This window comes from Camelus dromedarius, chromosome 17 (genome assembly GCF_036321535.1).
Source record: "Camelus dromedarius isolate mCamDro1 chromosome 17, mCamDro1.pat, whole genome shotgun sequence".
NCBI lineage: Eukaryota > Metazoa > Chordata > Mammalia > Artiodactyla > Camelidae > Camelus > Camelus dromedarius.
Window position 1 is genome coordinate 32,963,107 of NC_087452.1, and position 259,229 is coordinate 33,222,335.

Here is a 259,229-nt window from a genome sequence, read left to right on the forward strand (position 1 = left end):
CCTGGTGAAAGTCGAGCCCCCAGAAGGGTCACACATGTGATTGCCCTGGGCCTCGGGGCCAGGGACCCTTCCCGCGGTGCGGCGGAGAGGAGCGTCGCGGTCTGAGGCGTGGGGTAAGGCGCACATTGGGAACTCTGACCGCGCCTGAGGTGCAGGACGCGCGCACCCGGGCTCGGCTCGACCACGCGGGCCAGCAGGGCAGGCTAGGGGCGGCGCGCGGACGACGGGCGCGCAGGCACGGTCGGGCGCGTAGCCGCGGCGGGGGCGCGCGGGGGCGGGCCGGCCGGGGAAAGGGGTGGGGGAGGGCGGCGCCGGCAGGTTGGCGGCGGCCGCTATTTGAGCGCTGGTCCGGGACCTGGCGCTCAGAGCGCTTCGAGCTAGCGCGGCGGAGAGATCTCGGCGCGCAGCCCGCAGAGGCGCTGCGGTTCGGGCAGCCCCGGAGGCCACGCGCGAAGAAGGCAGAGGAGGAGGAGAGGCCGACTGCCACCCGCCCGCACCCCGCCACCCGCCGCCGCCTCCCCCTCCGCCGCCGCCCCCCACCCGCGGCGCCGCATCTTGAATGGAAACATGGCGGTGCCGGCTCGGACCTGCGGCGCCTCTCGGCCCGGCCCGGCTCGGACCGCGTTCCCCTGGCACGACCGCGGCCCTCGACCTGGTCCAGGCGCCGGGCGCCGGGTGGCCCGGCCCCCGCGCCCGCTGTCGCTGCTACTGCCGCCGCTGCTGCTGCTACCGCTGCTCGCCGCCCCCGGCGCCTCTGCCTACAGCTTCCCTCAGCAGCACACGTAAGTGGCCTCTGCCGGCCGCGGGACCCTGGCCGAGCTCAGCGCCCCCCTCCGCCCCCCGCCCGCGCCGGTCCCTCTCAGAGCCCCGCGTCGGAGCGGCGGCGCTGGGTCTCGCTGCCCTCTTCGCCCGGGGGCAGCGGCCCCAAGCCCAGAGGGCGGGCAGCCGGGGTCCCGGAGCTTCTGGCTGCGTCGCGAAACTTCCCCGAGGTGCCCCTTCTCCCCCCATCCCCCAAACTGGGCAGAGCAAGATCTCCAAGCCTCCTGTTGGAGTGGGGGTCCGAGCTTGCCGGCTGATTCCCTTGCCACTGTCCGGATGAGAGGGGAAGTTGGGGTTGGGTGAAGGGGCGGCTCCGCGTCTGCCCTGTAGTTCCTCCTGGGTAACAAGCTGGCGTTTTAGAGCTAGAGGTGGGGGGCACCTCCACACCTGTCTTCACTGTCCTTTTCCTTTGAGGGGGAGGGCTGGATGCAGAGGATTCGAGCACCTTCCTGTTTGGCCAGTGCCACAGAGGGGGTCAGTGTCCCCTGTTCTTGCCCCGCCCCCACCACACCTGGAGGAAGGGTCCCCTGGAAAGCACAATTGGGAGGTGAAGATGCCGGAGTGGGGGTGAATGGCAGAGAGGACCCCTGCCTGCCCCTGTTGCTGCTGATGCCAACAAGGGCATCTCCCGGCCCTGCCAGCTTCTGCTGGTTCTCTGTGGTCCTTCTGAGCTTTCTCTCCCTCCCCAAGAGCCCCAAAATTCAGGCATCCTCCTCCAATTGAGCTTGGCCAGATGTGTCTGGGGCTGGGAATAGGTATTCAGTGCCTGTGGCCTTTAGGACAGCAGCTGTTTCTATGGGCACCATGACCCAGCCTTATGTCAGTACCCAGACATCCTGTGGCTTTGGGGCACCGTGACCACCTTGCTGTCTGTTATCTGTCTCCGGGTCTGAGGAGCCACCTGTCTTTAGACTCCTGCACCAATGGCCGTACTGGGGTTTTGGGAAATGAGTAGTTTGGCTGCTAGTGGTCAAGGGGAAGGGTCTGGCTTTTGGAAAGGGGAAAGGCTGGCTCTGCATCATTAGACCAGTTGCGCCCAAGGGTAGGAGCCCCTGGTTCTGCCTTAAAACCTGCCAACTCCAGCTTGTAGGTTCTCCCAGATGAGGGAAAAACAAACTCTCACTGTCTGAGTCTCTCTCTGTCTCATCATCTCTCGCCTCAAACAGCCTGGCTGTGCTCAGGCGGGTGATCAGTAGGCAAATTACAGGTGCCACACGGACGTGTCCTCTGTCAACCGTCTGGATTTTTCATGTGTCTATGTGGGGTGTGTGCAGGGAGAATAGAATCATATGGAAGTTTAGGGCTTGTGGGTGCGTTATTGTCTTTCATTTGCTGTGATGAAAGTGGACTGAAGTCATGATGTTTAAAAAGAGCAAAAGCATTATTTTTTTGTTGTTGTTCTTTTTTCCTCAAAGCCAAGAAACAGTTTTTTTCCCCCTAGCCATTTGGTAGCTCCTTGAGTGAAGGTTTCAGTAGATGTCTCTTTTCACCTCTTCCCACCTCACTCCTTCTCCTTCCAACCTGCAGTGGGTCAGATGGCTCCTGGGCCTGCATTGTGCATTTGTGAGACCCTGACCAGAGTGGACACCTGTCCCTCCGTCCCCAGCCAGAAGACCTGCTGAGGCAGGTGTGATGGCAGCAGCACATTTTCAGCTGGACGCTCTTCTCTTGTCAATATAGTTGGAGCTAATTTGAGGATTTGGGACATGCCTTCCAAATTGTAATTAGGGAATGAGAGCGGGGGGTGAGGTGAGGGCTGTGCAGCTCTGAGGGTCCAGGGGGAGGTGACTAACGGTGCGACGGCACGCAGGGCTGGCGGTGACAGCCAGCGCCCTTCAGCTGCCCTGGTCCTGCAGATACCGATGCCCATTGATCTTCGGAGAGAGGAAGGGGAGGGAATTGAGTGAGGGTCCCTCCCACCTCCCCGGCATGGCCATGCCTAGTTCAAGTTGAGACTTTTGTTGAGCTGACATGAAAGGCTCAGGCTGCTGCCCTGGGGCTGCTCAGAGGCCGGTGGCCTTCCTAAATTCTCCTGGGTTAGCGTGGCCAGGCTAGGATGGGACTTTGATACAGGTGGCTTTCTGAACTGAGAACTGGGACTCTCAGCTCACAGTACTAGGGTGATGACCCCTCAGTGGAGAGGGCCCTTGACAGGAAAGTCATTTCCTCATTAGCTTCTGGCAATGTGACAGGGCCCAGCTTTGCAAGCTGCTGCTTTTTAAGCGAGTGTGGGTTTGGGGTCCGGTGGCCATTATTTCTGTAATCGCTCTGGCAGCGTGGCTTTCTGCCCACCAGGCAAAGCAGACCAAGGCTGCTGCTGGATGAGGGAGGGCAGGGGAGTTACCACTGAAGGGAGGACGGGGCTTCGGTTTGAGGGGTGGATCTCTCACCCCACCTGGACCCAGATCTGGTCTTCAAACAAGAAGGAGGCCACGTGTGCGTCAGCACATGTGTGTGCATGCGTGTGTCAGGTGAGATGGGGGAAATGGGAGTCAGAGCACACATTCTCCTTACCTCCTTCCTCCTGTTTCCTGTTTGCTGCTGGCTGAGGGGCAGCCGTCGCTGTTTTGCCTCTCCTTGTGTCTTTTCCTTTCCCAATCCTGTCCATCTTCTCCCTTGTCCCCTGCCTCCTCCTTCAGTCTCTCATCTTTTCTCCCACCTCCCCCCACTTCCTTGCCCATCCCTCTCATCTCTCTGTGCCCACTCTGCCCTGCTCACCTCTTTTTTCATCTCTATTGGACCTCTGTCCCCTATTCGCTGGCATCCCTGGGTTTCTCTGTCCCCTGCTCCCCAGGGTCCTGGCTGAGCTGCCCAGCTGGCTGCATTCTCTTAGCTCCACTCTGCCCCAGTGACAGTACTGGCCAGCACCTCCCTTCCTCTGGGAGTGGGTGGGTGAGTAGGGAGCAGAAAGGAGCCTGAGCAGTCTGGGCCCCCCAGCAGATTAATGACAGCCAGAGTACATGCTCCTTTTCCTGAGTGCCCACGACAGGGCATGCGTCAGTCTAGCTACGGTTAATGGTGGGTGACGTGTTGTCTGTCTGGGCCTCTGAGCCCGCATCTTCACTATTAGAGGGAGGCAACATCACACATCTGGGTCCCCCATCTACCCAACAACCTGCCAACAGCTTTTGCAGGAGGGAGGAGGGGTCGAGGCTTCACAGCCCGTTGCCACTGGCTGACATCCCTCCTAGTGTTGAGGTCTGAAGAGAGGGACCCTTGGCTGCTGTCCCTGCCAGGACACACCTTTATTGGTCCAACTCTGTCAGGCTAGGCCTTGAGAAGGGAGTATGACATTTGAAGACGAGCCCCCTCATAGTGTGCAGGTGAATCTCCCTCTGGATTCTCAGTCACACTAGTGTCTCCAAGGAGAGTCTGACTCACAGATGGAGTGAGCACTTCTGCCCTCAGTGCCTCCTTCTCCCCTCTGCCTGTGTAGGGTGGACCCTGCCAACTCCCAGGAGGAGGTAATTTGAGGACATGGTGGGTATCAGGTGTAGACCCTGCAGGCTCAAGCTTTGGTCTCCAGAGCTGACCCTCTCCATTGGAATGACCTTGCCTCTGTTTCCCCAGCTAAGATAGTAGAAGCTGCTTTGGAGGCTGTTGGTGAGAATTAATGGAAGAGGGTGTTAGCCTCTGGTGGGCATGGAGGGTTCCGTGGGTGGGAACCATAGCAACTATTGATAACATTAACATCAGACCCTGATGCTACAGCCTGATGAGCCCCCACCCACCAATCTTTTCATACTGCTCCCATGGGCAGAGCGCCTTCCTATCTCTCTGCTCCACTTATGCAGTCCCCTCATCACTGCATGCTTTTCTCAGGAGGTTAGATCCTTCCTTCAGGGTCTCTTACCCACACCTTCCGGACTCCTCTGGGTTGTGCCACTAGCTCAGGCCATATCCATCCACATGGAGTATCAACTCCGTGAGGACAGGCACTGAGCCACCTCCCTCCTTCATTCCCTGCAGCCCAACTTGACTGTGGTGGGGGTTGTCACCAGGCTAATGGCCTCCCCTCACTGAGCTCAGGACAGGCCCCTTAACCACATTACTGCCTTAACCTCAGGATCTGTGGTCATGCCCATCCCACAGATGGGGAGACTGAGACTCAGAAATATGAAGGGACCTTCCCAAAGCCCCACAACTGCTAGGGGCAGGGCAGGGAGAGGACTAATCTGTCAGACACTTAGCTGTCCTGACAGGGGCTGGGCACATTTGGGCAGTGGGCCCTGGAAGTTGGAGGTGGGGACCCAAAACCTGGGTCTCTGGAAGAAAATGAAGAGGCCTAAGACATGTGAGTTACACCTAGGCTTCCAGCTATAACCTTTCCTACTCTGTCCCTCTGTCTTTTTTTCTGGGTCTCCCTAAGGGGGCCTTCCTTGGTCCACGGCTGCCCTGCCAGCCCGGTGCTCCATGCTCATGGCCCCTGTTCCCACCTCCACCCTCTCTCACATGTACACAGGAGATCATGGAGTACCCAGCCCAGGATTTTCTCTTCTCTGAGGCTTCAAGTCCTGGGCCAGGCCTGCCTGGCATGGAGGCGTGGGCAAAGAGGGACTTCATCTCGAGATTCTGAGGTGCCATGCCCCCTGCAGATTCCAGTATGATTCCAGAGAGAAAGGTCATGGGATGGGGCTGGTTAATGGAAACCTGAGGTTGGGTCCTCTAGTCCTGCAGCAGTTGTTTTAGGCCTGAGGGGACTTCAGAGGACTCGGACCTTATAGATGCTTGGGTTGTCATGCTTTGTGGACAGGTGGGGCCTGGGTTGCTGGGGAACCAGGGTTCTTCTTGCTAGGAAACCATTCAAAGGGCAGCTGGAGGTTTGGGTGTCAAAGAAGGCAGGCATGTGGCATGCACCCTGGAGGGTAGTGCTGTCTGTGGGTGGGGGGTGGTCTCTTTCCTTCCAGTTCCATCCTTGTGGGCGTCCAGACTTGAGATCTGCCTTGGGAACTAGTGACCTGTGTCTTTAAGTGAGGGCTCAGGGTCTCAGGCCTGGGGAGGGAGACCAGGGCTGAGGATGCTCTAAAGGTGAGGGTGGTGGGTTTTCCCACTGCTGGCTTCATCCCTCCAGCCAACTGGGGAGCTTCTCTTCGTGTCAGGTTTGTTTATTTTTTTATTTTTTATTTTTTTCTGGTGCCTACTGTCTAAACAAGAAGCTACAGAATCAATATTCGTATTCCCAGAGGGAGGTGTATGTGTGTTTTTTGGGTTTTTTTTGCTTTTCTTCCTTTCCCTTTCTCTCTTGTCCTGTGTAACCCAAAGAGCCTCTTGAGCTGCCTGTGGCTAAGAGGGGGGAGTTGGTGGTGCAGGTGACCATGGGGATTGAGATGTCCCTGGGGGGCTTGCAAGGGACTCAAGGATGCTGTCATTTAGGTCCACATAGTCTAAGCCTGACCTTCTGCAGGCAGGACCTGGGGGCAGTGTTCAGTCAAGCCCTGCCCTGCCACCGTGGGACACAGGCCATTGGTTTGGTATCCCCAGCCCTGGTCCTGCTCATGGACCACCTCACCTGGGCCCCCTCCTTCTGGGGCTAGTCCAGCCTGCTGGGCCCCTGACCACCACTGATGCTGGTGATTGAGTCTGTGGGGGATCTGGCCTTACAGAGCAGGAAACACTGTCTAGTTGGTATTACATGGGGGGAAATCTTCACATGCGGACCTGAGCATCCTCACCTTGGGTTGTCCTGGTCCTAGGGTCCTCTGTCAAAGGCAGTCCCAACCCAGTCCTCTCATGGTGGTGACTTTGGACAAGCCTCTCTTCCCCCTGGGCCTCAGTTTCCTCTCTAGCATGGCCCTTCTGACTCTGACATTATAGTCCCCTAAGGAGACAGAGCCAAGGTCTTCCTGCTCCTCTCCACACTCTGCTTTAGCTGCAGGGGGAGGCCTGACCCCAGCCCAGCTGGGCCCCATCTCCCCCAGTGTGAGGAGTCTGCACCTCTGGTACTGGCCTCTGGCTGCACCTTGGGTGTCTCGAAGCTGCTTCTCAGACTGACCCACTTTGAGCTCTGATCAGCCTAATTGTTTAACAGAGAGGGAGGGGCACAGGAAGACTATCCTGCTGATTATTAACCATTTCTCCCTGCCTTGGAAATGACTTATTAAACAAAGGGGAAAGGAGTAGTTGAGAAGGGAGAGAAGTCATCCCTTCTGCTTCTTTTTCCTGCCCCCCTGGTTTTCACCTTGATGCCTTCCTTCCCTGCTAGCCGAATCTTTCGGAATGAGTCCCTTCTTGACACATACTGAGACTCTGCCACACCTCTCACCAGCTGTGTGACCTTGGGAACTTCCTTCGCCTCTCTGGGTCTTGGGACCTCATCTGTAAAACAGGGTTCCCGTGATGGTGCTGCCTCATTGGATTAGGGTGTGAAACGTCGTGAGATATGGGCCTAGCCCCAGGGAATGCATGACAAGGACACGTGGATCCTGACTGGATCTATGAGGGTTTTCATTCCAGCTGGGCCTGTACACTGCGTGCCAGGCAGTTGTCCCATCACCCATACCACCTACTGCCCAGCCAGGCCCTACAGGCACCTGAAACTTGATTGCGGTTTCTGGGTCTTCCTTCCTGTGCTTCGCGCTTGGCCTGTATGCACATGTCAGCTTGTGTGTGGAAGTGTCCATATGTTTGTGCTCTTTCATGTGTTTGTGTACATGTGTTGGGTATGTTCATGAGTGCGTGCTTGTGTGAGTGTTCATTTGTATACAAAGACGTGTGCTTGTGTGGGTGTGTGTGAGTATGTGTGCCCATGTATGCTTGCATGTTGTTTGCTGGTATATATGCAGGTTGTGTGTGCGTGCATGCTCAGTATGTATACACAGGTGTTGCTGTCTGTGCATATGAATGCAAAAGTGGGTGTGTGCATATGTGTGCATGGGAATATTCATGGTTTATCTCTGCACCCAGAATGCGCTCCCTGTGCCCACCTTCTGCACCTGCCTTTGAGGTTAATGCCAGGGCTCTTCTGGGCAAATGCTGGCAGTGGGAAATAAAGCCGTCTGGTTGTTAGGACCAGTGTTTTGCAAACTTTTATGTTAAGAACAGCCTGAGTTAAGGCTGAGCTGGGAAGTTTGATCATCTACCAACTGGCTTGAATGACAGTCTGCAAAGGAAACACACAAAGGCTTCGTCCTTGTAATTTAAATTTTTGCAAATCAAATGGTATTTAGATGCACTGAAGGACTTGGGACCCTGAAAAGCTTGGTAAGTCCTTTGTGAAGTGAAGCATCTTTGCAAATAACCCTTCCCATGTGGATAATCCCGGAGGGTGGCAGAGAGGTCGGGGCTTAGGCAGAGTTGAAACCCTTGCTGTGTGACCTTGGCCTGGCGTTTTTCCCTCTTGGAGTGTTGCTTCTCACTTGCACACTGAAGGAAGGAGACTGACAAAATTTGAAGCACCTGCTGTAGGTTTGGGGTTCTTGCTCCTAGCAAGACGTTTGTGCAGTCAGACTCAGGCATGATTTGGGTATAAAAACTTCGGCACGATGATGCCTGCATGTTCCTCTGGGACACCTCCAGCAAAGCTTTTCCTTTCAAGGATGAGTTTTTGCCTACTGGGTCCTCATGAACAAGGCTGTCTTGGTGCCCTGTGCTGGGTGCTGGCCCTTGGGCTGTATGGGCCCTGATCTTATGGGTTCTGATGTCCGAGAGAACTGTAAGTCTTGCTTTCCTGGCATTCTCAGGACCGATGTGTTGTCAGTGCTGGGATGGCCAAGCATCCTTGGCTTCTTGGGAGGGGGCTTCTGCAAATAGCAGAAGTGTCTGTGAAGGGCTTGGGTGCATACAGGGCCAGTGAAAGTCCCTGTAGGGTCAGGGAGCCTGGATGCGACCATCCCCTTGGGCAATAATGGGCCTTGCCTGGGTCCTTGATTTGGAAAGGACATATCCCAGTCATACAAGCCTCTGGGGACCCAGATACGTCCATCGTACAGACAGGGAAATTGATGTCTGAGTGGCAGAAAGGAGCCTTGGGGCCCCACATTTATGCCGGCTGCACATACTCTGCAGGCAGGGCCCAGTCTCCCCCAAGTGCTCAATACAGGCTGCTTGAAGGGTGCTCCCCATTCAACAGTCCTTGCTCTGTGATGTACAGCTGCTTCTCTGAAATAAAAACATTATTGACATGAGATGTGGAGCAATTTGAGGCCTCCTTTGGCAAACCCCGCAGAGCAAGGTGCCTGTGGTGCAGCGCCCCAGCTCCTGGTGTTTTCCTGCGGCAGACCTTGATGCCCTTGTGCCATTTTAGAGTCAGCGAGGCTTTCAGGGTGCCGTTGGAAAGGACAGCTTTGTCTCCAGGTGGGCATGAATGGGCCCGAGTGTTCCTGAGATGGGAAGAGGCCCCTGCTCTGCTATGAGTTTCCAGCCTGACGTGGCATTTTATCCTTGGTAATTTCCCTCCGCAGTCCATGTTCTCCTCCTCTGGTGCTGCCTGAAATGCTGCATTTGAAGCCTTAAAGGTCAGGGCTGGTGCTGCCACCAGTTCTAACAAACAACAAAACAACCCACCTCAGCCCTGCCCCCAACTTCATTTATTAGAAAGGAGAAATGAGCTGGTGGAACAGGCCTCTGTGCTGAGGGCTCTCACAGGCGGACGTTCCTCCTTTCTCCCTGTGAGCTGAGGCTGGGGTGGGCGTGATGAGAACCCAGAGTTTTTCCTGCCTTTCCTGGACCTGCCAGGCCTGCTGCAGTGTCTCCCATTGAGGGTTAGCTATGACCTTGCACCCCAGAAGCCTGCCATGGGCAGAGCCCCACTTCTCACCTAGTATTCAAGGGCCTGCCTGAGCTGATTCTGGTCTCTGGCCACTATCTCTGTGTGACTAGACTCCAGTCAGGCCAAGCCACTTGTAGGTCCTAGTAGGACCTCTGGCCTCTCCACCTTCTGGCTGTGTCTCTCTACCAGGCTTGCCTGCTGAGCCTGAGTACTGGGCTAAGGAGCCTTCCAGACCAGTGCTTTCCTCTGGCTCCCTACCCTGTGTGGGCCTCTCCTACCACCCTATGCCTCCCCCCAAGCTCTATGCCCAGTTTTTAGGGGCCTTCCAGAAGAAGGCATTGATCTGATTACTAACTCTCAAAATCTGAGTCAAAGAGTATACCTGAGTACAAGGAAAAGAGGTTGCTTCTGTGTATACCTTGGCAACCCTGGCCTGATGATTTTTTCATCATGCTAGACAGTCCAACAGGGAGCCCAGAGGTGGATATGTATAAGCTGTCATTGAGGACTAAGTCCTCACTTGCACACTGTCTGGCTGGCCTTACTTTTGGTGTGGTTGTCTGTCTTTGGTTGTCTTCCCTCATGGCAACAAGATGGCTGCCACAGCTCCAGGCATCACAAATACCAGACATTAGGAGTAAAAGAGGAGCTGTTTCCTTTGGGTTCCTCTTAAAGCTAGGAAGCCTCACCCAGAAACACCTAGTCAACTTCCCCTGACACTTCATTGGCCAGCACTGGGTCATGTGTCCACTCTAAACCAATCACCAGCAATCAAGAGGATGCATTGTGATTGGCTTGGGCTAATCAGGATTTACCCTTGAGCTAAGGATGGGGTCACCTTGGGGTTTGAGGTGGGAGAGATTCTTGCAGGCTTGGGTTTTGTTAGCAAGAAGACGGGGAGTGATGAAAATGGGGAGGAAGGATCAGCTTCAGGGTCAGACAAGAGGCCTGACAAGAGGAAGAGGGTGGGAGGGGAAGGACAGAGAGGAAGCATTTGTAAAGAAAGTAATTTTAACCACATCATCAATCACTGCGAGCTGGGCCATGGGTGCTGTATTTCACAGATGCTATCCTATGAGATCAGTCTGTTTTTATTCCCATTTCATAGGCAAGAAAAATTGAGGTTCAGCAGGGCTAAGTGATGCTAAAATCACACAGCTAGTGAGTGGTTGAGGCAGGATTCACGCCCCAGTGCTCGGGTCTGAACCCTCAGCCCCTGCCTCACATAGCCCTTCTTCAGCCCACCTCCTCCAGGCGGCCTCCTGACCACAGGACCCTCAGGGTGCCCCGCACTCCTGCGCTTTTCCATCACACGTGTCCGTCTGCCCTTCTTGTTCCAATTTCCTCCTACCCACCCTAGCCCTGGCCCCTGCCCAACTTACGGTGGGAATCTGGGCAAGCCACCTGCCCTCCTCCTCCCAGCCTCAGTGTCTTCATCATTCTCAGGACCCTCCAGAGTGATGAGTCCTTCTGTAGCTGATGATGCTTCCCTGCCACCCATCTGCATAGCTGTCATCTCTGTCCTGCCCTGTAAGCTGGTGCTATGGAGACCACGGCCACAGGGGCTGCTTCTTATGGGCACGGTGGTGGGCATAGGAGGGGATCCCTGCCCTCAGGACTGAGTACCCACCCAGGCAGCAGCCAGCTCCTTCCAGGGGGGCTTAACAAGCACATAGTATGCACTGAGTGTGGAGTAAGCAGGGGAGAGGTTGGGTGGGTTGCAAGGGCCTTGCCAGCCCCAAACAGGCCCTACCTATGGTCTGGCTGACCTCTGCCAGTCCCTTTGTGCCTGACTGGGACTCATTGTTCCATGAAACCTCCCCTGACTTCCCCGTGTGGGTCAGGGGCTTCCTAGGCTGCCTGAAGGCTCCCCCATTATTGTCCTGCAGTAGACCTGCTGCCTCCCCTTTCGAGCTGTGTAGGCATGGCCACCTGTCCTTGGCTGGAGCTCCAGGCTAGCACACACCAAGTGCTCAAAAATGTTTGCTGAACAGAAACTCAGCGCAGGTGTCTACAGGCCAAGCTGATTATGTCTCTGGAAGCTGGAGCAGCTTTTACATGGTCTGGGATGGTCCCACATGGGCCTGGCTTTACTCGTGCCACAGGGCAAAGGCCACCCCACACACCCTCCTGTGCCTCTCTTACAAGGTTGCCCCAGCCCAGGGGCTGCCTCCAAGGGCTACCTGAGAGAGAGAGGTGAAGGTGGGGTCCAGGGCCCCAGGGCGCTGTTATTTAATTGGGTGGGCAGGGCCTGGGCATCAGCATTTTCCAGAACCACCAGCTGAGGTAGAAAGCCAGGGCCATAGGGGATAGGAAGGTAAAACACAGGACCCCTCCTCCCACCCTGCTCTCCAGCAAGGAGAACTGAGGCTGCCAGGGAAGGAGGGTGCAGGCCAGCATACTGGTTCTGGGGAGTCTCCTGGCTGTGGTACCTGTTGGGGGCCAACTGGTCCTAGATGCCTGTGCATGTGGCCAGGGGCCAGTCTGCAGCCTATTCCATGGAGATCAGCAGGGCCCCTCAACTGGCTGCCCTGCTCCTTCCTTACTGCCCCTCTGCGTTGACCCATGGCTCCAAGGCCTGCCTACATTTCAGGACCCACCTCCTGATGGCCCCTTCCCCACCTGAGCCCCCTCCCTACATGTTAACTATGTGCCAGGGCTGCTCTGGAGGAGCTCATCGTCTTTGAGGGAGATCATCAGTGAGGAAGAAATGGAAGTGAGGCCAAACAAATAATAACCACACATGGCTGGTGCTCCAGGCAGCATCCAGGGGGTGATGGGACGCAGCCCCTGGTGGACGGGGGGAGGTGGGGTGGAGCTCATACTCCAGATGGAGTTCTAACAGACCCTCTCAGGGTCCCCAGCCATTCCTAAGACCCTGGGCTTCCTTGTTCAGGGCTGTGGAGGTCCCGGGGAGAACACCAGGACCCACCTTCCTCTGAGGGTAAGCCACTAATGGGAAGACAAGGATAAGGGCAGCAGTGGGGAGAGGGAGAGGCTTACACACACCAATCCAGTCCCCGTCCCAAAGCTCTAGACAGGCCCCATCCATCCCTCTCCTGCTGATATGCTCCCTGGGGCCGCTGCTCCCCTCACAGTGCCTCCTAGCACCAGGATGCCTTGGGTTGCCCACAGCCCATGACTGGGGCCCTGCCTGCCTGGTGCCCTGCAGCGCCAAGTTCCCTGGCACAGAGAGGCTGGGGAGGGGTGGCAGGGAACAATCCCAGAGGCCATTAAGCCGGGTGATTTACATGGTTCCCAAGCCAGTTCTGGGTGAAATACATTTCACAGGTGATTTCCAGACTGGTGGCGTATGGAGGAGGCTGTTATTCTAAAATAGAGAAGGGTGGGGACATCACGGGGCCGTCTACAGGGACCTGGAGCCATGGACTTTGTTAGCCTCACCGTGTCTGCCTGCTGCCAGCTAGAAAGCCTGGTCCAGGGGATGGGGTTTAAGGAGGGGAGGAACTAGGGTCATAAAGAGAGCCCTATATGTAACCATGAGTCATTTTGTGCCTCAGTTTTCTAATCTTTAAAATGGGGTCATATCTCTATATTTTGTGGTTGTAAGTTTAGAGCATTATTTTTTGAGCACCTGCTGTGTGCCAGACGCCATATGCAGGAGATGATATTTTATGTCTGTGTCAAAAAATAACGAGAGAATCGTGAGTGCTTTGCACTGTGGGGCAGCAGCAGGAGGGTCTTACTACTGGAGCCCCCACCTAGCTGGGGCGAATAATAATCCCATCCTCAACCTCTAATGTTTATTGAGTTGAGGCTTAGTGCTGTCTGCCTCCCCTGGCACAAGTTACAAAGTCTACGGCAGCATGGGGATGCCCGGACTAGGAGGCTCTGCACCATGGCTCAGGTGTGATGGGCACTAGTTAGTGTCTGTGGAGTGAGTGGAATGAATGGATTCAGTTTCCAAGAGCTAAGCAGCTCCCTTGTCCCCTGCTCAGAGAGCCCACCTTCCCTGGGAATGCCCAGATTCACATAGCCCCGGGGCCTCTTCTCCCGACATGGAGAGGGTAAAGGCCATGTGTTAGTTCAGTGCCTCTCCCAACAAGGCAAGAAGTCGGTAACCTTGTGTTACATAAAATTTATGAAGTGGGTGACAGCTACTCTGAGCCTTGTTTTTCTCACCTGAACAATGGGGAGAGGCAGCTCATCCTCTTGCCTTTCTCACAGACTGGCCTTGGGGATGTGTGAGTTGGACTCGTAAACAGGTCAAATGCCAGGGCAAGGGTGGCCCAAGAGTCAGTGCAAGGGGGATGCAAGGGCCTGGAGTGGGCTCTCCTTGGGTTTCAGGCATGGCTGTGGGTCAGCCCATGGGTTTAACCATACAGGCTGTGCCCCCAAAAATCCTGGTGCAGCCCGAGGCTTCCACTCAGTTCATCATCTTCTAGTCAGTGCCTCCCCGGCTGTGGGCACATTTGTTCTTTCCACAGACACTCGCCACAGCCTGCCGTTCGTTCATCCTCTCCATGCTGTGTGGCAGGCAATGACTGGGGACAGGCAGACCACGGTGCAGGGAGGTGATATACACAGGGGACATGCTATGTTGGAAGGTGACAAATGCCATGGAGAAGAGACAGGATGAATTTGGGGGAGGGTGTAATGAAGGGGGTAGGTCAGAGTGGGCCTCACCAAAACATTTGAGCAAAATCTGGAAGGAAAAGTGGGTGGGAACCAAGGGGTATCTGAGAGAAGAGTGTCCCAAGCAGAGGCACAGCCAGCACAAAGGCCCTGAGATGGGTTGTGGTTAGAGCAGGAGAAGGGGAGAGTGGAAGGAGAGGTCAGAGGGCCGTGGAGGCCAGGGTAGGCAGGGCCATTAAATTAGCATGACTTTGAGGTGGACACCACCGGAGAGGTGTGAACAGAGGAGCACCGGGGTGGTGTCCATGGTAGTGGTGAAATCTGCCAATGGTCTGGGTGTAAGAAAGGGAAAGGGGTCCTAGGTCACCTCAGGAAGTTTGGCTTGAGCAGCTGGAAGGACAGAGTTGTCGCCAGGTGAGCTGTAGGAGGCTGCAGAAGAGTCAGTCCAGGGGACCATCAGGTATTGGACACATTGAGTTTGAGATGCAGACGAGGGCATCCAAGTGGAGGTGCCTCAGAGCCGGATGTGAGCCTCTGGAGCTGAGCTGTGCCTGCCCAGGCTGGGTGCCGAGGACTGAACAGAGAACCCTGCTCTTTGAACCCCTAGTTTAGCATCCACTGTCTGCACCCGCTCTCCTCATCTCCCCATTGTCGGGAGCTCACCACCCTTCACCATCCATCACATGGAGGTGATCACCGTGTCCTTGAGGATGGAGCGCTGCAGGCCTCAGTGTGAGAGCAGCCTGCTTTGGTCCCCGTGGTTGGTCTGTGGGTATTCACAGGGCATCACCGTGTGCAGAGCTCACTGCTGAGCCTTGCACGTGCTGTACCCTCTGTCTGGACTGCCCTCCAGCTCTGCAGTTCCACCTTTACCTGGCCAGACCCCTTTACCTTGCTGTGCATCCTGCTCCCCCAAGGCTCGCTGGACTCCTCCTCCCTCTACTTATTGAGTCCAGATCAGATCGGATGTCTGCTCTGGTTGAATTCCAAGCTCCCAACGACAGGTCTGCATCTGCCCTGCTCACCGCTGTGTCCCTTCTCAGTCCTAGCCTGGAATGTGGCTCAGTAGCTGTATAAATGAATGAATAGATGGATGGATGGATGGATGGATGGATGGATGGGGAGTGAGGGAGCTAGTAGGGAGTTTGTGAAAGGTTGGAAACACCTCAGAGTGTGTGGTCTGAGATAAGCCCTGCCGGGTTTGGCCAACCTGCCTCTCACTGAGTCAGCCCTGAGGACAGCACAGGCTCTTGACCTAGCTACCAACCTGGGGCTCCTCAGAAGGAGATGAGCCCACTGGGGTGGCACCTGAAGGCCCCTCCTCACTGCAGCTTGAAGAGGGGATTTGCACTGCTAAAGGATTCACTACAGAGCGTGGAAAGTAACCAGCCCACCGCATGTCAAGGCAGGTTGAGCACTTACATTCGATTTACATGCAGCTTGGCTCCCACTGAAGCCTGGCACTCACTAGTGAGGAGCAAATCCCAGAGGAAGTGGGCATCTCCCCATCCCTGGTCTGGGCCACCTCGTGGGAAAGATTTGAGGGAGCTTGGGCTCTGCACTGCTGAGACAACACTCCTACAGCAGGATAGCTCTGGTGGGGTGTAAGGAAGGACTTTCTGATTGCACCGAGCTTTGGCTAACTTGGGGAGGCAGTGAGGGCCCTGATTTGAAGTGGACCCCTTCTCAAAGGTGGAAAAGGTTATAAATGAGGGGCGGCCCTTACTGCACCCTATTTCCTAAGTCTTGGCCATTGACATCCACTTTGTGATTAAGAAGGCCTAACTGCCTAGGGGCCAGGGCTCTGGAATCACCCTCTGCTGGGTTCAAATTCTGGTTGAGCACAGACTGGCTGTGAGGCCTTGCTTCAGTCCCTAGGCCTCAGTCTTTATCCATATTCAGTGGGCCTGAATCAGTCAGCACACAGCTGAGGGTACCATATGACTCCAGGGGCTCAACCCCAGAGCACCCAGGCCACAGCAGGTGCTCCGCACCACTGATTCCTTCCTTCCCTTGGTGCTCTGCTACTTGCTGAAGTTGGAGACCCTTTTCCTGTCCTGTGCTCCAGCCTCTCTCCCACAACAGAGGGAAGTGGGCAGAGCAGACACCAGTCTGGTGATAGGAGGATGCTCAGCAAAATGTGTCCCCAAACGTTTCCAGAAGACTCTTTACCATCCTGCAAGCTAAGCTCTGCAGGGAGCTTGGTGATGGAGCCAAACTGCAGCCCTAACCTAAAGCAAGGGTCAGTAAAATAGAAAGAGGACTGTGGGTTTGAGAAGGGATGGAGAGAAACCCAGGAAGACTTTCTGGTAGAGGTGACTTGGCCAGGTAGATGGGGGCCAAGGCCAGAGAACAAAGCTGGCACTGATAGGTTAAGTTCTTTTCTGATCTTTGCTCCACCTCTCCTCTGCACTTGAGTGTCCTCTGGGGCCCTGCCAGCTTCCACAGAGGGGTCTCTACCCTAAAGAGGAACAGAGGACCCTGAAGGGGGCTTCTGTCCTCCTCAAGGCAAGAGGTCGTATCGAAGATGCACACAGAGGATGATTATTTGTGGCTTAGCAAGGATTTGACTCATCCTGGGGGTGGGGAGGATGTCTAGAAGGGGAGATGGGAGTGTGTGAATCACTGAATCTGACTGGAGTGGTTGGTGACACGTGGACAGGGCCTCTTACCACCTCCAGTCAGGCTTCAGCTACTGGTGCAGGGCAAGAACAGGTAGCTGGAGCTCCTGGGTTCTTCCCTGACTCTCCTAGTGACCTCCACAGGTGCCTCAACTCTGCTGTGCACCTCCTGAGGCCAGGCTTGGGCATGGCTCCCCCATCACAGTGCTTAGCTGGGCACCCAGGGACTGTGTCAATATATCTACCTCTACTTCCCAAGAGCCAGCCCACTGAACCTCAGTTTACCTGTTTGTTAAATGGGCCTGGGCAGGGGTAATGTTCATGTTATGCCTGACTACATGGGGAACATGGGAAGAGGAGGAGGCACTGCAGAGCCCAAAATGCCCTCGATCTATGTTAGTGACTGGGGCAGGTGGCTCTGGGCCTGTGGAGCAGAGAGTGGATCCTGGGCAGAGTGACTATCCATACTCTGTATCCCTGGCCTGGACCCTTTGCTCTGCTCTGGGGAAGTCTTAGCTAATCCATGAGCTCCTCTTGCTTGTTACTCAGTCCTAGCTCTAGATTGCTGGGAAATTCACAGACAGTGACACGTGGGTGTTGGTATCTGGAAGACCCATGGACCTTGGCCCCAAGGGGAGTGGAGATAGATGACTCTTAGCTGCCACTGCAGTTTGAAAATCACCAACTCCATCAGTCCACAGATAGGAAACTGAGGCACATAGAGGGGAGTGGATGAGTCTACACAAAGCCTGTGGACTCTGGCCCGGGGAACCAGAATCCCAGTGTGCAGGAGATGGCACCATGGGGCAGGGTGGGTGGAGGTGCTGGGCTGTCCGAGATGGGGACAGGGTGACAGGGTTAGGGTGGAGAATAGCTCAGGTCTGGGCCATTCCTTCCCCACACTTTATTCTTGCTTCCTGGAAGAAGTGACTGCTCCAGCACTTGGCCCTTCTGGGAGAGCCATGAATTATGCAGGGAAGCCACAGGCCTGGGCAGGCCCATCATAAATGAGCTTTAATAATTCATACGGAGAGGAGCTGGAGAAAGGAAGGGCCTCCTGGGCTGTCCCTGGGGCAGCCACTGCACTTTCAGCCTCTCCGCAGGCTGCCACTGCACTCCCCACCGGCCTGCTCCCGTGACCAGTGCGTGCGGGCTGGGGCAGGATGGCGGGGAGGTTGGCCCCCTCTGGTGAGGTGTGTTTGCTCAGCCAAAGGCCTGTTCCTCCAGGGTGGAGAGCAGGAGACTTCTCCCTCAAGGCTCACAGCCCAGGGCAGAAACGGACAGTGAACAAGGGAGAGGAGGTCTGACAGAATTCTAGTGAAAAGAATAGTCCCAGGAGGGGACATGAGATCAGTTGTTGCTGGGGTTGGGGGTGTGCAACTCAAAATGGGGAAGCAAGGTGGACTTCACCAAAAGAAGGGAGAGGGGGGCCCTAAGAATGTCTGAGGAGAGACTGATCCGGGCAGAGGGAACAGCGTGTGCAAAGACGTGTGCACGGAGTGCAGGAGTGTGTTCCAGCCATAGTGAGCAGGCCAGCATGGCCTGAGGAGCAAGGTCAAAGAGATCATTGAGAGCATGGCCCCTAGGTGGGCTTTGCGTTTCCTCTAGGGCCGTGGAGCTGCAGCCTGGTGTTGACAGAGGTGGGATGCTCTTCCAAGGGGATGCTCTGGCTGCGTGTGGAGGTGAACAGCCCTGGGGAGGTGGGTGCAAGGGCAGGAGCTGAAGACCTATGAACTGGCGACTGCACTTGTCCTGGAGAGAGACAATGGCCACCCAAGTCAGGCTAGGGGCCTGAGAGGTGGGGGGCAGTGGGCAGATTGTGTAGGTGGAGCCAACAGGACTTGCTGAAAGATTGGAGGTGGATATGAGAGAAAGCAGGTTCCAGGTCACCCTGAGGCTCTGGTCATGAACTGGGGAGCTGCTATCAGCTGAGCCAAGGGTGGCAGGGGTGGTGAGAGAAGGGAGGAGGGGATCCAGAAGGAGGTCAGGGTCTGGGTTTTGGACTCATTGAGTTGGAGAGGCCCGTTAGATATCCAAGTGGACATGCCATGCAGCAGCTGGGCATTTAAGACTTGCATCTGAGGAGATGTGTATATCATCCTGACTGGCGATCATTAGCTGTGTGACCTTGGGCACATGGCTCAATTGCTCTATGCCTCAGTTTTCCCCTCTGAGAACTGGGGATGATGATGTGACTGCCGTGAAGATAATTAAGGCTGTGCAGTGAGGGCCCTGACCTCACTGATGCAGGCCCTAGGCAGGAAGGTCTCAATCAGACTCCTTGGGAAACAAATCTCCACCTGGCCTGTGGAGACCTCAGGCCACCCTTTCTTGGGCAGAGAGGGAAACTGAGATCTGGAGAGATCAAACCACAGAGCTGGGTGTGGACCACAGAGCAGGGCAGGGGCTGGAGGAGAGATGGCCCCGGCGCCCCTCCCCACACAGACCATCACCCTGGCCAAGTCCTCCAACCTGGTTCTGGGCCTCAGTCCTCACATCTCCCGCAGACCAACGTTTTCCTTCCTGCTGCACACCTCCTTCATCTCCCGGGCTTCTGGTGCCTTCTAGCCCCTCTCTGAGTTCTGCAGGGGTGGCTGGGGCAGAATTTGTTCCTATGGAAGCTAGAGCAGTCCCCCTAGGAGCTTCTCCCTACTGCTGGAAAACCCCAGACCAGGCCTGGTGAGGAGGGTCCTGCTGCGGGGCTGCTCAGGAGCCCTGTGGCTGTGGTGTGACAGCACAGGTTTATATCCACCTTAGCTGCTTTAGTTCACTTTCTAGATGATTTACCTGAGGCCCAGACAGGTGAAAGGATGTTACCAAGGTCACACAGCCAACAATGGCAGACACAGAAGTCAGACTCAGGTGGGACTTCCATGCTCTCCTCCTAACCTCTGCTGGGAAACCTCCTTCCCCTTCTCAGCCTGCATGTCCCTGGCTTACCTCATCCATGCTGTCTTCCCTGACTGCTGGTGCACTGTGGGCCCTCAATCTTGCACTGATGGCGGGGAGAGGGGCAGAGTGCTGTGACCATTTGCTGTGTGAGCCTGGGACACTCTCTATCCCTCTGTGGGCCAAGCGGACTGCCCGGCTCTCCCAGCCCTGGTGATGCAACTCCCTGGTTCCAGGCCTTCTCCTCCCGTCAGCTCCTCCCTTCCCTGCATCAGGCTATTAGGAGTAAATACTGGGCTGGACCTGGTGCCCTAATTAAAGCAGATGACTGTTCACTGTTAGTCTGAGAGGGGAGGCACAGGCTTGCTGCCTCCCAGCCAAGAGCCGACTGGAAGGGAAAGCTTTTTCCCCGACAAAGGAAAGGAAGGGACAGCCCCATAATGAATAACCTCATTAAGGAGCAGTATTTGGGCAGGGTCCCAAGATACACATAGTCGAGGCCGATGGATTTGGACTAATTTTAGCTTTGGCAGCACCAGCCTCTCCCCAGCTCCAGGGGATCTCCAAGGATCCCTTGTGATAAGTGGGATACCTTCATCCCTGTGTGCATGGAATGGGCAGGCAAGGGTGGGGATGGTACTCCTGGGAGCATCGTGTTGCTCACACTAGGAGTCCCTTTAGCTGAATCACAAATCTGCTGAAGATGAGCCTGTCCCTCTGAGTCCTATATCTCAGTTTACCTGCTTGTGAAGTGGTGGATTGTTAACTGAGGAGCCTTGTCCATCATGAATCAGCTGAGCTAGCATGCTCCCATCTCCCCCCTCCCCCTGCCTCAGTTTCCCCTCTGTGGTTTGTGCAGTGCAAGGCCAGTGCTGACTGCTCTCCACGCCTTCAGGCACTCCGATCTCAGTGGTCTGGAGAGGCTTAGACCAGTTGCCTCTCAGGAATGAATGACCTTGGCTAGACTTGCCCTCTGTTCTTGGGAGACTGTGATCAAATCAAGGTCAGGGGCTCTGCCCTAGACTTTGAGCCCCAAAAGATATTGAGGCCCAAGTGTTTTCTCTTCTGAGCAGACAAGCAGGAAGGATGCTCTGAACATGGATGGTCCTTTCCTTCCCTAGGAGTCTCCCCTGTGTCAGGGTCTCTGAGGCAGTTCAGGGGATGCTGCAACCCTCCTAGAGGCCCCAGTCTAAGGAGGAGGCACAGCCATCCTCTGCTTAATGAACTGCAGATCTGAGGAAGGGAATTGGACTGAGAGGAGAGCAGCCCTGCTGTCTAGATGGGTCTGTGTTTGCATGAGTGTGTGGGGCAGGCATCATTGCTAGCATCACTTCCGTGGGGTGGTGGTTTCTACTTGCCTCCATTTGGAGTCCTGGGAGGTGGACAACTGATGAGCTTTATCTCCATTTTCCAGATGGGACGACTGAGGCCTAAGAGGACACATCTAGTCCAAGGTCTCAGAAGAGCCAGGGCTGGATCTGGGCATTCAGTTGAAATAGAGAGGGTCATACACTAAGTGGTCAGGGATGACTCCTCGAGGGAGGTGGCTCTGGAGATGCCATGATCCTGGGGTACAGCCCTGAGCTTCCTGTTGTTTGCAGCTGGGCTGTGGCTGAGAGGAGGGGCCTGCTGTATCCCAAACCCTGCTTCAGCAGGGGCCACAACTGCTCTCTGAGCTTGTCCAGGCTGGAAAGGGGAGTGGCCCCCTTGCCCACCCACCAGTACTCTTCCCCTGGGACAGGGTGAGCCTACAGGCCCTCTAGACCGGCTCCCTTGGGCTCTTTTCGTGTCTGCATCTCTCAGTCTGTCTCTCCCATACCACTGCCCCTTCCTGCCCTATTTTTCTTTCCCCTTCAGAGGACTGCGAAGGTGCCAAGGTGGGAGGAGGCAGGCCAGCTGAAATATAATCAGAATAATTAAGTAATACTTTATTTTAAATCATTGCTTCCCCCAGAGCTGAGAGAATAATCGGCCAGTCTCACGAGGGAAGCAAGAGACCATGGGCCCCCACCATTGCCAAGTTTGGTTCACAGTGCCCTTGGGAGCAGGTGGCCTCCATTGTGCCTGCACCCCTACACCCTCACCTGCCGAAGCCTGGTCCTGTCCTGCTGTCCATTCCTCCCACCTCAGCTGTCATTCCACCCTCAGCATCCCCCTCCACGATGGCTGCCCTGCTTCAGCTGAGGAGAGGGCTATGGACTGCTCTTAGGCCCCCAGTTGAAAGGGACTTATCCTGGCAGACTGCCTGGTGGAGGCAGCCTGTAGCAGGGCTTTGATGGCATAAAACAAAAACAAAAACAAAAACAAAAACAAAAACAAAACCCCGCCTCCTTGGAAATGGTGTAAAAGACCTGCAGAGGTAGCTAGGGGTCCAGAGACCCTCACCCCTACTAGGCCTTCCCCTCTCTGCTCTTGAACAAAGCCCCCCCTCTTCCTTCTTGCCCCTCTACAGGGTCCAGCCACCCACACCTACCCGTGCCCTCTGAGGGTGAACCTGCAGTGTCACCTGTCTCTGGTTTTTTGATTTGTTTAATTATAGATGAGTTTTCTGCATAATTTATTCCAAAAGCCTGGATTATACTGTACAATTAAATCACATTCTGATCAACAACTTTATGTATAAAATTAACAACTGGCAACAGCTTAAACTATGCTGCTGCATCTGCACACAGGCTCCCCCCGCCCCCCTGCTTCCCTCTCTGTCCTCCCTCCCCTCCTTCTTTCTTGTCTTCCCTACCTCCTCCTCCTGACCCTGCCCCTCCCCATCTGGGGGAGCCTGTGCAGCTGGCCTCAGTGCTGTGTAGTTTGACCTGGGGCCTCCCCAGCTTTCTAGCTGGGGTCTTGATGGTTCTGTTTGCTAAAAGGGGTCCTCAGCCCCAGCTCCTCACCCCACACATGGATGATTTTGTTCCTCTGCCTGATGATGACACCTCCTCTTCCCTACTTACTCCTCTTGGTTCTGAAATGTGCCCTGGAGACTAAGGCCCAGAGTCCCACAGTGTCATCTTCTTCCTGCTGGGCTACCTTTGGACCTCCAGTCCTGGGACCCACACATCTTTGCCCTTGCTCCTGGCCTCTCTCAGCCTGAGAAGCAGGAGGTTAAGGGAGCCATTAGGGAAACCCTTTCCACAGCACCCTCCCTCTGTGCCCTTTGCTCCCAAGCAGGCATTCACGGAGGATTTCCTGAGCACTGGGGGTAGGAGGGGGTGGGATGGGGGGAGGTGCCTGGATTAGGTGAGCTTCTAGCCTTCAGGGGACTGCCCAGTAATAATACTGCCCTCAAGGTTACTGTATGAATTTGGCTGTGAAAGCTTTTCAGCCAGTCGTTATATCATCCCTGTTTACAGATCAGGAAGCTAAGTTTCTGAGGGTGCAGAACTATCTGAGGTCACAAAACTGGCAGAGGTAGCCTCTTCCTGAGGCTTCCTGGAGGCTGCATTGTCCTGGGAGGGTGGGATCATGGAGCTGATGGAGCCAGGGGGGCAGGTCTGGCTTCTGTCTATAGTATGTGGCCCTGCATCCATCCTTGCCAGGGGCCTCAGTTATCTTGTTTGTGAAATGGGGTCAGTGCTGCACCCTGCTAGGTTCAGACACATGGGAGGACATGGTGGTGTGAGGCTGTCCCCAGTCTCATGCCCACGCCAGTCATGCCGGCTGCAGTCCCTGGCTGCACGTGCCTCCTCCCAAACGCTTTCTCTCTTCACTGTCTTGCTAATTTGGCACTTAGAGACATTTGGAGATGAGCAGTGTCATCTCAATGAAGAGCATGGAAAATCATAGGGATGTGGGGAGCCAGCAGGTGGATCTGCCCTGTTGGGAGGGTGACCCCTGGGCCACTCTGTTTGGCCAGGGAGGCAGTGGCAGAGCCAGGCACTTGGGCCCAGGTTGATGGGAGCCCAGGCAGGATTTGGTCAGTTTGTCTTTGACCCAGTGAGGCCATGGATCCTGATGCATCTCTCATCCTCCCAAAGCCCCCATGCCCTCCTGTCGGAGTAAGTAGGACTGTGCCTGGCCAGTTCTGGCTTGGTGGGTGGTTTCTCTGGCTTTTGGGTATGAACACTGCAGGTGCATAGTTGACTCCTGGACTCCTCAGGCCCTTGTGTCACCCCTTGGAGCCAGCACTTGGACACCAGCTGAACCCCAGCACCCACAAAGTCATGTCTCTGTGTTGATGAAATGAATGTTCTTTGGAACTCTTGGACACCTGTTGCCTTCCTAGTTGAGTTTGGTTTAGGTGAATAATCAGAATAACTTGTTTTCCCTGGAGTTGTGATAAAGGGTAGTGCAGCTGGGGCCCGGGGTCTACCCAGACCCATGGTGCCAGACCAAGGGATAGAGCCACCCTTAGGCCCCAGCAGGGTGTGTGTTCTGATGTGTCATGGGTGGGCCAGTCCCTATGGCCCATAGCAGAGTCTAGAGCTGCTCAGCCTGGGGTTGGAGTGGGGAGACTCTGTGTGTGTGTGCGTGTGTGTGTGTGTGTGTGTGTGTGTGAGAGAGAGAGAGAGAGAGAGAGAGAGAGAGAGAGAGAGAGAGAGGAACAAAGAGAGGGACAGGGAGAGGGAGGGAGAGAAAGATAGGGAGAATGAATGTGTGTGTGTCTTTAGAAGAACTGGACTTTATCCTGAGATTTGGCTCTTAAAAATTTTTTTTAGTGTTGAAATAGCCTTTTTTGATGAAATGATGGTGATTATAATAATGTGTTGTCTGAGCAAAGTAAAAACTTGGCATCCATGTCTGTTTTTCCAATTAATTTTCCTTTACTCTCATCTGTGAAATCCTAAGACGGAAGAACCATAGATACACTAGAAAAGAGTCAACAGCCTGGGGTCAAATCAGTGCTGTGCTGGTAAATGTTTACAGTTCACTCTCCAGGGGGAAAAACTGAGATTGGTAGCATTTGCCAATTTCTATGGTATAAATATTCCCACTATGACCAATTTCAAACTCCTAAGGTGACGACACTGAATCCACAGTTGGAAAGAGATGCATGTTATTGGCTCTTGCTGACTCCAGCACACCCCTGGGACAAGTTCTATGTCACCACTTCCTGGGTGGGTGACCTTGGGCAGGTCACTTAAAGTTCGTAAGTCTCAGTCTCCTCATCCGTAAAATGGGAATGATAAGTGGTGATTTGCTTCTTTGTGAGAATTGATGTGAGAGAGCAGGTGACATGCTGGCACCACATCACAGATGTAGTGGGAGCCCTTGTACCTGTTAGTCCCAGGAAAGATTATGGTTGGCATTCTGTCCCCTAGACCAGTGAATAGCTGAGGTCACGGTCAGGGCCAGGGCAGAACTAATGGTTCCCTTGGAGGTTAACTGTTTGACCTCAGCCATTCACGTGCCACCTGCCTAGCTGGACACAGGACCCTGGGGCCAAGCAGGCTCTCCAGTCTCCACTGGGCTTTGCTTTCCCCCAGCTGGCGGTTGAGGTCTGATCACCCTTCCTAGCCTGGCCTCCACTGGGCTCAGGGTTAGCTTTTCCCCTGCAGTGGGGAGCAGAGGTGGGCATCCGGCTGTGCCTCAGCCAGCAACAAGCTGAAGCTAATACCTCTTTCTTTTGATGTTGATTTTTTTTTTCCATCATGGTCCTGACATTCAGCTTGGCAAATTGCAATTAGTGATCCGCCCGCCTCCTGATCTGAGTTCCCATGCCAACAGACAACACACGATGGCAACAGCCCAGCCCCCCAGCCACAGAGATATGGGACAGGGGGCTGGATAGAGACCCAAGATCTTCTGACCCAGGGAGATATAAGAGTCTTGGCCCCAGGTGGCAGTAGGGGAGGTAGGAGAGCCAGCAGGCCCAGGGCAGGTGTTGGGACCAGACATGATCTCCCAGATCCCATGGCTCCTTGGTTTCCCTCAGAGACTGGGGGGCTGGCTTCACCTCACCTTTACTTGGCCTCATGGGATGTGCTTGACCGGTGGCATGTTTCAGTCTTTGTAATAATTCTCCCGTGAACACTCCCTGGAAAGGCCTCTTTCTGTGTCTGGTGGGAAGGAGAGGTTGAGATGCCTTTTAGACCCGATAGAAGAGGGGCCTTGGTCACAGCAGAAAGTACCTTTGGCAGTGTGGAGAGTGTCCTTCTGGCTGGCAGCCCCTGGCAAGAACTGGTGTGATTTTGCTCACCTGATCTGGCACTGCCTAACAGGGTAGTCACAGGTTAGAACCCAGCCCAGGACTCTCCCCAGACACCATCCCTGTTCATCGGTATGGGCTGAGAATACAAGGCCTCGTGACCAGCTGTCCATTCTGTCCACTCAAAGATCCTTGTGCTGGACCCTCGACCCGCCAGTTCTCATGTGTACTTCTCAGACCCTACGAGGTGGCCTCCAGTTATCCCCACTTGCTGGATGATAGTGAGACCCAGGTGGGTTAAAACGAGCTCAGAGTGGCACCAGTGTAGAGGAGACCTGTTCAGGCTGGTGGCTTAGGTAAAGGACTCGTGGTTGCCAGGCCCCCAGAAAGGGGCAGGATGCTCTGAACTGGACCCATGGGTGGGTGGTTCACGTGGGTCCTCTAGTGATGAGCCTCAGATAAACATCTGTTTACCAGCATGTTCATGTCCACTACTCAGATGAGGCTCAGAGGGACCTGCCCCAAAACCATGACTTGGTTGTGGCAGCAGTGACTTGTGTTCCCTCCCCTTGCCCAGGTCCCACCCAGCCCTGGGGACAGGAGACTCTGAGATCCAGGAGACACCAGGCTCACTCAAGTCCTCTCCTCCCTGATATCCTGAGTTTCCATGTTCAGAGCAGAAGCATCAAGGGCTTGCTCTTCACAGTGAAAAATAGTCTCCCTGCAGGCTTCTTGGAGCCGCTGGACTCCCTCGGTGCATTTTAACTATAATCCACTCTCCGCCCTGGCTGTCCGACAATACGTGAGGAGAGCCTGGGCCACCGGGTCCAGACTTCAAAAGGAATCAGAGGCGCACTCTGTTTCCCAGCCTCTGCTTCTCCTCCAGTGAAAATTGGGTTCTGAAGGGGCAGCTGCTGCGGGTCACCCCTAGGGGGCCAGGGCGGGACTGTTCCACTCCAGGCGGGTCTTCCTGACACCTCTCTGCTCTCTGCACACAGGATGCAGCACTGGGCCCGGCGCCTGGAGCAGGAGATCGACGGGGTGATGCGGATCTTTGGGGGCGTCCAGCAGCTCCGCGAGGTAAGCCTGGGGCTGCTGGCTTTCCCTTCAGGGAACTTCTTCCAAGTGGGAAGGGAGGAAGGGCTTCAGAAGTAAGGAGTGAGGAAGGCTTGGTGTGGTTGAAGACGGTGTGATGGGACACTAAGGACCCATGGGGGCAGGTGGGGAAACAGCTAGAGAAACAGCAACTCCTTCGGGTCTTGGACTGCTCTTCCCCAGGTCACCATGTTGAAGTAGTACCTACTCAGCTCTGATGGGAAGGTGTCAGGCTTTTCTGATTTTCAGGTGGCTGAGGTCTGTGTTTGAGGCAGCACCTAGGGTGAGAGTGCTGGCCCTGGAGGGTCTAGTGGTTGTAGTTGTGCATGGAAGCCAGAGGGACTGTCCGTGCAATGAGCAAGGTGGCCAGGCCGAGCAGCCCAGGAGAGCAGTGCTGCCCGCTCAAGGCGCGGCAGCCCGAGACAAGTTGAAAGCCTGTGCTTGGCGAGATGAGGGATCAAGGGGCGGGAGGGGTGATTGATTAGGCACAAGCAACCACATTTATCCTGGGAGATTATGTTAATGTTTGAAATAGTGATGTGAAGAGCAGGCCATCCGTCACCCCCAGAAGGCTGCAAAATGTGTCGCTGTCAGACCATGGGCTCCTGAGCTGTTGCTCTCTCTGCGGAGACACAAAGGCTCAGAGAGCTGAGCTCGTAAGGATTGGGGTGGGGCTCCCAGATACCTGCTGGATTTTGAGAAGCCCTTGCTGTGGGGTTGGGCCAGGAAGTACGACCAGAACTAAGCACGGGATTAACAGGGGTCTTCTTCTCTTGGTTAGCCCGGAAACAGCAGAGTAGGCGGAGTTACCATTGGAGGATCAGCTGAGGATCCAGGCCCCGGGCTCGGCAGTTAGATATGCTGCTAGTCTTGTCACTCTTCTTGGTCAGGGCCAGGTCAGCAGGGGTAATGTCTGTGGGGCAGCTGCAATGGGATGTTGTCGCCAGTCCTTTCCCTATGCTTAGCTTGTAACAGGTGCCCAGGAAATGGGGATGGCAGTGAGTGTGTTGACACTGGCTGTGGATATAGGACGTCTGAGAGGCACAGGATGGGGCCAATCAGGGGTGACTAATGAGGTGGTAACATAGTGGGGAGAGGGAGTCTGGGTATGGAGGCCTGAGCCATCAACTTGCTGGGTGTCCTCCCCCTGGTGGCCCCACCTCTCTAAACCTCCTTTCCCTGGTTGCTGGGCTTGAACTGCAGTCACCCCCATCCTACTCTCTTCCTGTGAACTCTCAATGACTCAGCCGCACTCGGAGGCCAGCAGTGCTTTCCAGAGAAAGCTCTGCAGGAAGAGCTGTTCCGGAACAGAAGTCAATTTATGCTCAGGAATAGCACCCAGCACTAACTAGGTTCGAAGTGGGCACTGCCAAGTGCAGCGTGTGGGTTAATGAAGAAATGAGAATTCCCTGGAATATGTGTCCTGTGCCTTTGCAAGTTTCATATTAGGACATAAGAGGTACCCCCAAATAAGGAGTTAACCACACAACTCCAGTCAAGAATCTTTCATGCTTTGTATCCTCAGCCAAAGGACATTATTTATTTTATAGTTATGGGCAACTCAGACACTAAAAGTTTGCCAGTGGGAAAATAATGTACACACTTCATGCCTGAGACTCAAGTGTGTCTGAACCATTGAGCTTCCTGTATGGTGAGGACCAGAGATGGAATCCTGGCTTAGTGTACCCACTGTGTGTCCCTGGGCAAGTCCTCAACCCTCTTTGGTCCTCATTCTTGGTCCATGGTGTGGCTGGGAGGTCTGGTTGGAGCACAAGGTGGTGAGACTGTCAGAGAACAGGCTGATACAGATACAACCCTTAGCTAGAAATCAAATTTTAATTTCTCTCATTGATCATTTTCATTCCTAGGATGTGTTGTTCTTTTCCTTTCTGATGGGAGTTGAGCAATTCCAGACACTTTGATCAATGAGCACATCTTTCCCCACCCCCACCTACCCAGTGGTAACAAGAGTCACGCAGCCGGCTATGACAGAGCTGGGGCTTGGACCCAGGGCTCCTGACTCCTGTTTCAGGCCACTGCTCCTTCTCTACCTAGGCCTCCCTTCTTGGAAGGGTGGGCAGGATGAGCCTGGGGAAGAGGGGAGCCAAGCCATGCTTGGTGTGGCTGTGGCAAGGCAGAGAAGTGCTGACCTGGTGTTCCCGACTCCTTCTGGCATCCCTCTGCCTATTGACGGCTGCCAGCTCTCCAGTAGCTCTCTGTCCTGCTCCAGTTTTTTTCTCACCTGCTTCCTCAGCCTCTTATTTCCCACTGACAGCTCTGGGGCTACTTCTTGGCACAGGACACTCTGGTGAGGTGGGCAGCAGAGGAGCAGGTGAAGAGTTCTAGAAAAATAAAAGGACAATCGCCTGGGAGCAGGAGGGAGCCAACCGGCCCTACTCCCCTATAACCTCCTCACAACCCTGACTGAGCCACCATGGGTCTCCTTCAAATGTGTATGAGAGCTGGTGTGCCCAGCCCATGCCCGGCTCTGAGGGTCAGGAGGATGCTTGCAGCAGAGCCCCGACCCAGCTGTGATGCTCTGTGGACCCTGGCACCACCTCTGCCAACCTGATGGCCTCAGCTCCCATTGGGGCTGCCTGTCCTCACGACTCCCTGAGCTGATTCTGACCTGCCCCCAAACACCCTGCTGCTGAGGTGGTCCTGGCATCCAGGGTCCCTTGGCTTTCTTCCCCTACATGGCTGCTCTCTCCACCAGCCCCAGTCCTAGAGGCAGCCTCACCCCCAGAAGCTGGGAGCCACAAGAGCTGGCAGCTGTAAGAGTGGAGAAACTGCAGACAGTGGCATTTGGGAGCATTTTCCTTGCCTTGGCACTTTCCTCCTCCCAACCTCACAACCCCATGGGGGCATGGCTGGGTGCAGACCGTGGCCCATTTACAGGTTGAAAACCATGGCACACCTTGGTGGGTGTGGGGGCTATCTGCAAAGACCCCATCACGTGTCCTCACATAGGCCATCCCTGGGCCAGCACATAGTAGAAGCTCCTGCTGTGGCCTAGTGCTCCTGAGTGGTGCCCTACTGGGTACCCCAGCCCTGCCTCCCCACCAGCCCTGGCCTACACCTGCCATGAACAGGCCACAGAAGTGTGGCCCCTACTGTAGACTGCCCGCTCCAGGAACCCTAGAGGCTGAGCAAGGTCTCCTGAGCACCTTCTCTGCCCTCCCCCATCAGCACCATATTGTCATCCTGGGGGAGGATAGCAGAGAGCATATGCTTGGGCTCTGATCTCATTTACATAATGAGGCTGATCAGGATGAATAATTCATCAGGTGCCAGGGGGTGCACGGGGGATGATGTGGAGACAGGCTGTCTCCCCACTCTGAAGCCCAGGTCACTCTGATGGGTACAACCAGGGACCTATCCCCTTCTGACTTAATGCCCAGGGTAGAAAGGGACAACTCTGGGGACCTTGTGGGCAAGCAAAGCAGGAGAGATTATAGTCAGACATGTAGAAGAACCAGTGACTCATCAGGTGCACAAGCCCTGGGATGGGTTCCTGAACTGGGTGAGACCTTCCTCGGAGGGTCTCTGCAGAAGGAAGTGAGAAGACCTTCTGTCTGGGGTAGGGGTCGGGGGTAAGAGAAGGCTGCTGACTGGAGCTGGTATGGGAGCAGAGACCTGGGATGGCCATGTCTGGGGAACACAGGCCACCCTCTGGGAAGGCTCAATCCAAGTCTGGACCTATGGAAGCCTTTCTCAGTCCATGTCAACCCCTACACGTCTGCTCAGGGCAGAAATGGCTTAGAGCCCTGCCCACATTCCTGGCTGCCCCAGCCTCCATGATGGCCTTAGCCCAGCTGTAGGCTGCTAGTCACTGTGGGGAGACCAACATGTGGCTGACTGTCTCCACCTGCCGGTCCCATCCTGGAGCCCTGACATGCTAGCCCTGAGTGGTGGTGATGGTGGGGGGTGGTGAGAAATATCAAGGGGGAGGTGCAGGCCTGGTACAGCACCCTCCCTGGACTGCTGAGCTGCATCCATAGAGAGCAAGACCCCAGGACTCAGATCCCTGACCCCAAGTCTCCTGCTCCCCTCCTCACTGCTGTGCTTCTCTGGACAGTCATGGTGATTCAGACCAATAGCGTCTGAGTGTCCCCAGTTCTACTGGTAGCCAGGAATGGGACTTCTGAACTAGTGACGGTGCCGTCCCCACCCGTCTTGTCTGCCCCTGGCCATCCCTATACCCCTCTAATCAGTGCTCCCTGGGAATATGTAATTAATATTTGTTGAGTGCCATACCTGGAGCTGGCTCCTGGCAAGGACCAAAGTCTGGACACGTTGAGGACCCCTTTCCTAAGGGGCTCAGGGAGGCAGGGATAGGGTCTTTCTGCAGGTGTCCTTGAAACAGGCTTCTTCCTGTCCCCCCATCCCCCGCCGGCTGTACCGCCAATTCCTGAAACATAGGCACCCTCACACACTGGCTTAGGGGGTACTGGCTGAGGCGGTGTTTGGCCCTCATTTCGGGGGAGTTCCTCTCTGGGCCTCTCAAGTGGGATCAGCTTTCCAGGAGTGCCAAGGAAGCTCAGAAACCTAGAGGGGCTTCAGCAGAAGAGAACGAAGGAAGCTGGGGTGGGGGGAGATGCTAGGGGACAGAGCAGCACTGGGAGGGCCAGGAAAGGGGAGCTCAAGCAGTTGTGACTCCCAAACCCTACATTTGGTCCTTCTATCCAGAGCACTGTGGTTCAGATGTGTCCTGAGTGGCAGGCCTGCAGCTTCTTGACCAATTGGACCCTCACTCACATAGCACATGCATGGCTGCCCCAGCTTTATGTGCTCAGTCAGGTGAGGGGTGGTGAGGGAGCCGCACCCAGGCCCATAACACCCCCTCCCCAGGGCTCCCAGAAGCCTCAGAACCACTGCGCTTGCTCCTTGTGAAGCCCCACCCCTCCTCCAGCCACCTCCCACTGAGGCCCAGCGGTGCCCTCCTCTTTGCTGGTGTAGATGATCGGGATGTGGGGTGCGTTGGGGTAGGGGTGGGGGGCGCGGGTGTGAAATATGCCGCTGGGTAGGGATTGCTGCCGCTTGCCTCCCTAAAAACCCACATATATTATTCTTTAATGGAAAGTTAATTGTCTTATTATTCCCTCCATATGGTCCTCTTGCTCGGCACCCAGCGGGGATGCAAGAGGCTGAGGGGGGGCTCTTGAGAGGACGTCTGAAACGTGGTGAGGCTGCCACTTGAGCATAATTGGATATAGAGAGGCAGCTATGTGGGAGCCTGGCTGAAGCCCTGCCCGGACCCCCTCTTCGTCCCCCTAGCCCAGCCTGCTCCCCACTTCTTTGCTTACCAGATCCTGCCCTGGGGGTGGCCTCTTTTAGCACCACCTCCCCACTGTAAGGTCTGGGGATGCTCCCTCCTGAGCACTGTGTGGGGAGACATAGGGTTGGAGAGGGAGTGGTTGCTGCCCTTCTGGTTGGCCCCTCCCCATACACACCCCATTGTTGTCTGAAGGAGAAAATTCCATTTTTGAGAAGCTTTTCAAAGCCACTTCATCTGTGGCAGGAGCTCCTGCCTGACGGCAATCTGACTGGCTTGGGTGTCCTGCACCCCTTCTACATGCCCCCCACAAGAGAGGGGGTGCGGGGAGGTCAGTGTCGGGGCAGGGCACACGGCACCCCACGACACCTGGCCCAGGGGCCCTGGCTCACATTGGCTGTGTCTTCCATGGGCACCAGCTGCCTGGAGCCTCCCCCGCCCTGCTGGCTCCTCTGGGGCTGCTAAGCTGGGCCAGCACCACGCCCTTCCCAGCCCGTGCCCCTCCCAGACCTCTCCTTCTTCTGTTCCCCAGAGTATGAGGGTGTTAGGTCAGAACAGCCTCACAGCAGGTGGAGGATGCAGTGTCAGGAAGGTCCCCAGAGGGGCACGCGTGGGTGGTCACATCTCTGGCCACTTCAGAACCCCTTGCTCCTGGTGTCTTGCAGGAGGAAGACCAGGGCAGGGAGCCCTGCTCGGAGGCTTCAGGGTTCCTGGACGGCCTCAGCAAGGAGTTGCTGCCCAGGTTCCTATGGAGGTCGTGGGTGTGGTGGGGAGAGGTCTGTGAGAGGGCATCTCTGAGGGGGATCAGCAGGCCCACGCCCAGCAAAACAGGTACAGAGAGGGGCCACCAGCTGCCTCCTTGTGCCAAGAGGTCACCATGGGGCCGGATCTGAGGTCAGCTCCCAGAGGATAGAGAATGGCTCAGGGAAGGAGGGAAGAGCTGTGTCTTCTGAAGGTGGGACCTGCTTGAGGTCCCACAGCTGGGAAGTGGCAGAACTGGAATTTGAACCTGGAGCCTGTGGCGTGGGCAGCACTGAATGGTGGGTGGCGGAGGGGAGGGTGAAGTGGGAAGGAATGGCAGGGCTGGGCTTTCCCACAAGGCAGGGCCTAGCACATGCTGTCCTGCCTCTATGAGCCTTGGTTCCCCCATTTATGAAATGGGGACCCAAGCACCCCTGTCCTCAAGGGAAACGTGAGGATCTCAAGGGAGCAGGGGCAAAGATAGGTTGTAGACAGAGCCCTGCAAATGTGGGGGTGCCTTTGTGCCCCCTCCACTATCAGTTGCCTGCTCTCTTGGGAGTTAGTTAGTTTTAGGAAGTTCAGGTGCCCAAAATGTCACCTTTGCTTGTTGAAGCCCAAGAGTGTGGAAATTGGTTTCCTCTCCCTGGCCATCTTAGTCTGTTTGGGCTGCGATAACAGAATACCACACATTAGGTGGCTTGTAAACAACAGAAATTTCTCATGGTTCTAGAGGCTGGGAAGTTCAAGATCCAGGCATCAATAGATTTGGTGTCTGGGGAAGGCCCACTTCCTGATCCTTTGATAGCTGCCTTCTTGCTGTGTCCTCACATGGTGGAAGGGGCCAAGGACCTCTCTGTATAATAGCATTAACCCCACCTTATGACCTGATCACCTCCCCAGGGACCCACATCTGAATACTATCACCATGGGGATTAGGCTTCAACATGTGAATTCTGGGGGGACACAAACATTCAGTCTGTAGCAACTTCTGACCATGACATTTTGGAGGTTTCCTTGCTGGGATAGGCCTAAAGGCCACCAGAGCTTGAAGAAATAGGGCCTATGGGCCAGGGAAGGGAGCCAGCAGCAGAGGCACCTCAGGGAGAAAGCCGGTGGAGGTGAGGCAAAGGACCCCTACACCCACAAGAGGCCTGTGGGTCTGTTTATCAAATCCATTAACTTGCCTCCCAGGCGGTGTGGGTTCAGAGAAGAACATGGGGCTTGTCTGGCCTTGAAGTAGGAGTGGTAGGAAGTCACCAAGCCGAGGGTTCTTGAGGGTGGCAGCTCTCAGGCTGAGAACTGTTTAAGAAAGAGACAGTCTCCGAGGCATGATCAGAACCTCAGCAGGCATACTGCGCTGCTCTCTGGGGAGTTTAGGTTGAGAACTCCTAGCTTTGTTGCAGGCCCCTTCTGTGAGGCGGATGCCCCTCAGTCCTTCCATCTTGGGAATCCGGGATATTTGTCAGCTTTCCTAAGGCAAGACCACCCTCCCCCCCCACCCTCCCCCATGTGGCAAGAATGTTCTGATAAACACCCTGGGTCTCCTCTGGGGTCCCCAGGGAGGCTGGCCTTGCAGCAGGACAGCTCGGGGTCAGCTCTGATGAGGACCCAGTGCTTGCAGACTGTTGAGGAGAGCCCAGAGTCTGCTCCCCTCTCCCCTGGCCTCTGCATCCATCTCTGGAGAGCGATGGGGCTGCATGCCCAGAGCCAGAGGCTCATCTGGATGATCGAGAGTGGGAAATGGGGGATGAAGATATAGGGCTGAATGGGTTTCCATGCTGGGCCCCCGGGAATGGCTGACCTGATCTGCATTCCTACCCCCTCCTCCTCCCCCGTCCATCGCTAGATCGGTGGCAGCCACAGGGACGCTTGCCTGAGATTCGTGGAGCCCCAAGCATTTGGCAGAGGCAGAGAAGTAATTGGTTCTGACAAACCACAGCCGGCCCCAGGGGCAACATGAGCAACATTTACCACGACCAGGCAGGAGACGGAGGCTCAGCCTGGCCTCGCTCCACCTTCTCTGAGTATGGCTCCCCTCTCTTTGTGAGCAGAGATCTGATGTTTGGATAAGGTTACAGAGCCCCAAACTCTCTGTCTTTCCTATACCTCTCTCTCAGTCCTGGGACCTAGTGGCTCTGCAGGGGAGCTGGCTGGCTCCTTGCGGGTGCAGTTGGAGGGAACAAGACAGGGGATGGATCCTGGGCAGACTCCTCAGGCCCCCTCCCCGTCCATTGCTGGGTTCCCATGAATCAGGGAACCAAGTGGCTGACCCTAGGGCTTTAGTGCCCTGGCCTCAGAATGCAGAGTCGGGAGCTGGGCCTCCACCTGAGAGGATGCGCAGGCTGTGCACACACACAGGGTGCATGTATACACACGTGCCTGCAGTGTACAAACATGCATATATATGGTCCACAAGGTTGGCATGGAGTAGATACTCAGCTAGTAACTCTTCAGTGGATGGACTAGCAAAGGGGCAGGCACCTGAGGACCGAGAAGAGAGAGATTGGGGCTCTGATCTGTCCCATAGGACTGTGGGAATCATCCAGCCCACATACGGGACCTGAGGCCCAGTGCATCAGAAAGGTAGAGCTTTGGTGCCAGATGCACCAGGAGAGGTGACTTGCATGGGATCTGCCACGCTTGGCCCCACATGGAGGGTCCCTGATTGCTCTTTGTGAGGGAATGGAGGATGTGGGGGCTGTGGCAAAGGGCCCAGGAGAGCTGGCTACACAGTGTGCTGGCACCCAGATGTCAGACTGGGCCAAGGGAGGCTGGGATATTCCCAGTGACTTAGAGGCCTGGCCAAGGTGTGTGGCCAGAGCAGGAGGAGCGTGGAGCCTTTAGGCTTTCAGCCACCCATGTGTCCTTCCTGCCCCCACTAGACTTCCCAACTTCTTCCTCCTACTCCTCTCCTCACTCACCCCTATCCCCTCCAGGCCACTCCCCAGTTTTAAACCAAACCCACAGCTCCCTCCCTCAGGAAGCCTTCCAGATTGGTGCTGAGGCCAGTGGTGTCCCCTGTTCCCCTCTCCCTTCTGCTTTTGCATCCTTTGGGTATGCACAGGAGGCAGGAGCTGCCAGGGACTCTGGTGGGCCCAGTCTAATCTTCCCATCATATTGGATAGGAAGACAATGACCAGAAGGGCAGGGTCATGCCCGGGCCTCCAGGAGTCCACCTGAACAAGGGGAGTCAGACCCAAAAGGCAACTAGCCCCTGGTGATTATTGGTCCCATGACTTACTGGGAGACACCATCTCTGACCTGCGGAGGCTTGTGTGAGGTGGGATGTGGCTAATCATGTGCAGAAGAGAGACTCGAGAACCATGATGCTGCACGTGGGAACGTCTGTGTACATGTGGACGAGAGTATGTGAACCTGTGTGTGTGGATGTGCTGCCAGTGGGGGCACGAGCAGGTGAGCATTTGTGTGTCTGTGGAAGGGAGCGGTTACAATTGCACAAAATGCTGCATGCAGGAGTGTGACCAGGCACGCACATCAGTGTGTGTGAGAGCGTGTGATCCCACGTGCATTTGTGCTTTGTGGGATGTGTGACCAGGCAAATGTGTACATGCGTGTGTATGTGACTGAGTGCACAGTTCTGCGTGCTCCATGTGCAGGTGTGAGCAGGCACGCTCACAGCCCAGGGTGGGACTTTGAGGAGGCAGGTGCTGCGAGCTCTGTGTCACCCAGGCAGGCGAGAACTATGAAATGGATTAATTAGTGAAGCTGAGAAATCTCAGTTATGGGTGAGGAGCTCACACACACACACACACACACACACACACACCCCATCCCCATTCACAGTGCACATCCCCCCAAGTCACTCTGACACTGTGCTCAGCAGCTCTTCAGGGGGCTGAGGTGCCAGTCGGTTGTGGATCTGTGTCCGCACACCCCTGTCTGTGCCCTAGGATGCTGGACCAAGCGACCCCCATAGAGATCACAGGCCTTGCGCAGGCAGTCCTCAGTGTCCCTAGTCCAGTGCTCCCAGAGTCTGGGTGGTGAGACCACCCTGACTTTGTGCCCATTTCACAGATGAGAGAGGTAGGGCCTTTAAGGAGCACTGGGCAGGAGCCTCATTTCCAGGTTCTGGGCCTCCTGTTGATGGGGAGCAGCCCCTCCTGCCCTGGGCTGGTGTCCACCCAAGTGCTGTCCTCCCGAGGTGGGGAGAACAGTGTGGGTGCCTGTGGGCTTAGAGCAAAGCTGGAGTTCACTGGGAGCCTCCTACAGCTCAGGACAGGCCACTCCCACTTACAACCCCCAGGTGCCTTGTCACCAGCCAGCTTCTTCCACATGCCCTGCAGGAAGGCCCGGGGGCCTGATCCCCCCCACCCCAAAGCCTGCTGACCGCCTCCTCTCTCCTGTCCCTAGAAAGGGAGACCCCCATGCTCCCCAGCTCCTGCAGCCCCATGTGTCTCCCCATTAGCATGATTGTAGCTGCCTCTGTTCTGAATCCTCCATTTGAGCACAGCTCCTGAGGCACCAGTGGGATTTGTCGGACTTGGCCCTGAGGCCCAGAGTCTTGCTGGGCAGGGAGGCCTGCCACCCGCTCCTGCTGCCCCTTGCGGACCCTGGAGCCCTGCTGCTGCTTGCCCCGTTGTGCAGGAGACCCGAAAGCTGGGTCAAGCGGCAGTCAAGCCTCTTGATCAGATATTGACAGTGGAGCCTTCATTATGCTCCATCTACAGGCATGGAATAAATTGGAATTATACTGTGGATTTATTCTTTTTAAAGAGGGACTTTCACACTGGGGAAAACTTTTTAAAAGAACATTTATATAGAAAGCAATTATGTGCCAGTAATTTTTATGTATTCTCCCTCTTCCATCGCTGCCTTTGTGTTTGAACGTGACCGCCTCCTGGGCAGCTGCAGCCTGGCTCCTCGGCCTCCAGGCTATAGCTTACCACCTCCTGGAACTCCTCCTCCTCTGGGAAGGCTCCGGATGCAGGGTCTGGGCCCAGTATGGGTGTGGGCTCCAGGAGCCCGGCTGGGTGGATTCATGTTCAGAACTCTGGTGCTTTGCAAATTTCCTCCCTCCTGCATTTCTGTCTTGAGGTTGCTCTGATTCCAAGGCTGCCATGGCCCTTCCGGGCCCCTCTTGGCAGCAGCCAAGCACTTAAAGGCACCTGCTTCCTGGCAGCCTCAGAGCCCTATTCTGTGAGGGAGGAGGTGGTGGTGTGGGAGCAGGTATTTTCCCTCCCTAGGAGCCACTAACGGGCACCCTGCTTCCCCAGCCATTATTGCTCTCACACTCCATGCATTATGTAAATTGTCTCCGTTGCTAAGTGGTGGAAGAGCTGCTCAGGGGGAACGGAGGTCTGGAGCCTTCTGCGGGAAGGCAGGAGACTGGCCCTGAAAACTCACTGCTCCACGTCAAGGAGAGTCTGGCAGCCTCCCAGCTCCGACTAGGCCCCCAGGGTCTTGCACTGTCTCCCCCTCAGACCATAGCTTGGTGAGGGCGGTGGCTGCACACCACAGTAGACTAGGGGCTCCAAGGAGGGCATGTGGGCTCCCTCATTGGACAGGGCCATCAGATTAGGCCTTTTCCTACTACCTCAGACTGGCCCCCAGGGAAGGACACGTGCCTTCTGCTGCCCAAGGTGTCCTGCTTCTCACACCTGCATGAGTTTCAGCAACAGCATATTCACTCACACAGCCTCCTTAAAAACCCTTTGCAGAACTGGAAAGGTCGTGTCCATCTTTGGGGCTGGGTGACCTGCCCCCTAGGAACCCTGGGGCTCCTTCTGCAGTGAACACCTAGTGAATTTGGGATAGAGAAGGGTGAATTTTGGAGCAGCACCGCCATCTGGGGCGCCAGCAAGGTCTCGGGTCCCCAGGGATCTGAGATCTTGTTGAGGCAGGTAGGGGCATGAAGGTTCCTGGGTATGGACAAGGCCTGGGTGGCGGAGGGGCTCTCCCAGGGTACTCACTTGACTTTCTGCCTTCCCTTTTGAGACACAAGACCTGCCAGAGGATCCAGCCCACCCAGAGAGCCGAGCACTCTAGCATTCTTCTCTCGTCTGAGCCTGTACTTTGTATGAGGCTGGTCTGTGCAGGTCTCACACTTGTCCTCCCTCCCTGGGACTCAGGAGCCCCTGGGGCAGGATGTTTGTCCAGTGCAAGGAGGCCACTGAAAGGAGTCAAAGATTTGTGTGTTTCCCAGAAAATCTGGGATTCCAGGGAGGGTGTGAGTTTGGCAAAGACGTCTGTAGCCCACTCCACCCATTTCTTGGGCAGTCCCTTTTCCCCTACTCCTCCCCAGGGGCAGCTGCCTGGGGCTCTGGGTGAGACAGGCCACCTGACCCTGGCACAAGCTTCAGCAGAGGTTGGTGCAAAGGGAGTGAGAGCATCTATGGCTGCACAGACATTGTGGAAGGCGGAGCTTCTCACCCTCATCTGGCACTGTCCCCCACTGCCCCCAGGATGGCTGGCATTATCTCTCAGACCCCTGTCATTTGTCCCTCAACTTGCTTTTTGATTACCCCCAACTTTGGGGAAATGTAGGAGTGGGGGCGAGGGGTCACCAATATGAAATTGGTGTTTTGGTCTCTGGAACCTGGTCTATGTACTCAGTTGATGAGGGAACTGAAACCTCGAACGTCTTCGTTTGTGATAAGAGTAAACAGAGGTGATGTCAGTGATGTTGACAACGTGTAATGTCAGCTGCTACCCTTTGGAGGTCCCTGTCTCCAGGCCAGAGGCTGGAGACAAAGCCCTGTCCCTGACTCCTCTGCCTCCATTATTCTCCCCTCTCCTTCCCTCCCTCCCATCCTTCTCTCCCTCCATACCTCTTTTCTACCTTTGTTTCTCGTCTTCTTACATTTCTGGATGGATTTTTAAAGTTAGGGTTTTGAAATCAGCATCACACACATACATGCTGTAAAGTCATAGTTTTACCAGGCATGTTGTGTTAGGAGCACAGCAGCCCCCTCCTCTCTCCTTCCAACTCCCCAGAGGCTGTCACTTTCTGATCTCAGCTCCATATCTCTAAATGACATACTTATGTCACCGCTTCATGATTGTTCAGTTCTAGACATTATCCATGTATGTCCACTAGGTGGGTGGAGGACTTAGCTCTCCCCCTCCGCCCTGGCACAATCCTACCCCCTCCCTCCCGGTGTCATACTGTAACATGGCAGGTCAGGACTCAGTGTTGACATTGTCCCGATGGGGCAAATGCTATTCAGAACTGTAACTTACAGTACACACTTTGGCGTACAGTTTTTACATTTTTTTCCTGCAGGTAACAACTGTCTGGTATTTGTTGCTTAGCTTTCTGTGAACCTTTACTAATTCTGCCCAAACTCCCTGCCTTTCTATCTGACCTCCCCTCATACATGCGGATACATCTGGGGTTCTATGTCCCAGCGGGGGGAAGTCTTGCCTGGAGCCTCCCAGCTTGTGCCTGTGAACACAGCCTGCAGCTCGGACATGTGCCTGGGATTTCCCTCACCTCTCTTCTAAGTTGGAGTCCCTCTCTTCTCAATACTGTGGGCTTCTCTTCCTTGGCTTCTGATTTTCTCCCTCATTGGGTGGAGAACATTTTCAATTGGCATCCTGAGAAAAGGTACATGGGAGCCAGACTTTCGAGGCTTTCATGTGTCAGAAAGCCTACCCTCTCCCCCACACCTGGCAGAGATTTGGGGTTGGGGTGGAAGCCCAGAGTAGAAACCATTTGCCTAAGAATTTCTAAGGCAGCACTCCATTCCTTCCAGCTTCCTGAGTTGCTGTGGAGAGGTCCAAGTCCAAGGTCATTTAGATTTCCAATCCATTGTGTATGACCTGATTTTGATCTCTAGAAACTTGTACATTTTCTCCCTGTGCCCAGTGTTCAGAAATTCCACCCTGATATACCTTGGTGGGGTTTATTTTCATTCCTTACCATTCAGTGGACACTTTCAAACTAGATTCTTATGTCCAGTTCTAGAAGTTTTCTTGAATGATTTCTCTGAGTCTTTCCTCCCTTTCCTTTTCTCTGTTCTCTTTCTAGAAACTTTAATTTGGATTCTTTTTTTTCTCCCTAATTTCTTACAGGTTTCCATCTCTGCATCTTTCATTCAGATTTCCCAATTTTACCTTCTAATCTTTCTGTAAAGTTTTACATTTTGTTACCAAATTTTTAATTCCCAGTATCTCTTTTTGGTCCTTTTTAATTAAAAATAACATCTTGCTCTTGTTTCATTGTTGCCACTGATGTCTCTTAGCTCTCTGAGGATGATGTATTATAGTTTTTTAAAAAAAATTTTTATCTTGAAATAATTTTAGATTTACAGAGAGGTCACCAAAATAGTACAGAAGTCCCCTAACCCTTTAAAGTTTCCTTTAAATTTCCTTTAAAGTTATCATCTTGCATAACCATGGTACAAATACCAAAGAAGAAACTGACATTGGTACCTTACTACTAACCAAAGTGAAAACCATATTTGGATTTCACCAGTTTTTGCACTAGTGTCCTTTATCTATACCAGAATCCAATCCAGGATCCCTTGTTACATTTAGTTGTCATGTGTCCTTAGTCTCCTCCAACCTGTGATAGTTTCTATATCTTTCCTTGTCTTTCATGACCTTGACACTTTATGAAAAGTCCTGGTCTTACACAGTCAGCGTGGGGAAGAGCTTTGTTGATAAAGTTCTAACCTGGTTGACTACATGCCGGCTATTCCTTGGATGGCCCCTGACCCAACACCTTCTTTGCACTCAAATGGAGTTACCCAGGTGGTAGGTACCAGCAAGGAGGGTTACCTAGGGCTGCCATGACCAGGGCAGGGCATTACCCTGAATCTGGCTGGTGGCCGAGGGCACATCGTTTTGGGGCAGCTCCTAAAGACATCGCCTGTTCTGAGTGAGTCAGGGTCCTCTCCTCAGCTCAGCCCCAGGTCTCTGAGCAGCCCCAGGGTGGTGCCCTTTCCCTAATGTTTCCATCTGCCTGGGGTGCCCTCCTCAGTCCCCACTTCGACCCATTGAAATTGAGCTCCCTCTCCTGAGGCTGGGGGAACAGGTCCCTTGAGAGCCATCAGACCAAAAGAAACCCCTCACAAATCAGGTGACCTGGGTCTCAGTTTCCTCATCTGTAAAAGAGGGAGGGTTGTCTCTGCCTTCAGGGTCATGTTGAGATGATAAAGGATACGAAGTAGCTGCAAGTGACAGAACCAAACCCCTGTATGTTGAGGCAGCAACAGAGGGACATGGAGCTGCAGGAGCAAGAGCTGGACTAGGGACCCAAGGCTGAGCGAGATCGGAGGCAAGGGACTAGATGGGGGCTGGGAGGGCAAAGGCTGGAGCAGGAGACAAGGACTAGACCTGAGGGCACATCTGGACCAGAGAACCAGGGGGCCAAAGGATGGCCTGGGAAGCCACGGCAGAGGACTCCAAGGGCTGAGTGGGGATGGAGCCACATTCCTCACCCCTACAGGTAGGCTGGGCAGTGCAGCCTAGAAGTGGGCCCACAGGCTATTTCTGAAAAGTTCAGAGCAAGGTTATGGAGTAATTTTTTGCAGGTAGCCGCTGGTTACCAAGAAGGATATTTAATAGGAAAGGAAGCCTCAGTTCCAACATCCCTGCTGGCATTTAGGGAGATTGGGTGAGCTGGACCACCTGCCAAAGCCCAATTTATTGTTTCATGTCCTGACTTCATTCTGTGAAGGATAGGGGAAGGGTGCAGATGGCACTTCACACCCTGGGGAGACTGCAGCATTCTTGGGGACGCCACGAAGAGTATTGTGATGGGCATGGGACTGGATCAGAGACCGAGTCCTGGTCTTGGCTATTTCTCCTCTGACCTCTGCAGGGTGGTCTTGGGCACATGACTTCCCCTGCCTGTTTTTGAGTTTTCTCAAACCAGGTGCGGGAACAGGACACTGTCCATGCTTCTGCTTTGTGGCAGGCAGGCACAGAGGAAGGGAAAGTAGGCAAAGGCTGAGAGATAGGATTGAGTGAGGAGGGGCAGAGAGTGTGGGGGGCAGGCCTGGGAAGGCATCAGGCTTCCTGGCAGGTCCTTAGTCTCTCAGATTATCTTGGCCAATTTCTGGGGAGAAACGAGGCCCAGAGAGGGCAGTGACAGGCCCTCAGACACACAGCAAGGTGAGCTGGTGAGCTGAGGCCAGAGCACAAGTATTCACCCCACCCTAGGCCAGTGGGTGAAAATGGTGAAATCACAATGTTGTTCTGGCCACAGCAGGCAAGACACATCTGTGTGACAGACCCACTCACCTTTGCCAGGGTTGGTCCCATCCCCTGAATGTGTGAGCCTCTCCCATTCTCCACCCAACCAACTTTGCCCCTTCTTGTCCTGGGTGGCTTTTGTTTTTGGGAGCCAAACATGGAGACTCGGCTTAAGTGCTAATTAAAAGCCACCAGCCTCCTTTCTGCAGAGGCTGAGCCCCCTCCATTAGCACATAGTCCAGGCTGGTGACAAAACCTGGGTCTGAGTCCTTCTCCATCATGTCTAGCCTTGGGCAAATGATTCCACGTGACTGTGCCTCAGTTTCCTCAACTGTAAGTAGGGATAACACTCCTTGTCCTGTCTCCCTCCTGTGGCGTCACGAGCTTTAAAGGATACGGACGATGCTTATAACTTGATCAGGGCCCCAGACAGGAGGAGTCCTGGATGATGGGTGAGAGATGCCTTCCTGGGTGGGGTCACAGGATGCTGCCCAGGGGTCAGTCAGAAGTTGATGATGCTTGGCGCTGGGGACAGGCACGGATGGATGGGGGCAGAGTGTGGTGAGGATCAGCGGGGGGAGCATGCAGGCCTGAATGTCTGTTTTGCTGATTGCTCCTTTTGCTTTCAAGGAGATTAAACTATTTTTAGTCTGCGCCACTGCTGGTGAGACGCCGGAGGAAGCCTTTCCATCGCCGAGATTTTCTGGAAGCTGCCAAGTGTGGTCTTCAACTCCATTCTGGGAGCCTTCCCAATCGGGCGGGAGGGGACGTCACTGTCTGGGGGCTATGGGGACAGGCTGGTGTGCTGTTGCTCCCCGAGGTCCTTGCTGCGCTGGCCTTCAGAGCTGCGCGATCCTGGACTGCGGAGAGCAGTAATCTGATGCGCCCGATGTTTGTAATGCTGTGTTTAAAAAAAGTAATTTATTTTCTAATTATTCCTTGTCTTGCATAACTGTGCATCGCCAAAGTGTCGCTATTTAAAATATTTATCTCTCCACGCCGCAGGAGCAGCTCTGGAGCGTGGAGGGGAAAGAAATAAAAGTCCGCGTGCTGGTCGCAGGCACATTAGTTTGACTCGTCCTGGCAGCTTTGACGTCTCCCTGTAAATACATTTATTTTTCATTAGGATGTTTCTGAGCTTGTGGCCCCCAGAGAGCCGGAGTGATTACGCTGTTCATCTGTGAGAGATGCCATAGAGAGGTGCTCGTGGAATGAGCTCCACCAAATGCATCCAGCCTGTCTGTGCCAGGGCAAGGGTCTGGGCAGGTGTGGCCTGGAGTGTATGTGTGTGCAGAGGGGGTGCAGTGCTGGGCTGCGTGGCTCTGGTTGGACCACAGGGACTTTGACCATTTGGTTCGATGGAAAAACTGAGGCTCAGAGAGTCTCCTTTGGAATGGAATCAGCATCACTGGCAAAGTGGGTGGCGCGCCTGTGGCCTGGTCTATCTAAGGGGCTGAAGCTTTTCTCTACAGCTCAGTAGGCTTTGAGATTGGGATCAGGGAAATCCTGGGTGTCTTCAGGGGTATGCACATCCCAGAGGCTTGAGAAGGGGGCATGTGGGTTCCAAGCATGCTGGATGGGAAACTGATTCTTTCTCCTTCTCTGCCCCTCCCTAGGTTGTGAGTTCAAGCCATATTACAGGGGCTATAGGCATCTAGGGGCTGGAACAGCACCCCTCCTTCAGCTACCCAATGGAGCGGGGACCCGACCTGGCTCCTCCCTCACTGGCAGCCTCTTTTCCAATCAAAAAAAAAATTTTTTTTTTTTAGCTCACTGAGTGTAAGAGAGAGTTTTATGCTGAATTTTAAAATACCTTATTTTTTCCAGTCTCTGAACCACTAATCTCTCGGGCTGAGGGATTCTGGGACAAAGGCGAGGCCTCTGAGTGGAAATCTGTAAAATTAGCTTCGGCAGTATTAGTGTGTGCAGTTGGAGATTGAAAAATTGCTTTCCCAGGGTCTGATTGGAGGCCTGGCTCTCCTCAGGGAAGAAGCAAGAAGTCAGCACAGAGATGTCTGGGAGCGCGGGCGGGGGCAGCTGAGGGACAAATGCTGGGAGGCAGTTGTGGGGTTCAGAAAAGCTGCTCCTAAGGAGGTCCACTCCCAGGGCCTTGTGAGCTGGATGCTCTGCAGAGTGTGTGCTGGGGTGAGTGTGTCCTCTGCCTGGGTCTCCCCCATCGTGCACAGCTTCTCCAGAGTTCTGAGTACACAGCAGGTACCAAGTAAATGCTGTGGAGCCCAGCTAGGTCCCTTCGCCTTCTCTTCCTGAGGCCTCCTGGTTCCCTCGACCCCCACCCCCATGTTCCCACCCACGGAGGAGAGCTTCCGGAACCTGAATGAGGGGCCAGCTCTGGTGCCTGTGAGGGCGCCCGCCTGTGTGGCCCATCAGGCCTCTTGTGTGCTTGATTGCCTCTGATTGGCTGCAGCTGAATTCAGCAAAAGCTATTATTTGCCCTTGATGAGCCAATCAGATGGCCTCATTGGCCATTCAGAGCAGGCACCGGAACCTGGGGGGAGATGGGACACAGCGAGGCGGGGGCAGGGCAGAACAGATGCAGGACCCGAGCCTGGTCTGTGTCCACCACGACCTTCACACAAATCACACCTCTCTTCCCTGACTCATTCCCCCAAACCAGGGCCTGCCTCCCAGGCTTTGCCATCGCTGTCACCCCTTCCTACACCTTTCCTTGTACATCTGCCTGCCCGAACCCCTCAAGACCTCCTCCATGGAGTCCGTTTCCCCATCTCCAAGCCAAGCTCCCAAAGCCTGTTTGCTGCCCCTCTCTCACTCTGCCAGCAATTACAGAAGACATGAGGATGGTGGTCAAGAGGATTCAGACAGATTGGGGTTGAAACTCTTTCCCAGCTCTAGGACCTTGGATGAGCTACTTCCCCTCTAGAGCATTGGTTTCTTCACCTTTAAAAGGCCCTAATAATTATACCTCCCTGAGGAGGGTGGGACCTGAATGTAGGCGGGTTGGGATGCATGAAGGCAGCCCTGGGGGCCCTGGAGGTCCAGCAACCACCACAGCAGGGCTTTCTAGAGCCTCTGTAGGGCTGGTCCAGGGTTTGGCACTGGTGGAGGCAGACAACCTGTCTTAGGCCATGTTCGTGGGAAATAGGCTCTGAGATGCTAAAATCTGCACACCGTAGGTTTACTTGAGGGGAGGGGCTGCTCTGAGAAACAACACTTGTAAGGGAGATGTGTGGAGCAGGCCTGGGCAGGGAGAGAAGCTGACCACAGTGCAGTTGAGTGGAGGTCTCAGCTGGCCCCATGGAGAGTTCTGGGGCTGGGATGGCTCTTTAGAGATGTCCTAGATTGAGGCCAGGGGTCCTGGCTTTTCTACCCTGGACTGCCCTGTCACTGGATGTGGGCTGCTGCTGGGGAAGTAACATGACCACGCATGAAATATCTCCCTTTAGTCAAGGGAGAGTCCCAGATAGGTTCAGCTCTCGGCCAGCAGCAGCCGGCAGTTGGAGATGAGTGCTGATCCTGAAGGGGGACCTTCAGCCCTTCTTAAGCCACTTGGACCCCTAGCTTCGTGTAGTAATTTTGTCCATGTGGGGACTCAGCTGCTCTAGAATTCTGGTTGGTCCCTTTGCCTGGGAAACTGGCAAGAAGAAGGACAGTAGGATGAGATATGGCTGCAACTGGCACGCATCCTCTCCTTCCTCTACCACCCATCCTAGATTCCCCTCACCCTGGCAGGTCTGAGCCCCTGCCCACAATGCCCTTTTCTGGCCATGGCTTATGCACTTGTTCACCTTCATTAAAACTAGATAGGGGATTACCAAGAGAGGACCCCAGTGGGTCACGTGGCTGTCTTTTTTTTCCTACCCCAGCAACTCCTGATAATGAGAATCAATTATTTTTCCATGACTGCTGCTCTCATGGCCTGAGGAACCTGAAGTGACAGCCCAGTGGCTGAAACTTAGAGTCCAGTGGGACTCTGTGTCCCTTGTGAAAGCATCCCTTCTTTGGGAACCAGGACTTGTAGATTGACAAACCCTAAAATTGAGGGGATTGGAAGCCAAATTTCCCCAAGTAGGAGACTGGGAGTAACAGGGAGTAAAACCACTCCACTCCTACTTCTACCTCTTGGCCCCTGGACCTGTGTGTTCTTGCCTGTTAGGGGCTCAGCCCTTGTATTGATCATAGATTTAAGGTGCATACTGTGTCCTAGGGGATGGCTCCCCATTCTTACTGGATATCCTCTCCAACCCGGTGACTTTGCTTTGCTTCAAAATGACATTCCACACGGAAACCTGTACACAAATGTTCATAGCAACATTGTTTGAAATATTTTTTTGAAAGTAGAACAACCCAAATGTCTATCAACTGATGAGTGAATAAACAAAATGTGGTATATCCACATGGTAGAATATTATTCAGCAATATAAAGAAATGAAGTTCTGATACATGCTACAATATGGATGAACCTTGAGAACATGATGTTAAGTGAAAGAAGCCAGTCACCAAGGAGTGCATATTGTATGATTCAGTTTATATGAAATGTCTAGAATAGACAAATCCTAGAAACAGAAAGCAGACTAGTGATTGACAGAGACTTAAGGGAGGAAGGAATAAGGTACAAGGTTTCTTTTGGGGATGATGAAAATGATCTAAAATTAGAGTATTGATAGTTACACAACTTTGTGAATAGATTAGAAAAACACTGAATTGTATACTCTAAAAAGTATGTAAATGTTGTAGTATGTGAATTTTATCTCAGTAAAGCTCTTATTAAGGAAAAAGTCATTTATTCCAATACTCTGTCAGGCTGGTGGCTAGGTAAGTTATTGGATCAGAGGATCCTATGCTTACATGCCCATTGAAGCACCTCTTTTACTGTAAAGCAGGTTCCTTGCTAGATCAGCCTTGGTCTTGGGCCCATGCATAGTTTCCTTCCCTGCCGTCAGGCCTACTCTGTTCATATACCCATTGTACCAGCCCTGGAGTGGCTGATGGCAGTCCTGGCTGACTGATGGCAATCGGCTGAGTCATTTTGTCTAGTTATTTCCTGGTGGTGCTGATAAGCATTAACATACACAGATCTTCATATTTCGTGCCCATGCCCATAGGTACATCCACACGCCTCTCTCTACCAGGTTTCCTTGTCACTGATCTTCTAGACTTTATTCATCCTGACAACCAACCAAGCCATTTGTCACTTCCCATGAGTCTGTATATGTTCTTACCTCAGGCCCCTTCTTTTTCCAAGCATAGTGGATGACCAGGTGTGCTGCCCAAAGCTTTGCTCTTCAGGAGGATTTCTCCTTAACACTATCTTTCAGGGCCATCCCTGAGTGGGGTGTAATGTAGCTGTGTGTGTCTATTTTCAGCTCACATCAGCATATTACACTGACCCATCTGAGAATAAGCCCAATCTTTTTCCTCCTCTATCAGCTGGTCATGAGGGACTCCCCACACATGCACTCCGTGCAGTCTTAGTTGAGAGAGGAGCATTCATGCAACAGTAGTGAACTCATGGAGTCTGGACCACCTCTTCGTGCAGCTTTCTTGTGCCCTCTGACCGGCTTATACTTGATCAAGGATGCATCCCTTCCTTCTGACAGTGGATCACTCTTGGGCTCACAAGACCTCAGGACCTCATGGATATGACAGAAGCCGGGTCATTTAATATGCCTTGGTCATTTAATCACGTGCCGTGTGGGCCCCATGGCAACCTAGGAGCTTCTTTTTGAACAGTGCGTCATTTTCTGTCAGACCCTAGGATTCTGTTAGAACCTGCCATAAACTCCACACAGCATCTTTTCCCAAAACAGATAACCTCTGGTTCCACCGGGCCTGCTGTGTCATGTGGCCTGAGCTGCAGGGCCACTTTCACCTCAGCTTGAACCGGCTGCAGAGCCCTTTTTAGCTCTCGGCCCCCTCAGAACCGAGGTCTTTCCGTGTCACCTGGAGTGTGAGATGCAGCACTTACTCTCTGGCTGGCCTTCAGAGGACACCCCCCACTGAATTCCTCTCTGATGTGTGTGGCCTTCTCACCAACATATTCCTTCTCACTTTGGTAAACAGTGAACATGGTCATGATGGGTTTTCTGGCCTTTTGTGGTAGAACCACCCTGGTATGTCCACTTGCCTGAGCCTTTGATCCTTTTCTCAACTTTGCTTTGAGAGTTCTGGCCTTTCTACTTCTCTTAGTGTGGGCCATTGCTTTTTCCAGGCTTCCAACATCTCCTGGGGTCCTTGCTGGGATGTTATATCCTATACCATGAGAAAGTGCTCCCATTTCAATAACCTCTCCCGCATCCAACCTTGTTTTCTACCATCCTTGATCCAACCACTCAGGATCCAGCCCTAACTGTTGGCTCAAAACCACAGTACCTTCAGGATATCCTTTATGCCCCCTTATCAGGCCCAGCACTTCCTGGGGTTGGTGATTCGGTTTTGTTGTGACCTGACCCTAGTGGTTGGTCTGATGGGTAGGAAGGAGAGGTGCACATCCTGAGGGGAGAGTGTTTGTAACACGGAGGGCTCCTCATCATCTTTAAGCAAGGGGGTGGGAGGGGTGCAGTCCTAGCCTTTAACAAGGAGGAGAAGCCACTTCTGTAGGCACAGAGAGTTTCGAGAAGTCTGGGGTTCCATGGGTACTGGCTACTGACTTGGGTATACAAACCTGCTGGGATTGAGACAGTAACTCTCTCTGGATCTCTGCTGCTCTTCTAATTAAGTCCTGTGTCTGACCCTCAGCTTTTTCTGCCTCTGGCTGCAAGAGATGAGAGTCTTTTTATATCCTGCCAAGGGGGCTTCTGACTTTCACACTTCACCTTAAATTCGTGATTAATCACACTCAGCCTTTCATTGTCTCTCTCCAAAGCATCGATAGCCCTCAGCAACAGCCATCCTGTTCCATAGTCCTTATAATTACACTTCCCTGAAATTCTCAAAACCTGAAATATTGCACCCATCCACAGGTATCCCATTTCAGTTCACGATGGGTGAACATTTACTCAATTGCACCTCTATCACATGCCAGGATGGTCAGCACTCCACCGACCACTGTGCTGAGGCCCTCAGTGCCAGCAGGACAGTTCCCACGTCAGAGTCGGCTTTCTGGGACCATTCCCAGGACCATCTGTGGCAGGGTGAGTTCCCTGGAATCAGACTCTGCAGTGGAGGTTTGTGTGCAGGTGTTTATCGGGGGAGTATTCTCAGGGACCACACCCATGAGGGGCAAAGGAAGTAGGATTGGGCAGCAGGAGAAGTTTGGCTGTGATGCCGTCATGGCAGAAGCCTCAGCCAATTCCACCGAGGCTGGCCTCACCTCTCAGAGCTGTCCCTAATTGAGACAGACCTTTGTAGTCTTCCACTCGACCTGCATGTCAAGCAGAGCGTAGGTGAGGCAGCTCCTTCTTCTCAGGCCATAGCCTGGGCAGGAACTCAGCTGAGAGCCATCAGCAGGCAGCATCTTGGCAGCTGGGGGAGTATGGGCCTCATCCTGATGGGGGAGTCTGGGTGGCACACCACAGCAGCCACGTTGTGGTGTCACACAACATGGATCCAGGTTCTGGTTGTGCCTCTTGCCAACTGAGACCTTGGACAAGTCCCAAGAGCTCTCTAAGCCCCATGCTCCTCCTTTAAACGAGACATTGTCAGGCTCCCACCTCCCGGGGATTCAGGAGTGGGAACTGAGTGTGGCTCAGATCAGGGAGAGCACGAAGGCTGTATACATGGAGGGCAGGGCCAGGGCCAGTCACCATCCAGGTGGGCCTCTAACCTCTGGAGCCACTAGGCTCCCCATCCTCTCCCTTGACAAGGATACCAAGGCCTTGGGCAACCCAGGTTTGAAGAAATGGGAAACACAGGCTAAGTCTTCACTGTCGATAAAACGTCATCAAGTTTGACCGGCTGCTGGCAATGAGTGAGATCAACCCAGCACTTGATCAAGGGGTCAGGGGTGAAAATAGTGTTTCCTCTGAAGGCGGAAGCAGAGGCTGTCTGCTCGGCCTATTCAGTGAGTCACTAAGTTAGTGGCATATGGAGGTAGCCTGGGTTCTGGGGGCTGGACTCCAGGATGACTGGTATTATCTGTTCAACAAAGTGGCCAGAGATTGGGGCCATCGGGCATCTAGTGAAAGAGATAAAAGAGGTGATGGGCGCTAGCACAGGCAGCATGGCTGTTCATGGTGGGGGCACTAAGGGCCATTGGCGATGGACAAGAAGCCCTTACAGAGGCCATGGACCGGTCACTTCTGTTGAGGCCTCTGTATGCCAGGTGGTTCTGGGACCACCACAGATGACCGCTCACTTGCAAGGGTGCCATGCAAGTTGGGAGATGGCTGAGAGACAGTTCCCTTGTCCAGGGCTGGCCCAGGGTCAGAGACTCTAGGTCATGTTGTCCAAGAACACCTGTGATGTCAGCCGTGGGGCTGATGAGGTGGGGCCTGACTAGGGGCAGGCGCCTTGTGGGGTGTGGCTGTGGGCGAGGAGGAGGTGGCAAGCTGAGAGGAAGGGACCACTCTCAGATGGGCATGCGCGTGGTGGGCATGCCTTTTAAAACGATCATCAGCCTTAGCGTTCCAACAGCCTCTTTCACTTTGTAAAAGCCTTTTCTTTCGAAAAATAAAAGAAGATTGGAGGCAAGTACAATATTTGGCTGTGGTGGCTGCTAATTTGGCACTGAATGTCACCTCCGCCTTTCTCTTCCCCAATGCCAAGTGCTCCTTCCCTGGCTCTGGGTGGGCGGGCAGGGTGATGGGGGTGCAGGGCGGGCTCCCTGAGCCTCTTAAGATGCGAGATTCATTTCCTTAAACACACATTGTCTCACTCCAATTTCACGTCCGAGCAGTTCTGGCGAGGAATTAGCAGCCCCTGGGAGAAAGCGGGCAGGTTCTGTTTGCACGAGGTAGGGCCAGGCGGGGTGGGGAGGGGCAGGGTAGGTGCAGGGGTGGGTGCTTGAGGCTGTTTGGACAGGGAGCCCACAAAGGACCTGGGTCAGGGGCTGCCTTTCCTGGCCAGACAGCTCTCAAAGGGAGCCAGGACAATCATCTGTCAAAAATGTGCAGAAATCCTGCCACACTGGTAACGTCCTGAGTACTTGGGGGGTGTGGGGACCCTTCTAATGATTTGGGGGCAAATTGAGGATATTGGGCTCTCAGGTCAGAAAGGACACTTAAGACTGTTTGGTCCAACCCCTCACCAAAGAGGACTGGCTGAGGCCTAGGAGTCCACTTCTGCTGAGCCCTCTATGATGGGGGCTCACTCACTAACTGGGGGCTGCCCTTCACTTTGAGTCAGGCCCTGGGACCCCTTCTCAACATGGCTCCTCACCTCTGCCCATGAGTCTCCTCCATGGCCCTTGCGAGCTTAGGAAGCTACAGTCCTGCAGTTGCGTGGGAGAAGCAGCCCCGCTCTGTGGGTGGCCCCCTGGTACCCAGCCTCAGGTATCTCCCCATCCTGGTCAGTCCCTAGGGCACAGGTTCCTACGCCTCAGGCCTCCCCACAGACCAGCCACTTCTCTCTTTAAAGCATTCAGGCCGTTGTGTGTGTGGTGGTGATGGTCTTGAGGAAGAGTTTGAGTAGGGTGTTGCTTCAACTCCCTCTTCAATGGCACCTTTCAGACAGCATGACAGCAGCCCATAGGGAATCAGAGAATTCGAGCTTTCCTGATTGGGCTTGTTTTGGGGTGTCCTCTAAAACTGGGGTTGCCCTTTTATGCCCTTTCTACCCCCACCCCGCCCATACCCACAGTCACCTGCAGCCCCCACCCCCCACCCCTGGGGAATCTTGGGCTGGACTGGGCACCCGAGAGATGCCAAGTCAGGGCGGAGCCTGAGGAGTACTGTGGGGGAAGTAGCCATCCCCCAGCTCTCCTGTGTGTGCGGCTGCTCATTCATCACGTCTTAGAGGGGAGTCTCGCTAATTTGTCAGCCCATTAGCTAGGCACAAGTAGCATATGGACCTGGCTCCTGCTGCTCTCTTCCTGTCTACCTCGGACAGCGTCATTTGGGCTCATAGCATAGCTGAGGTCCAGGCTTGGATCATGGTGAGGGGAGCACCTTCTTGCCCCAAGGCTGAGTCCCTAGGTGAGGCAGCTGAGGGTTTAGGGCTCTCCACTTCTCCAACAAATCTACATTTGGAAATATCAACAAAGCCTCTCTAAGCCGTGGGGTGAGGAGGGCCCTGCTTTTAGGAAACTGGGCTTTATTTTTAGTGTTCAGAGAAAGATAATTTTTTCTCACCCACTATCAGTAAGGAGATCAATTGTTTCTGTGGTGTTCCTGGATTCTCTTGTCTGTGGGTAGGGATGGGCAGGAAGGACTGCTTTGTCTACTGGTTCCGTCCTCGCCCCACATGCACAGGCAGGAAGGTGTGTCCTGGGGCTTTCTCTGCTGCAGCCCAGAGACATTGAGAGGCGTCCCTGTGTCTGTGGGGTCAGTGGCTGGAAGAAGGCACCAGCCCAGTCTGGCTGGCCTGAGTCTGGATGTGTGACCAGTGCTGAGCTTTAGTCCCTCTGAGACAATGAGCACAGGGGCAGGGGACTGGGTCTATGCAAGGATGTCCCAGGTCTGTCACATGCTCATAGATGTTCCCCGAGCAGAGAGACACAGGAGACTCGGGGATGCACTCAGGGAAGGATGAACGTCATCCACAGTGAGCTTTCCCCCAACATGCACACGTGTGCCTGGACATGTGTTTGTGCATACACTGCACACTCACAGCAACACTGTCATCCTTCGCATGTGCAGGCTGATGAACACTTGTGTACACACACCCTGCCATACACTCACGTAATGTTTTCCAGCATACATGGACAGACACACACTCAGGCACATACACTGGCTCCTGCATCACCTGGATTTATGGCAGGAGATAAATCTGCAGTTTAGCAACCCTAACCTGCTAGCTCTGTAAATTCAAAGAGCCTGATAGCCAGATCTTCACAGCGTGTCTGCAGCCCAGCAAAACATGGAACCATATAGAGGGGTTTCCCAGCCAGTTTTGCAGGCCAGTCCTCCAGGGCAGAGTCTACCCAGGCCCAGCTGGAAAAGGGGTCTATGCTGGGGCTGCCTGTTCCAGGGAGGGACCTAGAGGCAGGGCATGACCTTGAGGCCTTGGCCTGAGGCATCTCCAAGTGCTCCTCAGAGGCCCTAGCATGAAGGGAAGAGACAGCAACTCAGAGGGGTCCAGGCCTTGGGGTGAGGGTGGAGGCTATACTGTGTCTGTAGCCACGCTAAGGACATGGCTGGTCTGGCATCTTAGCCTGGTTCTGGGGCTAAGAGAGGGGGCTCCCTGCTTAGACCCTTTTGGGGCACCAGAAAGACCTGAGCCATGTCCCAGTGGTGGGGTGGGGACCATAGTTGATCTCTAGAGGGGCTCAGAGTTCCCAGGGCTCCATGATGGCTGGGACAGGGGAGAGGCCTGGGGTGTGGAGTTCTGAGGAAGCAGGCAGGGAGGCTGCCCACCCCAGTGCACAGGCAAGAAAACCAGAGGGGCCAGGGTATGCGCAGAGACCCTCTGGAAACAATGGCTGACCAGGGCCAATCTAGGCCTCTTGCCTTGATCCTTCCCTGCAGGCCCCTGGAAAGGGGCCAACCGGAGCCCATCCCCAAGATCCTCTGCCAGTGCCCCTGGTGGCCGGGGCTTATAGACCCTGCTTGTGGGGACCTCTCAGTGGGCCCCCTGTGAAGGGTCTCCCAGCAGGCCCAGTGGTGTGGGTGTGAGTGGGGGAGGAGGAACATAGCTTCCCAGTTCTCTTCTCCCTGCTAAGGAGGACGTAGGGCCTCCTTACATAATTGGGGCAATTTGTTCCGCTCTTGTCCTCCTGGCATCATTGCCCTCATTGCCTCTTTGCACAGGGAGCCCTTGATGGAGCTGGACGCTCAGGCATCCCTCCCTCCTGCTGGAGGTTGCTGAGCAGAAGAGCATCATCGCCACTAAGACCTGAGATGCCTAGGCCTGGGCAAAGTGGGAAGCAGAGGGGACAAGGTCACATGGTGTGCAGGGACCCAGGCCTGCCCCCAGCCTGCCAGATGACCCTCTGGGTTCTCAGAGAGTTCACACCAGCAGACCATCCCCCAAGGTCCCGGTGAGGGGTAGGGGACAGAGCTGCTTCTGCCTGCCACTGGACCCCCGCTCCCCAGCAGCTTTGTTCACAGGCCTCTGTGCCTAACCAGTCACTCACCTACACCTTTGCTGTTGTTCCTCTGCCAGGTGGGCCCTCTCTCTGCCCATCCATTCACAGCCCTCTTCTGGAAAGTCTTCTCTGACCTCCCTAGCACAGAGGAAATGCCAGTGACTGGATCCTGAGTCTTCCTGGCCCTGCCCTGCTGCTCACCCCTCCCTCTTGGACCTCAGTTTACCTATCTGTATCCTGAGGTCCTGGGCTTCAAGCCTTGCAAAGCTAGAATGGTTTTCTGCAGGTAGAAGCATCTCCTCAGGGCATGCCCACCCGCTAGGTCCAGTCCAGACCTGTGCGTGTCCTTTCCACAGTCCCACTGGGCGGACAGTCCTGGTGAATGACGGGTAGGCCTCAGGGCCCAATGGGTTCTCTGGGACCACTGGGCAGAGGGAGGATTCAGTGGACACCATCAGTTGACCTGAGTGGATGATCCTGGGCAGATGGATTAGGGGCTTGTTCTGAAGGGGCTGTGCTTCCTGGGAGAATTTGCCCAAGTGCCTTTGAGAGATGGGCTCTCCAGGGACATTCAAACAGACTGAAGTTTGCAAACACCAGACTCAGCTGACCCCTACTGACTTTCATAGCTCTGGGGCCGCACAGCCCCACAGACATGACTGATGGGGAGTCAGAGAGGCTTCCCAGAGAAGGGGGCCTGGGGCAGGGCTGGGGCTGAGGAGAGTCACAGGATCCCACGGATGTAGACCAGATGCTGGGAGCTGGAGGCGGCAGTCTGGAACAGGATCTGTGTTCAAGTATTTGATTAGTCTGTGTGAAACCCAGCTTCACCAATTACCCTCTGCCTCAGTTGCCTTGTCTGTGAAATGGGGACAACAACTGGGGCTTGTGAGGGTTTCACATTGTGGATGGTTCAAGTGGAAGCTCGTTTGGGCCCCGTTGGTGTTGGCAGCTATTCCTGTGCAGTCTTCACCCTCTCAGGCAGCCTCCAAAGCTGGGCAGTGAGGAGGGGGCCCACCTGGAGTGGGAGCCCAGGCGCAGCGTCTTTCTCCCCTGAGCATAGCACACTTACTTTGAAGTTCATGGTTGTTCAGGCCAAGGGCCCTCACAGTGTTCGCCAGTGTGGCTGGGCCATGGGTCCTGTTTGCACAGTTCATTTGCATGGCAAACACTGTGCACGGACACAGTGAAAATAAATGTTGACCCCAGTGGGCACTGAGGTTCTTGCATTCCTAGAGGAAGAACCTGGAGCTGAGATGTCATAGATTGTCCCTCTATCCCCAGTGAGATGAGGGGAAACTGAGGTGCAGAGAGGGGCCAGGACCTGCTCAGGAGCCCCCAGCTAGGAGTTGATGTGGAGACCACTGTTCTCCCAGCTCTAGGAATCCCTGTGCGGTGACCACTCTGGATTTTTCGAGCTTTTCCACGAGGGCTCAGGAGAGCCTGTGAATGACGGGAGAGAGTGGGTCCCCTCTGGGTGTGTGTCCCCAGCATGTTACCTCAGTGCATGCATGTCCCTAATGTGTACCTGTCCTCAGTGTATCATCAGCATGTGCAGGATCCTGGTCCTGTTTGTTTGCTTATTTATGCCTCTGACTTATTCTTCAGAAGATTTAAGGGCTTTTACAAGGATACATAAAATTCAAGAAGAGCCTATAAATTGAAAGTAGGAGAAAAATAAAAGAAAAACTAGGGGAAGGACTAAGACGGAGCTGGGAGGTGCTGACAGAGGACGTGAACAAGGCAACCCGGGTGTGGGTGTGCTCCCTTGTCCGCCTCCTTGCACACTCACCATGGCAGGCTCCTGCGTGACTCTGATACCCACTGCCTGATTAGCCCCTGACACTGGGCATTAGTGATCAGAGGAGGGAGCCCAGCCCTCCTGGGGACACTGACGTAGAGGACACTGTTGGTCAGGTGGTGCCCTTGCCCCCAGCAAGCCCCAGAGCCCTCCGTGCTGTTAGCACCCTCTCCAGTGCCGTGTCCAGCAGAAGAATTTAGGGTCACGACCTTTGGTAGCTCCAACCACCTGTGGCCAGAAAAGTCTCACTGCTTAAAACATTTCAGATGGCTGCAGACCACCTTTTGAGGTGTGGATGGAAACTCACAGAGCCTCACCCAGGCCTGGGGCTGCTGGGCATCCAGTGACAGTGGACAGGTCCATCCAGGCTATGGCGCTTTTTCTGTAAGCCCAAGTGGAAGGTATGGGCAGGATCCGCAAGCAGCTCCCTGGCACTGGGTGTGAATGTGCTGAGGTTGGTGTGTGTGAGCTGGTGTGTGAGTCAGGCACGTGTACCTGGAAATACAGTGAGCGCACGACGTGGGGAAGGACCCTGGGATGACTCGGCCCCTAAAGTGGCCCTGGATACCGTAGGAGGCGGCAGGCACTCCCTGGCTTACCTCCACCTCTCTTTATCCCCTGTACCTGACATGCCAATATCCTGTGTTTTCACAAGAGCAGCCCACCTGAGGGCCTCTCATTGTGACTGGTGCTGTCATTTGGTGACATCTTCAGTAGCAAGTCACAGCAGCAAAGGGAAGACTTCCAGCCTGTGAGGCCTGGAAAGTCAGGCCCTCCAGGGCAGCGTGGGGCAGGGAAAGCTCTCAGGGCCTTGGGAGCAGCCCTGGAAGGAGGCCCCATGAGAAACTGGCAGCACCTTGCATTTGCCCTTTTGGCTTTGAGGAATGCCCCAGAAAGCCTGACCGAGGCACATCAGAGCTGTATGGACACCGGGTGAAGGCTCGTGCCGTGCCACAGGCTGGTAAAGAGCAGGGTAGGGATTCAGACCCATGGCTTTTTAGCCAATTCTCAGCATCGAGTGCAGGGGACTTGGGGGTGGGAGGGTCTCTCCTTTGGACAGATTCCAACCTGCCTGGCACTTCAGTTTCCTCATCTGTGAGATAAGAAGCCAACCAGCTATGGAGCCCCTCCTGGTGCCTTTGTCACAGCTCAGGAAGAGGGATGGATGAAAAAAAATCTGACAAACTCCTGCCCCAGGAAGCCTGCCTGGGAACTCTCAGGGAGAGGTCCACTCTGGCCACTCTGGGGTCCCTGAGAGCCCTACCTGGGTCCCTGAGAGGGCTGCCCACCCCAGGCCATCAGTGCTGGGATGGATGGAATGGAGGTGACGTGAGCAAAGGAAGCCTTTGCTCCCTGGCCGTCAGAACTGTGCCTCAGGCCCAGCCTCAAATCCATCTCATGAGGGTATTTATGGGGAAATTTCTGCCAACTCTGGTCTGAGGAACAGACATCTTAGATGAGGTCTTGATAATGGCTGGCTTGTGAAATGAGGAGTCCTCCCTGGTCTGCCAAGGGTCTTCTGGTGCCTCTGCCCACCCTGGCTCCCAGAGCCCTCACCCCAGCCTGCTGGAACTCTCACTCATAAGAGCGGGGAGACTGGGTCTTCCAGAGCTGAAGACAGAGACTCAGAGGTGAAGGGGCTGAAGAGGCCAGATACAGGCCAGTGCCCAGGCCCTGGTCTCTCTTGGAGCTGTTTTATGGAGGAGAGGGCAGGGTCCATGTCCAAGATCACAGTGGGCCAGGGCTGCTCAAGGTTGTGACCCGGGTAAAGGGCAGACTGGGCTTGTCAAGGGGTGGGGTTACTGAGGGGCCCCGGGGCCTGGAACTGATGACTGGAGTCTGAGAAGCCTACCATCACGGGCTCCTTCACTCACTGCCTGTGGTTTCCAGCCAGTTTCTTCACCCACCAGAGCCTTGGTTTCTTCAGCTGTAAAATGGGGACAATGACTGTACCTGCCTTATAAGATTGTTTTGACGGTGACTCAGAGGGTTATGCACTGAGCCCCAGCTGGCCACACAGAAGGGAAGGCCCTGTCATCACCATCATCATCCTTCTCAGGTTGAGAGGCTGAGGAGTCTTGGTGGAAGGAAGGCGGGGCCTTCTGGGTGGAAGGCAGTGGGAGAGAGCTGAGCAGAGTGGGAGGCAAGGGGGCCCAGACACAGGCACAAACAATCTGTTTCCCATAAACATGGGCGCCCACACCAGCCGGCCGCCACTCGGCGACTTCTGTGAGTTAGGAAAGTGTGGGTATGTTTACTCGCACTCCCCCGTGCCAGCTGGCGTGCTGGGCACAGCTTCCCTCCCAGCTGCCTCGACAGCCGGCGGCTCCCAGCTCAGGGAGGGGGAGCAAGCAGGAGCCCCCAGATCTTGCATGTAGTTTGAGTCACCTTGGGCTCAAACTCCCCAATCCTGATGCCATCCTGGACCAAATCAAGAAAACGGGGCCCTGAGAGTCTCTATGCAGTTGTCCACTTGGCCAGGCAGTGACACAGTTACCCTGCTCGCCAACATCACCTGAGTACACAAAGGCCTGGAGGCTGGAACTGTCCAGGGACCCATGCCTTGAGTGTGGTAAACAGGTATCCCTCTAGTGGAGTACAGGCCCCCATCCTTCCCTGTGATCCAGCTGCCTTCTGAGTAAGTGCTTCCCCCTGGGGTGTACATAGCACCCAGACACCTCAGCATGCCCAGAACTGATGGATGTACACTGCAGGTGAGGGTGGTTTCAGGGGTCCTGATGCCCTGTGGGCCCTGGGATGCTGGGGGCTCCACATCTCAGGTTCTCTGCTCCGTGAACGCCTTGGCTGAGCTCAGCATGGCAGCTGCAGGAGGTACATGCATAATCCCCATGAGGTCAGGGCAGTTCTTGGCTGGGGATGAGTCTTTTCGGCACTGCACCACACACCACCAGGCCTGGGTCAAGCATCTTAGACTTAAGGAGTGGTGGAAACTTGGAGGAAGGGGCTCTCAAAGGGGGCTTCTTGGGAAGGCACTAAGTGGCCCATGCTAGAGCTTTCACTTATGGCCTGGGAGCTGGGTGGTGGGTGATGGAGACCTGGCCCTGAAGCATTTGCTTTTGAAGTATGCATGAGTGTGCCCCCTCCCCAGCCCCCATGGACTTTGCCACTGGGCACTGTCACCTCTGTGGTAGGGATACCCCCCCATCAGATTCCTTTCTCTCGTCCCACCTGTCCCCAGATGTCCCCTTGACCACCCAGGGAGCCAGAACCTAGGAAAGATAGAGTCACAGACTGCAAGTTTTATGTAGGCACACAGCCCTGAGAATGCTGTTATCTAAAGATGGCAGCCTACAGTGCAGCTACTGTGCAGGGTGACCATGGGTGAATCCCTGCTCAGTATCCCTGACAGGTGGGCTTGCATACTTCCTGTGATGGGGAGCTCACTATCTATCCGGACAATGCTCTCAGGGTTTAGGAACGTTGAGCATGAGAAGGTTCCTCCAGTTTCCCCTGAGCTGGTATATGCTCCTCTCCCCACAGGCACCATCAGGAACCTCAGAGTTCTGCCCTCGGGCAGAGAAAAGACCTGTCACACTTGGAGCTGGGTAGAGGCCATACTCCTCCAGGGTGCTCTCACCTAAACTATACAAGCCTTAATGCAAGAGGCCTCATTCTAAGTCAGGTCTGAAATAAAGGGTGGATAATCAGGATTGCCATGGTTTTAAAGTCAGTATAGGAATTCACATCTGTTTCAGAGGAGCAAACACTGGCCACACCCAGCAGTGGGCCAGGCATCAGCGCTCCCTTGTGGCAGGCCGTGCCTTGCCCTGGGGCCAGCATGGGGCAGGCCTTGCAGAGGAGGGGGTCTGCATGGGGGCAAGTGCAGGGAGGTTGGCACAGACTGGCCCTAGCTCAGTGGGGAGGATTTGGTTTATTGTTTTGTTTTGGGCTTTGTGTCTTTTGAAAAACAAGAGATTGAGCCTTTTTATGACATGGATTTTACAGCGTAACGAGGCAGCGTAATTTCCCATTCTCAGCAGCAAGTGCACTTTTTGCACTAATTGCATAATTAGACATAATGTACTAATTGCGGTAATGGATGACAGTCAACTAAACTTTAACTTTAAAAACAGGGAGGCGTTGCTGGGGGTGGTGGCGGGGGCTTTGTGCCCCTGTGAGTTTTTCAAAGGAAATCTGCTGGTAAAAGCTCCTAACAGCTGCCTTTTGGGGGCCAAGGGGCCACCAAGCCACCAAGGCTGGCTCACCTTATGATCTAAGCCACACCCCCCTCCTCCCCTGACAACTCTCCTACCCCCCCGCCCCAGCACCAGGGTATCTACCTCCCTTCCCATCTGCCCACGAGGGCAGGGACAAGGTCTGGTCTGTCCCTGCTGCCCCAGGCTCAAGAGGCCCCAGCAACAGCCTGTGGCATAAACAAGAGTACCTCAGTGGGGATGTGAGGACATGGCGGTGGAGGTGGGAGGAGATGGGGCCGTGAATGGGCCACCAACCCAGAACAACCACATCCTCACCTGTTCTTAGAAGCCAGGCCACAAGCTCTCCTCCCTGTTCCCACACTACCTTTGTGTCCTCCATCATAGCCCATGCTGGACCACATTGTAATGGCCCAACTAGGCATACAGTTGTGACCTCCTCTAAACAGAGGGGTTTATTCTGGGAAATCCCTACTTGATATAAAGGTTAGTTATTAATAATATGTCAACCAGCATCATAATGTCCAAAGCCTGCTTGTGACATGACACCATATACAGCTGACTAACTATGGAGCCAACCCACTACAGGATGGTGGCAGCATGGCACAGCCACGTGGGAACCTAACGTGGCAGCTGGTGATTGTCAGCAGCTGATGAAGCATGCAGCCGAGTGGCCCAGAACCCGCTGCCTGTGTGCCGACTGTGTGCTGGGAGGGCTCCAGGGGCCCCTGGCCCTTGCCTTACTACAAGCCCCACACCAAGGCGAGCCAAGGAGGAGCCACAACCCCTGTCCCAGGGAGCTTTCTGCCACATACACAGTCTAGGGCCTGGTGTGTCCCCAGAGCAGCTAGCTGGGTCAGGGTTTTTGTGAACCTACTGAGAGGTGGCCCCAAGGGAACTGGGCTGTGGGGCCCAAGGCTGGTTGGGTGTGGAGAGAGCCCAGGAAGTGCAGCCTATCTTAGATCTGTCCTGAGTGCTCTCATTGAAAGGGCCCCCAGGTACCTGGCTACTCCATCCATCTTTTGGTCAAGGGTGATTAGCAGCTATGTCAGTGCCTTTGATTTTCCCCATGAAGGCAGGAGACAGGGGCAGCAGCCTGGAAGGGGTGAGGGCAGGGGCCAGCTTTTCCCTGACTGGCTGGGGTCCCTGAGGTAATCACTACCAGTCCCCCAACCCCCCACCTCCCTCCTGGCCAGGCTGAGTCCCTCAGTGACCATGAGCCCTGTATCTTCCCACCTAAGGCTCCCCTGTCTCTGGCACGAGTGTACCCCATTCCAGCAGCTGGTCTTTGTCTCCCACCCCAGACCCTGTGGCCTCTCCAGTGTTTGCCCATGTAGGCCGGCCTAGGGAGACACATCCTACCACATCCCACCATCTCTAGGGACCTGTTGACATATGGGCTGGGCAGTTAAAACGCCCCCAGCTGTGCCTTTCAAGCCAAGGACGAGACACTGAGATGTGGCTAGAGGAGGCTGGAGAACAGCAAATCCCCCAGGAGGGTCATATCGTGGGGTTCACTCCCCCAACCCTGACTGTGTCCTGCTCAGTGCCCTGGGCAGGGGGAAGGGGCTGGGATGCTAGAGTCCCCAGCTGAACTCCCTGCTGAGTCCAGGCCTTTGAGGAGACAGGCGCAGCAGGGCCCAGCTTGCATCAAATCTTTCTCGTTCCATTTTCTTTCTGATTTAATTTTCCAGAGATTAGGGCCTGTTCACCTTCGCTGCAGAGAGGAGCTTCGCACACGTGCCTGTTTTTACTCCCAGAGTTGGGTGGTTGGTTAGTCGATCAGGCTGGTTCTGCCGGTCCTCCGCCTCCTCCCCTCCAGAATGGTCCTCTTGCCTTCCACAGGCCTCAGGCTTTCAGCATCACCCTGGGCCCCCCAGGCCCCTTTCAGGCCCCCCAAGCCCCCTGCTGATCCCTGTGCTATGTTTACCTTGTGCCTCACCTTCAAGTTTGGAGATAAATGCAGGGAACAGAACTGCAGAGTATGACCTAAAGCAAACACTTTGGATAAGACAGACTGGGTTAAAATCTGAGCTCCTCTGTGTAACTTAAGCCCTCAGTGTCCCATCTAAGTGGGCCTGATCAGAATGGTCCTTCCTCGGGGGTTGTACATCAGAAAAGTCAAGTGTGTGAAGCACCTGCCCCAGGGTGGCCAGAGCCACTCGGCAAATAGGGCCGTTCCTGCAGCCTCCGTGGTCCCTCTTTCCCGCTTCTCCCTCCTCTCCTTTGCCTTCCTTTTCCTCTTCTTTCCCCCTACCTTCTTCCTCTCCGTGGGTAGGTTGGGTGCTGACTTGAGTCCAAGCCCCATTGCTCCAGGCTTTCTGGGACTTAGCAAAATGCCTCAACAGTCTGATGGGGGCCTGTCCTGGTCACTGGTCCTGGGGCCTCTTATGTCCTATGGTGGTTGTCTCTGTGTTCCAGGCCCCTCAAAGCTTATCCCCCTTCCAGTCAGGACTGTTTGGAGCTGTGGGGGATGAGGCTGGCTCCCTCTGCCCTTGCAAGCATCCAAGCTCCAAGTGATCCAAGGTCACTGTTCCTCCAAGTGTCCTCCAGGCTCACCTTCCTTTTATGTGGAGACACCCATGGAAGCAGGAGGCTGGGCTGAGGGCCCCTGAAGAGGCCCTAGAAATCCTAAAGCCAGAGAGCCAGCCAGACATGCTGCTTAACAAAAGAATTACTAGAGTTGAGAGAGGGTTGGGGTGGGGGCCCAGAGGAACAGGGCTCAATAACTGGTAGGGGTTGCCCTCAAGGGGAGGAGGATGTGCGTGAGAGGTGGCCATATGTACATGGTACAGGACGAGGGAGCCAGGGACTCCTGGGAATGAGGGGCTACAAACTGCTTCCTTGAATGATCCCTCAGGGCCTCAGCTGCCCCTGCTCTCCCTGTTCTTCAGCCCCTCTGTCAATAAGTCTCCTGACCTCCCTGATGTGACCACCTGGCTCTAGCCAGCCTATCTGTCACCCTGTCCCACTACCATTCAGCATCTCCTCTGTGGGATGAAGCCCCTGCCTCTTCCTCCTCCATCACGCCTGGCATGGAGCTGCAACAACCCGTAGACCAGCCAGCCCCCCGTCTCTCTCCTCTGTCCAGCTGCCTTTGCAGAGGTGAGGGCCATGCAGTCTAGCTGCTGTGGGAGCTATTGGGTTTTTCCAGTTAGCTCACTGGGCCAAGGACACCAGCAGGAGGGCAGTCCTGCTGTGGTTGTTGAGGCCCTGCACCCAGTGCGCCGGGGGCTTTCTGTTGCTTCGGAGCTGGCCCTAGGGACCAGGGCTAGAGGCTGGGGTCAAGGAGAACCAGCGCTGGGTGTCCTCTGGAGCTTTCCTGAGCTCTCCTGGGCTTCCTGCCAGGACTGCAGGTGGAGTGCACCTCCCCAGACCACATCAATGGAGAGATGACCTATCCCCCAGGATGGGACCATCTGCTGGACTGTGTCACTTGGGTCTCCCCAGGATGTGGGGTTCAGCTGAGAGTCCCACCCCAGGGAACAGGGATAACTGGAGCAGGTCCAGGGGAATGTTGAGAGAGTCAAGGCACTTGGGACAGAAGGCTGTTGCATCTCAAGTGTTCATTTGGGATCGGAGGCAGGCTTGGCCTTAGCTCAACCAGTCCCTGCACTTTGGAATTCTGCCCTCATCTCCCCCAGAAACTCCTTCTAGCCCATTTCCCCACCCTCACTGTAGGGAGGATTTAGATAGGCAGGGAAAGGAGGAGGGGAAGCAGGCACATTGTGAGCAAAGGTGTGGCGGTGGGAATCAGCATGGGCTGGGGACCCAGAGGCCTGCATGCTTGTGCCCTATCAGTGAGTGGAGAGCCCTCGAATGCTGGCACCAGGGCTCAGCAGAAGGATGGTGGGTCATGGTGGGTCTTTGGGTAGACTCAGGAAGAAACACAGCAGATGCAGCCCCAGACTCCAAGGAGGGGGTAGCACAGCTGCAGGCAAAAGTGGAGGAGTCAGACCCAGGTCAGGCTGGTTCTGCTCTTGAACATGGAATTGGGCATATACATTGGCCCAGGGTCCAGTGCACACAGGCCTGATGCCTGGAGAGAGATGGAAGGGATCTGGCTGTGGCCGTACCATATCAGTGGCATCCCTGTGTCCAGGCTCCCCTGTTACCACCTCCAGGGCTGAGGCCAAGGTGTCGGAGACACAGACAGGATGGTTGATGGGGAGGGTGTTATCCAAGGAGGCCTGGGAAGAGGGGTGGGGTACGTGATGGGCAGACCCTAGGGAGACCAAGGCTACCTGCCTAGGAATGGCTTTGGATCCTAAGGGTGCTGATCTAGCAGGGAGAGTGTGGAGGCAAGGAGGGGACTGCGATTCCTTCTGCAGAATCCTAAACAGTAGCAGTAGTGACAATAGTATAGGCACCTCGTGACATGAATCTTCCGGTCCTTGGACAGCCTGTGAGGTGAGGGCTGCCATTCTCTCATTTAATAGATTGAAAGCTAAGGTTCAGACATGGAGTGACTCTTAGCAGGGTCTCTGCTTCCAAGCTCTTGTATCACTTGTCAGGGTCCTGGGGTGTGACCCTGCCATCTGGAAACCCACTCCCTCTGCAGCCCCTGAGCCCTAATCAAGTCACCATCCCCAGTTGCAAGGGACATCCCAGAGAGGAGGGACTCCCAGGTTCCCTGAAGAGAGTTGTCAGGGGGCCACATAGTCCAGCCTCCACTATCCAGGCTGCCGCTGCTATGGACGGCCTTGATTGGAGTACCTGGGAATGACCTTGACAGGGGAGTCAGGCAGGTATGGGAACTTCATCCCCTCCCCTGAGAAGCCAGGCAGCTGCGCCCCCTGCTGGCACAAGGGGGCCAGGGTGCGCTCAGCAGAGATTTCAGCCAGTGTGGCTGAGACTGTGGCCTCAGCACAACCAGGGGCAGTGGTCCAAGACTGGAGAAAAATGTGTTTTTAATGTCCTAAAACCTGAGAAGATGTCAGGAAGGACGGGGGACCCGGCTTGTCCACTCACAGTCGTGTGGCCTTGACCTGTCCTCTCCTATTTCTGAACCTCAGTTTCCCCAACAGTGAGCACTGGGTTCTAGGCTCCCCACATGTCTCAGTGGCCCCCAGGCTCTGACCCCTTCCTGGCCTCTGTCTCCATTGCTGACTTCCATCTGGGGGCCTCTGTCCTGAGACACGCCCTCGGAGGCCCAGGGAACAGCCTGACCTGGTTCCCACCTGGGGCCTCCATCCTCCCTGGCCTTGCAGCCAGGCCTGCCACTCGCCCTCTAATCGCCACTGTTCTGTGGGAAGGAGCGACTTCACCACAAATTATTTTGTTCTAAGAGAAGGACAAAAAGAATAGAGAAGCCAGGAGGGGTAGGGGGCGGTGGGAGGAGGAGATTGCCTGAGCCAGCGTTGAGACTTGCTTTAACCCTTGGACTGCCAGGCGCTGAGTGGGCAGCAGGCAAGGGCTCCGGAGGCACCCGGTCCGCCATCTCCTCCCCATGTCAGATGCCATGGCCTTTATCTCCCCACGTCTCACTGTCACTCTACCGACGTTATCTCTCCTTCCTGTCTGTCTTTCATCAGCAGCCTCTCCCACCTCCTTATCTCCTCCTCATCACCCCTCTTTGTGTCTCTCCACATCCCTCCACTTCTGCACAGCCTGATGGCAAAGTCTGGTGGCGGCAGCTCGCGGCACTCAGTCGTGGTGATCAGCCCACGACCTCCGGTGAAGGAGCCAGCTTGCGGCAAAGACTTCCTGGGGTCACCTGGATACACACATGGACCCATTCAGGCTCAGGGACTCATGCAGGGATGTGCAGTGCATATGGACACACTCACACACACACATATACTCGTGCATGTGCACACAACCAAGACCCCAGCCATGAACAAAGTTGCCCACAGAAATCTGTTTCTACAGTTCACATACAGCCCCCAGGCTTCATCAAGCATCCTAACCCCACCCGACCCCAACATGCAGGCACGGGCACATAGATGGATGTGTGTTGAGCCATAACACACACACTCACACATGCAGATGTGGATGTCAGATTTACACCCCCAGGGACGTGAGTGCACAAGCCCACCCCCAACCCACCAAGAGGGAGGGATAGATTCATTCTCCCCATATGCCTCTTCCTCCCTCGTCCCTGCCACCATGTTCTGTGCTGGGATGACAGAGGAGCCCCTCGGGGCACCTGGAGCTCCCACGGTAGTTTTTGAAAATGCCCTGGGGCAGCGCCAGCAAAGGGGATGTGGATGCCTGAGCCTGTGTGGAGGGATGGCTGTGTGTGTGATGCATGTGTGGGCATGTAGGTTTATGTACACACGTGGGTGTGAGGGCATCTTCATGTTGGTATGTGATGTACAATGTGTGCTTGTTGGCTCCCTCTCCCCCAGCACCCTACCGCCCATCCAGCCCACCCTCCCCATTCTGCTGCTCTCACCACTCCGACCTGGTCAGGAGGGTGCTGCTTGTGACCCCTGGAGGAGGAACCCTGAGTCCTGGAGAGGCAGTGACAACCTTGTCCCACCAAACACATACAACCCCATGCAAGCTGTGGAGCCTATGGCCAGGCCCTTCTTCCAAGTCTGTCTGAGCACTGAGCCCAACTGCCAGACCTTCCTGCTCCCTCTCAGTGGCCAAAGCCAGGGTCAAGTTGGGTGTGAGGACTTTTCTATGGTGAGCTGTGCTGAAAGGGTATCTGGGCACCATGACATGGGGATGTGGGACCCTCTGGCCTCACCCCAGGCTTCTGCTTCTTTCCAGATCTACAAAGACAACAGGAATCTGTTTGAGGTGCAGGAGAATGAGCCTCAGAAGTTGGTGGAGAAGGTTGCGGGGGACATAGAGAGCCTGCTGGACAGGAAGGTGCAGGCCCTGAAGGTAGGTGTGGTCGTTTGGCTTGAGGGAGGACCAGGCAGAGCAGCCCTGCACTGCAAGGGCAACATCTGGACCCACCATGAACACAGCCCTCCAGGCCATCTGAATTCAGGCCGGGCCGCTGCTAGCAGGCTGTGCCACGTGGACTGTGGGTCACTGTGGCAGGTGCAGGATGGTTTTATCTAGGTCAGCTGCATGAGGGGTGACCTGGGGTCTGAGGCCCTGTGTGGGTATGATGACAGGCCCCACTCCTCTCTTCTTTTGGGCCTGGGATCTTCCTGTTCCTCAGCTCTGCCTATGAGTGTGCCCCAGGTGAGCACCTGGCCAGGAGAGCAACCTACTGATGCCTGGGAGGGAGGGCCTGAACGCCCCACAGAGAAAGACATGGCCATGTGATGCTCAGGGTTGGACCTCCTGTTCTGCCCGTGACTTCTCTGCCTCCCTCTGGGCTTCAGTCTGTACTCTGCACTCAGAGAGGTGGTGCCTGTCGGCTCCAAGGCACCGCGGTCCTGTGAGGTGACAGAACCTGCTGGTGTGCCCTGACCAGTCTACAAAGCCAGAGGACCCTGGTATTCAACCTCCCCAGGGAGGGCAGGTGGGAAGGGGCTTCTGGAGCTGCAGGATGCCCTGGGCATGTTGTGCAGTAAAAAAGGGAAGGGGTCCAAGCTGCCCCCATGTCAGAGGCATAACTGCTGCTGGCCCAGCCTGTATCAAAAAGACGAGTCCAATAAAAAGGAAAGAAGTGCTAATACACGCGACAACATGGATGAACTCAAAAACATTATACTAAGTGAAAGGAGCTCTTCATAAAAGACCACCTATTGTGTGATCCCATTTCTGTGAAATGTCCACAATAGGCAAATCCATAGAAACGGAAAGTACATTAGTGGTTGCCTAGGGCTGGAAGGGAAGGGATAGGGAGCGTCTGCTAATGGGTACAGGGTTTCTTTTTGGGGTGATGAAAATAGTCTAAAATTAGATTGTGGTGATGGCTGCACAACTGTGATTATGCTGAAAAACCACTGAATTTTATACTTTATGTGGATGATTTTTATGATATGTGAGTTATATCACTATAAAGCTATTTTTTAATGAGTCAGCCACACAGGTCATGCCCAGGCTCAGGCCAGGGGCTGGCAGGGTCAAGTCAGAGCAGCCAGACACCCCCCACACACACACCAAGTCCAGGCCTCTGCAAAGAACCAGGAGTCCCCTGCCTGCTCCTGTGTAACCTGGGATCATGAAATAGGGAGAGGTGGGCATCCTGAGACTACAGGAGGAAAGCCAAGCCTTCAGCTAAGATGGTCACCCCCAGGTCCATCAGGGTTCCCCCTGGCTGCAGGAAACATCTACTTGCCTCACATAGCCAGCAACTCATGTCCCACCACCTTGCCTTTCCTAGAACCGAACACCACCTGCAGGCCCACCCCTCCTTTCTCTGGTTCTCTGTCTCTGTCTCTTTCTCTCCCCTTCATCCCAGACTCCCTCCTTGCCTCTGTTTCCCTGCTTTGCTGCTTCCACTGCCCAGTTCACAAAGTGCAGGCCACCAGCCCTGAACTTGTGCTGAAACCATCTGATAGATTTGGGAAGGGGCACCCTTCATGCCTTTAGACCTCCCATCTACCCTGGGTTTAGGACCAACTGCCTCGGCAGGGGTGCTAAGTGGTGGCAGTGACAAATGTCTGACCTGCCCTCCACATGTGGAGCCGAAGGCCCAGCCCCTGCCCATCCAGGGCTGGAGTTGCTCCCCAAGCTCCTTTCCTGCCTCTTGGAGGAACAGGCAACCCTGACAACTTGAGGGGCAGAGGACCCCAAGGCCTGGGGTCCTGATTCCAACCCTCTCCCAACATCCCACATGTCGGACTTTGGCCTATAAGGCAGGCAGATGTCTGTCTCCTTTCCACTGCATCTGTAGCCCAGGTACACACGGCCTGGTACACAGTTGGCACTAAATACAAATGATTCTTAAGGGAAGAATGATGAGAAAAGGCACTCACTGATTGGGTACTCGGCATGTGCTGAGTCTGTCACACATCATTCTCACCATAGCCCCCTGAGGAAGGGGGACACTGAGATTCAGACCTGCTATGCATCAGGCCAGGATGTGGCAGACCCAGGATTTGAATCCAGGTCACTCTGACCCTAAGGAAGGCCCCTCACTGCCCACATTAGTCCAGAGGTGTGTGTGTAGCCCCGCCCTCTCATAGCCAGTGAACTCCCTCTGCTGCAGCACCCCTGGCCCCAGGCCCACAGGATGCTCCTGTCCATATCCCCAGAGGAAGGAGAGGACCGACCTTGTCCTGCCTTGGTCCTAATTGTTCCAGATGAGCTTTGGTCTTAGTTTTGTTTTAAATTTGCTTTTAATCGAGGTCTGGCCCTTTTCTCCTTTCCCACATTTGTTTGCAGCCTGAGTGCATATGGAGGGAGGAATGTTGGGTGTCCAGACCCCCCCCCACTCCATTGTCCCTCTCTCCCTGGACCCCATCCAGTAATCCAATGTAAATCCCCTCACTCTGGTCTGGAATTTTAATGTGGGGCTTGCAAGGCAGCAACCGAGCAATGTTGGACGGAAATTCATTGTCTCAGCTAATCAGGGACAATCAGATGTTTGTAACGAGTTTCTCGAAGCTGCAGAGTGGTTTACAAGGCCAAGAGTCAGGCAGAGCAGGCCAGGTCAGGGACTTTGCAACACAGGCAACCAGCATCCCCGAGTCCAGGAAACCTGCTGGGACCTCAGCTTTGGAGACATGGAGGGGACCTTCTAGGAACTTCTGCTATCCAGGTGGATGGGTCCTCTGAGCCAGGGCTTGCCCTGTTAGGGTCTTGAGTCCCAGGAGGGGTAAGGAGGGATAGGGAGGCGCCTAACTTCTTATGGCACATTGGAGGTTGGAGGCAGAGCTGGACCCAAATCAGGAATCTCCTGTCCTCCCAGCTGGGGCCTCTCTCAGAGCCCCTTTCTCAGAAAGGTCATCTCTTCATGGTTCCATTCCTCCCTCCATCTATGCATCAGCATCACTAAAGGGCCTTCTGTGTGCCAGGCCGGTGCTGGGGGTGCGGCAGGGAAAAGCCCCATTCCTGTCCTCATGGAGCTCTCAGTCTCACCCCATCCCAGGCCTTAGTTTCTCCATCTGTAAAAAAGGGAGAGGAGACTGGCCCTGCCCAGTACTTCTCGTTTCACAGATCCAGGAGCCATCATTTATAGAGGTTACAGTGCAAACAATGTCCCTGAAGCCTGTGCCACCTTCAGCACCATGCCCGGCACCCCTGCTGTGTGGCTCCCAGGAGAGGCCATGGGAGGAGGAGGTAAGGAGTGACGCTAGTGCAGACATTCCAGCCTCCTGGGGACAAGGTCAGGGGTGGTGTGGCTCAATGTGCTTGGTTCCTGAGGAATGAGAAGCCCAGGGCCAGAGCAGACAGACCAGAGCAGATTCTTAAGGGACATCAGTGTGGCAGCTAGAAGCCTGCCTCAGGGACGCCCTTCACCTCCAACCTCAGATAAACCAGAGGCAGTGGCGAGGCTTGGCTGGAGATCCAGGAATTAGAGATGTCAGCCACTGAGCTCTGCCCTCCCCACCACTCCCATGTTCCCCGTGCTCCACCTCAGGTCCTCCTCAGTCCTGGGGCCAAGACCCTTCCAGATGCCACGCCTTTGTACCTTTGCCTTCAGACGGTGTTTTAACCCTATTGGTGCACTGGAGTCACCTGAGGAACTTTTAAATCGTGATGTCCAGACCCCACCCAGACCAAGTACAGCAGATTCTATAGGGGTGGGGCTGGGCTTCAGTATTTTTCAATGTTCCACAGATGATTCAGGGTAGATTCAGAGCTCAGGACGAATCCCCTAAAATAGAAATAATTCCTTCCCACAATGACTGGCCTCTTTCTTAGTGCCTGCCAAGTGCCCAGCCTAAGGTGAGCCAGAACACTCCAGACCCCTTCAAACCTTCCCTACAAGTCAAGGGTTACTCCTCTTATCCACATTTTACATATGAGGAAACTGAGCCCCAGAGAGGTCACATCACTGGCCCCAGGTCCCACAGCAAGAACTTGGGGTCCAGATCCCAGAAACTGCCCCCCAATACTGCCCTCCTCTGTGCTACCACATGGCATTTGCTGTCCACAGTGGGCATGGCCAAGGGAAGAGATGGATCTGCTGTGACTAGGGCTTGCTCTGGGATGACCTAGTGAACTTGGGTAAGTCTTTACCCCACAGCATCTTCCCAGGCAATGGAGACAAGACACTAAGCACCTCTCCCAGCCCACCTTCATGACATCCAGGAGGATAGGACAGGGGGTGCAGCTGTGGTCCTGGTTCTGGGGGCTCTACTGGGCAGCATTCCCACCATCAACGGCCTCTCTGGGGAGTGAGCATCATTTAAAGAGTAAAATTAAAAACCCTTTTGCACACAACCGCCCTGCTTTTGCCACTAATGGCCACTTAACCCAATTAAACTGATGCATTGTTGGCAGTGTGGCAGGGTCTATTCAGGAACTGGGCTCTGGGCTGGGTGTTCAAAGGAGCAGGAGGAATGAGCCAGGGAGGGAGCCAAGGGGCCAGGGGCTGTGGTTCTTCCTAGTTCTCACCTACCCTCTGCTTGCTTTCTCAGGCTTTATCTAATGCAGAGTTTCTCTGTGTTAGCATTATTGACACTTTGAGCAAGATAATTCTTTGTCGTGGAGGCTCTGTGCTTTGTAGGATATTAAGCAACATCCTTGCCCTCTACCTACAAGATGCCAGTAGTACACCACTCCCCCAATTATAAAAACCAACAAACATTTCCAAATAGTGCCAGATGTCCCCTGGGGGCAACACTCCCTTTGTTTGAGAACCACTGGTCTCATGGGACACAGAGATACAGCCATAGTGAATAGAAGCCCCACAAGCAGGGGAACACTGGGGACCTCGGAGAGGTGCAGATGGAATGGAGCAGCCCCAACAGGAGGAAGATCCTTTCAGTTTTAGGTGGAGTAATAGCAATCTCCAGGCTGCCTGGAAGAGTCACCAAGGATTTGGGGGATAAGTTTGTCATTGGAGCAGCTGGAGGCCAGTTCAGAACTGGGTCCACAATGCATTCATTGATAGGGGTTGGATTGGCTCTGGGAAGACAAGGCCATCACCTGGGAAGACAAGGGCATCAACTACTGCCAAGGCCTGGCCCAGGAAAGGAGCCTTATGAACATTTGTAGAACAGATGCCAGGGCTGTGGTTCCAGGTTCTGGCTGGAAGTCAGCCTCTGGGGTCTGACTCCAGACCAGGGAAGCTCTAAAATGCACAGTAATGCTGGACAGGCAGGCAGGGAATTCTGTAGTATTGGCTGCCTCTGCCCACCCTTCTCTGGGCAATTAAAAGGTGTTTATGTGGAGCTGGCGGTGGCTTCTGCCTCCCCTCCATTATGAACATTAAGAGATCTTGACCCTTCCACTTTCCCGCTCTTGAAAGCAGGCACAGACACGTGGAGCCAATTAGGCGCACGCGTGGGCGCCAAGGGCCCGAGCAGCCTTTTCTCCCTGATTGCAGCGTTTACAGCTGATTCTTCTCCCCTCACCCAGACAGCGCTGCTGCTTCCTGGCAAGGCGCCACTGCCACCCAGAGGAGCCAACTGTGGCCCCCAGGAGAGGAGGGAGCATTGAATTAGTGAATGGGCATCTGCTGAGTGCCAATGGTGTGGGAGCCCTTGGGCACCTCCACCTGAGAGCGATGACTCAGGAACGGAGTTCAGAGGGGGAGGTGGCCTGCCTGGGTACAGGAGAGACAGCGAACTGATGTCCACTTACCAAACACCTAAGGGTCCTGACGGTCAGCGTGAGCCTTGAGCAAAGACGTTACTCTCAGCAATGTGCGTGTGGGAAGGCCTCCCCTCCCTGCATCCCCACCAGGTGGCTGAGAACCCAGAGACCCCTCAAAGGCCCCCAGGCTGAACTGGCAGGGCAGGGAGCTGACCTCCTGGGGAATGAAGAGGGAGACAGTAAGGGTGGGCGTGGCTGGGGAGTGGCCGAGAAATCCTGGTTTAGGGGTTTGGAGGGGGAGACATGTCATTCCCTCCTCCTCACACACCTGCCCCAGCTAGTGGGGATCAGATGAGGGCCTGGCTCAGCCTGTCAGGCCTCAAGAGGGGCCGGGCTGTGGGTTTGGGGCTGGGCTTTCCTGGTCCCTGGGATTGCCTCTGTGGAGCAGGGCCCTCTCCTGGCGCCTCCTCCAAGGTGCAGGGGCCTCGGGAGTCAGAAGAGCCGTGGTCATTCCTCACATCCACTAGCCAAAGGAAGGTTCTAGGGGCCTGGGGTGTGATTTTCCTGAGGCCCACGGAGCCTAGTGAATCAGCCTTACACCCACCACCCTACCACTCAGTTCTGCCCTATGGCTGAAGGTCAGAGGGGAGAGCTGGCTGCACCCATGTATCAGGCTAGGAAGTTCAGCATCCTGCTTACCCCCAACAGTGCCCACCTCCTGTGGGACCCTTGGCTGAAGCATCCCAGACCCAGCTCTTGCCCCAGGAGTGGGTGTCTGAGCCTCTCCTGCACAATGGCCCTCCAATCATGATGCCAAGTGCATCCCCTGGGAGCATCTTTCAGTCTCCCTGTTGTTCACTTGTTCACTCAGTCATTCAGCAAACCTCCACTGCCCCAACCTGGCCCTAGGTGTGGTGTCATTCTCTGCTCACTCTGGGGCAGAGTTCCCATTTTACAGATGAGGAAACAGAGGCTCAGAGATGATACCAGCCCAGCCAGTAGCCGACTTGAGACAGGGTCACAATTCTCCCTGATCCCCTGGCTCCTGAGCCTGTGTGCCCACTCCTCCCAGAGCTCCCTGGGGTTTGGGAAGAAGCAGAGCCGTGCTGGTTGAGGCACAGAGGGAGCCCAGGGTTGGGAAGGGAAAAGGTGAGGGTCCGCCAGGCAGAGGGCAGAGTATATGCATGGGCCTAGGGGCAGAACCTCAACTGGGGACCCTGAGGAACAGCTGGTAGGCGGCTAGATTGGAGCGGGCAACATTTGCAGGCTGGGTGCCACTGTCATGAGTTCCCTCTTTAATACACCTGCACCCTGCCCACCACAGGAGGGGAATCTAGGGCATGGGGGGTGGGTTTGGCCAAACAAAGAAAATGAACCCTGGGACCAAGGACAATTCACTGGGCTCCACTCCCCAGAGAAGACCTGCACTGAGGGAGGATCCTCTCCTGCTTCTGCCCCTCTCCCTGGGGGCGGTCCTAGCTGGCAATGGGGGGCAGATGCTAGGAGGCAGAGTAAAAGGGCCTGCAGGTGCCACAGGGACAGACCAGTCTAATTCAGGATCAGAGAAGTGAGATATTTAATTGAGTTTTAATAGCGTCTGGCCCTTTGTTCTGAAATCCTCGTGTACAAGGGCTTGGGGAGGGGAGGGTGCATCTAAGGCAGGGCAAGCTAGTGGCCCAGCTGCTCCCTGCCCTCCAGGATCCCAGATTTCAAGGAGACAGACAATAAGCTACTGGGTCCCAGTGTGCAGAACAGCTGATATGGGAGGGCAGGTCTTGGAAGACAGCCTGGTGGAGATGGCATTTGAGCTAAGCCTTGGAAGGTGGGGGAAATTTCCAAAGGTGGAGAAAGGGGAGAAGGAAGGCACCGAGCTCTGGCCTAGCAGTGAAAGTGAGCAGAAGTGACTCCAGCTGAGTCTGGGAGGGGAGCCTGTGCATAACTGCTTCCACTGGAGGAAGAGTGGATGGAGAGGTGACAAAGGCAGGGGCAGGGCCTCCGCCTAAGTTCTGGGGTGGTAGCTGCGTATCTACAAGCATGGCCCCTTCGCAGGGCAGGCAGCGCTGGGAGCAGCCAGTCACCTCTCTCAGCCCATTTTCTGTGGCTTAAAATACACAGCAAGCAGTGCCTCTGCTGTGGCAGTGCACTCTTGAGGGGGAAGTGCGCCGTGGGGGTGCAGGTGGGGAGGGCACAGTACTGTGGACTCATCCCCAGGATGGGGGATGCTAGGGTGGTGGGAAGGCCCCCAGGCCCCTCATGGGTCCATCAGCTGTCTTCTCCAAGCCCACACCTGAAGACTGGACCAGCCCTGGGTGCCATGGTGACCCCAGGCATGATGACCCTGGCTCGTCATGTCATGGGGTTCCAGGGGCCTCAGGTGTCCTTTGCTTCCTTTAGCCTGTCTTTACTGAGCACTGAGCACCTGCTGTATACAATGCACCATACTAGGTTATCAGGTACAGGGACAGTATACCTGGTACCTGTGGACCCCCTCCCAGAATACTGTCTGCTCAAGGTGACAGTGATGTGACCCATGCCACAAAGTGTGGAGCCAGGGTGTTAAGCTCGTGGATATTGACCAGGCCTAGGGGGCCTTGAGGGGAAGGGAGGGTTACTGGAGACCCAGCCAGGCAGAGGAGAGTAAGGGAGGAAGAGGGTCCAAGGCAGAAAGCACAGCAAAGTACGAAGGCCAGAGGTAGAGAGACTGCATGTGTGTCTGCGTGTTCAGGCATCTGCCTGCACGTGGTGGTGAAGGGCCTCCCCGCTGGCCTGGCTCTGCGGGGCGTGTGCGTAGATGCACCATGAAGCAGGGGCTTGAGGCAGAGACAGGAATGGGCTGTGCCCAGTGCTGCCACCGTTCCTTGAAGTCTAGCTGAGACCTCAACCTGCAGAGGCCTGACCTGGCACTACCCTCAAAAGAACCTCTGGCCAAGGGGTCCCCTCAGAAAGATGCAAGATAGCACATAAGCCATGGGACCAGCTCCAGAGCAAGAAGGTGGCCAAGAATTAGGGGCCTCACCCATTGCTGTGCTGCAGCCCCCACTCTGCACTTGAGCCCTTGACAACTCTCACATTCTCTGGGCCTCAGTTTTCCTACCTGTACAGTGGGAACAGCAAGCATAGCCTCACAGACCTGTCATCAGAGTTTATGCCCAGGCCTTGATGACACCAGTTCAGCAAGGGATGGTCATGGGGTTATGTGGGATGGGCCCTACGGACAGCTCTGACCTGTGCTCCACATGTGGGCCAACCCTAGGGTATAGGACCTCATGCCAGCCCTCCCCTTTCTGGATGCCTCATCGAGGGCCCGTCCCCAGCTCCCGGCTCTGTGGGTCTTACTGTACAGGCTGATTGATACTTCCTGCTTCCTGGCATAGGCCTTGGGCCCTTGTTTGAGAGGCTGGTCACGGTTGCCAGGCCCTTTGTTCCAGCCTTCCTGTGTTTGCCCACTCTGTGCCTCGGCGAATAGGAGTTGCAGCATGTTTGCTGTGTCAACACCAGCTGGAGCCTAGCTATCAAAATAGCCAAGGGTGTGAGACCCCATCCGCCAGCTGCCTGGGTGCCTGGGGTCCAGCCCCTCCCTGGGCAGTTGGGGTGGGTGGGTGAGTGGGCAGTTCCCGTGCCCCACCCATTAACCCACGGGACTGCCAGGCCTCGGCTAGGCAGGTGTCTGGAAACAACAAGGGCAGCCCCAGATGGGGAACAGGACTCAAGAAGGGTCTGCACAGTCTCCCCTTGTCTCAGGAGGACTTCCTGGCAGAGTTGGCCTTAAAGCCTTTGAAAGCTAAGTTTGAGGCTTCCCCACCCCTCTGTGCAGAATCCCTTTGACCTCCCTGGCCCCAGCGCCAGCCCTCTCCTCCCCTGTGTTCCCAGTCATCAGATCCAGCAGCATCAGAGAGGTGGCCAGAGCTGTCAGGTAGGCAGACAGATGGATGGACAGGCAGCAAGATAGGGTGCAGGCAGGAGATAGAACTCAGGAGAGAACTAGAGGGACCTGAACCAGGCAAGCTGACATCCATGTGTAAGCTGTGCAGATGTGGGCAGATGGCAGAGCCACAGCCCTGGGGAGGGCAGAGATGGGCAGCCTTTGTCTGGTGGCTGGTACTGAGTGGTGGCTGTCAGAGACAGACAGGGGAACAGAGGTCTGGAGAAGGAGAGTGACTTGCCCTGAGCCTGGAGAGTTCCTGGATCCCTGCCCTTCAACCAAGGCTGTTCCACCATTTGGGGGCCCAGTCAGTACTGGACCTTTAAATTCTATTTACTTCTGAGTGAGACCCCCACCCACTTCATTAGTAGGTTTTCCAGAAATAAGCCTTTGAGGGTGATTCACCCAGGAGACAGAGGCCACCAGGGCATGGACCAGGCAGCTGGATCAAGAGGCAGAAGTGCCAGGTGAGGTCTCAGCTGAAGTGCTAATACATCCACCACATGGCCTTTGCTGGTGATTTCCCTTCTGAGTCTCAATTTCCTTATCTATAAAATGGGGTGATAAGAGTCGACCCCGCGGGATTGCCGAAAGGGAGAGGATCATCTGAGCTGAGACTTGGCCTGCTCATAGACATACGCATGCCATGGGGTTATCACTGTTACAAGGGGAGAGTTTGGGCCACAGGGAACATCTGCATCACTGGATTGCACTTTGGGATTTCGTGGAAAAATGTCCCAGTTACCTGGAAGCACAGAGAAGTAGTACTGAGGAAATGGGAGGCAATCCACGAATGTGAGCGTGTGTGTCCTCATACGCATGCAAGTGCCTACTCCTTTCCTGGAGGTCACAACTCCCACATGGCCCGAGACCAAGCTGTGGGACTGTGGCCTGAGTAAGGGGGCTAGTGCCCCAACTCCCCATGGCCCAGGCAGAAGCGCTGGCTCCATAATCTCCCAGTGATGACACAGACCTTTCCCCACCACCTGTGTTCATACCTAGGCCTCATTTTATCAAATATTCTTCTACTAATCTCATCTCCCTGGGTGATTGCCGTGTAATTAGCTCATTTCGCAAAATATTACATCTGTCATATTTTTGCCTCGCTTTTTCCTTCTCCTGGGAAAGGGCAGAAGTGGACAGGGTAGGGGAAGATTTCTGGGCATGGAGCCACCTCACAGGTCAGCTCTGGCCCACCCACTGCACAAAGGGCCCCCCGTGTGCACCATACATACACGAGCCCCCTCGACACACATCCCAGACCCAGGGTCTGGTGAATAGGTGGTAAGTGGACAGGATCTGAGAGTGTCAGAGCCCTTCCAGTGTCAAGAAGAAGGGATGGTGCAGGCCTGATCAGGCCCTGCCCCAGGAGTACCTGTGCACACCTGCTCACACCAAGGGACTGTTCAGGCCCAAGCTGGGCTCAGACTAATGAGCTCCTTGTGGCTTTGCCCGTGGTGGGCATGTGTATGGCAGGCAGGCTGGGGGTGAGTAGGCAGGGACAAGGGGGAAGGATGCCGGCTGGCCTCTGCTTGGTACATGTGACGGTGCATGAGTGGACTGAGCCCCGGGTATGCAGCAAATACTTGGTTAATAAAAATCCCAATGATATTTTATTATTACCTGTCTATCCACTCCCATCCATTGGACAAGGTCCCACAGAGGGTGGGTTGCCCCAAGCCCCTACACCCTCCCACCCACCCACCCCAACCAGATCTGATCCAGCTGTGAGGTGGGGGCTTTTGGAACAGTGGACTGTGGACCAGGCACCTGTGGAGCCCCCCAGTGGATCACATGTGTCCCAGGCCTTGGCCCTGACCCAGCATGACAGCTCCAGCCAGGGGGCACCAGGCCTTGTGGTGCCTGGGAGTAGAATAGCCACCCTCCCTGCTCCCAGAAGTGGGGCCAGGCAGAGGGGCTGCTGAGCCCCCTGCCCCACCTCCCCTACCCATTTCCCCAGATGGAAAACCAGAGACCGCCGAGGCTTCATCTGCACAGAGAGCTTTCAGTGGCTCAGAACCTGCTGCCACAGTGGACCCTGGGCGGCTGGAAGGATTGGGCTTAGGCCCTCAGCTGGCGTGGCCTACTTTCCCGCGTCCTCCCGCCACTGCTCCCACTGTATCCCTGCCTTGTCTTGCTTCACCTCCCTCGGGATGTGAATTCTCTTTAACTTTTAATTAAAAACATTCTTTCTTCCTCCAAGGTTTGCTTCCCTGTGATTTTCCTCTTAGAAGGAGAGATGGGGGAAAGGGGGGTCGCAGGGAAGGAGTGGAGGTCAAGGCTTCCTGGATCTCCATGGGGGACCCAGGGGAACCAAGGGCCTGGCCCGGAGAAGGCTACTGGCCACTCCCTGCCCTGTGTCACCCTCCCTGGCTTCCTGGCTCTGCCAAGGGAGGCATTTCTGAGGGCTCCAACCCTGGGTGCTGCGGCCAGATTTGAGGAATGGCGCCAGCTCCCAGGGGCCCTGCATGCACTCCCACCACGTCCCACATAACCACTCAAGACGACTGCAGCTCATGCCCACTTTCACTGAGCAAGAGGTGCCCCTGCTTTCCTGTGAGAGTGCTGTTAGCTCCAGCCGCCTTGGGAGCCCATTGGCCACTCCTGAGCCCATTGGCCATAGGTTGGGGAAGTGTCCCACTGGGTGGTTCATCAGGTAAGATGCAGCCCCAGCTTGTGTCGTGCACTTCACGGTCACCATCTGGGTCACAGATGCTTCACATGTCAAATTCCCAGTTCATCTCAGGGGCACAAGGTCAGGTACTGGTTCATGAGGTCTCGGCCCCGGGGATCCTGGGGACAGAGATCCTTGACGTCAGAGAATCAGAACACCTCCTCCAATTATGGAGTTGGAGACAGGCTGGCCTGTGTCCCCCTCCCCAAGGCAGTGGCCCATTAGCCTGTCCCTGATTCTGGAGGGAGATGCCACCGTGTCTTCAAGTTCCTGTTTCGGAGTTGGAGCCGGCTAAATGTCCGGAAGTTCTTCCTTGTGTCAGACCACAGCCTAACCCCTTTCCTTGGTTCCACCTCTAGAGAACTTCAACTTAGACTTCCTTGTTCCTAAGTCTTCCCTGGCCCAGGAGACAGGGACTGAGTCACCACATCCCCATGTCCCTGTCACCTCCCTACTCCTTTGCAGGCTAAGGACCTCCATCCTAGGACCTCCAGGCCCAGCTCAGGAAGCCTCCTGCAAACTCACAGGCTCATCCAAGCACATCTTCATGATCCATCCTGAGATGCCTCCACCACAGATTGTACCTCTCTCATCCCTAGAGGTCAGGACCCCTCCTACCCCCCAGAGACTAAGGGACTCAAGACTCCAGCCAGACCCAAGACTAGGTGAGGAGCCAGGACACCACTAGCAGGGCCTGTGCCTCCACAAGGGCTCACCCTGCACCCTCTCAACTCATTCTCCCACTCTAGCCTGCAGCAGTGGTGGGGGATGCCACTGGCCCTTGTGAAGACATCAGGATGCCCCAGAGAAGGGGCTGTGATGGAGGCATTGGCCCTAAGGGGCTAGGACACTTGCCTCCTAGGCTGCCCTTAGCTCCCCTGCTGACACCCACCTTGTGTCCTGCTTCACAGACCCAGAGGCCACCCTGACTGGCCCCAGGAACACTCAGGGAGACATCCCCATGAATGTCGGTGGGGCCATGCAGTATTTGGAGAATTGGCTGGGAGGAGGGGTAGACAGGCCAGATAGGGACACAGCATTAACAAAGGCGGGAAGGGTTTCTGGGCAGGGACTGGTTGGAAGTGGGGGCAGCATAGGGCCAAGAATGTAGAAGTGGCCATGAGCGGCCTCAAACACCAGGCACGGGGACTCATTTATTTATTTATTTTAATTGAAGTACAGTTGATTTACAATTTTGTGTTAATTTCTGGTGTACAGCATAGTGATTCAGTTATAAATATATATATTCCTTTTCATATTCTTTTTCATTGTAAGTTATTACAAGATACTGAGTTTAGTTCCCTGTGCTATACAGTAGGACTTTGTTTATCTATTCTGCATATAGTAGTTTGTATCTGCTAATCCCAAACTCCTAATTTATCCCTACCTCCCCTTTCCCCTTTGGCACCCATAAGTTTGTTTCCTATATCTGTGAGTCTGTTTTTGTTTTGTAAATCAGTTCATTTGTGTCATTTTTTTTTTAGATTTCACATATAAGTGATATCATATGATATTTGTCTTTCGCTGTCTGACTTACTTCACTTAGTATGGTAATGTCTAGGTCCATCCATGTTGCTGCAGATGGCATACTTCACTCTTTTTATAGCTGAGTAATATTCCTGTGTGTTTGTGTGTGTGTGTGTGTGTGTGTGTGTGTATCACAACTTCTCAATCCAATCAACTGTCAATGGATATTTCCATGACTTGGCTATTGTAAACAGTGCTGCCATGAACATTGGGGGTGCATGTATCTTTTTGAATTAGAGTTCCCTCCGGATATTTGCCCCAGAATGGGATTGCTGGATCATATGGTAAGTCTATTTTTAGTTTTTAAGGAATCTCCATACTGTTTTCCATAGTGGCTGCACCAAAGTGTATTCCCACCAATACTGTAGGAGGGTTCCCTTTTCCCCACACTCTCTCCAGCATTTATCATTTGTGGACTTTTTAATGATAGCCATTCTGACTGGTGTGAGGTGATACCTCATTGTAGTTTTGATTTACATTTCTCTGATAATTAACTATATTGAGCATCTTTTCGTATTCCTGTTGGCCATCTGTATCTCTTCATTGGAGAAATGTCTGTTTCGGTCTTCTGCCAGGCACAGGGATTTAGACCCCAGACATTGGAAACCCTGGCAGCCTCTTGAGTAAGGCAGGGATATTATTCATTTACAGCATATGTTGAGCACCTACTGTGTGCTGGTACCTATGTCATGGCCTAGCCCAGCACCCACACCCCCTACAGATGCTCTGTGGCTCTGGGGATGGTAAGAGTGGGGGTATCCCTCATGGGGGTGGGAGAGGGCGGTACAGCCTCTTCTGGCTAATAAGAGCAAAAGCACTGTCCTGCCTCTCACAGCACTATCTCCTGCCTTGCTCCTCCAACGAGGAAATTACTGGGACCCAAAGCTGATGTAGATAGGGATGGGGGGCACAGGGCACTTCCTCCCACTGCAGCACATCTTGGTGCTCCCTGAACCCTCTCATGCCAGGCTCCATTTATCCATTTATTCCCCAGCTACACATGTGTACTAGGCTCTGTGCTGGTTGCTGGGGACTCTGTAGTGACAAAGGCAACCCTGATCCTGCCCTCTGGGACCTGTGGCCCAGATGGGAGGCAGAGGGTAGACAAGTAATGTGAGGATATGTAATGGGGAGGCCAGGAGCATGTGTCAGCACCCCAACTCCCATCCTCAAGTGTAAACCTGGAGGCAAAAAACTGGAGGCCCACCTCTTCCTGTTTCATGATCCCAGGTCACACAGGAGCAGGCAGGGGACCCCAGGGGGGCACCAGGGCCCAGCTCCTAGGGTAGGGGTTCTGATTCTCTCCAGGGGCTGAGCGGAGCCTCTGAGCAGGTGGTGAGATGCACAGGGTGGGCACAGCCGGCAGTTCTGGGTATTCCTGGGTTGCTCAGCCCTAGGCCACCCTGAGCAGCTGCTAATGTCTGCAAGACAGCTCCAAGTGCCCTTTAGAGGTAACAGCAATGATGGAGGGACCTGCTCGAGACCAAAAACAAGTGGAGTGTGGGTCTGCTCATAGAGGGTTGTGTCTGGATGGAATTGCCCCATGTACATGCCAGAGATGGTGCTGGATGGATATGCAGGCCCATATGTGTGGTTAAGGGGCAGGCCAGGACCCTCCATGGCAGAGCCTGCACATGTTGAGGGGGTGGGGAGTGAGATGTCTGTGGTGGGTGCTGCCAGAGTCTGAAAAGCTGGGGGTAGGAAGGGAGGGGAGAGCTCTGCCACCTCAAAGTCCTGCTGCACCAACATGGCCCATTTCATAGGCACTCATGTGGCCATGCTTCAGGCACCCACAAACGTGTGTGTATAAAACCATTTGCTTGTGTCCCATCTCTCAGTCTACAACCACAAGAACACACCCAAGGCCCAGGCCCCCACGTGACTGCCTGCAGATAGAGATGCGCACACACACGCAGGTAATTCATGAATAAGTGTGCATCTCAGTCCATGCCTGAATGTGTCTGTCTCTCTGTGGACTGGGTAGACACACACGCATTTACACATTCCTGCCTGGAAAGCCCTTGGCTGTCCTGGTGCACAGCCCTATCACAGCCGTCTCATCCACCTCTCCAGTCCCAGCACCCCTGCAGCTGGAGGCGGGCAGGCCCGGGGTGAATATCTCTATTTCACAGACTGGGGAATTGAGGCACAGAAAGGAAAAGGGACTTGCCCAAGACCACTCACCAGCTCCAGCTTGAACCCAAGTCTCCCAAGATCCCATCTAAGTCTGACGTGGCCCCACTGCATGTGCGGAGGTCTCTTCTACACTCCCCTGCAGTGCCTGCAGGGTCCATGACAGAGGGTTAGGGTTTGCAGAGCACCCCCGTTCCTGTCTGCTCTGCCCTCCCTGCACCCCATGGTGGGGAACACTGAATCAGCAGGTGTATCCAGGGCCTCCTCACAGTGGAGCCTCTGAGCTCACAGTCATAACAGTTTGGGAAGGAGAAACCTTTCCTTGGGCTTCATTCACAAAAGCGGCCGGCCTGCAGGAGAAATTAAGGTCTCAGCCAGGCCTCTATTTCCAGCCCCAGTACTCTGTCTCCCCATCCTGTGCCTTCCTGGGACTCTCTCCTCTCCCATCTGTCCCTCTGGCCCTGCCTCCTGTCTTCCCCCTCCACTCTCCCCTCTACCCTCCAGGGGCATTTCTGGGTTTGTTTTAGCAGCTCCCTGACATTCCTATCTGGGAAGCTCTCAGAGGTAGGCCATGCCCTCAGCACCCCCTCCCCGCCCCCCAAGACCCAGCCCTGGCCTGAGAGGGTACACAGGAAGAGTCAGGCCCCACTGTGACCTCAAGAGAACCTGGTCTAGGATGGCCAGCCTTGTCAACCAGCATGGTGCCTACCCCACGATGAGAGGGGCTGTGAGAAGCTAAGCAGGAAGAGGCCCAGCACACAGTGCAACTGAGCTGTGCAGTAAGAGGCAGGAAACAATTGTCCAGGCAGAGGGAATGTCATGTGCAAAAGCATGGAGGTGAGAGAGCGTCTTGATAACCAGACATTGTCGAGCCCCTGTCATGCCTTCGCATGTCGGTGCAGCTAGACATTCATTCATTCTTTTGTTTATTCATCAAGTAGTTACCAAGAGCTTGGCACTAGGGCCACTGGGATGGAAAAAAAAAACAGCACTATCCCTGCCTCAGAAAAAGCACGGTCTACTGGGAAATTATAGGACAGAGCAGTAAAGTCCTTGATGAGGGCACACAGGCACAGGGGGAGCCAGGAAGAGGGGACCTGGTAGGGATACACAGGCACTGAAGGAGTCCTGAGGAGGGGTATGATGGAAGATGTATGGGCATCGTGGGAACCCAGGGAGGGGTCTAGTCAGGACTGGGGCTTATTTGTCAGCATTTTTTTTTCATTTATCAGTATTTGATACCCAGTCTTCAGAGGCCCTCTTGGCTGGGAAGGCCTTTGGCAGTTCTTGTCTATATCCTTCATTTTATAGACAGTGAATCAGAGGCCCTAGGCCCAGAACTCAAGTCTCCAGGGTTTCTTTTCAAGAGTGTAGTTTTGTTGGATACAGCAGAGATTGTCCATAGCCAGACCCAACCCTGGACTCACACAGAACTCAGTCCTCTCTGTGCGGCACCTCCTGCAGCCCTGAGGTGGAACTGCAGGCCCAGGAGGCTGCTTTGAGGGCAGAGCCAGTGTGGCCTGTGTCCTTCTCAGGCTGGTAGGAACAAATGGGGACCTTGGGCATTTCATTGAGCCTCAGTTAGCCACCACAGAATGGCATTGTGGTTCCTGACCTGCCTCCTACACTGCTGGTGGTGAAGATGGGGAGAGCTGGCTCCCATGACTGAAGCTCTCCGGGTCCTTTCTGCCTGGGCAGGGGTGACATAGGGCTGCCTGTCGGCACAGCAGCAGGGCTGATGGCTGGCTTCCCCTCCACCTCAGCGTTCTCAAGCCATCCATCACTTACAAATTCTCTTCATTTCTAAATAAAATGATTTGTTAATTTGAGTGAGTGATCGCCACTCGTCCGAGCCTCTTTGCAGGCCCGGGAACAGCTTGTGGGCTCCCGGAGCCCCACGCCGCCAGCCTGGCGCAGACTTGGAGGGGTTGTTTTCAATTTAAATGTGAATTGGATGAGGAGAAAAATGTTTCTCTTGGCAATTCCATAGGATCTCACTCTTCTGACAGATGTTGGAGTTTATTATCCCATCGGGCCAGCGTTTTGTCGAGCAGAATTGCTAATTATTTCGGAGGCCGGGCCACACTGAGGTGGAGAAGGAGGTGGCGAGGTGGGGAGGGAGGTGGCGGGTGAGGCTTTGGGTGGCATCTGGCAACACTGGAATGCTAGGCCCAGCCTACCCTCTCCCCACTCCCCTCCTGAGATCTGCAGACATTTGTGGGCAGGGCCTGCCCTGTCCCTTGGTTTCTGCTTCGTGGAGTTCCCTGGAGGAGGCAGCAGGGGTCTGTTCTTGCCAGCACTGCTTTGGCCTCACAGTGAGGACTCTGTAAGGTCACTTTGGGGGTCTGGGATTGCTTGTGTGTACTGGGTCCTGGGTGGTCGTTGGGGAAAGATTCCAGAGAGGCCGGTGCTCTTCTCACTGTGTGAAGCCAAAGTCGTTGATTGTAAGGACCCCACCTGGGCAGAGGCCATGCTTATGCAGGCATGTGGCTGGGTATCTTCACAATGGTGGGCTCTGTGGTCGTGTTGGGGTTTGGCATGTCAGTGTGCTGTGCTTGTGGGTCGTGAGCCGCCTGGCATGACTGCATCTATCTATGAATGAGATGTCTGTGGCTGAGTTGCTCAGGCCTTTGAGCTATGGCTCGAATTCATTTCTGTCCCTGGTCCCTGCACAGCAAGGTGAGGGAGGCCTTGGAAGACAGATGGCCAGAGGGGACTAGACCTCAGGAGGGGTGGGCTAAGGCTGGCCAGGGTGCCATTCAGCCATTGTGGGGGAGCCCCGGATTTCACCGGGCTCAGTGGTGAGTGGACTGTGGGGGTGGGTTTCCTGGTCTCTGGAGATGTGACCCTGGCACCCAGATCCCTGGCCTCCCAGTCCATCCAGCCGAGGGATCTTAACCTCACACCTGGGGCATCATGGAGCAGGGGAGCAGGGCCAGTTCCCCCTGACAGCCAGCAGGGGACCCAAGATTCCTATAGGACTGGGTCTGAAGGCCTCCTGACTCCACACAGCCCGTGTCTGACTCCAGTTCATCTCTGACACTGGGAGAAACAACTCCTCCTTTAGTCTCCTCTAAGAACCACCCCCTCTACCTCTGCCCCCTTCCTTACCCACCACTCCTTCCAGAGCCCCAAGACAAGAGGCTAGATGCCCTGACTGCCCCCAGGACCCAACACATTATTCTCCCCATCCTTGGATGCCCCACCCCTTCTCCCTCTTGGCCTCTGCCCCCATTCTCCACCCTCCCAGTTCCAGGCTAACCGAAGCTCAATTCCCCAGGTTTAACACAAAGGCGGCAGCAGCAGCTAGGCAGGATTTTATAACCCTAATTCACAAGGGATTCCCTGGTGTCCCAGCTCTAGAGGCTCTAGAATTGTGATGCAAACCAAGACCAGCAGAGCACAGGGCAGGGAGGGTCCACCCTGGTGCTAGGTCAGGAGAAACGGCCACAGCATCTGGGCCCGAGAAGATGGAATAAAGCCCTGTGGCCTCAGTCTCTCCCCATCCCAAGTCCTGGACCCTGGCAGCCACTTAATGGCGGGGAGGGTGCACAGCCACCCCTAGACTGAGATCCTATGAGGCATCTCTGATTGACCATGTGTCCCTGGGAACCAGGCCCTCTCTCTTCCCTGGATAAAACACCATGACATCCTTCCATTAAATAGGGCATGTTCAGAAGAGTAAATTGCTACTATTTTCTCCTTTTACTTCACTGTCATCAAAAATTGATCCCATATTGCATCCTTATTTCAAAGAATGAGCTAAAAAAATAAAATAAAAATTCCTACTCCTCAGAGTGGCAGCTGCATCAAGCTTCCCATTCCCCCCCCCCACCTCACCCTACACACCCTTCCCCCAAAAAAAGAAAAGAAGAGAAGAAGAACACGGCCATAGAAACACTGCGCAACTACCAGCCCTTCCGGGGCAGCTGAGTGTGGCGGGGCCGTGGCTTTGGGAGTGAGGAGGGGCAGGCCCAGTCTGCGGGCAGAAGGGGATTTTGATCTGGTGAAATGTGGTAGAAAATGGGGTAATTGGGGGAGGTTAATTTGGATCTAAATTGAGCGATTCGTTATCTCAATAAGAAGCATCTCGTTTTCCAGGGAGATGACTGTGCCTGCCAGATGCCGGCCTGCCCATTGGCAGGGCAGTGGCTCAGAGCAGGGCCCTGCCGCCCACCCTCAGCCGGTCTGGCCTCACAGAGACACTGACTCCCCAGCTTGGGGGTGGGGAAGGCAAAGACAGGGGTCCAGGAAGGGGAAACTGAAGCTGGGGAGAGTGTGGCACCCCAAAGAGCACTGAGGCCTCCTAATCCCAAATGGTTTTCCTTCACATGAGTCAAGCTGCTTCCTGGAAAAGAAGAGAATGAGTGGGGTGGGGAGCACAATTTAATTTCGTTTATTTCCCAATTCATTCGGCAAAGTATTGAGCAGCTCTTCACAAAAGCACAGGGTATAAAACATAGAATATGAGATAAAAGAGCCAAGGCAAGCAACCTCAAGACCAGGTGCTTGGTCTGGTAGGGCCTCCAGGTTGACCCTGAGCCTCCTGGTAGCCAAAGGAAAAGGGAAACCCAGTGCTTTGTGTTCTAACCACAGGAGATGAGACTTTAGATCACCTCCCCACAGAAGCCAAGTCTTGCTTCCCATGGAATCGTGTTTAGGGGACACTTCATGATGTGCCCCTCAGCTCCTCCCCCCTTTACTGGGGCCAGGGGCTGGCACTTGGGCTCCAGTCCCGAGCATGTCTCTCCTCCCCAGGCTTCAGATCCTCATCTGTTCTTTGCCAGGGACCACAGGCAGGAGCTGCTGACAGTGCTGGGACCACTGATCACACAGGTGTGGCCAATACAGGCTTCAGTACTGGAAGCCTGGGCTCAGCAGCTGAACAGACCTAGGTTTGGGTCCTGGTCCCTCCTCTTGCCAGCTCTTTGGCTGTGGAGTGCTCAGACACATTGTTATGAGACTCCTTCTTCTGAAAAATGAACCAGTAGCACTAGCCTCACCCACCATGGTTGTGTTGGTCACAAGCAGACTGTAGACCGTAAGTGATAACTGTAATTACGAAGACATTTGGCAGGTTTGGGACCTGGTTTGGGACTGGTGCACAGGATTTCCTTGCTCCGAGTATATGCCTAACCTGGTATTGGCTGTACTGTGACTGCAGGGTTGGGGGTGAGCATGGAGACAAGTGGAAGCCCGTCCCTCCACTGTGAACTCCACAAGAACAAGGCTGAGTCTCATTCGTCCTGTGTCTCCGGCACCAGCATAGGCCGTGAGCATATTTGTTGAAAGAAGAAAGAAGAGGGGCCCTGGGGTTCTCCTTTTCATTTATTCCATACTGTGGTGTTGAGGTAAGATAACAGAAGGCAAAGTGATCGCAGGTGGAGTGAGGCGTGGGAGGAAGGTAAACCAATGGACAAAGTGAGGGCACATTTGAGGAGTGGACCACTAGGCGTGAATGAGCAGGTGGTAGCCAGAAGGGCCCGTTTGGCCAGGCATGTGTGGCAGGCGGTAGGGCCTGTGGGGCCCAGTGAGCTACCTCACACCCAGCCATGGCAGGAAGCAGCCCTGCCCACCCTATGCCTTAGGAGGTGAGTTCAGGACATGAAGATGAGACTCCACCTACCATGTGCAAATGGACCTGAACATATGTTTACGTACATGCATGAATATACACACGTGTTCCCACGCACATGTGCACAGGTATTCACATACATGGGATTTCTTGTCTGCACTTGTGTTCGAGGACTCTCATGCATGAACTCATGTGTTAACGTTCAAGTGCAAATACACATCTCCTTCACTATTTCCAAGTGCTCCACCCCCAGGATTGCAAAGCTGTTGATCACAAAGTCGGATGGAAGAGGCCTTATCTCCCACCCCTTACTAAAGCTGGAGACTCCTGTGGTCCTCCTGCTTGGCAGACCTCTCTTAGCGGAGGCCCAAGAGTCCCCAGTCACAGGAGTCCCACTTGCCCCCTTCTCCTGTGGGGGAGTTCTAGGGGGCTCTGGAGGCAGGGGAACTGCATCAGGCTCCAAAGTACTGGGGAGGGAAAGCCCCCATGGCCAAGACCCAACCCCAGGGACGGGCCAGAGGCCTGGGCCAGGCAGAGCAGGGGGCTGGGAATCAGGTGGTCTGGAGGCCTTGAACACCTTGGTGAGTAGAGGCTGGGCTGGTACTAGGGCACAAAGACCCTCCCTACCCCAGAGAGTGCCTGGCTCTGGGGATTCAGGAAGGGAAGCAGACCCAAGGGTGGTAAGCAAGTTCTACACTCAGCCTCACTGTTCACCCCCACCCTAGGGGAGTCCCCCCTCTTGCTGAGCTTTGGTGTTGCCACCTATGAAGTGGGATGAGGATGGTGCATGGAGGTTCTGCCCTGATGGCCATGGAAAGATGGCTGGGGCCAATCCAGCTGGCCCAGGACTCAGAGTCTGCTCCTCCAGGCCCTTAGCTCAGGCAGCAGTCTCAGATCTAGACAGAGCCAAGTACAGTTGCTCCCAAAGGGTCACTAGGTTCAACACTGATGAACACAGACCCACAGCAGTGCCCTAGCCCTGATGCCATGAGGGTCACAGGCTGTGCCTGGCAGCCTTGCCAGAGGCTGACCACAGGTAGAAGAGGGCCCTTGGGGTCCAGAGCTCACTGGGTGACCTTGGGCAGGACACACAACTCCCCACCTCCTTTGGGCACCCCTCCTGTTTCCTCTGCTCAGCCTGTGCTCTGGGAAAGGGGCAAGAACACCAAGGCTACCCAGGATGACAAGTGTAAGTTCATGCAGTAAAGCTGAGGCTGAGCTCAGGCCCACCGGGGTCTCCTTCTGCCCCCTGAATCATCACCCTGCCCCACAGCGTTCCCCCATTCCATGCTCTCTGATCCACAGCCAGCCTAAGGCCTGCTTCCTCCTCAGAGGGAGCTTGTGATGTCTCATGAGTGAATCAGTGAGTGGGGAAGGGAAGTTTAGTTACACAGCTCCAGGGACAACCCCACACCCTGCCCTCAGAGAACTGTGACTGCAGACAAATTGAGTAACCACCTATGAGCCTCAATTTCCTCATCTGAAAAGTGGGTTAGGAATGGGATCTGCTTTGTAGGGGCTGCTCTAGGATTCATGAACAGTGCTGGGGTGCAGTGAGCATGCAGTGGTGTGGCCTGTGACAACCAGTTCGTGTGACAAAAAGTCCTACAAATGCATTTCTGGGTGCAGGAATCCCTCATCAACTGTATATATTTCAGAAACACTTTTTACTCAAAGCCCCGCCTAATCACCTGGCCATGGGTTTCTCCTCCCCCAGAAAACTCCTGATCCTTCCCTGACGTCTGACTCTCTTCCTGGCCTTTCCTATTAAGCCCAAGTGCCACCGGATTCCATGTGGCCAGCACCTCAGCACCTCAGTTCTTCTATTTTCTCATTGATGCAGTGATGGCAGATTGTGCCATTTTCCCATTTCACAGGGAGGAAAACTGAGGCCAGAGAGCTAAAATCACCTAGTCAAGAATTGATCCAAGTCCACTGTGGGTCCATCACTAGAGGGTCCCTCCCATACAAAGTCTAACCCAAAGGGCTGAGATGGAATTCCCAGGGGCTTAGCCAGCTGGGATTCAGGGGTCCCTCTCCTGGGAGATAGTAGAGAACAGACTCCCAGACCCTTGTCCCAGGGGAGAGGGGCTGCAGCCTGAATGGAGGTTGGGGTGGCAGAAATGCCCCAAATAGGCAGGCACGTGCTGCACAGCCGCTGCCCCAGCCTCCCAAGCTGGTGCCATGGTTCTGTGGCCGTTGCTAGGCATCTGTAAGGCCCAGGTGGGCCCTACCTGTCGTGGAGCAGCCGCACAGCATGGGGTGGGCACTGGGCCCAGGCAGGAGCGAGGCCGCCTCCGCCTGCCCGCCCTCCTCTCACTTGGCAGCAGCGAGCAGAAGCCATTAGCGCCTGGCAGCCCGTGTCCCACAGCTCTGACAAACGCCTTAAATGTTGTCGCCAAGGCTCCAGCTGTCCCTTCGGCCGCCTTTACTCCTCGTAATAACCAAGTGTCGAGGCTGATTGGAGCAGCGGGATGCAGCCAGTATTCAGAGCAGCTTTTACCCTGGATGTTTCCACCTGGCTGCCAGGCTGTGCCCACCCCACCCTACGCCTCCAGGCCTTTGTCTGCCTGTCACCTCTGCCCAGGCCCCCAGCATTGCCCCCAGACCAACCAGTGCCCAGCTTTGTGTCCCAGGTTGTGCCCATGCTGCTGCCACCAAAGCTGGTGGGCAGGGATGGGATGGAGTCTCAGGCATCCACACCCAGCAGAGTGGGACGATCTGGCTCCAATTTCCACTCTTTTGGGTGACCTCTGAGAGGGAGCCCCCACTTCCTCTTGGTTCGACTTCATCTCTCAGCCTTGGTGTCCTTGTCGGTGAAATGGGAATGATGATTGGGCTTCATGAGGCTTAGAGGGAACGTGTGTGAAGCAAGGTGTAAATCACGGTGTCCTGTGGAAGAGGCTTGGCCACACTACGACCACAGACACTCTTGGATGGAAGGAGGCTCAGGAGAGCAAAAGCCTGCATCAGCTGATTTGGCCATGACTGCCCTCCTCTCCCCACAGAGAAGCCCACTTGTTCCCACCTCCATAGCTTTGTACTGCTGAGGCTTCCACTTGGAATCCCCTTCCTTCTCTCTGTCTGGCCTTGTCCTTCAAGTTTGGCCTGCTGTTCCCTCTTCCAGGAAGCCCTCCCAGCTTGATCTACCCACACTTCTCTCCCACAGGTTTTATGTGACCTTTTGAGTGGGTCCTAGATGCTCAACATTCTCCTCTTATTGTCTGCCTTCATCCTCACACAGCCTCATGTGGTCAGGACCATTATAAACCCCATTTTAGAGACAAGGTAATCAAGGTTCAGAGAGGGGTGAGCATCAGTCATCCATGTCACACATGGGGCTTCTGGCTCTGCCCCATGGGGCACTGTGGCCACTGATCAGGGAAGTAAACTAAGTCCCACCTTCTGGAGTGGGTGAGCACCCCACCCAGCCCCTGGGCCATGAGGGCTTCCTTCCTGAGACACCCAGTTATAAGCACCAGAGTCCAAGCCAGATTTGATTGGTTGATTTATGAGGTCTCTGATCACTGAATCATTTGTTTACAGGTTCCCTAGCCTTCAGATGGTACAGGAGGGTGATGGACAGAGAAAGGTAAAGAGTGAGTAGTCTCTGCCCATTCATCAGACTTTCCTCAGGGATACAGAGGCGATGGGGCAGGTCGTGGCGTGGGCAGTGATGGTGGTGGTGATCACAAGGAGAAGTGATATGCTAGCGGAGCTGCCAGAGTGGCATGATGGCCATAGTAGTGACGTAGTGGTGGTGGAGGTGATGTTTATAGTGGCATTGATGGTGGATGGTTATATAATAGTGTTGGTGCTTGTGATGATGAGGGTGAAGGTAGCGATGGTGGAGCTGCTGATGATGGTGGAGATGGTGATAGCAGTACCACTGGGGATAACAGTGCTAATAGTTATGGGCATAACTTTGGCAGTGATGATGGGAGTGGTGCTGGGGTGATGAGGATTATGGTAGCCACAGTGACAGGGGTAGCAGTCGTGGTGAGATGGAATGATATTGGCAGTGGTGATAGGGAATGTTGGTGGTAGTCACGGGAATGTTGAGGGTGGTTAAGTGGAGGTTACTGGTGGTGATGGAGGTAATGGTACTGGTGGTGATGGCGTTGATAGGGTTGGCAAGGCTTCCTGTGGTGTGTACCTCATGGGACAGTCTACCAGGCAGCCCCATACCACATGTGGGCTGTGCCCTAGCAGGAGGCAGGATGCAGTGGGGCTTGCTTGATTCTCTTTTTCTTTTAACCTCCAGTGAGCACAGCCTTCTGGGTAATGAGATGCAAATTGCAAGAAAAGACAATGAGCCAGCCTGTGGCCGGTGGGGCAGCTTTTAGAGTCAGGCTGATTGCCTCCATGCCAATTTGCATGGCATTAGCTGTACATGTCTCCTCCAACAGGTTCATACATTTCATCTGAGGTCACTTGGATGATTGCATTCAACAAAGGGTGGTGACCTGTGATCCAGAGCAGGGACAGGGACAAGGCCACTCTGACCCTGACCTGACCAGGGCTCCAGAGTATGGCACCAAGGAGTCTGGGCCTGTGTAAAAGTCCAGTGGTTGGGCTAACTTCATGGTCAGCCAAGGCTGACCATGGGTCTGGTTTGGCCCACACCATAGTTCTATCTGGGCATGTATTGCACAAATGACAAACAGGCCTTAGGCAAAAGTGAGGCCTGGCTCTTCCCTGGGATGCCTCAGTACAGGTCCAGGCTCTGCCCCTAACTGGCACCATTGCCTAGGCAGTCCCTCCCCCACTGTGCAGTAGGGCCCCGAGCCTCATTGTCTCCACATTGAAGGTGATGATCATCAAGCCAGGCTCTGCCTATGGTGTGCTCAGCCAGTTCTCCACATCAAGGTCACATGTTGCAACTCTCTGAGCAGGCCCATTCTGTCACTGTCACCACCACTTAAGGTTATGCCTGTGATTATTCCTAGAGTGAGACCCGGGGAGCCTAGGCAGGGCGAGACCCAGGTGGATTCCCAAACCCAATCCTGTAGGCCACCTGCCCTGGGGTCCCTGCTGCAAGGTGAGTCAGGGGCCCCTTCCCTGCTGTCCTTGCTCTCTGGCTCCTGCAACTTCTCTGACTCAGTGCATCCCCATGCCCTCCCCCATACAGATGACAGTTGGACCAGGGGCTCTTTCCCTTGGCCCTCCACCTCCAACCCAGCCAATGCCCCCTCAGGCACATCCCTGTGCCCCTCTGGGCCCGCCTCCCTCCTCACTGTCCCACTGCCTCTCCCCCTGAGGTTGGGCCTAATCAGAGCTAATCAGAAAATTATGAGCTGCCTGATTACTGATTAGATTCCTAATGTTAATAGAGTCGAGAAGGGCCCACTCAGGCTGTGTTTTAGGAAAAAGTATAAAAATAACATCAAGGAAAGGGAGCATGGCGGCTGGGCAAGGGCTTGGGTTCGCTTTGGTCACAGGTTGGGGCTCAGGCTCTGCTGTGCTAGTTGGAGCGTGGGGGTGGGGAACAACACTCAGGCTCAGCTTTAGGGTGGAAATACATTTCACAGCAGAGAGGCCTCCTAGCACCCCTAAATTCTGCCAGTGAAGTTGCTACCCCAGGCAGCTTTTCCTACAGAGGCCTCTGTCACGTTCTATGCTCAGGACAGTGGGTCTGAATCGCAGTGGAAGAACTTACTGATGGTATACCACATGCAAGCACGGCCTGGTCTGTACTACTTATGGGCCTACTTATGCCTAGCAAAGGCCAGGCACACAGTAGGTGCTTAATAACCATTTGTTGACAGTAAAGAGGGAACGTCACATCAACACCTTCTCACTGGAATCTCTAGCCTTCTGTCCCTGAGCTGTGGCGGGGTGTAGAGGCATCTGAAAAGGCTTCCTGGAGGAGGGTATTGGAGCACATCAGGAGAAGGCACTGGTCTGAGGCCCAGGCAAGGGGTGCTGAATTCCCCAGGGATCCAACTCCTGGCTGACCTGGCCAGATGAGGGGTGCACATCCACCTTCATCGGCAGCCTCTTACTCTAGCAGGATCCCCATGACTTTTGCTTCCAAACCGTCTCATCACTGACAGCAGCAACTGGGTGGGGCTGGTGGATGACATCTTCATGAGGTCCAGAGTGGGTCTGGGGTCCCAGAGAGAAGACATGAGCAGCTCACACCCCTAAGGCAACCCCTTGGCCCCCCTACATGGGGTGCCCAGTGTGGCCTATACTTAGATTCAGCCTCTCTCTGCGCTCACCTTTACCTCTGCATCATCTTGGATCCCTGTGTTCTGTCAGTGCTGCTTCTGGCCTGGTCTCTGTTGTCTCTGTCCCAGGGAAACCCAGGGCCTCCAAGCCAGTAGGTTCCTAAGGACACCTCCTGATCCAGCCCCCACCAAACTGACCATGGTGGAAGCCTGTGCCTAGCTCTGGGGCCACATAGACCCATGAATCAAGTCCCTTCCTTCAAGAGACCACATCTGGGAGGGAGCTAGACAGAACAGAGACACCATAGGGAATTTTGGAAACCCACCTGACAAGGGCACTAGGCTTCCCGGAGGAGGTAGATGGGCACTGACTCCTAAAGGGTGAGGCAAAGCTGCCAGGGGAGGAGGCAGGAAGGTCGGTACAGGCTCAGGGCATAGGAAAAACAAGGGTAGGGAACCTAAGCATGGCAGAAGTGCAGAGTTCAAGGTCAGCATGGTGGGAGGCATGAGATTGGCAGGGCCAGGCCACACAGGGCCCTGTAAAGGATGGCGACAGAAAAGAGAGGAGTGGTCAGGGCATCTAGGAAGCACTGGATCACTAGATGGGAAGCACAGGGGCCTGTGTGTGAAACCTGAAGGTGTGAGGGCCTGGGGCAGATGAGCCCGTGCCAAGCAGCTTGGGTGGGTGTCTGAAGTTGGGGCAGGGGAGGGGGTGTTCTGGGGAGGTCTGGTCTGGAAGGGAGAAGAGGGAGGTCACAGGAATACGGGGCTTTGGAGGGGAGCAGCTTCTAAAGGGTGACCTTGGGGAAGTGACAGCCCAGCTTGGGTGGGGTTGGTTGAGTAGGATACCCCAATGAGCTCTCAGTCCCTGCCTGGGGCTGGGCTGGGCTGAAGGCCAGGCCAGAGTGCTGGGGGACAGTGGACAAGCGTGATGCTGAGGAGGACAGTCCATTGGCATGATCTTCAGAGGGGGAGAGATCATGCCATGGTGAGAAGGCCCAAGAGAGAAACTGAGTTTGAGGGAAACAGTCAGGAGGCCCCTGGGATGAAGCTGAGGGAAGGGGCAACCCAGGACCTGGGGCTGAGTCTCCAGTTTCCAGAGTGAGTCCACATCCTGCCCTCTGTCCATACCTTGTTCACATCCCCACAACCCTGGGAGGACCCGACTGGGATTCTAGTCCCCATTATACAGGTGAGAAACGGAGGTCCAGGGAGCTAAAATCAGTGCTTCCCAAAGTACGTGCTGAGCCGGTCACTAAGCCTTAGGAGCTCAGGCCTCCTACGTGGCAGGGGCATTGTCACACACAAGCACACAGACACCCACACGTGTGTCTCTAGAACATGGCCTGATGAGGGGAAAGGAGGTGTTCCACAGTACACTTAGATAAATGATGTGTTGCCCTGCTCCTCTAATCAGAGAGTGGCCAACAGCCCTGGGCCTGATACCCTCACATGATGCTATCTGCAAGTTTTTAAAGGATGAAAGAAACATTGATGAATTACACTGAGTCATCATCCAGAGAGAGGAAAACCAACAAAACTGACAAATTTATGAGAAATTCTACATGGCTCACGAGGGGCTGGTTCACCTGTGGAGATGTGCAGGTTTCATGCTGGGAGCTGAGAGGGTGCCAGCTAGGTTGGCAGGTTCTTACCCATGTGAGCCCCTGAGGGACCATGCTGGGCAGGGAAGTGCCTTGGAAGGAGCCCCAGCAGCCTCAGAGTCCACGTGGCCCAGCCCTCCACTCAGGCTCCTAAGAGCCAAGGTGCTTGCATATGGCTGGGCTCTGGGGCCACAGCCCAATTTGGACCTGACTTAGTGTGTTAGACTTACTGGCTTGGTTCTCATTAGGGAACCTCTCACAGGTGCCTGACAGGGGACCTAGGAGTAGCAGCAGAGACCTGACAGGGCAGGTCCCCAAGAGCTGGTCCTGTCCTGCTGCCCTCAGCACGAGGTTGTGCAGGGCCACACTCATCCCCTCCTGAAGCAGCCAGAGTTGAAATCTCTGAGTGTGGACTTCATCTGCAGTTCAGGACAACTGCTCTGTCATTTCAAGCTGGCCCCTGCAAATGTTCTTCCCAGCCACCAGAGACCCTTTCCCCACCCCCTGCCCTGTTCTTTGTATTGACCATGGTTCTTGCTGAAAGCTAAAACACGGAAGCCAGTGAAATTTATGTTGCCACCTGAGTGCCACTTCACCTCCTTTCCTCCCTGAGAAGAAATGTCTCAGCTCATGGCCTTCCTATTCCTGATGTGAAAATGTCTGCTTTGGGGTTACATACTAGTAATAGGACAGAGTGGAGGTTTTAAGTGTCCTCTCATGGCAAAATACAAGCTAGCAACCATCCTTGGGTGCTCAGAATGATCTGGGAAATCTTACCTGGTCTGAAATTCAAGCTTCTGGACACCAGTTTCCCCAACCCCATCTCCATCTTCATCACAAGCCACCCCTCACTTCTTCAAATTTTTCCTGGGAAATTAAAACACAGGCTGCCCCTTGAAGGCAGGGCCAAGAGGCCACAGGAATCAATAATCAAGGCCAAGATGCCCACAGGGAGTGAGCAAGCCCAGGACTGGGGGTGGAGAGACAGGCGCCCCCTTCTAGGGGGGAACAGCAACTGGAATGAGTTTTTCCCTGTTACATGTATTCTGACCTTTTTGTTTTTTAAGGAAAAAATCCATTTTACTAATTTTTTTTTTTTATCAACTCGTGGAGGATGCTTGTGGCTGGTGAGAGAAAAGGTCAGGGAGCCTGTCACTGCCAACAAACAGTGCAGGCTCATGTGGTTGCTCCCTCTCCACCAGGCGCCCTTTGCAGCTCGGAGTGTTGGTTTTTTCCCTGCAGTTTTGTTTGCTGGAATTTTGGTCTGGGTGTTAAGTGTTTGTTTGTTTGTTTGTTTCTCATTGTTCCAATGGTTGTTTTATCTTTAAGCTGAAGCACAGTTAATACAGAAAACATGGGTCAGATGTGTTGTGGGACGGGAGCTGGGTGTGGATGGATGCAGGAAGGAGTGAAAGAAGGGAGGTGGGAGGGAAGGGCTGAGTGCCAGTCCCACCCAGGAGGCGCCGGTGTCAGCAGCACATTTGACAGGAGGGCAAACCCACAGGCCTCTGCATCACCTGCCATGCCTAAGTCATGGGTCCCGTGAGCCCACTCTGCCCATGCTGGTGCACTTGTCTTCCCTGCTCAGAACCCAGCAAAATGGGGATCAGGACAGGACCCATCTGCAGAAGGTTATGGTGAGTGAGGTTGTGCCCATAAAGCTCTGAACAGTCAGAGTCATCGAGACACCCATCACTCACATAGCAGGCACTGTCTGCCCACCTGCACCTCCTGCAGGCCACAAGCTGTGCAAGAACAGGGCCAAGTTGAGATTCTCCTGGTCCCTGAGTGTGGATGTACCTGCTTGAAGAAGGTGGTAGACAGACAGACAAATGTCCACTCAGGCTGAGGTGGCAGGAAGAAAGGACCCACAGGGCCAGGACTCCCCACCTGCCTGCACATCTACCCCATTGTCAGCGCAGCGCCCTCCTTGCTAAGCTGCATCTTCCTTCATTATTATGTAGATATTTTAATTATGCAGATATGTTCTTAGACAGTTTTAAATATGTATATTATTTACTCATTAGACCGTAACAGCTCTGGAAATTGGAAATCTGTATTTAGTATCTATCAGTACACAATACAGAGCTAATACAGGGCCTGCAGGTGGGGAGGGAAGCAGTGAGCAGTGGCAGCAGTGCTGTGCTGGGCAGGGGCTTCTGGGTACCCAGGTGCTTACTCCCTCCCACGGCCTGGGCCCAGTGCCACCAAGATTGAGGGGTGAGTTCAGAGCAGTATCTGAGAGTCCAGTTACTGATCCTCTCCCCTGGGGGAAAAGCAAAGGAACCACTCTGGGAAGCAGGTGGGGAGCATCTGAGTCCGACCAGCCAGGCCCCACCTGGCCAGACCTGGTTCTTCCCTGCATTACCGAACCAAACTTGGGTCCACTTGCCCACGTGCAGAAAGGCCAATCTACTGACACTGGCTTGTGGTAAAGGAAAGTGCTGCGTTTGTTTCAGGGCACCAAGTAAGGAATTGGGGACAGCTAGTGCTCAAAAAGCCCAAACTCCCCGATGGGTTTCAACAAAGTATTTTTGAAGGCCGGCTGAGGGAGGGGTGTAGCAGGGTATGTGATCAGCTCATGCACAGTTCTCCAGTTGACAGTGAGGACTACCAGCTAATGGTTATCTAGTTAACATCTTCCATTTGGTGGGGGTTTTAGCATCTGTAAAACAACTCAGAAAATGTGCATCAAATACTGTAATCTAGGTACTTCAGAGAGGAGTTACAGCAGAGGATATAGGGGAGGGATCTGTCCCCAGAAGGCCCCTTGGGTTCTGCTTGTTTACACCTGGGATGGTCACCGTCCAACAGAGATGGCAGACCTGGGTTTCCACCACTTCCTCACCTGGGGCCCCAGGGCAGTGGTTCTAATGTTCAGTCCCCTTACAGGAGGAGGAACAAAAGAATTCACCTCTCAGGGGTCTTGCTAGGGGTGGGATGGCGAGGGTGAGGAAGAGGTATAGTCTCCCTCCTGTCGTTGGATTAACTGTGCCAGTCAGTGAAGCCCTGGCCCAGAGTAGTTCCAGGGGCAGTGTCTGGTATCATCCTGTCATCATTGCCTTCCTTGCAACCCTCTGCAGTGTTCTCAGGGCATATCCTTGGGGCTGCTGCCCCCAGCCTCCACCTCAGAGCCTCCATCACAGCTTCTGCCAGACTCAGCCTCCAGTGGCACAGATCTCAATTTCCTGTGCCCTGCAGGTTCAGGGCCTTTTATCCTAAGCTTCTCATATTATCTTGGAAGAGAGAGTAGCTATACCTAATTAAGACTAAAATACTTGTACAGTCTTTCCCTCTGGGCTGCACAAAACAAATCCTGTTTGATGGGCAGTTGCTCCCCAGATCCTTTTGGGCTAGACCCCTTACTGTGGGGTGGCTCCAGGTAAGAGGTGTAAGGGCAGGAGCGGGCCCTCAGAGAGGATGGAGAAGCCTGAGAACTCCATCCCCTCACCTCACCCCTCCCGGCATGCACTGGGGCCTTATCCTCCAGATGTTGGCCTCTGAGGGGGACCCACCATGGCCCGAGGTCCCCTATCTCAGGTCATGGTCTGTCTCAGCTCCATGGCAACTGAGAGGCTTTGAACTTAGTGAAATTCGAAGGTGCCTGTGAAGGGGACTGCTCCCCAGGGGAGCTTTGTCCACAGCCCAGTCCTCCTCTTTCTTGCCTTTTCCTGTAAGAACAGTTTCTGAAACGGAGGGAAATTGGTTGTTAAGTGAAACTCTCTGATAATTGCCTCTGAAATGCCCGCTGTTATCATGATTGACTTGGCCATGAACAGCCCTGCTCAGCAGTCCCACCACGGTTCCCTTGGCCATGATGGAGACATTGCAGGCCAGGCAAGCCACCATCAGCAACTTCGTAGAAGCATCACCTTCATAGGCAGCCCTCACCCTCCAGGATGTAATGAAGAGGCTCAGAGAGGTTAGACCACACACCTCAGGTCACACAGCTGGCTGAGCAGAGCCAGACTTAAGCCTTTACCCAGGTTCAGAGACACTCTGACCTTGATTTTGTAGCTGTTCATTGTGTACTACTATGTGTCAGGGGCCAGGTTACTATAAACTTGACAGCTGCCAGATATAGCCCCCACTAAGCTCAGAGCTCCAAGGGAAAAACAGACAAAGCATACGGTTCTCTGAGTTCCTTGATGAGGACAAGTGGGAGCTTGGCAGGGGTCAGGGAGTGGTCAGAAGAATGGGGGCGAAGCTAACACCTCAAGAATGAGGGAGTGGAACAGGCTAGAGGAGTCTGGGCGAGAGTGCACCAGGAGGGAGCAGAATGTGTGGGGCCTGGTAGCAGGAGGGCCCCTGGTATGTATTCCCAGTCCTCGTCCCTCTCACCCTCAGTCCCGAGGGGCTGGGTGCAGCCACAGCCTGCCCCGTCCACCTCCCACTCAGCTGCCTCAGCCTTCCTCCCGCACCACCAGGCCCATGTGTTTAGCAGTTTCCACACGTCCAGTGCCCAGGGATGGACTGATTGATCTGTAACACTGAAAAAATAATAATGGCTTGATCGTTAGTGAGGATTAAAAGTAATCCTTTCGCTGCGGCTATTGCAACTCCGTTATTCACGAGTCAGCGGGCTGACCGGGGCCTTTGAGCCCGTGGGACTCCATGAGTTCAAGGAGGCTGGGGGGTGGGGCCCTCTGTCCCTGGGTCTCCCTCACCTTGGCCGCTAGGCCAGGGAGCCTGAGGGGCCGTCAGCCCCCATGTTCCTGAGGCCTGTGAATCCCAGGGTCAGAACTAAGCCCTGAGAGGGTGAAGGAGCTGGCATCACCCGGCCAGTGGGGAAGGTAGGGTCTGGAGAGGACTGCTTCTCAAGGCCATGGCCCAGTTTGGAGACTTCAACTAGTGTCAGTTTAGTGTTTGCAATCCAATCAACCCTGTGGTTTTCTGTGGCCAGGGGCCTGCTCTGGTTGTTCCCACATGTGCCCCGGCCTCAACCCCAACAAAGAGCAGTGGCCTTGGCAGAGCCCCATATGGGCTCCAGGCCCACTCTGAGAAAGGTCTGGAGTCCTTGGGAAGCTGGTGGGCCACTGGGGGTGGGCAGTGACTGCCCAAGGCTCATCCTCGAGGTGCAGCCCTGGGGGCTGCCCTCTGGGCTCACACTCTCTCATCCAGGCCAGGTGCCTCATGCATGGTCAGTGCTTAGTTAACAGGACTGGCATGACTTGTTAACCATGTGTCCCACAGTAACATCCTCTGAGGAGGGGCACTGCAGGCTTGTGATTCAGAGGCCTCATCCATCCCAGCTGTTGGGGTTGGGGTAGGGGTGTTTGTGGTTGAGGCTGAGAGGAGGCCCCAGGCTGGAAAGGGAGGGACAGGAGTTGGGTGCATAGGAGCCCCTGGGACCTTAAGAAAGCTTTGCCTTTTAAATGCAGAGCCATAATGAGCTGCCAAAGGGTTTAGGGGTTTGGGGAGGAGGGGGTAGCCGTGTGCTCAGATCCACATGTTGAAGGTGCCAGGTGCTGTGTGGAGAAAGATGATGAGGGGCCAGAGAGGATACAGGAGGCTGAGGGAGGACGGTCTGGGCTGGGATGACCAGTGGGTGATCTGAGTAAAATCAATGGTGGAATGTAGGGGGATGTAACAAGGTGGATGGTCTCATTTCAAGAAGGGTGTCATGAGCTCCAGTGTGCCTGGGGGTAACCCCAGGTGTCCAGGAACTCAGGAGGGGCCAGGATTGGAGGCAAGACCTGGGAGGTGTCTGGGACTAGAAAGGCCTGTGGCCCTAAACCCTACCTAAGCAGGCACTGCAGTAACAGGTGGGCAGAGGACAGAACCTACAAGAAAGATAATGGGGTAAGAGGAGAGGGAGGTGGAGGCCAGTGGGGACTCAACATTGTGAAGCGAGGCGGTTTGACTCTGAGTAGGACTTTCCCACCCTGCCCCCAGGTCCCTCATCCTCATATCCTCCCCAGCATTCAGTGCTCTTGTCCTGAGGAGGAGAGGGTGCCAGGCCCAGTGGGAGTGGGGCTGGCTCTGGATGGCCCCTCTAACTGCCAGGGGTGGCATCCTGCCCATAGAGTGGAGACTGCAGCTCTCCTGGGAATCCCCAGGTCTCCCCCCCCCACCACACTGTTTCATGCTGGAAGGGAGGAAATCTGGTTTCCCACTTCCCCCGAGGGGCAGCTTCCAGGCTTTATTAGAACCTCCCTTCTGGGGCCCACAAGCCTTTAGGCCTGGGCTGATGGAGGGGAGCACTTCTGTTGAATACCAAGGGGCCAGGGCCTTCTGAGTAGGGCTGGAGGCCCAGAAGACAGGACCCTACTGCTCCACCCACGGGGTCGAGGGGGGCAGGGTGTTGGGGACCAGAGCCCATCCCCCACCAAGAGCCACTCTATCTCTCCCAGGCCTGGTGGGCCCTGTGGAGAATGCCTTCAGACCTTAGTCATGGGCTAGGCAAGGCAAATTCGGTGGTGAGGGCCCAAGCCCAACCCAGAGTCACTCCATGAACTTAGGCAGGCTACTCACCACCTGCATGCCTGTGTATCCTCATCTGAGGAGGATGTGTCAGGCACATTGTGAACGGGGACAGGTACACATGATGTGTCTCTGGCCCAGGGGACGGCTTGGATGCAGTAGGTGACCCGTTCAGGGTGACAGTCATCATTATGATTAACAGGACGTCACTGCACTCAGCTCTGTGGCAGGCCCTAAAGGGCCAGACTCAGTCCTGTCCTCAAGAGCCCCAAGATTTAGTAGAGGGACAGGATCCATGGAGATACAAAATAAGAATCTCTGGGCATCCAGGATTCAGGCCCAGAAGGTAGTCTGATTCTGGTGCCTCCTAAAGGAAGTCTTCCCTGATGTCCCAAGTTCCCACAACACTGAGCTTCCCAGAAGCACCTCAATTATTCCTACCCTGGTTGTTCTGTCCAGTTATGAGTCTGTTTCCCTCTGTGAACTGAGAGACAACAGGGCTGACTCTGCCATATCTCCGCACATCAGCACAACCTGGTGCCAGGTGTGCCAGGTAACAAGGTGTGAACAGATGCAGCTGTGCTCATGGGCAGAGTAGTTGACGGAAGAGACTGCAGGAACCAGCACCAAAGGACAGGCCAGGCTTGTGTGGACAGAAGGCTTGGCAAGCCCTGCTGGAAGGAAACTCAGGAAGCCAGGACAGAGACAGTGGTGCTGGGCTTAGGTGGACAGAGGTCAGCTATGGGCACCTCCTGCTGGACCCTGAACAAGCTGGGGGCAAAGGTGCATCAGCAAGGCACTCTCACTTCTGGCAGTTCACCCTTGGCTGGAGAGGGCCTTCCTTTTGGCACTGGGCTGACACTGGTTTGTAGTGGATAGAGAGTGACAGTGGACTTGGTTCCAGAGCCTAAGTCCCAGTACATCCTGGGGATCCCCCTGCCATCCTGTGGGCAGGAGGTGTGGCTGAGCTGAAGTCCTGGACGTCCCATGGAGACGCCCCTCAGATCACTCTCTGCAGGCTTCACCTTGTCTATGGGAACCTGCTGTGGGTAGGAAAAGGGCCCACACAGTGAGATGGAGAATTTTTGGTGCCATGGAATCTCTGGGAGTCTGGCAGGATGTCCAGGGGGTCCCTGAGCCAGCCTGGCCCCAGGGAGCACTGGGGAGGGAGAAGGCTTTGGGCTGGGCATGGCCTTTCCTCAGCCTCTGACCTCCCTGTGCTCTGTCCCTCAGAGACTGGCCGATGCTGCAGAGAACTTCCAGAAAGCCCACCGCTGGCAGGACAACATCAAGGTAAGAATTGCCATGCCCTCCTCAGCCCCTAGGACCTGCCCACCCCCGGCAATTGTGGATGTGAATGCAGGGGAGGAGGGAGGGGAGGCTGCCCAGACCCACTGGAAGTGCTTCGAAAGCTCCTTGGGGTGGAGCCAGCAACCATTTGAGGCTCCCCTTGGTGCTGGGATACAGGGTGCAAATATGAACCTCTCATTTTACCCCAGAGGAGCTGTGGAGTCTCCCATGAGCAGATAGGCTGCTCTGAAGTGATGCTTCCCAAACTTGGTGTCCCCTTGGTGGTTAAGGAGATGTCTAGACTCCTAGAGGACCCCTGGGGCAAAGAGGCCTCTTGACTCCAGTACTTTCCAGACTTTAATACACTGACTTGGAAGAGAAGCTGGGAGAAGGGACCCTATCCCCTTCCCAGACTTCCCTGAGCAAGCAGCCTGTCTCTAGAAGGCCCCCAAGCTGGAATCGAGGAACAGGCTGTCACAGCCACAAAAACCTCTCCTATGACCAGTAGAGCTCAGAGGGAGCTCAGGTGCTGAGCAAGTGGAGGCTTGAGAAGCTGGGAGCAGGACTCTTCTTGAGGACGAAGGGCCCAGAATGCGAGGGAGAGAAGGAAAGCCTCACTGGCCCCCCAGCCTCAAGCCCAGGTGGCTCACAAATTCAGGCAGCTGTGTTTGATTTGGGCCAGGGCTGGATACACCTGCACCCTTTCTGTCAGGGTCCCAGTAAAGCAGAAGAGAGGCTGAGGCAGGGTTCCTCCCAGATTCAGGGAACCCTCGATGCCAAAGATGATGGAACCGTCAGGGACCAGACCAGTTGGCAGGCCTCTGTGTCCACAGCTGCTCAGGCATGTGGGCCACACCTCCCAGTGGTCCCTGTACTAAACACCGGGAGAGGCACCAAGAGCTGTCCCCTGGGACCCAGAGGACCAATAAGGGGTGGCAGGGAGCCCCTTGACTCATTCCAGCTCTGAGCCACCTCTAGGAGGCAGGAGGGATTGTTATCCCTACTTAACTGATGAGAACCCTGAGGCACAGAGTGGTTAGACCTACCTGAGGTTAGCTGCTAGGAACAGATTCACAGCAGGGCTGTCAGTTACAAGAGGTTCATGCCTATGAAGCAGACCCCCTAAACCTGTTTCTCCTCCCTGGTCCCCATGCTCCCAGGCCACCCTGAGCCCACACCCCTGCACTGTTCCTTTGCTGCCCCATGGGTGCTGAGTGCTACCCTCAGGGAGCTCACGTGGGGTTGAGGTTAACAGATGATTTTTTAAACTATGAACGCATGAATGAGCCAGTGACTCCCTGGACCTATCTCCTCTCCCTAGGAGCCCAGGGTGGCCTTTTTCTTCCTCCCCATCCCAGCACCACCACCATCACTGGGCCAAGTGCTTCCCCAGCCTCTTAGCAAAAACATTCATGGCAGCAGGCACTTGCCCTCACTGTCCGCTCGGACCTGCCCCCACCTGCAAATAACCCCACCCGAAGACTCCCTGCAAGGACCAACCTGAGCCTGCACTCAGGGCCCCAGGATCTGGCTGTCCCTACCTCTCTTATCAACCTCACTCCTCCCTCCCCTCCTCTTGTGCTCCAGCCACCCTGAACACCTCACTCCAGGCCCCTTCCTGGTCTCTCCACCCTGAATGCCCTCTGTTCCTCCTGGAGGCCCAGCTTGTCTTGTCCCTTCCCAGTGCAGCTACTTCCGCTCCCCAGACCATTAGCTCCTCCACTTTCTGGGCATCCAGAACCCTCCGCTCCTGCTCTGGCCCTTCTTTTGTTTCTGATGTATCTGCTTCCTCCCCTCCCCACCCACGGCAGGTGTGCAGAGTAGACACAGGAGAGGGAGCAAAAGAATCAGGGAATAAGGGAATGAAGAGACCCATCCTCAGCCTGGCTTTCTTTCCCTCCCAGTCCAGGCCCCAAACAGGAAGACCAAGAGGCTCCCTTGGCCCCAAACCTGTTTTCTCTTCATGACTGCAGAAAACCCAAGATTTCCAAGTCTTTTTACTGGACCCCTGGCCCCTGACTCCTGATTTTCAGCTGCTCCCTAAGACAGGAACAGCTTATCCCAGGTCATAGTGGACACCGTGGGGGCCTGCCAGGAAGCAAGGCCCAGGTCTCAGGGGTGTCCAGGGAATGCTGAGATAGGTGCTGCTTGAGGGCCCACTCCCTGCACACTGGGTCACAGTGCCTGTGCGACCTAGCAAGGGCTCACCCCTCTCTGGGCTTCAGTTTCCCCAATAGGCAAAGGACCAGCTGGTGTTGAGGCTGCCTGTCAGCCCAGGTGTGATGTGTGAAAGGGTCAGCACACACATCAGGCCACATGAATGCAAGTTGGTGATGGTGTGGGTGCATTTCTGGCCACACCAGCCCCTGGGCCCTGGGTGCTCCTGTCCTGAGATGAGGCAGGAGAGGCCTCTGCTGGCCCCATCCCCCTGGCTTGACCCAAGAAGCCTCCAGCTATGGGTGTGACCACAGAGCCAGCTGGGCCCACCTCTCCCAGTCCATCAGTCTGCTTGTCTGTGTGTGCCACCAGTATCTTGGGCAGGATGGAGCTGTAGTCACCCCCTCCTTCTCAGCTGCAGGGTCAGGGCCCTTCTCTTCCCCAGAAGTGCTGAGCTGCCCACCTGCTGGGCTGAAAGGCATCAGTGCTAATGGTGGGCTGCCAGGGAGAGCTCCAGGCAGGGACTGTCTATGCAGCGGGGATACAGGGACTTGAGGCTGTGAAAGGCACACCAGCCACCCTTGAAACCATGTCCTTCCCAGTGACCTTCAGGAGGGAACAGATAAGGAAGCATGTTCCTCCCCAGCACTCAGGAACATAAGCACGCCCAACCTGTGTGCTACAACCCCAGTGTCAAACTCAGGCCCTCCACACAAGCCAGGCCTTCTCCCAGGAATGCCCTTACCCACTTCAGAAGGGCAACGCTGCCCTCTCCACTGAACTCCCTAGGGTACTTCTTTCTGGCCCCAACCATAGCATTGGCACCCTCCCTGCCCACAGCATCCGCCTTTGGTTCCTCCATCACAGATAGATTCCCAGTACAGTCTCCCCCAGACCAGTGTCCCAGTGCGCTCACCTGTCTGCCCCACTCACAGCTCCTCTAGGTCAGAAGCAGTTAGGCCTGACTCAGTGCTGCTCACCACCTGTCCATGTGCCCAGCTGGGTGCCCTGTGGACAGAGGGACCAGAGCCTCAGTCTTCTTACCTCTGAAATGCAGAGGATGGCACTCTGCAGTTCTGGGCGCAGAGGATACCCTGGGCCCACGGGGCCAGACTGGAATCCACTACATGATCAGTAGGGTGTGGTCCTCCCCGTGTCAACAGCACACAGTAGATCTGCAGGCAGACCTCTGAGAAATGAACAGTGGTGCACGTATACACATACACACACACACACAGTTGTACCATCAACACCAGCCCAGGGACTCAGGAACTTGGGGGGATCATGGAGTCTGCAGGGTCAGAGCTGAGACAGGAGAGCAAGGGGGAAATGTCTGGATGTGGAGGCTCCCCCGCTCCCTTCCCTATTCCCAGGTCATGACTCCACACTCCTGTCATGGCAGGGGCAGGGAACCCCTAGCCACAGCCCTGGCCACAGCCCTTGGACACCATGGCCCTTGTTAGCAGGTAGCACCTCCCAGACAGGCAGCAGGTGCTCTGGTGCCCATAACACTTAGGGTAGATGAAGATAGTCTGCCTGCCGGACACTGTGCCTGGTGCCAGCACCTCACTGTGCCATCATTATCTGCCGTCTAAGCTGCCACCAGGGAGGAGCTGGGCCAGGGCATGGGTCGGGGAGGCAGGAGAGGCCATTGGTCCCAGGGCCTCAACGCCAGCACCAGGGCCTATAGGAGACAAAGCCCTGCCCTGAGAGTCTAATGGAAGAAGCAGCCCTGCCCTGGGAAGACTGATGGGAGAGGTAGCTGTGCCTGGAAAACTAAAGGGAAGGCTGTGAAGGCTGGGCCAGGCCGAAGAGCCAGCTGGACAGGACAGGTGGCTCCTGGGCCTGAGGTCTGCCCCAGCCATCGGGCCTGCTGCCTGCCTCTCTGCCAAGCCGGCAACAGATGGCGCTCTCAGAAAACAATCCTCTTGGCTGAGCTCAGCTGGCAGTAAGCCAGGGCAGGAAGGCCAAGCGTCCTCACTGGTGCAGCCGGGTAGCTGGCCTGGGCCCTGCACGGGGGCCTAGTGAGCAAGCAGCAGTCAGGTCTGAGCAGGCCACAGCAGCCGCCTGCCGTGGCACCATAGATGCCAACCGCTGTCCCCCATACTCACCCCATGTTCACCTGCTCCCCACCTGCTGACGCCCCTTGTGCCCGAGCTCAGCTCCGGCTAAGGAAAGCATGTGTATCATCGCTTTCAAGGGCCATGTGGGACCCCCAGCCCCAACCCTCACGTGTCATGTATGTACAGAAATCCACACAGGGATTAGGCATGCGTATGAATTTACAGGGAGGTATTCTCCCCACTCCCTGCTCAATTCAAGCAACATGGCCCCCAAAATACCAAGTAATGGAGGAGGCGTCAGAAGTGTAGACCCTGGACATTAAGGACACACGTTTCACCCCAGTCAGAGGGTTTCTTTCACATCAGGCCCCTCCCGGGACTGGGGAGTTGCAAGCATAAGAGGCCCACTCTTGGGTCAGGTTGGCCTTAACCCCTGGAGAAGCCTCCCTCTCTGTCCCTTTAGCATCCTCAGAGGAGGCATCAGCATTCTGATTTCACAAGTGGAAAATGAAAACCCTGAGATGAGGTAAGAGGGAGGGTATAGCTCAAGTGGTAGAGCACATGGGTAGCATGCATGAGGGCTGGGGTTCAATCCCCAGTACCTCCTCCAAAAATAAATAAATAAATCTAATTACCTCCCCACTCTAAAAAGAAAATGTAAAAATAATAATAATAAATAAATAAATAAATAAAAGAAGAAGCTTGTGAGATGAGGTAAAGCCTCACTGAGGCTGCAGGATTTAACAGGCACCCTTGCCCCATTGGCAAGATGGAGGGGACCCCCAGGAGTCCTCATGGGGTCACAGGGACTTGTGAGGCTTCAGTCTCAGTTTTCACTCATTGCTCAAGATCCCAGAGCTCATGTGTTCAGGTCAGGATTTGAGGCCAAGTCCCTTAGCCAAGGCCTCTGTGCATAATCGCTAGGTGATACTGCCTCCTCGTTGTGTCCTAGAGGCCAGACACTAGCAGTGGACATGGGGCACCATGCAGGCCAAAGTGGATATGGAGGCCTTTTCTAGGGACCCTCCTATCCACCCCTGAGGCCCCATCCTGCCACACCCCTAGCTCCACATCACATCAAGCATAGTGACCACAGCTGGGTTTACAATGTATTTTCACACATGTGACCTTGCCTGCCACTGTCCCATCCTAAGGACAGGGCATAGGCTGGCCCTCTCAAGATTGGGGAGGCAGGGAGGAGGCCTGCTCACATGTATCCAAGCCCTGGGGGACAATGACTGCATCCAGATTCTTGAGCTCCACCTGCAGTCCACAGGGATTAGAATCCTCCCGTGTGACATCTTCCCCCTGTGTCACCGATGCCACCAACATCCAGTCCTCTACTGAGACCATGAAACAGCAGGACAGAGAGACAAAGGGAGCCGTTGGACCAGCTGGAGGGATGGCCCAAGTGAATGACAGGTGTCTCCAAGGGACAGCCCCGGTCAGGCAGGACCCAGCCACAGCCTGTGCGGGTCACTCTGGAGGCCTAGACTGAGCGACCCCCACCCATGCCCTTTTCCATCCTTGCAGAAGGTTTGCCTAAAAAGTCGGTGAGTGAAGCCCCATGTTCTAATCTGCAGTCCTCCCACTGTGCCTGCCTGTTTTCATTATGGAGGGAAAGAGCATCAGAGCCGTGTTTATAACCCCCTTTTAGATAACAAATCACATTTTCTTTTCGCCAGCGAGTGTGTTGAATTGATATTTCTTCCCCTCGGTTTAATGGGTTTGTGTGTTCAGGAATGATCTTCATCAACCGAAACTCCTTATTGTGTTTGATGTAATGTCAGCTTTCATTACGCGCTTTGGTCAGAGCTGGGCCCAGAGAAAGGCCGAGCACCCCGGAGCCTGGGCCCTGGCCCCGGCTCTCAACCCCGGGCCCACCTGAGTACCAGTCTGTCTGGACTGGTGAGTGGGCAGGTGTGGGAGGGGTGGGAGATGAGTCAGGAAGGCAGGTTGGAGCCAGGGTGTGATGCCTTTTTAATCCCTGCCAGTGTCCCCATCTGTATAACGGGGTCACAGGGCTGTTGCAAGGTTCTAGAACGGCAGATGCCTCAGAGGACTGGAACTGTCACCTCGCCTTTGGTCTTTCATTCAGCAGGAGGTTGTGGTCTTACCCAGGCATGGTGCCGGGCATGTAGTCAATGTTCTAGAATGCTTGGACTCTGCCTGCAGGTCCAGCCAGTGGCCTATACCCCCAGACCTCAGGTGGGAGACAACCCACAACAAGCCCCAGTACCAACCACCTCAAACCATGGCCTCAGACCCAGCACCTGGACCGTCACCAAGGTTAAGCCCCTCCCTGAAGCATGAGGAGCCTGAGCTCAGAGAGGGAACAGTGCAGCCTTGAGGTCACACAGCAAATGGCACCCAGTCAGACCCAGGTAAGGGGTGGCCAAGGTGACTTCTGCCCAGCAAGGAGTAAGTGCTGGCTCTGTGCTTGCTGTTTTACAGCCACACCCTTGGGGGCACACTTATCATCACCCCCATTTTCAGACCACAAAGAAACAGGTGAATGACGGGCTGCCAGGGCCACGCTGCAGGGTTTTGCTGCACAAAACAGGGCCGAGGAGCACCAGCAGAGGGTGACTTGGACAGTGGCCCTATCTCGTGTCCTGGCCCTACGGCCTGTCGAGGCAGGGGTGGGGTGGCCCCTCCTGAGTGGATGGCACCTGATGGCACCAGACTTACCTTCTGGCGGCCTCTGTCAGCTGTGCTCAGTTCTGATTAAAGATCATTAAACATGAAATTAGCCCGTTTGTGTTACGGGTCCCCGGGGTGGCCGGTGATTATGACATGCAGATGGCCGAGAACCCAGGCGGCGGGCAGGCGGGCGAGGCCAGTACAGGCGGCGCTAGCATAGGCAGGCGAGGGCCGGGAGGCAGGCGCGGGGGCCGGGCTTTGTTTTCTCCCGCTCCTGTTGTGTAAACCCCCTTGCATTTCACAACAAATCACAGATAATTAATAAGTACATGCCCGTAATGAGCAGGCTTTTTAATAGAAAAAATTGGAAGATGCGGTGTCGAGTCATTATTTCACTCTTTCCCAGACTCGGCTCTATTTTTCGATCTTCTCACTTCCCCATTGGTACTGCTTCAGCTGTACCAGGCTGGCTCTGACCCTTCCTCCCAACAGGGCTGCAGTGCAGAGACCCTGGTCCTGGCATCGGGGAGCCCAGGGGATCACAACCCAACCAGGGTACTACATCCCCCTGGAGCCTGTGAGGATCCCTGAGGATGGTCTGGCTGGGGTGGGGGTGGGGCATCCCCAGCCTGACTCATCCAGCCCTTCCTGGATGGCAGCTCTGGAAAGGGGAGGGGGGAGTCTCTGCCCCAGAGCAATCTGGGGGGCTGTTCCAGGCCTTGGAGCTAGGGGTCCTGGCTGCACCTCAGGAGACCATGAGTGTTGAGGCCTCTCTCCCCCACCAGGAGGAAGACATCATATACTATGATGCCAAGGCTGATGCTGAGCTGGTAAGTGTCCCCACCTACACTGGGGGAGGGGGAGCTGCCAGAGCCACACCCCATCTCTGGGACCTAATGGCCTCCGCTGTAAAATGAGTGTTAGGACCCAGCCCTCTTCAGCATTCTGAGTTTGGCCCTGCAGAGTTGTTGGTGGCACAGGTCCCCACCCTACACCTCCCACAACTCCCTAGAGGCCCTGACCCCTCCAGGGCTGTCTCTGTGGCACCAAGGGGCACAGCTTCACTGCACGGTTTAGGGTTGGCCCAGCCCATTCCTGGGCAGGGTGGTGAGGTGCTTGGACCTCCTCCCCACATCAGTTCAAGTGCCCACACTGGGAGGACAGAGGGATGCTGAGTGCTGCAAGAGTAGAGGAGAGAGGGAGCACGTGGGGAGGGCTTCCTGGAGGCAGGCAGGCAGGGCTGGGATGCAGGTGTGTCTCAGGTCAGTGCAGCTACCCTTCCCTGTGGTGTGGGGAAAGCGGCTTCAGTGTGCTGACCATCCCACAGCCTGGGCCCACAATTAGTGTTGGCCCTGAGCTTAGTCAGTCTCACCCACGCTGTAGAGGCAGCCCAGTCCCTGTGCCCTCAAATGGAGGAGAGGGCTCTGGCTCATCAGGGGTCACCACCCCGGAAGTGGTAGTGCTGGGACCGGAGAACCCAGAGCTAACCCTGCTCTTCTGCCTCTACATCATTGACTAGCTCATGTCTGCTTGGGTGGCCCTGTGACATAGAGAGGTCCCTATTACCAGAGGACTCACATGAAAAATATGTGACCATTTGGGTGGGAGGAGGCCTACAGAGGAGACAAGAGTGTCTGAGGATGCAGGGCATGTGGAATGGACAGTGTTTGGCGAAGCTGTAAAGTTCCAAGTTCATCTGCCAACTTTGAAGCAAAAGTAGTTGAACATGACTATCTCCTTTGTAAACAGAGGTGTCACAACTCAGTCTCTGGGGTCCCACCTGTGCTGGTTGGTGCAGGAGACCCCAAATCGAGACTTCTACTCCCCAGCCTATTGACCTGGGGATTTCCTGTGGTGAACAGGAGGTATCCAGTGGCACCAGGAGGTGAGCAGACAGGAAGGGACACCTGCAGAGGGTCTGTGGCATCAGGCTGGCCTGGGTGAGCCTTTAGGAGGGCAGCCGGGAAGGAGACCCGAGGAGGAGGAGTGGAGGGGCTAAAGCAGGTGTGCTTCCCCCTTGGCTGAGCCTCCGTGGCTCCCAGAGAAGTTGCTAAAATTAAAGCTGGAATCTGAAATTCAAATGAAGAGCGAACCTTTAATTAGACCCTGAATCTAATTCCTTACCCCCCTCGGCAGCGGGCTGTAATTTTAGCAATCAGTGCATTAAATATAAACCAGGAGACTGCGGTTGCCCACCGTGCAAAGTCCCTGGGCTTGAGGGTGGCACTGAGGGGCTCCTCAGCCAGTCTTTTGCCTGGCCCCCTACCAGGACACCAAAATCCCTGCTCCCAGCAGCCCCCAGCCGCTGGCTCTAAATCTCTGATTCCCTGCCCCCAGCTGCTGGGAGACTAGGGACTACCCAGGGAGGGAGATTCACCCCAGGTAGGGCTGGGCTAGGGTCAGTTAGGTCAAAAGCCCGACCCTCCCAGCTCTGGTATAAATATCAGCATGCGCACATTCACCAGCTCTCCTGCTTGTTGTGTTGTGTTGTTTTGTTTTTTTAATCTTTGCCAGAGGTACAGTTAGAGATCTTTCTAGACCATTTACTTTTAAATTACCAGCCAGAAGGTGGGGGGGGGGGGAGAAGGAAGGAAAAAGTTCGCCAGCTGATAGCTTATCAGAACAGAATCCAAATGTCACATTAGTTGGGAAAGTTGGGAGATTAAATTTTCCAGCGCCCTTCATCTGCCACTGACATTTCGGGGGCTTTCTTCTCCCGCATCTCCCCCTCCTCACAACAGAACGTGAGTGCCTCATGCCTCGGAGGTGGCCAGCTCCCCGCTCTGGTCTCCATGCTGGGTAGCTGCCTTCCCTGGCTTTACAGAGCATCCAGAAGCTTCTGAAGGTCCTCCTAGGGTGTGCTGAGGTGGGCAGAGGGTGGCACACTGGGTGAGGGACAACGGAAAGGCAGCGGATGGCTTGGATTTGGTGTTCAAAAACCTACCCTTGAAGAGATGAAGAGTGTTTGCAGCAGGCCCTTTAGAGCCTTGCCAACCCCAACACAGGCCAACGGCTTCACCGCCCCCAATCCAGCCGGGGTGGGGAAAGCACAGCTGGCTGAATGGGGAGGCACAATCACCCTTTCCCCAGACGAGACACAGCCTGGGCGAACGCCTGTAGGCAGGAACATGATGGGTGTGCCCAGGACCCAGTGAGCAGTGGGGTTGGCTGTCACGACATCCACGAAGGAGAGGAAATGAGCTGAGCTTTGTGCTGAAAGTGGTCATGGGGTCGTTGAGGGGCAGTGAGGGAGTGTGAAGGTGCTTCAGCTGCTGACATTCCCTCCTCCCAGGACATGAAGCCCCCCAGCTTTGCCCCTGCCCTGCCTTGGTCTCCGTCTCTCCTTGCCTCCCCATCTGGCTTTTCCCTGTCTTCCCCTTCACTGTCTACCTCCATCTTCCCTCCTCCCTTGCACACCTGCACTCGTGCCTGCCCACCCCCTCTTGGCTGCGGCATCAACTCTGTAGTCGCAGACCTACTCCTGCCAGCCTGTGGTAGTGGGCGGGGGCGCACAGCGCATGCCCAGCCTGCCCGGCCGAGAGATGCCATAATTGGCACCTGTCAGGCGGCTGCAGCTCATTTTAGAAAGTCAAAGGGGGCCTTTATAGTCCTGCTGCTAGCAGGCGCCGCAGACCCTCCCTCTGGAGGTTGCCTGGTCTCAATGCTGGCCCCTACTGGAGCCAAGCTCCCAGGACTCACCCCGCCCCAGCTCAGCCCCTAGAGCCACCCGGCAGCAGGAGGTGATGCCCCTCCCCCAGACGGGGCTAGGGTCCTCTCCCTGGTGCCAGAGGAACCCCGTGCAAGAGATGGGTGGGGCCAAGTTGGGGGGCATAGGTCTGTAGGCTCCTGGGAAGGGGTGCCGAGGCTGCCCTGTGATTACACAGGCATGTCCCTGTAAGCAGGTGTTCTCACTGGCTCCAAGATTTGTCTCTTTCACTGAAAGTTGGTTTTCAAGGATGTGGGGAAGGGGGGAGCTGGGCATAGTTCAGTGGTAGAGTGCATGCCTAGCATGCACAAGGGTCTGGGTTCAATCCCCAGCACCTCCAGCAAAAAACAAGTCAATAAATAAACCTAACTCCCCCAACAAGGATGTGGGGAAGGGGTTGGTTTGCTTGCTGTTTTGGAATTTGGGTTTAGCAAATGTGAGGGTGGTGGGTGGTGTGGGTAGGGCAGGTGGGAGTCACAGGCCTCCTGGGCAAGAGGTCTATACCCTGTGTCCCCGTGTCCCTCTGTCCCTGTGTCTTTCCATCTTTCTCTTTGTCTCTGACTGCAGTAGTCTCTGATTCTGAGATGCCCCTATCTCCTAGACCCTGGTTCCCCTGCCTGCAGTTCTGTCCAACCCCTCTCCACCATTTCCCAGCCCTGACACTGCCATAATTGGGGGATCCCTTTCTGCAGGACGATCCTGAGAGTGAGGATGTCGAAAAGGGGTCCAAGGCCAGCACCCTAAGGCTGGACTTCATTGAGGACTCAAACTTCAAGAACAAGGTCAACTATTCCTATACAGCCGTGCAGATCCCCACGGACATCTACAAAGGCTGTGAGTCTGCAGCATGATCGGGAGCAGCCCTCCCCCACCCCCGACCATGAGGACAAGGCCCACTACCCAGGCATTGCTGGGTCCCAGATGCCCAGCCAGTGCCATCCACCTTCAGCCCCCTACACCCAAGGTCACACATGCCCACTTCTCAGACTCGCTCACTCGCAGGCATCAAACCACTCTCAGGCCCAGCAAGCCAAACTTCTCATCCCTACACATGCATGGTCTCCTGTGTACACACGTGCCCACACGAATGCTTGCACACAACTGTCCCCCCACATGCTGGGCCAAGTCTCCACCTGTCCCCAAAGCAGCTCTTCCTCACTCTCCCCATTCCCTGGCACCATCTGGGAATGGTTGAGGACCTACCACACCAGATGGACACAAGGTCGGGGGGGCAGGAAGCAACTCTTCACTCACAGACATCAACCCTGTAACACCTCTCTCCTTGTCCTTGGTGGGCAGAGGGAGGTGAAGATGGGGGACAGGGGGATTGGGTAGAGGGTGGTTGAGATTCCAAGCTCCAGGGACAGGGCAGCTTTGCACATAGGGGAAACCAGTTCACTACAGCTAGAAGGATTTAAGTCAGACATGAAGATGAACTTCCTGAAGAACTTGGGAAGTGTAGGGAGAGGAGGCCAAGAGTCAAACACTGAATAGGGAACTTCAGGAGAAAAATTTAAGTCCCTGAGGTCTCTTGGTTCCGACATAATTCTGTGGGCACCTATCGGATAGCCTCAGAATCCAAGGGGCCCGGTGGGTGGGGATTCTTGGAGCAAAGGTTCCAGAGCTTCTGGGTGGTCTTCAGGATGCAGGGAATCCTCCAGGGTCCTCAGGGAGGCCTCCTCCACCCTTAGGGTCATCCAGGCCTTCTGGGCAGCCTCAGGCAGGGGTGAGGGTGGATGCCCCCCACCCACCCCTTCCAAAGGCCACCCAAGGCCACCTGCCTGAGCCAGTCGAGGGGCACTATCAAAGGCAAGCACACTAATTAAAACAGGAGCCACACCGCCCTCCCCAGTCACCCCTCGCTACCCACACAAATTACATTTTACATGTTTTTTATTTACTGTGTCACTTTTAATTAAATCTGTAATCGCCTGCCTGAGGGGGCATAGTCCCCGTTTCCCAGCTCAGCGTGATCTGAGAGTTTGGGCACGTGGTGTGGGTATGTGCACACGGGACTGAGTAGCAGCCCCTTTCCAGGAGTGGGGGGGTCACAAGTATGTTCTGCAGGGAATGCGTGTGTGTGCATGTGGTCATGGATACCTGCAGGGCCAGCCCAGCCAGCTCTTGGCCCTTGACCTAGGCTAGGAACACCCCTCTGCCAGCAGCTAGAGGGGCTTCCAGGATGGTCTGTCTGTTCCAAGCCTGTCATTGTGCAGATGGGGAAACTGAGGTCCAGTTAAGCGTAGGACCTGCCAGGTGGACTCTCCCAGGGCAGACAGTACTGCGTGAAACATTTGAGAGCCTGACTTTGCTTTTTCCTTAAAGAGAAAAATAGAAATTGTACAACTCACTACGTTTCTAAATTAGGAACAGGACCGTAACATATTGTTCAATAGGCACAGCCAATGCTAGAAATGTGTTTTGTTTTCACATTATGGTCAGTTAAGGGAAGCTGCAGGGACAGAGAAAAGGCAGTGAGAGCAAAAGGGGGAGGCTTAGGCAGCAGACAAGACAGAGGCCCAACACTCTGGAGGAAAAGGATCGGGGGAAGAATGCCCAGGAATGTGTTGGTGCCCCCTAGGCTGTGGGCCGAACCTGGAGCATTTGTATCTTAAATCACAGTTCTTCATCTGCTCTGAAGATTTCAGTGTTTGGAGGTGCAGAGCTTTTGGAAGACATTCTCTGGTTCATCTGGTTCTCACTGCGGGCGTGAACCTTTGATAGGGATCATTGGGAGGGAAGTAATGCCACCAGGGCTCCACTTGGCAAGAAAGGAGTGGGAAGAAATTAGAGGAAGAAGGAGCCCCTGGGGAGGAAGTGAAGTACAGAGGCCTGGCAGTAGTAGATGTCCAACTCCTGCTGTTTTTCCTGTGTCCCACATGAGGGACAGGTACACTGTACATTCCAGAACATGTGCCACATGCACACATTGGGGAGTGTGCGAGGTTTACTGCTTAAGCCATCCCAAGTCTCTGCCTGGGTTGAGAGATCTGCAGGATGGAGTCCATCCATCTGAGAAAAGCCTTGCTCTCTGAGTGTGCGTGAGGGTGGGGCTCCCAAGGCATCACATATGTGCAGCCACAGAGGTTGGGGGAGAATGAGGGTGGGGGTAACTGGTGAGGGTTATGAAAGCAGGACCATTGGTGTCCTCCTGTAGGGGTAGGGTGGCGTGTAGGTATGAATGCATGTGCCCCTGGACCCATGGCAGCAGTCAAACTGCTGCGCGGTAGGTTTAGGGGTGAGGGGAATGACACATCTGGCTGGAAACACGGAGGTTAGATGCAGGTATATACCTATTGTATACCTGCATACAGTATAAAAGTGCAGGCTGTTTGTGTGTTTGTGTGTGTGTGTGTGCCCGCAAGTGCATGTGCCAGTGTTGGAGCAAGATCATGGCACAGCCCCTGCCCCTCCAAGAGCCCCCGCCCCCACCCCTGCCTGCTCCTGGCCCCAGTTGATTAATCATGGAGCTGAGTGGCTTCCAGCTTATCAGGTACCTTAATAGCTGAATAATTCCAACCCCATCATCGGGCCCTTAATTGCTTTCTTGTGGCTGTGGCCCGGAGTGCATGCTGAGTGGGTGAGCTCCCAGGGGACCAGCCGCAAGCTTCAGGCGGCGTGTTGGATGGGCATCCCAGCTCATAGCTCCCTGCCACCTGGGTGGCCCTTCTCCAGGGGCCACAGCTGCCCTGCCTGATCACATGGGGCCTGGCTGAAGGGTAGGCTGAGCTGTCTCTTCAATGACTTGGGAGGGAGTGAGGATCAGGATGTCTTCCTGGAGCAGCTGGTGCAGCCCCAGCTGAGCCCTGGGAAGTGAGGGAGAGTCTGGGAGGCAGAGAGCAGGTGAGGCTTTTCTAGTGGGAGGCACATGCCTGGGTGTCATTGGGATGAGGTTCAGCAGGGAAGCAGCCTACCCCACCCCCTGCTTCCCCTACTAGCCACCGTCATCCTCAATGAGCTCAACTGGACAGAGGCTCTGGAAAATGTGTTCATCGAGAATCGCAGACAGGACCCCACGCTGCTGTGGCAGGTCTTCGGCAGCGCCACGGGAGTCACTCGCTACTATCCAGGTGGGCACCGGCCCGTCTCCAGAGTCCGCTCAGCACCCCACCCTCCTCCATCTCCCAGCCCACTCATTCTGTGGCGTGTGGGGCCGGATGGTCACCGTGTCGGTGGCGGGTGCCCTGGCCACTGCTGCAATGTCTGCTACCAGGGCCGGGCCCTTCCCTGCCCCCTCACCTCCTTTCCTCCCACAGCCACCCCGTGGCGAGCCCCCAAGAAAATCGACCTGTACGATGTCCGAAGGAGACCCTGGTGAGCGAGCAAGGAGGGGCTGGGCAGGGACACCCCCTCAGCTCTCCCACCTTTCCCGTCTGCTCCCCTCCCTCCCGATATCCAGGCCTCTGAGCAGGGCGCAGCCAGCTCTATCCAATTTTCATTTCACACATCGTTGCCACTGGAAAATGGATCGCATCACCCAGGCAGGCCTCCCAGCTGCCTCTGCCCCCCATCCACAGCCTGGCACTCCACCCCCTCGGGACCAAGGGAGTGGGCCAGGGGGTTTCCCCAGGGTAGATGTATCCTCTGTGGGGTTGGCCAGCCCCTGCCATACACATCTGAGCCCGGACACCCCTTCCCTCTGCTCTGCCTCTCCTCCAGTACCCGGTGGCTGCCTCCTCTGCCACCTGTTCAGTCCCATACACAGCTGGGACTCTGCCCTTGGGGTCTCAACCCAGGAAAGGGGAAATGACAAGCCACTGAGGCCATGGAACATGCCTTCTGCCTACTCTCTTTGAGTTACCTGCTTACCCTTCCTTGGGGTTGTTAATGTATTAGACCAGGTCACTCATGTCATGGGCAAGGACTATTTTATTAAACGTGGACCCTGTCTGGCCCATGCAAGGTCTGCTCAATAGAAACGCATTGAATCAGTATGTGGGTGAAGGCAGGAAGGACCCACAGGGTCCCAGTGAGGCTGGCCCTAACTGAAGCTTCTCCTGGGCAGGTATATCCAGGGGGCCTCGTCGCCCAAGGACATGGTCATCATCGTGGATGTGTGAGTGAGCAATACTGGCCAGTGGGGTGGGGCCGGGGCTAGGGACAGAATCTGCTGCCCGGGAACATCATGGGGGAACAGCTGAACACCTGAGGCCTACCTGCACCTTTATGACCCACCCTCCCCAGGAGTGGCAGCGTGAGCGGCTTGACCCTGAAGCTAATGAAGACGTCCGTCTGTGAGATGCTGGACACGCTTTCCGATGATGACTACGTGAACGTGGCCTCCGTGAGTGCCAAGGGTGGCAGGCGGGTCACCCCCACCCGCCCCAGGTAACAGCTGCCTGCCCAGGCCAGCCTGAGGCCACTCACCACCTTCACTGTCCCCACAGTTCAATGAAAAGGCACAGCCAGTGTCATGCTTCACACACTTGGTACAGGCCAACGTGCGTAACAAGAAGGTGTTCAAGGAGGCTGTGCAGGGCATGGTGGCCAAGGGCACCACAGGCTACAAGGCCGGCTTTGAGTATGCCTTCGACCAGCTGCAGAATGTGAGCCCCCTGGGTAGGCGAGTGGGCGGCTGGGGACAAGCGAGGGCCCAGGCTCCGTGACACCAGGGAAGTCAAGACAGATGGCCCTGATAGCGCACCAACAGGCAGGTTGGGCAGAGCACCGTCTGCTGGGGGTGGAAGGGAGGGCCAGAGGGCCAGGCCCACCCAAGAAAAAGAGACCCAGCCCTAGACCGGGGAGGGGCCAAGAGCTGCCTGACCCCATACCTACTCCTGCCCAGTCCAACATCACTCGTGCCAACTGCAATAAGATGATCATGATGTTCACGGATGGTGGCGAGGACCGCGTGCAGGACGTCTTTGAGAAGTACAATTGGCCCAACCGGACGGTGAGGCTCAGCCCAGGTGGGGGCTGCCCTGACTCGGCCTGGTACAGGGGAGGGCTGTCCTCTGGCAGCAGCAGCGGTAACCTCAAGCCCCAAACAGGTGCGCGTATTTACTTTCTCCGTGGGGCAGCACAACTACGACGTCACACCCCTGCAGTGGATGGCCTGCGCCAACAAAGGTACCTTGTCTGGGCATCACTGCCGCTGGGCCTCCCTGCCATGACCTGCTGTCCATTGGGTTGGTTGTCCACCTGTCCTTCCATATGTCCAGCTTTCCAGTTGCTTGTTCATCCACTGCCTGTCTGTCTTTCCATATATGTGACTGTCCATCTCTTATCTGGCTAACTTGTCCATCTGAGCATCTTTCTGCCCATCTGTCCAACTGTCCGTTGTTCATCTGTCTCCCAGCTTGTCTGCTCCTGTGTCTGCTTGCTGATCAGTCTGTCTCTCCGTGCATTTGAGCCTAGCCCCCAGGTGGACTATGAATGTCACTGCCATCCTAGAATGAGGGACTTCAGGCCTCAGGCTTCTCCTTGCACCTCAGCTCTGCTTCCTTCCATTCCCACACTCATGGCCCCTTCCATGGCATTGGTCCCATTGATAGGGTAATGCCAGGAAGCACTAAAGGGACATGAGTTCAGGGGAAATGACACCAAAAAGAGGGGGCCTGAGGGACAAGTCAGGGCTGCAGATACACTCCAGGGTACAGGGCCCCCTGTGCCGTGGATCACAGGCCCACCTCTGTCTCCCCTCCCTTCATAGGTTATTATTTTGAGATCCCTTCCATCGGCGCCATCCGCATCAACACGCAGGTGAGACTGGAGGGGGGGGGCTCCCTCCTCCCAGCCCCTTTTCCTTTCTTCTCGGGTAACATTGGGGACAATGGGCTGCTGTGGGGTGAGAGCGCCCCCTGGTGGCATGCTGGCACATGGAGAAATGGAACAGGGAAGGTACAGTGGGAGAGGCTGACTCCTGACTCCCACCCCCGTCCCCTCCCCAGGAATATCTAGATGTATTGGGCAGGCCCATGGTGCTGGCAGGCAAGGAGGCCAAGCAGGTGCAGTGGACCAACGTGTATGAGGATGCGCTGGTAAGGCCTCTGGGCAAGGAAGGGATGGGGCTGGCAACCTTCCCCCAGGATGTGCCCACAGGGTGAAGTCCCATGAAGGCCCCCTTATGGGGATAAACCAAACAGAAGAGAAAGAGAGGTGACCTGTCCCTGTGCCCCTGCTCTGAACACTCAGGGTGGGGGCATGGCTGGCCACAGGAGTCTGACCCATCCTCCTCCTCTCCCTTCAGGGGCTGGGGTTGGTGGTGACAGGGACACTCCCTGTTTTCAACCTGACACAGGATGGCCCTGGGGAAAAGAAGGTGAGGTTCCCCCACTTGGGAAGGGCTAGGCATGCCCGGGAGGTTTGGGCATGCCTGTCGCAGGTCTGGGGTGGAGAATGGATTGGCAGGCCTGCAAACTGGACAGGGGCAGCTACTCGTGAGAGCAGCTTGAGGCCCTGGGCGTCAAGGGCTGGGAAGGGCTTCACCCCCCTGGAACCGAGCCCACTGCAGACCCCCATGCCTCTGCTTCCAGAACCAGCTGATCTTGGGCGTGATGGGCATCGATGTGGCTCTGAATGACATCAAGAGGCTGACTCCCAACTACACGGTGAGTGTCTACCTGCCCATCTGCCCTGCACTGCCCTCCCATGTGGACCCAAGGCAGACTCAGCAGAGACTAATGGGGAGTGCCACACCTCCACGGAGTCCTCGGAGCTCAGGCGGTCAGGGAAGGCTCCCAGAGGAAGTGACCTTGGGTCTAGAGCTGGGATTGGCAAACTTTCTATAAAGGGCCAGACTATGAATATTTTAGGCTCTACGAGCCCAAATACTCATACTCATACTCAGCTCTGCTGCTGTATTGAGAAAACAGCCACAGAGTAAACATAAATAAATGGGTATGGCTATGTTCCAATACAATTTTATTTGTGGATACTGAAGTTTGAATTTCAGATAATTTTTAAATGTCATGAAATTGAATGCCTCTTTGTCAACCATTTGAAAATGTAAAAGTCATTCTTTGCTCACAGCAGTAGAGTAACATGCAGCAGGCCGGATGTGGCCCATGGGCCCCAGTTTGCCAACCCCTGGACTCTCACATAGGCAGAAGTGTCCTGGGTAGAAAGGAGGGGAAGGTGTATCTTGGAAACAGAGGGAACTCTCTTGACAAAGACCTGAAAGTGGAAATCAGAATCATAAGCCAGGGAAGAGGCAAAATCAGTGTGGCTCACCCAGGGCCTATGGCAAAGGGAGCTTGGGATTTGGTTATGAAAGGGTTGGGGGATGCGGCACGTGTGTCCGCACACTCAAACCTGAGCCACATGAAGGCCTGGTGTCGTTGGCCTCCATGTGCAGTGAGAAAACTGCTTCGAAGAGGTAAGGGGTGGGTGAGTCCAGGTCCTGCTCTTCTTTCCTTTCCACCTGGAAGGGATGACTCAGGGATTCCAAGGGTATAGTCTTCCCCCTGCACTCTACCAAGATGGGGACCAGGAGGAGGCAGTAGTGGAGAGGGCAATAGCAGCCCTGTGGGGCCAGTGAGGTGGAGAGGTCCCGCTGATGGACAGCACCGGAAGAACCAGGAGATGGGGCTGAGAAGGCCAAATCAAATCATGGTCCCACCAAGCTGGGCAGCGGGGGGCCAGGGCTGGTGCATGAAAGGAAGCAGCCTGCTGGGCTGGACTTGAGAGGTAGGCTTGGGGCCTTGTGGCATGGGGGTCCTTGGCCCAGGCAGGCAAACAGCACCCGCCAGCAGCATGGGAGGCAGGACGAGGAAGAGCTCTGGAATCCAGGGAATCCCTGCCCAGCCCTCCAGGCCCTAAGCCCCCAATCTATGCCCCCAGCTTGGAGCCAACGGCTATGTGTTTGCCATTGACCTAAACGGCTACGTGTTGCTGCACCCCAACCTCAAGCCCCAGGTGAGCCAGGTGGGCGGCCTGGAGGAGGGGGGGTAAAGCTTGTGAGATATAGACTCCTAACTTCCTGCCCTGCCTACCCTAGACCACCAATTTCCGGGAGCCTGTGACTCTGGACTTCCTTGATGCAGAGCTGGAGGATGAGAACAAGGAGGAGGTAAGGAGAAGAGGCGGAGGAATGGGATGCACCCAGAGCAGAGGAGGGCAGGGCACCCACCCCTCATGTCTCTGGCCCTTCCAGATCCGTCGGAGCATGATTGATGGCAACAAGGGCCACAAGCAGATCAGAACACTGGTCAAGTCCCTGGATGAGGTGAGAAGGTGGCAAAGGGGGACAGAAGGTCAGAGTGGGCACCTTCCTACCCCCGATACCACCCCTGCCTGCTACCCCAAGTACCTGACCCAGCCTCTTCTCCCAGAGGTACATAGACGAGGTGATGCGGAACTACACCTGGGTGCCTATAAGGAGCACCAACTACAGGTGAGTGGGGCCAGGCTGGGCTGGCAGGGATGGGTAGAGCGGCCCCAGAGCCCAGTCTGAGCCTAGCTGTCCCTCCCTTCCCCACCCCCATCTGCCGGTTCTCAGCGGCTGTGACCACGATCCCAGTGGAACCCCAGCAGCCAGGTGCCCAGTCCCCAGGGGCCGCTCGTTGGCCGTTCCTAAACAAGCATCATCTCCTGGGAGCGCAGGACAGAGACATGACAGTGCATCTGATGTCTCCCCAAGCCCCACCACCCTCTCTACATCCCTCCCACCTTGGACTGTATACCTGGGCATCTGAATTCAGGATGTCAGCCTCAGCACAGTCACAGGCCTACTCTTAACAGGCATCACAGCCCCGGAGTCGGTCCCCTTGCGGGTCACTGCAGGCTGTCTTCCACGTGCCCGGAGAGCTGGTCTCCTCACTGGGTTAGTGCCAGCTTGCTTTTAGCTGGCTATCGCACGGCCTGAGTCTCTGAGGACTGTGGGCCCCACTCTCATGGCAGCACCCCCAGTTCCCAAAGCGTAGCTCACCAATAGTGTCCTGTCCCTTTGTGAGTTTGCTGCTGGCCAGATGGAGGAGGCTGGCTGGGCAGGTGATGTGTTGGGGGAGGGCTGTAGGGGATGAGGGGCAGGGTGGAGATTTGCTTTGGAGCTGGGAGTTCTGAGGCCTCCAGGAGAATTTGGGGAGTGAAGGGTCCATGCCCTTAGGCCATGAATCTCCCATAGCTAACCTGGGAGAGGTGTCCCTGGTGGTCAAGGGAGGGGAGGCCACCACCTGGGCCTCTCTACCCAGCTCCAAGGCTGTGGGGAGGGAGTGCCAGTGTGGCCGGGTTCTCCCCAGCAGTGACCTGTGCTCCTCTCCTCCCCTCCTCCCCAGCCTAGGGCTAGTGCTCCCCCCCTACAGCACCTTCTACCTCCAAGCCAACCTCAGTGACCAGATCCTGCAGGTCAAGTGTAAGTGGCCCGGCCCCTGCCTGTGCCCTGCACCCCCCTGCCTCTGCCCCGCACCCTGGCCGGCCCCAGGCAGCATAGCCAGCCGCTTGGGGCCAGGCGGCCCCTCCTGCCCAGTCTGCCCACCCCCCAGGCACCCGCAGGCTGGGGCACCAGCCATCGGAAAGTCTGTGGAACTCTGCATGCTCGCCTTTTCTCAGATTTGGTTCCAGACCATTCTCTCATGGTTTCCGTTGAGGTTTTTGGTTTTGGTTTCTCCTACTCCGTGTCTTCCCTCCTTAGCCTGCCTCCCCCGCACACCCCTGGGGGCTGCATTCTGGGAAGACACCTCCTCCTCTCATATCTCCTCCTCCTGCTCCCTGCGCAGCTCTCTCCCCCTGTGGGGCCACCCCCAGGGTCTCTCTCCCCACTGCCCCCTCTTCTGTCCCCGCTCACTCATCCTCCCTCATTTCCCTCCTCACCCCCTCTCTCACCTCACCTTCTGCCTCCATCACCTCCTGCCCCCCTTACTCTCCTTCTCTCCCACTCCCTCTTTCCTCCACCCGCATCTGCCCCACACCCCCCTTTTCTCCCTCTGTCTCCCTTCCCTTCTGCTCACTCCCTCCATTTCTCTCTCACACATTCCCTCCCTCCCACTCCCCAGTCAGTCTCTCCCTCTCATCTCATGCCTGCCTCTCCCCCTCCCCTGCTCTGCTCCTTTCTTCTGCCTCCATCCTGGCCTCCCCACCCCTCCCTGTCTCTCCATCTCTTGCCCTCCCTCCTTCTCTCCTCCCTCTCCCACTCCTCTGCCTGTGGCTCATCCCTGCATGTCCTACTCACCCTGGGCCTCTCCTGAGAGGCCTCTGGAGCCTGTGGCCCTGCCTGCCCACCGCCCAAGGTCACTGGGAGGGAGGCTGGGGCTCCGGCCCCACCGGGCGCCCCCCCACCTGCCTGGCTGACCGGGACTCATCTCCTTTGAGTTTTCTTGCTCTCTCTTTCTCTCTCATGTCGTTTTTTGCAAGAAGTTTCCTTTCAGTATGATGATGAGACACAATATTTTCATTCAAACAGCCATTGAATAAAATATTGTTTGTGCCCCTCCCCTTCCCCTCCCCCTTTTCGTTTGTTTTTGTGTTTGTGTTGTTTTTGTTTTCCTCGCTTTCTCTCTTGGTGGACTGTCCCAGTGCCAATCAGCAAACTGAAGGGCAAGTATATTCAGAACCAGTGCACCCTCCTCTCCCCACCCCAACCCTGCCCTCACGCCCCTGCTTGCCCCCCTCCCTGCCCAGGACCAGCCAAACCCCTGCTCTCCAGGGCTCCCCTTCAGCCTCCCCTGGGCTCCTCTATTTCTTGCCTTTACTCTGATCCCTAAACCCCTGTTAAAGCCAGCAGCCCTTTCCCCTGGCCCTGCCTGCAGGGTGGTCTCCGGCGTGTTCTGAGAGCTCAGACCCTCTCCTCATCCTCCTCGCTCCCTCTGGGCAGGCCTCTGCCCCCTCCCCACCTTCTCTATCCCTCCAAGACAACTCAACAGTGAGGACAGGGCTAGATGCTTCTCTACCACCTCCCACCCAGCAGGGCAGGGGGCCTGAGATGCAGGGGGTAGATCAGTCCTCAGAGGGGCTTATGTGAAGCTTCCTCTGGGATAGTTCTCCCTCCTCTGATCTCTCCAGTTTCTCTTCAGAAGCTGGCAGCCCTCCCAAGGGGAGATAGCAGGCTTCGGAAGCCCCAAACCCTGACCCTGGGGCAGAGGGACAAGATAGAGCAGCAGCAGCCAGGCCACTAGGGGAGCAAGGCAGACTGGACCATTCTGGGTGCTGGCCTAGGTGCTGAAGCCCCTGTCCCCTGCCGCCCCTGCTGCTCCTATAGAATTTGCTAAGGCTCATTGTCCCAGCCCTCCCCTGGGGTGCTGGCTTCTCCTAGGGAGAGTGGTCAGGTATAGGGAAGGTGTTCCTCTGGGAAATAAAGGCAGATTCGGGGACCCTGGCTGGGTATGGAAGGGAATCTGTTTGGATCCCAAGGGCCAGCAAAGGAGCCTGGAGGGAATCAGGCTGGCAGTGAAGAAGAAGGTTCTCACATTCAGAGTTACCCAAGCCAGAGACTTCTGGGAAAGGTAGCAAGTGAACTGGCAGACCCTGGCAAAGAATGGGGAACTGAGAGAGGACAGCACACAGGGTCTCTGCCTCTGGTGCACAGAGAGATGCCCCTCCCACAGAATGCCTGGACAGATGGGGCATGGAGAGCCATGAGGAGATGTCCTGTCCCCAGTCCCCATGGCCTGGAAGGAGGGGCTCCTCAAGAAGGACTAGGGGCCCTGTCCAGCCTAGTCCAGCAAAGGGGATACAGCTGCCCCCACTGGCCTGGGTGGAGGTGGAGGACATGCCCTACCCCCACTGGCTTGAGTTGTCTTTTCTCCCCCTCTCACATCCCTCCCAGTGACCCCAGAAATGCAGGGCCCTGGTAACAATTGCAATCATAGCATAGTCTCCCTTCCTGCTCCCCCTACCTCCTTTTTTTTTTCTCCTCCTCCTCCTCCTCTCCCAGCCCCAACCCTTCCCTGTCGGCTTGTGTCCAAACCCTGCCTCACAGTCCTATCAGAAAACAACAGTCCAACCAGTGACTGCCCAGCCCCTCCAGGCACCCAAAGTCCCCCTTCCCCAGAATCTTGCAGTGCATTGTGAGAGTATTTGGGAATAGGGAGACCCCTCTTCTGCAAAAATAAAGCCCTGGGTGACAAAGAGGTCAGAATCTGGGTGAAAGGATGGGAAGATGTATTGCCCAGAGTGCGACAGACTGAGAGCAGAGGGACGCCTCCCAGATGCAGACCAGCAAGGTGGCCAGTCCAGCTGGTCAGGGAGAGGCCACAGAGAAGCCCCAGTAGCCATATCCCCAGATTCACTCACAGATCCGCACAGAGACACTCACACATGTGGAAAAACATACTCACACATACTCATGGAAACATATACACACAAACATGCTCTCACGTGTAGATACACATACATACGTGCTCACACACATGCACAGGCCCAAATGGTGGATCCCTCAACAGTACCCCATGCCTTCTCTGGAGCCCCCCAGCATTCTTCCCTGGCTGCTCTGAGCGCAAACAGGTCCTAGGAAGGGTAGAGACTCAGCCCTTCTTCCCCAGCTGCCCTCATGCCCCTGGCCCAAGAGGGCAGGTGTATAGGTTCAAGCAGCACTCCTGTGCCCTCCCATCTCCCCGACTCTCCCCCACAGTGTGCGAACATTCCCAGGCACCTCGATAATCTCCCCTCACCCAGCCTCCCACCCCAGGAAGGACCCATGGACCCCCACAATGCACTGCAGCCCACCCCCAGCTGCCCACACCGTCTCTGGTTGGACTGTCTGTGCCCGTGAGAAATCCCCCTCGGTTTGGCCATGTTGATGCCTGACAGAACAAAAGCAAGACCTACCAAAATGCAAACAGCTGCAGCAAAGAAAGAGAGATAAAAATCCGCAGCCAAAAGCCAATTCCCTTCCTCAAAGTCTCTTTGGAGGCGAAGGAAGCTCAGCATGCGGTTTTTTCCATTACGGATGTGATAAGAGCAAGACTGGCGCCTCCCCCAGACCATGCATATATATAGCAGTGTGTGTATATATATATGTGTGTGTGTGTGTCCGTGTATATGTGCTATACAGCTGTATGGGAGCATATACAGCCACGCCAAGGGACTCACTGCCGACAGAGGACCAGGCCCGGGCAACATATTGGCTATAACTGCCCTCCTCCTGCGATGCTGTAGTCTCCACAGGCCCTCCACCCCTCCCCGCCCGCCCCTTCTCTCTGGCTCGAACTTGAACGTTGGAAGTGGCGGGTTTCCTCTTTGCTGGTGTCTCCCTCCCTCAAGCCACCCTCTCCCTGTCCCTCCAGCCCTGTCAGCTCTGAGCCCCTGGCCTCCCGCCTCCCCAGCCCCCGCCGGATAACCCCCCGTTTCTGTTGCAGATTTTGAGTTCCTGCTCCCCAGCAGCTTTGAGTCTGAAGGACATGTTTTCATTGCTCCCAGGTAGCTTGCGTGTGGCCTTGCTGAGGTGTCCTCCCCAAACCTGACCTCCCTGGCCCCGCCTCCCGCACTGCTGCCTGGAGCTGTGTGTGTCTGTGTCCTGTGCAGTGTCGCCCTGCCATGCATCGCCTCATATGTGTGGCCGTGTGCATACCCGGGCCATGTAGCCACACCAAGCAGCAGTGGCCAGCTGCCCACAACTCCAGCTCCCACCAGGCCTCTGATGGGAGGGCTCTGGACGCTCTGCTGACCTTCCCTGCCCTCCCAGGCCACCAGAAAGGAGACCTTTCTGCCCTGAGCTGGCTGTCCACAGCCCACCCCTCACTGGGCAGCTGCTGCTCTGGCTTGTGGTGCCCTCCCCACCCCGCACCTGTCCTTGTCCTGTGTCAGTCAGTGTTTGTGTGGGTGTGGGGATCGAGCCAGCCAGAGCCCCTGTCAGCAGTGCCCCATCCAGGTGTGGTGGCTCACTGAGGATTGGGGGAAGGTACAGGGAAGAGGGGACAGGGGCTGGGAAGAGCTGCTCTTGCGAGTAAGGGATCAGGACCCAGCATAGACCTGGGCCTGGACCATCTTTGGCGTGCACACTCAGTGTGTACACACCACATCCTCACGTGCATACCCTCTGTCTGTTGGCCCACATCTGAGGAGGCCAGCAGGCTCCCGGGTGGTGAAGCCCTCCCCTCTGGCCTGGGCCTTGGATGAGGGCAGGTGGGTACAACTGACAGGGACCTATGGGCACCTCAGGCACCACACGGGGCTCTGGACTCTCCACGTGTGCACGTGCGTGCATGAACCCACAAAGTTCTCTGTGACTCTCTGTAGACGTGTGTTTGTATTTGTGAGTCATTGTGTCTGTTTGTAAGAGTCTGAGTGTAAACGTAAGGTGGCCGTGTGTATTGATGACTGTGGGACTGTGTGAGGCCTGTGTGGTCCCTGAGGACCCTGAGGGAGCTCTGAGGGCAGGGACTGTGTTTGTTTTTGTCATCTCTAACTTTGGCACAAGAGAACTCAATAAATATGTGTTGGGTGAGTGTAAACGTACACACTGTGTGAGGGGGGACGGCAGGTGACCTGTATTTCAAGTGCAGCTGTGGGTTTGTCACTCGGGGTGTGTCAGGTGTGGCCTCTATACACAGAAGTGCAGGCTGTGTACAAAAAGGCCCTGGGGCCCAGGGAACAGGTAGGGGCCGAGATCCAGTCCCAGATGCCCTCGCTAAGCTGTGGGCCTGAGCACAGCCCAGGGAAGGAGAGTGTTTAAAAAAATTCCCAAGTTGCTGCCATACAGGCCAGCAGAGAGGTCTCTGGTGGCAGGGGTGTGAATGAGGGACTCAGCAGGAAGGATAGCTCCATCTACCAGAGAAGAAGGACTGCTCGCCAAGATTTCCTGGGGAGCAGAGCCTCAGGCAGGCCACCCCGCTCCCCACAAACCCCATGTTCTCTGGACCCAGAGTCTGAGCCCAGCGAGGGACTTGAGGAGGTGAGGGATTTGGCCTGTCCACCTCTGGGAGAAGAGCACTCCAAGCAGAGGGAACAGCCAATCCGATGACCCACACGTTCCCACTGACTTCCTGACACCCTCTGCGGTATGATGGAAAAAAATTGAGGCTCAGGGAGCTTGAGTGAGTTGCCCAAAGGTACACAACCAGGAAGCAGCAGGATGAGGTCTTAGACTCAGGCTGACTAAGCTGGTGCTGCTACTCCACCCACTGTGCCCACAGAACGCTACAGCACACAGGTGGATAAGCCGGCCATGAGGCATTTCCTGGGGCCTCCCAGGTCCTCCGTCTGGCTCCAGCTACATGGAGGGTGAGGGGTGAGGGAGGTTGGGAGGCTCTGCAGAGCCATGCCCAGAAGGGAGGAACTACTTGGGCGGAGGAAGCAGACCTTCATTCTCCTGTCAGCTCTGCCCCTATTCAGACCTGGCAGACCACATGGTTGCCGCTGCCTGGAGGAATACACATGCCCTGCTCCCTGAGGCCTGGGCTTCTCAGCAAATGGCCGGACAGGCCTGTTGGGAAGCCTCAAACCTATTGCCTTGTCCAGCCCCCAAGCCCATTCTTCTTGCCCCTCCCCACCCCCAGAGAATATTGCAAGGACCTGAATGCCTCAGACAACAACACCGAGTTCCTGAAAAACTTCATTGAGCTCATGGAGAAAGTGACTCCAGACTCCAAGCAGTGTGAGTGCCTGGTGGGGCAGCTGGGTCTGGGCAGTGCCCAGGCAGCAAGGGGGCAGCGCAGAGGAACCCAGAGACTGGGCAAGTGTGGAAATATGCAGGCCCAAGCCAAGGGCAGGTCCTGGGCCAGGTCATGGAGAAGACCCCTGTTGGAGCCTTGGGGGTAGCAGGGAGAGTAAGCAGGGATCCACAAGAAGATACTCTCTCCACCTCTACCCTCCCGTTCCAGGCAACAACTTCCTTCTCCACAACCTAATCTTGGACACAGGCATAACACAGCAGCTGGTGGAACGTGTGTGGCGGGACCAGGATCTTAACACGTAGGCACTACCCAGCCTATGGGGGCAGGATGCTGGGTTGGGCTCAGAGGCTCTGCCCTGCAGAAAGCAGGTCTGTGACCTCACCTCCCTGCTGCCCCAGGTACAGCCTTCTGGCCGTGTTCGCCGCCACCGATGGCGGCATCACTCGCGTATTCCCCAACAAGTAAGTGACCTGCCCCAGTACCTGACATCCTGCCTCTGCTTGGGACCCTGCCTGTCCTGCTGCCCAGAGGCCTCCTTTCACCTACTGAGACCACTGCTCCCACAAGCCACCCCTTCCACCAAATTCTGCCTGTCTCGGGTGACCAGGGCAGCTGAGGACTGGACAGAGAACCCTGAGCCCTTTAATGCCAGCTTCTACCGCCGCAGCCTGGACAACCACGGCTATGTCTTCAAGCCCCCACACCAGGATGGTGAGTGTCCCCCCAGCACAGCAGGACAGTGCACATTGCACAGCAGTGTATGGGAAGCTGAGGCTTACCTGTCTGCTCAGCCAGGGCTAGGCTCTGCTCTGAAGGCCCCTCTCAAACACGAGGCTGGCTGAGACTGGGTCAGAGGAGAGAGGGCTAGGCTGTGCCAAACCCTATGTTGGGTGCTGGGTGCTCAGGCTGAGGTCAGCCTTGACCTAGGCTTCTGGGCCCACAGGGCCCTGTATAGAGTGTTCAGTGTGGCTGCCAGCCCCTACTCCTGACCACCCACCCTACCCCCACCCCTAGCCCTGTTAAGGCCACTGGAGCTGGAGAATGACACAGTGGGCATCCTCGTCAGCACAGCTGTGGAGCTCAGCCTGGGTGGACGCACACTGAGGCCAGCAGGTGAATACCCAGCATGGAGGTGGGGAAAGAGACAGTGGGCAGTGTGCTGCCCAGGTAGGCAGACATTGATGGCCCCTTGCTCTCCCCCATAGTGGTGGGCGTTAAGCTGGACCTAGAGGCCTGGGCTGAGAAGTTCAAGGTGCTAGCCAGCAACCGTACACATCAGGACCAGCCTCAGAAGGTATTTTGTCAGGGATGGGGCAGTAAGCCCAGAGTCCCCAGGAACCTCTACCAGTCCTCCCACTCAGAGTGGCTCTGGTGCCTATGGGGAGGCAGGGGCTGTTGCAGATGACCTGGGGACCCAGATGTATAATGGGTGAGGGGAGGGGAAAAACTGATAGCACCTTATGGTCCTTGTTCTGTGCCCAGCAGTGCGGCCCCAGCAGCCACTGTGAGATGGACTGCGATGTTAACAACGAGGTACGTGTTCCCTTAACCCTAGCTTACTCAACTCCTGGACACCTCCTGGCAACTCCTAGCCCATCCCTTGGCCAGTGGGTCTTAACATCCCACCCTGACTTCACAGCTTTACCAGAACTGAGGGGGACAGTACCCCCCTACTCAACTACTGGACTACCAGGGTCTGGGGAGGAAGGTCTGGGCCTGAGCCCCTCTCCATCTTCCTCCCCCTTCCCCATCTCTCAGGACCTGCTCTGTGTCCTCATTGATGATGGGGGATTCCTGGTGCTGTCAAACCAGAACCATCAGTGGGACCAGGTGAGGGTCAGGAAGGTGGAAGGAGGCGGTCTGGGTTTCTGAACCTTTTCAGGGAGTGCACTGCCAGCCCTGTGACTACCACTCCCTCCCCGCATCCCCAGGTGGGCAGGTTCTTCAGTGAGGTGGATGCCAACCTGATGCTGGCACTCTACAATAACTCCTTCTACACCCGCAAGGAGTCCTACGACTATCAGGCGGCCTGTGCCCCCCAGCCCCCAGGCAACCTGGGTGCTGCACCCCGGGGCATCTTTGTGGTGAGCCCCGGCAATGCCTGGCCTGGAGATGGGAGGCTGGGAGACTTGCCCACAGATGACCCCCCCAACTAATAGAAAAGCTGGTGGTAACCTGGGCCCAGGGGCAACAGTGGGAGCCCATGCCACTCTCTCCACTGCAGCCCACCATTGCAGACTTCCTTAACCTAGCCTGGTGGACCTCTGCTGCAGCTTGGTGAGTCTGAGGGGGAAATGGGAGAGGGAGGGTGCTACCTGACCAGGAGTGTTCGAGAGAAATGGAGCACGATACCGGCCTCTGCTGACCACTCCCACTCGGTGACCCGTACCCTGCAGGTCCCTGTTCCAGCAGCTCCTCTATGGCCTCATCTATCACAGCTGGTTCCAGGCAGGTAGGTGGGGCTTTGGAGGCTCCTCCTCAAAGCTCCTCCCCAATCTAAGCAGAGACCGACCCCAGGGGGAGGGCGGGGCTCACGGCTGAGCGAGGCTCAGGGTGCAGGGGTGCAGCTGAGGCGCTCTGGGCCCTCGCAGAGCCCGCGGAGGCCGAGGGGAACCCCGAAGTGCGCGAGAGCAGCTGCGTCATGAAACAGACCCAGTACTACTTCGGTTCGGTGAACGCCTCCTACAACGCCATCATCGACTGCGGAAACTGCTCCAGGTGCGCGCGGTGCTGAGCGGCGGAGCAGGGCCGGGGCTGCGGCGGGGAGGGGCTGGGCGGAGGGGATGGGGCGAGCCTCAGCGCTCCGCCTTCCTGTGCTGCCTCCAGGCTCTTCCACGCGCAGAGACTGACCAACACTAACCTTCTCTTCGTGGTGGCCGAGAAGCCACTGTGCAGCCAGTGTGAGGCTGGCCGGCTGCTGCAGAAAGAGACTCACTGTATCCTGCCCGCGCCGCCGCCCGCGCCCCCTCCCGCCCCGCGTCCCCTCCTTGCCGCCGCCTCCTTGACTCCCCACCCATGCCCAGCGGACGGCCCGGAGCAATGTGAACTGGTGCAGAGACCGCGATACCGGAGAGGCCCGCACATCTGCTTCGACTACAACGCCACGGTGAGGAGGTTGCGGTGGCCTTGACATGCCGCTCCCCTCCCCCAGGGATAGCGCGGCCCTGCGGCCCCCCTGCCCGCCCCGCCCAGGCCGACCGGCTGCTCCTTGTCTCTTCCCGCAGGAAGATACCTCAGACTGCGGCCGCGGAGCCTCCTTCCCGCCGTCATTGGGCGTCCTGGTGTCCCTGCAGCTGCTGCTCCTCCTGGGCCTGCCTCCCCGGCCGCAGCCTCAAGTCCACGCCCACGCCTCTCGCCGCCTCTGAGTGCTCCCTCCCTGCCTAGGCCTCCCTGCCAGTCCCCTGCTCCCCCGCCCCACACTCCCCGCCTTAGAGCCTCACCCCCTCCCTCACTGAAGGACCTGAGCACGCCAGGCCCCCAAGAGTCTGCACCTGGTGGGCAGGGAGGTGGATTCCCAAAGGAGAGCGTTTCACGTCTTTGGCCCCCAAGCCACATCTAGCGCCTGAACTGTCAAAAGTGTCCCAAGACCCCTCACTCCCACTTGACTTACTCGACTCTCCCCCCAGGACTGGGCCAGGGAAGACACAGCACTGGTGCCAAACCAGGCCTCCACTGCCCACCCTGCCCTGAGGCTCCGTTTGTGTGGGAGGCCTAGGTCTTGCCCCAGGTGAACTCCTCTAACCTGGTTCTTCTGCCCTACCCAGGACCAAATCTGGATTCCCTGGGAATCATGGAGGAAGTTGAGATGGGCAGTTTGAGGCCTGTGCATCCCAGCTTAAGTCCTAGCAGAAGAGAGGTCCTTGGGCAGCCCTTCTGCCTCTCTCACGCCTACAGCCACCTCTCCCTCACCAAGCCCTGCAGGTTGCAGGACAGTGACTGGCTCAGACACAACCCCATACACATCTGGAGCCCTGAGGGCAGAAACTGGACTCACATTAAACATATCCAGGAGGACACACACAAACACAGATGTGCACAGACACACACAAACACATACCGTGGGGTGGGGTGGGAGTGGGGGCTCACAAAGCCTTACACAGGATGAAGGGTTGGTGGGAGGGTTGGCACATGCACACTCCATCTCCTGCTCACCATCCGCCTCTAATCTGACCTGCAGCCCAGCTGGTCCTCTGTCTCTAAAGCTGAATGTCAAACAGTGCCAAATGCTGGGGCAAGGGGTGAAGACCCCTCTGTCCCACCCTAGCCACCAGTGTCCCCTAAATGCCCCTCACTCCACCAGGTGCTCATTGTAACCATTTCTCACTAGTGTCAGGCCTTCAGTGGGACCACATGCCACTGCCTGCACCCCTCGTCAGAGGAACTCTCACCGGACATTGCCCCTTGCCTTAGCGGGGTGACTTGATCACTCCTAGCTGGGTCATCCCACCCCCAGTCTGGCCCACACTCAGGCCTGTGCCCACTTCCACACACACTCCCTTGCCAAACTGCTCCTCCCTGCTGAACACTTGCACACACATAAACACATATACACACTCGGCACACACACAGGCTGGGCCTGGGCTCATCTTCATTCTGGTCATTTCCCCCAAAGGCATCCCAGCCTGGGGGCCAGTGGGGGACTGAGGGCAGGAGGATGTGGCCGTGGGGCTCAGATGGAGTTGGAGGGGGGAGGGTGATGCATTAATTAATGGCTCCGTTAATTAATGTCACGTTGCTTGTTGCTTTCTCAGTGTGTGTGTATGGTCCATGCCTGCTGCTGGTGCCAGGGTGGGTGCCCAAGCTGTACACCCAGCCTGGATGCCAGCCATGTCTTGCGGGGGCGTGTGTGTGTAACTGTAGTGTAGTCAGGTGCTCAATGGAGAATACAAAAATAAAAAAGAATCAAACATATACAGAAAATATATATTTTAAGTTTAAAAAACAAAAGCAGACAAAACAATCCCCATCAGGTAGTTGTCCAACCCCCGGCTGGGTCTGATCCTTCTCATCACCCACCCGACCTGGCTGCCCCTTGCCTCGGGCTTGGGGGATCTGTTGGGGGCTGGGGGTCCATTTTCTCTTATCTGCCCTTTTTTTTTGGTTGTTCTATTTTGTACAGCAAGTTGGAAAAACAGCGACAAAAAAGTCAAGAACTTTGTAAAATATTGTGTGTGATTCCTTGTAAAATATTTTCAAATGGTTTATTACAGAAAATCAGTTATTAAATAATGTTCATATTTTCACTTCAAATGATTCCCATCCACTGTGTCTGCCCTGGAGTGAGGATTGGGTGGCCTGAAGACACGTGGCCATGACCTCAGAGCCCCACTCACCACTCAACTGGGAGTGAAGGCAGTAGGAATCCTGGTTCCTGGAGGGTGTAGGGAATGACGCTTCCCAGGCCTCCTAAGTGCCAGAACTTTGGTATCCTTTGTCTCATAATCTTCTCAAAAACCTCCAGGAAAAGTTTTCTTTAAAAAAAAAAAAAAAGTCTCCAGAGACTCAAGGCCAAGACTGTGGAGGAGAGAAGATGGAGATGAGATGCTGGTTTACGCAAGCGTCTGGCCATAGGGTCAGACCACCTGGGCCTAGTGGGCAGGTCCTCCACTTTGGAGCACAGAGTGAGTACCTGACCTGAGTCTGTGACCTGGTGCTTGAGGGCCCAGTGCTGTCTGGAGGAGGGCAGGGTCTGGCGCATCCCCAAGCATGATGGCTGCTCCATCCCAGCCCAGGGAAGGCCTGGTACCCTCAGTGACCACTGCACCTCACACTGGAACCCAACTTTGAGTCTCTTTCTGCAGATCCTCTCAGACTTCCTTCTGGCCGACCCTACACCTTTGTTCACTTTAACCCCAACTTTCTCAATATCAGCCCTATTCTGTGTGACCTTCCCAGTTCTTTTCAAAGGGAAGGACTTATAAAGACCAGGGCAGAGGTTTGCCAGTGCTGCTGACAGCTGCTCTCTTACAATACATATTCCACACTCTGTACTCACCTAGTGGGCAGCCAGCTGAGTCCTCACCACCACCTTAGAGTTGGATACTAGTTTATCCCATACCACAGATGAGCAAACTAAGACTTAAGAGAAATTCTTTCTCCCAGTGAGACAGGCAAGAAACCAGCAAAGGTTTCAGAGGGGAGGTGGCCTGTGGCTGGGGGACCTTGGATGCTAAATAAATGGAAGAGGGCATTCCAGGCCTTAGCGAGGACACCCTTCCTCACTCCTCTTGTGGCAAGTTCTGGCCACCGAGCAAAGCCTAGCTAGCAACCCCTGAGACAGCTCCCATGCCCCACAACAGCCCCAGAGGTCCTGGGGTATAGTTGCGCTAAAAAATACAGAACATCCAGTCACATTTGGAATTTCAGATAATCAACAAATACTTTCAGAATATTGCCAACACTGCATGGGACATAACTGTACTGAAAATTGGGGACCTGCCTACACTGACGAAAATTATTCATTGTTTATCTGAAATTCCAATTTAACTGAGGGTCCTGTATTTTGATTTGCTAAATCTGGCAACCCTACCCTGGGGTGGCATCCAGTGGGAACCTAGACCCCAAAGATAAAGGATAGCAATACCCTTTTCAACCAGGAAGGTTATGCACACATTGGCAGTTGTGCTGAAGTCAGTGGAAGGAAGGGATTCGGCACTTTATAAATGATCTTTGTCATGTAACTATTTTAATTATATGCACATTTTTAAAAAGTAACTCAGTACACACACACACACAAATCAGTTTGCACAAGACACAAGCTGCCTTAAGTCACGTTTCAGTGAGGTGGGGGCCAACGGCCAGTCTGACCCAAGTTTGTAGAGAGACCTCTTTTCATCCAGGTCAGCTACTGTGGGGAGGAGAGTCACTGAGAGAGGCCCAGCCTTGCCCCTTTGGGGGCTGGAGACCTGAATTCTAATACGGGCTCCACCTCACTTGTAATAAGGGCAGCTTGGGCAACACACTGAGCACCCGGGGTGGACTGGTATTTTACACCCCAGGTCCCTTGGATCCTCACAGTAGGTCCTGTCATCACCTCCATTTTATGGTCCATGAAACTGAATCTAAACAAAGTCCAGGAACTTGTGCCAATGTCACACAGCCGCCAAAAGGCAGAGCAAGAATTCCAACCTGAGTCAGGTCCCCTACACCCCATACAACCTGGGCCTGGCATACAACAGGCCACGGAAGTTTCGGGAGTTCACACCCACTGGACCATCCAACATTCTATCCGCACACCCGTCCACAAGGACACACCCACTCAGACATACAGGCACACACAGAGCCACTCTCCCCGGAAATTCAGCAAATGCGTTGCCTGCAATAGCGCTGCCGCTGGTACCTGCCGCTCCCCCGACATTAGCTATGCTCGTTCACCCTCTCCCACCTCCGAAGAACGACGGAAACGGTCCTGAGAACTACAACTCCCAAGCACACCCTCCTCTCACCACCAACAGGAAGGGCCCGGGCGCATAGCCTCCTGGGACTTGTTGTTCTACCCAGAATCCTGATTTCCGCCGGCCCCGAGTTGGGCTGGGGACTCCATGTCCCAGCATGCCGCGGAGCCGCAAGGCCGACGCTCAGAGGGCATCCTGAGGCCGCCTGGGACGCGCAGGCGCAGCGCCCCTGTTTGTCGGCGCCTGAGAAGGGAGGAGGTACTGCCGAAGCCGAAGCCGAGGCCGAGGCCGAGGCCGAGGCGGAGCTGACCAGACTTGACTCCGGCCCAGAACTAGGCTCCAGTACCCCGCGGACCGTAGGGTCTCAGAGTGGATGGAGGAGACCGAACCCTGAGATCACCGCCAGCCCGGTCGCCGTGCCGCAGGGCCCACAGGGCAGGCAGGCAGGCGCGCTGAAGCTGCCCGAGGCCTTCCCCCAGGTCCCCGGCCCCGCGACCAGGCCCGGCTCTGCCCTTTGGGACCAGAGGCGACCCAACCGGAAGAGGAGCCTTCACCGGGGCCATAGGCCAGTGATTAGGCCAAGGCAGGGCCTCCCGTCGGGGCCGACTGGGACGAGGCCCCGGGGAGGCCCCTAGCCCACTAAACCCTTCCCTCAGGCCGACTCCCGCCGGGAAGATGCAGCGCGCCCTACCGGGCGCCCGCCAACACTTGGGGGCCATCCTGGCCAGCGCCAGCGTGGTGGTGAAGGCTCTGTGCGCGGTGGTACTATTCCTCTACCTACTGTCCTTCGCCGTGGACACGGGCTGCCTGGCGGTCACCCCAGGCTACCTCTTTCCGCCCAACTTCTGGATCTGGACCCTAGCCACCCATGGGCTGATGGAACAACATGTGTGGGATGTGGCCATCAGCCTGGCCACAGTGGTGGTGGCTGGACGTTTGCTGGAGCCCCTCTGGGGAGCCTTGGAGCTGCTCATCTTCTTCTCAGTGGTGAACGTGTCGGTGGGGCTGCTGGGGGCCTTTGCCTACCTCCTCACCTACATGGCTTCCTTCAACTTGGTCTACCTTTTCACTATCCGCATCCACGGCGCCCTGGGCTTCCTAGGTGGTGTCCTGGTGGCACTCAAACAAACCATGGGGGACTGTGTGGTCCTGCGAGTGCCCCAGGTACGTGTCAGTGTGGTTCCCATGCTCCTGTTGGGGCTGCTGCTGCTGCTGAGGCTGGCCACACTGCTCCAGAGCCCAGCACTGGCCTCTTACGGCTTTGGGCTGCTCTCCAGCTGGGTGTATCTTCGCTTCTACCAGCGCCATAGCCGAGGCCGAGGGGACATGGCCGACCACTTTGCTTTCGCCACCTTCTTCCCGGAGATCCTGCAGCCTGTGGTGGGGCTGCTGGCGAACTTGGTGCATGGCCTCCTGGTGAAGGTAAAGATATGCCAGAAGACAGTGAAGCGCTATGATGTGGGTGCCCCATCCTCCATCACCATCAGCCTCCCAGGCACAGACCCTCAAGACGCAGAGCGGAGAAGGTACTGTGGAATCTTCCAAAACCTTGTCAAGCTAGGAGAGTATTGATCAAGTCACATCCATCTGTTGAAGTGCTTGCTCTGTGTAGGCTGCTGGCCTACAGTCAGATATTGGGGCAGATTCAGAAAGAGAAAATCCAGTTTGTGGCCTTGAGGGGCTCAGCATTTAGGTGTCTGGCTGCAGGAGGTACTTTGCAAAATTAGAGAGTAAAAGTTCCTTTTCTCACCACTCAGGCCACTTAAGTTTCAAGAAATGCCCTGCTTTTTGGAGCTGTGTAAGGGGCTGTTGGAGAGCTAGGTACACACAACCTTGGCCTTGTCTCAGAATCTCAGAATCCTAGACCCTAGTCCTGTGGGAGCCAGAGACAACCCGCTGGTCCTTGCTCCCCTGTGAGGGAGGAACAGAGAAAGAGACCTAGAGTCCTTAAGAGTTGGTCGGGGCCACCCCAAATGCTGAACCATCCCCTCTTCCTAGGCCTTAATTCAGATTCTGTTGTTTCTCTACCACTTATTGAGAGAGAAGCTTAGGGTATTACTAGACCTACCCCTACCCTGCCCCCGACTTTGGCAGGCATTTGTCACCAAACCTAGGAGACAGTCACCTGACCCACTGAGGGAGCCTGCTGACCATACCAGGGAGTGGAGATAACCTTTTCATTATCTGTAAACCAAGCCATGTGTACCATGAGGAGTCCCAGCTGAATTATTCACTTGGCCAAGGCAAGACAGATCTTTTTTAATCCAGCTCTCTCTCTCTCATATCTGTGGACTCACCACAGTGGTCACAGCTCAGTTTCCAACATTATTCTTAAGTTTTTCGATGCAGTTACTTGAGTAGTGAAATCTAGAGCAGGATCTGTTCCTACTTTCTGCATTTGTCAAAGGCTTCTGTTTTTTCTCACTGTGAAATGGGTTCTTAGCAAGCAGCTTTATGAATTCAGCTGGAGTTTTCCCTGTGTTTACTCTCCACTGGGGCTGTGGAGTTGAGTGTGGGACACAACCCTTTCCTGAAGGAGTTTCCAGATAGGGAAGGGCCACAGGTAACTGTGGTCCAAGGTGGAACATGTTGAAAAGTACACACGGCATGTAGCAGAGCATAACTCTGGGCCCTACAGTTTATGTCTCTATGGCTAATGAATCCTAAAGACTGAGGTCTGTCTTAACCTTACATGGTGGAGGAGATGGGGCCAGGAGGCTGGGCCTGGTAGAAACTGAGCTGTCCTCAGAGCTGTTCAGGTGGGCCCAGACCACAGTGGTGGCCCCTCCTCGAGTGAGAGATCTTGGTTTGTTAGAGTTAGCTGGACATTTGAAAAACCTCTGCACAGGCTAAAGAAAATGGACAGGTTCAGGCAGGCTGGGCAGGGGAGGGAGGGATGTTGGGAAGCTGGTTCTTGGTTTAGTTTTGATGTTTTTAGCTTACTTGGGGATGGGGCTTATTCCTCCAACCAGTTTGACATCTGGCTGCATGCCACTCCCTGACCCAAAGGGCTACCCTATGATGGTGGGAGGCAGGGTTTCCTACCTTGGACCCTTGTGAGGGAGTGATTAGCGTGCCACAACCTCTCCCTTGGCAGGCTTTAGACAGAATTGGCAAGGGAGTCTCCAGATTGGGAGCCTGAGTAGCAGCAGGGAAGAACTATCCTGTCTGTCCCAACTTGCCATGTGTCAGGGTCGAAGTGTGCTGGGGCTTTCTGTGCCTGTGTCATTGCCTCTTCTGGTACGGTGGAGATTTTAGTTCTCTGCTGGAACTTGGAAGGCTACACAGGTCTTCCATGCTGGTGGCAGAGTTTGAGGCATCAGCGGCCCACAGTGACCACTATTACAAGTGTTACCTGGCAGTATGAGCATTCCACCTCTTGGTAGGGCAGGGTCTCGAGTGCACATATATATCTTCTTTTCGTGAACTTTCCCACTTCCCCCCAGAGTTGGTTCTCCAGGGGCTGCCCAGTGGAACCAGCAGGCTCTAGCCTGTGTCCTACCCACATGGCTATTTCTCCATCTCTGCAAGGACTCGGGGTGTCCCTGCTCTAAAACAAGTCCTGGTGGCTTTGGGGATTCTTCGGGAAGGAGAGTATTTGAGTCGGTTAGGAGGGATAGGTTGATCCAGGTTGGCCCTGCTTCCCAGGCTGAGAGCCAAGGCAGTTGCTTGAGTTCCAACCTTCCCTACAGACCCTTGTTGGGAGGCTCCTTAACAAGGAGAGGCGGAGAAGTAACAGCTCTCTCCTTGGATGTGATGCCAGTGCCCAGCAGAAACTCACATGTCCAGGGACTTGCCCTTCCACCTGTCTGCCCTGGGACACCAGCTCTGCCTAGCCTTAGGCACCATCCTCAGAACCATTCCTAGGGCTGGCCTGAGGGCAGCCTGGCATATACCCAGCTGGCCTTCTCAGCCTGGAGGTGACCCAGCTATGGAGGGAAGAAGGCTCTACAGCCTTTAGGTCCTCATTCTGATAGGAGAGTGGGTCCTAATCCAATCCCTGAGGAACCTTGGGCCCTGCATGGGGAAGGGGAACATGTAGGATTCTGAGAGGGGAGTCCGAGTAGTAAGGCAAGTCAGTTTCACAGGGGAAGAGTGCAGGGCATGAGGCAAGTCCAGACCCTGAGTGACCTGTCATCTTTTCCCTGGCCCCAGGCAACTGGCTCTGAAGGCCCTCAATGAGCGGTTGAAGAGAGTGGAGGACCAGTCCGTCTGGCCCAGCATGGACGACGATGAAGAGGAAGCTGGGGCCAAGGTGGACAGCCCTCTGCCCTCAGACAAGGCCCCCGCACTCCCAGGGAAGGGGTCTGTCCCAGAATCCAGCTTGATCACCTTTGAGGCAGCTCCCCCGAAGCTATAACTCCTGACCACCTTGACTGTAGCATCTCCTCTCCCGAGCCCCCACTTGACACCCTCTCAGCTATTCCAGGGCACTGACTGCTCTGAGGAGAGGGAAGAAGGCCTGCTGGGGGTTGCCACAGCCTTCTGCTATTTCTCGCCAACACTACCCAGGACTCTTGCTACCTGGTTCCAGTTCCAGACAACCACTATGCCAGGCATGGGGCCTCTGAAACATCAGCCAGCCCAGGCCACCTGAGGTAAGACTGCACCTCAGCAGGCAGCCCCAAGCAAATGGCTACAGGGACACTGGTGCCATGGCTCCTGGGCCAACCCTCACGCCTGATACTGGTTGCCGAGAGCCCCGAGCCAAGGCAAGGATTTGCCAAAAACGTTCTGGGGGTCCAGCCAGTGCAGGAGCCAGCACAGGGCTGCACATCCCTGCCCACCCCCAGAAAGACTATGTTCATGTCAGGATTTCTGATTCCCTCTGCTGTGGCCATGGCTGCTTCTGGGCCAGAACAGTCACAGTTCCCAGATATTTTCTACAGGACCACTTGAGTGGGCAGCCAAGCCCAGCCTCGCAGTATCAATAAAGCAGTTCTTTGAGGTATGGCTCCTGGGCTCTGTCAGACTGCCTTGTGCAGCCCCCTCATCATATGCAACTGCAAAGTTAGGCAGGGACTTTTTACTCTAGGTTCAAGGGCTTGGTCCCCAAGGCTCCTCCAGCTGGATTGAAAAAATCATTGCCCTCACTCTCCTTCCCCCAGCACACTCCCCTCCCCACCACCACATGCCCACTGTCAAGCAGCCTTCCCAGAGCTGCACCCTTACTTATTTCCTCTCTCCCTGCAGTACCCAGTCAGGGAGGACCTGCCTGGAGGATCTGATGATTAAGGGCCTCTCTATCACAGGGAGTTGTTCTCATCCATGGCTCGCCACCAAGACAGAGTGCTCAGTGCTTGACACCTATGGAGGCAGCCCATCCCCAGCTCCCATCCTGTCATTGTCCAGATCTGACCACCACAGTCTGGAAACCAGCACAGCTGGGAGGCTGATAGGACACACAGCTGCACCATTCACAGCTACAGCCATAGGACCTGCTAGGGCCCTGGGTGACATGGGATGCCCAGCAGCCAGATTCTGGGGCTAGTGTGCCAGGAAAGCTTTAGCCCCTCAGTGAACAGGTCCCCATCTTGCCCAGCTGCCCATTTTTTCATGCTGATAGCATTCGCAAGAACTATTCCCAGCTCTGGGTTATTCCTCCCATCCAGTCTTTTCAGTGTTTTTTTTTTTATTATTTTACTTTTTATCTCTTCTGTAATTTCTGGACATACCAGCACAAGTTGAGTTGCTGAGGGGGCAGTCTTGCAAGCCCAACTTCATCTAGACACATGATCCATAAACTTCTCTGGGATGGTAGAGAAAGAAGGAAAGGGGAGCACTCCAGCAGGAGGAGCAAGCACAAATGTCACACACAGGACTCCAGCTACCCCTGAGGTGTCCCATGACCAAGTCAGCTGAGAGAGTGCAGGAGGTCCCAGCCCCAGCTCCTAGACTGAGGGGCAAATCCAGGCTTCCCCTAGGCTGGGAAGAGCTCAAGGCTGGATCCTTTTGCGGTACAGGTAGGCATTGCTCACCTGGTTCATGATGACCAAGCTGGTGATGACAGGGCATAGCACAGCCAGGTACCAGACCCCACCGGTGACTGTGGCAGTGAACCAGAGTGAGCACATGCCCAATAAGAGGCTGGCACTACCCAGAAGGTAGCCCACCAGCCCAGAAGTGGCATGGTACAGCTTGAGCTTGGCCAGGGGCCATCGGGGCAGCAGTTTGGGGTAGAGCAGCCCCACCCCACCTGAGCACTGCAGCCCTGCCCACAGCACAGCTAGCAGCCCTGCCCGCCCGTGCCACGTGGCCAAGTGGGCTTTGCCAAGCTGTTCCTTGTGGAGGATGACAAGGCCCAGGCCCAGCAGTGCACACAACAGGGCCAGCAGCTGCAGTACCCAGTGGCAGCGAGCTCGGCCCTTCCGCGAGAGGGAGCGCAGCAGCGAACTCTCAGGAGAGAACACCAGCAGTGCCTCAGTCATCAGGAAAGAGAACTGGGGAGACAGGGATGGAACACTAAGTAAGAGTGCTGCCCAGCAGAAGGGAAGAGAGCTTGAGATATAATCTAAGCTGCCAGCCAGTCTGGGCAGATTCCCCTTCATTCTCTCCCCACTGATAAGAGTGTCTATTTGGTGAGACAAGAGTGGAGAACTCTATCTGGGACAGAACATCTGCCCTGAGTAACAAGCAAGAGGTACCACTCCACACTTCTTCCTAGGTGCTATTCTGAAATGTCATCTCTGCTGTGTTACTCAGCAAACACAAGGTTCGAGATGTGGCAGTTACAAATGATTCACAAGCTTTCTTTTCCTGACATAGAGCTGGATACAGTTTCTTGGCAAGCGCTGGCCATACAGGTGCACTGTTTCAGGGAAAATTAGATGTGTCACTATAAATTAAGGTGAAAAGGAACACAGGTACACCCAAATGCATATTCTAAGCGTCCTGCCTGGAGGTGGGTGAAGCTTCATTTTGTGCTTAGATAAACCCATTTGCCCTGCATCTTGAATACTCTGGTTCAAGTCTGGGATATATACCATGGGCAGGAGTTGGAGCATGCAGCTCCTCCAGCCCCACATCCCGTCCCTCCAAACAGATACTAAGTGTTCATAAAGATTTAGAAGTCACCAAGATCACCACCCATAGCTATACTTCGTCCCACCCATAAGAGCAGGCCAGGCCCATTACTTACAGCCAGAGACATAAGCACTGGGTGCCAGGAGAAGAGACCTGGAATGAGAAGAGAAGGCTTTGAGGCTGAAGCAAGAACCCAGCCACACCAATTGCCACAGGCTGAGGAAAATGAGCAGCCCATCACCCAAGGAGGTGCTGCCAAAATTCAAGTCCCCTCTTGCTGCAACAAGCTGACCCCAAACATATCCTCTCTTCCTGGTCCCTCCCTAGATCAGAGGCTATGCTTTCCCACTCCTCTGGCAGTCCTCCCTCCTTCCCCCTGCACTTTCCAGGAGGCAGCCAGGTACTCTGTGGGACCTGGCCAAGCTGGCCCAGCTTCCACACTTACCTACTCCACCCCACTTACCCCTCCAGCATAGCATGCCCCTCAGCCAGCCAGGCCTTTCCCAGGAGTCAGACCCAAGGCTTCCTTTTGCCCCTGCTCCCCAGAAAAAGTGGCACTTTCCTTCCCATAAGTCAACTATGAATTCTACTTACTGGAGCCAGGCCTGGCAAGTACAGCCACAAAGATGGTGAAGCCTAGGGCCACAAGGTGGGCAGCAGCCCCAGAGGCAGTGCGTAGAGCTCGGTATATGTGCGATTCAGTCTCCACAGAAAGAGCCATGGTCAGCCAGGCCGGTGGCTGTAGCCTGAAAGCATAGTAGAGTGAGCAAGGGCCTCTGGTGCCCACTGTCCACTCCTCTCACTGGAGCAAGAGTTGCAGGGCAGGAATGCCACTCTCTTCCAAGAAGTTAAGATATGAAGGGACAGTACTAAGCTAGGCACCAGGAATAGTTGAGACTGGTGGCCTGTCAGAGCGTACACGCTTCTGAATTGGCACTGGTCACTGGCCCACCTTCCAGGTAGGATGCGCAAGGCCGTGTAATAGACTACAAATCCCAGCATGCACCACGCCGTCGCCGGGCGGGAGCGCTTGCTGGAAGGGCATGAAGCACCACGGGAATTGTAGTTCCCAGTTGCGTCGAAATTACAGCCTGAATCCCTTCGCGCACAGCCACCCCAAGTGCCCCTGGCACGCTGCCCTTACACGCTAGGGATTCGCCTGCCTCACCCGCAGGGCCGACCCGACGCGGTGATTTCTTCCGAGAAAGTGGGATTTTCGGGGCTCTGCCGCGGGCGCTACCGCTCCGTCGCGGAGCAGCTTAACTTCCGGGTCCGAGCGCCTACCCACCCGGGACTTCCTGGAACAGTCCCCCACAGACACACGACTGAATCGTGATGCGCAGGCGCTGTTGAGCAGACGGTGTGTTGGCTGTGTCAGTGCGCAGGCGTGCTTGACCCGGTGTCCCAGGCTTCAGGGCTGTTTCTGACAGGTGCTCCCAGACATAGAGGTGCCAGCCACGGTCCCGGGCCCCATTAGCGCCATGGGCAGTGGCTGCCGCATCGAATGCATATTCTTCAGCGAGTTCCACCCCACGCTGGGACCCAAGATCACCTATCAGGTGCCATCCGGGCTCGCGGGGACTGGGAGGTAGAGGGACGCTCAGGGGAGTTCAGCCGACTGCCGGAAAGCGGTGGAACCCTGTGCCCTGTACTGCACGCAGGCACGCCACTCCTTAATTCGCGGAGAATCGTGAACCAAGAGGACCAGGTCCCAGGCTCCTGGTGTGGCGAGGCAAACAAACATGACATAGGCAGTGATTGTGGGAAATCGGGTTATGGGGGCCCAGGGGAGTTGCCAGGTCCTAGGAAAGATGGGACAGGGTGGTCGCACCAGTAGTACCCCTGGATGCACAGGAATTTAGGTAAGGTAGGAGTGTGCCAGATAGAGGGAACAGCATATGCAAAAGCCAGGAGGCGCATGTGTTTGGAAACACAAAAGAGTAGTAGTCCTGGGTGGATGGAAGAAAGGAGAAACCCTGGAGAAGAGGGCTTAGGCCTTGGGGATCACCCTGTGTAATCCACCAAGTTACAAGGTCCACTAAGGGACTTCTTGCCACTCCCTTCCCCAGGTCCCCGAGGACTTCATCTCCAGGGAGCTGTTTGACACCGTCCAGGTGTACATCATCACCAAGCCAGAGCTGCAGAACAAGCTCATCACTGTGTAAGGCCCTAGCTAGGGGGTGGGGGAACTCCCAGGAGTGGTCAGACTCTGGGGTGGAAGGAGCCTGACTCTATTCCCACCTGTTCCCCCACCCACCATCCAGCACAGCCATGGAGAAGAAACTGATTGGCTGCCCCGTGTGCATCGAGCACAAGAAGTACAGCCGCAATGCCCTGCTCTTTAACCTGGGCTTCGTGTGTGATGCCCAGGCCAAGACCTGTGCCCTTGAGCCCATCGTCAAAAAGCTGGCAGGCTATCTGACCACACTGGAGGTCTGCAATACAATGGGCTTGGGTGGATGGGCAGGCAGAGTTGGGGAAGGTGTTTGCATGTCTCCAAAGCCCTTCAGCCCTAGGAACCTGCCAGTGCAGGATGTCAGCCAAAGGTTCTGGGATGTACCCACCATGCTGTCCATGCTCCATCCAGCTAGAGAGCAGCTTCGTGTCCACGGAGGAGAGCAAGCAGAAGTTGGTGCCCATCATGACCATCTTGCTGGAGGAGCTAAATGCCTCAGGCCGGTGCACTCTGCCTATCGGTATGGCCCAGCCTGTGCAAGGACAGCAGAGGGGTTGAGGAGGGATGGGAAAGTGGCAGAGGAAGGTGAGCCCAGCCAAGGACAAGACTCACAAACAAACTGGTGGCCAGAAAATAGCCATGAGCTGGGCTGATTATGTCCAGGGTCCAATGCATGGTGGGGCTGGGGAGGGGGAGGCCAGTAGAGGTCTCCAGCTCTACTCCTTGGGCATGTTCCTTTTTCTCTCTGGACCTCAGTCTCTTGCTCTATAAAAGATTGGCCCTACCCAGAGCCATTTGCCTGCCTCAAGGGTTGCTGGGAGGACTGGATGGTAATTGAGGGCCTCTTGGAAGAGATGGCACTGAGAATATAGGTGGGGTCCCCTGCAGATGAGTCCAACACCATCCACTTGAAGGTGATTGAGCAGCGGCCTGACCCTCCTGTGGCCCAGGAGTATGATGTACCTGTCTTTACCAAGGACAAGGAGGATTTCTTCAACTCACAGTGGGACCTCACCACACAACAGGTGTGCTAGCCCTCTCTGGCTATCAACCCCTGGAGCTGGCCACAGCCCTTCATTCCACCCCTACTTACCCTACTCCACCCTGCCCAGATCCTGCCCTACATTGATGGTTTCCGCCACGTCCAGAAGATCTCAGCCGAGGCAGACGTAGAGCTCAACCTGGTGCGCATTGCCATCCAGAACCTGCTGTGAGTGGGGCAATAGTCATGCTCAGGACAGGGTCGCTGCCAGTCAGGAAGAGCCCAGGGGCCTAGTGTGGGAGCTGGGAAGGCATGGCTCTTGCAAGCTGAGCACAACTATCTCCCCCAGGTACTATGGCGTTGTGACACTGGTGTCCATCCTCCAGGTAGGTGAGTCTGGGATCTGACTAATTGGAGAATGGATCACGTGGCTGAGCCTAATTGAGGCTGTGTCAGACTTCCAAACCCCTCACTCAGGCCCCTGTGCCTCCTGCTACCCTCCAGTACTCCAATGTATACTGCCCGACACCCAAGGTCCAGGACCTGGTAGATGACAAGTCCCTGCAGGAGGCATGTCTATCCTACGTGACCAAGCAAGGTACTGGTAGGCTCTGGGGGAGGCCATCTCAGGGAGGGCAGGGCCATCTGGAGAGCTGACCCCTGATGCCTACAGGGCACAAGAGGGCCAGTCTCCGGGATGTGTTCCAGCTGTACTGCAGCCTGAGCCCTGGCACTACTGTGAGAGATCTCATTGGCCGCCACCCCCAACAGCTGCAGCACGTTGATGAACGGTCAGAGGGGGATCCCCTGGGGCATGAGGGATTTGCCTGAGGGCAGGCATACTCTCTGTGTCTCTCCGGAGCCCTGGGTAAGAGAGAAAGCAAGAGATTCGCAGTGAACAGAATCACATGGCACTGCTACTCCAGGAAGGCTTCCTGGAGGTGACAGATTTAGAAGCCAGTCTGGTCACTGAGACAAAACTGGAGGGGAGACTGACCTGGCTAGGAGGAGGCCTAGCCAGGGCATCACCCCTCTCTCCCTCAACCCTCACCCCAGGAAGCTGATCCAGTTTGGGCTTATGAAGAACCTCATCCGACGACTACAGAAGTATCCTGTGCGGGTGTCTCGGGAGGAGCGGAGCCACCCTGCCAGGCTTTACACAGGCTGCCACAGCTACGATGAGATCTGCTGCAAGACAGGTAGAGGCAGGCAGAACAGGTGAGGTGCGGTCAGGGCAGGGTGGCCAAGCCAAGGCTGCTGACCTTACCTCCACCACATCACCCAGGCATGAGCTATCAGGAGCTGGATGAACGGCTGGAAAATGACCCCAATATCATCATCTGCTGGAAGTGAGGCTGGTGAGGGCTGGACCAGGCACACAGCTGTGACTGCTGTCTCCTGCTAAGCCCTGCCTGGTGCGTGAGGGCTAGACCAGCAAACTAGCCCATACTGCCTTAAGGTTGATGCACACTTCTGTAAATAAAGTCATCCATTTCAACCTACCTTTATTGAGTACTGCCTCTGAGCCAGCCACCGGAGAGAACCTTCGGAAATGGAATAGCCATAGTCCTGGCGTCCTGGGGCGCCATCTGGTGGGCAGGACCGACAATGGACAAGTAAAAGTGCCAGCTAATTACAAACTGAAAGAAACAATCAGGAAGCTGTGATGAAGAGTGAGTTGGGATGGCTGCTGGGGCTGCTCTGGATTAGATGGGCAAGGAAGGCCTAGCTGAGCTGACTTAAACTGAACCCTGAAGGAGAAGGAGTATTCCAGGCAGAAGTAACAAGCGCAAAAGCCCTGAAGCAAAAGGCTCCTTGGGATGTATGTGGAAGCCAAGGGAGGCCCATGGGGCTGGAACTTAGGAGTCAAGTGGGAGTGGGGCAAGAAACGAAGTCCTGAGGTAGGAGAAGGTCAAGAGCCTGATACTGCAGAGTTGCCGGTAAGCTGCTTTGGACACAGTATTTTGATTTTGAGGGCCAGAGGCAGCCAGATTCACCCTCATGCGAGGGAGTAATGTCTCACGTACACCTTTAAAGACTTCTGCTACTCAGCAAAGTCAAGGCCACGGTAGTTACCTTATGAGAGGTAATGGCAGCCTGGAATAGGATGAAGAGAAGTTGTGAGCCCTGAGCGGTATTTCGCGAGTGGAGCCAACAAAGTGGAGCTGGGAGCGAGGAGACCACGGAGAGGCGCATCAGTGTGGGCTGAGAGGGAGCAGCTGCAGGAAGAGTTGGTGGGGGTCAGACCGACTTGACGTCCATCGGAGGAGGGAGCCTAGGCCACAAGAGTCTAGAATTAAGGGAGACCCGTGAGCCACAGCCGGTTGTGAGGGAGAAAGCCCCAGAAGTCCAGGGAGGGTTGCTACCTGCCGTCTGGCCGTTCCGGGCGCTGCGCCGGCGGCCGCCAGGGACTGCCCAGGCAGCACTGCGCAGGCGCCGAGCTAACCGTTTCCATGGCGGCGAAGACCCACGCGCCCCAACCGCTCCACAACGGTCAGGTCCCAGATTTCGGCCCCGCGGGAGACAGTGGTCCGCAAGCGTGTCAGCGCCTCCATCTCAGCTCCAGCTGCTTCCCGCAGTCAGCGGGACCCCGCCTTCCTGCTCTCTGTTCTTGGCGCCGACATGGGCGACCTGGAGCTGCTGCTGCCTGGGGAGGCTGACCTGTTGGTGCGGGGACTGCGCAGCTTCCAGCTGCGCGAGATGGGCTCCGAAGGGTGAGGCAGCTGGATCCAGGTCAGGCGTCCTTGAGTCGGGGAGTATGGGCCTGACACTTGGGGGGAAGGGCCCCCAGGTGTAGAGGTAACCTGAGTCACCTCTGGCCCCTCAGGATCGGGTTAGGCTTCAATAGGACCTAGTCCCCACCCCCACTCTTACCACACATGTGCTCTCACATGTGCTCACACCCCCTCTGGGGCAGGTGGAACCAGCAGCATGAGAATCTGGAGAAGCTGAATATGCAGGCCATTCTTGATGCCACAGCCAGCCAGGGCGAGCCCATCCAGGAGCTGCTGGTCACCCATGGGAAGGTATGCTGGAGACACAGGCAGAGTTCCCTTCTTCTCACCACTCCCCACCCCACCACTCTACCCCTCAGGTGCACCCTGGGTGCCTGCACTTCCCTCTGGTTGGCACACCTGCCCTCCCCAAAGGAGAAGGAAAAGTGTGTTACACATTTGATTTTGCACCTCTATGGGACAAGACCCTGGCACGCCAGGTGGGGTGCATGGCACCGGTTGATTAGGGACATAGTCGTGTATCATAGAACTGCCTAGGCTGCAGAGGGAGGGCCCAAGTTCTAAAGGCCATCCTGAATAGACTGCCAGGCTGGAGAAGGCTCCCACTGAAGTAGCGGTGGGACTTTGGCATGGAAGGAGGCAACCTTCCCAACATGAGACAGACGGAGTTAGAAACCAGGGATTAACTTGGCTGGAACATGAATCAGGAAGTGGCACCAGTAGATGATCTGAGATATCACTTGACAAAAAGTGGAAGGAAAAGATGGAGCCCCCTACTGGGAGGTGGGGTAGGAAAAGGGCACTGTGAAGGGCGCCAAATAAGAGTAAGGCCAAGGCACATAAGAGCCTTGGAAAGCCAGAGGACAGAGCAGGGCATGAGCAGGAGGGCTAGCCTGAAAGGGACAACTGAATACAGGAGGAGAGGACAAGGATGCAGGTACAGAGGGAGCATGGCAGCCTGGGGACAAGGCAGGAGGGGCCAGTCACAGGAAGCACGAGGGATGCCCCCACAGAGATGTTGGGGGCAGCTGGAAATGAAAGTCTAAGGTGCAGGAGAGAGGTCAGGAAGGAACTTATGTGACATGGGAGAGGCTAGGGACCCAGAGGAGATTGGGGAGCCAGGGATGGGAGGGTTGCCAAGCCAAGGTTGGCCCACCTCATCCCTGTACTTTGCCCTCCCCTCAAAGATCCCGACACTGGTAGAGGAGCTGATTGCGGTGGAGATGTGGAAGCAGAAAGTGTTCCCTGTGCTGTGCAGGCTGGAGGACTTTAAACCCCAGAACACATTTCCCATATACATGGTGGTGAGCTGCTCCATTGGTTCATAGACCCGCCCAACCCTTCAGAGGGCCCGGAACTATAGAGGGTAGCTGGTAGCCCCTATCCCTCTCCCAGCAGCCCAGAGCCCTGTCCTCCTCTTTATCTGACAGATACATCATGAGGCCTCCATCATCAACCTCTTGGAGACAGTATTTTTCCACAAGGTGAGGCACCAGCACTGTCCAATGGCTACAGCTCCAGGCCAGGGCCTGGCAACAAGGGAGGTTGCATGTGTGTGGGAAGGGCATAAGAGATAGAATGTTTCGCCTCCACCTATACCCCAGGAAGTGTGTGAGTCAGCAGAAGACACCATCTTGGACTTGGTGGACTACTGCCATCGTAAACTGACTCTGTTGGTGGCCCAGAGTGGCCATGGTGGCCCTTCTGAGGAGGAGGAATCCCAATACAGCACCCCTATGCAGGTGGGCTGAGGTTCCCTGGGGTTGGCAATGGCTCCCCAAAGCCTGAGTGTGTTGGGTAGGAGTCGGGGTTCCACTTGAATACCTTGTGCCCCATGCCCCACCCCAGGAGCTGCAGAAGCAGGCAGAGCTGATGGAATTTGAGATCGCACTGAAAGCCCTCTCAGTGCTGCGCTACATCACAGACTGCGTGGACAGGTGGGCAGCCCTGTCAGGACTGGGGCCTGCAGTCGAGGGCTAGGAGCCTGGGCCTGTAGCCTCTAGTCACCTCTCCATCCCCATCTGTAGCCTTTCCCTGAGCACCTTGAGCCGCATGCTCAGCACCCACAACCTGCCGTGTCTCCTGGTAGAACTGCTGGAGCACAGTCCCTGGAGTCGGCGGGAAAGAGGTAAGGTCCTCCTCCCCTGCCTAAGTCCCAGCTCACTGCTTCCAGGACATCCTCCTGGATTGATGGGGTGGACAGCTTGCACACAAGTAGACAAACTCTGCCCCCTAGTCCACAGAGAATATCAAGGTGCTCTCACCCAAAGTGGGCCTAGATCTGAACTGTGCAGAGGGCAAGGCCTCTCTGTCCACTACTGAGGACTCACCCTGACCTGGAGCCAGCAGCACCCCAGCCTGAGCAAGTCCTGTGCCCAGGCAGTGGTCAGTCTGCCAGTCCACGCAGCTGACTCAGAGAGCATGCAACGCCTGCACCCAGTATGCTGATTCCTCTCCCCAGGCAAGCTGCAGCAATTTGAGAGTGGCCATTGGCAGACAGTGGTCCCTTCAGAACAGCAAAAGCTGAGCAAATTGGATGGGCAGGTGTGGATTGCCCTGTACAATCTGCTGCTAAGTCCTGAGGCCCGGGCTCGCTACTGCCTCACAAGCTTTGCCAAGGGACAGTTACTCAAGGTAGGGAACCCCGCCCACACCAGTCCCCACAGCCCCAGCACTGCCCCACCTCACCCCTTATGTTTATTTTTGCCCATCCCCCTCAGCCCCAGCCCTCTTTCCAGACACTGGGCCTCAGGTGACACTGCAGCTAGTGGGACATGGGCCCACAGGCACCCTCAGCCCAGCCCAGCCCAGCCCAGGCCTTCTCTGTTCCTTGACCCTCTGGTCAGCACCGCTTCACACTGGCCTCCCCGGACACCCTTGCAGCTTCGGGCCTTCCTCACAGACACACTGCTTGACCAGCTGCCCAACCTGGCAGACCTGCAGGGTTTCCTGGCCCACCTGGCCCTGGTGGAAGCCCAGTCTCCTAAAAAGGACCTGGTGTTGGAACAGGTAGGTACTAGGAAGGTAGTTGCTTGGGACCAATGCCCACTTTGTCAGCTCCTCCCTGCCATTCTCCTCTTCTCTTCCCCAGATGCCAGAAATCTGGGAGCGGCTAGAGCGAGAGAACAGAGGCAAGTGGCAGGCTATTGCCAAGCATCAGCTGCGGCATGTATTCAGCCCCTCAGAGCAGGAACTGCGGCTGCAGGCACGAAGGTGAGGCCTGCTGAGCTGGCTGAAGGGGTGGAAAGGATGCAGAAGGCATGGATGTGGGCAGGGGTGTTTCTCCCTCCACCCACCAGGCCCAGCCAGGTCCTCCTGACCCTTTTCCCAGGTGGGCTGAGACCTACAGGCTGGATGTACTAGAGGCTGTGGCTCCAGAGCGGCCCCGCTGTGCCTACTGCAGTGCAGAGGCCTCCAAGCGCTGCTCACGATGCCAGAATGAGTGGTATTGCTGCAGGTGAGGGTATCCTAGGACCTTGGACCGCTAAGTCCCACTTCCATACTCCTCACAAGCACTGTATCCTCACCAGCCCACTTGTCTGCAGGGAGTGCCAAGTCAAGCACTGGGAGAAGCATGGAAAGGCTTGTGTCCTGGCAGCCCAGGGTGACAGAGCCAAGTGACGGCTGCAGCTGCTGAGGGCCAACCACCCATGCTATACAACCTACTAGAGTGTGCCCTGAACCTCTGGATCTCAGCCTGGCCTCTGCAAGCGCCCCAGTCTCCCAGGTGGTGAACACAGCAGGCGGGTAGAGCTGCTGACCCATCTTCCCCAGCAAAGCACTCCCCGCTTCCTGCCCCACCCGGCGGGTAGGCTTAGGACGCAGCCTCAGCAAGCTAGGGCAGGCGGCCTGGGCGGGGGGCGAGGGCCGAGGGCCGGATGTGGGGACCCTCTTCCTCTAGTACAGTAAAGTAAAGCTGGCTTCCAGAAACACGACTGTTTCTGCGTGGCCCTTTGTGGTCGTCGTCGTCGTCGTCGTCGTCGTCAGGGGGAGGGGAGTTGCTGGCGGGTTGAAGGGAGGATAGGAAATGGAGGGCGGGGACTCCGCGAGAGCAGCGCATCGCCGCCCCACTCCGCCTGCGGGCCGACACAGCCCAGGCGCCCAGGTTTCCATTGCGCTGCTCCCCTCGGCTCTCTCCCGCCGCTCTGCCTGAGTCCGGGGGAGGTGCCGCATAGGGGACCGCCCCGCAGCCCCGCCCGCCCCGCGCTCGCTCGCGCCCAGAGCCGGCCCGAGACCCGGCCCGACCGGGCCATGTCCGCTGAACCTGAGCTCATTGAGCTGCGGGAACTGGTACCCGCGCGGTGCGCCACCCCGGGCCGTACCCGGCTGGAGCGTGCCAACGCGCTGCGCATCGCACCGGGCACAGCGCGCAACCCCGCAAGGCAGCTGGTCCCGGGCCGCGGCCACCGCTTCCAGCCTGCGGGGCCCGCCACGCACACGTGGTGCGACCTCTGTGGCGACTTCATCTGGGGCGTCGTGCGCAAGGGCCTGCAGTGCGCACGTGAGTAGCGGTCCCTTGCGCTGGCGAGAGCGAAACGGGTGGCCAAGGGGCAGCACCTTCTCTGTGGGCCAAGTTGCGACGGAGAGGGTTTGACGGGGACGGTCCCTGTGGACCAGGACAGTTATGTTTGCCCCATAGCAGAAGAGAGTTCGGGCAGATGGTTTATAAGCTTGTCAAGCTCCCCCTGCGTTTGAGACATAGTTAGGCAGAGGAAGTTACCTGTGAATAACAAGGTGCTTAATTTCGAGTTTAAAGAGTGTGTTGGCCCTTCTTGAGAAAGTCTTTGTGCCACCCAGTCCCTGAGTTCGTATTCCCACACCTGCCCCTTCCCAAAGATTCACTCCCCAAGTCCCCCTCCAGAAACCCTGGGATGAAGGGAATTTACCCACCTACGGGAGAAGGCATGGAAAAGTTAGAACCTTGGGTGGGCCCACTGCAAGCAGTTTTGTTGCGTCTTCACTTAGTAAATACCTACTGTAGGTTCAGTCAACGAGGTGCTAAAAGATGAAACACAGCCACTACCCTCCCAGGACTCACCAGCAAGCAGAAGTTGATCTTCCACTGGCTATACACCAGCTAGAATCACTTGGGATGCTTTTACAGCCCTCCAACTCCCCCGTGCTTATACCCTAACTCACACCTGTTGAATCAATCACTGGGAGTGTATCAGTAATTTTTATAAACAGATTATTCTGTGCAGCCTGTGTTGAGAATCAATGCTCTGGTTAATTTAGGAACTTTATGGAGAACAGTAGTGATTTTTGCTGAGATAAGGAACTCTGGCAAGGGCAGGGGTGAGGAAAACTAAGTTTAAAAGGGTAAGAAAGTGAGTTAAATTTTGGCCATGTTGGGTTGAAATGTCTACTAGACATCCAAACAAAGATACTAATACACAGGATTTGATCTGAGGGGAGAGGTCAGTGATGAAAGCCTTGGATCAGGGGTAGGTCAGTGTACACAGAGCAGGGAGGCAATCAGGACTGAGCCTCAGAGACACCACCATTAGACGTGGAAGTTGAAACAGAACTAAAGGAGCTGAGCAGGAGTTGCAGGGAGGTGGGAGGAAGACCAGGATAGAAGGGGCCCCCCAGGAACCAAGAGGAACAAGCATCAGATGATGCTGAGGAAGTGAAGATGGAGATTTGGCAGTGGGCAAGTCGCTGAGGACCCTGACCAGGGCAGTCTCCTGGAGGGAGGGGCAGGCCTGATTGGAATGAGTAGAGGGTGAAGGCGAGGGACTGAGAGGTAATTTTCTGGTGTGAGAGGAGTAGAGACAAATAACAACTAGAGCGGGGCATTGGGTTACAAGGTTTCTTTTCCCCCTTCAAGTAAATGGGCGGAGGGAGGGGCGCTGATAAAGAGGAAGGGGAAAGTTCTGCCCTCGACTCCAGAAATCCAACTGTTTAGCAGGCTTGGATCCCTAACCGCCTGAAGCCTTCTCGCCAGTTTGCACACGCCGGTGGCGGGTGGGGGGTGGTGTACCAACACTAAAATCTGTGTAGCGGTGGGCGGTAACGGGGCCTGAGATAATACCGGTCATGCAGAGCATTACGGGCAACGGCCTTCACCCCTGGGCTATTCTGTCCCCGGGACGCTTTTCCGTTTCTTCCCCGCTGTCCCCGGGGTTCCTCCGCCTCACAGCCAGGCTTCTCTGCAGATTGCAAGTTCACCTGCCACTACCGTTGCCGCGCGCTCGTCTGCCTAGACTGCTGCGGGCCCCGGGACCTGGGATGGGAACCTGCGCTGGAGAGGGACACGAACGTGGTGAGCGCGGGACCTGGGAGCTTACGGGCAAGGCAGGAACGCGCAGACGAGCGGGTCACTTTGCAGGCGTTCCCTATGGCCTCTTGGCGTTACGCGCAATAAACGTTCTTATAGCCGACTTTCCCGCGACAGAGAATGGCTAATTCTGCGCGCGGGCTCGAAGGGGTGCTTGGGGTACTGACTGCGCGGACTGCCCAGAGCCACCCAGGCTCCGCGCAAGCGCAATTTTCGCACCTTCTAACATCCTGTCTTGGGGCCACGGTGGTGCACATGCGCACACGTTGCGACTTGTTCCCCGTGGGAGGTGGGGCCCACGAGGCGGAGCCAAGTTTAGCTGCCTGAGCGATGAGATCATTCCTTGAGGCGAGGCGTGCGTGTGGCCCCGCCCTTCGACATTCCTCTTCCAATGAGACAAGAGCTAGATCCTGGCTGTCTACATTTCAGTGTTAACGGTTGCGGCGCGGACACTGGTTCCGGCGTTCGCGCACACTTACACGCGCGCGCACGCGCATACGCGCCTGGGGCGGTGGTTGGAAGCTACGCGCGCGCGGGACTCGCGGAGCTGGCGGGCAGGCGGGCGCGGCGATGGGCGAGGCGGACGCGGGGACGCCTTCTTTCGAGATGACCTGGAGCAGCACAACAAGCAGTGGCTACTGCAGCCAGGAGGACTCCGACTCAGAGCTCGAGCAGTACTTCACCGCGCGTACCTCGCTGGCGCGCAGGCCGCGCCGGGACCAGGTGGGGGCCGGGGATTGCGGGAGGCAGGCTAGGGGCGGTCGCTGGGACCCCGCCCCTCCCTGGTAAGTTTCGGCGTCGAGAGTTTGTAAGCAACCCTGCTCTCCCGTCAGCGTGGATCCTGGACCCAACCCGGGCCAGTCCTCGGAACCGTGTGTTGGGCTTTCAGCGCGTGGGTACTGGCTGCTGAGGCCTTTCAGTTTCTGTCACAGACCGGTTGAACTAGGGGAGGCAGCTCAGTGGCTTGGGGTAGACCAGGGTATTATTCACCTATTACTAAGGCTGACTGCTCAGTCTGGAGTAACACCTCGATTTCCGCGTGTGGGTGCTCCCAGCCCCCACTCTGGAGGACCAGGAGGAAGTGGAGCGGGAGGAGTTCTAGCCCGGAATAGAGAAGTGTGTTTAGGAGAGAGGCAAAGGAAGGTCCGGGCCCCTCCATATGCACTCCTGAATGGAGCCAGCTGAGTCCTCACCTCTTGCCGGTCCTGGCCTGTCACCAGCTGCTGGAATGGAGAAGATTCTGATCCCGATTCCCCCGACCCCCACCCTGAGGGAAACTGGAATGCTGGCTTGGGCAACACATATACTAAAATTAGAGCGGACCTGGAGAAAGGGGATTTGGGAATGGATGGGAAGGAAGCCTTGTTTTGGACTGTAAGCATCCAGGAGCACTTTGTCTACAAGAGGTGGGGAAGGCTAGATTGTAAAATGCCCTGAGAGAGGTCAAGAGAAGGGTTACTAATGCAGTACCATAAGGTATGGCACTAGAGCAGCTGTAGGTCTCAGAGTCTCCCAGGTGTCCCCATTATCAAAGACTTCTGTGCTGTGTGCCATGACTGTGACCACCAGGCTCAAATAACTGTTCTGGAGCTGGTACACCTCAGAGGAGCACCCTGGCCAGGGCATCAGGAAAAGGATGGGGACCATGAAGTGAAGTTCAGTATATCTGGCAGCAGTGGGACAGAATTCCTTGCATAAGCCAAGAAAAGAGAGTTGTGGATAATTCTTCAGTGAAAATTTTATACCTCAAGATCTCACTCCAGAGTTTGGGTGCAAGGTTTGAATGTTGATCCCTGGGACTGTCTCTGTCACTCAGGCCTGAGCCATTTTCCATTGTGGAAAAGTGAGAAAAGCACAAGACACTGACCAATTGAAAACGAGGCTGGGGAGTTCCAAGCTGTACATAAAAACCACCAGTCACTGTGGACAGTGGCAGAGTAGAGGGGGGTGACTGTAGTACAAGAGAAGGGAAATTCCATGGTCCCGTTGTGTATCCCTCTGGGACCGCTGTTGGAATCCTCCTCCAGCAGTCAGCTTTAGAAACAGAAAAAAAAACTTACTCCTCTAGAATCCTGACAGCATAGTGCAGTGTCTCCAGTCCAAGTCCCTTGTTTTATGAGTAAAGATACTGAGGGAGGTTGACCTGGAGAAGGAAGGGGCTGGAACTGAGGTCACTTCATCCCAGTTCAGGGCTCCTGGATAACCTGAACAGGGAAGAGGAAGGACCCAGGTAGAGCTTAGAGTCATCCTAGGGAAGGAGAATAAGTTAGTGCCATGCCTTTGATCACCCTGTTCTGTAAATAGAATTCTCTTCCTTCTTGCTCCAGCTCTAGTCTGCTCAGCTTTCCTCCTAGCACCCCTCCCATCTTGGCATTTCTTCCCACGGGGTCACTCCTTCCTGTCCCTCTCCTTGGGCCTGAACAAATACATTTATCCTTTATTCCCAGCCTGCAGCCTTCGTTTTACCCCCCAGATTCCTCACTTTCCAGGGCCCACACTATTGTTCTTACTAGTCCTACAGGATTTCCCACTGTCTTCAACAAACTTTCTGCTGGAGTTTTCACTTCTCAGTGCTCTTTTCCGTCTAGGAGACCTTTGGAAGCTTGGGGAAGCACACAGGCTTCAATTTCCACCCCTCCCCCAGCCTCAATCCTCAGCACCATGCACTTGCTGGCTGCTGAGCAGCAGCAGGTTCAAGGTGAAGAGCATACTGCTAAAACGCTGTGGACTCTACCTGACCCTTCATCTGTCCTTCTTATTTGTCCCCATCAGATGGTTTAAGCTTAGGGGGCTCCAACGCAGTAGTCAGGGAAAAGCCTCGCTGCCCTGGGCTGAGCTGAGCACAAGTTTAAGGTTATACTGCAGGAGACATTCTGGTGGGAACTCCCCTGGAACAAGGCATTGGTCAGTGGTGATCTCAGCTGTATCTGTGACATTCATACCTACTAGGACCTATCTGACGTCAACAGGAAGTAAGGCTGATGCAAAAGGACGAAGGGAGTTTGGCAGAAGGAAGTTAATTCAGAGCCCTGGCTGCCCTGGGCCATACTCCACCCTTCCGACAAGAATCCAGTCCCTGGAGGAAAAGGAGAAGGGCTGAATGGTGGAGCTAAAATCTTTGGGTTACACCTCTAGACCGGGGATTGAGAGGGAGGGTATAGTTCAGTGGTAGAGCACATGGTTAGCATGCATGAGGTCCTGGGTTCAATCCCCTATACCTCCTTAATTAAAATAAATAAATAAGCCTAATTACCTCCCCCCCCAAAACAAAAAACAAACTAACTAACTCTAGACAGCAGGGAAGAGTTCCAAAAGTCTACTTATTTGGCACTTGTGGGACAGGCTCTACCAGAAGGCTCTACCACGCACCTCTGGCAGTTTGGAGCCTGGCCTGAAGCTGTTTTTTATGCAACTTGGGTCAAGATCAAATGGCATGTCACAGTGGTTTCCTCGCTATGTCTGAGGAACACAGGGCTGGCCCCAGGTCTCCCATCAGGAGTGTTAACATTGCAGAGATTGCCCTTCCCCTCCTGCCCGCTAGTAGCTGGGTTCCTGGTGTGCACCACTACCCATACTTCTCACCCTGCAGTGGGTTATGGCCAAGGCAGAGTGGCAAAGTGCACCGCCTTCTCCAGGACACACCTTGACCCCACCTGACTTGCATGCTGGGATCAAGCTGTCCCTCAGATTCCTACATCTTTTCCTGGTCCCTGGCCTCATGCTTTCAGTTTCCTTGGTTTCAAGGTATCCTTAGGGCCTTCCCCAATGTTGAGGAGGATTCAGGCAGGCGGCAGAGAGAAGCCAAATGATTCTGCCTTGGCTGTGTCCACCCATAGCATGCAGAACCAGGAGCAGTGATGGATTCTTCTCATCAGGACTTGAACTTTGTTATCAGTTTCCAAAGGCTGCTCATAGGTGGTCCACCCAGGGCTCCCCTCCTTGCCTGTGACACACATTGCAGAGGAATGGGTTCCTTAAGGGTCCTGTGTCCATGCTGGTCCATCTTTCAGGATGAGCCTGTGGAGTGGGAGACTCCTGACCTTTCTCAGGCTGAGATTGAGCAGAAGATCAAGGAGTACAATGGCCAGATCAACAGCAACCTGTTCATGAGCCTGGTGAGTTGATAGCTTGTTTTGGAGAGAGCCAGGAACCCAGCTGTGTGCCTGGTGTGCAAAGGGTCACAGCTGAGGTGTTCCTGTGTGGGCCCAAACAGTGATTTATTCACACTCAGCCTAGCCCTAAGTGGACTGGTAGTACTCAGATCTGTTCCATCTCACCTGGAACCTAGTCATGTTTTGGTTTCTCCTCTTTAGAATAAGGATGGCTCCTACACAGGCTTCATCAAGGTTCAACTGAAGCTGGTGCGCCCTGTCTCGGTTCCCTCCAGCAAGAAACCACCCTCCTTGCAGGATGCCCGGCGGGGCCCAGGGCGGGGCACAGCTGTGAAACGGCGCACTTCCTTCTACTTGCCCAAGGATGCTGTCAAGCACCTGCATGTGCTGTCACGCACGCGGGCACGCGAGGTCATCGAGGCCCTGCTGCGCAAATTCTTGGTGGTGGATGACCCCCGCAAGTTTGCACTCTTTGAGCGGGCTGAGCGCCATGGCCAAGGTGGGCGTCTCCCTAGCCCCACCATCATGTGTGAGGGTATATATGCACGTGCCTGTGCGCTCAGGGGCCAAGGGACTGCGCCTGACTCTATCACACATTCCCTTCCCCCCTTCTGGCCCTCAGTGTATCTGCGGAAGCTGTCAGATGATGAGCAGCCCCTGCGGCTCCGGCTCCTTGCAGGACCCAGTGAGAAGGCCCTCAGCTTTGTCCTGAAGGAGAATGACTCTGGGGAGGTGAACGTGAGTACATGGCCCTCCGTAGTTTCTTGGCAGGACTAGTGGGTTGCAGCTCTAGTAAGGTGTGAAGGAGGAATAGGGCTGAGGACAAGCCCCACAAAGCCTGTCCAAGAGTATGTGAGCCTTGTAGCTAAAGTGATGGCTTCCAGGACACTCATGCCAAGGTCTAGGGCTTGTCCCAAGAAGCCAGGAAGAATTGTCTTGGTGCTCTGCTCTTTCCTAATGTAGAAAGTCCTCAGGAGATGCAGGAGTCCGTCTGATGGTGGTGATCCCAGGGCAGATCAAAGCCTCACAGATGGGCACAGGAAGACATGGAGGTGCCCCCTTCAGGCATTAGGACTTTTTACCTGGAAGCTTTACAGCTCCAAGGTAGTGCGTCTGCAGAGTGGGGTTAACCTCAGAGAGAGTGGGCATGACCTGTCCACAGGTAACTAGTAAATGTTTGGTTTGGTTGCCTCTCCATAAGGTGACCACCCTACTTTGTGGGGCCCATCTTCTATAGAATTGTTGTTGGGAGTCCTAACACAGACCATGCAGGCAAGAACCTGACATTAGAAAGCCCCATCTAGCTGTGTGACCATGATGTGCTGGTCTCTAGGGAGGGCCTGCTGGCTTGGTGGTGCCTGCTGCAGACTGTGTCTCCCCCCTACCCCCTGCAGTGGGATGCTTTCAGCATGCCTGAACTACACAACTTCCTGCGCATCCTGCAGCGGGAAGAAGAGGAACACCTCCGCCAGATCCTGCAGAAGTACTCCTATTGCCGCCAGAAGATCCAAGAGGCCCTGCATGCCTGCCCCCTGGGGTGACCTCTTGTACCCCTAGGTGGAAGGAGGAAAGTAGGCAGCACCGAGGGCGTGCCGTGTGAGTGTGAGAAGGCCCATGTGGCCTGAGGAATGAGTGTGCATGGAGGCCCTCTCTTGCTGGGGGAACAAGCCCAGAGAACAGCGAAGGAGATGGCCCCCTGTGTCCACCAGTGGGTGTAGCAGAGCATGGCTCTGAACCCATCTGCGCTTCATGTACTGGGTCATGGTGGGCTAGGGTTGCCCTGGGACACTGCTCCAGGCTTGCAGCAGGAGTAGAACAGACAGAAGTCTCCTTAATTTGTGTCTCAGATATGAGAATTTTGGAGTCCCTACCAACAGAATAGGGTCATGTTTGCAGGGATGAGGGCTCTCATCTATGGCGAAAGGTTGTGTGTTTGGGGTCTTGGATGAGGTCTCAGGACGAGCCAAGGTTGGGTGTGCAACATAAGGCAGGTATCGAGGAAGAGTCTAGGGTTCCCTTTGCAGCACCCTCTGACTCCTCACACACCCTGTGGTCAGGGAGTGCTGGCTCATGGCGCAGCAGCAGTGCCTCAGTGCCTCCTCCAAGGAGGATGTCCCTGGGCCAGGGTCTGTATGAGTGTGGGTACTGGCCCAGGTCTGTGCCTTGTTTGCCAGTCAAAGCCAGGGTCTTGCCCTTGGGTATTTTTGATGATGTGTGCGGATGTATGTAGTATTTTGTGGCCTCAGCTGAATGCCTCCTGTGGGGAAGGGGGTGGGGGTGACAGTCATCAGGGCCTGGGGCCTGAGAGAATTGGCTGAATAAAGATTTAAGAATTCTCCCGCTTTTGGATTCTTTATTATGGGCCCTTATCTGCCGTTGCCCCTCATGCCAGTGGCTGCCAAGATTAATGGACAGGCTCATAGATCACCTTTTCAAGTGGGCCCACGGGACCAATTTGTGAAGGATGTGGTGTACAGATATGTACGGAGTCATCACTCAACACCTGCGGGCTCAGGTCATGATGGGGGCAAGAACATGAGCCGCAGCCAGAGCTTAGGGAAACCACACACGCGAAGCTGTGGGAGACGCTTCACCAACTAGAGATACTACTGTGACTCAGACACTGCCAAAGGTACAGACAGACGTTAATTCTTGCCTTCATGAAGAGTGGCTTCTGGTGGGTTTGGAAAGAACACTGAATTTGAAGTTCCTCAGTCCTGAACGTAGCTATACAACCATTGGCCGATTCCTTAATTCTCCTTACGTTCGGTTTCTTTTCCACTCGCAAAAACGGTGTGGGGGTAGAATGAAGCCAGACGGGCACTGAGCTGCCTGGCCTGAGGTCAGGCCCTAAAGTGCTGATTTGGTGGCTGGGCAGGCCATCTGGACCTGACCACTAAGGATTGGGGACGTCGGATCTGCAGTACACGCGGAAGGAGCCGGGAGGAGGGTACAGCCACCGCTTTCCTGGGTGGGGAGCCGCTCCAGCCGGACAGAGCGTGGCCTGCTGGGACCTGACGTCTCTCAGGGCATGCTGGGATGCCTAGCATCTGAGGGCGGCTATTGGTTCAGCCCCGCAGACCGACGAGAGGAGCAGCCAATCAGAGGGGCAGCGTGCGGAGCGTTTGGAAGCGGAAGTGAGGTTTCCGTGGAGACAGCAGAGCCTGCGGAAGGCGGCGGCGGCACCTCAGAGCTGAGGCCCAGGCAGGGCATGGCGGCGCCGACGGCCCTGTGAGAGCGAAGAGGCCGCGGGGCTCACCATGCGCCGGCGACCCTGACATGGGCGCCAGCGGCTCCAAAGCTCGGGGGCTGTGGCCCTTCGCCTCGGCGGCGGGGGGCGGTGGCCCGGAGGCGGTGGTCGCTGAGCAAGCTTTGGTGCGACCGCGAGGCCGAGTCGTGCCCCCCTTCGTATTCACGCGCCGCGGGTAAGGGCGCGGGATTCCGCCCCGGGGAGGACAGACCGGGTGGCTGGGCGCCCCTCATCATGGGGAACTCCCGCCCCTCTACCCCCTACACCCGAGTCAGGACGACTCCCATATTTCAGGCCCTCATAGGAACAAGGAACGGGGAAAGGCGGGCAGTCGGTTCCTGGCGGCCTGGCTGCTGTCAAGGTCTTCCTAGGATAAGAATGGGCCTGAGGCTTGTCCCTGGGCAGGCCCTTCGCACTGTGAAGCTAAGATTGGGCCTCCCTGAGACTTAAAGACCTTCTCCTTTTATCCCTTCCACCCAGCCTGCAAGCTGAAGGCTCCTATCCTCCCTCACCCCCAGTTCTTCCTAGAGGAGAATGATCCTCTGTTTTGGTTCCTCACAGTGGTGGGGTTGGACCCTCTCTGGGTAGTGGCCGGGAAAGCAGGACTGGGCCCTAGTTTGGAGATGGGACCTGGGGAAAAAGACCCTCACCCAGGTATGTTTCCTAGATCTGGAGCGCTGACCTCCCCGCTCCCCCAAGGGGCCCAGACCATAGCACTAGATTGGCCTGGCTCTGATGGGCCCCTGAGGACTGGCACTCAGGTGATGCTGGAGATTTTGCTGTAGATACTAGGGAGACCCATCAGTGGCAGTTTGGCTGCACCAGCCACATTGGCCAGGGAGGATGCAGCCTTTTTCCCTGTAAGCTCCCTCCTAGCCTAGGCATCTGCTATCTCAGGCTTTGGCCCTGGGCCAACAGTGTCTTCTGGAGTGAGACCAACATGCCCAGGCCTCCATCCTGCCTACTCTAGAACTTCTGGGTGAAGGCAAGGGCCTGATGTCTTCTTGCTGAACAAACCAGTGATGTTTCGGTATGGCTGCTCTTCTTAGGGTCTGACAGAGTAGCACTGGCCACCACCCACTCCCCATTTCCTTCTAGTAGACCCCAGACCCTAAGCAAGGGATTCTTCAAGCATATTATCCTCCCTTCCTCACACCAAGGTTGTTTATCCCCATTTGGGAAGGGCACACTTCCCTGTGTTCTATGGCATTTGTTATGACCAGGTGTGGGGTTCCAGCGCAGCCTGTTCCCCTCTCCCTCTACACAGCTCCATGTTCTATGACGAGGATGGGGATCTGGCTCACGAGTTCTATGAGGAGACAATCGTCACCAAGAACGGGCAGAAGCGGGCCAAGCTGAGGCGGGTGCATAAGAACCTGATTCCTCAGGTGAGGGGCTGGGCAGTGGTCATAGAGCCTATGTTGAGTGTGTGGAGGTAGACCCAGATGGGGTCTGCTGTCATGGTGGGGGCTCTTGGGGGAGGAGCTGGGAGGAACAGGAAGGCTTCCTGGAGTAGGGCCCCTGAGCTGGCCCTCACTAGCCTCTGTTTCCATGGCAGGGCATCGTGAAGCTGGATCCCCCCCGCATCCACGTGGATTTCCCTGTGATCCTCTATGAGGTGTAAGCCTGGGGAGTGGCAGGCATAAACACCCCCTGCCTCAGCAAGAAACCCCCAGGCTCAAGGTGTGGCTTCCATTGAGGAACCTAGGCTGGGGCCACAAACCTGAATAAACTCCACGGGCCTGGAACCTTCAGCTGTAAGCGGGGCAGTCATACAATGTTGGTTGGGTGTTGGTTTGTATGTGGACAAGAGGTGGCTGGTGGCTGGCAAAGGCTGATGGCGGAGTTACCAGCCCACCTTCCCCAGCAATCCCTTCAAGGAGCGTGGCAGGGCATATACTGGTCAGGAATGCCTGGGTCCTGTGCCCTTGTCTGGCCTGCTTTCTTCGAAGCTTGTCTAGGGCCCAGCTCTGCTAGAGGCTACAGCACTTTACAAGCAAGGTCTGCCTTTTTCCAGCCCCAAGGCTGTGGGAGCTATACACGAGTTGAAACTCCCTTTCCCTCACTTCTTTTACCCTCTCGTTGGAGCATTTCAGCCGTTTGCTACCTCGATTCCTCCTGTGTTGGACAGAGGCTGGGGGCAGCGCAAGCCTTCTTCTTGCCCGTCTGTTCCCACCCCCAAATGGATGGACAGTTTGCTAGCTGGTAATAGGAGTAGAGGCTGGTGTGGGAGGCTTCTCCCTCTACCCAGGGCTGGGCTGATCCCTCCCCACTGTGACTAGTTGTTGTCCCACCCCACCGCCAAGTTGAGGGGACATAGGCTAGGGATCAGGAAGGGACCTGGATGCCTGTGCTTATGGGGAGTCGCCCCATTCTACCTACTCTGTCTAATCCCCCTTGCCCTTACATGTTCACTACCCTGTGGTAAGGGACAGCACCCCAGGGATGGTGCCAGTAGTTCTGAGGAGCCCACCACCCCTTCCCTACAGTATACCCATCCCTTCAGGATCAGTCAGGAGAAAGTACGGGAGCCCCTGGGTAGGGACAGAAAGGAGAGAACAACCATAAAAGAAATATTTAAAATGTGAAAGCTTGTAAATAATCTAGTCCGTGATGTTGTTGGGGCAGTCTGATTTCTACGTAGAAATGATTTTTTTTTTAATTCTTTACCGTGCAAACTCTGTGCTTTAAGAGTGTTAAGAAATGGCTTGGGGAGGGTAGCCCTCAATATAAGAAGGCTGTTGTGTTATTTGTTCAATAAAATTATTTGTAGACCCTGCATACAAGAGTGACATCCTCTGAGGCTGTGACACCCAGTGTCTAGATCACTGCCTGAGTTCAGTAGGTAGGCCTGGGCCCAGGGCTCTGGCTGCCCCCATCTCCAGCAGGGCTCAGAGTGAGCCTGCGTGCAGCCTGCAGCCATCCCAGCCACGGCCAGCAGGTGGCAGTGTACTTACACGGACCTCACCGCAGGCCTTAAGGATGGAGAGCCGCGCACTGTGTATTGTGTGCAGTAAGTGGGGACCTCTGGTACTGGAAGGCCCTGGGATGCTTCACTAGGGATTGGCCCCACCTGCCTGACCTGAGTTGAGAGAGTGACCTCGGATAGGTCTGGAACAGTTGTCCTGCCCCCAGCAGTGCTAGCTGACTCCACATGAAGTCACAGCCTGAGCCGCTTGGACCTCCAAGGGCCAGCTTGAGGTGGACAGCAATCAGATGGGTGCCACCATGCCCGTGACCTACTGCGAGGTTCTGCAGCCCAAACCCACTTGCCTCCTGCCTGTAGGTACTACCAGGAGAGTAGGCTTGGGGCTTCAGTTCCCGGAGGCAAAGCACAGCCACCCAGTACTTCCACTGGTCCCTTCTGCCTCTTCTCACCTGCTGCCTGCCCCTTGTGGACATTTGACCCACACTTCTCAGGTCCTGCTATGAGGCTGGTTCTTTGCTAGGTCAGGCCCTTGGCCATCAGCCCAACTCCCAGTCAGGGAGGAGGGAGTTCAGGGACACAGGCTGCTGGGTCTGGGAAGTTGGCCTGCCTGTCTTTTGGAGGTTTAAGCTTGTCAAGTCTGGAGCAGGATCACTCTGTGCAGCCTGGACTTGTCTTTCTTCTTGGAGTAACTTCCTATTTTCCCGACAAGATGCCAGGCTTTAAGGCCATGTCTTCCTCCACTGTCCCTCCTACTGACTGCCCCAGAGCCAGGGTTCTGCCATGCCAGATGGTATCCCATCACCACTGTCCCAGTGTAGGGGAACTCCCTGTGCTGGGCCTGTACTAGCTGACCCCAAAGCTGGAAACAATGGGGGTCAGGGCAGTGCTTCCCCACTCCCTCCCACTGGGCTGCGCTCACTTCCTTCCTGCTGGCTGCCTGAGGAAGTGTCCCTGCCCTGGGACAGTCTGGCCTGGCCTTTGTTTCCCCAGGGGTCCCCCACCCTTGGTGCTTCCAAGGCCTGTGTCCTTTTTGGAGCCAGCACTGTGGTCCAGGACACCACCCTCCCATACCATGTCCTAGACTCCTTGGTCATCAGGGGTAGACTCCAGAGTATGTGCCCACCTCCCCCAGTCTCCCACTCTTACACAGACTTCTGTTAGGAGAGAGGCCCTGGGCATCAAGGAGGTGGGCCAGTAGGGTAAAGGGGAATAGGCTCAGGGTGACTTGAGGGTGTACAGATTAGTCTGTAACTCTGGAGGGGCCTACTGGGACCCTGCTGCAGCCCTCCCTGGAGCCAGCCACATTTTGGGTACCCCCTTCCCAAGGAAATACACTCCTTTCCTCACCAATGTTGTAAGGAGACCCCTACTCTAAAGCATGTTAGTGAAATCCACCCAGGAATGTCCTCTGGTAGGAGAGAACCCTGCAGAATCCACCCTGTCCCTGCCCCACCCCCACCCCTCAGTCACCACATCAACACATTGTCCACTCTGTCACACACGGGATGCTTCCGCTCTCAGTGGAAAAAAATTGACTCAGCTCCTGTAAGTTCCCCCAACACCCCGACCCCCAGGGCTGGTTCCCTTCTTCACCACCTGCTTTGGGGAACAATCTGCCTAACATCCCCGTAGTTTGACTCCCCAGAGCACCACCACCAGGGCCCCTCCACTCACAAGCTGCTGGATTTGAGGAGGGGCCCTCAACCCCATGGGCAGGTTGGGGAGAACTTTCAGTGTTAAGGAAGCTGCCAGCATCGGGGAGGCTGGCACCTGAGTCAGGTTTCCCAGCCTTCCTGTCACCTGGCACATTTGGCATAGCCAGGGCCTACTCAGGGGAAGGGTGGGAAGGGCAGCCAGCCAGCAGGACAAGCCGGAGGGAAACAGGGTCAAGGAGGTCCCCTTCCCCCGCATTTGTTGCTGGCCCTTTCCTCTCTGAGGGGCAGCAGGAAGTGAGGAGAAAGGGCTGGGGTGGGAGGCGGGAGCGGGTGGGAGGGATAGGGTTTATCAAGTCGCCGGCGGGCTGCCCGGCGGGCAGCAGCTGGCGCGATTACCTTGGCTGGAGAGGTTTACCCAGGAAGGAGGGAGGCCGCCCACCTACTGGGCCGGCAGACTCCCACACAGGTGGGCCCGGCGCAGTCTGCACCCCGGTGAGTACATGCGCTCACAGCTGCGCTCCCTCCCGCTCCTCAGACACCAGGGTGAGAAATGGGTTGGCAGACTCAGGACACTTGGGTAGCTGAGGATCTCAGGGGAACGGATCAAGAAGAGTCGAGGATTCCTCGCCTCATTCCAGCTCCAAGCCTGCTGCCCAACGGAAGGGGCTTTAAGGGCAAAAGGACTCAGGATATCGGGTGGAGGTCCGGCGGAACTCCCCTAGCCGGGCCGGCTTTCCTAGGTCTAGCCAGGAACTTAAACAAGGGTGGCAGCTTCCTCAGAGTTGAAAGGGAGCCTTGGGGGCTCCCACTGACCTCCTCCGCCAGACTGTACAGGAGAGGACGGGAGCCCAAGGACTGACTTGTCTCAGATGCAGATCGGAGGCAGGGGGACGCCCTACAACCAGGGCCCGCTGGGCTTACTGGCCCGCCACAGGGCGGGCCAAGCCGCGACCCACAGCTCGTGTTGCCAGGACAACCACTGCCTCCGCCCAGCCTTGGAAGGGCTAACATGAGGGTGCTCGGCCCCCTCCCCGAGTCTGGAAGGGGGCGGGGCTTCCCTTCAGACCCGGGACAGAGGGAGGGAGCCCAGATCCGTGGGGGCGGGGCATTACTGTCCCGGAGGCAGGAGTTCGGCCCTGGTCACCCTCCCGCTTTCCATAAAAAGGGTGCCCTGGGCTGGAGGCTACACTCAGGGGTGCAGAGCCAGATTCGTACTGCCCTCAGCGAAGGCCTTGGAGTCCCACAGCACCTCCTTGTGGCCCGGCTGGGGAACGCCACCTCCTTTATTCCCTCCCCGACCCCGCGTCCTTTATGCTGTCCCTTTAAGTGGCTGGCCCCCCTCCGTGGAGTAGAGAGGACTATACCACCGGCCGCGGGCTTCGGGGGGTGGATTTTGGGCTGACAGGCGTTCATGAATGAGACTCCAGAAGAAAGCCCTATTCGGAGGGGTGTCACGGTCCAACATGGGTGGCCACATTCCTCGGCGGAGGACCTGAGGACCTTGGAGCCCAAAATGCGGCACCGGCGGCGCAAAAGTCGGGCACATCTTCCCGCCCTGGCCGCAAGTCCAGCGCCGGGTCCGCCTCTGCTCTGGGTTCTTAAAGAGCCCGCGGTCTAGGGGCGGAGCCAGCAGAGGCGCCGAGCCGGGGCCTTCCCTAGTCGAGTGGCCGGAGCGGGCCAGGCTGGGGCGGGGATGGCGGTGGTCATGGTGCAGGTCCCGGCGGCGTCCCGCGCGAGGTGAGGGAGGGCAGTGATAGCCTTGCGGCTCTCTCTTCGCAGGTTCGGTTCTGAGACCCCAGGGATGCGCCTAAGGAGGCGACCCAGGGGCCCCACCCCCACACAGCCGGGTTCAGGCCCCACGTGCGGGGCGGGGGCGGGGTCCCGCACAAAGACCAGGTGGAGTGGGCTTTCCCCCGGACCCCTCTGGCGGGCGGGTGCGTGCGTGCCTGGTGGCTGTGGAAGGAAAGGCCGGTCTGCCGGCGCCACCGTGGGAGATCCGCCGCTCCTTTGTCCCGGCAGGGCCTCCACCAAGCTTGGGAGAATGCGCTGAGACAAAGTCCAGTAGCCTCACTCTTCTGCTGGGCGGGTGTTAAAAAAGATACCAGCTCTGGGGCTGTGTTCCAGCTTCTCAACTGCTGCATGAGCTGTGCCCTGCCTTACCCAAATGCTATGGTTTCTCAGGACCAAGAGTTCTTAACAGGTTACAGAGTGGGCCTTGGTTTAGGGGCTCTCAGAAACCATGTCTGGGGTGGTAAGCAGCCATGTGTGAGTCTCTGAGCAGTGAGTCCATAGCTCAATTCTTCCAGTTCTCAGAGGGCTCACAGACCTAACAGAAGTTCCTGCCCAGCCTTAGGCCACCTGCTTCAGAAAGGAGCCCTGTGCTCCTGGCAGTGAGTTCCCAGGGTCTTGCCTTCCCTTCAGTGGCCTGTGGTCTCTCAGTCCTGTTCTAGCCAGTGACAGCGTTTGAACAACCTTGGGCACAGTGCCCTACACGGTATGGGCTTAGGGTGTGTGGATGGGTTTGGAGTGGGCACCTCCAGGATTCTCTAGCCTAACTTGATCTCTCCCACCCTTCCCACAGTTCCTGAGCTGGTGCCAGGCAGGTGACACTGTCTTCCTGCAGCCCCCAGTATGTGGGCAGGCCTTGGCCCCGCTGTCACACTGGCCCTGGTGGTGGTGGTGGTGGCATGGGCCACGGAGCTCAAGCCCACAGCACCGCCCATCTTTACAGGCCGGCCCTTTGTGGTAGCATGGGATGTGCCCACACAAGACTGTGGCCCACGCCACAAGGTGCCACTGGACCCAAAGGACATGAAGGCCTTTGATGTGCAAGCTTCACCTAACGAGGGTTTCGTGAACCAGAACATCACTATCTTCTACCATGACCGGCTGGGCATGTATCCACATTTCGATTCGATGGGGAGATCTGTGCATGGCGGTGTGCCACAGAACGGCAGCCTCTGGGTACACCTGAAGATGCTAAAGGGACATGTGGAACACTACATTCGTACACAGGAGCCTGCAGGGCTGGCAGTCATCGACTGGGAGGACTGGCGGCCAGTGTGGGTGCGCAACTGGCGGGACAAGGATGTGTACCGCCAATTATCACGCCAGTTGGTGGCCAGTCGCCACCCCGACTGGCCACCAGACCGCGTAATCAAGCAGGCACAATATGAGTTTGAGTTCGCTGCACGGCAGTTCATGCTGGAAACACTGCGATTTGTCAAGGCATTTCGGCCTCGGCACCTATGGGGCTTCTACCTCTTCCCCGACTGTTATAACCACGATTATGTGAAGAACGAGAAAACCTATACAGGCCGTTGCCCTGATGTTGAGGTCTCTCGAAACGACCAGCTGGCCTGGCTGTGGGCCGAGAGCACGGCCCTCTTCCCCTCTGTCTACCTGGAAGAGAAACTCGCTTCCTCCACTCATGGCCGCAACTTTGTCAGCTTCCGTGTTCAGGAGGCCCTTCGCGTGGCTCACACCCACCACAGCAGCCATGCGCTCCCAGTCTATGTCTTCACACGGCCCACCTATAGCCACGGACTCACAGGGCTTAGCGAGGTATGTGCCTCCCAGGGCCTTGCCTTCTTCCTAGGGAAACGACTGCAAATTCAAGGTACCAGGGGGCCTCCCCGCTCCCTCTGGTCTACCAGCTACTCTGCATCCCCCCACCTCATTCTCTCTCTAATCTGGTGAAAGGGTGGCATTGTTACCTCCATTTTGCAGATAAGAAAATTGAGGCCCAGAGATGCTGAGAAATTCACCCAGAGCTTCCCAGCAAATCCAGGGCAGAGCAGGGACTTGGGCCTAGCATTCTGACTTTGGACTGCATCCTGAGAGATACATACTAGGCTCAAGCTGCCCCTTGACGTGGGAATCGGAGGCCTAAAGTGGGGATGGGACTGGCTCAAACGTTTAAGGAGAAAGTGAAACTCCTTCTGCCTAGGGGTGATATGGGGAGGACAGGATTGGGGGTGGTCAGCAAGTCGAAACAGGCTAAGGCCTGCCCACCCTTCTGTCTGTTCTTCTCACCCTGTGGTTTCAGTCTTCCCCAGTGACCCTCTCCTTCTCACACAGATGGATCTCATCTCCACCATTGGCGAGAGTGCAGCCTTGGGTGCAGCTGGCGTCATCCTCTGGGGTGATGCGAGGTACACCATGGTAAGTAAGACCCACCCAGCCTACTGGAGCCAAGTGTGCAGGGACAGGCAGAGAGTTTGGGCTTTGGGCTGCAAGTCTCAAAGTGGCCCCCTTGTCTGTCTCTCACCTAAGGCAGCCCCAGTCCCAACAGAGAAGAGCCACCTCTCCTGCTCCCTGGAAAGGGGACTTGTTGTCCCGAACAGCTATGGAGTTCCACCTTGCCCCCCTGCCCTGCTGGGTTCCAGCCCCTACCCCCACCCCCTGCTTAGAAGGAACAGGGACAGTGAGGGCTCAGGCTTGTGTGTGCACATGCGTGCACTGTTAAAAGAAGATAGTCACCACAGTGTGGACGCAGAGTTTCTATCTGGGCCTGTGAGCTGAGGCAGCTGACCTTGATCCCTGGCCTCTGCCCCCAGGAAACCTGCCAGCACCTCAAGGATTACCTGACACAGCTGCTGGTTCCCTACGTCGTCAATGTGTCCTGGGCCGCCCAGTATTGCAGCTGGGCCCAGTGCCATGGCCACGGGCGCTGTGTGCGCCGCGACCCCAGCGCTAATACCTTCCTGCACCTCAGTGCCAGCAGCTTCCGCCTAGTGCCTAGCCACGACCCTGATGAGCCCCAGCTTCGACCAGAGGGGGAGCTCAGTCGGGCCGACCGCAACTACCTGCAGACGCACTTTCGCTGCCAGTGCTACTTAGGCTGGGGTGGCGAGCAATGCCAGTGGGACCGTAGGCGGGCAGCTGGGGGTGCCAGTGTGGCCTGGGCTGGGTCCCACCTCACTGGCCTGCTGGCTGTGTCAGCCCTGGCCCTCACCTGGACTTTGTAAGGGTCTCTCACCCGGCTGTCAGCCAAGCTGGCCTCTGCCACAGGGGCTGTGCCAGGCATGTAGAAGCCTGCAAGGGGTGGACAGACTGGAGTCTGGAGGGGCAGAGCCCCTGGGATGCCCAGTAGGGTGTCCATGCCAGCTCCTACCCCCTGTTCTAAGGGGGAGGGGCAGTCCCCTGGGAGGCCCCTTCCTCCTGGCCGTAGGGGAAGAGGGGCACAGCTGGGCCGGGGAGGACCTGACCCTTCTCCCCTGTCCCTGGGTAGTTTATTATTATTATTTTGGGGTCTCTTTTGTAAATTAAATATAAGACAACTGCTTCTGTGCTTGGATCGTCTGCACCTGGACCAGGGCATGTACGAGAGATTTCAGGCTCTTCCGTATAAGGTTTGAAGTCAGTTCTGTCACTGTGAGACTCCTCAGCTGCGGACTTCTCATCTGTAAAATGCGTTCACTGGGACCTGGGGGCCCAGAGCTGCCCACTCTAGCTATCCCACTAGGACAGGGACCACTGGGAGTAGAGGGACTCACATTCCACCTCCAACACCGAGGACCTTGCTTTCTCCATATTAATTGGATGGCAGTTAGGTCCAACCTTCTGTTGAACCTATGAACGGGGCTCATTGTGCTGCTTCTCCTTGCCCCTGTACCCTGAGCTGGGCCAGTGCCGTTCGCCTCGCCTTGCCCACCCAAGGAGAAAGTGGAAAGCGGATGTTTGATCTTCCCTGGCTGGGCAGGTAGCCAGACCACCCCTCCGTGCTGTTTTCACAGGCAAGGATATCTCCACCCACCCTTACCCCCCCCAACCCCTGCTCCTAAGGACCATGGATTCCAGCCACACGTACCTCTCCCTGTCTGGGTCAGAGAGAGGCAAGCAAGGCATTGGGATCTGAATCCTGAGGTCCAGTCCCTGTCCCACCATAGAGATGCATGATGGAGGGATGGGGAGGCATCCTCAATGATCAGTTCTGTCCTGGCCATGGGAGAGCACGGCTTTTCCCCAGCTGTCCCAGGGGAGAGAAGTTGGAGCTGGAGCAGTCAGACTAGCTCTGACCTGCTTCACTCCCTCTGTTTCTTAAGCAAGTTACCCCTTCAGCCATCAAACCTATACCTGGGGTCCTGTTGTCCATACCAGTGATGACTCAGCCCCCACACTCGGGAAACACCTGCTCTGGGGAGACAGACTCAAGAGGCAGCCAGCAGTGAGGAGGGCACCCCAGCCACAAGGACTTAAGGGAAGTGTCCTTGAGGAAATGCTTTCTACATTGAGTTTTAAAAGGTGAGGAGGAAACTCAGTGCTAGGAACAAAGTATGGGTAAAGGCTGGGGAAGTTCAGAACACTGATGGGGACACAGAGTTTGAGGCTGGGGTGTGACTGGGAGCCTGCTGCAGGCAGAGGCAGGAGGGGCAGCCCTGGAACAGCCCCAAGCCTAATTGTGTCTGATGGCAGTGACTGTCTCACCTGTTCGGTGAACACACTGAGCACACACACATGCCAGGGCTGGGCTGGGTCCCAGGGAGGCAGTCATGAACCACACCAACAAAGACCCCATCCTCAGGGGGATGACAGTGTAAAGGGAGATGCTGGATAGTGGAGAGCGCTTCCCAGAGAAGCATGCAGGTGAGGGAATGGTGTGATTAGAGCCTGGAGAAGCAATCCCCACCAAATGGATCTCAATTCAGGTTGTAAAGCAATCCTCCATCCCCCTGTCTGCTGATGGCAGAGAATGGAGAGAGCAGGGCTGGGTGGAAGCCCTGGGAGGGCGATGGCAGAGCACATGGTGGAGGAGGATGCCGAGGTGGGAGGGTTCCCAGCTGCTTGTGGCTGAGTTGGAGAGAGGTCTGCTGGAGAAGAGTGAGATTCAGGGGTTGGTCAATAAGGCCGCAAGGTGATAGAGTCAGTAGAGGGAGGGCAAGGAAGGGGGAGCTGTGACCTGTCTCCCCCACACCTGTGACTTCCCTACCTGTGACCCCCACACACAGCTGTGACCTTACCTGCTTAGCTGTGACCCCCTACATACCTGTAACCCCCTATATGCAAAGCTGATTCCCCTACTTGTGTGACCCTACACAGCTCTTACCTTTCCCAAACCTCTGTGACCTCTACACTGCTTGTGACCTGTACCTACCCTCCCATGACCCTCCGTACAAACCTGTGACCACCTCACATCACTTCCCCAGGAGGACCTGGAAGACAGCCTTGGGAAAAGTACAACTGGGGAACAGAGCAGCAGGAACAGCTGTCCTATGGGTGGGGTGATGGGGAGTGAGGTGACTCAGGGGCCTGAGGTAACACAACCCGAGAGAGCAGGCATTGCTGCACCGGGAAGCTGGACTGACCTCCCATCTCCACCACACACACACACACACACACACTCACTCACTCACTCACTCACTACTGGAACCAATCCGACCAGTCCAGCTCCGCAGGAGCAGGCCTGTGGCAGGGCCCTGGGTGGAGGATGGCTTCAAGCCCCAGAGCTGCTTCTGCTATTCCACCATCATCGCTTCTCCATGGGGCTGAGTTGAGCTAGAGAATGCTGGCCTGCTGGTTGGCCCGGTTGTGCCAATTGCAGCCCTAGGTCTCTGGGAGTCACCTCAGAGTTACCCCAGTTTTGGGAGGTAGCATGGAGCCTTGGGGAGGGGGTCGGGGCTACCTCATGTTCTCCTGTCCCCTCAGCCCCTGGAGTTCTGCCAGGCTCTGTAACATTAATGGTCATCATTCTGGGACCCTGCTTTCTGAACAAGAGCCGTAGCTACCACCTCTGTGGCTAGATCCCATGTTTGGGTCGTGGCTGATGTGCCCACAGCCCCTAGTACCCTGGGCCCTCCTCCCCGTTAGCCCTGCCAGCTTCATTCTAGCGAGCCTGGATGGACCAATCCAGATGATAGCCAACTGGGTCACTGCTCCAGTGACCACTGTGCCAGAGAGCCAAGACCTCAGATTCAGACTGAGCTGTAGATCCCAGCCGTGCTTTCACCTGGGCCTGGGACATGAGGTTTCCTTCACCCCACCCTGGCAGGCAAGCCTGGGCCTGGGCACTTAGCAGGTCTGTTACTAGCTTCTGAATCAGCAAGCAAGCAAGTGAAATCACAAAGGGATGAACAAACATGCCATCACTGATATGCCTGTGCTCATACCATGATCACACAAACACAGGATTTCATGCTCGTAAGACAACAGGGTTCCATTCTCACATACACAAACACTCTACTGGAGTTTGTGGGGAAGCCCCGATGTCCAGTAACTGGGGCTTCACCAAGACATGGTCCCTGACCCAGCACGTATACAAATGGGGAAATGCAGCCCTGACTTCAGGAACACAGTGCTTTTCAGACACAGGTCCCTAGAGCAGGGATGACTTACCCACTGGGCACAGTAGGCACAGGGCCACAGTATTTAGATGGGCCCCAAAATATTTTAATTTAATCTTTTTTGATTATAAGAGAAGTTTATAATAATGACTATATAATAATGAACTCAGTCTGGATTATACCTACCAATATAGTTGTAAAATATATTCTAAAATATTTTTTGGATGAAGGGGCCAACAAAGGCAAACATGCCTAAGGTCCATAGACGTCCTAACACAGCCATGCAGGGAAGTACACTCCCTGGCTGTACCATCCTGAGGCACCTAGACTCCAGTATCACAGACAGGCCTGCCCCGTTAAATCTGCCACCCAGACAGCCTCCCTGCACTGCCTCCCCCCAGCCATGCCAAATAAAGCCACAAAGTCCAGCTCCAGCTGACAGAGTGGGAGGGGCCACTTCCGGCCCAGCCCCACGTCCTAGGGAGGGCACTTTGCTAGGAGTGCAGACATGGCTGGGCTGTCTGGCCCAGCCCTCCAACCCAGGGCCCACCCCCTCAGCCCGCCCCCAGACTGGGTGGAGTGACCCCTACAAAAGCTCAGAGTTTCCAGCAGCAGCTTCTTCCTCCAAGAGTCCTGGTGCAGCTGGAGCCAGAGTTAAGGAACAGAATCTTGCTGAGCTGGGCCTTGGCCCGCACCACCCTGGGGTCAGGAAGTTTGGAGAATGAGGCCCTTCAGCCCTGAGGTCAGCAGGGACAAGTGGGCAGACTGGCGGGCGTACAGGAGGGCTGGGCTGACCTTTCCTTGGTCACTGAGCATCCCCTCCTCCAGTGGCTGGCCAGGATTCCTGGGGGAAGAGACAGGAAAGACTCCCTGGCCCCTGCCCCCACCAGTTGGTCAGCCTGGGGGCTGAGGGCCTGGCTCTCAGCTGGTCTTCTCAAAACAGATGCCATGGCTTCTGTGGCCCTCGGGAAAGAGGGGGTGGGCGAATTGAGGCCAAGGGGAGGCCTGTGGGAGACAAGGGGCAGAGGTCCAGCCCAAGAGGCAATGTGGATGTGCCGTCTAGTGGCCATGTTCCCCTCAATGCCTCTCCTTTACCCTCTGACCTCCCTGAGCCCTGCAGGTCAATATTTACCTGAAGTCAGAACAGGGGTGGATTAATGAGCAAGGGGCTTGGCCTGCCTGCCCTCAGTAGGGGTCAGAGAGTTCTAGGCCCGCTCTCAGCTCTACCTCCCTTGGCCAGGTTTCCCTAGACCTGCCCTGGGCCATGGCAGCCCACCTGCTTCCCATCTGCACCCTCTTCCTGAACTTGCTCAGCATGGCTCAAGGCTCCAGGGGCCCTGTGGTACCCAACCGGCCCTTCACCACCGTCTGGAACGCAAACACCCAATGGTGTCTGGAGAAACACGGCGTGGACGTGGATGTCAGTGTCTTTGATGTGGTGGCCAACCCGGGGCAGGACTTTCGCGGCCCTAACATGACCATTTTCTACAGCTCCCAGCTGGGTACCTATCCTTACTACACGTCTGCTGGGGAACCCGTGTTTGGTGGCCTGCCTCAGAATGCCAGCCTGGATGCCCACCTGGTCCGCACATTCCAGGACATCCTGGCCGCCATGCCTGCATCTGACTTCTCAGGGCTGGCGGTCATTGACTGGGAGGCATGGCGCCCACGCTGGGCCTTCAACTGGGACACCAAGGAAATTTATCGGCAGCGCTCACGGGCTCTGGTACAGAGGCAGCACCCCTACTGGCCAGCTCCTTTGGTGGAGGCAGCAGCTCAGGACCAGTTCCAGGGGGCTGCGCAGGCCTGGATGGCAGGCACCCTCAAGCTGGGGCAAGCACTGCGGCCTCATGGCCTGTGGGGCTACTATGGCTTCCCTGACTGCTATAACTATGACTTTTTAAACCCCAACTACACAGGCCAGTGCCCACCAAGTATCCGTGCCCAGAATGACCAGCTGGGGTGGCTGTGGAGCCAGAGCCGTGCCCTCTACCCCAGCATCTACATACCTGCGGCCATGGAGGGCACAAGGAAGGCACAGATGTATGTGCGGCACCGAGTGAGTGAGGCATTCCGTGTGGCTGTGGGTGCTGGGGACCCTAGTCTGCCGGTGCTGCCCTACGTCCAGATCTTCTACGACATGACTAACCACTTTCTGCCCCTGGTAAGTCTCCTGTGACCCTGCCCATGTCATAGCCTACCTTGTCTGGCATTAGTCCAACAACTGAGGCCACACAGCCCTGGGGCACTTTAGCCTTAGGGCACCTTCATCAATTCCCTCTCACAGTCTTTGAGCACCTGCTGTGTGCCAAGATCTGCTCGGCACAGACTCAGCATTCATCAGAGTCCCTGCCTGCAGGGCACTCACAGGCTAGAGTCAGGGCAAGCCTGCCTCTGGCCACTAGGGTTAGAGCAGCCCCAGGTGGGGGTTATGAATGATTTGTCCTATCCAATAGTGTCATGTCAGTCTGCTGTGGGGAGGGAGGGAGGCCCCACAGAGCTATGCTGTCCTTTCTCCAGGAGGAGCTGGAGCACAGTCTGGGGGAGAGCGCAGCCCAGGGGGCGGCAGGAGTGGTGCTCTGGGTGAGCTGGGAGAACACGAGAACCAAGGTGAGCTCAGGCCCAGGATGGGAGTGAGGGTGGGGGCAGGGGTGGGGCTGCCAGGCTGACCGGGGAGATGCTGGCCCACCGTTTACCCTTGCAGTCCTGGCTGATTCGCAGGTGAATGCCTCGATGCCCTAGCTGGGCCCATGCCTGGCCGTGATGTCCCTGACACATCCCTTCCCACCTAGGAGTCATGCCAGGCCATCAAGGAGTATGTTGACACGACGCTGGGGCCTTTCATCCTGAATGTGACCAGCGGGGCGCTTCTGTGCAGTCAAGCCCTGTGCTCTGGCCATGGCCGCTGTGCCCGGCGCCTCAGCCACCCTGAGGCCCTCCTCAACTTCAACCCCACCAGTTTCTCCATCAAGCCCATGCCTGGTGGTGGACAGCTGACCCTACGAGGTGCCCTCTTACTGGAGGATTGGGGGCAGATGGCTGAGAAATTCAAATGTCGCTGCTACCGTGGGTGGAGAGGAACATGGTGTGAGCAGCAGGGCATGTGGTGATTGGCACATGCACACCTTGAGTACCTAGTGCACTCTGGGACTGGCTGTGGCTCTCTCAAGTACAGGCAGTCACACATATCATGGTCACAGTCAGAAGTACACTCAGCCAGTCATGAGCCTATGCCAGCACATGCACACGTGCTTACAGACCAGGATAGTTGCATAAGGAGTTAGAGCCTTGGAAACCCACCCAGCATGGTCAAAAATATTTCTTCCAGAGACACTGAGCAAGTCTTTAAACTTAAGCCATCGTAAGAACTGACATTCATTGGACGTCTACTCTTTCCAAGTCCTGTGCTAAGCCTTTTAAGTAGGCTAACTTAATTGTGCAATCCTAACACGACGTTATGAGGAAACAGGCACACACAGGGAGGGTAAGCACTTTGCCCAAGGTTGCACAGCCAGAAAATGAAGGCGCTGAGATTCAAACCAGGCTGCCTGGCTATAGAGGCAGAACCCTTTGGCCCCTATTGTGTGTTGATGGTAAACAGCCCTGCGCAACCTGAATCCGCTCAGAAGTATCAGCCTTGCAAATAAAGCTGACATGACTCTTGCTTCAAGAGCTGTTTATGGAGCGCGTAATACGTGCAGGCGCTGGGATCCAGAAGGCACAAGAAAAGTTCTCTCACTCAGAGCTGATGTCTGTCCGAGGCTACTTCCCAGGGTGGGGCCCAGATTCCAGGAGGAAGTTCCACCTGACCAGTCGCACCCTGGACTGGGGCAGAAGCCCCACGTGAGCTGAGACAAAGCGGAGCAGAGGCGAGACCTATCTGAGCCTGGGGCGGGGCAGGGCGGGGCAGGGCGGGGCGAGGCGAGACAGAAGCCCAGCCAACCCGAGACAGAGCCCGCGCTCAGTCGGAACTCACTGGGCCTCGATAAGCAAGGACAGGCGGGGCAGAGGTGGAGCCAGGGCAGAGGCCCGATCTGCGTTGGGGTAGTGTCATGACACTCACGGCCGGGGGCGGGGCCTAGGCGGCGGCCGCGCAACCCGGGAGACGCCGGAAGTGGTGCGCCGCGGGCCGTGACGGCTGCAGTGCGACCGCCGCACCGCTAGGGGCCAGCGCGGGCACCCGGAGGAGTCCGAGACAGAGAGCGAGATACCGATTCGTGCGGATCGTGGACGCGGAGCATCCCGGAGTACGGCGTCAGCATGTCAGTAGTGCCCCCTCCCCACGCTCGGCGTGTTCGTCTTCATTGTCTCCCGCTCTTCGCGTCTGCCATGCGTACTGTCCTCAAGTGACTCTGCCGCCCTGCATGCCCTCTTTGCGTCTATCTTTCCCTCCCAGAGCATGCCGAGCCACACCCACCCAAAGTCAGGCTCCCGAAGCTTCCACCCCCAAACTCCACGGTTTGTCACACACTGGGAAGAAGGGGGAAACCGAGGCAGGAGAGACTGCCCAGTCTGAGGACCCGGGAGCCCCGCCCGCAGTGGGTGGGGTCGGCACAGAATGGGTTAAGCTCGCGGGGGAAGTTTGGGGCTCCAGGCCCAGGGGCGGATCTTGGGGCTTCCTCCCTCCTGGTCCAGGGGTGCAACTGCTGTGGAGGTGGCTGATGCAGGTGAGGAACTTACAGCCCTCTGAGTGGGACGTGGTGTGAGGGGAGGGGGCTGCCTGTTACTGACCAGTGTGGAACTGGCCTCAAGCTCAGGGAGCCTTCCTGGGGAGGAGGTAAAGGGGAGCCAGGGCATCCCCTCTGGAGCAGGTGAGTAGAAGGGTAGGGCCCAGCGGCCACCTGCCACTAGAATACCCCCAGCATAGACCCTCCTGCCAGCAGAGCCTCGGGTAGGATGGGCAGGCATTGGAGTTTGGAGGCAAGGGGTCTGAGCCCCCAGCCTGGTGGCCGTTGGACACCCCTGTGGATGTAGGAAGGAAGCTGTGGTTCTTATCTATGGTGGCTACGAAACTCAGGCCAGTGGGGAACCAGGTCTGTAGGAGCCACATTGCTATGTGCGCCTGGCCCGTTGCTACAGCTGCTGGGACCCTTTCTGAGGGGACAGGTGGGTCCTTGCCCAGTTAAAGTGCCCTGAACTGGGCAGTTTGGGGGAGGGGGCCATGAACTCTGTGTCCCAGGCAGGGAAGGCAATCCAGGCAGGGGAAAATTGAGCCTGATGGGTGGGTGAATGTTGTCCCAGGATCTGTTAGGTAGTAGGCACGACCCAGGTGGTCAAAAAGGCTGCGACCTGGAGTAGAGAGAGAAGGGTGGGACAGCAGAGTTCCTGGGGGTAGCTGTGTTTCCTCCAAAGGGAATGCAGGGGGTTAAGCAGGGGGTTGTGGTGTCTAGTTTGCATCTTCTGTCCACTGGCCAGCCAGTTGCCATGGTATAGGGCTGGATCCACTGTCCTGGGGAGGACAAAGCTGTAGCCAGGGCAGGCTGAGGCCAGGACTCTTTTGAGTTCTGCCCCAGCCTTTAGCCCTCAGTCTCTGTCCAGTGTAAGGCAGGGCATCCTGGACCCATCCCCTCTGCTCTCCACCTGAGTCAGCTCCCCCAGGTATAGGGGATGGGATCCTCCAGGTCATCGGTGCTGTCAAATGAATATGGGGGCAGGGTGCAGCCCACCAGTATGAGGATGTGTGGCCCTCCCTAGCACTCTGTCAGCCACTCTTTGCCCCAACCCCATCCTCCCTTCTGGCACAGCCCAGCATGGCTGTTGTCCACAGGATGCTCTCTTGTGGTCTGAGGCGATAACACTGCCTGGAGACTGTGGCGTAACCCCTTGCCTGGGACTGAGCTACCTGCAACCCAGCAGGAGATAACCTTGGTTCCTAGCCTGACTCAGCTGAACCTGGATCCTCCATGTAGGCAAGAGCTGACTCAGCCCTGGCCCAGCCAAGCTGACCCCTACCCTAGACCCTACATACCAGGTGGAGCTGATCCTGAGTACCAGCCCACCCCAACTAACTCTGGGTCCTGCATGCCAGCCAGAGGTGACCCTGAGATCCAACCTGGCCAAGCTGACGCTGGATCCTGCACGCCAGCCAGAGGAGACCCCAGCCCCCAACCTGGCTGAGCTGACCCTGGAGCCTGTGCATTGCCGACCTGAGCTCCTGGATGCCTGTGCCGACCTCATCAATGAGCAGTGGCCCCGCAGCCGCGCCTCCCGCCTGCACTCCCTGGGCCAGTCCTCAGACGCCTTCCCCCTCTGCTTGATGCTGCTGAGCCCCTGTCCCACGCCCGAGGCAGCCCCCATTGTGGTGGGCCATGCCCGCCTGTCACGGGTGCTGGACCGGCCCCAGAGCCTCCTAGTGGAGACAGTGGTGGTGGCCCGGGCCCTGAGGGGCCGTGGCTTTGGCCGCCGCCTCATGGAGGGCCTGGAGGCCTTTGCTCACGCCCGGGGCTTCCGCCGGCTACACCTCACCACCCACGACCAGCTACACTTTTATGCCCACCTGGGCTACCAGCTGGGTGAGCCTGTGCAGGGCCTGGTCTTCACCAGCCGGCGGCTGCCCACCACCCTGCTCAATGCCTTCCCCAGGGTTCCCTTTCCCCGGCCACCTGTCAAGGCCCCTAGCCTGACTGCCCAAGCTGCCCTAAGAGCCCCAAAGGAGCCATCATTGCCACCACCCCCTCCCCTGCCTGAGCCCTTGACCGCCTTACCCCGACCTCCAGCAGGGCCCCCTCCACAAAGCCTGCTGGAAACACAATACCACGACCTGAGAGGATGCCCTGTATTCTGGATGGAAAAAGACATCTGAGGACTACCCAGTGCAAGACACTGTCTTTCCGGGTCAGTTGACTGCCCAGGACAGTACCAGCCTCAGCCCACTGGCCATCCTCAGCTTCTAGGCCCTGGGGGCAGCTTTAGCCTGGGCACATTTCCCAAGTGCCAGTGGGGCCAGGAGATGGCTCCATGGCTGTAGCTCAGAGCTCTCAGTGTGGCTGAATAAAGGCTTCTCTTGGGTGTGGCTGTGACAGTGTATTTGTTGACCCTCACCCCCACTTCCCAGCCTTGTCTTAGGTCCCCTATGCCTGCAGGAGCCCCCAGATCCACCTTGGCCTTAGGGCCATGGATGGAGGGACATTTACCCTTTGCTCCCCTCACTCTACCAGGCCCAGGGGACAGGGTTTCTGTTTCCTTCCACATTCACTCACTCATCATTATTTACTGAGCACCTGCTGTGTGTCAGGCCCTGGATTGGGCACAGGCAGTGGGGAACTGGACAGACAGGCTCTGGACCCAAGGGACAGGGCAGGCATACAGTGGCAGGATCCATGCTGAGTCAGTCGGAGCTCAAGTGCCCTCATTCCACTTGGAGATCAGACCTAGGTGATGGCACAGCAGAGATCTGAGTGCTGAGTAGGGATTAAGCCAGGCAGGGTAGGAGCTGAGTGTTCTTGGGGCAGGAAACAAGATGGGCAGAGGAAAGAGGGGACTTGTGAGAGCTGTGGATGGGGGAGATGTCAGAGGGCACAGTGTTGTCATGACAGAAATGGACAACATGGAAGGGTACCTGCCCAGGCCATCTTGAGCTGTGAGAAGCCCATGTGACCCCCTTGGGAACCATGCTCTTCCCACCTTCCTTCCTTGTGGGGAGGAGCTGGAGAAATCTTCCCACTTTCTCTGTTGAGCAGAAGGTATGGCCATGGCCATGGACTCTAAACTCACACTCCCTTTCTCCTGCAGGTTTCCATCCCTGGGGCATGACCATGCAGCTAGGCCCGGCCCTGGTGCTAGGGGTGGCCCTGTGCTTGGGGTGTGGCCAGCCCCAGCTGCAGGCCCCTGAACACCCCTTCTTGGTGCTGTGGAATGTACCCTCAGCACGCTGTAAGGCCCGCTTTGGTGTGCACCTGCCACTGGAGGCCCTGGGCATCACAGCCAACCGTGGTCAGCATTTCCATGGCCAGAATATCACCATCTTCTACAAGAATCAACTTGGCCTCTATCCCTACCTTGGGCCCAGGGGCACAGCTCACAATGGGGGCATCCCCCAGGCTGTGCCCCTTGACCGCCACCTGGCACAGGCTGCCAATCAGATCCGCCACAGCCTGCTACCCGGCTTCGCTGGCCTGGCAGTGCTGGACTGGGAGGAATGGTGTCCACTCTGGGCCGGGAACTGGGGCCGCCGCCACGCCTATCAGGCAGTCTCCTGGGCTTGGGCACAGCAGGTATTCCCCAACCTGGACCCCCAGGAGCAGCTCTACAAAGCCCGTACTGGCTTTGAACAGGCAGCCCGTGCACTGATGGAGGACACGTTGCGGCTAGGCCGAGCACTGCAGCCTCACGGGCTCTGGGGCTTCTATCGCTACCCAGCCTGTGGCAATGGCTGGCGCGGTCGGGCTTCCAATTACACAGGCCACTGCCATGCAGCTGCCCTGGCCCGCAACACCCAACTCTATTGGCTCTGGGCTGCCTCCAGCGCCCTCTTCCCCAGCATCTACCTACCACCCAGGCTACCACCTGCCCATCACCAGGCATTTGTCCGATACCGCCTGGAGGAGGCTTTCCGTGTGGCCTTCACTGGGCACCTACATCCCCTGCCTGTCCTGGCCTACGCCCGCCTCACACACCGGAGGTCTGGGAGGTTCCTGTCCCAGGTGAGTGAAAGCTGAAGTCTAGGGGTCTGAGTGGGGAAGCATGACATTCTCTGAGTGAAGGGCCTGGAAGCCACTCAGAGGCTCAAGGTCAAGGGGCCCTGCTCTAGAGGTGGAACCAGATCATGGTAGTGAGCCACGGAAGTTCTGGAAGTTGGATGTAGGCCCAGGTGGATCTAGCCAGCCCAGCCCTGGCTTAGCAGCTCTTTGTCTCCAGGGTGAACTCATGCAGACCATTGGTGTGAGCGCTGCACTGGGGGCAGCCGGCGTGGTGCTCTGGGGGGACCTGAGTTTCTCCAGCTCTGAGGTGATCATTGCCCCCTCCAGCCTGCCACACATTCCATGCTGGGGTCCCAGAGTTGGGGAAAGACTATGTCAGGGCCATGGAGCAGGAGCATTGATACATCCCTCCCCTCTCCTCAGGAGGAGTGCTGGCATCTCCATGACTACCTAGTGGGCACCCTGGGCCCCTATGTGGTCAACGTGACCAGGGCAGCCATGGTCTGCAGTCACCAGCGGTGCCATGGCCATGGCCGTTGTGCCTGGCAAGACCCAGGACAGCTGGAAGCCTTTCTGCACCTGCAGCCAGATGGCAGCCCTGGAGCTTGGGAGTCCTTCAGCTGCCGCTGTTACTGGGGCTGGGCTGGCCCTACCTGCCAGGAGCCCAGGCCTGACCTTGGGCCTGAAGAAGCAACATAAAGCCAGGGGTCACCTGCCCCTGACCTCCTTGTCCCTGCTGCCATTTTTCCAGTCCTGGGGTGGTGGCTCTGTCACACTCTTGTTCTATTTTGCTTACAGTCAATTCTCCTGTGCACATATCCCACTTCCCATGGGATCCCTGGGGAGTGGAAGAGGCCAGAAGAAACGCACCAGTTTAAAACCAGAGGCCCTCTGAGATCACCTGATCCCTCCTGACAAGGAAGCAGCCCCAGGAAGTCAGTGTTCCAGAAGTTTAGGGCTGCCAGCCCAGGGATCTATTCTACATCTCACTGAGAACATGGAGAGATCACAGGAAACCCTCCACGGGCAGGAGGGTGGGGAGGCTAGAGGGGAGGGGAGTGGAGTGGGGTGGGCCAGGGAGATCTTGGCTAAGATCTGTAAGTGCTAAGCTGTTGTCTGTACTGTTTTCATCATAAAGTTACTTCTTTCACTGCCTAAGGTTGAGCTGTTCCCCGATTCTACTGAAACCCACCCTCCCCTCGTCATTGCTAGCATCCCGCTGCAAGAGCCCAGAGATGCCGGTCCTGCGTGGTGGGCAGCTCCAAGGGGACAGCTTCAGAGTTAACCACTACACGTGTTGGGGGCCGCAGGGCATTGTGGGTGCATAGTTCAGCTAAAGCGGCGTGGGCTTATAGGTCCCGGGAGTAGACTACAATTCCCGAGGTGCTCTGCGCCCAGCCGGCCGGCGGTAATCTCGGCGCGCAACACTTTGGGAATGGTAGTTTCGGCAATGCGAAGGCGGGTCTGAGTCTAGCAGCCAGGAACTCGTCTTCCCGGCCACCCGTTCAGTAGGGCGGGGCGCTTCAACCTGTTTGGCAGGGCGGGGCGCCTCGCGAAGATGGTGGCGCGCGCGGCGTGTGGCTCCCGTCGTCTGCCGAAGTCTCAATTCAGCACACTGGCCGGCGACTCGCTGGTCTGGAGCCCCCGCCCGCCAGGTGCCTGACCCCGCGCCCATCGACGCCGGATTCCCGACATGCCCCGCGCCCGAAAGGGCAGTGCACCCCGCAGAGGCCAGCGCCGCGGAGGAGGTAAGTGGGGGACGCGGCGCAAGTGAGGAACGGCGAGTGGGGGTCCTGATTGGGTTCCCGTCTGTGTCCCCGAGGGTCCTGGGGTGAGGACTCCTGCCTCATCCAGTCTGGTGCGGCGCCCCGCAACTCCCCTGTGGCCCGCACGTGCGCCAGGAATCAGCGGCCACGTGTGTGCTCAGCTTGAGCGCGTTGCCTGTCTGCCTGGAGCCCTAGCTCCCGGCCCTAATCCGGTGTGCACCTCCCGGCCTTAGTTGCTTCATCGTTCCGCCACACCGGTCGTCTACTGTGGTGGACGTACCGGCCAGGCAGAGCAGGAACCCAGCCCTTTCTCCAAGCCCTGATCTTTCCTGGACTAGACTAGGAAGTTGGCCGGAGGGTGGCTTTTCCCGGAGCACCAAGAGAGGGAGTGATGGGGAAGCTGCAAAATTTGGGTCTTGGCTGCTTGTCTCTGGAAGGTAGATGAGTGCCCTGGAGCCTGAGGTAACCCTGAGAGTCGCTTATCAGGTCGACCAGGAGGAGCATGTTGTGGTACAGTAAAGATACATGTTTGCTTTGCAGGGATGGGGTGCCTATTAGACACACCTCAGACACGGTCACCACTTTAATGGGGCTTGTGAGGGTGTTACCGAACCAAATTTGGGTCTGTCCGCGTGCAGTAAAGCCAATCTACTGACACTGGGTTGTAGTATAGGAAAAAGCAGCGTTTATTGTAAGGTGCTACAGGGAGAACACATGGCTCGTGCTCAGAAACCCAGAACTCCCCAAAAAGTTTCAGTGAAACATTTTTAAAGGCAAGATGAGGGAGAGCATGCCAGGATATGTAAAAAACTGCACAGTTATCTGATTGCTTGATGGTGAGGTAACAGGGTGGTTGTCACGGGGATTTCACTTTATCAGTCCTCAGGTGCCAGTAGGTCTGGAGGCTATGGTGCTCATGATCATCAATTAGTTAACTTCGTCCATTTGGTGGTGGTTTTAGCACCTTAAAACAATTGAGGCAATGTTCATCAAATACCATTATCTAGGTACTTAAGAGAGAAGCTACAGCAGAGAATATGGGGGAGGGGCCTGTCCCAGGAAGGCCTCATAGGGTCCTGCTCCGTTACAAGGGGACATTGAAGAGGGTGGCAACGCTCCAGAAGGACTAGTGCTGGGGGACAAGTTCACTGAGTGGTGACAGCCCCAGATAGGAACCAAGGAAGCCTCAAGAGAGGGGTTCTTGGGTGAGTCCTGAGAAGGTTAAGAGGAGAGCGCCATATAGAGGCCACAAGCTGGGCAAGGGCCTGACATCTGGAGGGGCCATGGCACAGTGGACCAGATGAGGGAAAGTTGGGTCTCTGGTTTGTAGGGTAGTGAGAGAGGAGGTGAGCAGAGGCCAGTGTGTGTGTGCGCGCTGGACTTTGTCTGGCAGGCACAGGGAGTATGTACATAGTTCCTGGAAGTAGGGCCAGCCTGGTGACCAGAACATGTATGGAGCTCCACTACAGTAGCTGCCCTTGCCAAAGTCAGTCCCTGACCCTGGGCAGAACCCACTCACATAAGTGGTCCAGCTCTGCTGACCCTGAAATTGCCCTGTGTTCACCTGTTTTCAGGGGCTCATGCAGTCAGGGGCCACTCAGCTCTCTGCACTTCCCAGGGTCAGAAGGAGCCTGTGTGTCCATCCACCTGGGGCTGAAGGCCTGGGATGGACCAGGGGGTGCTCAGAAGCCAGTATGCTTGAAGCCTAGGGCACCCACCTGCATCCACTAGGAGCTGGGCCTTTGCCGCCAGGGCTGGTGGGTGACCTGGTGAGCTTGTTGGTCCACAGAAGAGCCATTAGTAGTCACTTGTTTAGTCATTACCTTCACTTGCCTTGCCCCAAAGAGGTCTTCTTTGCAGATGGAGAAATTGAGGCTTTGAAGACTAGGAACCTGACCTGTTTACACTCCTGTTAGGATGTGTAGCTGGGATTTGAACCCTGAGTCTGTTTGACTGTTTTAAGTCCCCGACCCTTGCCCTGGCCATTTTGGGGCATCCAAAGGCTCCTCCAGGATCTGCCTGGATATGCCCCCACCCTAGGCTGGGCTGCTGGCCTAAGTGGGGCCTATGCAGCCCCCTCTCCCTTGGCCCAGTATCCTAGGTATCCTTAAAGCAGTCCGGTCAAGATGGCAGAGTAATAGGACATAGGTCATATGGCAGCTATGCTACCTTAAAAAGTTGCATGTGAATTAATTTTAATTCACATGAAACTTTTCAAACCTTGAGGCTTCCTTATCTGATGATTTTCCATGTGTGGTATTTGAAAACCAGGAGCAACCAGAGTCCTAGCTAAGTGATTTTAATTTCTGGGAGCAGCAAGTACTGCTTTTGGTGGAATATTCATCCCTTAAATCCACCCTCCTGTTAAAAATCATTTCCACACTGTGTGTTCATAGTTCTGTATGGCATGTTCCATTTCATTTCATCGTTGACTTCTTGTGCCAGTGTTCAGTGACTGATTTCTTTGTAGCCGAGAACTTGATTATCAGCATCCTCTTTTATAGCTTCTTAAGTCTCTTAAAGAATAAAGTTGATTCATATGGACCTGCTAAAATAGTATTTTCTGGATGTAAGGTAAGGTGAGTATTTAAGATGAATGAAACTTTCGTGTTGGAGTCGGTTGAAGTGAGAAATTAACTCTTTAAATACTGCTTCTTTAAGAAGGCATTTTATGAAAAATTTTGTGTGTCTTTTGTTTTTAGCTTACTGTATTTTTTTCTAGTTTGTTGATAGAGAAAACCAGTATATAGTATTCCTCTTGCTGTCTTCCAGTGGTAGTTTAAACACAGATTTATTCCCCCTCAGGTGATCGGTTTGCTGTGTTAGATTTTTGTTTTCTTTTAAAATAACTCTTATTGAAGTATAAAATATATATAAAGTATACATAATGTGAACATTTTTACACATGTACACACCTAACCCAGATAAAACCACCACCTAGATAACAAATTAGAACATTTATATAATTTCACTTCTAAAAAATAGACTTTATTTTTTAGTACAGTGTTAGGTTCGTAGCAAAATTGAATGGGAAGTACAGATTTCCCATATACCCGTTGCTCCCACCCATACATATCAGCATTCCACAGCAGAGGTACATTTGTTAACAGTTGGTGAGCCTACATTGACATGTCATTACTACCCAAAGTCTGTAGTTTATGCTAGGGTTCACTCTTTGTGTTGTATGTTACGAGTTTTGCCAAATGTATAATGGCTCCACCATTATAGTATCATACAGAATAGTTTCGCTGTTCAAAAAATTCTCTGTGCTTCTATTCATCCCTTCCTCTTCCCCAACCCCTAGCAATCACGAATCTTTACTGTTGCCATAGTTTTGCCTTTGCTAGATTGTCATGTAGTTAGAATCATACAGTATGTAGCCTTTTAGATTGGCTACTTTTACTAAGTAATACACATTTAAGGTCTTTTCCTGTCTTTACAGGGCTTGATAGCTCATTTCTTTTTACTGCTCAATAATATTACATTGTCTGCATATACCACAGTTTGTTTATCCATTCACTTATTGAAGGACATCTTGGTTACTTCCAAGTGTTGACAATTATCAATAAAGCTACTATAAATCTCCATGTAATATAATTTTTAAAAATTAAAAAAAATTTTGTACGATTTATGTTTATTTATTTTGGGGGGCATAATTAGGTTTATTTATTTATTTTTTAATGGAGGTACTGGAGATTGAACCCAGAACCTTCTGCATGCTGAGCAAGTGGTCTGCCACTGAGCTGTACCCTCCACCCCCTTAATATAATTTGTTTTTTATACAAAATGTATCTTGATGCTAGTGTTTTTCTAGAATGAAAGCTCACTCTTTTTAAAGAAGAGTAATACGGCATTTAATATTTGTCATGAATTCAGACAGATGTTTAGATTCAGAAACTGTTATAAAGTGGGCCAGATAAAGCTTTTCCTTTTTCTGCTTTAGCTTTGATCTGATTAACTTCTCTGTGCTTTAGTTTCCTCATCTTTTAAATGTAGACAACTTTTCCTTTCCTCCCTCTAAGCTTTGCACCCTGGCATGATACCTGGGAAATTGGGCTTTAAGTAGGTAATTATTTTACATGGGAAAGTGTAAGCTGTGCTGTGAATAAGCCTTATTGCTGTATTGGGGTCCTTACTGAAATACTGGCCCTGTGGGCTGCTGAATGTCTACATCTTAGCGTTCTTTGTAAAACTTCTTGATGGTAAATATCCTTATCAAGAATCTGATGGTGGTGTGGGAAGGGATAACTTGGGAGTTTGAGATTTGGAGATACTAATATATATAAAATACATAAACAAGTTCATACTATATAGCACAGGGAACTATATTCAGTATCTTGTAATTTATGATGAAAAAGAATCTGAAAACTACATGTATGTTTGTGTATGACTGAAGCATTATGCTGTACACCAGAAATTGACAACACACTGTAAACTCACTGTACTTCAATGGAAATATATACATATAAAAAAAGAATATGAAAAGGAATATATATATACACATATATATGTATAACTGAATCATGCTGTATGCCACAATTAACACAGCATTGTAAACTGACTATACTTGAATCAAATAAAAAATATAAACAATGCAAAAAAAATCTGAGGGTGGATAAGAAAAGTCTTATATCATGAGTTACTTTTGGGTAAATGCACTTAGAGGTAAAAAAAAAAAAATCAAAAACACTTTCCTTTAAAGATTTTATTTTTTCAAGTATAAGACTATAGTTAAGGTCATACCCATTGAACATAGCAGGTTACTTTTTATTTTAATTCCAGTGTGATCAATTGATTAACTGAAGTACAGTCAGTTACAATGTGTCAGTTTCTTGTGTAGAGCACAATATCCAAGTCATGCATATACATACATACATTCACCTTCATATTCTATTTCATTAAATGTTATTATGACATACTAAATATAGTACCCTGTGCTGTAAACAAGAAACTTCCTTTGTTTTTTTTAATCTATTTTTATGTATAGTGGCTAACATTTGCAAATCTAAAACTCCCAAATTTATCCCTTCCCATCCCCTTTGCCTGGTAACCATAAGATTGTTTACAGTGTCTGCGAGTCTGTTTCTATTTTGTAGTTTAGTTCAATAGTGTCCTCTTTTATTCTTCTTTTAGATTCCACCTATGAGTGATGGCACACGGTGATTTCCTTCCCCTTTTCTCCTGTTTCACTTAGAATGACCATCCCTAGGTCCATTCACATTGCTGCAAATGGCATTATTTCACTCCTTTTAATGGCTGAGTAGTATTCCATGGTATAAATATACCATAGCTTTTTATGGAGTCACCTGTCGAGGCACATTTCAGTTGCTGTCCTGTCTGGCCTATTGTATACAGTGCTGCTGTGAACATTGGGGTGCATGTATCTTTTGGAATTAGAGTTCCCTCTGGATGTACCCCTCAGATATATATGCCCATGCGTCAGACTACTGGATGATGTGTTAAGTCTGTTTTTTTGTTTTTGTTTTTGTTTTTTTTTTTGAGGAGTCTTCATACTCGTTTCCTTAACAGCTGCAGCAAACTACGTTCTCATCAACAGTGTAGGTGGGAGGGTTCCCTTTTCTGCACACCCCCTCCAGCATATGTCATTTGTAGACTTTCAAATGATGGCCATTCTGACTGGTGTGAGTTTTGATTTGCATTTGTGGGGTTTTGATTTGCATTTCTCTAATAGTGATGTGAAACATCTTTTCATGTGCTTGTTGGCCATCTGTATGTCTTCTTTGGAGAGATGTCTATTTAGGTCTTTTGCACATTTTTTGATAGGGTTGCTTTTTTTTTTTTTCCAAGGTGTATGAGCTGTTTGTGTATTTCTGAAATTGGTTCCTTGTCAGTCGCATCATTTGCAAAGATTTTCTCCCATTGTGTAGGTTTTCTGTTCGTTTTGTTGATGGAATCGTTAGCTGTGGAAAAGCTTTGCAGTTTCATTAGATCCCATATGTTTATTTTTGCTTTTATTTCGATTACCGCGGGAGCTGTTCCCAAAAATATGTTGCTTGAGGGGGTTATCGCTCAAGTGTTAGGGGCATGCTTAGCATGCATGAGGTTCTGGGTTCAATCCCCAGTACCTCCATTAAAAATAAGTAAATAGGCAAGTAAATAAATAAGTAAATAAATAAATAAATAAATAATCTTAATGATCTCTGCCGCCCCACCAAAACAAAGAAACCAAATATATATATATTTCTGTGATTTATGTCCCAGAGTGCTCTGCCTGTGTTTTCCTTTCGATACTTTTTCAAGTATCTGGTCTTACATTCAAGTCTTTAGTCCATTTTGAGTTTCTTTTTTGTAGAATGTTCTGATTTCAGGCTGTCACAGGTAGTTGTTCAGTTTTCCCAGCACCGCTTAATCACCCTGCCCCTTTTCCTGGGAGGGGGGCTCGGGCTCTCGGCCCCCTCGTGGGCCCCTCTGTGTCGTGGGCTCCATGACTGGACCAGGTTCCTGGGCCCTTGGCGGGGCCCAGCCAGGCCCAGGTCCTCCTCGGCTCCTCGCCCCTCCGCCTCTCCAGGTACTTCACCCGGGCCTCTGGTCTCCCATCTGCTCCCCTGCGCACCTCCAGCGGCCTCGTCCGTGGTTCCTGCTCATTCTGTCCACTTTCGCTTCCTGTAGCTGAGGCCAGTCCTAAATATTTAGGAGTTTTTTATGTCTTTCTGTTTTGATGCTTTCCTCATTATGAACATTTCCTTCTTATTTCTAGTAATACTTACTGCTATGTGAATACTTCTCAATGCCCACCGTGTAAATTCTCATGTGGGAATTTCCTCTGAGGAGTCATCGAGGTGCAGGCAGAAGCTGGGCTTCTGCTTGAACTGGGGTGCGTGTGTCCTTGGATCAGGAAGTGACATTTTCTGCAGTTTCTTCTCTACCTTAGAAGTCACTGAAACCCAAGTAAACATACTGGTTTCCAGATGAACATATTGTATTACTTTTAAAATTAGTTTCTGAATATTTCATTTTCTCCTCCACGTTAAGTTTATGCCAATTAATTTGAGGAACATATTTTACAACCACCACAAGGGAGAGTATTATTAATCCTGAAAGTAACATTCTGGTAAGAAAGAGTATGACATAGATTTATTTGAATTAGTTGTTTATCTCCATTGTTTCTTTTAACTAAAAATACATTTTAACTGAAGATACATTTTAAGTGGACAAAGTTATGATCACCGAAATATTTTTAAAAATCGTATTTTGGGCTTTTATTTTTATTGAAGTATAGCTGATTTACAGTGTATTAATTTCTGGTATATAGCATGGTGATTCATTCATCCATATATACACCCATATTTTTTCCTTATAGGTTATTACAAGGTATTGAATATCCTGTACTATATCATAGAACCTTGTTGTTTATCTGTTTTATACATAATAGTTAGAAGTTTGGGAGCATCAAATACAAATTTACCCCTCCCCAGTTATCTTTTTTATATTTTTCTCATTATACACATCCATGAATATTCTCTTAAATAATTTTGATAGAAATTTAAAGGCCATTCTAAAATCTATTTTATTTCATTGTACTTTAAATAGTTTATATTTTCACAACTTTTATTATTCTTTAAAATCTTATGTTTTATTTCATCAAGTTGACTTGTAACTAACTATGGCTTCCACAGAATAGAATCACATCCTGAGTTGATCTCCCAATGTCTTCATTCACACAACATGCACGTCTGGAAAAGCTGGTGTCCCAGAATGTCATTTGTCCTCAGAGTAGGTTGTCAGAATAGTCTTTTTGGTCGGCTAACTCTCCCATGTTAAAAGACTCCACCCTGACCTGGTCAGGTCCAGCTTGCGTGACACCACCATCCCATCCCATTGTGGGAGGAGGTCACCCTCCTGTCCCCTGAAGCCTGCCATCCCTCCCCACAGTGTTCTTAGCCGCAGGGAGAGCAGCCGGGTGAGTCCCTCACTTCACTTCTGGGGAAGCTCTTTTTCTCATTTTCTCCTTCAAAACCTTTTTTTTTTTTCCCTTTCCTTCTAGTTGCGTATTCTCTGTCATCTTTCTCAGGCATTGTCTTCCTTGCTCTTTTTCTCAACATTTCCTAATAACCCATGTCTGTTTTTATTCTCTCATACTTTTTTTTGTCCTACTAAGTCTCTGTATTTTCCTCTTTTTTCAAAGGCCCTTTACTCTCAAAACGTTAGAAAGCATTCCACCTCTGTTCTCTGACCTGTGTATTCTCACTGTCCTAGTCTTTCTGAGGGGCGATTCCATTGTGTACATACATACCTCAGCTTATATCCAGTACATATATATCCAGTCATCTGTCGATGGACATTAGGTCCTTTCCGTGTCTTGGCTATTTAAATAGTGCTGCTGTGAACGTTGGGGTGTGTCTTTTTGAATTATATTTTTCTCTGGATATATGCCCAGGAGTGGGATTGCTGGATCATAAGGTAAGTCTATTCTGCCGATATTTTAAATGGGTTCTTTGTTTGCCTTTTAACTGAAGTAGAGTTGATTTAAAATGTTGTATTAGTTTGTGGTGTACAGCATGGATAGACTGGGAGGGCATGATGCTGAGGGAAATAAGTTAGACAGAGAAAGACAAATACTGTAAGATACTACTTACATGTGGAATCTAAAAAATATAACAAACTAGTGAACGTAACAGAAAAGAAACAGACTCACAGATGTAGAGAAGGAACTAGGGTTACCAGTGAGGAGGGGGCATAGGGGCAAGATAGAGGTAGAGGATTTAGAAGTACAAACTATCAGGTATAAAATAAGCTACAAGGACGTATTATTGTAAAACATGGGGGAATATAGCCAATATTTGATACTAAGTATAAATATAGTATAACCTTTTAAAATGGTGAATCACTAAATTGTGTATCTGTTATATAATACTGTATATCAACTATACTTCAATTTTAAAAACATGATATTATCAAGTAAATATATAAATAACCTCTTAAGAAAAAAAAAGCAGGCTCTAGTCTCAGGGAGGCACTGCTCACCAAGCCTGCCAGGTCATCCTCATTTGGCCCTGATGCCTGACTCTCCCCAGAAGTAGACTTTGCTCCCTTTCTCCTGTTTCCTGGCTCACGGTGCCCAGCATCAGCCTCTGTGCCTCCCACTTCAGCCTTGGGAGGGGCAGCATTCTGTCTTGTGGGGTCATGAGCCTGGGTGAGGTAACCCCAGCCATCACTCATTAATGAAGGCAGGCCAAGTGTCCCGTTCCACCCTCCACAGGTGCCCGGAGCAATACCCAGGCTGAGTCAGGCTCCAGCGAGGATGAGGCAGCCAGTGAGGCCCGCAGCAACACCAGTGAATGCCCCAGCCTCGTTAGCACCGCAGCAGAGGAAAGCCTTGGTGAGACTGGGTGGGCGTTTGGTCGGGACTCCGTGGGGGCTCGGCGGGCTAGGGCAGGAAGCAGGGATGACCAGCTGGCCTTGCAGGGGGGGATGCCGTGGATGAGCAGGGTCAGCAGGAAGACCTTGAGGAGAAGTTGAAGGAGTATGTGGACTGCCTCACAGACAAGAGGTACCCCTGACTGCCAACCAGCCCCTTCCCCCATGTCCCTGCTCAGCCTATGCCAAATGTGACCTGGGTAGGGTTGGCCCACGAGACCTCCTTTATCCGTCAGTTTCAAGACCCGGCAGAGTGCTCTTGAGAGCCTGCGCCTGGCCCTGGCGGCCCACCTACTCCCCGACTTCGTGCTGGAGCGCCGCCTCACACTGGCCGATGCCTTGGAAAAGTGCCTCAAGAAAGGTTGGGCCTGGGGGTGCACAGGGGGCCTGAACTGGCTGGGTGCTGACCCCTGCTGCATGGACTGACTGGAAGGCATCCCTGCAGGGAAGGATGAGGAACAGGCCTTGGCTGCTGCCGTACTAGGCCTGCTGTGTGTGCAGCTGGGCCCTGGACCCAAGGGTGAGGAGTTATTCCACAGCCTGCAACCCCTGCTGGTCTCTGTGCTCAGTGATGGCACAGCTAGTCCTGCTGCCCGGCTCCACGTGAGTGTTCCATGCCCTGTGACATACTTCCTTTGCCTAATCCCTAAGCAGAGAGGTGGGTCCCACCGGCCTCCAAGTTCCCCTCCTCTGAAGGTGAGCCCCGTGGCTGGGAACTCAGGCTCACCCTCTGACCACGGCCTGGCTCTCCTCCCAACAGTGTGCTTCTGCTCTTGGCTTGGGCTGCTACGTAGCTGCTGGCGATATACAGGTAAGTAGCCTGCAGGTACAGGCAGCAGAGCACCAAGACCCTAGCTTGGCCCTGAGCCACTCCCCTGCCTCCCTGTGCCTCTAGGACTTGGTCTCTTGCCTCACCTGCTTGGAAGGTGTTTTCAGCCGTTTCTGTGGTGTGGGTGGCCCCACAGCCCCTGTGGTCCCTGTCAGCCTGCATGGCCTGCTCTGTGCTGCCCTGCAGGCCTGGGCATTGCTCCTCACCATCTGCCCCAGCACCCACATCCGCCACATCCTGGACAGGTAGGGGTGACTGCCCACTGGGAGTGGGAGGGGAAGGGTAAAGAGACTTCCAACCCACACCTCAGCCTGCCCCTTCCCTAGGCAGCTGCCTCGGCTGCCCCAGCTCTTGTCCAGTGAAAGCGTGAACCTGCGGATCGCTGCTGGCGAGACCATCGCACTGCTCTTTGAACTCACCCGGGACCTAGAGGTGCGAGAGATGCGACGGGGTGTCAGGGTGGGGAGGGTGCCTGCTGTGACACCACCTGCCCATCTCAGGCTGGGTGCAGGGGATGCCACAGAAAACAAGGTCATTATGCAGGGCAAGTAGCCCTGACACAGACTCAGATGCCAGGTGCTGAGATGGCGCCCCTGAGCAGGGGTGTCCAGCCCAGGCAGGGGCCAAGAAGGGATTCAGGGGGGCCAGGCAGACAAGAAAATGACTTCCTCAGTGAAAGGAGGGTCTGAACCATCCCCTTCCCCCCACCATGTGGAGAGCCAGTAGGGCTCAGGCTTCTGCTCACACAGCCTCCATCGCTCCCACTGCAGGACTTTATTTACCAGGACATGGAAGCCCTCTGCAGTGCGCTGCGCACTCTGGCCACTGACAGCAACAAGTACCGAGCCAAGGCTGACCGCCGGCGTCAGCGCTCTACCTTCCGTGCAGTGCTGCGCTTTGTTGAGGTGCGTGTGAGGACCAGCGCGTCCTAGCGAGTGTATCCCCGGGCCCAGCCGCCAAGGCCAGTCCCATGGGCCCCTCTATCCTGCAGGGCGGCGAGTGTGAGGAGGAGACAGTCCGCTTTGGGCTCGAGGTGCTCTATGTGGACAGCTGGGCTCGGCGCCGGATCTACGCCGCCTTCAAGGATGTGCTGGGTTCCGGCCTGCACCATCACCTCCAGGTGGGGAGGTGGACAGGGATAGGGCACCCAGCTCGGCTGCTTCAGACTGCTCTGAGCTCACTGCCCTCACTGTTCTTTGCCCTCAGAACAATGAGCTACTCCGTGACATCTTTGGCCTGGGTCCTGTGCTGGTGCTGGATGCCACTGCCCTGAAGGCCTGCAAGATTTCACGTTTTGAGAAGGTCTGTACCCTTGGGCACCTTTGTCTTACCTCGGTTCCCGCCGCCTGGGGTTCTGCAGCGGGTGGAGAAGCCCTGGGCCGCCTCCTTCCTCTTCAACTCACTGGATCCTTGCCCCCACTCCAGCACCTGTACAACGCTGCTGCCTTCAAAGCTCGGACCAAGGCGCGCAGCCGTGTGCGGGACAAGCGGGCAGACATCCTGTGAGGTGGGACCAGCTCAAGAGGAGATTGTCCACATCCTTGCCCATATTTTTAACAGAAGACAGTGCAACCCCTGGATCTTGCCAGGAATTGTCGCTTTATTTTTTTAATGACAAAACCAAAAAACAGACATGGGGGTGGGTGGCTGGAGGCCAGGTTGCTTGGGATCCTGGCACTTTGCCCCTGCACTCTGCCCTGTGGCCTCTTCCTGCCCTGTCTCAGGGCTGTGGGGCAGGAAGAAAAGGGCTGTTTATTACTTTCTCAGGCCTTGCTGCCCTGGGATGAGCCACTTCCTGGGGGTGGGGGTGGTATTTGGACAGATGCCACTACAACAGGTGGGGAGGAATGGATTTATGTGCTAATTTTTAAAAGATTATTAGATATAATTAATTAAACAGAATGCTCAGCCTTCTGTGGCCCTGGCTTCTGGGTATTTCTGCCTGTACTCACTCCCTCCCTCTCCACCATCACAGGCTTGGGACCAACCGGGCCTCCCCGTCTCACCTTTGCCCTCCAAGATAGTCTCTTCCCAGGTGGCCAGCCTGTCTTTTGAGAGCTGAGGCTGGACCCCCACTGGGAGGCCTGGCAAAGTTTAGGTGATGGGGGTAGGCAGCTATTTCTAGGCTTCTGAACCTGTTATCTGGGGGAGGCCAGAGGGTGCTGACAGGCCACAAGAGGAGCCAGGAGGCTGGTGTCGCTTCCTCTGACCTTGGGCCACCCAAAGTAGGGCCTTGGCACCAGAAGTCTTGACTGGGCCTAGGCTGAGAAGCCGAGGCAGGCAGCTGTAGGGTCAGACCGGGCTCTTGTACAAAAACCTCACCAAGGAAGTAGTGTAAAGCAGCAGTGGGAGAGGAGAAACCTACGAACAGCCACTTTATTCCCCCCTGCACGTACCCCCAGGCCCCAGGCCCAAGTGGCATCTCAGCTGGGTGCTCGAGCCTCACTGGAGTTGAGCCTTCGCAGCTGGCTGAGGCTGGCTAGCCGGAGTTTGAGTAGCGTCTCCTCCTGTGTACGGAGTGTGTGCGCCAGCACACGTAGGGATTCACTCTGCAGCACTGTAGGACAGGTGGGAACGGGGGTGATTATCAGACCACGTGCTAACCCACGACTCCCCACCCACCCAGCCCTTCACTGCCTCAACCTCTTGGTCCCGCTGGCTTCCTGCACCCTCCCTACCACTAAGGTAGACAGCCAGGACGGCGAGTGCCAGGCAGGTGAGCACCAGCAGCGCGAGCAGCAGCAGAAAGGCCCCTCGGCTGTGCACAGAGCTGCAGCTGGTCTGCGTGCACAGTGATGGCGGCAGGATGCCCAGCAGCTCATCCCATGGCTGCGCCTCCTCGGCCAGGTAGGGGCACAGTGAACCTGCAGGACAAATGGGGCATCAGGAGGAAGAGGGCGGTAGGCACATCTGCTTTCCTCCCTTCTCCCATCCACTGGTCCCACCCGCCCCGGCCCCCCTCACCTCCACTGTGTAGGTCACTGATAGAGTCCACCTGGTGCAGGCACACCTCCTGCACGTGGTTGCGGGCCAGTGGTGCCCTGCTCCTTGGGCTGACTGTCGGTGCCACGGTGTCTGCAGGGGCAGCGCAGGGCTGATTCAGCCAGCAGGTCATCTCCTCCCTTCTAGATGGCCTCCAGCAGCAGCAGGGGCTCAGAAAAGGTGGGGACAGGACAAAGGGGCATTTGGCTCCTAATCCCCTAAAACCAACTCAGGAAAGACCTTAGATTTGGAGCCAAGACGACCCCAGAGCCCCATAGGCCTGTTTCACCCACAGTAGCAGGAGGTGCAGTTGACTTGCTCAGGTTTGTTCCCTTCCAAACACCTCAAGGACTTTCAGGCATTCCTCTCTGCCTGTTCATTTCTAGAGAACAGTTTATCTGCCTTAGAGAACTAAACCCACAGCACATGAAACTCATTCCTGCCTCTTCTACTATCAGTTTTCCCTGCAGACCCTGTGCCTGGGGCCCTCTCATCCTCAGCAGAAGCAGCCCCACCTTTAATATACTCAGCATGATTTCTGCTGCCTGGGCATTTTGGTGGTTTCCAGTTCCCTTCTGAAATTAATAACCCCTATAAAAGGACATGCATCATTGAGTTTGACCGTTTTTCCCCCAATAGTTATTTAGGACAGGTTCCCAGAAGTGGAATTACTAGATCAAAGAGCAGGGACTTTTAAGCTATCAAATTGTCCACCAGAATGGCTGTCCACAGCCCCCAAGAAAGTACAACATCGCCGTCAGGCATCTCCACTGGGGGAAAAAAAAGTATATACATAAGCGTACACATAGATATTTGCTAAGTTTTAGGGAGATAAGGCCTTTTTGACCAATTTTTGTTAGGTGCCTTTGCTTGGGGAGCCCGACAAGTATGTACGTGGCTTCCTAGGACAGCCTCTGCCCATTTAATCATTGGGGGTCTTTGTACTTCTCTTATGATTTTAATCGCTTATTTCTTGGACCCACTGAAGGATTTTGTAGTTTCTAAAATTTTTTTCTTCTGATTTTTTTTTTAAATCCCAGCCCCTTATAATCTCCAGATACCTAGCTGGACGCTAGATGACAAAGTAGGGGGCACTGAGGGGACACCTCCTGATGGGGCAAGGGTGACTGGACTTTCTGGGTCTATCACTTTCAGAACAGTACCTCAACCTTCAGGATTTGCCTGACGCTGGCCCTTGACATGCTCAAAAGTAAGTAAAAACAGATGCTGTCGTTCTGTTTGGGTGCTGGTGGGTTGAGGGTTGTATTAAATTCCCCATTTGCACGTGGCTGTGCTTTTCCCACGCTGTAAATTGAGCTTGGATTCTGTCTGTTACCAGGAAAAACATAGTAAACCATTGTTAAGACACCCCTACCTCCGGGGCCAGGCCCCTCCCACCCAGAGTCATGTGTTGAAAATGTAATGAGTGGGAATTGACTAGCTGAGCCAAGCTGAACCTTGGAACAGCTGGTCCTGCATCCTGGCCAGCACTGTACCTGAGGCTTCCTAGGTCCCTGCCCTGGCCCCTCTGTGTCTCTGTACTTTTTGCATGCAGTGGGGGCAAATAGGAAAATGGCCACCGAAGACTTAACAGTCGGGCCAGACCTAGGGATCCCAACCTTTAGGGAGTTGGGGCCACTCAGGCCCAAGTTGGAGGCCAGAAGCCTATCCACTCCCAGTCCCTGGACAGTGTGCCCAAGTGCTTTCCAAAACCACTGCCTACCCACAATCCCAGTGTCTTCCCTGAAGGAAGAACTGAACTGGTCAGCCTGCCTGACTGACACCCACTTGGGCACAGCCTGTAGTTCACTCCCCTCCAACTGGGAAGCTCCCCCCAGCCCCTCCCTGCTGTCCCCAGCAATAGGAACAGGCCTGAGGTGAGGAGGTGTTCCAGGCATGGTAGGCCCTTCCTCCACACACAGGAAACAGGTCCCTTTACTTGAGATGGGACACGGGAACTAATGACTAGTCAGTCAAGGAAGTGAAGTCAGTGGGGCAGGGGCCAGGTTTCTCCATGATCCACAGAATTGGGGCCTTACCCTCCCTCACAGGCATTACCTACCTTCTTGGGTCTCCTTGGGCATGGCGAGTGGTGGGCAAGCAGGGGGCCGATGACAGAGCCCAGTTGCAGGACTGGGTGGAGGCAGCAGTGGCTCCTCTGAGAGCCTGGGGAAGGCCTGGCCACCTCCCAGCCTGGGCTGAAAATAGGCCTGAGCTCAGCCCACTGTGCTATATTTAGAGGGGCCAACTCTCAGCCATGAGAAGGGGCGGAGTGACCCACATGGACCCACCTAGACCTGGTGATGGGGCCCAGGGTCTTTCCCAGGGAGCCCTGCCACTCATATATGCAGGGACTTGGTGTCTGCATCCAGACCAGCCTTAGGCTCACCTCTAGCAACGTTCCACAGGGCAGCCAAGACAAAGGAGGCCTGTGCGTCTCCACTCCTCCACCCCCGGAGACCCCTACCCACAGCTGGGTCATCTCTCCTCCAAGCAGATGTGGGACGGGCACCCACCACTGTGTGATCTGCTGGCATCAGGTGTGACAGACAACTAGAGTCCAGTGCCACGAAGGCTCTGAGAGCCCCAAAATGGGGGAAAAAGACACTCCCAATGCATGCAGGCACCCAGGCTGGTCGATGGAGGAACACAGGTTGAAGGCTGGTACTTCTGTTACTAAGCTTACAACTTTTGCCCCCTTTCAGACCTCAGTTTTCTCATCTGTAGAATAGGAAAAGCAGTGGTTCCTCCAGGCACACCGCATGAGACTGGAAATACAACCATGTACAGGTCACATGAGGATGCATGGCACCACTCACCCTTGAGAGGGGAGTGGTCCAGCTTCGGGCCCACTCTGCTGTTGGACCCCTTTGCCCCTTTCCCCCCAGTAGAACAAAACAAGACAGTAGGCTCTACCTCTTAAACATCCTAAATCCACCCCTCCACCGTATCACACTGGCCTCCTTGATACTCCTCAAATTCGGCAAGCTTGTTCCTACCTGGAATGCTCTGCCCTAGAGGTTCCCATGGCTGCCTCCTTGTCATTTAGCTCAAATGTCACCCCCTCAGTGAGGCCGCCCGCTCACATTCTTTTCCACGTTACCCAATTTTATGTTGTTCATTGCATTTAGCCCAGAAATTGTATTATCCAGCATACACAGTTGACACTTGAATAAACAGAGGTTAGGGATCCCTGACCCTCTGCAGCAGAAAAGCCAGATAAAACTTTACAGTTCACCCACCTGTTTTGGCCACAGTTCCTCATCTGTGAATTCAACAAACCCGGGATCCTGCAGTACTGTAGTACTAGTTACTGGAAAAAATCCACATGTAAGTGGACCCCGTACAGTTCAAACTGGGGTTGTTCAAGGGTCAACTGTACTTTGCACATCAGTAGCCCTAAAGGTCCTACAGAATCCACTCAGTCACATGGAAACTACCTTAACCCTCACCACAGTACAGCATCCTTAAAAAAATTAAAAACTGAGGCTCTAAGACTTCAAAGAAGGTGTCTCACTAGCAAGATCTAGTGAGACAGGCTGGGACCTGGGACCCTTTGCTGCAGTGCTTACACCTGGACAAATGTCTCCTGGAGCAACAGTCAAAGAAATTATAAGGGACTAAAAGTTACTGCACACATGGTTGGAGCAAATTATGAATTAGATACAAAAGACCAAAAACCCAGCTGCTACTTCTGAAGTGTCTGGAACAAAAGCAGGGTGCTATTCATGATCCCTGCACACAGCACCACCAGCGGGGTGGGCAGACCCCCTATGACACCTCTCTGGCCCATGCATCTGCCATTACCCTCATCCTACTGAAGGGACCAGCTCACCCCTCCTCAGGGAGCAAGTAAGGGCATCTTACTTGTTTCTGCTCCTTCCTGCTAGAGCATGAGTCCCAATAAAGCTTTGCCTGAATTTATCGCGAGGCCTCATTTCAATTTCTATTGATTAAAGAGCCCAAGAACCCGGGTCAGCAACTTACCGTGTGGCAACTCCACTGGGACTCCTATGGGGTCTTTTGTCCCCTCCCCAGGAGCACCTCCAGGACCACTGAACACAGCTTCCCCCGGGGTGACAAGCAGCTGGCTGCCTGACCCTCTTGTTTCAGCATCACCACGTTTGCTTCCTGGCCCCTGAGGGCCTCAGGACCCCCAGTCAGGCAACACCTTTCCCCTCCCCACTCTCCCTTCCCTCTTTGTCCTTTTCCCTCTCCTGATACCACTCTACTTTCTCTGTTCTCTCCTCTGTCCTCCCGCATTTCACTGTCCTATCCTCCTGAGAGAGTAGCCGTCGGGAACTACAGCATTACTCCTCTCAGTCTGCGAGACCAGGCTCCCTCTGGCCGGCAACAGCTCACCCTGGATGAGGGGGGGAAAAAGCTTGCTTCATACCGTGCAGACCTCAGTCTCAAGATCTCTAAGAGTGATGGAGATTCAGCTCTTACATTGTATAGTGACTAAAAGATCATCACAATATTCTTACCTTCACTGTCCTGCCACTAAAAAAAGTCCTGTCAGAATGGGCTGAAGTGGCAGATTTCTATATAAACCTGTCGGTTTAAGTCCCACAGATGGATGTATGAGTGGGTACAAACCTCACCCGTGGGTTAGAATTCCACAGATATACAAATGGCTGGTTCCCAGCAAAAGTCACCCAGGCAAGCAGCAGGCAGGGTGCTCCATCACTGGCCCTTACTGACAGCGTGCAGGCTGGTGCCTCAAGAGACACCCACAGGGGTGAGGTGAAACAGCAATCTCTTTCTCCTTTTTTCAGTCTTTTCTGTCCCTCCTCCCTTTACCTTGCTTCTCAAACCTACACCCCTGTCCCTGTCCCTGTCATACTGGAGACTCGTCGTCTCTGTCACTAACTCTGGGGAGGGAGCTCTGTGATCCCCTTTGTCATTACATTAAGTCTCAACTCCATTCAACCCCTGGGATCTCTAGTTGTCTGCCCCAAATTTATATGTGAACATGAAAAACAGCCAAGGAATCCCTAAGGCCCCTCCTCTGGGTTGCATTCTGAACAACTAGGGATAATTTACATGGTTTAAAAAGGAATAAGCTGCTTTTCTTTTGCAACGCGGCCTGGCCCCAGTATACCGTGGGTAACCAGGAGAAGTTGTGACATAATGAATACCTTCATTTTAACACTGTTTTAGAACTGGACCTATTTTGTAAACAGCCACCAAAATGGGGAGAACTCCCATATATAAGTACAGGCCTTTATAAAACTTTATGAAGACTCCAGTCTTAATAACTGAAAACTTCCCTAACTTGGGAAACAGTCACTCAAGTCCAGGAAGTGCAGTTCCACACAGGATCAACCCACAGAGGAAAACACCAAGGCACGCAGTAATCAAATTGACAAACATTAAGAATGAGAAAATATTAAAATCAGCAAGAGAAAAACAACAAATAACGTACAAGGGAACTCCCATAAGGTTATCAGGTGATTTTTCAGCAGAAACTACAGGCCAGAAGGGAGTGGCACGATATATTTAGAGTGATGCAAGGGAAAAAACTTACAACCAGTAATACTCTATCCAGCAAGGCTCTCGTTCAGATTTGATGGAGAAAGCAAAAGCACAGATAAGCAAAAGCTAAAAGAACTTAGTACCACCAAACCAGCTTTACAACAAATGTTAAAAGAACTACTCTAGTCATCAAACCACAAGAAAAATATTAAAAAAAGAAGAGGAAAAAAAAGGCCTACAAAATATTGCTTTGGCAATGCAGGGTCTTTTCAGGTTCCAAATAAATTTTGGAATAGTTTGTTCTAGTTCTATGACAAATGTCATATTACGACAGTGGTTGCACTGGATCTGTAGATTGCTTTGGGTAGTAATGGCCATACTGATACTGTTGATTCTTCCAATCCGAGAGCACAAAATATCTTTCCATTTCTTTCTATCATCTTCAGGTTCCTTCATCAATGTTTTACACTTTTCAGAATATAGGTAACACCTTTAGTTAAGTTTACTTCTAGGTATTTTGTTGTTTTTGATGCAAGGAAAATGTTTACGCCAGTTATAAAATTCTGGTTTTTGAAGTGCAACAACAAAAAAAATTGTGAATGAGCAACTGCAAATGGCAAAGTATCATTTTTATGTGAGTTGTATTCCACTGAGTGTATATGCTACATCTTTTTTACCCATTCATCTGCTGATGTGCACTTGGCATGCTTCCACGGCTTGGATATCATAAATAATATTGCTCTTATGACTGGGACATTGTGCTGTACACCAGAAACTGATGCATTCTAGTTGGCTGTACTTCAATTAAAAATTGATAATACTGCTATTCTTAATAGCAGGGTGTAGGTATCCTTTTGAATTAATGTTTTTGTTTTTCTCCAGTGTTATGCCCAGGAAGAGATGTGCTGAACCATATCATGGTTCATTCTTCTTTGGTTTTTGAGAAGCCTCTATATTGCTTTCTATTGTGGCTGCACGGAATGTACATTCACACCAACAGTATACAAGTGTTCTCTTTTCTCCGCATCTTTGTGAACATCCCTAATTTGTGTTCTTTTTGATGCTGGCCGTTCTGATAAGTGTGAGATGCTATATCATTGTGGTTTTGATTTCCATTACCCTGATATTGGTGATGTTGAGCAGCTTTTCACATTCCTGTGGGCCACCTGCATTTCCTCTTTTGGAAAAATGTGTGTTCAGTTCTGCCCATATTTCAGATGGGTTGTTTGTTTTCTTTTTAAATGAAACACAGTTAAAATGTTACGTTAGTTTCTACTGTAGAGCATGGATGGACGTAGAGGGCATTGTCTAAAGTGAAATAAGCCTGACAGAGAAAGACATACTGTCATATGTCACTTAAATATGGAATATACAGAAAATACAACAAACTAGTAAATATAACAAAAAAGAAACACGTATAAATGTGGAGAAGGAACTGGTGGTTTCAGAGGGGGAGAGGCAAGACATGGAGGATGAAGAGGAACAAACTATCAGGTGCAAAATGAGCTACAAGGATGTACTGCACAACACGGGAAATATAGCCGCTATTTTCTACTACTGGTGAGTGGAGTTTATCCTTTAAAAATAGTGAATCCCTATCGTGTATACCTGTAACAAACAATATTGTACATCAGCTATACTTGCATGTAAAAAATCAGGACATTCTAAAATGAATACATACATTAATGTTTGTAAAAGAGAAAAAAAAAGTAGAAAACATTGTCCTTTGTGCATGGCTGTGGTCAGATGCTATAGAAAGCACTTTGGCAGTTCCTCCAAAAGTTAAACACTGAAAAAACATTGACTAAGGAAATTAAGGATGACCAAGAAATGGAAAGCTATCCCACGTTCTTGGATTGGAAGAATTAACATTATTAAAATGGCCATATGACCCCAAAGCTATCTACAGATTTCATGCGACCCCTCTCAAATTACCCAGGCCATTTTCCACAGAACCAGAACAACTAATCCTAAAATTTACATGGAATCACAAAAGACCCAGAATTGCCAAAGCAAAACTGAAGAAAAAGAATGAAGCTGGGAGGAATAACCCTCCTAGGCTTCAGACAATACTACAGATCCCCACTAATCAAAACAGCATGGTACTGGTACAAGAACAGACACATGGATCAGTGGAACAGAACAGTGAGCCCAGAAATAAACCCACACACTTTTGGTCAATTAATCTTTGACACAGGAGGCAAGGACATATACTGGACTAAAGACAGTCCCTTCAGCAAATGGGTTTGAGAAAACTGGACAGCTGCATGTAAATGCATGAAGTTACAATACTCCCTCACACCATACCCAAAAATAAACTCAAAATGGCTTAAAGACTGACACCTAACACAAGACACTATAAACCTCTTAGAAGAAAATGTAAGCAAAACATTCTCTGACACAAATCTCAGCAATGTTCTCCTATGGCAGTCTACCCAGGCAGTAGAAAGAAAAGTAAAAATAAATGGGACCTAATTACTTACAAGCTTTCGCACAGCAAAGGAAACCATAAGCAAAGCAAAAAGAAAACCTAGGGAATGAGAGAAAATATTTGCAAAAGATGAGACTGACAAGTGCCTAACATCCAGAATACAGAAACAGCTTGTACAACGTTATCCTAAAAAAAGCAAACCAACAACCAATTCCAAGGCCGAGGACCTAACAATCAATTCGCCAAAGGAGACACACAAATGGCCAACAGGCACATGAAAAAAGCTCAATATCACTGTCAGAGAAAGCCACATCAGAACCAATCTGAATGGCCATCATTCAAAAGTCCACAAACGACAAATGCTGGAGAGGGTGTGGGGAAAAGGGAACCCTCCTACACTGCTCGGGGGAATGCAGCTTGGTGCAGCCCTTATGGAAAACAGTACAGAGATTCTTCAAAACACTACAAATAGCCTTACCGGATGATCCACCATTTGCGCTCCTGGGCATATATCCAGAGGGAAGTCTAATTCGAAAAGATACATGCACCCCCAACGCTCACAGCAGCACTATTTACAATAGCCGAGACGTGTAAACAACCGAAATGTCCGACAGATGACTAGATAAAGAAGCGGCGGCATATTTCTACAGTGGAATACAACTCAGCCGTAAAAAAGCACAAAATAACGCCATTTGCAGCAGCATGGATGGACCTGGGGGCTGTCATTCTAAGCAAAGTAAGCCAGAAAGGGAAAGAAAAGTACCACATGATATCACTTATACATGGAATCTAAAACAAGACACAAATGAACTTTACAAAGCAGAAACAGACTCACAAACACAGAAAACAAACTTATGGTTACCAGGGGGTAACAGGGTGGGAAGGGAAAAATTGGGAGTTTGAGACTTGCAGATACTAACTAATATGCATAAAGTAGATTAACAATAAGTGCATAATATAGAGCACAGGGAACCATACTCAGTATCTTGTAGTAACTTACAGTGGAAAGGAATGTGAAAATGAGGGTATGTATGTTCATGTGTGACTGAAGCAGTATGCTGTATGCCAGAAATTGACACAGCATGGTCAACTGACTATACTTCAATACAAATATATATATAAATGCTAAAAAAAATTGAATGAACCTATGATCCAGCAGTTCCACTCCTGGGTATATGTCCAAAAGAAGTAAACACAAGGATTCAAACAGATACCTGCACCCCCACAGTTCCACAGCAGCATTACTGACACTAGACAAAAGGTGGAAGCAGTCCAGGTGTCCATCAACGGATGAGTGGACAAAATATGGTGTATGCGCACAATGGAATATGATTTGGCCATAAAAAAGAATGAACTTCTGACCCACGCTACAACATGCATGAACCTCCAAAACATTATGCCAGGTGAAATCGGGCAGATAAAAAAGGACAGATACCGTAAGATTCCACTTCCATGATGGCATGGTTAACATGAGGTATCCAGGAAGAGGTATTCATGCAGAAAGGAAGTAGAATCAAAGTTACCAGGGCCAGGGGGACGGGGGTAGATTACTGCTCAATGAGTACAGAGTTTCTCTTTTGCATGTTGGAAAACTTCTGGAAATAAATATTGGTGATAGCTGTACATCACTGTGAATGTACTTCATGCCACTGAACCATACACTTCCAATGTTTAAAAGGTTAACTTCCATATTATGGACATTTTACCAAATAAAAAAATGCAAGTATGAAAAATTTTTTAAATAAAATAAGCCCCAAGTATGTACTGTACAACATGGGGAATATAGCCAACATTTTATAACTATAAATGGAGTATAACCTTTAATAATTGTGAATCACTATGTTGTATACCTCTAATATGTATTACTGTACATTAACTATACTTCAATTTAAAAAATATTATAAAATACATATATAAATAAATTTACGAAAACGCAAAAAAAAAAAGAGGGATTTTTATTCTAACAGGACCACTCCAGCTCACCACCGAACCTGGAAAGCACTAGGAATGATCTTATCTGGGCAGGGCTGGCCACAGGACTGGCAGCTCCAAGGGGGAGATTTACATACCATGAAGCAACACAGAAATCTCACCAGACAGCTTGGTTATAGGATAAAGCAGACAGGTCAAGCCTTAACGGGACTTAAGACCTCTCTTTTTTCTTTGGCTAACATAGTTTTGGATGATCGTCTAGCTCTTGATTTCCTTCTGGCAGAATATTGCATAATTTGTGAGATAACTAATTACTTCCTGCTACACCTGAAGCAATGCAACAGGACAGATAAAGTTAATATTAAATATACCCTCAAGAGGAATGGCTTCACAATTTTGGCAGAAGCGATATCACCTCCACTGTCTGGTCAACAGTTAGGGAAGCCCTCCCAGAATAACCTGGTTCCTTCCTTTTCTGTGCCCTTTAGTTGCTATTACTGTTCTTCTCCTTTTTGGCCCTTATCTGTTTAAACTTTTGGTTAAGTTTGTGTCTTCCAGGCTCCAACAGCTGCAAGTAACTCTCACAATGGTGTTGCCAGAGCCGCTCCAGGTCCTTGCTCACAACCCTCCAACCCTACTTTTAGCAGCAGTGTCCTTGCTCAACACCTGCCAACACCCCCTTCCTTTAGCAGCAGTGAACATCATCTTTAAATTAAAGGATCCAGTGACAAGAAAGGAAGCTACACACACACCCCTGCCCCCAGATGGAACCAGCTGGGACCAAGATGTCAATGAATCTGACCTCCAAAAGACTGAGTCTCATTACATGATTTCACTATATATTTGCATATTAAATGACACACCTACTGGCAGCCAAGACTGGATATTAAGGACCAAAAAAGGACAAAACGGGGTTGCACTGCACTTGCTGGAAAAAGCCCTGCCCCTTCCCCAGGAAACTTAGTTCATACGCCTCCCCATCATTAGCCTCAGTCCTCCATTTGTCTTTACTCTTTAAATTAAATCACTCTGCCAGGTGGGTGAGAAGTTGATCTGTGAACTTAGTTTCCTCTTCTCCATTCTTTAGCCATTGAATAAAGCTTGTGATGTGCTGATCTCACCTTCGGTTTCAAACCCCAACAAAGAACCCTCCCCATCTGAGGCAGAGAGCCCCGGCCAGGCTAGGGCCCAAGCAGAGTTCATACAACTTAATTCAGTAACAACAGCTCAAGGACATCAACCCATTCCAGTGGAGGGTATAGCCCATGCCTCTACAGGTCCTTAAAACAGGGAGGGACTTCTACACCTCTAGCGTAGTCTAGGATCTGCAACCCTTTGCCAGCAGGGAGAAGTTTCAGAAAAATAGACTTTCAGCTACTAAACCCTTAAGAATAAGGGGTGTAGAATCCCTTGGGAGAATAGGACTAGCTGGGACCTGGGACCCTTTGCTCCAGTGTTTGCACCTGGAGAAACATCTTGAGCAACAGAATGCAAAGAAACTATAAAGGACTAAAAATAACTGCACACACGCACACTTGGGGCAGGAGCAAATTATGAACCAGATACAAAAAGACCAAAAACCGGACTGCCACTTCTGAGGTGTCTGGAGCAAAAGCAGGGTACTATCCATGATCCCTGCACACAGCACCACCAGGGGAGTGGGCAGAGCGCTTAAGCCACCCCTATGGCCCACCCATGGACTGGCTCCTACCCTCACCCCATTTAAGTGAACAGCTGGCCCTCCCCTGAGCCAGGGAGCAAGGGCACCTGTTGCTTGTTTTCACTCCCTCCTGCTGCAGTAGAAATCCCAATAAAGCCTTGCTGAATTTCTCGTCAGGCCTTTCAACTTCTATTGATTAAAGAGTCCAGAAACCTGGGTGGGTAACACTAGGAACAGTAGTTTTCTGCTGAGGCCGTTTCAGCTTCAGCTGATAATGTGTTTATTGCATTAGTACAATCGGGCTGCCCCACCCCCACCAACGCCTGTTCACAGCTTTCTGCTCATTGCCCCAAGAGGTGGTCCTTCCCCCAAGGTGGGCATTCCGGGCACCTTCCCCCACCCAGGTCGTTGCTCGTGAACCCTGTTTCTCTGCCTCCTTCCGACCAGCTCAACCCTGTGCCCACCTGGGCCGCCCCTAATGGGGTTACATTCAAAGATTATCCTCTGTTAATAAATAAGCGGGCACGGCTGCCCCTTGGCTAGGGCCTGTCGGTTGGTGCCTCCCTCAGCCAGGAACCGCAGTGCGCAGGGCCCCTAGCTGTCTCCCACGGCCTGGCCGCCCCCTCCCCCACCTGTCGCCTCCTCCCCAGTCCCCGGCGTGGGGACGAACAAGTCACCAGTGCACTGCGCTGCGCGGTCCCCGCTCAGCACGCAGTTCCGAGGCATGTGTCCGACGGTTGCGGCCTTTCCTCCGGGGCTCCGGAGGCGGTGAGCGCGGCGCAGGCTGCGGACGACACATTCGCAGGGAGTTCGCACCACCACCACCTGGCTCCACCAGCTGCAGGAAGTCCCGGTACCAGAGCTTGGGGCCCGGCGGCACGACCGGCGCAGCCTCCTCCGTCCGGGCCAGCCTTTCGGCCTGCGAAGCACTCAGCACATGCAAGGCCAGGCGCCGCAGCGGCTGCGAAAAGCCCTGCTCGACGGCTGCGCACTGGTACACCCCCGAATCCCCACGCCGCAGCCCACGCAGCAGCAGGCCCCGCGTTGTGCGCTCAGCGTGCTCCTCCGCCGGCACCTGTGGGCGGGGCCAGCGTGAGGCGGGGCTTCAGGGTCGGGAACTGGACTTCCTGGCCTCAGCGTGGAACGAGAGGCAAATAGCCAATGGTGGCAGAGCAGGAGTGGGACAGGGGTGCCCGCAGAGACACATTTGAAGGTTAGGGTCATGGGGGCCAGTGAACTACAAGTGGAAACCCGAACGGGGCGGGGTTCACCTGAACGTGACGGGCGGGTCAGGGACCTCAATGGGCTGGGCGAGGGCGGGGCTTCTCTCGGACTTGGTAAGGGTGTCGGGAGCCTAGTTAGAGGAGTGGGGTCTCACCGGGATGCGGAGTGCAGACAAGGGACCAAACTGGTAGTAAGGGGTCTGGTTGGGTCGAGACTCACTGGGTGGGGCTGAACCTCATCCATACGTGCGGAGCTGGCCAAGGGCCTTACTAGTCAGGGCGGGGCACTTCCTGGATGTCGGGGGCGGGACAAGACCCTAGTTGGGAGTGGGGCGGTGGGAGGAGGCTCACCTGAGTGTGAGTTGACTCTCCTGCGCGCTGGAAGGTCCACTCCACACGCGCCTGCAGGGAACGGGGCTCACACTCCAGGAAGGCGCTACCTCCCTCCACGCCAAACACCTTCCGCTCTAGCAGCGCAGGATGGGACGAGTCTGGGGGCAAAGGACTGTCAATCACGCGAAGCAGGGCAGGGTGGGGCAGAATCTTCAAGGGTTGAGGGGTGGGGGCAGCTGGGGCACTCACCTCCGGAGCACAGCATGCTGGGGTCACCATTCCTTACGTCTTGCCGACGAAACCGCCTGGGGGGTGGGGGGCGGGGGGACATTGGAGCCTCCGTGAGCCTTTCTTTTAGCCATGGGCAACGAAAGATCCCCTCCCGGTAGCCCACCTCCTTGCCTGCCCACCTCTTGACACTGGGCTGGAAGCGCGTGCATGCAGCCCCATCCCAGGCGCAGTAGGGGTCACGTGCCAGACAGCATTCGGCACAGGCGCGGCCGTGGGCAGCGCAGCGGTGCAACGGGATCTGGGCCACCCCGCTCCGAGATGCTACGTACAGCTGGTGCTAGGGGTACAAGGAGCTCCGGGGTGACCGAGGGTGGCCCTGTGCACACCTCCCGTCGGTCAGAGATCCCTTCCCCCGCTTGACAAATAGGAACACTAAGGTCTCAGGTCACAGTCTAGCGAACGCAGAGCCTGTACTGGAACTGAACCTGGGCTTGTAACTACTAAGGGAGGAATGAGGGCGGGGGCGCCTGGGAACACACTAGGTTCATTCCACCCCCAAGACTTCTGGTCACTTACCCTTTTGGAGGAGATTTGCATGCTGGTGACAGTGGCTGAGTCCTGAGAGGGAGAAGGGACACTGGGATCAGGGCTCAGCGGGGTGGGGGTACGCCAGGCAATGGGGTCTAGGCCTCACCTCAAACACGTGCAGCTCCTCCAGGAGCAGCCCCTCAGCATTAGGACCGCTACCCTTGGGGACGGAGATCACCTTCAGCACTGTGCCAGCATCTGCAGGGATGAAAGGGGGTGAGTGACTACTTGTGTTCCCTGACAGCTAGGGCCAGAGACCTCATTTCAGAGGCCTCCACCCTCAGCATGGTTGGGACAATGAAGAATGCGGGCTGGAACCATTTAGCATCATCCAGAAGATGGGGGCATAGCCCAATGGAAATGGGACTGAACAGAAGGAGCTTCCACTAACAGGCCAAAGCCTCGGCTGGGTTTTGTGGGTGGTCATGGCAGGACTCTGACCTGTGCCAATGAAGAGGACGTCATAGTGTCCATCAGCAGCTGCTACACGGTCCACAGCAATCTGGGTGAACGTGTACCCAGCACCCACTTGTAGGAAGAGAGGGCGCCCCCCCATGGGCAGGACTGAATTGTACATGAGGGGATGGTTCCGGGCAAACTGGATGACATCATCAGGGAAGTCCTTGGTGGAACTGAAGGTGCCAAAAGTCTTGCTGGGGCACTGGTGGGGTGAGGGAGGGAGGCACGATAAGGATATGGGAATGAGGGCCTGGTGGGCAGCCCTCCGCAGGAGACCTCCTAGAACCTGGGTGCGGGGGTGGGGGGCAGTATTGGACAGAGCCCTGCCCTGGGAATCTGAGAGAGGAGCCCCAGCCTTGCCCTTGAGAATCTGAGGGGGAAATGCAGCCTTCCCCTGAGGAGCCCTGCCTGATGAAGGTGATATTTTCCCACCCAAAATAACGGGAAGAAACCACATTTACCAAGAAGATCCCCGGCTAAGCTCTCTACCCCTGAGGTGGGTTGTGGTGGGAATCCTTGGGCTACGCACCATACCAGGTCGGGGGTAGGGGACACGGCCCTGGTAGGAAACCCACTGGTGCATGGGCCCCTCCTTGTGTGCAAAGGGTCCCAGGAAGGCCCGACGCACATCATTCATGCTGTACACACACACTGCGGAGCCCTGGAAGATACTACTGCAGGTAAAGACAAAGGTGGAGTGAGGGGCTCTGGTCAAGCCCAGCCAGCCCTGTCCCACTACCTCCCACACCTCACCTGGATGTGGAGAAGACAGCATAGAGCAGTGGGGTCCAGCGATCCCGTGAGGACAACAGGAACACATCCTCTGTGGGAAGGCATCTAGTTGGGGGAGGGTGCACAGCCCGGAGCACCTGACCAGGCTCCAGGGTCTGCGGCCCTGCATTCCCATCCTCCACTCCTGGCACTTACGGAGCTGGTCAAAGTTCGTATCACCCTCAGTGCCAGGCAATGAGCACACCAGCCGCGCCTTCAGGAATGTAGTCCACTTGTTGACCAGGCTGCGCTGGCCACCCACATCGTTCTGCAGGGTCAATGGCAGGGGATAAGGGCAAGGCCCGGACAGACAGGCACAAGGGCGGTGGCAGGGTCACTGAATGTGGCCCAGGGAGTCCTCACCCTGCAGATCTGGCCAACTCGGGACACAGACAGGCGTCCCAGTGCCGGCGTGGCCTCCACTGCTGACTCACGGAAGAAGAAGTAGATCTTGTCATCGTCCGGGTTCTCGCTCTCCGGGATCCAAAAGACCTTGATGAACTTGGGCTCTGGCCACCGCAGAAGGCATGGGGTCAGCGAGGTCCTGGCCTTGCCCCCCACTAGGAGACCCATGCCCTGCTTCCCCTTCCTTTCATCCTGCAGAATCCCTCTGGGGGCAGCATCTGACCACCCAGCCTCCAGGACAGAGTTCAGATGGTGCTCCCGGTGGACAAAATCCAGAGGATGAGGGCCTGCTAGTCAAGAAGCAGCCACAAGAGGGCAGCAGAGACCATAGCCACCTAGGCCCACTGGCAGGGGACCCTGGTCAGTGGCAGGCCTGTCTTACCTCGCCCCTGGCAGTTCTCCATGCCAGTGGGCCAAAAAAGGAGGCATATGGGGTATCTGGTTTTACCTTCACTCATGAATCTGCCTCTTGAGCAGGAAGCAGATGCCCCCACTCCTGCTTTAAATACTCCACTGGGCCCCATCACTCTCCAAGTATCTACCCTGGCTCTAACCTATCCTGACAGTCCAGGCCCCTTATCATTGCTAATCTTATGAATCTGTTCCTTGGCTTGTTCCTGACCCCAGGATCTTTGCACTAATTAATTATTCCCTCTGCCTGGAATGCTCTTAATGCCCTTCCTTCATATGTTTTGGGAATTAGCTCACATCTCTCCTCAGCGGAGTGTCTTCCTTTCCCCAACCCTCCCACCACCACTACCACTGCCTAGTTTCCTTCTCTGTTCTTCTCTCTTCTTTCATTGTTATCTCGTGGCCACTGGAACTGATCTTATCATGTATTTGTTCTGAGGGCATGAGCCATCCTGATCTTGTCTGCCCTGTGACCCAATGCCCAGTGCAGGGCCTGACCTAGGGTAGGTACCTGGTGAGCACGCATCGCTGATTCCCTTTATGGGCCTTACTCACACCTGCTCTGCTGGGTATGAGGACCCCCTCCCAACAGCCCCATCAGCCTTTCACCGTTGAGCCAGCGGGAGTCATGTGGCTCTGTTCGGAGACTTGGACGCTGGCCCAGGCTGCGGAAGATGGTAAAGTCACGGCCCATGAGGTCTGCGGCCACTCCAGAGTACAACTCTTCCCCTGCAGATGGGGTAGGGGCTGCTTAGCCAAGCTCTTGGGATGAGTTGGTGGGGCTATGGAGCTCTGGGGGCTCTTGCGGAGTCAGTGAGGCTGTGGGGGATCCCTGGGGCTCAAAGGAGGGTCTTGGGACTTGGTGCGGTGCTAGATTCTCTGAGGGCTTCCAAGAGCTCTGTCGGGGTCCCAGACTTTGGACTCACCCACCAGCACGGAGGCAGCCCGATGTCTGGGGTCATAAGGACTCTTGCCCTTGCCATCCTCTAGTCTTTGAGGGTCCAGGCGGAGCACGGGCTCCTGGGAAGCAGGGGGGAGTTGTTCCTGCCAGGCCCTTCTTGACCCTCCCAACCTCCCTCCCAGCCTAGATCTGGCCTTACCTCCAGCCGGTGGCCCACCTCCACAAATGCACAGGTTGGGTGGAAGGCCCCTGTGCCACAGGCCAGCAAGTGGGTGCGGTTGTAGGCATGTAGCAACTTCACGAAGTTCATGCACTCAGTCTAGTGGGCAGGAACAATGAGGCCTCCCCCAGGGAGGTGGCCTTAAAGGGTCCCAGCTCACTGGTGGCACTCCCACCCCTTCCTCTCTTCTGCATCAGCCCACACACACACTAACATGGGCTACAGGCACTCAGGTGCCCAGCCCAGCCCACCTTTCACCAGAATGGATGCAGAGGGGCACTGAGGCCGGCATTGCACCCTGTGACTCAGAGGTCCCCGAGAAGAATCATGTGAGCCCCCACCCTGACTCACTACCTCCTGACTTTAGCTACTTCGACCCTACTGACCCCTCACAGCCAGAACAGGCAGGCCTCTGTTTCAGTACTGCCTGTCTCCAGAGTGAGGGGCTGCCCCTCCCCACTCCCACCCGGGCAGCCGGCACTCACACCAATGTCCTTCCCTGCCCAGTTGCACTCCTCACGCCATTCCACAGGGGCCGGCCAGGCCAGCTATGGGGAGGTTGGGGGAGGGAGAACACAGGTCAGGGACTAGACTGTGCTGAGGGTGTCCACTCAGTGGGCCCGTCCTCCCAGGGCGCTCCAGGCAGCCTGGAGCGGGGTCCCAGGGCTCTTTCCTGGGGCAGTGCTGAGGCTGGGGGTCCCTGGCACCTTCTTGGCCCGCTTGCTAATGTTGTCCAGGCTGAGGGAGGCCACGAGGTTCTCGGCGCCCACAAACAGGCGTCCCCGCTCCTCATCCAGCAGCAAAGCTTCGTAGCAGCAGGTCCTCTCCAGCCTAAAGGTCCGGAGACCATGCCGGGCCCGGAGCTCTGCAGGGTGGGGACACCACTGAGGATTACCGGGCCATGCTAGAAGCTTCCCCCAGGCCCTGCTTGTTTTCTCTCTCACAGGCCAAGGTTGTACGTGTGACCTGGCCCCTGGGCGCGCTCAGACAGTATCTCCAGACCGGTGCACAGGGGGGAGGACGCAAGGGTTTGGGGTAGATGGGCAGGTAGGGACAGCCTGAACCCCAACCCCAAAGTCAAGCAGAGGGTTCTCTGCCACCAGCCTGGGTTCAATGTGATTCCACTGCCTAGTAACCCCCTGTGTAGGGGGTGTGGGAAGGGGGCTCTAACGGCCCCCACGCCTCAACTTCCCTGGGAGTAGAGGATGGGATGGAGACAGGATCTGTTGCCATGGGGACAGAAGGGGTCTTCCTAGGAAAGCATAAGAAAAATGTAGGCAGAGAGGTTGGGGACTGAGGCCAGGAAAGGGTTAACTGGCGATGGCCTGAGAGTGCCCCCAGTCCAACTCAAACCAGTGGCACACATGCAGGGGAACAGCAAACACAATGTCCCCTACCCACACAGGGCCCCTTTCCTGCCCACCTTGAGCTAGGGCCTCCCGCCTGCCAGGTGCACCTACCTTGGAAGGAGAGGCGAAGGCGTGGGGTGCTGGGGGCGGCACCCCCCAGCACTGCCGCCCAGAGCAGGGCCAGGCCCGGGATCATGGCGGCGGCTTCAGCCCGCCCCATCCCCGCAGCTCAGGCTTAGGGCGCTCAGGGTTCAGCGGGCGCGCGTGGAGGAGCCTTGAGCCTCCCTGGACTCTGCCCCGGGATCTGGAAGAGAAGGAGTTGCAGCAAGGGCGAGGGCGGGAGGCTGGGGGGGGAGTCCCCAGGGATCAGATTACAGCCCCTAGGGGAAAGAGGCTGGGGGGTCGCATTCCGCTTCCGAGCCCTCCTCTCCCTCAGAGGGTGCCCGGCCTGGCCACAATCACAGACACACCCACGCTGGGCACACCCTCGGGGTCAACCCCACACTGGCAGTCGCCCGCCCCACCACGTCACCCTCCCCAGCAACCCGCCCTCCTGTAAATCGCTCACAGGCATTAATTCACAAACTCCTTGCGCCTACTTCATGCCAGCCTGGGGCTGGGGGCACTGGGGCACACAGAAAAGGTACCCCTGCAGGAGAGGGCAGAGTGCCAACGAGAACTCAGATTGGCACAATCACTTAAGAGGCACCAAGTGCAATGAGCAAAACAAGCCAGTCCTGGTTGTGAGAGTAACAGGAGGGGGGTCAGGCCTCTGGAGGAGGCTATGCCCCCACAGGACCACAGAGAAACAGAGGCACCTTTGGGGCTGGAGCCAATGGTGTGGGCATCTTTGAGTATGAACATGTTTCGGAGGGTCCCTTTGTGTATATGTATCATGCACCTCTGGTGTGTGTATGTGTACAGTGTGTATGTATATGTGCACATGTGAGACCATGTGCCATGTGTGTTGTATTGCACATGTAGGTGTGGCATGCATTCACGTGCACACACACGGCATTGTATGCATGCTATGTAGTGTACACATGTCCGTATGGTGTGAATGCTTCGTAAGCATTTATGTGTGCATTACACATATGTGTGTGCACAAGTGTATGCACGGCTCTCTGGACATGCAAGTGAGCACATATAACTGCAGCATCGATCACTGCCTTCAATTCTGGCGCACTCCCGAGAAGTGCTGCCGGGAAACCCAGGGCCTGGGCCCCTGGGGCTGGGCAGACGCCTCAGTTTCTGACTTGGGAGCTGCTCCCACTTGGATCCAGCAGCCTCAGCTTCGAGCTTGACCTCTCTGTCCCTCCCTACCCCAGAAGGCAGCGGGAAGGGCTGGTCACACATAGAAATTCTGTGAGCTCAGACGTCAGACCCTAGAGAATCAAGTGGGGGAGAGCCAAGGGCCTGAGGCAGCCTCTCACCCCTAGCTCGGGTGAGCTGACTTCCCTCCACTTTCTCCCTGAGCCTCCTCTCCCTCCCTCCGGTCTTGGCCCTCCTTTGAGCTCCTCCACTTCTCCGAGCCAGAGCCCTTCCCTGGACCTCTCGGATAGGGCAGCTCTGGCTGCAGTGCCCACCCTCCTCCCCAGAAACTGGTAGGGCAGGTGCCGGGCACAGGAGCCCCAGCGTGGGGCAAGGTCCTGGGGTGAGATCAAGCAAGAGACGCAGCTGCTGGAGCACCAGCTCACCTCAAACCCCTTACCTGTCCTCCCCCCACTGAGCCCCGCAGCTTTCAGACCCCTCCCACCCCAGGACTCCCACCTCCTTCCTTCCTTTCACTGACACTTGCCACGGCCTCTTCTAGGTCTGCGATGCCACAAAACGCCAGGTTGCCTTCCCACACTCCACCGAGAGCTCTGGTAGCAGCACCTCCTCACCCTAGCCCCTTCTCACCCTGGAGAAGGGGAGAAGCCCAGGGGCCCCAAGGCACCTTCTGACGGCTCCTTTAAGGAGCAGCCCCCGCCCCCACCAAGCCAGCCACCGCCCCACACGCTGCCGTCAAGTTTACGGGGCGGATCGGGTGACTGGGCAGGCAGCCGGGAACCGGCTGGAGTTGGTGGCTGGGCCAGAGTGGAGTGGGCACAAGGGAGAGGCGGGTAGGGCTGACCCCTCTCCTGTCAGGCTTCACAGCAATAGGATGCCCCAGGCAGTTGTCCCACAAGGGGGATCAGCCAGCGAAGGCAAAGGAGGAAGAAGCAACAGGGACCAGCCCTAGGCAGCTCTGTGCAACAGGCAGAGGGAACAGCACGACGGGTACCCCCAGGGACTCGCGTTTTTCACCTGTCCCTCCACAGCTGGGGAGCTGGAGGCAGGTAATGAGGGACTCAGCTGCCTCCTCAGTTCCAGGTGCCGGCTGGGAAGGGCTGGTCAGAGGTCAGGGGAGGAGGTTCTCAGCTAGAGATCTGATGGCCCCCAAGACCCAGCGCCAGTCCCTCCTCATTGCTTGGGCTACTTAGTACTTCTGCTACCTGACTGGCAATGGCTGTGATGACAGTCAGTCTGGGGTGGAAGAGGAGGGCTGGAGAGGGGCAGGTGGGAAGACTTACTTATTCTGCACTGTGGAATGTGGGCCCATCCGGAGACCCAGTCTGGACAGGCAGTCCCACGTCTCTGCTGGGAGGTTGGGCGCATGCCCCTCCGTGGTGACTTCAGTCTTTCCTCCTAGGCTGCAGGGGGGAGGAACTGCTCCACCAGCGAGAAGCCAAGGGGACTTCACGGACAGGATGGGGCTCCTACATCTCAGCTGGGAAGGGTCTGAGCTTTTGGCCTAAAGTTATCTGGTGGACACACACTATTTATATTGCCAGGGGTACTTCCTTGGAGGGGCTGAATGTTGATAGTGGCTGAGTGGGGCCCTCAGGTCCACCTGGGTGAACAGACCAGGGCTTAAGAGTGGGTGTCTGCTCCTCAATGCCCCCCAAATGCATCCTCCTCCCAACCTCCCCAAGGCTGATCAGCAGCTGCTCAGGGGTCTGCGAGGGAGGTGGTAAGGGCACCTCAAGCATGCAGAGTTCTGCTGCCCACCTCCTGCCAAGTCCCCTGGAGTAGAAGTGTCTGTGCCCAGCCAGGGTACGGCCATGCCCCTCTTTCTTGAGCCTCAGGACCTGGAGTTCCTGGCCTGGCCAGGCTGGCTGGTTGGCCAGGGAGGGTGGTGGTCAGTGGAAGGACCAGGGGCCTTCAGGAGAGGGAGTGGAGGGACGCAGCCCAGCCTGAGCTCCTGGGCTTCCAAGATGTGGCTTCTCCCTCCTCCCAGGCTCTTTTGCCTTGGACCTGGGCAGCCTCCCCTGGCCCCGTGCAAGCAAACAAAATTCTTCGGCTGTTTACAATTTTCCACCCAAGCAGCCAAGATCAGCAAGTGCCTTTGAGGTCCCCACCCACCCGCGCTGTGCCCCCTACCTGCCCCCACTCCTTTTAGTTCTTCAGGCCCAGGATCCCAGCCTCTGCTGCATCCCCCACCACCCTGTGTCCACAGTGGAAAATGGGACCAGGACCCCCAACTATCTTCCCAACACCTTGGAACTCAACCACCAGCCAAAGGGACTAAGCTGTCCTTGGCCCACCTGAGCCCTTGGCACTGCCTTCCAGCTTCCGTCCCTGGGGCGGGAAGGAAGATCCCCAGAGCGGGGAGCTCAAGTTGTCCCCAGCCCCACAAGGTTTCCTTTCTGCTCCTTAGCCCCAGGTCCCAGCAGAGCAGACCCTGAATAGGGACCTCATGGAGGCAGCCTTACAGGGCAGGGTCACTGGCTGTGGGTCACAGTGGGCTCTGGAAGTCCCCAAGGATTCTGGAATCAAGGCAGCCTGGGCCTGGGTCTCAACAGAATAGAAGAAACCAAGGGAGGCAGCTGGGGTCCCTGGTGCCAACTGTCAGTGGCACAGCCTGCCAAGGCCTTGGTTTTTCCTTCTGGAAATAACTAGACTGTTGTGCCAAGTCCCAGTGTTGCCGACACCAGCACCTGCCTCCCCACCCCTCATCACCAGCTGGGCCTGCCCCTCGGCATCCTGCCTGGACTCTGGTGTTGTGGCCGGGCTAGGGTAGGACATCCATCTGAGGAAGGCTACAGCCAACCCTTCCAGTGCCCAGCCTGGGTTGGGTCAGGCCTTGGCTCCCACTCACACCTGCTTTAGCCATCAAGGCTGATGGCTCCAACATCTCGACCTTTCCCTCTTCCGGGCAGCCACGTGGGTACTAGGACGTGCAACCCGGAGGATTTAGGCTTGGGGAATAGGGAAGCAGGGGTAGGGGGGTGGGAAGTGGGCCCTGGAGAGCCCAGCTGAGGCCTAACTTCCCTGGCAATCTGCTGCCCACCCCAGGGGATCTCCCTGGAAGGGTCTGCCAGGTATTTGCCCCCACCCCACCTCTAGCCCGGTTTCCATGTTCTCAGAGGACCCCTGGCCCACCTTTTTGGAAAGATCAGCTCCTCCCCTCCTTGCCTGTTCCCTTCCCTTCTGAGGGCCATGTCAGAGCTGAGATGGAGGGGCTGAGGGAGGGGCCACTAGGAACCCTGGGTCTCTGGCTGGGGCCCTACCCCCACTCGCTCCACCCCTGCCCTCCGCCTCCTGCACATTCCTCCCTGGCTGAGGTCAGCCCCTCCGGGACGGGGGAGCCCCCCCATCACCAGCCACATCACAGCTCTTCACTCACTCCTGTTTTCTTCATTGCCCAGCACGGGGGGAGGGTCTGGGGAGAGAGAAGAGGGGGCTGGGAGTGGGGCCTCCCTCTCCCCTCCTTCTCCATAGCCCGGGAGGGGGTGGGGAGGAGGTGCCAGGAATGCTGCAGAAGCAGGCTCCGGTGGCACTCTACTCATTAACATACATTAACATAAGTGCTACATTTCCTTCCTAGGCTGGGGAGAGCCTCCCAGAAGTACTGGGCAGGGGGTTCCAGATGCTCTGGAAGGGTGGATGGGAGTCTTCCCCAGGGGTCAACCCCCTTAGCAGCCAGGGAGGGGCAGGGTTGAATCCTGACTCTGCTGCTCACCAGCTGTGTGTCCTTAGGGGGGAGACTGAACCTCTCTGATCACTCTCCTTACTTGCCCCGAGATTGTATACAGTGGGCCAGGCAAATCTGGCACACTGCAAGGTACCCAGGTGTGCACTCTGCCGTCTCAGGCGCTGGGCATCCTGTGGCATGCTGGCCTGCTGCCTCTTCCAGCCCAGCTTCATGGGGTCTTTGTTCAGGCTTGGTTCCTCTTCTGTCCCCTTCCCTCCCCCACCAATCCCCTACCCACCCCCTACCCCCAGCACAATGCTCTACCTGAACCTCCGTCCCTGTCCCTCCACATTCGCTGGGGACTCCTCAGTCTTCTCACTCCACAAGTCTCCAACACCCACCAGCAGTGCCCACACCCTCCTGCAGCAAGCTCCCAACTCAAGGAGGCCTTTCTGTCTCCTTTAAGACAGGACAGGGCCCCACCTCCTCCCCCTGCCCTCCTCACGGGTCCTGGGCTGGGTCCCCGTGATCTTTCCTACCACTTCTCCCAATGCAGCACCCTGCCCATCCCAGCTCCTCACTTGGAGAGCCTGCTGAAGCTTGGGGACATCCCAGGCTCTTAGCCGGGCATTCACATTCTCCCCCCGCCCCCGCCGGCTCAGCCCTGGCTAACCCTGCCAGCGCTCCTGCTACGCCATTTTTGGGAGGTAGCAGCTCTTCCTTTGCCAGGACTTAGCTCGGGCTTTACCCTCTGCCCATCAGGCCCTCCCCCTTTGCCACCTGCTGGACTTTTCCTCACCACTCACCACCCATCTTCCTCTGTGAAGCCCCAGAAGCTTGTAACACCAGCCTCTTTGCAGGGCTCTGGATTCTCCAGCAGCCACCATCTCTTGGGGGCCCCATGGCTGGCAGAGGACAGGCACAGGGAAGCAAGAGATACTGTGCCCGCAGGAAGCCCTTCCACCTTCCTGGGCCTGCTGACCTGGGCAAGGATGGCGGCTGACAGAGAAGGGAGACTTCAGGCCCCTCCTTGACCCTGCAGCAGCCACTCAGGCCTTGACTCCCTCCACCTGTTTTCTGAGGTCAGAAAACACAGTCACTGCCCAGGAATGTCAAACTGATTTTTCTCCTAAATAAGATCACCTGTGAGGCTATGTCTCCTCCAAGGGGAGAAACCAAAGCAGTCCTGCCCCTGCCCTCTCCCTGATTCCCAGAGCAACTAGGACGTGGCTGGCCATGCCACAGGCCAGGCGGCTGGAGTCTGGGCTTGTATTCCCCAGCCTTAGTGGATGGTTTAGCACTCTGGGTTTGGGGAGGATGACTCTGAAGGGCTCTCAGGGAAGTAGGAGGACTTTCTGACATCAGGAGAAGCCATGGGGCTGCCCTGGAACATGATAAAGGTTCTTGCAGGCCTTGGCAGCCCCTGCAGCCTCGACAGCTCCAGTTCTAAGGGGCCCCCTTCCCATTCTGGGCCTGGCACCTGGCATCTGGGCCTCCACCCACCTGCTGGGGGTGAGGGGGGTCTGGCTAGGGGAGCTGGGAAGTGGCTGCCAGCCTGAACTGGCTCCTCCCCACAGGGTCTCCCTACACCCTCCCCTCTTTAGACCTCTTTGACTCAGAGCTTGTCTCTTTCTCTCTTCCCAGCTGTTTCCCTACCACCCCCAACCCAATGGGTTAAAAATAGTGAGGCTGCTACCACATCAGTAGCCTGAGCAACTATTTGGAGTGGAGCACGCTCTCTGGGAGGTGGGTCAACCTCCTGGAGGTCCCCACTGGGATCGCCATGGAGACAGCTCACCTCATACTGGGATCCATAGGCTTGGTTTGGGCGCAGGAGCCTGGGTTCTTTGCCTGGCTCTGCCTGTCTAAGGATTCTGAGCCTCACAGATGCAGCTGCCCATGGGTGGGGCCAGGAAGATGGGTCTTCTTAGGCTGGGAGAATTCTGGGGGACACACGGCCAGGGAGCACTGACTCTCCCATGGCCAAGGTCCAGCCCTGAACCGCTCAAGAGAGTAGAGGATCCCCAGGAGTCAACTTCATGCAGTCCCTCCTGTTGGGGTGCAGGACACCTGGGATGCCCCCCTTGCCTACCGCCCCCCCATGGCTGGGAATTTCCCAACCACCAAAGACAAGGATGAATTGAGAGGCCGCCCCCGCCAGTGCTGGGACAATGAAGCCTTATGCTCTCAAAATCAGAGCAGAGGTAGGAGGGCCAAGGGCAGGTGGGGGCCTTGCTGTCTGCACACAGGGAAGCCTTGCTTTCCAGGACCCCACCCAGACCCACTGCCAAGCTGGGTACAAGGAGATCCTGGCCAGAAACCTGTGTGGCCCACCCAGGGAGGGAGGCATTGGGTTCGTCAGACAGACAATGCCAGGCCCTTAATGGTCCCTCTGTGCAGGGATCCCCCTCAGGACAGAAGGAAGGAACCATTGCTGGTGCCCGCTTCCTGTTAGGCGGGCATCGGGGCACCGGAGTTCCCGCCCCGCCCGCATATCTAGGGTTCAGCTGGGTCCAGGGCTGACCGCTGAAGGCAGAAAGGGATCCTGGCTTGAGCGTGGGATTGTTCTCCCTGTCACTTGGCGCTCCTCCGCCCTCAGAGGCAGGGGTAGCAGGAAAGGCCCGAGGGATTAGGGCGGAGACGGGGACTGGGGGGCCTTGATCTCCTTCCGATAAGGCTAGGGCGGCTGCAGCCTCTCATCTCCTGCCAGGACTCGCCCCCCGTCCCCGAGGCTTAGGGGAAAGGCAGGTGTGAGGAGGCGGGGTCCCAGGTCCCTGGCCCCTACCCTTCTCCAGCCCCTACCCGCCCCGCCTCCGCGGCGCCGACCCCAGCCCAGGCCGCTTTGTCCTACCGCGGGCGCGGAGCCGCCGCCGCCCTACAAAGCTGCCTTTGTGCCCCGCGGCCTCTGCAAGACCGGATGACGTCAGCCTCCGTGATCGGCCCGGCGCGGGCTTTGGCGCTCTCTGGCGGCCAAAGGCGGAAGCGCTCCCCTCCGAGCCCCACGCTGGCAGAGGCGGGCCTTTCACCCAGCCTTTCCCACAGGGTGAGCGGGCCGCAGTCCCCACTGTCCAAGGCAGAGTCCAAGCGCTTTGCCTGGCCCTCAGGGCCCACCCCACAGGCACCCTGGCCCGGGTTATCTGCCGTTCCTTCCTCCAGCAACGCATGAGCACTTCACATAGCTTCATGGAAGCCTCTGCATTCTGAGAGCCCTAATCCCAACACAGCCACAGCCCGCCCCTACCAATGGCGACAGACACACTGAAGTGTAGCCACCGGCCTGTCCCTACCCACCTCAGCTTTGGAGAGGGACCTCTGGGGCAGAGACCTTTCTGGACATGCCTCAAGACCCCTACTGTCCTCAAGTTTCTGTTTAATCAAGCCCAAGGGGGTCTCAGTTCTGGGCGGGGGGGAGGAGGGTGTGCAAAGGGCTGCAGCCTACCTCAGTAGCGCACACCATCTCTGGGCCCTGGGCCTGGGAGGTGAGAAGTCACATTTTCTTCTGCACTAGATGCACTGGACACTCCACCTGCTCCCAATGTGTAAGAATCCTCTAGAACAGCACCTTAAGAAATGGGACCCACCATTCCAGCAACCAAACCCAGACTGCAGAGGTGCTGGAGGGAGAGGGGGAGACAGAGCCCAACGTGTAAGATGACTAGTCCAAGTGGGAAGGCTGAAGCGGTAAGACCTGAGCCTGAGTATGACCCGGAGAGCTAAGCACCCAGGGCCCTGCCAGAAGTGAGGGTCCAGGTCCACATCCCCAACACCTTGGCCCATTTCAGACTAGGTCTCTGCCCCTGAGGGGGAGAAGAATGCGGAGCAGTTCTCGGTATTTTTTCTTTCTACATTTTATTATTTCAAACCAGGTGAACAATTCCATAAAACGTGAAAAAAGCAAGGAAGTGTTCAACGCTGAAGGTCCCGGGCCTGGGGCGAGGGCATGAGGGGCAGGGCCCCTCAGCAGGCAGCGGCGGTTCCTAGGTTAGCGCTAAGGAGCTACATTTAGGTTAATGGAGCCAGGGCCCAGGGCCACAGGGGCAGGCCCTCAGTGACATTGGCAGTTGTCTGGAACAGCCCTTGGAACCCAATTCTGTGGAGGGCAGGGCACCGCCCACACAGGGGGCAACCAGCAGAGGGATGGGTGTAAACACGCAGACACACTCAAGGCACAGAATCACTGGAAAGGGGTTGGGTGGGCGCTGGTCAGGATTGGACAGTTTTAAATAGTTTTTCTCTAAAAAGTTTTCTAGGTTTGCAGTTTTTTTTTTTCTCTTGACTTTCATTTTTTTAAAAAGCTATGAGAATTAGCAGGTGGACTGTGGTCTCCAGGAATGGTGGCGTTTCACGCTTCTTGTGCTTTTTCCTTTGGGGCCTCCGAGTGGCTGAGGGGGGCGGGTGGGCCTGGAGTAGGGGGTCGGGCAGGAGGCTCCCTGTAAACATCTGGACTGGGGCTGGGTCAGGGGCTGGTGTTGGGTGAAGCTAGGGGTCCCAGGCCGGAGAATTGGGTGCCCCTCCAAACACAGGCCTTGGGAAACTCAGTATGTGCTCCCCTCCCCCATCACAGAACAAGATGATGGTTAAAACCAGAAGAGATGCCAGGAGAGGGTACCATGGCCCTTCCCTGCACCTGGGACAAGGGCGGGCTTCAAACACAGAGGCCTGTGGCAACCCCTCCCCCCAGTCTCTGGACCTGAGGGAGGGGACAGGGGAACCAAGAACAGAGAGTGGAAAGAGGAGGAAAAGCGGCCAGGGGGACAGGCGGGGAGCGTGGTCCTCTTGCCCCCATCTTCCTCAGGGGCTGGGGGGAGCAGAGTCGGCGGTGGCCCTGGAGGTGGGGGACAGTCAGGGCATGGGTCGGGAGGTAGCCAGTGTGTGTTGCTCCTCCCACCTCCCTAGACAATGACCCTTCTCCTTTTTCCCCACCAGGGACACAGTAGTTGCCCAGGAGCCAGTGTGCATTGCTGGGCTACATGGGGGAGGGGAGTCTGTAGCACCACAGAGTCCCCTCCTCCCCCAGGGCCGGTGGGGCCCGCCCCAGCTTAGGACCCTCACATAGGTCCGAGGGAAACAGGGCAGGGCTGAGAGTGCAGAGCTGGTCATACTGAGTGGAGGGCAGCTGGGCCCCTCGATCATCAACAGACTTCAAGCTAGGCCAGTGGCCTGCTGGTGAGGAAGTTGAGTTTTCTCCAAGGAAGGTCGGGAGAGCCCTGTAGTTCTGCCCCAGGGCACCGCCAGGCGCTTCTGGGCCGCTGAACAGAATGAGCCTGGGGCCTACCTGTGCTGCCTCCTCAGTGCCCTGCACTGTGGCCCTCAGCACCCTGTGCCGCCCTAGCCCTCTGGGCTCCTACCGGCTGCCCAGGCCCCCCCCCCCCAACTGGGACCTCCTCAGCCCCCACCCCATCCCTTCTCTGGGTCAACGGCTCCCTTTGCTCCTCCCCAGCCCCCTGAGGCTCACCGTCCTGCCAGGCCCCGCTGCCCCTCAGAAGAGGCCGCAGTCCTTCAGGTTGTTCTTGATGATGACGTCGGTGACAGCGTCGAACACGAACTGCACGTTCTTGGTGTCGGTGGCGCACGTAAAGTGCGTGTAGATCTCCTTGGTGTCCTTGCGCTTGTTCAGGTCCTCAAACTTACTCTGGATGTAGCTGGCTGCCTCGTCGTACTTGTTGGCCCCTGTGGGAGACATGATGGTGAGGACTCGTGCTGCGTGTGCAGCTGGTGGGCCCATCCCACACATACAGCAGGGTTCTGTGCATGAACGGACAAACGTGTCACGTGTGTGTGACAGTTATGGGAGTGCACGTGCATGTCTGGGCATATACACAGGGGCACCTGATTATGTGAAGGAGGATGCCCAGTGACATTAATGGGTACATGCCTGAGTGTGTTAGGAAGGGCCCCAGGGTGTGCAGGGACAAGTATATAAATAAGACTGTAAGGCGCCAGCCCCTGTGTGAATCCTACAGTTACCCTTCTGTCCAGCTGGGGGCACCTGTGGGCCACCTGGTCACCACCAGCTCCTCCCCAGAGGCTCAGATCCCACACCTGTATACTCAGGAAAGCAGATGGTCAGGGGGCTGTGTGTGATCTTCTCCTCGAACAGGTCCTTCTTGTTGAGGAAGAGGATGATGGACGTGTCTGTGAACCACTTGTTGTTGCAGATACTGTCGAACAGCTTCATGCTCTCGTGCATGCGGTTCTGGGGGCGGGACAGGACAGCACTGCGAGGTCAGCACCAGCCCCGCCCCCCTCCCCCCACCCCAACGGCTCTGGGCCTCTCACCATCTCCTCGTCCTCAGCTAGCACCAGGTCATAGGCGCTCAAGGCTACGCAGAAGATGATGGCTGTGACGCCCTCAAAGCAGTGGATCCACTTCTTCCGCTCGGACCGCTGACCACCCACATCAAACATCCTGCGGACATGGCGCCTTAGCTCCAGAGAAGGGGTTCAGGGAGAAGGTCCCCGCCCCATTTCACAGGTTTTGCCGAGTGAGGACAGAGGCCTGCTCAGAGTGGGGGCAGCTGCCTTCATGGAATCACCCATGCTCGCCCACCTCATCCCTGGTTCTGGGCCGGGGCATATCTAGACCAGCAGGGTCAGCCTGGTCAGCAGGGCAGGCTGCAGCCACACGGGGCAGGGTCAGCCGTGAGCTGCTGGCAACCACGCAGCCTTGAGAAACTTTAGCGTGGGGCCGGGAATCCTGGACCAGCCACTGTCTCCCAACACTGCCATCTGCAGGCCCTGGAGCGAGGATCCCTTCCCATTACTCCCAAGGCTGGCAGCCCCTGCCCACATGCCCGCTCACTTGAAGTGTAGGTCTTTGAAGGTGAAGTGTGTCTCCACGATGCCCGTGGTCTTCACACGGGTCCGCAGCACATCCTGCTGCGTGGGGATGTAGTCACTTTGTGCAATGCGCTCCAGGTCATTCAGGTAGCTGGAGTGGGTGGGGGGAGGTCAGTGGGGGTCAGCTGGCTGAGGAGGCCCCTTCCCCTCCATCCCCTCATTTTTCAGACAAAGCCCTGGCTTCTTTAACCCCTGCCTGCACTGCATTCACTGCTCAGGTGAAGAAACTTGCACTAATGTCCCTGCCTCCTGCCTAGGGAACAGGCCTGGGAGGAGGGGCAGGCAGCTCTATAGCTGACCAGCCAAGCTCCAGTACCCAGGTGTGAGCCAGGCCCGCCTCAGTCAGGATCCAGGGTGGTGGAGCTGCAGGCAAGGGAGCTGGGAGGGGGCAGATTAGTCTTTCAGTGAGGGATTCAGGATGCTAATTGACGCAATTACGGTACCCGCGGCAGAGCAGCCTGCCATGTCCCTCCATGCAGGGCTGGACAGGTTGGGGCCTGCCAGGCCCAGTGGGCTCTTTGCCCAGTGCCCAGTAAAATCTGGGCTCCTTAGGGGGAGGGCATCAACACTTGTTTGGCGGAGATCCCAGAGGTTCCTCATTACCAGCTCTCTTAATTAGTATCAATGCCACCCCTGCCAAGCCCTGAGACCAGCTCTGCTGCCTGCCTCAGTATCCTTGCTGGGCCCTGGGGGTTGGGTCTAGGCCTCCCAGCCGCTGCCCAATGCCGATGTCTTGCTCCTGGGGCTAGCCCTTGGCTCCCACCAGCAGCCAGGCCAGAGGGAAATGACTTCAGAGACGCAGGGACAGAACAGAAAAACAGGAAGGGCTATGGGGGACCATGACGCATGTGCTGTGACCTGCATACTGTACCTCGCCCCTGAAAGCCTCCAGCCCAGAAGCCTCACAGTGAGTTCCATATCATTTTCTCCCTTGTCCCCAGCAGATGCACTCACCCCAGGGACCCACTGCCCCACAGCTGCCTTGGAGGATTGCTGTGAAGAGGGGCTGGAGTATTCCTGTTCCCTGGGGTGCTCCAACCTACTGCTTCCCACCCCTGGGTGATCCTGTCACAGCATAAACCTGCCTTGGAGGGCCAGGCCCATGTTTACTGCTGAATCTCCACACCTAGAACAGTGCTGGCCACAGCAGGTACTTAACGTCTGGGGAATGAAGAATGGGGATGATGGAGGAGTGGGAAGTGGCCTGGAAGGTGGCTCTAACCTCCCTCCTTGAGGATCCAGGCCACTGAAAGGGCAATGGTTGATAGGACCCACCCCTCCCTGCCTCCAGGACCCACAAACTCTGTTGGCACTGAGCCTGTGACCTCTGGGAGGGGCAGCACAGAGGCCTGGAGGCTCCCACGGTATTGGCGGTAATTCCACAGCTCCTGTGGGGGCTGTGCACTCACAAGTGCATTAAGGCCACTGTAAGGAGCAGGGGAGGCTGTCCAGGTGACTGGGGCCGGACTTAGGAATCATGGCCAGGCAAGATCCGCCTCCCACCCACCCCTGCTGAGGTTCAGCCTCTGAGTGGGCTCAGGATCGGATGGGAAGTGGAAGTGGGAAAGGTGTTCCAGACAGAGGGACTGGCTGAAGCGGAGGTAGGAGAGGGGAAGTGAGAGTGCAGGGCCAGCAGCCTATCTGGGTGGCACCATCTAGAGCCTATGGATGTCCCCTCACAGCCCTGCAGCTATCAGCACTGGCCACCAGCCTGTCTGCCCTATTCCCCGTGGGGTGCTCAGTGCCTCGCACCAGGCCAAACCCCAAATCACCAAGGCCTCGGTTGACAGTCAGCAGCTTCATGAATGGAGACGGGCAGTATCCTTCTGAGGGTGCTCAGCATCTCTGGCCCAAGCTGTGGGCCAGGTCTCCCCCACCCCACCCCCAGCCCGGCCCCTTGGACTACTCACTAGGCAGCAGAGTCATTGAGCTGGTACTCCCGCGAGCGGCCAAAGCAGGCCTGCACACCATGGTCAGCCCAGAGCCTCCGGATGACACCGGACAGGTCCTCAGGGAGCACGCCCTGCTCCTCAGCCGTGCAAGACAGTGCAAACAGCTGCCTGGCGTCATCCTAGGCACAGTGGTGAGCAGTCAGCAAGTCACAGGAGCACACCCCCACCTAACCTGTCAGAGGCAGGGTGGCCTCCAGCATGGCAACCAGGCTGGAGTGTTCTCAGCTTCCCCAGGACAAGACTTGCCCTGAAGCTTTATGGAAGGCAGGCAGGGTAGGGGAGTCCACATACCGCTCGGGAAGAGTCAGCAAAGTCAATCTGTAGATTGCCCATGGCTTTGACGATGGCCATGATGGACTGGATGGTGTTGCTGTAGACAACTGCCCGGTACTGCCGGCATTCCTCCTCTGAATAGCCGTCTTCATGGATGATCCTGGCAGCCAGGGGGCAGGGGTTAGGATCTACAGGGCACGTGGACCTCATATGGCCGCTGGGACTGCTGGGGCCTACAGGGACCTACTTCAGAAGAAGGAAGCTGTCTCTGGACCACTGGGACCTGAGGATGGAAGACTGCCTCTGAGGAGGTCCTGGGCCCTGCTAACACTGGCTGGGCCTACACCTAGGGGCAGTACAGGCTCAGAGGAAGAGGAGAGGAAATCAAAGTTTGGAGGCTGCCTCCCACACACAGCACTTACTTCATCTGCTTGACAATGGTGCTCTTCCCTGACTCCCCAGCACCTGGAACAAAGGGCACAGGCAGTTAGGGAGCAGGCCCAGTGGGGCCACACAGGCAAGCAACTAGCGGCCCGGTCGTGTGGCCCCAGAGGCAGAACTCACCCTCCCCATCAATGCACAGTGAGATGGAGACAGGTGGGTAGCAGAGTGCTCAGGGGTGCTGCTGGCAGGGCCACAGGGGTCAAGACAACCTAGACCACCTGCACCCCATGGTGGACACACTCCAGGCCTGTGCTTCCCACAAAGTCCACTGCCCACCGTGGCTCTCACTGCTCTGGCTGAGTCTGGCTGGAGACTAGAGGCCAGCCCCTTAGGAGTCACCCTGTCATTCTCACATATGCAGGCTCGCCACTCTGCGCCTGGTGCTCCCCAACATGGCACCTGGGCACTGCTGGCAGAAAGAAGCCCTGCATAGGGGTGTGGCAGCATTCTTCTGCCTCCCAGACATGGCCCAAGGCCCAGCCCCCTGCTTGCTGGGCCCAGGACCTGGGAGGCACGCAGTCTCTCTCACACACACATGCACGCATGCACGCACACACACACACACACGTGCACATGCACGCACGTCCCCGTGTAGTGACTCAAGATGCTTCCCTGGCCTGGCAGAGCCCCACCCTGTATTTCCCTTTGGTCAGCACTGAGGCATTTGCTGGCCCTCTCTCTCGTGACTCTCATAGCAACCTCACACACAGGTACTATTTTTCCCATTTTACAGACAAGGACGCTGAGGCTCAGAAAAGTAAAGTCTTGGCCTCAGATCCCATAGCCAGGATTCAGAAGGGCAGGGAGACATGCAGGACGATGTCTGGCCTGCTCAGCCCTTCCCAAAGTGCGGCTCAGACACTGCTGGACGATGCTCAAGAAGGGTGATTTTTTTAAAAAGCAGATTCCCCGGCCCCATCCCAGACATACCATCAGATCTCGAGGAGGGCAGCCTAGAAACCTGGGCAGGCCCTCACCCCTTCCCTTCACTGCTCCCTATCCTGAGCTCCAGGTAGAGCGCACCTTGGCTGGGCCCAGCTTTCCCTCCCGGCCTTCACCCAGGCTCTTCCCTCTGCTCTGCCCCATCACTGCCAGTCACACCGGTACCTGCCAGGCACTGCCTCTCAGCAACTCTGGGTCTTTGCCCATGTAGTTCTGTGCTGGGTATATCTGTGCCTTGTCCCATTTACATGGGTCCCAACCCTCCTGATCACTGTGGCAGGTCTGTCCCTCTGAGCTGGGTGGGTGGTGGGGTCTGTGGAGAAGTCAGACTTGGGGACTCTGGCCCCCACATCCCTCAGGGCTGGTCAAGACAACCTCAGAGCTTGAAGGGCAAACACACAAACTACCATGAGCAGCAGTGATGACCACGGCCAAGCCATGAATAGTGCCTTAACTGTCAGATGTTTTTCTAAGCCCATCATGTCCACTACGGAAGCCAGTCTCACAGCAAGTCCCCAGGAATCAGTCCTAGTCTCACCCCCATTTCACAAATGAGGAAACAGAGAGGCTGCTGTCACATGGTTCTAGCCCCTCTGTGGGAGACCTCTTCACAGTTTCCCCAGCGCTGTCCCTGTGCCCTGTACTGCAGCTGGGCTACACAGCCCTTGCCACCAGGTTCACTCCCTGCTGTCCCAGGCAGACGCAGGTCTGAGTTTCTGCAGCAGCAGACGCTGCCGAGACCCCTGCCCTCCTGCATCTGCACTACCTCCTACCCTAGATCCAAGTTTACCAGGAGAAATGGGGAACAGCTACGGCCTTCACGGCTCTGGCCCAGGGTATGTCCACCACCCAGGGGCCTCCCTGAGGAGGAGGGTCTGACCTTGCCTCACAAATGCCACCAGCTGCCTGGAATCACTGGGCTTCTGACTATCCCGAGCCTGCTTTCCAGGAGAGTGGAGCATTGCGGGTGGCACAGATGGATGGCTGGCACAGCGAGCCCCTCTATGGGCTCAGCCCCTGGGCACTAGAGGCCCCAGTCCCAGTTATTTCCCTGGGTTTGGGCTGTGGTCAAGCGGCAGCAGCCCCTCAAACCCCCTTCACTGGGCTCTGCATGGCAGGGGAGCAGCTAGGAACCCTCCGCTGACAATCCCCACCTGCTGAGTGCGCACACAGGGAGAGGGCCTAGGAAAGCCTGAAGGTGCTGCCTGATCACTGCGGTCCATCCCCCAGGGCCCAAAATATCCACAGAGCAAGGAGAACAGCACTGGCCTGGCTAACCACAAGGGCCAGGTAACTGCCTGGCTGTCCTATGCACCTAGGCACTTGCTTCACAGAGCAGGGGGAAGGGAACACATCCTGAAGCAGAGGAAGACCCAGGAGCCACAAGTCTCAGCCAGGCTTGGGGGCCCAGAGGGGAGAGGAGACCAAGGATGTGAAGTGATGGGTCAGCTCAATCATACCATCCTGAGTCAGGTGAACCGAGACAGAGCAGGCCACTATCCAGGGCACAGGAGACCTGAGGTGATGGTAAGGATTGCCCCCTCTTGTGTGACTTTGGGACCACTGTCCACTGACGCACCAGTCTCCCTGTCTGGCCCTCTTGGTCAGTGGTTGGGCCACCCCATGACCCTGCCCAGAGATGGGACGACAGCACAAACTTGCTTTGCATCTGATTTTCCTTGCAGCGACAGGTCCGGCAGAGACTAAGGGAGATGGCACCTGGGCAAGCCAGGCTGGAGCTGGGACACTTGTCCCCTACCCAGCAGCTGAGGGTCCACTTCCCTGTCCCCTTCCAGCCTCAGTCTCCCTTCCTCTCCCTTTTAAGAGTCAAGAGGACATTTTCTGCCCCCTACAGAGGTCATTGCAGAGACCCCCCCATATGACAGGTGGACAGACCAAGGTCACACAAACCGTGGACTCAGGGTGGTCCCTTTGTCTTTCCAGCAGCCATGACTCAAGAGGGAAGGATAAGTGGTAGGTCAAGGGTGTGGTGCTGGCAGCCAAGCAGGAAGCTGGGGGGACACCAGGACAGAACAGAGGCCCGGCCCAGGAGCAGCTATGGTAGACAGGGGACAGGGGGAGAGGTGCGTGGGACCATAGCATGACACTCAGGTGGACACCCTGGTTCTTGGGCAGCCCACAACCTAGGTGACCCAGGAGCTGTGGAGCAGCAGGCTCCTTTTCCATCGGGGCCTGATGGTGCTCCCCCAGCAGATAGGCCAGTATTTGGCTTGGGGTTTGCTCGCACCTTGCCGATCCTAGGCACCCAGTTCTCCCCACCCAGCCCTGTGCCTTCCTCTCAGGGGCAGGGGCTTCACTAGCTGGCTCTGGATGGCCTCAAAGCTGCTGGTTGGGGGAACTCAGCCAGCAGAAGGTGGCAGGAGTCTCCTACCCACAGAGGGCCCATCAGGGACTCCTTCTCCAGCTAAGTGAGACCAGAGGGACCCACAGAGGCTCCCTGGGTGGCCTCAGTGTTCCCACTGGGCCATACCTCTTCCCACGAAGGAAGAAACCTCTGCAGCCTTGCCCTAGGGCGCAGCTGCTGGGCCCCCTGCGGGAGGGCAGTAATTGCCGTGATGTTCTGGGCGACAATGGCTGCTCTGCGTTAGAACATCTGCTTCCACTCCAGGAGCGCTGGGCCCCATCTGAGAAGGGAACAGATGGGGGAAGGGAGAAAGAACTCCACCTGCCTGAACAAGGCCAGTAGGGCCTCTACAGCAAAGATAGGCCACTGGTCCAATGGCTTGATGCTGATCCCAAGCCCCAGTGTCAGGTCTGGCTGTCGCCTGTCTATCGTGGATCCTCTATCTCCCAGACAAACCTCTGTCCTGCTGGGAGGCCCTGACATACCGCTGTCCCCTCTGGCCTCCATTTCCCCTCCACAGAGGCTATGAGGCCTTGAGTGGCCAGCCAGTCCACCTCTCACTTTCAGATCCTCTCTCAGAGGGCGCTCCAGACCTGCCGCAGCCCTGGTGCCCACCCTCATCCCTCCTGAGATCTCCAAGAGCTGCAGACCCTTCCTGCCCGTCCTCTGGCACCTCATCTGTGAGACGAAGAGGACACCTCATTATCATCCCAGGAGAGGAGTGGTGCCCGGCACATAGTGAGCATTTAGATCAAAGTTATCACTATTTTTCTACCCTTCGGAAGATGACAGATTTCCCCAAACCTCTCATTTCCTGCAACCCACTGTAACCATGCTGCATAGGTCACTGCAACCGCAGCCTGCAGAGGGGCCTGATGTGGCCATCTCATTTTGAAGGCGAGTTTCTGAGGCTTTCAGACAAAACACATGGGAGGGCAATGACCAGTGGCTAACAGGCTGACTCAGCAGTGGTGGTTCCCTGGCGGGACTTGTGTAACCTGGGACAGGAGTCAGAGCCACTCACTCCCTTGCTGGCTTTTTGCTCGGAGTTCGTCACTTCCCTTCCACACAAGCCGGCACTCCTACAAAGCTGGGTACTCCCTCCCGCCCTGGCAGCCTCACTGCAGACACTGCTCACTGGCTCCCCGCACCCAGAAGCCTGGGCAGGCTGGGTAACAGGCCTCCCTGGAGAGGCTCTGGTGCTGGTGGGCTCCCCTGGAACACGTGGGGCTAGGGAGGGCAGCGGCTGACGTGGCAGGCCTGAGGGCAGAGATTCTCAGAAGCAGTAGTGGCTGAGACCACAGGGTAGACTTGGGCAGCAGCCCAGCTCAAACCCTCAGCACAGGCCCGCCCCCCACTGCCACCACCGCCCCCTACTCCCCGCCACCGGCCTACCCTGGTGGGGCGCACAGGCTGGGGTGAGAAGCCCACTCCAGAGGCAGCCCTGGCACCACCTCCCACTCTCATCCCAGGAAGGTGCCACGTCTCCAGCCCAGCCCGTGGTTCTGGGCCCCCACGGCTCCGGCCCCTCCCCTGCAGCCTCAGGGTCCCGCCCCGCCACCACCAGGGGGAGCCCGGCAGCCAGAGACCCAGAGGACGAGGTGGGGGTTGGGCCGCGCAGGAAAGCGTTTGTTTCTGAAAAGCAGCCTCAGCTAGGGGCAGCTGAGGGAGGTGCCTCCCCCATGGCCCCTTCCCGAGCCTGGGAAGCCCTCCGCCAGCGGAGACGCCGCACACAAGGGAACAATGGGAAAGGGAGGGAGGGGGAGAGGGCCCCGCCACACAAAGGCCCTCCAAGCCCCGCCCCTGGCGTCTCTTCCTTCCTCCAGGTGCTCTTCTCTGGCCCCTCACTCCCCTCAAGGAGGCTCAGCCGGGGTCTGGCCCTGTGAGGGACAGGGACATGGGTCTCAGATGGTCCTTGCAACACCCCCACCCACATGTGTGGCCTTGCCTTCCCCCAGGTGCCCCAACAAACCCAGAACTTTCCTCCCTCCAGTCTCTGCCACTTGGGCAGCCTCTAGCAGCTCCCAGGGGTTCATGAACAACCAGGGCCTGGCCTGCTGTGGCCAAGTCAGAGCTCTCTGTGCAAGGGAAACAGGCCTCGGGTCCTGCCAGACACGGAGCGGGCTTTCCAGGGCAAGGCTGTATCTCCCTCAGTGGGGCCCTGCCCAGTGTACAGAGGGAAACTGAGGCACTGGGTAAGATAGGCCACCCTGAAGGAGAGGAAGCCCTGAGACCAGTTCACAGTTGGCCCCTCAGGCTACAGGTCTCACCCTCTACAGGAGCCAGGTGATGCTGGACAGGGCCCAGGTCACACCCCTCTCCCTGATGCTTCTTCATTTAAGGAATTGCTTTGTGTTTTCAAAGAATCTAAATCACCCCTCTCTCTCCCTGATTCATTGTGGTAGACCCTGGGTGAGATGCCCAGTGCCTGGGCCTCAGTGTCTCCATCTATGACACGTACCCCTCAAAGGAGTGCGCCAAACCCCAGGCCTGCCCTGAGTAGCCTCCCTTGGGTCCTCACATCCACCCTAAACTGCTTCAAGGTCCAGCCCAAACCAGCAGTTTGTCTACGTGCCCACAAGCCATGGACCATGCTGAGAATCATGACATCATAGGTCCTAGCACTGAGCACAGTGAGAGGACAGGACAGCCTGAGATCACACAGTGAGGAAGGTAGGGGAGTGGGCCTTCTGGGACCCAAGGTCTTGACTGGCCATGAGGATGCATGGTCTTGGCTTTGTGTCCCCTGGGGCCTTGGTGCTTCTGCTGCTTCTGCCCGAGCTCTCCTACGCCTCTTAGGCTCTTCAGCACCCTCGGGCCCAGCCTGACAACACAAAGCAGAGCTCCTGGGAACCTCTGTGGAGGAGGGCAAGGCAACAAAACTTGGATTTGGAGGCTAAGAAGCATGAGGGTCAGCCTCACCACCTATGAGGCTGTGGCTAGCCCACACCATGGACACATCAGTCGCTACACGGTGCCACACACAAGCCCACCATAGCATTTGCTCTCAGGGTGGCCTTCTGCCCGAACACTCTTCCCTTCTCCTCTGGACAACTCCCAGTCTTCAGACCAGGCTCAGTGGCTCCCACGCAGGACTTTGACAGCCTCTGAGCCTTACTCAGGCCTGGCCTTAGTCCTCCTAAGCCTGGGGGCTGTAAGAGGCAAGAGCATAATTTCAGGGGGGGAAAGCGAAGTGCTAAGCTGCCTCACTATGACCCAAGTATTACTGTGAAGGGCCAGGGCCAGGGCCAGAAGCGGGGACTTTGGGAAGCAAAAACGGGGGCAGCTGCATTAGGATGAGGTCCCCCATGGACATACAGCAGATTTCTGGCTTTGAGCAGGAAAGACTCATAGGGTCCTGAGTCCCATCCTCCAGGGTAGATGGCCCCCTTCCAATTCCCTAAAAGAACTGAGGCTCCCCATCAGGACCCAGGCTTATACAGAACACACATGCGTACCCACAGCATCTGCCTATCATCCTGACTGACCAATTCTTGCCAGTTGGGAACAGACTCCTGGAGGGCTACAGGAGCTGGGGGCAAGTGCTCAGAGTCACTGCCTGGGTTGTGTGCTTGGTTTTGTCTCCACTTACTGGGTAAGTCATGTAATGTCCCTGACCCTCAGTTTCTGCATCAATGAAACAGATGTAATGTCAGTCCCAGCCTCACACAATCAGGGCTCAAACAGAGGTGGCTGCTGTCACCAACAGAGAGGAAACTGAGGCCCAATGAAGGCACCCCCAGGCCCAGTGGGTAGTCGCAGGGGGGAATCCTTACGCTGGATCAAGGGCCCCCTGTCTACCCTCAGGCAGGGGAAACCCAGAGTGAGCTAATCCCGGGGCTGCTGCTCCATTTCCGGGCATTCATCTGGGCCTGCAGCCGGCCTTCCGGCTTTGGAGGGCAATGGCCGCTGGGGAACATAGGAGCAGCCCTCTGCTTTCCTGCTAGCCGCCCCCCCTCCACCCCATGCCGGCGTCCCTCTTCCAGCCACCACTTCCTGTGGTCAAAGGAGGAGCCTGGAATCCTTCTCAGAGGCACCACCTTCTCTGAGATCCTGGGCCCAGTGGTTGCTGGGGAAGGACAAGGGACAGAGCTGTCTGGACTGACTCCAACCCAGTGACTGCCAGTAGGGTGGCCCACGGGGAGATGCAGAAGAGCCTGGACAGGTGGGGCCCACCTTCTTAAACCTCTTGTTGACCTGGCTCACACCCCCCACCCCAGTGCAGAGTGTAAGCGGCCCTCTGGCCTCTTCCTCTTTTGGGCTCCTCCTCCTTCAGCTGCTTCCTCCTTTTCCTCCGGTGTGGACACCACTTCCCCGAGAGGCCCAGCCCTGCCATGCAGACTTCACGGCCCCTCCTCCCACCCGGGGCACAGTAGGTGTTGTCATCAACACCCCCCCTGGATACCTGAGGCTGTAGCAGCTGTGGCACCCGGAATTCTCCAAGCCACGAGGACACCTTCTCAACAAGCCTTACACGATCCCACCTTTAGGTTTTGGCTCAAACTGGCTGGGTACTTAACTGCCAAGCCTTGGAAGTGTACTCAGAAGGCCAACGCTGAAGGCCAGCCTGCCCTAAAGAATGTGTGGTTTTTCCAGGGAGATTATTATTCTTCCCAAATCATCAAGATGACCAGAGCCCCAGAATCAGCATTGGAGTGAGGGTGGAGTGGGTTGGGGTTTAGTAAGAACAAGAGCTCCGGGCTAGGGAAGCTGGGTGGGGCTGGGTAGAGGGGGCCCCACCCTGCACCTGTGGCTGAGGGAGGGACTGCCTGAGAGTATCAGGTACTAGGGCCACCATCAAAGGGCCTAGTCCTCTGCCCTCCCAGGGGCATTCTTAGGCAGGGCTCATAAGCTGTGGTTTGACCATACATAATCTGTTGACCCCTTCCCCTCACTGAACGCTTAGGTTGGGACTCCTGCCCTGAGATACTGGGAAGATGAGACAGAAGCTGGCCTGGGCCCTGCCCCCATCTGCCCCATCCCGCCAAAAGGTAGCACTCAGGCTCCGGGTCAGACTGTCTCATCCTCTGCTGGGGATGTAGGGGGTGGGCAAGGGCCTGGTCCCTCAGAGGCTAAGAGTTTATGTGGACAAAGCTTCCTCCATCCTGTTCCTGCCAAAAGAATGGGTGGCTTTTAGAGACAGAGACCGAGAGAGACACAGCCAGGGACTGAGACCAAGGGCAGGGTGTATAGGACCAGTGTGCCTGCCTGTGGGCCATGCTGCTCTAAGTGCTGCAGCCCAGGGACCTCACCGGGCTCCCATCAGGCTCCACCCCCAGAACTATCTGCTGTCACTTTTTGGGCAACATTTGCAAGCCTAGGGTAGCAAGGATACCACCCAGTGACCCTGCAACTCAGCCCAGCCCAGGGCCAACCCTGAATGGCTACTCAGGCCCAATCGTGCCAGTCCGCATCTGGCAGCCTAGGCTCCAACTCAAGCACAGTGGGTGGCTCAACGCTGCCTCAGGGCTTGGCATGGAAGCCTGAGCTCTTCAGCTGGCTTGACTTCCACCTCCAGCCACAGTGGCAGTGATTCCCTCTCCTTACCACCTGCTCTGCCCTGTCTGGGGTTCTCCACCCCCAATCCTCCTGGGATGCCCTCAGCTGAGTTCCAGTGTCAGTTCCTTTGCAAAACCGCTCTGATTCATGGGTATCCTTTGAAGGACCCAGTTTCACTACTATCCTAGAAGTGGGACTTATGCTGGCTGCACCGACATAAGTTATGGGCGGAGGCTGAGTTCAGTGGGACTCCACAGGATGCTGGCAGAGGGGGGTCAGAAATGGCTTAGACCCCTACTCAATCCCTAGTGTGGGAGCTCCAGCCCCGTACTACTGGCTCTGGAAGACAAAGCCAGGCCTAGCCTGGGGGAGGGGTGGGAAGAAGAGACTCAGAGACTCAAGCTGCCCCGCCCCCTATTCAAGTGCTAATGAGCTCCAGCCAGGATGGCCGGATGGCGGGATGGGGAAGGCTCTGGGGAGAATAGGAAGACTGGAGGCCCGCCTGGGTACCAGCCCACTTGGTACCCAGGGCCCTGCCACACCCCCAACCCTAGACCCCCAGGAAGGTAGCTCAGCCCCCAGAGGTTGAGCCTAAGGTCCCCAGGACTGTGGCACTCAAGCTGGCACCAAATGTCTACAAAACTCAGTCTCCCACTTTCCGTGAGCAGCTGCCTAAGGACAAGGGCAGGTGTTCCCCAGGGTCTCTATACTGCCGCCAGGCAGCCTCCAGGCCAGGAAGACCCCTCCCCACCAAACTCTCAGCTCTGCAGGAGTCAGCAGAGGGTCCCTTGCCACTTTGGTATACCATCCCCACAACACCTGTGGCTGTAGGCTGGTACCACATCCCAGGTTACAAGTGGAGAGCAGATCGTTTACCAGGATTTCCCCTGTTGCGGGATTTCTCAGGCCGTATGCACTAGGGAAGCTGGGATTTGAGCCCAGGTCTTTGTGACCCCAAGAGCTGGTCTGAGAAGGGTGAGCCCTCCTCTCCCAGGCCAGCAAACACCCACACAAAGTCTTGGGAACCTAGGTCAGGCCCTCCTACCTCAGTGCCCTTGCTGAGTTGGTCCCCTCTGTCCCCAGTGCCAGACCCTGGCAAATGTTGCTCATTTTCCAAGGCCACTCAGAGGACCGCCTCTCCAGGAAGCCCCACACTCCATTCACAGGCATCATTAGACTCTACCCCATACCCAGCCAGCCAGGATCCCAGGCAAGCCCTTCCCACTAACTCCAGCTACACCAAGCCCCAAGCAGCAGCCCTAGAATTACTTACCCCTGTTCATGGCTGTGCTCAATTCTCATTCTTTCCACACACACTTAGCAGGCACCTACAGTGTGCCAGGCCCTTTGCAAGAGACACAGTCAGGAAAAAGGGCACAAAACTCCCTTTTTTCTTTAAACCTAGTTGAGCCCTTGTGTGTGCAATCTCCACAATGGCCAGGCCAAGAACTCCTGCAGCATTGTTACTCTGTCTGAGCCCCAGGGCTGTGGGGCAGCTCCTGCCCTAATAGCTAGATAGGCTCTACTGGAGATAGCAGGCCTGCAGTAGTCCACAAACAGCCTGAGCTGAAAGGAAGAATGCAAAGCCACTCTCCCATATGAACAGTTGGAGTCCCTGCTGGGTGCCGTGCCCTGTGACAGGCTGAAGACTTGTCAGCAAGAGATCTGCACCGAGTGGGAGAAGGGCCGTCTCTGAGGTGCCATCATAGCCTGATGAGAGCAGGGGAAACAGCCTGAAGAAGTTTTCCCTCCACCAGTCCTGGTCATTGGCCCTTGCCACCTGCTCATGATACGGCAGGTGCTGGTTCAGTGGCCTCCATCTTACTCCTCCATCTACCCATCCCCAAGACCAAGTTCACATTAGGATCACTTCTTTCATTCAACAGAGAAGAATCACTCAGTAGGTACCAGGCTCCACGCTTGGCATAGAAGGCTCAGAAATGAAGAGGACACGGCCCTGCCCCGTCTCAAGGGAGAGCAGCCGTGACGCCAGCAAATACCAAGCTCTGATGGGGGAAGCTCAGAGGGAGCCAGAGGAGGTGCTTTACCAGCCTCAGGGAAGGGGGGTTGTCAAGGAAGGATCCTGGGAGGTGGTTCCTGAGCAGATTCTTGAAGAAGAAAAGCAAGTAGGAGTCAAACAGAGGAAAAGTACATCAAGTGAAGGAAACAAATACAAAGTCCCAGGGGCAAGAGAACTGCTGTATTTATACCCTAAAGCCTTCCTGGAGCCAACGATGGACACTATCTCTCCTTACTCTGTAGGCTGCCCACCCAGCTCATCCCAATTCAGGGACACCCCCTAAACACACACTCTGGCTTACTTTCCCCAAGTGCCCAGCCTGAGGCCCCAGATTCCACCTGGGGATAGCTGGTCAATCAAGTTGAACTGGGAAGGGGAGTATCCTTGAAGTAGGGCTGGTATCAGCAACTCTGCTCCCCCTACCAAGCTGCCAGGAAAAACCCTCTTACCAGCATGTACCACATCTGCCTCTGCCCCGGTGACAGTGACTGTACCCGCCCACTGGCAGGGCTACCCAGGACAGGAAGGAGCCAGTATGCGGGTGGAGCAGCAGGCGTGGTTCTGGCTGGGAGGGAAGGCTGGCAATTGCCCAGCCTGAGTCCCGTTGCCTGGACAGAGTCTTTCCCGCTATGTGGGACGGGCACCCAGCACTCTGAAGCTGCCTCAGCTGGGCTCCCATCACCATCATCACCTGGATGGGGAAGGGATGGCCAGCCAGGATCCTTCCCCAGGCAGCCCTGGCAGACTGGGTCCTCAATTTCAGACAGAGTTTGGTCTCCTAGGCCCTCACAGTGCATCCTCTGCAGGGTCTTATCCCCTACCCCACACTCCCAACAGGAACCTCCATGAGGCCCCTATTCTCCCCATCCTGGGCACAGCACTCCTCTGGCCCAAACCCAGGAAGCCCATTTCACAGAAGAAGCAAGGGCCAGAGGGGGAGGATGCTGAGATGGACTCCTCAGCCTAGAAAATGCTGAGCCGGACCCTATACCCCTGGCTGCTGCCAGCCCAGTGTGGGAGGGGTTGCCATGCCCAGAACCTGAGCAGGGCTCCAAGGACCAAGATTGGTGGGATGTGGTCAGGATACAGAACAGGCCAGGCAGGAGCCCTGTGCCCTACCGGCCAGCCCCACATCTCAGCAGCCACCGTAACTGAGACTGGCCTGGGAAGGGGCTGGCTGGAGGCTCCCGGCTGGACCCGGGGAGGTAGTGGTACTGGAAGCACCCTCCCTGGGTCCAGCGGGCAGCAGCAATGGGCATTCCACCGTGTCGACACCCACTCACTGCCGCTGCCGCACTCGCAGCAGAGACAGGAAGAGGCAAGCGCCCAACGCAAAACAGCCCAGGAGGCTGGGCCGCCGCCCCTTCCCGCCCCTTCTCTTCCTCCCCGCAGCGGCGGCGGCAGCGGAGCGGATGCCATTTTGAAACCTCCGGGGCTGTGCCCCTGAGGCCAGGCCCCCAGGGACACTCAACAGATGGGCCCAGGACAGAAGACACGCTGCTCCTCAGCCATAAGCCCAACGTGAAAAGCCCCACTTTTCACAGCCTGGGGACCCCACAGCAGCTCTGGTGCTGAGGGGCCACACCCCCCCCACATACATGGTCCAGCCTTCAATGCTGCCACAAGGGCCTGCTTCCCCCTCCACCCCTGAAACTCCCCTAAATCAGGCTGCCGTTGGGCACCACACCTGGTCCTAGTGGGAGGCTGCACTGGGACAACTACCAGACCCAAAGCCTTTGTAAAAGTCCACTTCAGATGCTCACCCCAGTAGGCCGACTACTTATCCAGCTGGTCCACCACTCCCCCCTCACAGGGCTTCAAGACCCTACAGGCCCACCCACTCCCGGAGGCCACATCCCAGTCCTTTGGGCCCAGAGGGGTGCGGGAAGCCAGCAGATCTCCTTGGCCCGCCCGCCGGGGGCAGCAATATGTCGGCTGTCTCACCACTTCCACTTCCCCCCACCCCTCAAGCAGCCACCATCTTCCCTGGCCCTGGAGGCGACGCAACCCAAACTCCTCCACACTCCTTCCTACTCCAAGACACCCCCTCACTGGCCCAGACAGGACTTAGAAACTGGGAAACAGACAGCCAGCGGAATCTCCCTGGAAAGCTTCAGGCCTGGCCCCTCCCCCAGCATGACCAGTGGCACCTCAGTCCAGTCCCTTAGGGGGCTGGTGCCCATCCTCCCAGCCTGGCCCACCTGGTGCAGGGTGGGTGGGGGAATCTGGAGAAGGCCAGTGTGTGGGAGAGGACCTAAGAGCAGGGGAGCAGAGGGTCTGAGGAGAGATGCGTGCAGAGAGGGAGCCGCTGGGCCAGATGTAGGGAACAGGGGTCTCTAAAGGTTTGGTGGGTCCTGCTGAAGAGAGAGCTCATAAGCAATCATCCCACTCGAGAGGTCCCTTGGGGTCAAGGTGCACAGGTGGAGGGTATAGGGTCCAAAAGAGGGATGAGGCAAAGAGAGGAAAGGAGGGAGTGAGTGGGGGCCTGATAGGGGCCCCGGGATACTCATGCCCAATAGGAAGAGAGGGAGCAGGTGAGGGAGCAGGTGGTGCCTGAGGGTGGGGGCTGAGTGGGATTCTGGGGGTTTGGGTAAAGTCTAGGGAAAGATGGAAGGACAAAGCAGGGGCTCTGAGGGTCTGTGAGGTTGGTCAGCAAGGGTAGATCGTCAAGCAGAGCTCTGAGCAGCAGTCGTTGGGGCACTGGTGGCTGCGTTTGAGGTTTGAGTTCTGGGATGAGTTGAGGATCTGACCTACAGTCTGGGCTATGGATCAGAGGTCTAGGCCAGTCGAGAGTTTTGATCCATTATTTCTATGTCCTTGTCGGGCGGCCTGTGGATTCAAGGCCGAGTCTGGGAGTTCGAAGCCCTAGTCTGCTGGTCAAAGTCGGGGATTTGGGAGGGGAATTGAGGGGTCCGAGCGCAGGGCGCGGCCTCACCCAACAGCAGCAACTTCACCTCCCGCGCCGCCTTCTCGCCGTCTTCCCGCAGGTTCTTGTCGATCATCTTGGAGCGCTCGGCCGCCGCCTTATCCTCGGCGCTCACGGTGCAGCCCATCCCGCCGTCCGCCGGCCCGGCCGCTGCCCGGCCCCGACACGGCCCCGGCCCGGCTCGGCCCCGCCCGACCCACTCCGCTCCCGCCGCCGGCCCTCTACGGGTAGCTCTCAGGTCGGCAGTTCCGAGCGTCTGCGGGCGGTGCCTTCCAGGCGGCCGCGCACCGACGGCAGGGCGGGCCGGGGGTGGGGCCGGAGCGAGTCAGGCCCGGGACTGGGCCGGGGCGGGCCCGGAGGCGGGGCCAAAGGAGATCTAGGGCCGGTGATTGGCTTGAGGGCGGAGCAAAGGCGAAGTTAGGCGCAGCCCAAGCTCGGCGGGGGCTGGAGGCGGAGCCACGCCAAAGGATAGCTCTAGGGGAAGAGCCTAGCCTAGGATTGCACGTAGGGCCGGCTGCAGGCGGGGCCAGGCTTGGATTGGGTAAGGAGCGCCAAGCTCTGCTGCCCGACGGCGGGGGCGGGCGGATCTCGTAGCCCGAGGATGGGGATCCGCGGCACCTCGCGGGCCTAGCAGGAACCAGCCCTCCGAGCTCCTGCGAGTTGGGCTAGCAGAGTGGGAAGAGGCGTGTCTTCGTCACTTGTTAAAGTTAATGAACCCAATAAACTTGTTTTGGGATCTGCAGAGCCCCAGGAGCTCTCTGGACTGGGCCTTTTTCCGTCTTAAAGCTGCCTTGGTCCCTTCTCTAGGTAACAGTAAGAAAAAAATCTATTGCCACCTCAACACCCTTGGCCAGGCTGTCTCCCTCAGCAGGGGTACCTTCTCTAATCAGCCAAGACTTACCCATCTTTCTTTGATCATCTAGGAGGTATCCTCCTGCAGGTGGCCATCCTGGATTACAACCTGGGACCCAGCAACCAGGACCTAAGAGAGAGAGAGAGAGATGCCACCTGACTTGTGGGAACATAAGTGGCTGTGATCTTATTATGGCCTATCACCACTGGACAGTGGCTGCAACCCCATGGCTGGGCAAAGGTGGGGTGGAGGCAGCAGCATTTCGGGCGGTACATTTCAGTCTTTCTGACCCTGTTCTCCAGGAGGAGTACACAGCCCCCACCTCTGATGGACATTTGAAGGGTCTGCCTCGGGTTACCCAGGAAGGTGTCCTGTGTGGCCCCAGTGCCATGAGCTGGGAGTCCCCAGCCTAAAGACGAATAAAGGTCCACAAAGTCAGGAATGGAGCTGGCCACCAAAGGTTGGCCACCCACTGCCCCCTGTTCAGCACAGACTCTCTCCTTCCCACCTTGGCACACAACTTGTTTCACCTCCCAGTCCTCAGGCTGTCTGCTTTCCCTGGAGTGTCTGTGTGTCCCTATCTGAATGGCTCCCCTGTTGAGGAGCCATTGGTCTGTAAGTCTTCCAATGATTCCCCCAGGGCACCCTCCTGCCTGGAGCCAAAGCTCAGGTAGGCCCTGCTATAAGCACACAGCAAATCTGTCAGAAACACACAACGCCCACCCAGGGACACAAACATTGAAAGATATGCTCTATATATCCATACATAGGTCCAGCCTCCAAAGTGCTTCAGATTCACAAGAACACACTGTAAAAATGGGCGCACACAGCCAAGAATTCAGCCTGTCCACACACAGACTACAAACCCAGCTCCAAGGCAGGCCTCTTCCCCCGCCAGCCCCTCCCCTTACTGGAGAGCCGATCCTCCCTCCTTGGGCCTCCACGGCCTGCTCCTAGCAACAGCCAACAGCTCTTGTAGTTGCCAGGCAACAGGGAGAACCTGTCAGCCCCTTGGAGGCCAGGCTCACCAGAGGTAGGCAGACACAGACCCCAATCAATGGAGGCGGGGCAGGACACTGTCACCGGGAGGAATGGCTTCCCCCAGGCCCAGGCCAGGTCCTGTGGTATTAGTCTGGTATTTGCACCCTTGTCACCACTTAGCCACTCCCTTCCAGTTACATGTTCTTCCTAGAGAGTCCAGCAACCCCTGCTGCCCTTGCTCTGGGCTGCTCCCTCTCCATTGGAGTCCCTAGGGCTACAGCTAGGCCTCTGTTTGCTCCTCCAGTCACATACCTCCCACTCCAGGGGCTCAGAACCCCACGAGGTCATCTCCAGCCCAACTTCTCCCCTGATCACCAGCCTCATATCCACCACTGCTGCTCTGAAGCCTCCCCCAGAGACTTTGGGCCCCCCTAATAGCCCCTGTTCCTGGGCTTCTCACTTTATGGCCTCTTGCCAGCCAGAGCCATGACTGCCCCTCTTTCCTACCCCTACACCCCGATAGTTTCTTCCCCTCCTCAACTCCCCCTCAAATCTATCTCCATTCTCTGTCCCCACTGTCCCTTATTCTCTGCCTCCAGCCTCCTCCTTGGGTCTCCCATTTCCTCTACAATCCATCCACTACATGGAAGCCAAGGGGAACCTGCTGGAAGAAATCACATCACTGTCTTGCACATCAACTTCCTGTGGCTCCCCAGTGCCTGAGGACAAAGCCAGCACACATGCCGTGGACTGTGAAGGAGGGAGGCAGAGGTGGTAGAGTGGCAGTTGACAGCAAGGACGCTGGGGAGCAGTCTGCAAACCTGCTGGCTGCATATTACCAGAAACTCCTGGTGTTTCAGTTTTCTTAACAGTAAAATGGACCTAACAGTAATAGCTGCTCACTGCACCGGCTGAGCTCAGGATCGAGGGAAAAAATGTAGGCAAATGTTCGGAACGTCCCCCCATTCCCTTCCCCTACTCATCCCTCCTCCCAGTCTCTCATTCCCTGGCTGTGAGCTGGGTCTCTCTAACTCCCCTTGTCCTGGGGCTTCCCCTCCGCAGCCAGATCCCACTATCCTGGTGGTGGGTCTCTCCCACCAGGGTCTCTGATTCCAGATCTCTTGCAGCAGAGTCCTTGAGGGTGGTAGGTAAAAATTTGTCCAATGAAATGAATGAATCACGCAAAGTCTAACCCCCCTACCTTCCTGGAGCAAAGAGAGGTATAAACAACTAATTCTGCTGTCACTATAAAAATATTCACCATAGTTGTTTGTGCAGAGAGGGGAGAAACCAATGGTTCCTGGGAAGGTGAGGGAGCCTTCTTGGTGGAGGTGATGTGGAGAGAGAGGAGATCGCTGAGGAATAATGTTCCAGGAAGACAGAACAGGGAGGTGGGACGGGGACGGTGGGCTCGGGGAAGGACTGGGGAGAAAATCAAAGGTCAGAGCTAGAGAAATGCTTGGCTTTGCAGCTGAGGTCACTGAGGCCCAGAAGGGGCCAGGACCCATCCAAGGTCAACAAGTGACGGACACACAGGCATGCTGCTTCCTTCACACTCGGGAACCCAGGAATCCTTTCATCCTTTTGGGAGATGCTGTTCTGGGGGCAGAGGATGGCTGCCCAGGCAGGGCCTCATGGGCACCAGAGGAGGCATGACTTGTCCCTGTGCACACTGGACCAGCACTACCTGAACTAGACCATAAAGAACAGTGAAATGACATTCAGCAGAACTGAGAGAGGCACCCCTGCTGGAATGGAGAAGTGGCAGCTACCGGCTGACCTGGACAGCTGCACCAGCCTGGGGCTCACCACTGGCCACAGAGCAGGTCCAGCCTGTCCTGAGTTCCTGTCGTGCACCAGGCTGAACAGGGTGAGGAACAGAGACCCCCTCAGTAGGCTGTGACACCCCAGCTCACAGGCTCCAGGAAGGGGAAGCTGCCAGTACTTCCCCAAAGGCAGTTTCGGGGTGGGTGTGTCTGCCCCAACGCAGAGTTTGGGAACAGGCAGGACCCCACAGGGATACCGAGTCCAGCATCCCGACCACCCCACCTCCATGGCTCCCAGATGGCAGGGAGTCTCCAGCAAGACCCTGTACCACCAAATCACTGCTTTGCAAACAGGGGCTCAGCAATTTCTGCTTCTAGATCTCCGTGGCCAGAGCTGGCTCCTTCCCTACAGCCTTGAGCCAGGCTCCACCTCCTGGTATATCCCCTACACTTCCCCTTTCCTGCTTGAGCCCAGCAGCAGTTTTGAGATTGGAGCTGGCTCTGCTCCTTCCTTCCAAACCTCTATTCCCAGGCTTCTCTCCTCCCCAGAAAAAGTCTCAAGCCTGGAAGGCCCTGGGGCCCAGGGTCCCCCTTCCCGGTCACCCGCCTTCTTCAAAGGCAATTGGCTTTGGCCTAGAGAGCTCAGACCCCAGCATTCCATGCCAGAAATTTCTGGATGGGCTAGGAGATTCCACCTGATTGGGGCAGGAGGATCTGAGAGGAGTGAATCTATTGTGTGCCATTGTGCTGAGAACCGTCTAGTGAGGGAGGCAGCTGGGACCCTGCCCTTCAGGAACACACAGCAAACACAGAAACAGGGACATGCACTCCACGGTTTCCAAGGAAATCAACAGGGTAACACAGAGCCACTGGGTGGGGTATGCAGGAGGAAACAGTCTTAAAAGGGGACTTCTGAATGATGAGATGGAACCGATCATGTGATGAGCCAAGAGAAGAGAGTGACAGATGGAGGCAATAGCGAGTGCAAAAACCTGGGGGTGGGAAGGGGCCAGGCGTTTCTAGAAGAGAAAGGCCAGCCTGGCAGGGACAGTGAGGGCAAGAAGGACTAAGAAGGACTGTGGTGTGACAGAGGACAGCCATGATGCATCAGTGAGGCATGGGGCAGGCAGGGGGTTCCCAATTGCTCAAGAGATGCTGAGGCAGGAGTGCATATGAGCCTGCAGCAGGCACCAGCATCTCCAAGCCAGTGACCCACGTCTAGCCCTGAAAATCCAACTGGTCCTGGCACTCGGGGTGATATGACTGGGAGAGAACTGCCCAATCAGTGGCAGCAGGGGACCAGGAAGCCCTCAGGGCTTTGGGGCCAAGTCTGAGCTGAGTCCCCCTCCTTGCCCTTGAAGAGCTCTTGGTCCAGTTTGCCACTGTGTCTGCCACCTACACAGCCTCTAAAGGCCACCTCCCCTGGGAAACCAGGATCCTTCGAGGGCCTGGGAAACAATAATCAGCCCTCTCCCCAGGAGCCACTCTTCTGCTCACCTTGTTGCCTAGCCTTCCCTGTTATACTCTCTGAAGGCTGGGGCTGGTAGCCTCTCCCGTGACTCGTTAGGGCCTTCATTAGCACGGCTTCCTGGATTTTAATTTAATGAAAGAACAAAAACAGCCCTAATAAAGGTGATGCAACATCAAGCAGCCCATGAGGTGCCTCCAAGCCTCAGGCACCAGGGCTCAGGAGTTTCCTGTAGATGTGACTAGGAGGAGAGGGGGAAGGGAAAGGGGACCTGTACCTGGGAGACAGGGCTAGTCACAGCCCTGAGGCATGGGACATTGCTCTGCAGTACAGCAGGGAGCAAATGCTGCCACTGAAGCCAGCTAAACAGAGGAATGAGTGTGGTTGGGGATTGCTTCAGGCTCCTGGAGAAAAGCTTCTGAGATGCTATCAGCCAGTGCAAAGGCCCTGGGCCAGCAGTTGGTCAGCACAGGCCAGGCTAGAGCCAGCGGGTAATCAGCAGGGGCTCAGCTCATCAGGGCCATAGGGCAGGGAAGAGTTTAAATTTTATTCCAGTTGGGGGAGGGTATAACTCAAGTGGTAGAGCACTTCCTTAGTGTGCACTAGGTCCCGGGTTCAATCCCCAGTACCGCCATTTAAATCAAGTAATCAAGAAACCCAATTACCCCTCCCCTCAACAACAACAAAAAATTTATTCCATATGGGATGGAAACAACTGTAGGGTTTTTATAGACAAGTGACATGATCTGCTATTTTAAAGTTCCCTCTGGCTGCTAAGAAGAGTGTGGCCTAGGGGTAAGGCAGGGAGTGACTGCCATGTGGTGCAGGAGGTGAGAGTGAGAGACTAAAGCCTATGGAGAAAGGTCTGTCCCACATCCTCTGCTGAGGGGCAGGGCAGGGCGTATGTAACTGGACTGAGCTTGTTTCCTCCAGTAGGTTTGGGCTGACTAGTCCCCTTTTAGCCTTCTCCGCAGGCTTGACCTCTTCTCCAAATGCACATTGTTCAGATACTTAAAGAAAATAGGTCTAAAAGGTTCCCCAGGAGCCTGTAGCTGCTTCCCCATCTCTGTGCACCTTTCCACTCCCCTGCTGGAGTTGCTTTCCCATTTCTCCATCGCAGGGAAGTCGCTGCCCTGTCCGCAGGTCTTGGGCAGCACCAAGCCTCCCACGAACTCCAGGACTGTATTTCACAAGGGAAAAGGCCAGAGGTTTAGGTGTGGGGCCGAGAGCTACAAAGAGTGCAGCCTCGCAGACCAGAGCCTGTCCCTCCGCTTTCGGCCTCCCGCCCCCCCCACCCCCACCCCCGAGTCCTAAGACTCCTGCCCTACGACCCAGCAACACAGCCTACCCTCGGCCCCAGTCTACCGCAGCCCCCTCGCACCCTCTCAGTCCTTGACCTCCCTACCCATGTTCTGGCACCCACGCCTCCCCAGCGCCCCTCTGAACCCACCCCCTCTGGCCTCCCAAGTCGAGCAGAAGCCGGAAGTGGCCTCTGAATGCACCGCCCCGCCTCTTCCGGTGCTTCTCTATGCGGGAGTGCGGGTTTCCGCGGCGCCAGAGGCTCGGCATCACAGGGCAGCGGCGCCCTCTAGTGGGACTTTGGCGCAGCACGGGAGCCGAGGCGAGTCCAGCTCCTCGATCTCCCCGCAGCCATCTCCTCTTGTTCCGACTAATGCTTGCCCTTACCCCGACCAGGCCTGCCCTCCCGCCTCCCTGGCGACCTCACCCCTTTCTGCCCAGAGCCTTCCTGCCTGCCTTCCTTTCATGCCCCAGCCAGGAAGCCTTCCTGGATTGCCTTCGAGCCTCGAGGCCCCAAACCCCGTACAGCCATAGCTGACCATTCCCACCACACTGCCTTCAACGTGTCGGGTGATTCACTGCGCAGGCCAGATTCCAGCTGTTGACCACCAGAGGGCAGCAGAGACCGCACAGCACAGACTCCAGCCATTGACCACCAGAGGGCAGCAGGGACCGCCTTATACAGATCTCCGGGGCTAGCGCGGGGGCAGGGGGAGGGGGCAGGGGGCGGGGATGGAGAGAGGGATTAAGTCTCTGTCTAATCCTGTCGAGGTCCCGCTGTGCGTGGCAGGGCAGGTTTGCAGGCTTGCAGGGTTTTTTTTCCCTTTTGTTGGGGGGAGGTAATTAGGTTTATTTATTTATTTATTTATTTTAGAGAGGTACTGGGGATTGAACTCAGGACCTTGTGCATGGCATATGCTCTACCACTTGAGCTATACCCTTCCCACTAGGCTTGTGTGGTTTTGAAAGCAGATTTGTTCTTTCTGATTTTTTTCCAGAGCTACTTTTTCTTTCTAGGTAACTTGCAGCTTATTACTGTTCCAAGTTGTTTGAAAGTCAGTTGCTGGGTGATTTTGAACTGAGGTCAAGGCAGAGATCTGGATGAGTCTTCTGGGACCCTCTATATGCTCCTTGATGTCCCTGGGTGCATCATGGACCCACAATGTTCCTAGCAACCAATGCCTAGCTTGGCCACCCCTGCTGCTATCTGACCTCCATCTATTGTCTTCCAGCTCAGTATTGCCAGATCTCTGGACCAGAAGTCCTTCACCTACCTCCAACCCACCGTCCCATCAGCTTCTTCCAATCTCTTACCCTCCAAAGCGTCGTCTTCCCATTCTTCCTTTAAAAGCCTCTGTAAGCCTTGCTTCTCTCACTTCACACAAATTGTCTACACTTGTTCTTTCCAGTTCCTACGTGTCTCCTCTATCCACTCCAGGCAGACTTGCCCCTCCCTCCACACACACACAAAAAAATCACTGGTCAGAGTCTTCAGTGACCCAGACATTGCTGGACCCAGTGGTCTGTTCTCCACCCTCACCTTCTTGAGCAGCAGATGCCTGCCTGGCTCCTAGGAACCCGAATTCTCCTGGGTAGCCTCCCACCTCCTGGCTGCTCCAGCTTAGCTTCTTTACTAGTCCTACCTCATTCCTCCTACCTCCTAATAGAGGAATGTTCCAGGGCTCAGTCCCGAGTGCTGCCCTCCTTCCAAACCCACCTTCCTGCATCACATCCGGGCCCCTGGCTCTGAGTACCTATCCATTCTCTTTGCTTCCCAAATCCAAAGCTCTGGCATAGGCCACTCTACTGAACTTGAGTCACACACCTAGCAGCAAACTTGGCATTTCCACTTTGATGTCCCATCATTGTTTTAAATGTTTCATAGGTAAAAGTGATCTCCCTCCCAAGCCTGCTCCTCCTGCAGCGTCCCTCTGTGGATACAGCAACTTAGAGTCACTTTGGATTTGCCTCTGCCCTTCTCCTCATACATACCCAGCCATCAGGATAACACGTTTACCTTCAGGACAGGCCCAGAGTCTCACCCACACTGTGCCACCACCTGGGCTGAACCACCTGATGTGTCTGGAACAACTGTAATAGCCCTGTGTTGGTGTCACCCTTGGTGCCCCATCCCTTACCCTACAGTCTAGTCTCAATGTAGCAGCCAGAATAATCCATTTAAAACTTAGCGTTGCTACTTAGTCAGATCCTGCCCCTTCCTCTGTTCAGGGCCTGGCATTGGTTCTCATCTCTTCCAGAGAAAAATCCAAAGTCCTATGGTGGCTGACAAGGCCCCATGACATCCCCTTGTTAGCCCCCACTCTTCCCATCTACCCTCTCCTGCCTCACTCAGCATCAGCCACAGTGGCTTCTTAGCTCCTCCTCTCCCATCTTGGGCACATTCTGCCTTAAGGCTTTGCATTGGCTGATGCCTCTGGCTGGAATAGTCCCTGCAGACATCCATACGGCTTCCTCCCTCTCCAAATCTCTGATCAATCATCCCTTTCTCAGCGAGGCCCATCCTGACCCACCTCCTAATCCTCCTAGTCTTCATCGCCCTTACCTGGCCATTTTTACTCCCTGTACTACTGACCATCTTCTAACAAATGACATTACTGCTGATTATGTTCCATGTTTCTGATCTGAATCCACCCCCCCCCCCCAAGAATATAAGTTCTAGGAAGGCAGGGATCTTCGCTCTGGTCATCACTGTGTGTGCAGGTGCTGAAGAAGTGCCTGGCTCATAGGAAGTCTTCATAAATACTTGGTGAATGAATAAATGAGTTCCTTTTCAGGAGCGAGGTGAATGTGTGCATGTGCGCACAGTGAGAAGGGAGCAGGGAGGGGCAGCTGCTGGTCAGGAAGACCAAGGCCCACGCTTGGGCCCCTTTACCTGAACTGTATCGTCTTACTTTTCTGTTACAAGCAGTCTTGAGAAAATGGTGAAAAGAAATATAAGTGACATCTGTGCTGCTCTAATTTTTACTATTTCAAGCAGATTAAAAATTTTTTTTTCAGAGCAAATTTTAAAAAGCAAAAAAGATGAAAAAAGAGCTTGGAAATTCTTCAAAACATAAAAATTCCTTAGCAATGACCAAGGACCTGCAGACCCATCCTCATGGAGGCTGAAATGGCTGGAACTTGACAGCCAGGGACGTGGGAGATTCATTTTCAAACAGTCTTGTGGGCACCTGACTTTTGGTCACATTGCCTGCCCTCCTCCCGCACCCCCAGAGCCTGCTGTCCACCCGTCAGTCTGGTGGAGACCTTGCTGGGCAGGTTGAGACGGCCTCTGGGGTCAGGGTCCTTCCTCCACCCCAGCTGCGTGTATGTGGGAGAGTGGGGGGAGGGGAGAGCTACTCTCAGCACATCCCCCTGGTCTGAGAGGCCTGAAGCCAGGCCTGGGGTCTTGAAAGACTCCAGGCAGTCCTGCTGCTGCTCTGACCTGCAGCAGTCTTTGGATGGAGGGAGTATGAGAAAAGACCCCCAGGGCCTGTTGGCAGGGTGGACCCTGCCCTTGATTACCTCCTACTCCCCGGGAGCCAAGCGGCTCAGGCAGAGCTGTGGCCTCGTCTGGTGAGGAAGGAGCCAGAGACCCCCAAAGGGCAGCCCGTCATGCCAGGGGCACTCTGGGCTGCGGCCACCTCTAGGCCAGTGTCCAGCTCTTTTCTGGGGCCACGGGGCTCCTGTGTGAGTCCCCAGGCTGGAGTCAGGCGCCTGGGGCTGATGAGAACCAGACTCAGGAAGCCCCCCTCTGATCAGCTGGCACTCCCATGGGCCTCGCAGCCTCCAGTTTGAGGAGTTCTTTCTTCAGGGGTTTCTCAAGCTGGCAGCTGCCCTGCCAGTTCAAACTGGATT

The 259,229-nt window shown here is 55.4% G+C and overlaps 14 protein-coding genes across 44 annotated transcripts; 10 read left to right on the forward strand and 4 right to left on the reverse strand.

Moving 5' to 3' along the window:
- The first annotated feature begins 305 nt into the window (after nt 1-305).
- Nucleotides 306-137,250, forward strand: CACNA2D2 (calcium voltage-gated channel auxiliary subunit alpha2delta 2). 8 transcript variants are annotated; one of them, XM_064496512.1, is made up of 39 exons: nt 306-782; nt 26,713-26,794; nt 67,783-67,899; nt 104,888-104,947; nt 112,593-112,637; nt 116,206-116,347; nt 119,452-119,583; nt 119,770-119,827; nt 120,519-120,569; nt 120,698-120,797; nt 120,901-121,059; nt 121,299-121,406; nt 121,504-121,582; nt 122,166-122,215; nt 122,404-122,493; nt 122,703-122,774; nt 122,989-123,063; nt 124,295-124,369; nt 124,452-124,523; nt 124,608-124,679; nt 124,786-124,847; nt 125,728-125,804; nt 126,965-126,985; nt 129,745-129,805; nt 131,884-131,981; nt 132,208-132,298; nt 132,399-132,461; nt 132,608-132,711; nt 133,015-133,113; nt 133,206-133,294; nt 133,483-133,533; nt 133,759-133,830; nt 133,932-134,084; nt 134,225-134,277; nt 134,397-134,452; nt 134,592-134,718; nt 134,827-134,936; nt 135,024-135,106; nt 135,225-137,250. In XM_064496512.1, the coding sequence occupies exons 1-39, from the start codon at nt 568-570 to the stop codon at nt 135,363-135,365; spliced, it is 3,465 nt and encodes a 1,154-aa protein (XP_064352582.1). In that variant the 5' UTR covers nt 306-567; the 3' UTR covers nt 135,366-137,250. The 8 variants fall into 8 exon arrangements, with proteins under 8 accessions (XP_064352582.1, XP_031326266.2, XP_064352577.1 ...); XM_031470406.2 differs by having other exon boundaries at nt 133,486-133,533; XM_064496507.1 differs by having other exon boundaries at nt 134,827-135,106.
- Nucleotides 137,251-139,606: 2,356 nt separating this feature from the next.
- Nucleotides 139,607-144,345, forward strand: TMEM115 (transmembrane protein 115). The gene is made up of 2 exons (XM_010978029.3): nt 139,607-140,920; nt 143,550-144,345. The coding sequence occupies exons 1-2, from the start codon at nt 140,070-140,072 to the stop codon at nt 143,752-143,754; spliced, it is 1,056 nt and encodes a 351-aa protein (XP_010976331.1). The 5' UTR covers nt 139,607-140,069; the 3' UTR covers nt 143,755-144,345.
- Nucleotides 144,346-145,029: 684 nt separating this feature from the next.
- Nucleotides 145,030-147,724, reverse strand: LOC105087410 (transmembrane reductase CYB561D2). Of its 2 annotated transcripts, none has more exons than XM_010978074.3 (4): nt 147,586-147,724; nt 147,012-147,163; nt 146,533-146,570; nt 145,030-145,834 (listed from the first exon to the last, which is right to left on the reverse strand). In XM_010978074.3, exons 2-4 carry the CDS (start codon nt 147,136-147,138, stop codon nt 145,331-145,333), a joined length of 669 nt encoding a protein of 222 aa, XP_010976376.1. In that variant the 5' UTR covers nt 147,139-147,163; nt 147,586-147,724; the 3' UTR covers nt 145,030-145,330. The 2 variants fall into 2 exon arrangements, with proteins under 2 accessions (XP_010976376.1, XP_010976382.1); XM_010978080.3 differs by having other exon boundaries at nt 147,562-147,700.
- Nucleotides 147,725-147,837: 113 nt separating this feature from the next.
- Nucleotides 147,838-151,077, forward strand: NPRL2 (NPR2 like, GATOR1 complex subunit). 3 transcript variants are annotated; one of them, XM_010978054.3, is made up of 11 exons: nt 147,838-147,976; nt 148,487-148,578; nt 148,682-148,850; nt 149,005-149,113; nt 149,482-149,618; nt 149,706-149,803; nt 149,925-149,961; nt 150,053-150,173; nt 150,249-150,366; nt 150,632-150,774; nt 150,861-151,077. In XM_010978054.3, exons 1-11 carry the CDS (start codon nt 147,899-147,901, stop codon nt 150,926-150,928), a joined length of 1,170 nt encoding a protein of 389 aa, XP_010976356.1. In that variant the 5' UTR covers nt 147,838-147,898; the 3' UTR covers nt 150,929-151,077. The 3 variants fall into 3 exon arrangements, with proteins under 3 accessions (XP_010976356.1, XP_010976361.1, XP_010976365.1); XM_010978059.3 differs by having other exon boundaries at nt 150,080-150,173; XM_010978063.3 differs by lacking the exon at nt 150,861-151,077 and having other exon boundaries at nt 150,249-150,443; nt 150,632-150,757.
- Nucleotides 151,078-151,210: 133 nt separating this feature from the next.
- Nucleotides 151,211-156,242, forward strand: ZMYND10 (zinc finger MYND-type containing 10). Of its 4 annotated transcripts, none has more exons than XM_031470403.2 (12): nt 151,211-151,515; nt 152,493-152,601; nt 153,498-153,614; nt 153,741-153,794; nt 153,915-154,052; nt 154,159-154,247; nt 154,338-154,438; nt 154,772-154,944; nt 155,194-155,319; nt 155,402-155,523; nt 155,642-155,767; nt 155,856-156,242. In XM_031470403.2, exons 2-12 carry the CDS (start codon nt 152,530-152,532, stop codon nt 155,929-155,931), a joined length of 1,194 nt encoding a protein of 397 aa, XP_031326263.1. In that variant the 5' UTR covers nt 151,211-151,515; nt 152,493-152,529; the 3' UTR covers nt 155,932-156,242. The 4 variants fall into 4 exon arrangements, with proteins under 4 accessions (XP_031326263.1, XP_010976345.1, XP_031326262.1 ...); XM_010978043.3 differs by lacking the exon at nt 151,211-151,515 and adding an exon at nt 152,117-152,289; XM_031470402.2 differs by lacking the exons at nt 151,211-151,515; nt 155,642-155,767 and adding an exon at nt 152,117-152,289.
- A 269-nt stretch (nt 156,243-156,511) lies between these two features.
- Nucleotides 156,512-165,038, forward strand: RASSF1 (Ras association domain family member 1). Of its 3 annotated transcripts, XM_031470405.2 has the most exons (6): nt 156,512-156,811; nt 158,469-158,575; nt 162,601-162,705; nt 162,904-163,201; nt 163,325-163,440; nt 164,097-165,038. In XM_031470405.2, the coding sequence occupies exons 1-6, from the start codon at nt 156,562-156,564 to the stop codon at nt 164,241-164,243; spliced, it is 1,023 nt and encodes a 340-aa protein (XP_031326265.1). In that variant the 5' UTR covers nt 156,512-156,561; the 3' UTR covers nt 164,244-165,038. The 3 variants fall into 3 exon arrangements, with proteins under 3 accessions (XP_031326265.1, XP_064352587.1, XP_010976388.1); XM_064496517.1 differs by lacking the exon at nt 158,469-158,575 and having other exon boundaries at nt 156,526-156,811; XM_010978086.3 differs by lacking the exons at nt 156,512-156,811; nt 158,469-158,575 and adding an exon at nt 159,022-159,313.
- Nucleotides 165,039-165,849: 811 nt separating this feature from the next.
- On the forward strand, nt 165,850-168,738 carry TUSC2 (tumor suppressor 2, mitochondrial calcium regulator). Its single transcript, XM_010978097.3, has 3 exons — nt 165,850-166,127; nt 167,220-167,340; nt 167,511-168,738. The coding sequence occupies exons 1-3, from the start codon at nt 165,982-165,984 to the stop codon at nt 167,574-167,576; spliced, it is 333 nt and encodes a 110-aa protein (XP_010976399.2). The 5' UTR covers nt 165,850-165,981; the 3' UTR covers nt 167,577-168,738.
- Nucleotides 168,739-170,889: 2,151 nt separating this feature from the next.
- On the forward strand, nt 170,890-182,488 carry LOC105087442 (hyaluronidase 1). Of its 6 annotated transcripts, none has more exons than XM_031470377.2 (6): nt 170,890-171,028; nt 173,118-174,100; nt 174,617-174,700; nt 180,059-180,982; nt 181,339-181,428; nt 181,540-181,667. In XM_031470377.2, the coding sequence occupies exons 2-6, from the start codon at nt 173,168-173,170 to the stop codon at nt 181,558-181,560; spliced, it is 2,052 nt and encodes a 683-aa protein (XP_031326237.1). In that variant the 5' UTR covers nt 170,890-171,028; nt 173,118-173,167; the 3' UTR covers nt 181,561-181,667. The 6 variants fall into 6 exon arrangements, with proteins under 6 accessions (XP_031326237.1, XP_010976410.2, XP_031326238.1 ...); XM_010978108.3 differs by having other exon boundaries at nt 170,891-171,028; nt 181,611-182,488; XM_031470374.2 differs by lacking the exon at nt 170,890-171,028 and adding an exon at nt 172,153-172,273 and having other exon boundaries at nt 181,611-182,488.
- On the forward strand, nt 182,276-186,535 carry NAA80 (N-alpha-acetyltransferase 80, NatH catalytic subunit). The gene is made up of 3 exons (XM_010978179.3): nt 182,276-182,302; nt 182,901-183,080; nt 184,847-186,535. The coding sequence occupies exons 1-3, from the start codon at nt 182,276-182,278 to the stop codon at nt 185,618-185,620; spliced, it is 981 nt and encodes a 326-aa protein (XP_010976481.2). The 3' UTR covers nt 185,621-186,535.
- Nucleotides 183,080-188,833, forward strand: HYAL3 (hyaluronidase 3). 3 transcript variants are annotated; one of them, XM_064496522.1, is made up of 4 exons: nt 183,080-183,485; nt 186,550-187,460; nt 187,675-187,764; nt 187,881-188,833. In XM_064496522.1, the coding sequence occupies exons 2-4, from the start codon at nt 186,567-186,569 to the stop codon at nt 188,154-188,156; spliced, it is 1,260 nt and encodes a 419-aa protein (XP_064352592.1). In that variant the 5' UTR covers nt 183,080-183,485; nt 186,550-186,566; the 3' UTR covers nt 188,157-188,833. The 3 variants fall into 3 exon arrangements, with proteins under 3 accessions (XP_064352592.1, XP_064352594.1, XP_064352593.1); XM_064496524.1 differs by lacking the exon at nt 187,675-187,764 and having other exon boundaries at nt 188,256-188,833; XM_064496523.1 differs by lacking the exon at nt 187,675-187,764 and having other exon boundaries at nt 187,881-188,327.
- Nucleotides 188,834-189,010: 177 nt separating this feature from the next.
- IFRD2 (interferon related developmental regulator 2) lies at nt 189,011-213,373 on the forward strand. 4 transcript variants are annotated; one of them, XR_004142439.2, is made up of 15 exons: nt 189,011-189,205; nt 198,444-198,563; nt 198,650-198,734; nt 198,820-198,962; nt 199,047-199,204; nt 199,362-199,412; nt 199,497-199,675; nt 199,757-199,862; nt 200,201-200,335; nt 200,422-200,550; nt 200,637-200,732; nt 200,856-200,937; nt 202,057-202,277; nt 203,568-203,622; nt 212,798-213,373. XR_004142439.2 is itself a non-coding variant. In XM_031470393.2 (12 exons), exons 1-12 carry the CDS (start codon nt 189,151-189,153, stop codon nt 200,934-200,936), a joined length of 1,338 nt encoding a protein of 445 aa, XP_031326253.1. In that variant the 5' UTR covers nt 189,011-189,150; the 3' UTR covers nt 200,937-201,348. The 4 variants fall into 4 exon arrangements, 3 of the variants coding, with proteins under 3 accessions (XP_031326253.1, XP_031326255.1, XP_031326254.1); XM_031470393.2 differs by lacking the exons at nt 202,057-202,277; nt 203,568-203,622; nt 212,798-213,373 and having other exon boundaries at nt 200,856-201,348; XM_031470395.2 differs by lacking the exons at nt 202,057-202,277; nt 203,568-203,622; nt 212,798-213,373 and having other exon boundaries at nt 199,617-199,675; nt 200,856-201,348.
- Nucleotides 201,011-204,822, reverse strand: LSMEM2 (leucine rich single-pass membrane protein 2). Of its 2 annotated transcripts, XM_064496526.1 has the most exons (4): nt 204,475-204,822; nt 202,395-202,505; nt 202,109-202,294; nt 201,011-201,987 (listed from the first exon to the last, which is right to left on the reverse strand). In XM_064496526.1, the coding sequence occupies exons 1-4, from the start codon at nt 204,494-204,496 to the stop codon at nt 201,854-201,856; spliced, it is 453 nt and encodes a 150-aa protein (XP_064352596.1). In that variant the 5' UTR covers nt 204,497-204,822; the 3' UTR covers nt 201,011-201,853. The 2 variants fall into 2 exon arrangements, with proteins under 2 accessions (XP_064352596.1, XP_064352595.1); XM_064496525.1 differs by having other exon boundaries at nt 202,395-204,822.
- A 777-nt stretch (nt 213,374-214,150) lies between the features above and the next one.
- On the reverse strand, nt 214,151-229,197 carry SEMA3B (semaphorin 3B). Of its 5 annotated transcripts, none has more exons than XM_064496519.1 (18): nt 229,183-229,197; nt 220,916-221,108; nt 220,163-220,320; nt 219,941-220,003; nt 219,435-219,554; nt 219,261-219,354; nt 218,944-219,063; nt 217,882-218,027; nt 217,675-217,786; nt 217,501-217,570; nt 217,277-217,421; nt 216,730-216,949; nt 216,395-216,486; nt 216,277-216,318; nt 215,880-216,037; nt 215,719-215,774; nt 215,488-215,627; nt 214,151-214,988 (listed from the first exon to the last, which is right to left on the reverse strand). In XM_064496519.1, exons 2-18 carry the CDS (start codon nt 221,022-221,024, stop codon nt 214,587-214,589), a joined length of 2,247 nt encoding a protein of 748 aa, XP_064352589.1. In that variant the 5' UTR covers nt 221,025-221,108; nt 229,183-229,197; the 3' UTR covers nt 214,151-214,586. The 5 variants fall into 5 exon arrangements, with proteins under 5 accessions (XP_064352589.1, XP_031326244.1, XP_031326247.1 ...); XM_031470384.2 differs by lacking the exon at nt 229,183-229,197 and adding an exon at nt 223,360-223,479; XM_031470387.2 differs by lacking the exon at nt 229,183-229,197 and adding an exon at nt 223,360-223,463 and having other exon boundaries at nt 217,277-217,418.
- A 751-nt stretch (nt 229,198-229,948) lies between these two features.
- Nucleotides 229,949-249,411, reverse strand: GNAI2 (G protein subunit alpha i2). The gene is made up of 9 exons (XM_031470396.2): nt 249,014-249,411; nt 235,231-235,273; nt 234,827-234,968; nt 234,494-234,654; nt 232,546-232,674; nt 232,023-232,152; nt 231,786-231,939; nt 231,199-231,413; nt 229,949-230,568 (listed from the first exon to the last, which is right to left on the reverse strand). The coding sequence occupies exons 1-8, from the start codon at nt 249,129-249,131 to the stop codon at nt 231,223-231,225; spliced, it is 1,068 nt and encodes a 355-aa protein (XP_031326256.1). The 5' UTR covers nt 249,132-249,411; the 3' UTR covers nt 229,949-230,568; nt 231,199-231,222.
- Nucleotides 249,412-259,229: the final 9,818 nt, after the last annotated feature.

What these genes read in the sequence shown, in the direction of transcription:
- ZMYND10 (XM_010978043.3), top strand. Translation starts at nt 152,198, where the DNA reads ATGGGCGACCTGGAGCTGCTGCTGCCTGGGGAGGCTGACCTGTTGGTG. An exon ending in CTGGAGTCGGCGGGAAAGAG is followed by an intron (nt 154,439 to 154,771) that starts GTAAGGTCCTCC and finishes TCCTCTCCCCAG; the next exon opens with GCAAGCTGCAGCAATTTGAG. An exon ending in CTGCGGCTGCAGGCACGAAG is followed by an intron (nt 155,524 to 155,641) that starts GTGAGGCCTGCT and finishes CCCTTTTCCCAG; the next exon opens with GTGGGCTGAGACCTACAGGC.
- LSMEM2 (XM_064496525.1), bottom strand. Translation starts at nt 202,545, where the DNA reads ATGACCTGCTGGCTGAATCAGCCCTGCGCTGCCCCTGCAGACACCGTG. An exon ending in CAGTGACCTACACAGTGGAG is followed by an intron (nt 202,295 to 202,394) that starts GTGAGGGGGGCC and finishes TTTGTCCTGCAG; the next exon opens with GTTCACTGTGCCCCTACCTG. An exon ending in CCTGGCTGTCTACCTTAGTG is followed by an intron (nt 201,988 to 202,108) that starts GTAGGGAGGGTG and finishes CCTGTCCTACAG; the next exon opens with TGCTGCAGAGTGAATCCCTA.
- TUSC2 (XM_010978097.3), top strand. Translation starts at nt 165,982, where the DNA reads ATGGGCGCCAGCGGCTCCAAAGCTCGGGGGCTGTGGCCCTTCGCCTCG. An exon ending in TTCGTATTCACGCGCCGCGG is followed by an intron (nt 166,128 to 167,219) that starts GTAAGGGCGCGG and finishes CCCTCTACACAG; the next exon opens with CTCCATGTTCTATGACGAGG. An exon ending in ATAAGAACCTGATTCCTCAG is followed by an intron (nt 167,341 to 167,510) that starts GTGAGGGGCTGG and finishes TTTCCATGGCAG; the next exon opens with GGCATCGTGAAGCTGGATCC.
- HYAL3 (XM_064496522.1), top strand. Translation starts at nt 186,567, where the DNA reads ATGACCATGCAGCTAGGCCCGGCCCTGGTGCTAGGGGTGGCCCTGTGC. An exon ending in CTGGGAGGTTCCTGTCCCAG is followed by an intron (nt 187,461 to 187,674) that starts GTGAGTGAAAGC and finishes CTTTGTCTCCAG; the next exon opens with GGTGAACTCATGCAGACCAT. An exon ending in TGAGTTTCTCCAGCTCTGAG is followed by an intron (nt 187,765 to 187,880) that starts GTGATCATTGCC and finishes CCCTCTCCTCAG; the next exon opens with GAGGAGTGCTGGCATCTCCA.
- LOC105087442 (XM_010978108.3), top strand. Translation starts at nt 173,168, where the DNA reads ATGTGGGCAGGCCTTGGCCCCGCTGTCACACTGGCCCTGGTGGTGGTG. An exon ending in GTGATGCGAGGTACACCATG is followed by an intron (nt 174,701 to 180,058) that starts GTAAGTAAGACC and finishes TCCCTTGGCCAG; the next exon opens with GTTTCCCTAGACCTGCCCTG. An exon ending in CTAACCACTTTCTGCCCCTG is followed by an intron (nt 180,983 to 181,338) that starts GTAAGTCTCCTG and finishes TCCTTTCTCCAG; the next exon opens with GAGGAGCTGGAGCACAGTCT.
- IFRD2 (XM_031470393.2), top strand. Translation starts at nt 189,151, where the DNA reads ATGCCCCGCGCCCGAAAGGGCAGTGCACCCCGCAGAGGCCAGCGCCGC. An exon ending in GTCCTGCTGCCCGGCTCCAC is followed by an intron (nt 199,205 to 199,361) that starts GTGAGTGTTCCA and finishes TCCTCCCAACAG; the next exon opens with TGTGCTTCTGCTCTTGGCTT. An exon ending in TAGCTGCTGGCGATATACAG is followed by an intron (nt 199,413 to 199,496) that starts GTAAGTAGCCTG and finishes CTGTGCCTCTAG; the next exon opens with GACTTGGTCTCTTGCCTCAC.
- NAA80 (XM_010978179.3), top strand. Translation starts at nt 182,276, where the DNA reads ATGAGGAAACAGGCACACACAGGGAGG. An exon ending in AACAGGCACACACAGGGAGG is followed by an intron (nt 182,303 to 182,900) that starts GTAAGCACTTTG and finishes GGCGGGGCCTAG; the next exon opens with GCGGCGGCCGCGCAACCCGG. An exon ending in CCGGAGTACGGCGTCAGCAT is followed by an intron (nt 183,081 to 184,846) that starts GTCAGTAGTGCC and finishes CCTGCATGCCAG; the next exon opens with CCAGAGGTGACCCTGAGATC.
- CACNA2D2 (XM_064496507.1), top strand. Translation starts at nt 568, where the DNA reads ATGGCGGTGCCGGCTCGGACCTGCGGCGCCTCTCGGCCCGGCCCGGCT. An exon ending in TGGTCAAGTCCCTGGATGAG is followed by an intron (nt 124,680 to 124,785) that starts GTGAGAAGGTGG and finishes CTCTTCTCCCAG; the next exon opens with AGGTACATAGACGAGGTGAT. An exon ending in GACTGCGGAAACTGCTCCAG is followed by an intron (nt 134,719 to 134,826) that starts GTGCGCGCGGTG and finishes TGCTGCCTCCAG; the next exon opens with GCTCTTCCACGCGCAGAGAC.
- RASSF1 (XM_031470405.2), top strand. Translation starts at nt 156,562, where the DNA reads ATGTCCGCTGAACCTGAGCTCATTGAGCTGCGGGAACTGGTACCCGCG. An exon ending in GGCTGAGCGCCATGGCCAAG is followed by an intron (nt 163,202 to 163,324) that starts GTGGGCGTCTCC and finishes TCTGGCCCTCAG; the next exon opens with TGTATCTGCGGAAGCTGTCA. An exon ending in ATGACTCTGGGGAGGTGAAC is followed by an intron (nt 163,441 to 164,096) that starts GTGAGTACATGG and finishes TACCCCCTGCAG; the next exon opens with TGGGATGCTTTCAGCATGCC.
- GNAI2 (XM_031470396.2), bottom strand. Translation starts at nt 249,131, where the DNA reads ATGGGCTGCACCGTGAGCGCCGAGGATAAGGCGGCGGCCGAGCGCTCC. An exon ending in TTGCTGACTCTTCCCGAGCG is followed by an intron (nt 234,655 to 234,826) that starts GTATGTGGACTC and finishes CACTGTGCCTAG; the next exon opens with GATGACGCCAGGCAGCTGTT. An exon ending in CTGCTTTCCTGAGTATACAG is followed by an intron (nt 231,414 to 231,785) that starts GTGTGGGATCTG and finishes TGTCTCCCACAG; the next exon opens with GGGCCAACAAGTACGACGAG.
- LOC105087410 (XM_010978074.3), bottom strand. Translation starts at nt 147,138, where the DNA reads ATGGCTCTTTCTGTGGAGACTGAATCGCACATATACCGAGCTCTACGC. An exon ending in ACTTGCCAGGCCTGGCTCCA is followed by an intron (nt 146,571 to 147,011) that starts GTAAGTAGAATT and finishes TTCTCATTCCAG; the next exon opens with GTCTCTTCTCCTGGCACCCA. An exon ending in CAGTGCTTATGTCTCTGGCT is followed by an intron (nt 145,835 to 146,532) that starts GTAAGTAATGGG and finishes CTGTCTCCCCAG; the next exon opens with TTCTCTTTCCTGATGACTGA.
- SEMA3B (XM_064496519.1), bottom strand. Translation starts at nt 221,024, where the DNA reads ATGGGGCGGGCTGAAGCCGCCGCCATGATCCCGGGCCTGGCCCTGCTC. An exon ending in TTAGCAAGCGGGCCAAGAAG is followed by an intron (nt 220,004 to 220,162) that starts GTGCCAGGGACC and finishes ACCTCCCCATAG; the next exon opens with CTGGCCTGGCCGGCCCCTGT. An exon ending in CCTACCCCCGACCTGGTATG is followed by an intron (nt 216,950 to 217,276) that starts GTGCGTAGCCCA and finishes TCACCCCACCAG; the next exon opens with TGCCCCAGCAAGACTTTTGG.
- TMEM115 (XM_010978029.3), top strand. Translation starts at nt 140,070, where the DNA reads ATGCAGCGCGCCCTACCGGGCGCCCGCCAACACTTGGGGGCCATCCTG. An exon ending in CAAGACGCAGAGCGGAGAAG is followed by an intron (nt 140,921 to 143,549) that starts GTACTGTGGAAT and finishes CCCTGGCCCCAG; the next exon opens with GCAACTGGCTCTGAAGGCCC.
- NPRL2 (XM_010978054.3), top strand. Translation starts at nt 147,899, where the DNA reads ATGGGCAGTGGCTGCCGCATCGAATGCATATTCTTCAGCGAGTTCCAC. An exon ending in CCGGTGCACTCTGCCTATCG is followed by an intron (nt 149,114 to 149,481) that starts GTATGGCCCAGC and finishes GGTCCCCTGCAG; the next exon opens with ATGAGTCCAACACCATCCAC. An exon ending in ATTGCCATCCAGAACCTGCT is followed by an intron (nt 149,804 to 149,924) that starts GTGAGTGGGGCA and finishes TATCTCCCCCAG; the next exon opens with GTACTATGGCGTTGTGACAC.